General features: G+C 45.9%; 4 protein-coding genes across 7 annotated transcripts; 2 read left to right on the forward strand and 2 right to left on the reverse strand.

Moving 5' to 3' along the window:
* The first annotated feature begins 8,539 nt into the window (after positions 1 to 8,539).
* LOC119455835 (uncharacterized) lies at positions 8,540 to 55,232 on the forward strand. The gene is made up of 14 exons (XM_037717317.1): positions 8,540 to 8,606; positions 9,888 to 10,210; positions 13,524 to 13,693; positions 18,042 to 18,188; positions 19,236 to 19,373; positions 22,516 to 22,635; positions 26,479 to 26,559; positions 29,401 to 29,454; positions 35,716 to 35,880; positions 39,453 to 39,492; positions 44,443 to 44,528; positions 47,101 to 47,593; positions 49,555 to 49,645; positions 51,636 to 55,232. The coding sequence occupies exons 2-14, from the start codon at positions 9,901 to 9,903 to the stop codon at positions 51,814 to 51,816; spliced, it is 2,076 nt and encodes a 691-aa protein (XP_037573245.1). The 5' UTR covers positions 8,540 to 8,606; positions 9,888 to 9,900; the 3' UTR covers positions 51,817 to 55,232.
* A 1,253-nt stretch (positions 55,233 to 56,485) lies between these two features.
* LOC119455836 (coatomer subunit zeta-1-like) lies at positions 56,486 to 66,859 on the reverse strand. Its single transcript, XM_037717318.2, has 7 exons — positions 66,759 to 66,859; positions 66,432 to 66,500; positions 66,236 to 66,316; positions 66,063 to 66,155; positions 63,510 to 63,643; positions 57,951 to 58,041; positions 56,486 to 56,605 (listed from the first exon to the last, which is right to left on the reverse strand). The coding sequence occupies exons 1-7, from the start codon at positions 66,774 to 66,776 to the stop codon at positions 56,558 to 56,560; spliced, it is 534 nt and encodes a 177-aa protein (XP_037573246.1). The 5' UTR covers positions 66,777 to 66,859; the 3' UTR covers positions 56,486 to 56,557.
* A 171-nt stretch (positions 66,860 to 67,030) lies between these two features.
* LOC119455837 (SWI/SNF complex subunit SMARCC2-like) lies at positions 67,031 to 142,703 on the forward strand. 4 transcript variants are annotated; one of them, XM_049669350.1, is made up of 25 exons: positions 67,031 to 67,189; positions 67,749 to 67,868; positions 71,308 to 71,393; positions 73,755 to 73,878; positions 77,060 to 77,183; positions 83,193 to 83,262; positions 90,420 to 90,491; positions 91,408 to 91,495; positions 92,407 to 92,448; positions 97,635 to 97,729; positions 100,665 to 100,789; positions 102,466 to 102,557; positions 103,881 to 104,023; positions 105,515 to 105,586; positions 107,042 to 107,155; positions 108,198 to 108,354; positions 109,285 to 109,672; positions 113,579 to 113,701; positions 116,609 to 116,782; positions 118,320 to 118,417; positions 118,842 to 119,111; positions 120,046 to 120,180; positions 129,862 to 130,453; positions 139,793 to 139,951; positions 142,111 to 142,703. In XM_049669350.1, the coding sequence occupies exons 1-25, from the start codon at positions 67,073 to 67,075 to the stop codon at positions 142,212 to 142,214; spliced, it is 3,684 nt and encodes a 1,227-aa protein (XP_049525307.1). In that variant the 5' UTR covers positions 67,031 to 67,072; the 3' UTR covers positions 142,215 to 142,703. The 4 variants fall into 4 exon arrangements, with proteins under 4 accessions (XP_049525307.1, XP_037573248.2, XP_049525306.1 ...); XM_037717320.2 differs by lacking the exons at positions 67,031 to 67,189; positions 67,749 to 67,868; positions 71,308 to 71,393; ... (2 more) ...; positions 83,193 to 83,262; positions 90,420 to 90,491 and having other exon boundaries at positions 91,380 to 91,495; positions 142,141 to 142,703; XM_049669349.1 differs by lacking the exons at positions 67,031 to 67,189; positions 67,749 to 67,868; positions 71,308 to 71,393; ... (2 more) ...; positions 83,193 to 83,262; positions 90,420 to 90,491 and having other exon boundaries at positions 91,380 to 91,495; positions 139,793 to 139,918.
* A 7,351-nt stretch (positions 142,704 to 150,054) lies between these two features.
* LOC119455839 (tumor suppressor candidate 3) lies at positions 150,055 to 157,853 on the reverse strand. The gene is made up of 11 exons (XM_037717330.2): positions 157,664 to 157,853; positions 156,872 to 157,044; positions 156,681 to 156,798; positions 156,244 to 156,326; positions 155,949 to 156,006; positions 155,591 to 155,731; positions 154,447 to 154,530; positions 154,250 to 154,313; positions 152,914 to 152,988; positions 151,952 to 152,042; positions 150,055 to 150,295 (listed from the first exon to the last, which is right to left on the reverse strand). Exons 1-11 carry the CDS (start codon positions 157,751 to 157,753, stop codon positions 150,280 to 150,282), a joined length of 993 nt encoding a protein of 330 aa, XP_037573258.1. The 5' UTR covers positions 157,754 to 157,853; the 3' UTR covers positions 150,055 to 150,279.
* Positions 157,854 to 240,768: the final 82,915 nt, after the last annotated feature.

The following is a 240,768-nucleotide window of genomic DNA, read 5'->3' on the forward strand; positions in this document are numbered from 1 at the left end:
CAAAAATCGAGCACACTTTGTTTTTGACACGAAATAACTGTTAGAATGAAGTGAACTCAAAATTGTGCATGTTATAAAACGTTGCGCGAAGTAGTAAATCGTTAACGTGGTATGGGTTCGGAAGCTGTCAGCGCAGACGCCGCAACAGTCGTATATGCGAAGCGGCTCGCCTGACTTGGCGTGTTTTCTCATCGCTACCAACGGCCTCGGGAAAACTAATTGTATTGCCACTTATAAGTGACATAAATGTTCAGACGTTGATTGTGTTGACGAATATAGGCGCTTTATAACGAGCTGCGGACGGATCGCAAGGGCTGTCGACCCCGAATCCGACGGCCAGCGAGCTAGGCCTATATATACCGTCTCCCAGCGATCGCAAGCTCGCCTGGCTTGCTCGTTCGCTTCCGTCCGCGCTGATAAAATCAAATGTATTGCAATTTAAGCGTGACATAACTGTGTACACGTTGTGCTGACCAACGTAGGAGGTTTATTACGAGCTACAAGCGATCGTGTCGCAAGCGACACCGGTCTCGGATGCGACGGCCCAGCGAGCTAGGCCTGGCAGCTCCTAGCCATCGGCGGCTGTCGACGGAGCCCACGCTGCGGACGCGACCTTGCGGAAACACGTCTACGCTGCTCGCACAGACGCGTTTTTAGGGGCGAAGCTCCTTAGGGTGTGGGTCTGTCCCTCCTCTGTAGTAGTAGTAGTAGTCGTCGTAGTAGGTAGCCACGTCTACTTTTATGAGAAAAAAAAATTCCGAAAGTTGTAACGTCCGTAGGGCGGAATCGAACCAGGGACCCCTCGCTTCCGAACGCGCGGCGCTAACCGCTACGCCACGAAGCGCACAGTGACACAAGCATCACGATGACAATAAATACCCAACATTAACGAAAGACTGCGCGTTTCTAACGCGTTTGTGCTAGCGCGTTACGGCCCGTGTAAGAAGCTGGTGTAAGACGCTGTGACCTCTCCGCCTTACCCCCGTATTCATAAACGCTCCTAGACTTGAACTTGACTTGCCACCGCCTTGGGCAGCGCGTTCAAAACGCGTTGAAGGCGGTGGCAAGTCAAGTTCATGTCGAGGAGCGTTTATGAATACGGGGGTTATACTCTCTCAGCAGTCATGTGATGGCGTCGGCAAACGCGGTGCACGTTCCGGCATGTGTAAATGGCTGCGTAAGACGCTGTGGCCTCTCCCTCTTACTAGAGAGTACTGCATGCACGTTTCTAACGCGTTTGAGCTAGCGTCCCCTTAAGCGGGAGATGGTGCAATTATAATGAAGGGCGCTGTTATAAAATAGGAATGACGTCACATATGGCGCGTGTCATTGGTGGAAGTCAATCGTTCGATTTAGTGCGGCGAGACTGGGCGAATTACACGGAAGATTCACGGTTTACCGATGATTCCCTCCGGAGCTTCGCCCACTCATCATCATTCACCCCGTGGATATGCGGTGTTTTTTTTTTATTGTGATCGTTTGTGCGAAACTAGAGAACTGTGCAAAGACGTTTGTTTTCACTTTGCGAAGTTATGCAGTATTCGAGCGTCCATGCAGGGCCGCCGGTTGTGGGCGGAGCTACGCGTCGCACGTCGTTCGTAACTTCGTACCATGTGTCCCGAATCGTCGTATGCGGCAAGTCGGACTCCGACGCGTCGTACGACGGATCGCATGCAAAATCGCACCGTGTGTCTCGCGCTTAACTTGGATTTAGGTTGTGAGCAGCTAAGACCCAAGGTTTCTACATGGGGTTCTATAATGTCGACTGCTCTTTGCAGGGTATCTTCTATGTCGCTATCTCGCCCCTTTGGTAGTCCATAGGGTGATGGCATCCGCATATAAGGTGAACCTGAGATTAGGTACAGTTCTTAGTTTAGCCGGCAGGTTTATCAGGGCCAGGTTGAAGAGGAAGGGTGAGAGCACCGAACCCTGTGGGGTTCCGCGGTCACCCATGCTGTGGGATCTGAGTTCGTGCCGCCGGCCGAGATCTCGGCCGTTCTTTCCATTAAAAAAGATCGGACGTAGTTGTACGTTCTGGGGCCCGGATTAATTTGGGAAAAGTTGGTAAGTATACTTTCATGCGTGACATTGTCGAAGGCTTTGTTCAGATCTAAGCCCAGGACTGCCCTGACACAGCTGCTACGCGGGATTATTTCTTCGCTAATGAGGAGCATGATGTCCTGTGTAGAAAGATGCGCTCTGAAGCCTATCATTTCGTTTGGGAGAAGGTTGTTGTCTTCCACGTACGCCTTGAGCCTGTTTAAGACCATGTGCTCCATGAGCTTGCCTATAGCACGACGTAAGGGAGATTGGTTCGAGATTTTCAATGTTCATCTTTTTGCCTGGTTTCGGGATGAAGATCATTCTGGCGTGTCTCCATTCTTGCGGAATATCCCCTTTCTCCCAATACGTGTTTATTAGGTTAGTAAGGGCCATAACCGACGTAAGGTCGAGAGATTTCTAAGGGTTTTGTTAGTCACACCTCGGGCCAGCTGCTGACGTGGTTTTAAGTTGCCCGAGGGCGTGGCATGTCTCTGCTATACTGAATTCCTGGTCTAATTCCGGGTTTTCCTCACCTTCATACCACGGGTACGGATGGGACGTCGGATGCGTATTGATGTATATATCTGTCTTTGAGGCTTTTAATGAGATCATCCGCAGTGCCCTCGTGTTGATGCGCGATCTGAATGAATTTGTTTCGCTGGGCTGATTTGGACTGCAGTATAGGGTCAAGGAGATGTCTAAGCAAGAACCAAGTATTCCGGTTGCCTAGCTGACCATTGACCCGATCACATATCTGTCCCCATTGCTGTCTTTCCAACTCCGCGGCGTATTCTGCAATTTGCTTTTCTAGTTCGGTTATTCGTTTCCTGAGCTGGCGGTTGTGTTTCTGAGACTTTCCGCGCTTTTGCAGCCCTAGATGCGCCTCCCACAAGTGCTTTAACTTGGGGTCAATCGTGCGTTGCTCATTCACCGCTTCCGTGACTGCGGTGTGGCTTTGTACGTCCTGTTTAAGCTCGCGGGTCCAATCACTGAGGTCCTCGATGTCAATCGGAGCCTTACTATCCCTGGCTTTGGGGAAATTATCCCAATTGGTGATTCTGGCTTTAGGTGGCAGTGGTTTAAATGGTGCTGTTTCCACGGTAGTTTCGAGCAGGTAGTGGTCGCTACCCATTGTGAGCCCAGTGTTTACCCACGTCGCCGTAAGTACGTTCTTGGTGAGCGTGAGATCGGGGGTTGTATCTGCAGTTATGCTGTTTCCTATTCTGGCAGGGGTGCCTAAGTCATTGAGTGTAGTTAGAGCTAGATCCTGTATGGTTTGCCAAAGGACTGTGCCTTTATATTGGGCCTTTCTCTACCCCCAGGCAGGATGTGGCGCGTTGAAGTCTCCGACTGTGAGTAACGGCGCTTTGTCGGTGAGCTTGACCACTTTACGGACTAAGCCTGATATGGCGCAAGTGCGATCGCTGGGTGGAATATATATATTAAGAATGAAGACATTTCCATCACCCTTCTTCCTTGGCGGAATTTCTATCATCGTGTGCGTGACGGACGTGTGATCAAATTCGTGTTGTATGGCCGCGATGTTTCTCTGGACTATAGAGTTACCGCGACCAGACGACTACCTCCTTGTGGATCCGCATTCGAGGGTATGAAAGAGGTGTAGCCTGCGAGACGGGCGGGTAAGGTAGCTTCTTGAAGTGCGATTACATCTGGCTTGTTGGCGGCGTGTTGGACTCGGAAGAGCAGGTCACTACGTTTATTTTCGTAGCCCCTGCAATTCCACTGCCAAATTCTAAGGCGCTGAGGTTGCGAGAACATGTTGATGAGGGTGGTGCGGTGCTAAACTTTTCAGGATTAGTTGCAGCTGTTGCTCAATGCGCTCAAAGCGTTGGTCCAGGTGGTCAAAGCGTTGGTCTATGCACTCAAAGCGCTGGTCTATATGCTATTGAAGCGTTGGATAGTTTGGTCAGTGAAAAGGCTGAAAGCGGCTTTAAGCGTGTGGATTTCTTGGTCGTGTTTGTCTAGGCACGCATTGACGCGCTCTAGAGCCTTGGACGTTACCTGGAACTTAGACCTGGGCACCATGCATCTCACCCTCGTTATATAGAGGTTTCAGCTAGTTTTTCAGCGGCAGTATCAATGCTTTCCGAGGGCTGCATGTCTTTTTTGAGTACCTCGATTAGCATCCGTTTCCATGTTGGTTGTTCCCCTGCTGGTAGACGGGAGAGATGTGGAGGCACAGGATAGTTTCGCTACTGGAGTGGCGGGGGGAGGGGGGGGGGGCTTAAAGGGACGAATTTAGGCGGGGAATTTTGGTTCTCGGCCTTTTCCACCTTGGCTTTTTGCATTTGCGCAATAGTGTCAAGCAGTTTTTTGTTTATAGCCTTATACTCCAGAAGCTCGCGTTCCCTCGCGTCAGCGTGAGAGGCCCTAGCTGCCCAGCTCACCTGTTTGTCCGCTTTCCTGGAGCTACTGCTGCTTCTTGACCTCGAGGTCTTCTCAGACTTCTTGTTGCCGTGGCTGTTTCTTGTCTTGCTGTTGCTCTTGCCGCTTCCGCCACCGTATTGGTTACTACCGCCTTTCTTCATTTCTTCAAGGGGCGGGAAGGAGGCTGATCTGTCCCTGGATCGGCTGGAGCTGCGCCCTCGGCTGGGTTACTGCCACCTTTCTTCATTTCTTCAAGGGGTGGGAAGGAGGCTGATCTGTCCCTGGATCGGCTGGACCTGCACCCTCGGCTGGCAGATCGTCGTCGGGTTCTTGAGCGGTGGCTCCTAGATTTCTCCTTCTTGCTTGCTTGCTTGCTTCCTATGCCATGGCGCACACCCACCACTGGGGATTGGCCAAGAAGCCGGCGGTTAAACAGATGGGTTAAAATTATGCAATGAAACTAACTGATGTTAGAGCTGTATTTTACTTTATGTCATAGGGAATTAGTGTGCTTTTTGGAAGGAGATCAAGGTAGAAGGTAATACATTTCAATCAGTTTAATTGGAATTTTCGAAATTAATAATAATCAATCAGTAAATTAACGTAAATTGGAATTTTGTAAAGTAATAATAAACAATATATCAGTAAATTAACTTGGTATTCTCCTTGTTTCACCGAGGAACTCGCATACGGCCCTGCATACGTTCCTGTGGCTAAAACCCAGTGTATATGCCCCGAAAGATAGAATATTTTCAGTGTTTATAGCGATGCCTAATTTTCGGAACGGAATTTCGAAGTATTTCTTTCTCTGGGTTGCGAATCGGCGGCAGTTTAATAAATAATGATCAATGGTTTCAGGTTCATTGCAGAAATGACATAGAGGGGACATCGCCAGACCAGACCTGTGTAGATAAAAATTTAGGGGTGGAATACGGCATCGTAATTTTGTAATTGAGATTTCCAATTTACGTGTGGGACACCATTGATTATCCCAAGGGTAAAGCAAATGCTTTAAGTCTGAGATTTGAAATGTATGTTTTGCAGAGTAATTTAAGAGACATAGTTTTCTAAACCTAGCCGCGGTGATATAAGCAGAAGTCGGCAGAACATGCATGACTGGTCCCTGTAGGGATGTACGTGCGAGGGCGTCGGCCATTTCATTTAAGAACAAACCATGGTGACCTGGTACCCATATTAAACGCACCAGACGTAAGGTCGAAGGGATTAATCTTTCTAGTTCGTTCAAAACTGTATTGTCTGAGGATGAGGTGAGTGCTGTGCAAACTGACAACGAATCAGTAATTACTATTACAGCTGTCGAAGAATTTCCTGGAAGTTTACGAAGAGCTAATATAATTGCTAATAATTCTGCCTGAAATATAGGTGTGAAATCAGGCAGTCGCATTGAATAAGACCTTCTTTTCCGAGTGATCCCTGTAGTCTTTTTCATCTTCATCGTCGTCATCTGGCGATAGAAGTAGGTATCTGTTGCTCGTCATAGTCGGTGGGGGTAAAGAAGGCAGGGCCTTCTTGGGTTTAGTAATGAAACGTTGCTTACAGTTACGGCTGCCAGTGGCGTGCACGCCGTCGCATATGATGCAGCGTGCCTCACAGCTCGGGAGTTCTCCCTCCGGTGGTGGTGGGTGCTCTTCTCCGCAACGGCGGCACCGCTGCGTTTGGGGTTGATAGCAGACGTCGGCTCGATGACCGGTTCTTCTGCAGTTGTAGCACGTTTCCACTCTCTCCCTGAAATAAAGCAGTTGAAGGGCATACACTGGAATTTGACGATTCTTGGGAGCTTTGTGCTGGCAAAGGTGATCACCATGGCCCTGGATTGTCCCATTCACCTCGCAGATAGAATCTGAAGTTTCGGGTTCTCGATGGTGCATAGTTCGATGATCTCTTCCGCCGACTCGTCTCCCAACGCTCTATAGATGACTCCGCGTATGGCGTTGTCGGGAGCCAGGAGGTAGGCCATGACTGGGTGATCCGCATCGTTGATGCGGATACCGGAGAGGTTCAGGTAGAGTTGGGCGCGTTCGTCACTGGGGTACTGATGCTAAAAGTGTTGTTGAACGGGTTCATCCGTAGCTGGTCTTCGTTCCTGATCACCGGCATCGGGAGATTCAGTTGCGCGCACACCGTCGTTAGCAGTGTGCCGGGGGGAATAGTGCGTAAATTTAAATTACGCGGTCTGACGACAATCTTGCGGTCGTCGCGTGGTAGGCGTGGGATGGGTGGCCTCTTCTGTGTCTCGGTTGTCTTTTTCCGACGGATGACGTACTTGCCGTTGTTGTGTGCCTTGTCAGCGGGCGAACTCGATGAGTCGGTCGGTTGCAGGAGCGCGTTGAGGGCACGGCGCTCCGCGGCCTCCCGGCGCTCGCGTTGGTAGAATTCTTCATGCCTCTTGCTGACGATTTTCTTCCATTCGGCCCCTTGAAGAACCGCCGGCGCGATCGTTTCCCCTTCTGCGGTGTATGGCATGACGTGCGCGAAGCTCGGCAGAGTCCCGGCACGTTCGGCAGAGTACGCCCGGCGCGTTCGGCGAACACTCGGCACGCACGGACGCTCCCTCCGCAACCGCCGGCAAAAGCCGGCGTTCCCACACGAGGTCGGAGCAAGAAGTCCCGTAAAATGGCAAAAAGGCGGTACTACCATAGAGAAAGAAAAAAAAACTTTTTTTTCTTTCTCTATGGTACTACCTGGAGAGACCGATATTCACAGATGCAGCACACTTAGCGGAATCCGATGTGCATACTTTGGATCACGTATCTAGGTTTGTAACACCCAATTTTTTTAAACCTCCTTGGTAACACCAAGCATATAGGCAACATTGTCGGAGCCCGACGCGGACACGTCCACACTGCTCGGCGACCGGAGCCCTCTCCCCCTCCTTAAATAAGCATAACTCTCAACCCACATATCACCATAGTTCAGAAAGGAGGAGGAATAACTTTACTGAAAAGGGGTTGGGGTGAAAGGTTACGAGCTCGATGGGTGGGGCCCCAAGTCCAGGGCTCCACTGGCCTCTGCCGCCTGCCTTACGTGACCCAGAAGTGCTAGCTGCGTTCAGAAAAAAAAAAAATAAAGAAAAGAAAATGTTGCGTGAGCGTTGCTTGCTTGAGCCGCGCACCATCAGAATTGGAGGACTCTTAAGCTTAGCCTTTAAGAGTGGAACACTATAGCATTCAAAGATCCCATGACTGCTTATCAGGCTTTTTTCTCGCATATTCAAATTACAAGCCGACGCTATCATGTCTGTAGGTTGTAGTAAAGTCATACTTTACGATTTTTCTGAGGGATTTTACTTTGCAATTTCAGAAAAATTCAATTTTTGTTCACTAACCCCTTGCGCCACGCGGAGGGCCTGTTTGGTCGGGGTGGTTCGGAATTTCTCCGCCACGGATACCACGGACGCCGGTGCTTACGCCGAAGCCGACGCCGAAGCCGACACCGACGCCGGATTTTCTCCGACACGGGGCCCTTAACGCTATCGCGTTAACATTTGCGTCTGCTGGCGGTACATCTGCTCTACACCCCTGTCCTCTGAGGCAACCGGCGCGCTACCAGAAAGGGACGATAAACAATTAAAGAATTGTCTAAGGTACAGATATAGTAACGATTCTTTCGATTTTTCATTCTTTTTGACCTTAAGCATCATTCTTGACGACCGCGCCGCCGTTATGATGAGCCACTCGCGAGACGCGTGATGTGGGATCAATAATTAATTCATACAAAATACCGCACCAAATTTGTATCTAAACGTCGAGGCTCTTTCTACAGACTTGGATGTGGTATTTCTTGTCTCCAGTTTAGGTTTCGTGCATTGGCTGGGTATCTAGTTCACTATAGCTGGGTAGTTGGATATATGTATTTTCGATGGCATTGCACCGCCGTCCCTTTCAACCCAGTTCAAACTTCGCGCCTCACCCGCGTGCGTCATCAGCATGTCAACAACATTTAGCCTAAGCAAAGGTAAACTAAATATTACAATTGTTTTAAAAAACTCAAGTTTCAGGACACATTAATCTTTTATAGCGGTTTTTTATGGTCTACAACATAGAAAGTAAAATTTGAGAAAAAAAAAATTGTCACGTGATGTTGTGATTGTTTGGAATTCGTCATCCCGTCATATCAATCCGTGCATCGCTGTTTCGTATCGTACCGTGCGTCTGGTAAGATGTTTTTGGTTTTTGTCACTGTATTCTGGTCAGCATTGCCACGATGACTCACCTTTAGTGAGTGAGCTTTTCGTGGTTATTTATTATTTAGCAGGAAGGCGATAAGCACTGTCGCCCAACGTTGCATATTCCACTTTCACTGTCTGCAATATACAGGTGGCGTCGTTTCCTTCCACATTGAGAAATGAATTTAATTTCTTGAGAAACAAAAATCAAAACACGCACTCTACTTTGCCAATTGAATATTTGTTTACCTGAGCCGAAGTGCACTTGTGTCATGGAGGGCTTGGGATAACCTTGCGCATTCACGGTTGCGTTACCTGGAACGAGGGGGGACCTCCTTGAGGACTGAAGCAGGCAGAAGTCGATAAGATAATTGCGTCTCGCTAGACGTCATTGGCAAATTGCATCTGCGCAAATGTCCGTCGGTTCGGGAGCTTACGATTTAGAGAACGACTCTTGACAAGCCAGCCACGCTCATCGCCGCTACAGGCGCACGATCTTAGCAGCGCATTTTGCGTCGCAAAGTAGGTTGTGGATTGGTAAGCTTTCATTGTATTTTATCTAAACAGTGTTGAAATTATTTCACAAGCTGAAAGGGAGACAGTGCGTCTTGACTGTTATCACGCATGTGTTCGTGCGTTCGACAATAAGATGCCAGAGAAGCGTTTTTATCAGATCTGTCATGCCTACTCGCGCTGCGGTTTACTTCCTGTAGCGCTTTATTCGCCAGAAAACTTGCTCTCGAATGGAATTCGCGGCGCGCTTCGTCTGCTGAGTTGCTTTTATATCACCCAATAGCAAGTGTGAGATATAGTGTGACGTGATAGGTTAGCTATGTCGGCAGTCAACAGATGATCGTCTATAGACCCCTTGCGCTGAAACTTACCCCTGTAAGATCCATAGATTGATTTGTTTTATCGCCATAACTTGTTACACAGTGTACAGCATGTGCCAGAACACGCACCATAGTGCGCGTAGAAAGCAAAATTGGAAAGACGCGATTACGATTTGCGATAACGCCTCGGGACATTCGTCGCGAAGCAAGGGAACGCTCTCGAACGCGCAGCACGAGCATTGCCAAGCTTGGGCTTAATGGGCGAAGCTCGGCGTGCAGCACTCAAACAGGCGTCTGGTGTGATAAATGAGAGTCGCAGCGTCGTCAGGCCGGCGCATGATGCCTGTTTGACAATGGAGTCGCCGCTTACCCTAACCCCTTTCACTTTGGCTGAGTTTACCCTGTTGCAAACGCAATATTTGTCTCCGTGTGTGCAGGCAATCCGAAACAATGGAAACTCCTACCGCGGAGACCACCGTCGACCAAAACAGCGCCAACCAGCAAGCACAGAGCACTTACAGTGAGACGGATGGATTTTCACTGGCAGAAATCGGAGCTTACTTTAGCGCACCGGCTAAACGTCACTTTGCCACCTGGGAGGAACTGGAGCTTGAGTTGCACGTCTCAGGCCCCTACATACCGAGCAGCTGTTTCATCGAGGTTTGCACAGCAGAGTCGATGAAACAAGCCACGCTGATCCCTTTTGACAAGTGGGTCCAGCAAGCTGTTCCTGACACCTTTAACATATTCATCTCTCAAGGTGAGATTCCTTTTGAACAAGGCTGCTACAGACACTACACTCAACGGGCCAATTCGTACTTTTATAGAGAAAAAAAAAATTATGTGCATGATAGAATCAAGTACGAAACAAAATGTACTGTAGTGACAACCTATCCGCATTTGCATTAAAAATGTCTGTAATCTAATCAACACGTAACTGAAGTTGGAGCGGCGGCATTGTTTGTGTCCAGTTTGTAGGATGGTTAGGCTACTGTGATCCACAACATGTTTAGGAAATGCAATATCTGAGCTTCCACGTATAACACTGAATACGAGATGCTGTGAACTGTTGATAGCGATAAGAAGGCCTCTGACAGAGACTACAAGTGATGCCATTGGCCAGCTCAGAAGCAATAAATTTACTTTTCCAATTGGGAATAAATCGCTATTGCTCTTACCACGGAATTCTGGTGACTGAACAGTTAAGGGCATATCATTTTTAATTTTCTGAATTATGAAAACCTGACAGCATGTTACCTTGATGGCATTGCATTTTTCATTTCTGTCTGGCAAAATAAAGTGTGCGTAAAAATCGAGGGCGCCATAGAATCATGTAACTACAGTAAGTGCTGCAGATGTGATGCTTGCTATGGCTCGTGCAGCTTTGATACTGATAATTTTAAACAGAAAGATACTCTGTTCCTCTGTCTTATACCACCACTACCTCTCATTACACAATGCCTGTGCACTTCGGGTGGTGATGTTACAACGCAGGGCTGAATCCTCTTGAAAACAATGCAGTGAAATTCTAGGGACTATGGAAGTGGTGCTGAACTGCATCATTCTGCTCTCTGACGATAGTGCATGTGCATTTGAAAACGTTATATTGCACACAGACATCTTTTCTTATCAATGAATGTGCTTCATTGCTCAGTTTAACTGCACGCACACACTGGAACGACGGAGAGAGTGCACGACATGTTTACCGCTAAAGAAAGACGGGGACAATGAAAGAAACACGAAGAATGACACAGGCAGCACTGTCAACTATTTTATTCATGACAGGTATGCAGGTACATGTACACGAAGATTTGACAAGTGCAGAGCGCTACGATAAGTTGACATGTCTACAACACCCTAAAGCTGCAGTCGCACGACGGAGCAAATCACGATTTGAGCACTCTGATAGCGTATAACACAATCATAAGTCACCCGTTCCCGCGGAGCTCCCTCGATCCGCTTGAAGCACTTCACAACACAGCGGAAAGCCAAATCACAGTTGGGATTTTCGGAGACGTTGTGTTTGGGCGCTGTCGGAGCAAAAATAGAGTTGCTTCGTCCATGCTGCGATCATCTGTAGTGTGAATGTTATCTGCAAAGTGAACCGATGCATGCCGCGTGGCTGACTCATCTGCGATCGTATCTGTTGTGCAAATCTAGCTTTAAGGGGCAATGACTTGTCAAATGATGGAGAGAGTGCCGAGCACCATTTCAGCAGCTCTTGAAGCACGTGCTGCAGTCTGTGCACGTTTACAAGACACTCCGGCATTCGAAAAATTTCTTGTGACTTTGGGTCAAAATCATCTCGCTGACAAGCACAGTTAGCAACATTGTCCATTGCCTGCTAACAAGAGATGTTATGGATAATCTAATAACTTGGCAAATCAGTTCTGCAGAATTCTGCAAGGTGGAGTTATGAAATAAAAAATAGTCTTCTGTCCGAATGTAGCACGACGCTACAAAAAAAAGCCATGTAGGTTTCTCAGAAAGAAAGCTTCGCATTTGAGGAATAATTCATCCTGGTCTGGGATTAGAACCTGGGACCAGCGCCTATCAGGGGTGTTTGCTCTACCACTAATGCAGATGATATGCACTGCCTGCGCTAGAAAAAAAAAACAAAAAAAAACCAGCTGGTCTTTTGTTGCCCTTTTGGTTTGAAGTGGGTAATTGCTATTGCCGCTTGTTTCTTCTAGTCATCTAGTTTTACTAAGACCTTTATTGCTTGCATTCTCCAAATCTCATCCAACTTGGCATCATTTATTTGTTGTCTTCTGGCAGCATTTCTAAAGTGCAACATGTTTTTTTTTTTTTTGAAAAAGCAGCGTCACGTAGGGAGGCACACAAAGGACAACAATTTTAAAAACGCAAACTATTTATTTCAGCGAAATCATGCCTGTAAAACAGTTACAGTCAGTGGCCACCATTATAATTCTGGAGCTTGCTACATGTAGTGCTACATTGAGTGCTACATGGTGTACAATCTGAATAAAGACAGCCTTGTCTTGAAGAGGGTGCCACAATAATTATTTAAGAATGACTTGATGCTGCAAGAATGTTGTGCACAAAGCAGGAATGTGCAGTTGTGATGTTAGAAAATCTGATGCTGCAAGCACATCTCCCAAAAGAATGGGAACATCATTGCACTGAATAAAATGGATAGTTCAAAGGAAAATGAAGAGCTCATGGCACTAGTGCTGGCAAGCTGCTCGCAGATCCTCACCACATACTTTTTAATCAATCAATCAATCAATCTTTGTTATAAGGGCAACAGTAGCGATACATGGTAGAATATTGATATGTGTACTTATCCTTTTCTGGGGGACTGCATTTCACCTGCTAACAAATTAGAGTTATCGCTCAGTGCAAGACGTACCTGCATAATTGGAACTTACTCGAATGTTATCGTTGATTCTATCTGTTGTGCATGTTCTCTCCAAACCTTGTGTAATCAGATTGATTGTAAGTGCGACATGAATTGTGTACTACTTTCTGGAAGGCACGCGGGCACCAGCGATAATGCTGGAACCTTTTGACGAGTCATGTATGAAAGCCGACGCGCTTAACTCGCAGATCAGATTTTCGATGACCGCCGACTGTGCTCGCCGCTATCGTTCTGCTTTGATTGTCACTTGCTTTTAGGGGCACAAGTTTGCCCAATAAAGAGTTTCGTGATACAAAATTTTCGCTACTGTATTCATCACTGTCACTGCTATGAGACAATATGCAGAAAGAGGTCCCTGGTATACGAACTGCAGGCAAGACTTCCTATAGTAATGCAATAAAAAATTAATATAAAGAACAAATAGGAAAGACTAAAATCAATATGTTAAAATAATGGCCTAAAAATTTCAGTGGCTAGCTCAAGAATTCAGCAGATCATGATCTAATATGAATAATTTTAGATTTGGCTTAAGTACATAAATAGGCACTATTTCTTTCATTTCTGGTGTAAGTGAATTTCATTATGAAAGGGAAGAAAAAATTCATGCTCATTTTTCTATAATTTGTATGTATTTTAGGCATTTCTTTGAGCAGTGGACAGTAATGTTTGCCTTACCTTCTTGTTCTTCCAGATCACAGACTCAAGCCTGAGAGCGATTATGTGGCACGTTTTCTGCATGAAGGCATTGCTGTTGCTGTTAGTGAGAGCTTCACGTTTACTGAATGTGACAATACTGACGAGCTGTTTGTGCTGAGCGTGAGAGAACTTCGTGATCTCACTGCCTACAGGAAGCACTTTCGAGTAAGTGATGAGTCTACCTGTACTCCGTTGCATACATAGCAGGCAATGCTACTAAGGCTTAGAGATACTTTTCTTACTGCTCGCGTTCTCTACGATAAACTAGTGCATCGCACATGAAAGAAAGACATAGGTATGTATCATGTAATTTCATGTAAAATATGACATAATTAATACATAGCCGCAGCACACCAATTGCACTCTCAAACACCTAGTATATCGCATGGTGGCAGAAGGACAAATATGCACAAATGTGAATTGATCTAACCTTATGTCCACAAGTTGTAATTGCAATGTGTGAAGTAGTTCCATAAAAAGTGTTGCAACTCACAAACAGCTTCACTGCAAAATGCGCCAAGTGAAATTTCTATATTAGTACTGTATTACTTGAGTAGATTCTGCAGTGTTGCCTGCTAATTATGAAATGGAGTATACATACGCTTACAGTGCATTGTGGCTTTTAGTGCATGCTTTCTCCTTAGACAGAGTGTACAAGGTTGCCACGGAAACACCTTAATTAGTATTTCGAGCACTCATAGCAGCTTAGGTTTTAAGTGATAGCCTGAACGTCAACATTTTATTTATAGATATCATATTAAGCATCATGTCGGCCATTTTTTCTCATAGTAGCTGAAGAAGTTCTGACGTTGTACATTGCTAAGGGGGGAGTTGGGTCTTAGACCAATTTATGTGATGATGCTGAAAGCTTTTAATATTATGTGCTTATTTCTAATATAAGGTTCATTTTTCTATGCATCAATTGGTTCTAATTCTGTGTAATTCCTTTACTTAATTTCATGGAGGTCATTATAAAAAAAGAAAGACACATCTTCAGATTTTATTAAACTTTGTATCACTGGCTTGTGCATAATTCAAACAAGCCAATAAGGCCAACCTTATTACTCTGTCTACCTTAGAACAGGAGTTGTGACACTTTGAAGTTGACATCCAGAAAAAAATTACTCCATCTCCCGCTAAAGGGAACCATGTGTGGATGTGAAGCAGCGGGGAGATGGTTAGCTTAAGCGGGAGATGGTTTCGCGGCAGCGACCCGAGCGCTCATCGCGGCGCTGCACAGGAGAGAGAATGAGGCACGCGCGCCCCGTCATTTTCATACTGCGGAACTACCGTGCCCCAGCGGAGTATGCAGCTTGAGCGGGAGATGGTTTTGCGGCAGCGGCCTGAGCGCTCATCGCGGCGCTGCACAGGAGAGAGAATGAGGCGCGCGCGCTCCGTCATTTTCATACCGCGGAACTACCGTGGCGCCCCCAGCGGAGTATGCAGCTGTCGCACCACCTGTCGTGCGCGCCGCTCCTGATTCCTAGAGGAGAGAAAGGGTGGGAGCGTAGGAGAGGAGATAGAGGGAGAGGGGACGCGCATGCGCTGTGGGGGTGTGGCACGCAGGCGCCGCTCGGTACAGGATTCCTAGAGGAGAGAAAGGGGGGGAGCGTAGGAGAGGAGAGAGAGGGGGAGGGGACGCGCATGCGCTGTGGGGGTGTGGGACGCTGGAGGGACGGACAGAGCTGCCGGCAAGAAATGCTTTGCATTTAAAACAGTCTTCCAATTGTCTTTGAATCGCGCAGAAGTCATTGATATCATTTAGCAAATATCTGAGGAACTGAAATCTTCTGGTGGAACGAAACTAAGAGGAAAGAAGAATGGACAGAAAGAGCGATCAACTAGCCCAACATCGTATTCTGAGGAACTGGTATTTTGCATACGTCATCCTAAAATTAAGCTAAAGAAGTTTACATAAACTTTGAACCAATGGACAACTTTAGAAAAGTCAGTGCTGTGATGCCAAAGCACTGTAGGAACTTTGAGGGTCAGTTTCAGTTTTGGAGGCCATGCACTGCTCAGCTAGATACCATGGCTGCCGTGGGGTGCCGCGACAAGTCCGCTTGCCAAGCTCACCATTGGAGTGCTAGGAAAACTACATGCTCTGATTGGTTTCCGTGGGTGAGCATGGCAACGCGAGCCAGCCTGAGCTCGCGTCGCCGGTGCTTCGAGTCGCAGAAAATGTCTTGTGCTGTCTGTGCACGCTGGCCCTATGCACGGAAATATGTGGGGTCAGCAACTGTTGTGTCTTTCCGAGGGTTTTTCGGCTAGGCTTGCCGACGCAACCTGCATTCGATTACAGATGCCTAAAAAGTTGTCTGTGTGAATCGTGCGAAAGGCTTGTAAACATTGTCGTGTGGCTCTTGCAGGGGTTGTGCAGCGTTTTCTGAAACGGTGTGGCTCCCGCGTGCTCTTAAAGATGAAAAACACACTTGTAGGAACCTTGTAGCTGTTGTCAGTACCTACCCACCGAGGCATATTTTTTAGCACACGCTTGTAACTAAGTGCCAGCGGCAAGCAATGTTTACTTGCAGTCCGTTGGTGGCCCCTGACAACTTGTCAAAACGCGTTGAACGACACATTCACAGATATTAGTTCAATATAAAATATGAAACCTCCATGAGCGATTATCTAGTGCGTAACACACATGGAAAAGAGCCCCATGAAAAATTGTTTACACACCAAATCGCTTTAAACGTGATTCCTGTCAGAATGCCTCCGTGCGTACGGACAGCTGAAATGCAACAGAGTAGTAGTGTTCATAAAACTTCATGTTCTGAAGGTGTGCCACTGTCTTCTCAGCAGTGTGTTGTGGCTATGCATTTAGCAAAAGCAGATCATGACTTACGAGCTTCGCTGCGTATACCCGGTGGGCAAAAAGTGGCTGCCAGAGCACACATACACAATTGGCGCACCAACTGCGCTGAGATGGGATGGCTGTGGTACCTGCACAGCATTTTTTAGCCACTTGGGTCGCACTTATCTTTGTTGTGCCACTATGTAGTCTGTAGTGCTATGGTTAGCTAAGATGGTAGCTTAGTGTTGACCACAGTTAGACAATGCACATCACATGTGGGAGGCTGCAAGTTTAGCAGACATTGGAGCACCCTCTTTCAAGATTCCCATGATGCTGTACTGGTGGCCCCTTTAGGGCATGCGCCGCTTTCTAAAGTCGTTCATTCAGGTAAAACAAAGTGGACCTTATATTTGAACTAAGTGCATGAAGTAAAGTATCCCCCCAAGTTTTCTGCAACTTAAATAACATTTTGAAAAAAATTTTGTCTACGACCAAATTGAATACTAATTAAGTGATTAAATACTAACGAAGTGGTTAATGTTGGTGGCTCTATGCAAATGAGAGCCTCCACACTAGAGTAGAAATGCCAGCTAGAATCTTGCTTGTAGTGGTGGCTATGCTACTTTGTAACTTAACCAGAACTAACTCTGAAAGCTAGGTTTCACAGTAACCACATTTTCAGCCAAGAAATTGTGTGGAGCTGGTTGGAAGCAAAAAAGAAAGAGTGCATTATGTGATTCAGTGTACTGTTAACTCCGTAAGCAATTGCTTTAATGTGTGAATAAGTTATTGCATAGTGCACATTGCAGGTCAACACCGCATCACCGCAGAGCGCTTGGAGTAATGTTTTGGAAGCTACATTACTGGAGCAGAGCCCACAACACACTAAGTGTGTTAACCGTAACGATAACAAGCTTGCTAAGTACAATACAACACTTTGTAATTCAGAATGTGGCTTGCTGTTCACTGGTGATTAAAATTTTTATGGCATGTTAGTGAATAAATAGTAGTAAATAAAGGTGCATCAGCCGAAACCAAAGAGGTTTTCACAAGAACAGCACATAGCAGACATCAAGACAGTCAGCATTTGCATGCACAAATTGGATTTAATGCCTTGAGATTCAGTCATGCATTGTCTAGCTTGTTTTAGGGGAGCTGCATCCCATATTGGACACACCAAAATAACCCTTATCTGTAATGTTCAGGGACTCTGCTGGCAAGTAACTGCTATGGAAGTACAGTCGTACATTGATATAACAAATAGTTGGGTGTAGTGAAGTGAATCTAAAATGTTTTTACAATATGACCATGTAACTAAATATATGCTTATAAGGAATATTGGTAATAAAAAAGGTATATTTATGTTGAAAGCAAGTTTGTTACAACAAGGTTCAACTATAAAGGTACAGTTGAGCACTCGTGACACCTCAAGTAAACGCACTCTGTTTCATAATGTGTGCATGCTCTATACACAACACTGGCACATCACACAAAGGCAGCATAGAACATATTGGGTAGCAGCGGCGAGACCCTTGGTTTTTAGGGATGTTCAGACACTCCATTTAACATGTAATGCTGTCGCAGTTGATGACCCGCAGATTCCTCGGAAATTACAGGTCTGCAAAGCTTTTTTGACAATTTCATTTAATTTCATCCTTGTCAGTCACCTGCTTCTGCCACTTTGCTTTAGAATGCAAATTTTATGTTGGCTTCCAGGGATGCCAGGCCAAGCTGAGCCAGGCTGAGAAGCAACTGCGAGAAGAAAGACGAGAGAGGTCTAAGGAACGCGAGGTCAACCAGCTAAATGAAGCTCTTGTCTGGGAACTCAAGCAAGGCATAGCAGCCAAGAATGCAGAGTACATGGTAAGATGATGCTGCCATTGTTGCATGAACTAGCATTACCAATGCAGTTCTCGAAGGGTCCTCAAAGCACTGTCCTTTCCCTTTTACTAGGGGTGTAGGAATATTAATGTTTGGGACAGGATTGAACATGAATCGGTTTGTGCCAGACATGAATTGAATCCAATATCAGGTACCTTTCGAATAAAAAACAGCCACATTCACTATTTATATAAGATGACATTCATGTCCTATAGTGCTATTCCCAATCTTAATCAATTTTGCTCATAACTTCGCATACATTTTTATTTTGGCAACTTTTTCAAAATCCTGTTGCATTTGATCATTGTGTATCTGAGAACGTAGCACTTAACAATTGCTCTAGCAAAAGTGATGGTAAAAAGGGCGAAGCATAGACTCCATGCAAAGTGTTTGTTCTAGTATCACAGTTGCACGTGATTTTGCCACTAGAGCCACATTAACATTTTTCACCTAAAAAACTGGAAAAACTGTGGAGGTAATTGTTGAATTGAACATTGACCTAATGCAGTGTCAGCAAAGTAGATAAACAGTAAGAAAGTCCACTGCATAGAGAAAGAAAACAGATAACGCCCTCAGCAAATGTACACCCAAAAGTGAATGTGTAAAGTCTGTGTTAAATCATGACTCATTAAGAGTTTGATTCGAATGCAAAATTTCTTCAAGTTGTGCAAGCGAGCGGTGAACAATGCTGCAATGGTCTTGCCCTCCTACATTGTGCAACTTTTCTAAACTTGACCTGCATAGCTGGGATATCCTGTATCCTTTACCACATTCATTTTTCACCTCCAAAGCGCTGAGGATAAACATGTGACACATTTCGCAGGAGGTGGGTGTATGCAGCATTTGGGCTTGTGTAAAAGCTGAATCCTATTTTCTCTGCCACTATCTCACATCAGCGTTCAAAATTAAAATTGCACGTCAGAACAGAAGTTGTGGTGATTGACAAATCAGCATTCTCACAGAAATGTTGAACACGCTCAATATTGACCGGGCCCATTCTCAGATTTACGCTTGTGTTGGTTCTTGCAGAGAGTTCTCAGTGAGGCAGAAGCAAAGCACAAGCAAGACATGGAAGTGAAAGAAACAGCACTGTCTTGTACAAGAAAGCTGTTGGACGTATCTTCGAAGCATCTGACTACCCTCAGAGCAGAGCATGAGGCACTTATGGTATGGGCTGGTAACTTCCTGTATTCACAAATATGCGTCGAACCTATTTCTTGACTATGCCTAGTGAAGGGCTTAGTACAGGTAGTCGCTACATTTCAATTAAGACCCAGTGAGTAGCATATCTAGGACTTCATAACAAGCAGTGTTTTTTTCCTGCTCTATCTGTAAGGTTCTCGCAGGCTATGCCACTGATTACACCTTAGGACATGGGTTCTCAAAGTGGGTTCCGCGGAACCTAGGGGTTCTGCAGGCCCCTGCTCGGGGTTCCATGAGCCACTGATAAATTTTCCCTGGTCCCGCGCTCGACAAGTGGTTAAAACGGTGAACACGAGGTGCGCTCGATCCAAAGAACCTCCATTACCCATGCCCGAGTGTCAAATCAAAAGCACATCACAGTGCGTAACAGCAACGTGCGAACTGCACAATAAATACGCAAGCAGCTTGTAGCCACCCAACCTCTGAGAACGGGCAATGACGGGCAGCCCGCCTAAGCTTTCGCACTTGAATCTCGGAGGCCGTAGCTTACTACCATGCACCTTTCTCCTATTTGTAGATAGGGTAGGTGCTGATAGCGTGCGCACTGATGTATACATTGGAGGAATAAAAAAAAAATTGCGCGGAGCACCGCAAATGCGCGCCGCAGAAGAGCAAGAACGGCGTTGGTGTCCAACTGAAACGAAGCGGCGCAGTACGCATCGCCGTGGTCCTCAGCGGCAATCGTACGCGGCACGTGACTGACAGCAACGCCGGAGCGCTTCGTGCCTAATTGTGCCTTTAAAGCCTTTATTGTTGCGTTAATCGCCGCGCGTAGCACCGCGTTGGCGGCCAGCCGCGTGCCTCCATAAGTGCGTAGTCGCCATCTATGATAGCGTCGATAACCACCACAGTTTTGTCCATAGTGGTTGCGGCAAATAGTAGTTTCATTTTCACTCAGTGCGCGCGTCGGCTGCGTGCCTTCACAACTGCGTAGTCGCTTTCCATGGCAGCGTCGATAGCGACCACAGTTTCGTCCGCACTTCTTGCAGCGAACGGTAGTTTCGTTTTGACTTGGTGCTAGCGTCAGTCGCCTGCCTTCTGAATCGCAAGGTCGCCGTCCATGATCGCGTCGATAGCGGCCGCGGTTTCGTCAGCAGCGGTTGCGGCAAGCAGTAGTTCCGCTTTGACTCAGTGCAAAGCTGTCGAAGATGAAGAGCACCGGCTACATCACGATGGACAGACACGGATGGTTGGCGAGCAGCTGAGTGGCGAAAAAATTATCGGGATGTGCGCCCGTTGGTGCAAAGCGCGTCTCAGATGAAGACGCGCGCCGTGAAGGATGTCGCGAGGCCTTCGCCGCTGCTAGCGCTATGTGTGCGCCGCATCAAGAGATGACGAGAATTTCAGCTTCCGCACTGGTCTTGTGCTAAATAGAAACAAGATTTGATGTTTCATTGAGTAAATAAAAGCGTGTTGACGTAGTTCAGCATTTGTTTATTGTTTTCTTGATACCCACGATAGTTCGACATTTGGTTAATTTGGTGGGGGGGTTCCTTGGCACTTTATGGAGCTTAGCAGGGTTCCCTGGGATAAACGTACTTGAGAACCCCTGCCTTAGGGTATTCGTGAGCTTTAATTTTGGGATTATGCACTTTTTTCACTTGATAGAGTGACATTTTTAAACAACTTCATATTGCAGGTATCATTGAGCAGAGTTATTGAAGTAGGTACAGTGGCCACTGAAGTTGAAGGAAGGAAATTCACTCCTCTTGGCAGATTTAAGCCATAAATTAAAACGTTAAAAAAAAAAAAAAAATGGTAGGGAGAGGAGCGTACAGTCTCCATTCGAGATTTTTCAGTGACACCAACGTGCTGACCTTGTAATGTTAAGCACTATAGCAAAGCCTTGCTATAAAAAAAAGCTGAAATTATTTAGTTATAACCATTACTCCATTACAACCGTTGTCCAACCTCCTGGTATACGTTGGCTGCTGGATGGGTAAGTACCGTTGAGGTAATTCAAAGCTGATGCAAACAGCCCGCTGCACACTGCCAAGGGACTGTGAAAGAAATGTAAAAAAAGGGGCATGTATGCAAATTCTCCCAGCCATAAACATTTGTCCGGCTTGTGGTACATGCTGCTCTGTCTCACCGCGGCCGCGATGGACTGCTATGTGTGCACAGTCAAGATAACAAGTTCACAGTTTCATGTCCTGCTCTCGTATTGTCGGTGATCACTTGGCTTATCACCCTTTCAGGAGTGTGCTGGCAGAGTGTCCAACGCTTGTTGCTGTACACAAGTACGTGTTTATAAACGTCAACAGCAACCCTTTTATGCTGGCATCCGGCAACGAGCATTGTATGAAGTCAGAGGCTTGCAGCACTCCATCAGCATGGTCAAGTAATGGTTATAATCCGAGTCAGTGCCAACAACATGGGAGCATGATGCGAAGTTTTAACCCCTCAACTAGATTGTGCATGTGCAGAACTTCATTGCGACTACAGTTTGAGTGAGGGCACAGCATATGCCACATGTTTCGCACTTTACTGTCCACCTTTCATAGCAACATGATGGTACACGACACATAACTGCAGAAGCTTGGTCAGTTTGGCACATTTTCAGGTGGCTGACAACTTGTTAGAAGTTTTGAACTGCTAGAAGTTCGAACTAACAACTGTTAGAAGTTTCGGTAACATGATCTACGAGGGAAGCTAGGAACTAGAAACAGGCATACTCGATACGGAAAAGTGGTCGTAACTCGCCGAGGAACACATTGTCTTCAAAATTAATGAGAGTGTTGCGCACATTTATTCTGACTGCGCTAGCACATGGCAGCTGTGGCAATCGCAGGAACAGAGCAAGCCAGTGTATCATGATGTCATGATCATTTCATGACATCAATGTCATGATCATTTACCTCTTGGGTACTGAAACTTAAACTGGTTCTTAGAAACAAGTATTATGGCAAATTATTTAGGGTGCTCTGACAGTTGCCAGTACTTTTTATAGGATATGAAGAGCTTGAACATTCATTTGCCCCCAGAAAAAAAAAAATGATTGTTATAAAAGTAAAAGACAATATTCTGTTAGTACTCCTTTAAGCTTTTTTGTTTTTTAACTGATTGCCATATGTAAAACATTTCCATTAACGGTTGTCTTGCATAGGGGGACTACAAGCTGCAGCAAGAGGCACTGGAAAGTGTTCAGGAACAGCTCTGTGCGCAGGAGAGCACAAAAACCTTGCTTCGCAGTGAACTCAAGAGCTTGCAGGAGAGCAGAGCTAAGGTGAGACGAAGACTGTACATGTACAGTCGAATCTCTATGCAACAGAGTTGCAACCAAACATGTAATACATGCATTAGCTGTTTGAATGTGTCTACAGTCACTATTATTGATTTATTGTAACACCCCTATGTAATGCCCTATGGGTCTTTAGTGTACTTGAATAAAAAAACCCGCTGTGGTGGTGTATTGAATATGGTGTTGTGCTGCTAGGTCCAAGGGTGTGGGATCAAATCCCGACTGCGTAGGCTGCATTTTATGCGGACGAAATGCAAAAACAACCGTGTACCGTGCAATAGGTGCATGTTTTAAGAACCCCGGGTGGTCAAAATTAATCCATAGTCTCCCACTACGGTGTGCCTCACAACCATATTGTGGTGATGGCATGTAAAACTTCAGAATTTCATTAATTTTAATTTTACAGTTGCATTTAACATGAAAATTTCTTCGTCATATCCGATATTTGTTAATAAGTACATATTTAGTACTCACCAATGTTGAGAACTGTATTAGATTTACTGTTTTATTCAATAATTCGTTTTATCCCTGTTTGTGGTTTGAGGTATTCTTCTACTAGCAATCCTGGTTTGTGCTGCTGCATTTTGTCACGCTTGTTTGCACCATCGACGTGAATTGAAACGTAAGAAAGACAGAATGCAGTGAAACTGTTGATACGTTTTTAAGTGTTGTGTTTCTTTCCCCTGAGTTTCGTGGTCCCGACCTAAAGGCCATTGACTCCTATGTATTATGTTCCCATTTGATATGTTGCCATTCTGCAATGTTCCTGCATCTTGCATTGCGTTTGAACACGCCGGTCACGCAAGTTTAGCGGTGCAGAGACAGCTTCGCTATCGCACGTTGCCACGAAGATGACACATGTATACTTTCGGTTAAGCCTGTCAAGTCCTGCCCGTGGCCCCACCCTGAAATGCCGGTAGTACATGATCATCAGCCCCGATAAAGTTTCTTAGCACAGTTGTAGTCCTTGCTGGTTTTCTGAAGTCAGCTTCGCCGCAGTACAGCTGTATTATGCAGTGAAGCATGCACAAAGTATTGCAGTGAAGCATACAAACAGTGGAAAGGGGCCACTGTCACGGAACATAGTATGTGTCCCTTAATTATACATTCGAACCCGGATACAGTCGAACCCAGGTATATCGAACTCGCCAAAAAAACGTTTATTAGTTCGATATATGGCATAATTCGATATAGGCCCGCTATAGGATTTGATGATGCAAAGGCACATACCAATAAGAAAAGTACTTTATTAATATGGTGGCTTACTTGCGTGCCCTACTTTGGAACAAAATAGTCCTGGATTTTCTTCTGTTTCAACGACTTTGCTGCCTGCGACAGCACCGCATGCCTCCACGTTGTCCAACGAGTCAGAGCAGCTGAGGCCGCAACCTTCTATATTCACGCAATAGCGCCGGACCAACGCAAGTGCACTAATCACTTCGGAGGATGTAGGCAACGGGCCATCGCCAATTTTCTTATTGCTGTCGCTTTGGCTCTACGCTGTCCAGGTCCACCGCTCTGCTTTCACCCGTAACAGCTTTGCCAACGATGTCGTGCCGTTCTTTGAACCGTTGGAGTCAGCCGGAACCGCCTTGGAAATCGTTCTTGCCAAGCAAGAAAGCAAGGTCCTTGGCTTTTTGCTCGATCATAGGGCCAGATACTGGGATGTTTCGCGACCGAACGTCCACAAACCATTTGTAAACGGCCGCTTCGACATCTTCGTACACAGCAGTGCGTACACGTTGGGCGCCACGGGCACCTGGCCTTTTGTTTGGCGACGTCGGACTTCTTCTCACCGCGCTCGACTCGATTTATAATTTCGAGTTTCGCGGCGAACGGCAAATTCTGCCTCTTTGCACAAGCCATGATGACAGCGCGCCAAGAAAGTTCACAGAGCGCCAACAGGCAACACCACCAGCATGGACCACGCTGAATGAGGACTCGAGGAAAAGAGGCAGCAGCAGGCACACAAGCATAAAGAAAGAAAAAATGGCGCTCACTTGTACCGCCTCCGCGCCTCGGAGAAAGCACGACGGCCTCTGATTGGCTGTAAGCGCTGCGAGCAGGCCAGGATAATTTTTTGCAGAGGGGTGTTCGCCCGTGCACAGCCGGGTCTAAACCACTTTGTCTAGGGTGGCGCCGGCAGTTTTCCCCGCCACCGCGAGGGAAAGCCAACTTGCTGGGGCACTTTTGAGGCACATGGAGTTTGATATATCGGTTGTTGTTGCTATTTTCGTTCAACGTAACAGTAACTTTTGCTATATATTCTCAATGTAAATTTACCATGTTTAGAAATTGTTCGATATACGGGATAATTTGATATAAACGGGTTTGATATAGTCGGGCTCGACTGTATATCGAACCTACATGTACCGAATTATTGTGTATAATGAACAGCCATAAAATCCCCTTGAAAATTTGTGTAGAAAATTTTTATTTTATATATTGAAGTACCTATATATATATATATATATATATATATATATATATAGAATTTTTTTGTGACCCCCTTCAGATTCGATATAGCCGGGTTCGACTTGTGTGTGCGCCACCTCTGGTCACAGCACAAGTGCCGAGATGTCTAATATAGCTGGCAGCCATTCAGATCTGTTTCTGACGTTGCTGTGGTGATGATCCTTGCTCACTTTGACGGTGTTTTTCTGCGGTGTTCTGAAAAATGTATCAATGGGGTTCTACTGTAATTAAAAATGTAGAGTCCTAAAGAAATGAATTGGGAACAAGGAATTACAATGTAGAACACTTTTCGCAAGCAATAACTTGAGAGCGCAATCTTGCACCACTAATTATCCTGTCGCCAGAGATGGTGTGGGCCTCACAGCAAGTGTACAGGGTGAAATTATGCTGGTATTGCATGTATGGACAAAAAATAGAAATGAAAGAATGCGTTCTAGTCAGCTCTATCTTGTTTGTATTTCAATTGCCCGTGACTGTACCTTTGTGTTCATGCATTTACTTTGTTTTTCAACATTGGTGTTCTCCAGACTTGTAGCTGAAATAATTAGCTATGGCATGTTCAGCCACAGGCTATGCGGTTGTGCCACATCCAAGCTCAGTGTTTTGCGTAGAATTGGTCTTCGAATTTTTTTGTTTCGTGTGGTGGTTTTACTGTCATCTGCACTGTGGTGATCATGCAAACAAGCTTAGGTGCCTTTGTTATCAATAGGGATTAATGGACATAAGGGGTCTCAAACATGATGTAGTGCCTGACAGCTCTCTCTAACCAACTAACAAGTATGGAACCTGCAGTTCTCTGAATGCCATTGGCTACTACAACTTGCTCAGCATGATGCAGTATTTCAAGTGAAAGTGCGTTCTCTCAAAACACATCAGTATTGCTATACTGTTGTTTGCATTACTATTTACTAGTGGTACAATTTTTTTTATTCACTTTGTATTCCTTTGACATGAGAATTGTGTTCCTTGTATTATTTGAGGAAAACAAGCACGAAGTTCTCTTTAATTTCCTCACCAAGCTATGGTGCATGTGATGCCAATGTGATGCCAGTGATATCACAGTGCTTTAGCATTTTCTGCCCATTTTAGTGAGATTAAAGTTCTTGGAAATTGTCAGGTTAATTTGCTGCTTATTTTTGAATGCAATGTAATAGCACTTCATTGATTGATAAATCTCTACCGATCTAGTTGGATGTTCGTTAGTTGGATAGTCCCCTTTAAAGAATGCGAGACAGAAAGCTGTCTTTCACAGTGAAGTATGTGACTTTCACAGTGAAATGATGTGCAGTGTGCACTGGGCCTTGTGGGTCTGTGGTGAACTGTACTGAAAGTCTTTTTTCTTCTCCCCCCTAGTTTGCCTTGAGGGTTGTGAATGTGATGACAGAAAATGATAGCCTGAAGGAGACCATCCAAAAGTTGTCCCAAAAGCCTGCTGTGAGTTCTCCTTCGTGTTCTCTAATGGTCACTGTGCTCCAATGTTTTTAGTGCTGGAATGTCAGATAAATTAATGCACCCATCATTGTGATACCAATTGTACCATATGCCATTGACAAACAGCTGGCCTTAGCTGATATAGATATCATATATGCATGTTTTTCATGAATGATTTGTATATGGCAAGTTTTTTAAATGCTCACTTGTCGTCTGGGTGCACTTCACTTTAGGGAGGGGATTTTTTTCTTTGCCCAAAATATTTGGGGGTTTAGATGTGAAGGTCTAAGCTATGGACGTGATAAGAATTGTAGAAAAGCTTCGGATTTTTACTGTTTTGCTGCTATTTTTTAATACAGTGATGACGCGAGAAATATGTTCAATATTTATTTTCAACAGTTGCTGCTCAGCATAGTTTCTGATGGTTGCAGCTGTTTCTCTTTCGTTGTTAACCCAATCTTTATACATGTACAGGCTGATTGGTGCCTGAAGGGGGGAATGTTACTGTATATTAAGCAAACACAATGCAAAGGCTAACATGATGGAAATGGGGAGAGAAACTGTTGGCAGCTATTTGACAACTTTAATATGGTTAAAAGTTTATAACAAACTAATGTGCGTTGCACCTGTAACTGTGAGCTTAATGGGGCATGCACCCGCTGCGGTGGCTCAGTGGCTAAGGCGTCGCGCTGCTGAGCACGAGGTTGCAGGATCGAATCCCGGCCACAGTGGCTGCATTTTGATGGAGGCGAAATGCAAAAACGCCCGTGTGCTTGCGTTGTAGTGCAAGTTAAAGAACCCCAAGTGGACAAAATTAATCCGCAGCCCTCCATTACGGCGTGCCTCAATATCAGAACTGGTTTGGCACGTAAAACCCCAGAAAGAAGAAGGGGCCTTTTAGCATAGTGCAATCTGCGATCATTACAACAATACGCACCTAAGTGGAGCCAACACTGCATGCAGTGAGGCCCACATAGGCTTGCACGGTGTTAGCAGATTGCCTGCCATGCTGGGCATGGCAGGCAATCTGCTAACACCGTTAACATGGCAAACATCCTAACATGGCAAACATCCTAAAAACATGCAGTGGGCTTCACTGAGGAGCAAGATGCACAGTTGCGTAGCTTGGTTTGGGCGGTGAGGCTGCAGGGATGTGCATAGCAGCAAAGGGTTAGGCCATTAGCCCGTAGATTACGATCATCATCATATATTTAGTAGTCGTTGCTGTTGAGCTAGTTGGTGCATGTCGAACAATAATCATTTTAGTGCCAAAAACACAATCACAGAAAGGGATCGTCCTTTCTTTGTATTCTTGTGATCGTATTTCTGGCCTTAAAATCAGGACTAAGACCTCTTATAGCGGTCTCCTGTTACAACCTTGTTCTGCTTCAGTCATCTCAAGGGGTGGGTGGGCAACCAGAGCAGTGGGTGGCATTTTCCCCGCTGCCAACCATGTGGAGAAACCCTGACATGAATTTTCCTCAACTTGGCCTTTCTAGCTTCAAACGACTTTGTGACTTTGCAAATTGGTCATATTCAACAAAATATTATGCTAAAAGATCAACAATTCACAATGATTATGCATGTGCACAGTCTTATTGCCTTCGTGCATTTAAGAAAAATATGATATGGAAATGTAGGCAAATGAAGGCAGATAAAGCGTAACGAATAAAGCCACAAGCACGAACATCAGACAAATCGATGTAACTATACCCAACATTGTCATGGTAGATGAACAATTGCAACACCATGATTTCTTCTAGTAGTAATTTTAGTAGAACACTCTATGCCTGTGACTACGTGGCCTTGTTAAACAAGTTGCCTCACTGCCAAAGTCTAATAACAAATTTTAAGGCGAAAGCCTTATATGCCCCATGAAGCAAAAAATCCGGCATCCGTCTGGCACCTGACGTTGTACCAAAACCCACGTGACCAAGTGATGACGTCACATTACCGGTGCTGGACCTGCTGCGACTCGTACTGCGAAATCCCACGGTGAAGTAAAGGGAATGAAGGTGAACTAAAGTGCATTAAGGTGGATTAAAGTGGATTAAGGTAGAGCTTTAACTTGAAGAAGGCATAGTGCTTTCTCATTCAAATCACTTAAGAATACTGAGTGACTGTCAATTTCTTTGGTCATTTGGTGCAGATTGTGTGACTCGACAACTCTTTGACTGATCATCTTTATGTCTTGCAGGTGCCTGTGTGCCTTGTAATATTGTCAGCCTGTGGTGCGGTGGTGATGGTTGCAGCTGTTTCTCTTTCGTTATTAACCCAATCTTTATACCTGTACAGGGCAACACTCTTTCTTAACGTCTCTTGGTTCCCAATGCTGATAGGCACAGAAAAAAAGGATATGAAACGTGGACATGAACTGTCCAGTTACATTCTCTATAGAGAAGAAAAATGTCGTAATGGGAATATAAAAAAGTTGAAATTGGGTTAAAATCTTTGGCTTCCCTGAACTTATCCTGAGCATAAAGTTGGTTATGCGGCCTCCTGTTCTGCAAAGAGCAGCCTTTTAGTGTATTTATTGCCATAAACCAAGGACCCATGGATTAACTGTCTATTACTTTACCAAGCTGTGTTCTTCTGATTTGGCAGCCTAAATTTTTATTTTATTCATTTTCAAAAAAAAAAAAAGAAAAGAAAAAAAAAGACCCCAGATGCTTTCTCTTGTGTTTTTGTATCCAGCCTACTTTTGTTGTGGCCAAGATTTAGCACTTATCCTCCCCAAGGCACACTCCACTATTGTAGTTCCAGTCATAATGTACTTGTACCAGTAATGCCATGCTTGTTCTTTGATGCTGTACGGCACTGAAGCGGCTTGTCAACACATTCCAGATGTCTGATAGTGGCGTGAGCACTCAGGATGATGACGAGACACTGGACAATGAGGTGGGTTGATTGTGCAAATGATGTGACTCAATATTTCATGTTCTTATTGTAAATGCTTGTAGACACTTTCACTTCACTCTTTCATAGTGATGGCAATTACAGTCGAACCCTTTTACAGTTGAGTCCCGCCACAACGAAATTCACGGGACAAGCGAAAAATTTTGTTGGGGAGAAACTTCGTTGACGCGAAATTAGTATGTATATGCGTATGCCTAATGGCAAAGCCGCGAACGAAACCGAAGCCATTGTCTAAGAAATTTTTGCGATGGCTTGAGGACAAAAGTTGAGACGTACTGAAGGCAGTCAATAAAGTGTCAACTTCATGAGAGAATGCATTTCGCGCCGCTTTTACAGCATTTTTCGTACATTGCGGCCGACGCCTAGCTCAACACGCGTGCCCGGCCGATCGCGAAACACTCATTTTGCGACACATGCACTATTGCAATGAAGCGATTTGACTTATCACAATTTCATTGCATATTTTTGACAAAATCGCCATACTTGGCAAGCTTGTGCTTACTGGAAGTTTTATTTCCAGAAGGCGGTCAGCCTGGATTTCTTACGCTTCACGGCAAGCAAAGGCGTTACGCGAGTCTCACAGTCCGTTGAAAAAGCCGTCGCAATGTCATTGTCGTGGGCTCTGATAACTTTTAAGATGAGGTCAAAAGGATCCGTTACTTTCAAAGCAGTCGCCGGAGTCGCTGTGTCTAGCGGGTTGTCATTTCCCCAGACGACGAGACTTTAGCATCATGTTGACAACAGCGGCTGCGGCGCGGCTGTTGTATCTTGAAAGCAATCTGCGCCAGGCACAAAGTGCGCGCCCATTCGGGCCTCATCTTCAAAGCGATCTGTGATGTGGGCAAAGTGCAAGTAGTGCCGGTAGAGTTGTGTGCGCTGTGCTTTTGATGTTTAATTCGCATTGAAGCGAGAGACGGCACAGAGGTCAATTCGTTCGCTGCTATTGCCGCACCTTCTCATTCTACAGTGCAGTCCAGTTATAACGATATCGAGAAGAATGAGAAATTCGATCGTTATAACCGATCATCGCTATATCTGGACTTCCGAAAAAAAAAAAAATGCCGAATATACCTTTGGCAGTCCCGAAACCAAAACTGCCACTTGCGATAGAAAAATCGACGTTGTAGAAAGTAGGCCGTGAAAAATAAAACTTTTATTTAAACCTCTAAATAGTGTCTCAATTGTTAGGCACGCTGAGATCGAAATCTGCACTTGCTTTCGCGGAAGTTTCGGATTCATAACCGCCGTGTGCATCGTGTCCATCTGCTGCGCGAACACTGGCGGTGTTGTGTCTGGCGGTCCTTCGGGACAAAGGAGGCCTCATCGACAGGCGTGAACATATCAAGTGCGCTTCACGCTTGTCGTTTCTCGTGGCCGGGAAGTGTCGTCAGTCACCTGGGACTGATGGATGAGCAATTAGTCCCCAGACTGCAATGGGTCCTCGGCCTCGTGCGTAGCTGAAATGGCAACGTCGCCCTTGGTGTGTTTCCGTGAATTACCAGCTCCGCCCGAACTACGACGAGGCCTGGCGCCGACTACGACGCGCCAACCTGGAGCCCCTTTCGAGACACCAGCCACCGCCCTCCCTAGAAATGGTAGCTTCCGCGAACTGCCCGCTACGGAGAGGCGACTCTTGCAAAGGGCCAGCGTTTAGCAATCCCGTGGGAGCCACATCAACGTTCGGTTCCCAAGGTGTCGACCTCTGCCTGTCTTCGGGGGCGACCTGGCAAGATTGGAGGCGGAGCCTGGTGGGAAACGATGGCACATCATGTGTGGGATATGGCGAACCAGTCGAAGGTAGTCATTGGCTAAGAAGAACTAAAGTGCGTTCCCTCGTCGAGTGAAAGAGGGAAACGAAAGGGATAAAACAGCGGGACTTGAGTGTTGTGAAGGACGCTCGACCATGAAGAACGCTCGGAGATGTAAACGCTACAACATGCAAAGATGTTAGCATGTAGATGGCTCCAATATCATGGAGCCCTTCTTGTAAAATAATGTACATTTTGTATATAAAATGTTTTTATGGTCTCCCTGGACCTCTCATTCTTCCGGCACCTGGCACGGCACTATCCATGAAACCTTCGTGGCCGCTCGGACCTCGGCTTTCGCAACAGCGGCTATAATTTAGCATGCATGAATTCAATGAGCAGCTCGATCGACGACATTGCACTTTGGTTGAACCTCGGGGTCGGTGTCAAAGACGGGCCATTGTCAATCTCGTCATCACTGCTGCTGCTGTCTTCGCCTCCGTCGCACAACGCCGCCGTCTGCCGCCGTCGGACATCTCTTCGCAGAACGAGGCAGCACTATTTGCACTCAGAAGCTCCTCCATCGAAGCACCAGCTATTACATCGTCAGTAGCGACATGCTTCCAGAGTTCGATAACAGAGTTATAGATTAGGGGGATGCAAGCGTTGGGGCCCTCTAATCTAAAGCTATCTAATGTCAGCGGCTTCCACCATGTTAGTTTCACCCACGGGGGTTTCGTCCTGGCTTTTGATTGGCATGGCCACTGCTTCTAGCCTTCATGATACTGGTGCTCACGGTTTTCATAATTGTCGATATGACCGACTGCGCAAGCTCGTACATCTTCGAGTCTTGCAAAATCAGTTTCGTCTCAAGGGGCGCAGCTACCGCTGCTTCCGAGGTGCAATTCCGCGCTCGTTGAGAGAGCGTGCGGCAGGGAGCGCAGGCGCCCCTCGCCAGAGGAGGTGTTGCCCTCGCTTATCGCCTTTCTTCCGCCCCCTCCTCGCGCGACTTCCGGTGACACGGGCGCGAAGCAGCTGGCGCCATCTTGTGCATGCTGCACCAACTTGCGATGCTCTCTGTGGCTTTTGCAATCGGAGCGCAGGTGGGATGCGCTGCGTGGTAATGGCAGCAGATACGAACTCTCGTAGGCAAACTTTTCGCCCCGTCTCGGTTAAGGGCAACGTAGGAACACAACTTTCACGATCATTCTGCATGAAAAACACCGCCCAGAAGCAACATTTCAGTCGTTATATCCGATATGCGGTGAATAACATGTCGTTATACATGTGTTTTTTTTTCTCATAGCCCTAATGCATAAGTTAATACTCTTAGCTAGACTCATCGTTATAACCGATATATCGTTATATGTGGTATCGTTATATGTGGACTGCACTGTAGCGTGTTAACAGACAGCGAGTTTCCGTGGTCATCGAGCAAGATGTGTTTAAGTTTACCTGTGCGGCCGTGCCACCGTGCTTGGCAATTTAGTTAGTAAGCAAATCTTTATAAGTTTATACGGCCGATAAAACTATGATCCTTATTTCGTACAGCTGTCTACTAATCTGCTATCACAATCAATGCTTCATCTTTCGGGCGAAACTGCAAAATTTTTTCCTTCCGTTAACTGCCTCGGCAATCATATGTGCCATCTCGAGAGAGAGAAATTTACGCTTCTTCGTTGGCGTAGCCATTTCGACCGGACACACACACACCACAGAAAACGGCAGCAATTATGATGATCACGTGCAGTCTCCCGCAGGCACGTGAAGACCATGCGTGGCTGTGGATTACAGTGGGGTAAATCGGTAATTTGACCTTGATTTCGTTCGCGAAAACCTCGTTCAAGCGGACATACGATCGTCACAGCTTTGGAATGGCCTTCTTATTGACTACTTGGCAGTTCCAATTTCAATTCAGTCCCAGTTTTGTTCTCGAAAACTTCGTTGAAGCAGAAATACCGAATAAAACGCCTTCGTTATAGAGAGACTTTTTTTGTATTACTTTTTATGGGCAGCTGACAGGGAATCGGAAAATCTTTGTTGTGGCGGAAATGTCATTGTAGCGGCATTTGTTGTGGAAGGATTCGACTGTATAACGAACCCAATAGTTTTGGGAAAATGGGTCGTTATATCAGTAGCTCGTCATATATGGACTCGCCCTTAAAAACTTTCAAAAATGAACTGCTCTGAATCTGGCATCAGCAGTGACAATTTGTCAGCACTCTGGTTCGAAAACCAGATTTGCAGGGTCATTTTTGTCCTCGGTGCATTCCCGCACCTAGCGGCAAATTTTCATAAGAAACAATAATCTAAACAATGGAGTATGACGTCATATAGCTCTTTCAAAACGGCGCCCGGTTCCCATCACCTGTTATTTTAAAACTGCAAGTGCAGCTGCCATATTTTATTCGAGAACTTGGGATATGTTTTACTACCAGCAGAACATGACAGTATTCTGCACACAAGAGCAAAGTGTTCTAGTTGGCCGGAAGCGTAAACTTCAGAAACTACTGCGGCACGCAGCCATTGTGCAAAAGTCTCGGATATTACCCTGTCAAAATAAGAGCTTTATCTGTACAAAATGATGCTGGCATGTGCGATTTGTGTGAAAGTGTTAGATAATGTGCAAAGCGGCAATGTTTTCCTTTCATCTTTGCGCAATAATTGCTGCTTCTGTATCGCTGTTGTGCATTAAAGATCAGTTGAAGTTCGGTGTTTGTCCTGTGTATCTCACTATGTCCCGTCTAAAATTGCGCCGTGAACTATGTTTCATAATAGTCGTAATGCAGTGCCCGCTGACCATACGGCTACCGCTCTAGGTGCTGTGCATCATAAACAACAACTTCTCTCGAAGTGTCGGACGCACTGAAGTTATTTTATTTTTCTTAAACGAATGTCACAGGTCACTCCTGCTGCTCGGAATGGTCTTCAATAAACAAATCGCAATGTTAAGCCTAAATTCCTCCGTCATTTCGAATACGAATCTTCAAATATCGAATAATGATATGTGCATGCATGTATTAGCAAGTTGGATTAATTTGTCATGTTGGAACATTGCAATTACATTGTCAATGTTAAACTATACTAGCAAGCCGTTATACTAAAAATTGTGTATTTGGCTCATGTTAACTTGGAAAATTTAGTACTAATTCCCACTAGCTGTCCTCGCCAGCCTGTGCCTTATTATACCGCATCAAATGCTCGTAAACTCGGAGGCATTTGACCCTATGCCAGTCGTCATTGATCGTACTTGCTGTCAAGCAATAATCTCGAAATTGGGGGTGGCGCTGGAAAAAAAAAAAAATCAAAGTAGGACCCTCGTCCGTGATCTAGTGTTCCTTGCTTCTGAGAAGTTGGCTTTCCCACAAAGTTTTGACGTTTAGTGGGCAAGTGTGGTTCACAGGCAAAATTTTACTGGCGGCCCAATATCACAAAATTTAGCTCAAAATCGCCCCAATATTCTTAGATTAGATAGAAACAAATGCTAAGAACCATGTGTGTTCCCGCACAGCCAGTAATATATTGGATTTGATTTGAATATTCGTATCCAACCGAATATTCGAACATTTTCAAATATCTATTCTTCAAATCAAGTACAAATAATAAAAATATAATATTCGACAATATTCAAAGTTTTGAATATTTGCACCACCTCTAGTTTTATTCCAATAGCAATTATATGGAAACTCTAGGTGAATTTTTGCCATCACCGTAATTTTCCAGATATACACTAAAACCTCGTTCATACGTCATGCGAAAAGAACATACTAACCGGGAAAACGTCCAATCCAAAGTCACGAAAAGATTTGACCACCTCAACTGCAGTTGACCTCTATACAAAGCATTGCGTGAATCATTGCAGCATGAGATGCCAACATGCTAGTGGGCCTCAAGCGGCACCGGAACCACATCATCATTATTGCCACTTGCTTGGTGAATTCGTTATTCCAGTTTGGCAATGCACTAAGCTTTGGTGCTGAAAAATCATGTTTTCCGGGAACATATTAACCATTAAAAAGAACGCGTAACTGTATCGGATAATTTTTTTGTGTTCAAACGTTGGCTCCAAGAAATCGTATGAAATGGGATTGTGTCAATTAAGTTCCGCTTACTTACTACTTAAGGCACTAAATTCGAACTTGAACTAGTGTCTGATTAAAGCCCAGTTTTGACACTGAGGCCTCGGCAATAATTTCTTTGCCACCATAGGTCTACTTAATGCATCACATAAAGTAATTCTTTTATTAAGAAATTGCTAATTCATTCAAGTCAGGTTGGTTTTAATACTACGAATTAGGTGTTTCCTTCAAGAGTAGACCGTGCCACATACAGATGTGAGTGCACATTAAAGAATTAAAGGGAGTTAGAATTTCTTCATGCTTCCGTCACGGCACTCCTTTCCAGGGTTCTGCTCTGGGAAATTAAGCCTTATCATTTAGTCACTGTAGCTGTGATTATTATTCACTTTCTTGTTATTTATTCTTCTGCTTGTCAGGTGAACAACAACGTCATGCTCACTTCGTCAGCTGCCAAGGAGCTCGAAGACAAAGTCAGGGAGATGATGGCTCGGCTCAGTGCTGCTGCTGACGAATACACCAAGCTGTACCGGAAGTTTAAGAAGCAGGAGATGCTGCTGGCATACTGCCATTGTGCCTCAACAGTGAGGCACCTGTTTCTTTTTCTCTCATTTCTGATTTCACCCGTTTTCCTCTATGGACAAAATTGGTGGGAATGTCATTAATGTTGCAGCAGCTAGACATGGAAGAAATATATTGGGTAACCTTCAACCAATCTGTTGCTAATTTGGTAGTGGTTCTGTTATCCCGAAAGAGTGCCCATGCATTTTTGAGTGAGGGAAAGCAGAGTTCCTTGAGAAAAGCAGAAACTACAGAGTTTCTTGAGGATGAACCTTGTGAAGGTCAACCTTCTTTTTTTTTTGATGGGGGTAGAGGGGGCACTTCAGTGCACTGAGCTTCAAATAAGTTCTGTGTCCATTCAGGTTTGCCATGGAGTGGCTTCTGCTGTTGTTTGAACTTCTAGCGCCAAGTTTTAAAAATTTTTTAAATAAGCTTAGGACGACATATTAGACTATATCAGTAAATCACACACCTTTAGTTTTAAATCGGTCAATCTCACCATGAGTGGAGGCTTATTAAGCTATGCTGTTTGAGATTCCTGCACCAGCTCTACATTATGTCATGTAGTTGACAGTGCCCGCCTGGTGCTCCATAATTGCTTATGGATGAAGGTTAGATTGCATTCAGAAGTAAACAAAGACTCCACCTGTCACCTTTTGGGGACATTGACTGCTCAGAAAATAACTATACAGGTGAAAATACAGTGAAATTTGTGATATCTCACACTTGTGTCAACAGCACTGAAGAAGTTCTAACACGAAATTCAGAGAAGGAAAGCTTTGCCATCGTCTTTCTCATTAATTATGCATTTTTTCATCAAAGGAAAGCAAATAGAGTAATGAGAGAATACTGTACCGAGTAAAAACTGATTTAGAGGTGGCCTTTAGTGTCCCTCCAGGCAACACAAATGCAACTGTAACCGTGAGCATGTTGCACAAACAACACCTTTCTTGCCACCTGCGTTGTCTCTCTTACACTCGTTTTATTGTGATAGCAATTGTAGGGACAGTCCAGGGGAAATTTGGCCGTCATTGTAATATTCCACTTAAAGTCCAAGTGCGATAAGATCCTATCGTGCTCCGCGTGCCATATGCTGTGGGTGCAACGGTGAACTGAGGATGGTGGCTTGATGCGAGCAGTCTTTCTACGTGCCAAATGTTAGAGGTCACGTGATCGAGTGCACGCAAGGGAGGTGCGCGCTTTCAGATGCACCCTAAGTATACAATGCACGAGGGGCAATAGGATCATATCGCACTCGGACGTAATGCGGAACATGACGCTGCTCCGCTTCGGTGGCTCTGGTCGTGCAGCGTATGATTTAAGAGGTGCATTCGCAATCGGCCGCTTGTCGTTCTACTATTTGACAATCTGCATCCGTGGAAGGTGCCATTTATTGTCTCAGTATTCCTTCGCGGTGGCCAGGAAATTTCGTTATATTAAAATCGTGTATAAGCACACTTCATTATATTTAGGTTCTAAGTACAGTGGAATCTCGATGATACAAATCTCACGGGGTCATGAAAAGTATTCGTATTAGCCGAAATTCGTATCATCGAAACACAATCAAAACTAAGTAAATTATGGGGTAAATTTTACCGGATCAGATTGCGAAAGATCGCGAGAAAAATTGATTTTTGAAAACCACGCGTTTCGGTATATGCAACGCCTAATCTACCCTGTATCAAAATGGTTTGGCTGAAAACGCAATAAAAGTGGCCGAAAAAGATTTATTCGTCAGTGCACAGGACGAGAAAACAGCTTTAAATCGCGCCAGATCACCGCGATTCACGGAGACTTATCTCGTATTTCCCGCCACCGAGCGCCGCCATCTTGGTATCGTTCGAAAGCTCAAAGTTTTGCCGTTCCGCTAGTAAACTGTAGTTCTGCTTCTCAATTCGTACGTCGTCGCCATCTTGTAACAAATGCGCAAACTCAAAAGAAGCGCGGGTCTGCGATAGGTAGTCACACGGGCCCTCCGATGAAAGCAGGCCTCCGATTGGCTGCCGTGCTGAAAGGCGTCTCTCCATTGGTTGCTGTGGCAGGGGCAAGATGGCAACCACAGTTGTCTGCCTCGTAAACCACGCTGGCGTCTTCACTTGACACGCAGAATTCGGATTACTGAGAGCTCCCAGGTTAGTGATGGATCGTCGCTCGTTGGAGAAGAAATTTTGGACGAAGCACGCCTTCAGAATACGGAAGCGCAAGCCTCCTACGGCAAGAAAAATATGGCGATTAGCGGGAGAAGCGGAGGAGCACCCAACTGAACGTGCCACGCTACCTTGCACCGTTGATTACGTGCCGCGCTATCTTGCACCGTGTGACTCCAGCAGCGAAACCGACAATCGCCCTGTGCCATCGGCACCGATAACGCAGTCGACGGAAGACGCGACAATGGAGGCTCCCGCGCCTCGGCGTATTGCCGCCGCGCGAATCAGCCGAGATCGTATCTCGGTCGACATAGCTCGCTGCAGCTAGGCAAAATGGCGCAAACGCAAAGAACGCGGCCCGAAGCACAGCAGCCACTCCGTCCGTTGGGCGGCCGCCGAAAAGGAGGAAAAGCACAAAAGCAACAAAAGCGCCACCGCTTCAAACTCTTCGCGCCCAGTCGCGGCCTCTGCGCTGTCCGGCGTCGCGTCCGCGCCTCCGAACCAAAAGAGAAAGGGAGAAAGCGCGTGACTGCGCGCTTTTGTCTTTCGCGGCTGTCGGTGGGGCGGTGTTTATTCGTATCAACCAACGCGGGTCGAAAATCGATTCGTAACAGCCGTACTCTAGCACGTTGCAAAGTAATGGGGATCGGCCAGGACCACGGAAAAATTCGTATCATCCGGAAATTTGTATTAGCCGTGATCGTATCATCGAGATTCCACTGTACATGGTGTTCTTTGGACTAGAAGTTATGAAAAGTTAGTACTTTTTTACATCAAGAACTTCGTTATGCTGAAGTTCGTTATATCGAAACTTACCTGTATTGGAAAATTGTGCCAGAGCCTTGCAAGGTCACATGCTGTTCTTATTCCCAAGTGTGAATGCTCACCATGATCAAGAATTGCCTAAAGGTGCTTGTTGACTAGAAGTTCAAAGAATTGGCTCAGCTTTTGAATGATTTCAATGAATTGAGCTTCTAAGAATCTCTAGCCAAGGTCAAATTAAGAGAAGTTGAGTTTCAACGATGCTTCTTTTTATATCGCCAAATTTTTTTTTCTAGGTAATTCATTCGCATAGAGGTGATAGCTATGGTTTCTAGATTGTGATTCACAGGTTGAGTTTCCTGAACTCTATTCCAAGAAATGTAGCATGAAGCAAATGATTGCTGAAACAAGTGCTTCTGTGCCTGTAGTGTGATTGTCTGCTTCCCACTAAACTTCATGTTAACAATGCACCAGCCAACCGAACTATAAGTTCTACTCAAGTATATTTCTTGAACTCATTTCTGACTGCACTTCGAGATGTAAAGTTTGTTGTCGCTGTTGCATGCTAGCAGTCTTCTAGATTATTGTTGTTTCTTTCCTCTCCCATGTCAAGCCTCAGCCTTGTGTTGTTTACTTGACCGTAGTTCCGCTGTTTGACTGTAGTTTTGCTCTTTGTCCTGTTCCAGAATGACCAGCACACTGCCCGATTCTCGGCATCTAACCCACGTATGCTGCCTTCCACTTGATTACTGTGCACACTATAAAGCATTTACCGTATTTTCCAGTCTATAAGTCGCACCTTTGCATAAGTCGCACCCCCCCCCCCTCAGAACAACAGTTTTTCCGAAAAAAAAACAACGTATATACAGTGTAGACCACCACTTATAACGTAACCGATTATAGTGTAGGAACGGATATAGTACGGTCTTTTCAGACACCTGCTTATTTTCCCATAGCACTCCACGTATACACGTATCACTTATAGTGCAGTTGCGGGAGACAAAATACCAGTTCCAGTGTGGCTGCCGGCGCATCTCGCGCCGTCGGCGTGTTCCAACGTTGCTGGTGCATGAATAGCTCCGTTCATATTTTTTGCCCGGCACACCAAGCCATGCCGGCCACGCATCCCAGCATTCCTCGCGAGGAACGGGCAGAATGATGCAATGGCGGGAGCGCGCGAAAGCACATCCATCGCTGTGGCTCTCTGCGCAATAACAAGCATGGTGTCACGCACGCACAAGCAAACATGAACACATCTCACTCGATGACTGTGGAAACTTGCTGTCGGAACCCTATGGTGAGGAAGCGCAGCAGCAGCAGTGAGCGAATTGACCTTCGTGCTGCCGCTCGCGTCAAAGTGAACTAAGCCATGAAAACACAGTGCACGGTGGACTGTGCCCCAGTCGCGGATGGCTTTCAAGATACAGCGGCCCCTGTGGGCAGACGTGCGTGCTCAGAGTAAATGCACCCCCCCCCCTCCTCGAGCCTTGTGTGCGACGGAAGACAGTGCGCTTCTCGCTTTCCTCCTTTGCATGCGCGAGATTGAGACGCGATCACCGGCTCACCCTTGCACGCTTTCACTCGCACGTACCGCATACAGCGCGCGGCGACGATTTTATTGCCGTTGGACTTTATACAGAACCTCGCAGCAACAGCTACGGCAGCTAGAAATGCACCTGGAGTGTCCATATAATTGCTATCGCAATAAAATCTTTGTTTTGGTTATAATGCGGTACCGCTTATAGTGCGGATATTCGCGACTCCGGTGACTTACGTTATAAGCGGTCTACACTGGACTGGTGTAAAAACACACCTGTTCATTTGGTAAGCGATTTTTAAAAATTGGTGACATTTCACTCTGTGAACGCGCGTCTCGTGCAAGCGTATGGGTGCGATTAATATACAGGGTGTTTCAGCGAACACTTTCAAAAATTCTTGAAGGTTGCCTGTGGCAGATAGCACAATTCTAGTTCATGAGCTGGTCTGCCCGAAGAGGCGGACCTTAGATGCACAAGAAATTGAAATGTATAATCGAATAATTAACAAAAATGCACTAATTGAGTTTTTACCTAAGAGCCTGATGGCCCATATTGCAATTTACAAATTGTAGCCGTGGAGTTCCCAAGGCAGATCCACTTGGAACGAATTCTCGAGATGACACCAGTTTCGAGATATTAATTCCCGAACTTTGCGCAGAAATGCATTGGCGTTCTAGTTAGTTTCTTAACAAAACGTCGCTTTATGCATTGAAGCACAAAAATTAACTGGAACGCCAATGCATTTCTCCGCAAAGTTCAGGAATTAATTTCTCAAAACTGGTGTCATCCTGAGAATTAATCCCAAGTGGATCCGCCCTGAGAAATCCATGGCTACAATTTGTAAATTGCAATATGGGCCATCAGGTAATTAGTTAAAAACTTAATTAGTGAATTTTTGGTAATTAGTAAATTATACATTTCAATTTTTGTGCAAATATTGTCCGCCTCTTCGAGTATACCAGCTCACTAACTAGAATTTGGCTATCTGCCACAGGCAACCTTAAATAAATTTTGAAAGTGTTCGCTGCAACACCCTGTATAATTGCGATATGGACACTCCAGGCGCATTTCTGCAGTTGTGGTCGCGCCGATGTTCCGTATAAAGTCCAAGGGCAATAACATCGTCCCCTTGCACTGTATGCTGTATCTGTGAGCGAAAGCATGCGACGGTGAGCCGAATCGTGCACCAGGGAGGAAAGGGGGAAGGCAGTGTGGGAGGAGGGGGGGTTGTCTTGTACTCTGGCAGCAACTACTGCGTAGATAGCGCAGCCGCGCGCACCGTATCTTGAAAGTGATCTGCAGATGCTACGACTTTCGGGTTGGTCGACTTGCGGTCGGCCTGTCGCCACTTGCGTTGCTGTTCCGTCCTCCTTGCACGGCGCTCAGGAATTCTATCACGAGAAGAACCGGGTACCTCGATAGCGAGAACTCGTAGCAATTAAGTGGCATAGGAGGACAACCCAGCCCACTTCACGTGGTCGTAGCATCCAATCCAATTTTGACGGCAGTTTTTCCAGAAAAAAAAAAAAACGCATATTAGTCGCACCATTCTATAAGACGCACCGACGAAAAATTCAGAAAAAAATTTGACTTATACACCAGAAAATACGGTAGTACTCGATTGTATTGTGCATCCCATTTTTAAGCCCCGATGTAAAAAATGCCTTTAACACTCACCCCGATGCTCATATTTAAAAAAAAAAGTACAATGTCCGTGAGTGTTCTCTTACCACCATTTCATTGTAAGAATGAGATAGAGTAATGCGTTTCGTCTTCACTGCCATCCATAACATCTGAGAATCACATTTCTTAAATGCCTTGCTGACCATCACAACCTAATAAACTTGAAGAACGGGCACAACCGATGTCTCGGTAATCACAGCACTTACGGATGCAGCTGACTTGTGGATTTGATTACAACAAATTTTACTGCCAATGATAATAGCTTGTTACTATTGTAGTTTTTGTGTCATACTGAATTCTAATACACATTTATTTCTCAGCTAGTTTTTCTTGAAAAAAAAAAAGTGCGCTTTATAATAGAGAGTTAAGTTTGTTCTTTGTCCTTGAAGTCGATGAAAGTCTCTTCAAGGTGATTATCGGCGTTGATGAAGCAGGAGGCAGGTTGGAGGTAACAAAACTTGAGGATATATTGCAACAAAAATATTTACACAGACAAATGCAGAGTTAGCAAGAAAACACTGATGCAAAACACACAAGTAAACAGCGCCTTACTCTTCTACTTTTGTTAAGTTGGAGCCTAGGACAACTGTCACTACATACGACCAACCGAGTCTCACTGTTCTACCACTAAGTGGTTACGGCCCAGACTAGCATTGCATCGTACGGAGTCTTACTGATCTATCAGGTTTAATGATTAGAGCCTAGACTGAGGAGCAAGCACCTCGTCTCGATTGTTATAGGTGAAAGAGACAAAGAAAAAGGGCGGTAGGACCGTTGGCCCATCCTACGGAAGCAGTTGCCAATGAGAGCTGAAAGTTTAAGCCACAACCCAAAGGGATGGGCTTACAATTAAAAGTAAATGTATTGGAAAACAACCCTGTTTTCCTTCTTTCCACAACTCCGTTTCCCTCTGCTATTTCCACGTGGTCAGTGACAGCCTCAGCAAACACGCCAGGCACGCACGATTTATTGCTAGGCCATCTCAAACCTCGGTGGCATTTCTAGCCAGCAGGAGGCTCGGGGGCTGGTGTCACAACACTGCGTAGCGCAGTCCCCCAATCAAGGTTTTTCTGCGTGGGAAAATAATGACCGTTGGCGGCATTTGGACCCGGTGTTTTCAAGACGACGTTCTTCGAACGCGATCCTCGCATGCGCACTGCGCCTCTACGGCGCGCACTGCAGGCTGACACTCGACACCACGCAGGCTTTTCTCAGCGCTCAAAACAAGATACACGTGGTTGCCGCCCGGACGCGTAGGGGAGTGGACCCCCGCTCTGTACACGCAAAACATGGTCAACAATGCTAGGCCATAAACCTCGGCGCCATCTCTAGCCCTCAGGGGACTCGGAAGCCGGCGCCACAACACCGCGTACAGCCGTTCCACTCGAGGTTTGTCTGCGTTGACCTATTATGACCATCGGCGGAATGCCAACCCAGTGCGCGCAAGACCGCGTTCTCCGAATCTGTTCTCCGCACCGCGCTCCCCCCCGGCGCGCGCCGCGGCTCGTCACCCGACACCACGCGGGCTGTCCGACCCCTCAAAAACAGAAACGGTTGCTGCCCGGATGCGCTGGGGAGTGGACGCCTCCCTATTCATAAAACACGTGGGAAAGTTGCGGCACTGCGACAATATATACGAAACAATCATGCAGCCCTACACCGCCCATGCTGTATGTTCGATAGAAGAGCGGCCTAACAATAGAGTAAATGCGATAATTTTCATTGTGCGAGTGCAGGGCATTGAGAAGCACAAGAATATTGGAGTTTGCTGCTGTCACGCCAGGCAACACGAACACTGATTCTATTAATATTTTGTGCAGTCAACGTAGAGGCCAACTGCAATGATGTCTTACTTTGGCTAAATTGGTTATAAATGAGTTGCATGTATTAGTGATACAATCTTGGGAAGTCTGCAGGGCTCGTGATTGTCTAATTTTCTTATTAACAGCCTTTAAGTAGGACCTAAGCATACAGTGTGGACACCTGGTGCTTAGAGGATATGACGCAAACCCCAGATAGCTTTCAAGGGTTTTGGCATGCTGCGGGTGCCACCATAGAGCTCTCTAGAGCTTGTGGTGAAATGCTGCGCTGGTTCTCAACATGCCATGTTCTGCGTCATTTTTTGTGAGCAGTAATGGCATCTTTTTTTTTTATGTTTTGGTATAAGAAAAGGTGCTATTCTTGCGAATCTTTCGTGACACATTTATACCTGTATTTCAAATGTAAAACTTTGCGTGGCGGCTGCTCTATGTGTTCTATATACTGTATGAAACTAGGCTTTTGCGTGATCCAAAATTTTATTGCAGTTGGCCTTTAACATGCTCTGTACAGTACTATTGCACCAATACCAGGTGCTTTGCTCCTCATGGTTTTTCTTTGCATGCATGTGTTGTGTGCGCCTTTGTCCCTACTGCATGCAACTTGGTGTTGTTGTAATCCCTTTGCTGCATTTCAGAGTTCACATCTGCCGGGGTAGCTGCAGCTGTGCCTAAGGAACTTGCGACAAGGAAGGTTTCAATCAGTGTTCCAGCCATTGCCGAGGTAATAACTGTAATATATCTTACTTTTTTTTTTTTCAAAACTACATCAGTATATGTTCTAGAGCTCTCCTTCCCTCCAGCCATATTGGCTATCATATTTACAAGTGCAAGACCTCTGCTTTTCTTCATGGCTACATGCTGACACTGCATACTGCACTGTATTTGCTCCACAGACTATGAAACCACTGATGACAACTTGACATACCTTTCTTCAATTTTTATTGTTACTGAAATTTGCTTCTGATGCAGGGGGTCCATGGTGTCGTTTGGTGGCAAATTTTTTTTTTATTGTGAATGAGGTCCAAAGGGGGGGGGAGTCTGTGGGTGTTACGCTAAAGCAGGCCTTACTCAAACAAGAATCGTAAGCAGCAGCTAAGGTGAAGCGTTCCTGTTCACATTGAAATCTGGGATCTTGTCGAGTTGAAACAAGAGCACATTCTTGCTTTTACATATCAAGATTTCGAACTGATGCACTTTATACTGTTGAACACTTCTGTACACCCATTTTAATGCTTGCGAATCTCGGCTATATTCGTGTAATCGTGTAAAAATTTAATATAACTGTCTGTGGTGGTACACTCGAACTTAGTTATAACGACGTTGAAGGGAGAGCCGAAATTACTTTGTTATATCTGTTACTTCACTATATCCATTATTGCCACTTACTGCAATATATGCAATGGGGTGCACAGTTGTAAGCATGAAAATAGGAAGACAGCTTTGCAGCCTGCAGAACCGCTACATTTCCACGCATGGAATGAAATTTCAATAAAACAACAAAAGAGTTTTCGGCGTGTCATGACGTCTTAGCACCTGATGTAACCGCCTTTAGATCGCTGCTTTCTGTTCCATTGTGGTGGTCTTTCGCGTCTGCTTTCCACTTTGGTCTTCGCGATCAAGTAGCGCGTGGCACACAACACTGCGCTCCGTTGTGTGATTGAGGAGGCAAGCAAACTTCGGCTTGTGGCCTCTGAGATTGCACCGGTGCCAATGCGATCTCGGAGGCCATGCTGTGATGTCAGGTTCTGGTTTAGTGTTGCACACTCAAGGGCAACCTTGGTGCAAGTAATAGACCGAGCCATTTGTACACTTATAACAAATTATCACTTGTAGCGCACATATGAAAGAGTAAAGGAAAAAAAAACATGCGTTGAAAGGTTTACACTAACTAAGTAATATAATGTTCCGCCCGTCAGTGACACGGTAAATAGTAAAGTCATGGCGATTCTGACACACGAATCTACCCGGGCAGTTGCGTCGGCTTAGACGACGGGGTGGTTGCTGAGGGCACGGCGGAGAATGAATCGCAGAGCCCCTTGTCAATGCTGCCTGCCACGTCAAGCTGGGTTGTGGCGACCAGCACGGTCCATGAGTGGGTTGGAGCTATGTTCTCCTGGAGACGTCGATGAGGCCGGGTGCGGAACTGCGTCAGCAACGGTCGACGGAGCCCAGGTCGTGGGCCCAGGCCGTGTCCTCTCGCCTGACCGGCCAGTCCACTCCGTGACGTCAACCGTTGTCCGTGTTGGCCGTTGTCCGTGAATGTTTTCGGGACAGTTTGGCCCGTTGTCCGTGAACGTCCCCGGAACAGTCTGGTCTGTGGGCCGTGAACATCCCTAGGACAGTCTGGCCAGTCGTCCGTGAACGTCCCCGGAACAGTCTGGTTCGTTGTCCGTGAACGTCCCCAGAACAGTCTGGCTCCTTCGAACAGCAGGGCTTCCTCCTGGCTCGGTCTCGAGACGCGCTGCGGCCACTTCCCGAACCGGCACCGCCTCCTTGCCGCCAGCCTTTCGAGCCCTGCAGCTCACGCTCTCCTTCCCCCTGCCTCGTGCTTTCCTCTTCCTTTTCTCTTTTCTTCTCAGTTTTGCTTATCTTTTTGTCTCCTATTGCGTCGGTCCCACAACACCACAAGTGCACAGGTCGCACGTATATTACACATGCCCAGCTGCCAGCTTGTGCGGTGCATCGCAGGGCAAGAGAGGCATGAATGCACGGCCTGGGCCTGACCTCAGAGATTGCTCTGGGAGAATCTCGGAGGCCAGGCCCAGCTGCGGCAACCTGTGTGGCGCGCTATAGAGAATGAAGTGAATGCACTAATCATTCGCAACACCATGTGTAGCCACGCAGCTGCGCTTGCTTGCGTGGCGCGGCTTGCGCATCGAGGCACGCACAAGAGAGAGAGGTCAGTGGAGAAGTGAGATTGTAAGCCGCTGCTTGGGCGCAGGTGCACAGCTATGTACAATGGTGACAAAGACCAGTGTTGCTTGACGGCGTATTCGATGCAGGGACGCGGAAGTTTTGAACTGCCGCGGCGAACGAGTGCTGAACCCTGTTGAAAGCGATGTACTCGGCACACAACGGTCGGGTATGTTTAAGTTTCGGATAAGAATCCAGTTCGTTATATCCATTGGCAGGACAGTTTCACTTCGTTTAAGCAAGGTTTTAAATAGGTGAATCTCTATGGCGATTTCAAGGGGAATTTCATTTACTTCGTTACATACTGTTTCGTTATAACGAGGTTCGAGTGTAATTGTCGGTGAATAACTATTATAGTACAATTTTTTTTTTTTTTTCAGTTGAAAGAAGTTGATATGGCACGTTTTCCAACCCTGGTGGACCTGTCCTGCAGCGCTCCAAGTATTTCGAATCTGACCTGCCAGGAGTGCCCTCCCACAGTGGGAGTCGCTGCCACCAAGTCCTCCGGCATTGCAATCGCAGACTCATCTTTTCACATTGGTGCTCGGCCCAAGACAACAACCGTTTCCGTGATCTTTGACAGCGAGCATGGCGTCAGTCCAGCATGTACCAAGTCACGCAAAGTCACTGCACCGGCTTGGAGGAGGACTCCACGGGCATCATCGTTGTCCAGGAGTAGCCGACTGGCCACGCAGAGCACCAGGCATGGCTGGAACCTGCCGTGTGGATTGCCGCCTTACGGATTTGGTGGGCCGACAACAACCCACAGAGACCTGTGCTTGCAAGACGCAGCCGCGCAGACAGATGGAACGACGACTACAGACAGTGCGGCACAAGTTGAAGCCATTGTGCAAGCAATTCCTGGAGCATCTGGTAGGGTGCTGGTTGATGGTAGCCTTGTTGGTCATTTGCTGAGATGCTTAAGTGTTTCTGTGCTTAAGCTATACACTGAAGGAATGGCAAGCACTGAAAATCTGTCAAGATCAATTTACTATTAAGTCTGTCATATTCCTCCTGTTACTGTACTCCGTTTCATACGTAGTAGGCATAGCTATGAAGGCTAGAGAGACTTCTCTTGCTGTCTGCGTCTACAACCAAAAAATGTAGTATGTCCATATGAAAGATATAAAAGTATGCGCCATGTAATAGATGATATGTAAAACCTGCAAGTGTGCTTCTCCGCACACTTTCATTGATGTAACCAAGATGGAGGACCCCGGGCTTGAATCGTATCAACATGCGGGTCATTGACATCATTCCTGCCACCGTCCGTTCTCCGAACTGTCTAAGGTTTCAAAACGTGTGTCTCAGCTTTAACAGTGCTACTAGCAGGAATGCAGCCATCTTGGTTAGGGAAAGTTAGCTCTATGGGAAAGCCTGCGTAAGGACTTTTGCATATTGTCTTTTGGATGTAAAATTAAATGTCATACTTTTACATCGCTGAATACGATGTACAGGTCATACCACTTATATCTTAACCACTTATAGTGCAGGACAGCATGTAAAGCGATCTTTACTGACTCCCGTTGATCTTCCCATAGAACTCGGTGTGTATGTGTACTGCTTAATGGGCACAAGCGTACCCCAGCCTGGTGCATTTTGCAGCTGCGCGATGAAAAATACTCGTTATAATGCTGTTGCCAGAAAATCCTGCAGAGAAGCGAGGCAGCGAGTGTGCGCCATGTGCGTGTGTTCTAATGAGGTGCGCCGGTCAAGGGGAGAGCGTTGAGGGCGATGTGAAGGAAGAGATGCAGAACGAGCAGGTGGACAAGAAACTTAGGAGAAAAAAATAGGGGGTGTCCTAGACTCCTTGGCGACGGAAGAGCCGTTTACTCTCAGCCGCCTTCACAGCAGCGCGCGGTCTGCACCGAACAATGCACATTGTCGCTCTTTGGCTCTTCAATTTGTGCGCAGAAAGTAAATAGAGTTGCCGACTGATTATTTCGGACACGAATGGCGCCACAGATAGTATGTCTGAATTATTGAGGCCAGAAAAACAAATTTCGACGGTGAAATCAATTTGATATTTACAACTCTAGTGCTGAAACTCCAACTCCTGCAAAAAAAATCAGTCAAGGCTGCAAAGGCATTTTGCATTCACCTGTCCCACTGCACGTCGCCGCAGCGTGCAGATATCATCGCGCCTGCAACCTTGACTCTGTGACGCTGTCAATTTCAACTGTGTTGCACAAATTCATCAGTTTGGAATGTTGTCCACAGCAGAGCTTTCACCGCGACAGCGCATCAGCCACTGCGTATCAATTGCGCTCGCGGCCAAGACATAGTATTTTGTGTACTAGAAGCACAGGTAGACACAAGTAATAGGTGATTTGAAGTAAACTAGGAAGTTTCAAGCTCACTTTCTGTGCTAAAGTGACCCAAATGAACAAAAATACTACTGTGAAATATGTATGATGTTACGCTGATGTACGAGTGTGTAGCTTGGGCGTAAGATTTTAAGTAGAAGTTTGGCGTTGACTTTGTTATGCTATGAACATAGAGTTTTGAAAGAATACTTAGTAGCCTTAATGGAATGAATGAATTAGTCTGTCAATTATTCAATCCCTTGTACTGGCATTTGGTGCTTTAAAGTCTTACTGCCTACTTGTGTGTCCACATAAGCGACCGATTGAAGCTTAGCCCGACATTCACCATCAGAGTTATTGCATCACCTGAGCTGCCAAAAAATGTAGAACTGAGCATATTATGCCCTCTGTCTAATACATTTTATGTGTTTACTTGAAATGGTCTGTGAAAAGGGACTGCTATGTTCAGTAATTTTTCGTGTTTTTTTATTTTCTTTTATGCCGTCTTCATTTTCTCTTACATGCTAGAAGAGGAAGCAACTGCAGACCTTGACAATGCATATGTGGCAATTGAGATGCCTGATGCAAACAGCGAGTCTACCCATACAGCTAGTACAGAGTAAGTATTTTCCCCTTTCCTGCAAAATTAATGCACTCGACTGCCTGAAACTTCAGTATTTGCAGTGTTATAAGCATGAAAATTTGCGCGCTCAGAAAATGTGATGAAGCTCATTGGTGTTGATGTTTTCACTGTGCTTAATGCTGAGAAACCTGACCAGAAATATCACACCATGATTAAAATTTAGTTTTATATACAATGTTTTGCACTAATATAATAAAAGGCCTGCAGCACCTTTTTGTATACTGCTTTGAACCATTAGCTCCAAGTAAACTGGTATCGCCTCTGCACACAACCCTATTTGCGCTTCAAGATGTTCCAAGCTCAACCACCAGACACCTGATCATTGCGGCAAAGCCACCCTCTTGTCTCAGCTTGATGCAACAAGAAGGAACGAGCAAGTAGCGCAAAGCTGTCCAAACAAATTTATTAATAACGGAATAATTTCTTGAGAAATCCGCAAGGTGGAGGACGCTTGATGATAACAAAAATAATCATCCTCCCAAAATGTAGGTTCCATAATGTTCCCTGCCTGTCTGAGGACTTGAGGTGTATTCACTCTGACTACCGACAGAGGGCCACGAATAGCAACCAAGCAGTGACTCATGAGTGCAGATGTTCACACCAGCGAGCGTGACCTGCCAGTCGCCAGCTTGAAATGTCAGACTAGTGCTGTTTTCATGCACTTCACACCTGATTTCGCTTAGAATGAGCTTTGAAGCACACAAGTAGGGACCTGTCTGCTTGCAGCCCAATTAGCTCAAGTACTATTAAATTTAAAGCACCGGGTTTGGCAAATTCCTCCCATTTTGTTGGAGACAACAGTAACTTTCTAAATTAGCTCACCCAGACAGGCTATACTGTCAGAACTTGTGGCATCCAACTAAGATTACAGTTCCATTTCACATGCAAGGAAAGTTTTCTTGTGTAACCTTTAGTAAAAATGCTCTTTTTTTCCACCTAAGCTTTTGCTATAACTACATTTTGCGTTTTCTGACATTTTTTTCTTATAGAAAGCCTATGGCCTGCAAGTGTAATGCAGTTTTGCCATAGTACATGCTTGTATCAAGCTGTACTATGGTTCTACTGTAGTAACATACAGTAGCCTTGTTCATACGTTTTGGAAAAAGAAATTGCGAGAAAAAAGTTACTAACTGGAAAAATGTACAATCTAGTCACAAAAACATTTGTCATACTCAACTGTAATTGACATCCACTGAATGCGAAGCGTTGCGTGAAATATGGCGGCACGAGACACGCTGTCCTTTTCTTTTTCTTTCTTTATTTCTCTTTTATTCGAGACAACTTTTCATACAAATTGGCTCAGGAGGCACAACAAAAGGCCCGGAGAGAGCCTGACTAGGTTGTGCCACGCAAGTCTTGTTTTGATTACACATCATAGGCCGACCCAAATACAATAACAACAATGCAAATACAGAGAGATATGCAGTTCCTTTTTCGGAACGAGAACCAAAACCTAATACATATGCACACACATAATGAAATAAATCTACACAATACACAATGAAAGTTTTTCATGTTGCTCTATAATTTTCTCAGTGACACTTTTTGTCTATTATAATATTTGAGAAGATTATTCATTAATTAGGACTAATTATGTAATTAGGCAGAATGAAAAAAAATTATCTGAGTAGCTCCAAGTGACAGCAAACAACATTACCTTGGTTCTGTCCAGCTACATGGCATTGGCATGTTTTTAAATCTTGTGGATGGTAGTTGGGACACTGTATGTGTGTGTGTGTGTGCGTGTGCTTTGGAATGATTCTTTCATTATATTCTTCTCTTATTCACTGTCACATTGAGTAGCCACTTTTGATTTATGGTAAAGCTGGCTTTCACCTGTTTGTGCCAATCCAGCATAAAAAGTGCATGGTGTCACATGTCAGCTAATGAGAAAAGGAATAGATTATAAATACAGTCAAACCTGGATGCGACTTCAACCCCATAGTGTGATTTGCTTTCTCTCAAGGGCTGCAACAGAGATTTGTGTCCTGTGTACCGAAGAGGTGTGGGACCTGGAGAAACACATGAGGGAGGTTCACAAGCAGCAGCCTTGCCCCGTCTGCAATTGCCTGTTTGATACCACACTGCCCACCACCTATATCGAGAATCACATTGATGATCATTTCGCTCCCTTGTCGTTTCAGTAGAGACAGCATTGGTCACCTGGCATGCATTGATCAGACTGGTGGTGGCGACAAGATGTCAAAGCAAAATCTTATCAGTGCAGCTTGGGCCATTCTTCAGTCTTGGCAGTGTGCCATTCAAATTTTTCTGCATTAGTTGTCGTTTTTTGCCATTGCGAAACACGGCGTAAGTGATATTCGCATACTATATTGCTGACACACTGTTCTAGTTCTCAACTAGATGGTGATAAGAAGCTGAAGCAGAAGTAGGTGTCAGTGATCCCAAATTTTATAATATTACTGTTATATTTGATAATTTGCAGCTGCCAATAGTTAACTATGCTGCGAAATAATCGGACACATTTATTTGCCCTGTTTGTTTCCGAATTGGAATACTACATAGCACGTGGCATAATTTCAACACTGTACTTATCAGTTTACTGCATAAATAAAAACCTGTTCGGACATTTTATTATGCATATTTGTATTGCCTTCCCATGGATGTTGCAATTTGCACTTGTCTGTCCGTCAAAAAGATCTCTAAAAAATATCAGTACACAGACTGTTTTGTGGAAATTTGTAGTAACTTGTGTGTACATGTTCTTGCTTCATAAATACTGCATCATTTATAATGCACATGCCTCCTTTTACTGTTTTGTATTTGGCAATCACTTATGTATGTTGTTTATCTCAATATTCACTGTTTTTCTTTATTTACAAGCTGTTGTGGCTCTTCACGTTTGGGGGAAATATATCTTCACATTTTTACTCTAAAAAGATGTCTGCATTGGTTCTGTGCCATGTTGAAGCCATTTCATTTGACAGTCAATTTGTGTTATGTGATGCCATAGATATCTTGCAGCAAAGAAAATGCGAAATTCGTACAAACATCAACACCTCCTGTGTGTTGCCTTGTTTGGCATGGCCCTTGCTGCACAATAAGTATTTTAAGCATTGAAGAATACCAGATATTCTGTGGAAGACCTTAACCTTCAATAAGCTACATGTAGATTACTAGTTGAGAGCGTATAGTTGGCCACAACAGTTTACAAGACACAGGTTCCACAACAGATGTAAACCAAAGCTTTGAATTGAATTAAAGGCTGTGTGCCAAGGGTGGTATTCTCATGCAATCCACTTTTGGAGGTACTTTCACTTTTACAAGATGTCACGTGACTAGTGCCGGATTTGTTCAGCGTCTATGGCCAACAGCGTTTCTGGTACTGTACTAGCCGTGCAAAGACGAGAATGCCTTGCATTGTGCCAGTAACACTGTCACTTGTAGGCGCTGACGCGTTTGGAACTAGTCACCTGAAATCTTGCGAAAGTGAAAGCATCTCTGAAAATGATAGGCCAAGAATACCGCCGCAGGCTTTGCGGGAATTCAGCTTTTTCTTTCAAATTGCGTGTCTTGTAATCTTTTGTGGCCACATCTGTACGTCCAAGTCTTGTCACTGGGCTGTCTTCCTCCCTCATTGCAACAGCATTTACTTGGACTGTAAAATGGGAAAGTTCCAATAATCAAATCTCGCACAATTTTGGTAACAAATATTTTTTTTATAAATACAGAGCCAAGCTCAAGTTGCTGTTGAGCATGTTTAGTTATGTATTCGAAAAGTGGCTGGCTGGTAATCTGGTTGCCGAGGATGGCGTGGTTTTAAGAGACTGTTGTATGGCACCCACAATTCTGTGACAATATTTTTGAGCACTTGCTTATTTAATCTATTAACCAGCTTTTTCCTAGTCTGTGAGCTATTTAAACTAGAAACCATGAAGCGTACATGTTTAATTCCCATTTTGTACGCTAATATCTTTGTGCTTCTGCACGTTCGTTTAGTAGCCCTTACTTCCAATGCTCTCGCAAAATATCTGTAGCTAATGTCTTAAGCCTGACATAGTTTGCAATAAGCTGTTGAAGGGACACTTTAGACAAATATCAAGCCAAGCTAGAGGTGTAGACAGATTACTGTGTTTGTGAGAATATGGGTTCCACAATACCAGGCCTTGTGCTGCTGTTTAAAATTGTGTGAAATATGTAAGGTGGTGTGTAATTTATCATTTCGCAGTTGCCTAGCCTTGGTCGATAGTCGCACAATCTGCGATGTTGCAAACTGATTTTCAAATTTTTGCTGTTTTCTATTCTTCGCAAAAGTGACTTATTTCTTGTTACTGACATTCGACATTGATGCATTTAATCTACCAAACTGGCTTCATTTGATATTTATCTGAGGTGTCCTTTTAAGGGTGATAGCTTACTCCCCAGAGCTTTGCTCTGTGTTTCATCCCACACCTGACTTTTGTGTGCTAGTTCCTTGTACGCAGAGCATTAGTATATATGTGTGTTGGAACACAGTTAGCTTTATCACTAGCTAGTGTTGTGGAACAATCACTTCCTGTGTGCTTTTACTATTTGGTTAGAGTGGTGGAACTGTACTTGATAAAATTTTTTGGATGGCCACACTTGTAATTTTACACTAGGCAACATGCAGTAGTGAATTAAAGGTATATTTTTGCTGTGTTAAGAATGCATTGTACTAGAGACGCAGTGATATTGGTGAATGCTGTTTCCGCTGCATTGCGATACCATGACAGACATTGAGTCACCGAAAACTGCAAGCCATGCAGAAAGTTGTCATTGTAAATGCTAATCTAAGCACCCCAGGCTCGCAATTTCTGTTGCTCTTTCAAAATAATGCGGCACTGGAATGGAAGCTTCAGCAGTATGGTAACGTGAATGCACATGGTCCCTACTCTGTGTGCCCCTTTAGTGCATCAAATGCTGTCTTGAGAATGAGGGCATGCCTTGTAGCTTCACCTCCTGTACAACATTTATGTGAAGTTGTAGACTCCTTAAAAAAAGTCGCTAATATATTGTGGTGTTATAGCTAGAATACCCATTTGCACAATGTAGTTTTCTTACTAAACTGTTGCTTTTGCTTTGGTCATGATTTTGGCAATTCGGTGGTCAAGAAATAAGCTGGATTGAGTTATTTGGAGAACACACTGCTATTACAAAAGCTGTTTTTATTTCATTTTTAGAGGTTTGAGAATGTGAAGTGCAAGCTCGCTTTAAAGCTTCAGTAATGTAAGTCCTATCCATGTGTAGCAGGCACACAGGAAATACAATGTGTTGTCACAAAAAAAATCTGCAATGTTTTGACAGTTTTGGGGCACAACAACCATGCCGAGTGTATCCCACTGAACTGTGCTTCCAGTCAGGCTCCAGCAAAGTGCAGGTTTGTCCAAACGTTCAAATTCAGGAGAGATGTCTTATTGTACGGTCTTTAGCATTTCATCATTCATTACTTGTGCGTGCAATAAACAGTCGATTCTAAAAGGAAGTAGCACTGCTAAAAGTCAATTGTAGTGCATATCAGTGGGCCTTTTATTATTGTTGGTAGGCCATTTTCCCAGAAAAATAAAATAAAATGTCACCACTACTGAACTGTTCTTGATATCTTGTTGATGGGATGTGCATGTCACAACCTGGCCATTTGACTTTATGGCCACAAATGAAGATTTAGTTTGGCAAGTAGTGTATTTTTTTGTCACTAAGGCTGAAAAGGTTTTACTGTGACCATAAGTTTCAGTGGGTCCTCTTCACTGATATCTTTCAAGCTTGAAACTAGCTTTCCCATAAAATCTTTGTTTCTTAATGTCATTCACAGTGATAAACACAAGCACACTTCAGCAAAGCTTTACAAAAATGGTACGTATGGGAAAATTCAGCTACCCATGCCAGAAAATGCAGATTAACTTGCAATATAATGAAGGTATTTTCATTTCATGTGTGGCTACGTTACGAGGTTTCACTGCACTTGTTGGGGGGCATATATTGGCTGAGCTGTGAACCACTCTTTTATTTAACTGCTACGTATGATTTTCAATATATATGACACCTCCAATCGCTTAATTAAGCATAGGAAAGTTAATTCAAAGCCTATAGTAGCATTTTTGAGGTGCTGGAGCAATTTTTCAGTTGTGCGTAGTTTAGGAAACCTAATTATTAAATAACTAATCACCATAGTCCTTACAATGTACTAAAAATTTATTTTGTAGGAATGTACAGTGCTCAGTGATCGAAATGTGATACTTGGAGCACATGGCAGCCGGCACTTCTTGCGCTGTCGGTGAGCGCTGGGCAATTATTGGGGGTGGGGGGCAAATACTACAGTCAAAACGCGTCGCAAAGGCTCTGCAAGGCTCTGCATTTGTTACACATTTTGTGTGCATTTCAGTGTGCGCCGCAATGAGTTGTGTTGTCATCCCCAGAGCAAACCGGTGACACAAAAAGCACAGGCAGCCATGCACTCACGAGTTTTAATCGCTGAGCACTGTACTTCTACGACTAGAAATAAGTAAGCATTAACAAGTTCTAATGTCCCTTTATGTGGAACGGTACTTGGGCTCTTGGGCTTTCTTGGGTTAAGCAAAGCAACTTTTTCCAAAAAACTTCTGGCTTGTGTCCTATTTTAATGTTTGAGTTCTGCATCCATTAATGCTGCACTGTGGGCTGAGGGGCTCTTGGTGTTATTCTGCGCCTTAATCCAAGTAAATAGTATGAATGTTTTGACATTCCTTCGCCCGGACTAAGCACTGCCTGGCTGAGGGTCGATCGCACGGCCTCACAGCACATTGCCAGAACTCCTGCCCAGATGTGGAGCCACTCCACATCCAGGAAAAGGACTTCACATTCTTTCCCTGAAAAAATTTATTATACATGCAGCTTCTGTTTGTAAATGTACAGTGTGAAAACGAGACAAATCTACTTCAATAGTGACCACTTCAGTTGTTCCTTGGCAGACTGGAACACCTGAAAACCAAGATTAAACATTGAGTGGATACATGTTCACCACCACTGTACAATTGATAGCCACAGACTCTTGGTTTGTGCCCTAAATCAGCCTTGTCCATTCCTTGCTCGCAAAGAAACTGTTGTATTCAAGCATGTAATTTTCTGCCTTCTTATACAGAATGATCCAATCTTAAGTGTTAAGATTATAGACACTCAAGGCCATAGTTTGCCGTCGACGTGAGATTCTGTATAAAATTCAAGTGCCACAAGATTGCGCCTCGCACGCCGTTTGCTGTGGGTGCAAAAATGAGCAAAGAAGGACGGCTATTTTTGGAGCAGATAAAGTTTCTTTCTCGGGCAGAATGGAGCAAACAAATTATGATTTTTGAGCAGTCTGGAGCATGCACATTTTAATTTAGAGCATTATTATATATTTAAGTGGGGTAAAATTCACTGCACCTTGCATTCTACAGCATTGAAGTGTTGAAGAGTGGCCTAAAGTCATTTCTCACACTATTTTTATATTAAGTGCTCGTGAAGTGACTGGAGTTGTTTTGCAACAGAGTTTGTGGAAAAGCTGGGGCAAGTGAACACCACAGTTTTTTTTTTTTACATTTCTAGGTGATGTGACAGCACAAACTAACTCTAACCAAGATTCTGCACTAGAAGCATCTGAAGATTTCTTTACATTGCGTGATTGGATGTAAGCTACCCGAATAAGGTAGACTTTCTTGGTCTTTCCTTTTATGGGTCCACTCCTCGCCCTCTCAGTTTGAACTTTTCGATCAGGATGATCACGCAGCGCAGCAATGCGATATCAGGATGCGTGATCAAGAGCAACTGTTGTGGCGTTGGCGCAAGTAAAAAAAGGCACTGCTGGCAGCAGGTGGACGCGTGTTTCCGCGAGAATGGCGTCAGCACAACAATGTGACTCCGCTCCACCAAAAGGGGGGCGCAGGTAAGCCCAGACCTCCACGCCTGCCCTTGCTCGCGGTTTAGGCGGCAAGACACAAGAGCTACCTTTAGTTTTACACGGGGGGCTTAATTGTATGTGGCTGTATGTGTCCACTGGTGAACAGAATACAGAAGTTACTTTTACGTGCACTCTGAGGCCAATGATACAATGCCCTGCACTGTGCTGGTGCTTGCCAAAGCTGGCAATCTGGCGCGGCATGGCGGAATTTCAGTCATATTTCTGCTTTCTGCACAATTTGGCGCAGAAATTTGCTGGAGTATCAAAATGGCCTAACTGGCACAGAATTTCCATCCCTGCATGCACACATATCTATTCTTAATTAAGATTTCACATCGCTTTCAATTCTCAATGTTGCATACTAAATGTAAGTAATGAGAAACTACCAACCTGTGCAACAGTTTGTTCCCCGAGTGGAATGTCATCAGTTCTCAATGCGACCTTCTGAAGAATTGAGGTGGGGTCTGCTTCCAGAATGATGCTAAAAGTAAGAACATTTTTTTCTTAGGGTATGTGGCTAATGAAAACTGCAAGAATAAACAACCTGTGGGTTGGTGCACACAGATTAAAAAAAGAAACATGCACACAGACCACAGCTAAATGGACAAATGCAAATGTGAACTTCCAGATGCACTTAAACTAGGTGGCTCCTGCTAGAGTTGAACAAGGCATGCACAAGAATCAATAAAAAGTAAGAAATTAAGTTCCATTATTACGAGTGCACATTTTTTTAAACGGCTTATGCAAGCTGCAATTTTTAAGGCAGAGGTCGTGCAATTTTTGCATGGTCGTTCCTTCTTTCACTTGTTTGTCGTTCCACCGAGTGCATTTCAGGCACAAGCAAGTTATAATAGAAATGCATTTAGTACAATAATATTAGTCACATTAACGTGGGTTGTAAGCATTTTAAAGTTTACAAGATGTACACTGAATGTGTATTAGACTAATTTGTAGTTTAATATGTTTCGCGTTATACCACGAGGGGACGCTCGCCCTCCTCTTTTTTTTCTCTATATTCGATTGGCGCGGCTCGCTATGTGCTTGCGCTAGCATTTCCGAGCACCCATTGGTGTGCGCTTGGTTTTTTCACTGGGCTTTCAACAGATCGCTCATTGCTCCTCTTTCCTCTGGACTGGATTGCGGCGACCCGCTACATGCTTGCGCTCCCATTTCCGAGCACAGATTGATGTGCGCCTGGTTTTCACACTGGGCTTTTAACAGATCGCTCATTGCTCGCGCTAAAGAAAGGCTGTGAGTAGGGTGTCTCGATGCGTGTGCATCAAGGCACCCCAGTTGCGAGAGGAAGTGAGCGTCTGCTAGCGCATAAGTGGGTTGCGATGCGCTTACCGTGTAAGCACTCAGGAATGCAGGAAAGCACTCATGCAAGGGTCAGAAAACTACGCTTTATTTTCTTTTACTTTGCGATGCACCTTCATACTGGCAAGTCTCGAGCAATGGCTTCTAACAACTGCAGGAAAGAGTCTTTATACTGGGTAGCTCGAGCGATCAGTGGCTTCTAACAAATGCAAGAAAGGATCTTTGCAGCGCACGTGGCCATTGAGTGCCACCACATCCATCCCAGGTGGGACTCCAGCATCGGTGCAGTTACCCTGTACCCATCGCTGATGAGGTGGCGCTTCACTTTTTGACAATAACTTTCTATTTTTTGCGTGTGAATGCGCGTGATGGGGTCCACAATGTTCACGCTGTGGTTCACTGTCTCCTAATGAAGATTGATGCATAGCCCCGTTAGCATCCACTAAATTTTGGATACATGTGTATGTGGCCAATTCGTCACTATGAATAATGGTCCCCGGTTGAACATTGGCTGCAATAATGGCGTCTAGTGTCGCCGCCTATCGTCAATCGACCTTGAAAGTGGCAGCACCCCTCTGGTCGCGCAGAACATGCCGAAGACCAATGGGCCACCATCTTTAACACTGCCGTAATTTTGGTGGCTCGGCAGAAAGTTGTCGCCCGTCATTAGGCGGCCTCGATTGCACTTCTGCTTGCCGCGATGAAGGCACTCGTCAATTTGCGCTATCTACTAGGAGCCACCGAGTGGAAGTCACGCCAGCAGTTCGTCCCTCGCGACCTTACGGGGATAGTTCCTCCAGTCGGCGATGGCGTGCTCAGATAGAGGAAACAAGTCGCCGGTCATCTACTTCAACAGCCATATGTCTACGCTTTTGCTCACGCAGTACGTGAGCCAAATAATTTGCCGCCTGGAGAGGTGGTCGTTCGGACGGCCGAGGCAGTCCGTGTTGACTAAGTAACTTTCTTCGCCTCCCTGCTCGTGCAGTGCAGCGGTACCGTGGAAGTGCGAAAACTGATTTCGGCACCTGTTGCACCGGAAGGCAGCTCGGCGTCCATTCTGAGTCTTCCAATATAATGTGACCACTTGGCCTGCGCAGGTTGGTTGGTCTGGGTTGAACCTCAGGTGCTTGTAAGTGCCCCAGTACTCTGATGACGACGCCGGACCAGGCCCGAGGCTGAGGCGCGTTGGACGAGCAGTGCTTGAAACAGGAGAGAGCCGAGCCGAAGCAATCGCACAAACTTTTCCTCCGCAGCCTAGTCACACCACTCTGTGCTCGGAAAGCATAATTTGCCTCCCATGCTGTCTCCGAAGACGAGGGCCTTTGCCTAACTCGTCACACAGCCAGCACACTGACGTTTTGGAAAGGCAAAAATGACACTGAAACTCTACATCTATCATGTAGGTGAACGGGTCCAGATGATCATATTAACGCTTACTGCCGCTGGATGCGATGACACAGGCTGCTGCTGCCGCCGCCATGTTCACGAGTTCAACTCAAGGGGGGTTTCGCGATGTACGAGTTTGGCACGAGTTTGCCTGTCAATCAAAACCATAGGTCACGCCCTGCACGAGGCATGTAACCATGGTTGGACCACACCCAACTTATTTTTTGGCAACAGCGACGTGGTGGTGGTGCGGAACTGAGAGGCATAAACAATCTTGAACGGCGAACGCACCGTCCTCGGTGATCGCACTGTCCGCACTGTCCTCGGTGATGTACTGAGCACCACTATAAAAAAAAAAAAAAAAAAAAAACGTCGACTTTCGCTGGCTTATGCATATATCTTCTTGGGCTGTGATGGCCCCACTACACGGTTCATTGCATGCATTGTGGCGATGTAGCGCACAGCAAATACTGATCGACACGTCACTGTAGCTGCTTGTAAGGCGTCAATGCGCCGTGGTGGATGACGATCCTGAGCAGTGCGTAGTGTTTTCCAACGACAACGTATTGCAGCTGTCATTTGAGATGGCTGCTCTGTCATCAGTGATGTATCGGAGCCGCAGTGTCGCGAACACAATCAGCGGTCAGCGCAAACACACCTAGTGCGATGGCATTTCTTCATCACAAGCACGGCACACTAAACAATTGCAACACCTTCTTGAGTTCGAAGTCTAATTTCCTAACTGCACACAAGAGCCCTCACCCGCCAAAATTGCTATTGCTGCACTGTCGTTACGATATCCATCTGCGATCGCTGTTAGCTCAGCAGCAGAGGCAATCAGCAAGCACATTGGAGTGAACAACACACTCAAATTCTGCGTACATGCGCATGGAGGCACCTTCACTGGGCAAGTGGTGACAAGCGATGAATTGTGTTGCTGGGTAGCACGCTCTTCTTCGCAATGCATCGCGGAGACTTCACGCACGCAGATAAACTGGTGCATTTTCACTGTGCTGCGTCACTACGGACCCTAGAATACCGCACAACAATTTTGTAGCGACAGCCGTTGCGCCCATCTCTATCGCTAGAGTGTCGTTTGAGTTGGTAAAGCGGCGGCCTTAATAGCCGCCTCAGTGAAAGCACTTGCGGTGAACAGCCATGCCGCAGCGCTGCGTTGCCATTCCTTTAATAGACAGGGAATGGACAGATCATTGTCATGACTGAATTTATGCGTCATTATCGCATCGACTTTATCGAGAATGGCACTGCAGCGCCCCTGGCGACTGCTCACCGTACGAACTCCCTTGTGCGTGCGACCCTCGAGAATGTATCCGATTGTAAGCTTTCGTCTCACTGTCGCCAGTCACGGCAAAAAAGTGCAAAATTTAATAATTCACTCGATGTTCGTTTGTCATCACAAATTAATAGCATTCAAAATGACAAACCGATACTTTAAGAAATAAAATGTTTGTTATTATATTTGTAGTATTTCAAAGTATTCGATTGAGGGAAAATGTAGGTGCATGAATGCACCGCATGTGCCCTGTTTGCATTCGACGGAGAATAGAAAGATAATGCCCGAAAGAGGAGGCACGCCCTTGACGCGCCCGAGAAAGGCGTGGCAAGCGGCTCACGGCAAGTGTGCAGATGACAGCGGGACAGTGACGGTATTGCTGAATTGCGATAATACGTTGATAACAATACGCGGCGCTGGCGCGTTTTGTTACGCAGACCTCTGTGCTTGAAGCACGGAAGCACTGTGCCGCGCAGGGTGTGCTCATGTTCTCATACACGGCTTTATCTCGACATTTCTTCTTGCCTGCTGTTATTGCACGTTCCTTGCTATCTCCGTTCACTGACTGCCATCGACCAAACTCGGGTAAAACTTGTGCGAACGAGAAACTTGGTGCATCCTGCATAGCACCCCTGGCTAATAAATAATATCATTTAATAATAGCATATCATTATTCGTTTCAATATTCGAAGTATTCGTATTAGAAAATTTTGATATTTGCACACCCCTAAAAAAAAAAATTTGTTTTTCAGAGGCCAGTTTAGCCTTGACTCCATTCCCAGTTCTAGGACCTAGGTCGCTCCCGGAACTGCGGAAGCAATTTGCACAAGACAGTAAAAAAATAAAATGCATCACAGTGCTCATTGCCAATTTTGTTTGTCGAAAAGAAAATAAACCTTTGACCCCCTCCCTACACAAGGGGTCACCCATCACTTCCACCGGTCCACAAGGGGTCCCCGATACATCCATGGTTGAGAACCACTGCCGTATGGAAAGCATTTCCCAAAAAATCCTGACTTGAAAGCATATTCCAGTATTTACGTGAAGGACTCAAAATGCAGTAACATTTATAATTGCAAAATTATTCCACGAACTGTGGCACAAACCTACACGCTACATTAGCAAGGATATAACGGGGCCAAAAACATGATACAAGGAAATAATGAATCTTACAAAATTTTACTATTCCAATACCAACTAATAGTGCATGAAGAAACAGTACTCATTGGTTTCACATGAAACACTGTAGCACGCTGTTATGTCTGCTTATGCAAGAACACCTGACCATACGCTGGGGCCCATGCACTTTGCCACGATGAATTGAACATGGTGTTCTAGGCACACTGTGGTGTACTGCGGGGACAGATGTGGGTAGATAAAAGCAGCTACCACAGAATGGTGTTATGTGTACATGTGCAAGCGCACTTCAATAGTGAATGGGGCTGTTAAAACCACTTTGAACTTTTGGACCATACAAGCTCTGTGCCACTGTTCCTCCTCTCTTAGCTACGCTTTCATTTGTCCTCACAGGGCTTTATACTCCCTTGTGAGAGTTCCAAGTGCTCTCCCAAATGTGGGGAGGCCAGTGTGCCTGCAGAGTTTAGCTGCCTGGTGTTTGAGTTTGCAATTTCCACATATTGAAGCACATAATCGTGCTATTGTACTATTATATTTGCAGCACTGTTCTGAAAATAGCACAGAGTCTCTCCTCAAGTCAGTACTCGCACACAGAAGTTCGTGTCAAATTCCTGCAAATAGCGGCTCCCACTTAAAAGGACACCTCTCACGTGTGAATGAATATGGAGTGCACCACTAAATACAGAAAGAAAAATTAGACAATTAGTTTCCCGTCTTTCTTGCGATGACTTATGTGCCACTTTCATTTTAAGTATGAACTCAATTACTAGCCCAATGGGACGCAGTATGAAGCTAGAATTAGTGTTCCGACTTACCCGCCGTCACAGATCTCGTCAACAGCGAGCATGATGATGTCTAGGTTGTCCAGAAGAACTTTCTTTTCCACATTTTTTCTTAAAATCTGGTTGATGGAGTCGTACAAGCAGTTCAAAGCGCTGCACAGGATCAGCTGTTGGATAGAAGAAACACGACTGATTATAGTGAAGTTCTCAAAGCCATTTGGCTACAGCCGTGCTTGTTTGTCAGGCACAATTTAGATAGTCACAGAAAGAAAGGAAAAGGCAGGCGAATGCCGCTGGAAGGGGCACAATGTCTGCCCACACATTAGAAGTGAGGGATAGAAAAACTGGTTGAAGAGAGGAGACAAGAAAAGATGACATATAACAGAGGCTAAAGCAAACAAAGATCAAAGGACACAATGCAAAAAGAAAAACAGGCTGGGATGATGTAACGATTCTATTCAAATCCTATTCTTTTTCACACTTTGTCAATGGTCTGGGCAGCACATTGCCCATGTCATCACCAGGATCAGCTGACTGTAAACATCGGAATAGACTTGAGTGAAATTATTCCTTAAATTATATTAGCCATAGTGGTGGCACAAGACAGGTTAATTTGAAGCTGAACACTATATAAAAGTAATAAAGTAGTCGAACATCTGTTCATACTCCACACAAACAGTGCACATATGGAAATGTGAATTGCAAAAAGCAGTAAGTGCAGTAGAGGTAGAGAGTTACTTCTCTGGAATATAGTCTTAACAACGGCAGACATTGGAAAATGTCGCACAATCATGGTTAGCTCGTTAGTATTCAATGTCTATTAATTAACATTACAGACAATAAATTCAGCACACATTAGAATTGCAAAACTGAAGCCAGCCAATTGTCACAAAAGAGCGCATAATCTAAGCGCGCCGCGCATCACTCAAGTCAGCAAGGAACAAGCCGGCTCGTGGCAGCTTCGACAGAGGGAGAGAGCGCATATGCCACAAACAGCCGACGCGATCAACGGCATCTATAAACAAAAACAAGATACGTGAAAGCGATGGTAACGAGCGAGAAAGAGAGAGAGCGTGCACGTCGAAACACCCTCTCATCCAGCGAGCAGAGAGAGAGGAAGGCAGCAACCCGGCTTGCGCCTACAAATGAGTCACCAGCCCTCTCGACGAAGCTCCGACGGCCGCGGTCAAAAACGTGAGAAATGCCATACTTTGGTCATGCTATGGGATCACAACTCCGACCAAAGGTTCCAAAAGCACCGACGAAGGCAATAAAAGTGCCGTGCGGGAATCAGCAGTGGGATCAGATCGCGCCGGTGTAAAGATGTGACGTGAAGACTGACCGTCTACGGAAGAAGGGGATTCCCCGGCAAGCTAACCGACGAGTTCATCGAGCGTCTGCATTTCCGGAAGTTCCTTCTTTGAGATTTGCCTCGAGCTACGCCGAAATCGTCCGGCTCAAGACCAGCACGGGTAAATACGATTGGACACTTTGTGTTCCTATTCATTCTGTACTTTACGTGTTGGACTCTTACTGTTTGTCGTTAATTATTTTCCAGTGTTTTGTTAATACCCATCTGAGTTGTGTTGTGATGAGCCTAGCCGAAGTGTGCACATGTGTATGTAACTAACTTGTTTGAAGAATATATTTTGTGTTTTGACAACTCTGGGCTCTGACTCGGAGTCTGGACCACAACCGGCATTCGCTGGCGCACCAGAGGGCCCCTTATTAATTGTCCTTCCTTTCGTGGGGTTATTTTCGGAAGCTGATAAGTCGGCTTTGGAATTGGGCCCGGCGTTGGCGCCTCCGTTCACGGGGTGTGTGACACCAATGCTCAAGCCACGTCCCCTTAGAATGAGTTCTTAGGATGAAAGTGGGAAATTCACAGGCATAAGATGTGGTTGGCTGGTGAAAGACAAGGGTTAATGGAGATTACTGGGAGATGCCTCTGTCCCGCAATGGACATAAATTAGGCAGACCATGAAATGCACTGGTGTTCCACATAACCTTTTGGTAAAGAAAGCTTTCTAAAAATGTGACACACAAAACAACAATGCCTTCTTTTTCAGCAAGTTTTGCAAAGGACATCTCGAAATTGGTATCAGTCTCAAGCTTCCTACTAAATGAACATGCCTTGAGTGTCGACCACCTTCACCTTTCATACAGACAAAGTTTATGTAAATTTTCAGAAGACACTGGTCACGTTACTTATTGATGTGCACATAATCAAACATAAACCAGCAGACATGCAATAGGGCTTATGTTATTGGACAGCACTAGAAGATAGCGAACTCGCAGAGGCTACCATTAATACAGAGAACGACCTCGACAACGTACAGCAGTGTATTGTCTCCTTTCTCAACTTCACACTGATCGTAAACACATGTACAACAACAAGCTGAACTGTGCACAATACTGCTCTAACATACTTCAGTAAGTACTAATAATTCACACTTGTCGGCGCAATAAAACAAAGAAACGTGTTCTTAGCGCGATATTACGCGTCGCGCTACCTTTGGCTGAAACTTCTTCTAATGAAATACAAGGAAAATATCAAAAGCAGGCCGAGAACGTAAAAAAACACACCTCATTCTCATGACTGCTTCCCATCACGTAGAAGAACAGGTCCACGTTACTCCGGTAGACGCACGTCAATCCATCCAGCATTATGATTTCGGCTGAAACAAGGACCATTAGAAATTGTGAAATAATAATAAAAAAAAAAAACTACGCAAAATGTCCAGTTTCCTGGCTTACCAGTTTGCCCGATGTGTCTTGTTGAATAGGTTCTTCTCAAATGCTTTTTGCTCTTTGGCTGACGGAAAGGTATTGTCATAGTACTGAAATAAACAGAGCACACAATCATGACCATTTTTTTTTTTTTTTAAGGAAACGAAGCTAAGTGCTGAGGCTCTTAAAAACACGCTAAGCACGTCCCGCAGTTGACTACCGTACCTTGGCCAAAATTCTGTTCCCATCGTTGTCAAGGATGGCGATTGCTTTCACCGTGTACAGTGTAGGTTCCTGGAAGACGAAAGCACATCTGCTCTTCACGAACACATAGGGAATAAAACTCGAAAGGGCTTTTACGGCCACGCAACAGGATACCGGCTGGGAACGCAACGCGAAATTTTGCCTGCCACAGGCTACCAAGAGTCAACGATTGCAGTGGGATTCTTTTCAAAAGATGGCTGTAGACTTCATTTATTGGAGAAAAACGTTAACACAGTGTTTGTGACTTGGAGACAATAAGATTTACTTTCGGAATTGAATTTGACTTACCAGCAACATAGACTCCATTTTGAGTGACGTGTAGTGAAACAGTCTTGTCTTGACACGGCTGAATAAGTGATAATCAAGCCAACCAGTGAAGAAAGCAAACGCTGTAGAGCTCAAAATTACTATATTATTCAATATTATTTAAGTATTTAAATTTTCTTTTTTTAACTAAAATTAATTTTTATTATGGAGTTATCTCGCTGTCACAGCATCCGTCCCCATATCGCAGCATCACGGCTTCCTTGAGAAACGCACCAGCCGCGGCTGAAGTACGGCTGAAGCCTGAAATCGCGGATCGAGCAGTATTGTTGTTAAATATGGCGGTCGTTCAAAGAAAAAGGGACGGTGGGCCAAACTTAAAATTTTATGAATCTTCGGAAACCATCGCGCAGTTTGACGGTGTTAGGCAATGGCTCCACAAAAACTGCAAAAAGGTACGAGACTTCTTTCTTTCAATTCCCTGTGTATTGCCAAAACGAGTTTATTTCGACAAGAATGGGGGAACCGGTGTTTGAATCGAGATCACCACCGCGTCCCCGCGTTCTGACAAGTAGGGTGGCGTGCGCACTGTGCGCGCCGGCTCGGAAGTGATCCTTGAAGCGTAGTCTACACTGGCACACAAAGAGGGGCACGAAAATAAATGTATATCGCTGCCTACATCTGTTTACGAGTTTCTTCTTTTACTAGGCCTAAGTGTGGGAGCTACTGCAAACTTGGCAAACAGAGAAGTGCAGCTGCTCGATAGGCGAAAAATGCCTCCACGCCTATCAGTCAACTTTCGTTAATTGGGCTACGACTTCTGTGGTGTGCGGTATTGTTTCAGAATATATTTGGCGTTATATATAAAAGTTTACGTTGTGCTTGAACGCTTTCAGCGTCGTAGGGCCAGGAGCGTTCCGTCGTGAACAGCAGAAAAAAAAGTCAAATAGAGCTTGCTGCTTCGGTGAAACGCTAGGCCTGCGTACATGTTTGTCTTTCTTTTTCTGGTTGCAGTACACGCAAGCCGAACCACCTACGAACAAGGGGTTGTCAAGCTTGGTCATTCAGTTGATTCAGTTTCAAGAAGACGCGTTCGGGAGAAGTGTGAGCAAGCCGCCGCTTACACGGCTGCCGGTGAGTAATCCCACCAACGTCGCCCCGTGCGCGTCGGTGCGCGTTTTCATTTGAAATGATCACTGACACAAAGTGTATAAAAAGAACCAGGACTACTTTCGAAAGCGAAAGTGACTGTCTCATGAGCACTCGACACAAATGACTGTTACGCACAGAAAGCGTAATCCTTATCGTAATTCTATTCTAATAGCTGCGGATGCCTTATAAGCGGCTTTAAGGTGTAATTGCATCGAACTCCAGCGTAAAACCAGACAGATGTCCAGCACGAAACTAAACAGAAGGCACACTAGGCCCGCACCTCATTCTGCATTTCTTGGTTTTTCAGTTAGTGCTTGTACTAGCCTTAGTTGCAATGTGCCAATGCGCTGAGCTCACAGAACAGAGCTCGCTGGTTTACCGATGTTATATTTTATGGCATTAGGGACCATCGGATGCCTTCGTTTTTCTTTTTTTTTTTAGGGAAATTGAAATATAGTTAGGCAGATTCAGTAGTGCTCCTAACAACTGTTAGCACATGGGAGCTGAGATCACTCACCAGCTGCAACTGTTGCTTGAACACTGATTAGGTGTTTGCTACATTGTGGGGGGTCGCTGGACCTCAGCCATGGCAGCTTCATTCCGCTAGTGGTGCAATGCAATAATGCTCATTTACCAATAAAATCATGCATATTAAAAAACCAAAGATGGTGAAAAATATTCTGGAGACCTCCACTATGGCAGTAGCCGTGTATGGGCTGCAGTGTATAAAATAAATCTCTTGCAGCCATTGGGTTGAGTTCGAACATGAGGCCCTTTCATTAAATCTTTCATATTGGAGCATCTTGGAAGTCCATGTAACTTGGCTGTGAGAAATTGCCATTGGCCATATGTGACAACTGGTGTATAGTTGTCTGCATGAAGGTTTCTATGGAACAGTGTAGAGCCATGAATTAGCCCCGTACAATAGCTGCTGCTGTTCAACATATTTCACATCCTAAGCTCACATTGCTTAGTGGCTATGGTGTTGGGCTGCTAAGCACAAGGTCGCGGGATCGCATCCCGGCAACAGCGGCCACATTTCGATGGGGGCGAAATGCGAAAACGCCCGTGTACTTAAATTTATGTGCACGTTAAAGAACCCCAGGTGGTCCAAATTTCCGGAGTCCCCACCACGGCGTGCCTCATAATCAGATCGTTGTTTTGGCACGTAAGGCCCCATAATTAAATTATCTTAAGCTCTTATACTGTGTGATGCCAGTGGTTAAAGGTATATTCCACATCTGCTGCCTTGGCTCTGAGTGGCACTGGCTAAAACTCCCAGGGCTAATCTTGCACACATAAAAAATTACACAAGCAAGTGGACAATAGGTTGGGTCATAGCAGTCATTTCCCCTGTGCAGCTGTGCAGAGCTTTCGTGTAGTGTGCAAGCACCGTCTTTGCAGATCAATAGAGAAAGAAAATTCTTGTTGCTTCTGATTTGATGTGTCGTGGCGTCGTCTCTTTGCACCTTGACAAAGTTTTAAAGGAGCAAAACTACTTCGTGACTCACCAGTGGGTCACGATGCACCGGAGAAATATGACAAGTGACCCATTGGTGGGTCATTACGCACTGGAATCTGGATCGGTGAAGCACTGCATGTGTAATAATTCGGAAGATGTGGGTTTGGCTGCTATCTGCGGCAAGTTGTCTTTTCACTTTCATTTCCCTTTACCTTATTATTTCTTGATGTCAATTAAACATTATTGATTTCCCATATGCTTTTTCTGGCTTTACTGTATCTTTCTTTGTGCGGTTGTCAAGCCCCTCAGATCCCTTTATTCTTCTCTCCCATCCTCTAAGCCTTACTTAGGGGATCAGGATAGCCACTAGAGACTATCATCCGAAATTAATCCGGAGCCCTCCACTACGGCGTGCCTCATAATCAGAACTGGTTTTGGCACGTAAAGTCCAGAAAGAAGACTATCATCTGCCTGCCTTGCTAATTTTGAATGATAGGCATCTTAGAAAATCACTTGCATTATTGGCTCTGTCATGCTTACAGCTTAGCATATAAAGACACACCGAGAGACAGTGATCAAGTGAGGTTTGCACTTGAGAGCAAGTAGAACGGACAACTCCGTGCAGAAGGCAGTTTTCCAGTACTACTGACACGTACGCAGTCTGAATTGGCAATATACAGCTTGTTTCAGCGAACACTTTCAAAATTTTTAAGGTCACCTATGGCAGATAGCACAATTCTAGTTCATGAGCTGGTCTACTCGAAGAGGCGGACATTACTTGCACATAAAATTGAAATGCATAATCTATAATAAACAAAAATTACTAATTAAATTTCTAACAAATTACCTTATGACCCATATTGTAGCCGTGGAGTTCGCAAGGCGATCCGGATCCACTTGGAAGGAATTCTCAAAATGTCACCACTTTCAAGATATTAATTTCTGAACTTTGTGGAGAAATGCATTGGCATTCCAGTTACTTTTGTGTTTCAATGCATAAAACAACGTTTTGTTAAGGAAGCAACTGGAATGCCAATGCATTTATCCGCAAAGCTGGGAAATTAATATCTTGAAACTAGTTTTAATTTGGGAATTTGTTCCAAGTGGATCCGCATTGCAAACTCCACGGCTAAAATTTGTAAATTACAATATGGGCCATAAGGTAATTAGTTAAAAACAGAATTAGTGAATTTTTTGTTAATTAATCGATTATGCATTTCAATCTTTTTTGCAAGTAATGTCCGACTCTTCCAAGTCGACCAGCTCATTGACTAGAATTTTGCTATGTGCCACAGGCAACTTATACAAATTTTTGAAAGTATTCACTGAAACATCCGGTATGAAACAATTAAAGGTAGTTGATTTGTGTAGTTATTTAAATGTCTTACGCAGTTGTACATAGTATAGTAATTTCTATAATTCATGGCAATTGTGATCCTTCTGGAGTCACATTATAGCACTAGGAACGGTGTTTAACTGTTTGTGCAAAGCACCCAGAACTGACGGCAGTGCCGGCATTCTGCGAAGCTGTGTGCTGCAGTCTAAGTTCTCAAGAAATATTGGAAAGGGAAACATGGACAGGAATTGCTTCTGGCGTTCGGCTGAAAAAGAATCTTCATTTCAGTATAAATATTGATTGACTTACGTTGAAAAAAAGCAGCTATACTTGACACTTGTGAGGGTCACTCCCCCTCTGCTTGCGTTGCTTCCAGGACGCTCTAGAAACCGTTGCGCCTTGCTCCACCCTAGAAATGTGTGAATTTCTAGAGATTCTTCATTGATTGACGAATGCGTCTTACTCATTCAGAGTACACTTTCATTTTCGTCTCAAAATAATGCTGTTCACATTACCTTGGACAATCATTCAAGATGAGCTTTTGATACCACAGCACATAGCAGTGTGCTTGTGCATACCACCTCTGAATGTACTAATGCTGAATGTCATCTCTTATTTTACAGATGAAATGTTTTATGGACTTTAAGCCTGGAGGTGCACTTTGCCACATCTTCGCTGCTGTCTACAAATTCAAGAGCGAGCAGGGATGGTGAGTTGATATTTAGGTGGCCTTGTTATGGCAAAAGAGCACATGACATAAAGGCAGGCCTCTGTAAGCAAGCTGGTAGACTGTACTTGTCTTCCTTTACTGCAAAATGTGGGATGCACCATGTGTTTACAGAAGACACAGGGCAATATACTGAAATAAGTCATGTTCAGTGTCATTATGTAGTGTTTTACAGTACTGGGTTGTGCATGCATTCTTATTGTACATGAGTGGGCACATTATTTTGATCATTGCACCTTGTTGCTTTTAGTCATTAAAATTTATTTAGTCTAGACTGAACAGTTTTAGAAACTGGTTGTGTGCAGAGAAATTACAAATGAACACAGTTTATATACAGAGGAGGCATTCGTCCTCTAGTGAGCATAAATAGGCTGATGCCTACTTACCCTCTTTACTTTGTGGGGTCTCACACGTGCTCTTGGGACAAAGGAACGACAACACAGTTGTGCAAACAATCAAAAGGCCATTTATTGCACCTCCTTTCATACACTAATACACGTTAGCCGAAGTACTATGCATAGAACATTCACATGGGCGCGCGACAAATCAAGGAAGTCCGACTCACCGCGACCGGATAGCGAGCGAATATGTTCGCCCCATGCTATGACGGGTCGGCGCATGCGTGGGACGTCCGCATCCCAAAGAGGAACAGCCTTCTGCCTTTTGCTCCCAAGTCACCCCGCCGTTCGGTGGCATTAACATCGCGACACTCGCGCCATCTTTCGCAATGCACCGCAACCACTACGACCGCCGCCGGCACTTAGCCACGCGGAGAAGCCGGATTACAGGAGACGCGAGCTATGCGGGGAAAACATCAGGGGACGCGTGAGAGTCGCGCATCCCCACAACTTGCCTAATGATCGCACTCGCGTAATGATCGCACCCCTGAATTTTGTTGTCAAAATTTGATTTTAACAGCGGAGCTGTGTAAGCCATCTGTTATTCTTTTAGTCGTTCACAAAAAATGTGGGCCGATCCTCGCAGTAGTGCAGAAAAGGTCCGAACGCAATGGCACAAACCCCTGTGAACTAGAGAAGCTGAGCCTGGCTAAGTCTAGCCAAGCATGGTTGGGACTACTTAAGCTTGGTCAGTCATTGATAGCCAATCAATAGCTAATTGATCAACAATCAACAAATTCCATAAAATGCTGGGTATGACTTGGTAGTGCTTAGCCTAGCCCAAAAGCCAGGGCTACCTAGGTGGCCATCAGTTCCGCTGTTTCTTTAGCATTGCGCCTCCAGTGCAAGCTACGCTAGTTTTTTTTTCGTTCCCGTGTAATGACCACACCCCGAACTTGCTGCAGTGATATGTCGTGTGCCAATTCTAGCTGACAATGATCGTGCTTACCATCCGTCGAATGCTACGCAAGCCTAACAGATTCTTAAGCAGATGCCCCATTTCATTTCCTGTATCACTTTCTGCACTTCAAGAAGAAAAAAGCAGCTACAACCAAAGTTTCCTTGGTTTTATAATGCTTATGGTCAACAAGAATAAATGTTACAGTGTTGTCAGAAAGGTGAAGCATCTATTGCGATAGCATATCAGTAGACAGCTATATGAACTAAGGACAGTAGTTTTATTGGCCGTATAAACTTGTAAAGAACGACCGCGGAAACTCGTCAAAACGCTGGGAGTGAGGAGGCACAGCAGCAGCGAGCAAATTGACCTTCGTGCGTTCTCTTCAATGCAAATGTCGAAACACAGTGCAGAAGCTACCGGCACTAGTTGCACTTTGTCCACATCGCAGATCGCTTTCAAGATACGGCGGCCACGGCATCAACAGCAGCTACCGGAGTAGAAAAAATCATGTTCGGCGTGCTCCGTCAGCCGCTCTGTTACAGCGGCAGTCGCCTGTTGGTTGACCTGTTGTTATCCCGCAGTAAATGCGTTCGACGTATTTCGGTGCTCAAAATGTTTTTTCACGGAAAATTTACCCCGCGTAATGATTGCACCCACAAATTAGCGCCAATAAAAAAAAAACATTATGTGAGTAAATACGGTATGCAATATGCACACGTCAATATGCTCACCAGGATGATTGTGTTTTAGCATCAGTTCTACAAGAATTGAGTAGGTTTGTTCACAACACTAATGTAGTTGTGCATGCAGGTATCTAAGGAGCACTTGACTACATACGCTGTGTGGAACATGTCTTTGCATACACAGCATTCCCAGTTTTCATAGGCCTCTTCTTATTTCTCCAATATGCATTTGAAAACTGAGCAGCACACAGGTGCATCGTGTTGAATATTTGCTTTTGCCACCTTAGGTCCTGCAGGTATCCATGCTTAGAAAACGGTACGCTTTCATGTTTCACCCACTGCTTGGTTTGGTTGTTTGCAGGCGCAGGTTTGACTTCCAGTCCCCGTCACGCATGGACCGCAATGTGGAGATGTTCATGACAGTGGAGAAGACCCTGGTGCAGAACAAGTGCTTGTCTCTGCCTCACATTTACATGTCCTCTGAGGTGAAGCCTTTGTGCCCTCTCTGAAGCTTTTAAGAGACAAGAAAAAAAAAAAAAAGTTAGAACTCGGTTCATATAGTAGAACCTCATTGATATGACCCCATTTCAAATGATTTCCTGGCGCCAATGTGTGTGGTTCAAAACACAAAAAATGACCCAATACAGTTACGCTTCTTTTTTGCCAGTTAGTACGTTACCAGAACATGCAATCTTTTCGCACCAACATTAGTGCACTGCCAAATAGCTATCGTTTGATACACTTTCCGGCTGCTAGATCCCATCCGAACAAGTAAAGGCATGCCACATGTGATCGAGAGCAGTAGACACCCGCCACTGCAGCTTCCCTGCAGTACTCGCATGCTTGTGTCACGTTAATCGGCACGCACTCAGTTTCCTCTTCCGTTACCAGCAAATGTCCTCATGGGTCATTACATTCACATCTGTCGCTGCCAACCCTATCGCAATAAGCATCTTCACTAGCTTCATGTGGCACAGTCTAGCGCTTTTAATAGCTGATAACCCAAGCGTGCCGTCGTTCCCTGCTGGAGGCAGTGCAATGTGAACGTCACAATGTGAATGGCGTAATGCGACAAAAGCGCCTTTCAGGCCATTGGGGCTCCACCAGCTCGATGTGCATTGGCGCCTCATACTGCAACGATTCTCGCTCAGTGGGCATGTCAAAACTTCCCGCCAAAATGCCCCGCCTGAACAAGCTGCTGATTTAGGCCGAATTTGAGAAATGGAAACGCAAGCTTGTAAAGGGCGCAAAAATGATAATGTGCTTCTTGGAGTTCAATGCGCATTGTCTCGTGCTGCAATAATTTGCGCAATGCTTTGCATTGTGTAGGTGTCAACTACAGTAAAACCTCGATAATTCGAACTCGGTTAATTCGAAATTTTGGTTAATTCGAAGAATTTGAGCGGTCCCGTCATTTTCAATGCAAATTCTACCGGATAATTTGAATGGCCCACGCGGCTCTATTCGGATAATTCGAAGTTTCCGGCTGGTAGCAATGTGCGGCTGTTAGGTCAGAGCGCTCCGTACAGTCGCCAACCGATTTTCCGAGCTCGTGAGGATGAAAAATAATCCGAAAAACTCGTTCGGCCGAAAAAAAATTATTAGTGCGGCTTAAAAAAACACTCTAATAATGCCCTGCCTCATACTACGCTCGGAGGGGATCGACTTGCTTGGATTTGCGCAGCAGTGACGTCGTCTCCGTGTAAAGTCGACACGAACGTCACCGCGTTGACGATCTCCGCCAACGGAGTTCGCCATGGAGATCGAAGAAACGAGCTTCGCACCGCTTAGCTCTCGCAAAGGCACAGGAGGTAGCGCCGATCACAGAGACATGGGTCTCCGAGACGCCTGCTCAGTGTACACGCCACATTCAAAACAGCAACCGAAAGTTTAGAGGGAAAAAAAACAAACTTCCTAACTGAATTAACAAGCGTGGTGTCAGCGCGCACAAGCAAACATGAATAGATCACACCCGATGACCGCAGACAACCATAGTCAAAACGCTGGCGCGAACAAGCACGGCCGCTGCAGCGAGCGAAGGTTCGTCTGGTCTATCGCTTCAACGGCAACCGAGCGGCGAAAGCGCAGCACATACAAAAGTCAGAGCCGGCTGGAGATCGCTTTCAAGATACGGTGTGCGCGAGAACCCGCTCCGGCGCTAAGTACGCAGTTGTTAGAAGAGTAGAAGTCCCCCCCCCCGCCCACGTGGGAGATTGCGGCCCCTTGCGCGCGGTCGGTTGCAGGTTACGCATTTGGTGCCGCAGCACAGCGTCGCCCCATACCACATGGCCTTTTGCGCGACTGATGGAGTCGCGTTTGCGCTCTGCCGCACGTTTGCTCTTCATGAAAGCACGCATCTCCCGCGTGCTGTCACTCGCGCATACGATGCCCGGCAATGATTTTATCGCCTTTGCACTATATGGAACCTCACGACGGCGACGCAGAAATCCGCTTGTAGTGTCCATATAATTACAATCGCAATAAAAAACATCCCACAATAAATGGTTACAGCGATAGTGCTGAGCGCATATACTAGAAAGAAAGGGAAAAAGTGCAGTACTCTGGAGCGTTTTGTCAGCCAAGGAGGAGCGGGCATGGCCTCCGAGACTGCAGGATGGCGCGAGCCACTGGAATCCAAGCCAGTGCAAAATCCAACATGGCGGTCTCCAAGATTGGGTAGCGTGGCTCAGAAAGAGCGATTTAGTCCGGAAAATCGAACTTTGGGGTCTTAATTCATCCGAAAAATTGGGTGCGAAAATGCATGAACTCAATGGGAACCCTGGCAGTGCATTTTTGAAGTTCGGAATATCCAGCAAGTCCATATTTTTGGAGTCAAGCACCCCCACGCCCGCTTTCGCGGCAGTTATCGATTTCGTGAACATCGTCCACAACTTTGTTGAGTGCAGTGCGGGTGATATTTGTATGCTAAGTGTTGTGAGCCAGCTGGAGAGCATGGCACTAGGGGCGGCGAACTAACGCGCCAAGTAACCCCGCATCAGTGATTACTTCGATTAATCTTTCTCGGACATGGAAAATAAAGGTGATTTCTTTTTGCGGCAAGTTCTTGCTTGTTTTCTTTTATTTTTATTCATTTCGGTTAATTCGAAAATCCGCTTATTTCGAAGAATTTTCGTAGTCCGGCGACCTTCGCATTATCGAGGTTTTACTGTACAGTTGAGTCTGCCACATTCACAAAGTGACTTAGGATCGTAAATTTTCCTGGTTGATGCATTTTTTTATTGATTTTTTTTTTTTTCAAAACGTATGAATGAGGTTCTACTGTAAATGAGACGAGGTGGTCTGTGTTTAGTATGGTTCTTGGTGTGCATGGGGGTACTGTTGGCGTCAAAGCATTCCAGCATTTAGAGTACATAAAAAGGATGGATTTCCACATATCCTGGGCACCTAGCTCTAAATTCAGAGTTCCAGCATGTTGCACTATGTGCAGTGAACGCTGTTGTTGATTTGTTTACACTTCATGCTCAAGTTAGGCAGAAATTGGGCTTTCTTATGGAACCTGTGTCAGTGTTCCTATTTTGACAACATGCATGATGTTCTCAGCCCTGTATTCTATACAAAGCAAATGTTTGTCATTTCAACCTTCATTGTGCTGCTTTGAAATGTCATACAACACACCTGGACTAATCGCTGGCTTGGTTGATGCAGGTGGAGAAGCAGTTGGTGTCGCGCCTGAAGGACATCATCAAAAGGCACCAGGGGACTATTGCCGAGTCTCCGGATGATGCCACCCACATAGTCTACCCACCCGTGCCCACGACGGATACCTCTGGTTTGTGATGCTGAACTTCGTTTACCGAGCATGGTGCAGTAGCTGCACAAACTCTCTTGGCAAGCACAACATGTAGAGTGGCTACGCAGGCTGTAAGGGATATTTATATGATAATGTGGCACTGATGGTTCTTTGCAAGTGTTAATAACTGATTTTATGTCAAGAATGCCAGCAGCGTAATCCTTAGTGGGCTGATTGGCTGCTTTGGTAAGAAGCATGTGTATAGTTTTTCGCACGATACCAGCCGTGGTTGCTTAGTGGCTATGGTGTTGGGCTGCTAAAGCACAAGGTCGCGGGATCAAATCCCGGTCATGGTGGCCACATTTCGATGGGGGCGAAATGAGATAACACCCGTGTACTAAGTCCCCTCGTCCTGGCATGCGTCATAATCAGATCGCGGTTTTGGCACATAAAACCCCATAATTTAGTAAGTTTTCGCACGATGAAAAGTCCAGATCAGGTGGCAGGGGTGTGAGAATGAAAGGTTTTACAATAGGAGTGGGTTGAGGAGATGCACTTTCCGACCTCCCACTGGAATTCCATTTTTTCAGTAAAAAATTGACAGTGGCATTCTGTTCAGCATTACTATCATTGTTGCCTTGAGCCCAAGCACAATAGTAAATCGTGGCGAGGGCTACCATCATGGTGTGCTAGCAGGGCTCTGGTTGTGAAATTTAATACCCTTTGTGTGTTGGGCGCTTCAAGCATTTCTGCCCGCTTTGTGCTGGAGGTCCTTTCAATGCGCGAAAAATGTGTCTAAATAACATTACAAGGCTTTAAATTAAAATGCTATTTATTGGTGATATGCTGCAGAACACTTCACAATGCTATTTAATCTGAAAGTTCAAACAAAGGTCAAGACTTATGCAAACGAATATTTTTCTTCAGGAAAATTAATCTTCCACAGACAAAATGGCCTTTTTGTCGCTCTCATTCTCACTTGAAGATACCTCGTAATTAACATCAGTGTTGTCCGCATATTTGAACAGCAGCACAAAACATGGATGCAAGACAGAGAAAAGGAACCATGAAACATTACGTGTTTTGCACCGTCATTCATAGTATGTGAATTTCAACCATCTAGCCTCGATCCTCTGAATCTGAGTTCATAATGAGGAGTTTTTGAATTTCTGCATTGTTTGCCTAACACATTTTTTGCCTCTGCAGAGCTCACTTCATAACAGTATTGCTAAATATGGATAAATTTACGCACTGAACTTTTGTCACGTTTCCCTTCTTTTTCATAGTTTGATAGTGCGGCTACAGTCTAACCTCATTATTACGAAGTCATGTCTGGCACGAAAATACCTTGGTTATATCTGCTATTTCTTACACACTGATATTTTCAAGAAACATTTTAGATTGACTTGGATATATATTCTTATTCGTTATATTGGAGTCTGACTGTTTTCTTTTTGTTCCTATGACATCTGAACCAGCTTTTAGTGTATGAATGAAACGACGCGCCACTAACAGAGGGGCAGTACTGAAGCAAACCTTCGAATGCAGGGCTGAAACTTTGCTTTCATGCCTTTTTGCTATCGGTAGACTAATAACTTTTCTATTGCATAAGGAGCAAAAAGGATGAATAAATAGATTGTGCTGGCTTTTGTTGTAGTTGCATGATTTTAAACTAAAATATTACTATAACAGTACAGGCACACTTACCAAATTTTGTAAATAAAATGGCCCTAAAAGTTTACTTGTCAGAAATATTTATTGTGGTGGAGACAGGAAAATTCAGTGGAAATTGTCATGTCATTCAGTTAGCAATTAATACAGATGTACCAGCTTTACAATTGCTAACAAAATTTGTCCATTTTTTGTCGTAGTTTCCAGTGATCCCTTCAGTTTACGAAAATAGATCTCAGGGCTTCACACTTACCTCTCACAACAGAGAAGCGCTGTACAGTTAAACTTCGATGTAACGAAGTTGGTAAAATCGTCAATTTGCTTTGTTACTTTGAAATTTCGCTGTATTGAAATTCGACCTTTTATGCATGTAAGTACAGTCGTTGATCAATTTTTATTATACGGAAAGGGGCTGCAAAACTTTCTCAATTATCGGGCAATTCAAAAACGCAAATTTGAATGAGAAAACAGTTCAATTTGTTGAATTGGGAGTCTGCGACGAATAATATGGTTTCATGCCATGTCGACGATATATATCATGCGGTACGAATTAAGCGAAGCCAGTCACGCTTTCGTGTCCACTCCGCCCCCACGGCTATATAGTGTCGCCCGCCTGGGACAACGCTATCATGAAAAGCGCAGGCAGCGAGGAGCGAATGCTTCGTCTGCCTCTCGCGTCAACGGATCTCCAAAACCCGAGATTACGGAGCCTCCAATGCCAAACGCACATGATGCCACGCCGTCTCAGCACGCCCACTTTTTGCATCTGTGGCAGATTACCTATAAAGCAGGGGGTGCGCAGCTGCAGGTGCGCTCAGACACGCTTACAGCCATGCGCAGCCATGGCCAACACGTGCGTGTTTGATCGCATTAGCGCAAGCTCGCTGCCCTCCCTCTCTTTCCCTTTGCTTGCGCGGGAAGGCGGTACTCATGAAGCCACCATCTTTCTTGTCTCACCCTCGCACGCTTACACTCTTATCTAAAGCACACAGTGCGTGGGGCACAATAGGATCTTATCGCACTTGGACTTTATGCGGAACTTCGGCGGTCGCTCTTGTTGCGCGATTCAAGGTGCGTTCGCAAGCAGCCGCTTGTAGTTCAATCATTTGACCATCTGCATCTGCGGAAGTTTCTATTTGTTGTATCGGTATTCATTTGGCGGCGGCAGTGAAACTTAGTTACATTAAAATGCCATATAAACACACTTAGTTATATTGAGGTTCTAAATATACATGGTGTTCTATGGACAAGAGGTTATGAAAAGTTGAATACTTCGTTATATAGAGAATTTCGTTATATTGAAGTTTGTTATATCGAGGTTTAACTGTAGTGCTATATGAAGTATGAGCAACTGCTAAAAAGATGCTTATACAGTTAAACCCGGATGTAAAGAATTCCTGGATTAAAAAAAAAAAAATTTGTTCATTCCCCAATGCCACCCTATAGAAGCCGATGTGATTGTGACCTCCATGTGACGAAGGTATTGCGGCGGTTGACCTTGCTGTAACGAAATTGTAACCGTGATCATTTATCTTAAGCTGTAGTTTTACTGAAAGTTCGAATGAACAATGAGTTTAACAATAAATAAATAAAGCAAGCTGCCAGCCGCGGGAGGAATGCTTGCAATAGCAGCAAGTGCAGTGCGCCACGATGATGATTAGAGCCGCTAGCGCTTCTCTGTGGCAAGCACAGCAGCCTCTGCAGCTTTTGCTTATGCATCGTGACACCGGGTGGCACCACTACGTGCCTACCTGTTTTTATGTGAGTTTTAGGCTTATGCTTTTGTTAGTGTGACAGGCATGGCGACGCGGGTGCCCACATTATTCTAGCCACTGTGACCACGTGTATCGACAGTGTCAATTCACTGTAAAGATGAGTTTCGCGTTCGGGAAGCACTAAATTTTGTCTCTTGAAGGTGATGAGTGTTTCAGTAATTGACAGTTTGTGTCTTGAAGACAAACTGTCAATTGTGAATGCAGTTTCCATGAGTATGAACAAGGAGGATGTCTCGGCCCTGTTTAACATCCCAACCAGCACCGTATCGACAATTTTGAGTTAGAAAGAAAGCATCCGCAATGCAGTAGAGTTGGGCACAAGTTTCAAGAAGGTTGCAAATGTCGACGTACGCCGATGAGGACAAGGCGGTATTTACTTGGTTTCTGGATACAGGCACAAAACGTGCCCGCAAGTGGTGCAATATTTCAACAAAAAGCTAAGGATTTTGCATGTGTCTTGGGCCACGACGACTTCAAGACAAGTAACGAATTCTTGCAAGGATTTAAGAGCTGCAATGTAGTCTTTGGGAAAGTGATTAGAGGTGAGTCTGCCTCTGCAGGCAGGGATGCATCAGCTTTGTGGGTGGCCAAGAAGTTGCCTGACATTTTGAGCCACTACGTGGTGGCTGACGTGTACAATAATGCCGATAAGACTTCTGCTTTATCAGATGTTGCTGAGTCGCACGCTGGCGCTTAAAGGAGAAAGCAGCCACGATGGCAAACAAAGCAAATTCGGCGTTTCAGTTTTGCTTTGTGCCAGTAGCGATGGCAGTGACAAACGAATCCTGTTAGTTATTGGGAGAAGTGACCAACCCAGATGCTTTAAGGTGGGACGTGGGTTTTAAAGCTATCTTCCCTTATTGGTGAACCAAATTTGATAATAGCTGGCATGCTACTTTAGTTTCTTCTCATTCTAAAAATGCAATTCTTCTGATTCTAAAAATGCAATAATTTTTTTCTGTAGGTTCATGATTTTGGGAAATAATTAAAAGAAAATTCCTTTCGTGTTTATAGCAATGAACAAATAACCACTGCGCAGAACTATACATATGGCACATCTATCAATGCCGAAAGCACACACAATAGCACTTTTATGATTGGGTCATTATCTCATGTTTTATAGCAGACTGAACTCCTGTGTTTTGAACATCGCCATGCAGTGGTCACACAAGACAAATTTTAAAAGCTGTAGAAAAAAAAATTGTTTAATTATGCTCTTCATGTTGTGTGCTCCAAACATCTAGCTTCATTGCTGCAAACAGAATTATTCTTCTGTGGTAAGTACTGCAGTATCGGAGTAAAAGGCTTGCTGTGTGTGGAAAATGAGTGTTTTGAGAAAATGAAGAAAACAATGTAATCGCCCTCACTATAGTTTCAGAATTAATATTTTATGGTTGAAGTATCAACATACAAGATAAGAAACTTGGCAGAGCAAGAGAATAACAGATGCAAAATCCGAAAATACAATTGTACAAAGCTAGACTTTTTTTGTAATTTTTAGACCTAAAGACCCATGTGCCATAAAGGAATGAAACAAATGCCACCTAAATATCTGGCCTATTCTAAAACTTGGGTGTTGCGAGCACTCTTTTCTGACTGGTTAAAGGAGTTCAACCAAGACGTCAAGGGCAGGAAATCGGCCTGCTACTAGACAGTTGCTCTGTGCACCATGTCGAAGGCCTTCAGCTCTCAAGCGTCGAGCTACAGAATTTTCCTGCAAGCTGTGCATGCCTGATACAGCCCTTCGAAGGAGGGGTTATTAGCAGCTTCAAGTGCTGCTATTGCCACCAGTTGGGGAAAAAGAATCATTCTTCTGAAAATCTGTCTTGAATGGTAGACGAAGACAGCCATCCATAAAGCGATCAAGATGCTTGCCGCAGGAAGTCAGTGCACAGACAATCTCTAATTACTTTGTGAAGGCCCAAATAAGCAAGGGCACCTAAGCTGTGAAGTCTGCGAAGACGAAAAGCAACGTTGAACTTGGCAACTTTTTGTATGCTGAACAGTGGCGCCGTATCTACAGAATAGGTGTCAGATGTACACTTGCAGAAAGCATGCAAGATCGCGGTGACATTGATGGTTCATCAGAGGCAGATGCACTATTCAGTATGCCTACCGCGAATGGACGCGGTAGATGTTTTGCATTGTTTTATTGGCTTAGAGGACGATGAAGCAGCCTTGTATTATTTTCTTTGCAGTGCCGCGTAATGTCTAAAATTGTGCGAAAACAAGCGAAACTCATCCAATTTTTTCTCTTAAACGTTTTGAAAGGCGCGTTCACCTTGATTGACATCCGTTGCATTTTGTTTTTGAGTGATCCATGCGAAAACTGTATGGAACAAAAACATGGATAAATGAAAAATTGCTAACTTTCTTCAATTTCGTTTTGGCCAGATTTAACTGTATTCCAATGCTTAGTGTATATTATATTTCGCAACTGTTTGTGTCTTGGTATTGTATCTGAAGGATAAGAAAGAGTGTCCAAGCAGTTTATCTTTTATTCCATGTATTGACATTTCATTTGTACTGCTTTATCGTTTGTCTTTAAGTACAGGGTGTATAGGATGCCTTCTTTGCTGACTTTCTCTCTTTCGTTATGCAGAAGAATACGTGCGCTTGGTGATGAAGCGGGATCGGAGTGCTCTCATCCACTGGTGGTATTTTCCCGACAGGTGGGTGGACAATATGCAAAACAGTTGCAAGGTAATAGACAGTTTTAGAATTGTGTTTGCAATGAAACGTCAAGGCATTATGCACGTAAAGAAATAGCGTTCTCACTGTGCATGCTCCGTACATTATTGTGTTTCTGCTGTATGGCACGAGACACCAAATGGTGCCCTGTCTTATAACGCCTTCCTTCTGTCAGTGTACCCATGCAATAAACTAAAAGGGTGCGTAAAGTTACCACACTCCGAACTGCAAAGCCACGCACTCGAGTGCGCGACACCTTTAGAGCGTAGCTTAACAGCACTTTACGGCGACTGCACCGGGAACACCGTCATATGACAAGTGTGATGTCACTTCCGCATCCGCTATGGCATTTCACACACTTTGTGAACATGGCACCGCTGACAGACAGTTCTTGATCAACGATAATGAGCTCGAACTCGACGTGCGGCGACAGAGGCAGCAACAGTGGTTTGTGGTTGTGATGCAAGCAGTTCATGCTGCTGTCATAGGTACCGCATCACAAATAGTATCTGCTTCATGGTATGCTGACTGTAGTGATTCATTGCAGATCGCAGCAGCCTTATGATTCGAGGCATTTGGAATTATGCAGCCAACCAAAGAATGACTGTTTGGTTACGTACCAGTGCATCTGAAAAGCAGAAATCGTGCAGTCATTTCCTTTTTTTGCATGAAACAAGAGTGCAAATGTGAAACCATAAGCACGTGCAATGCACCAACTGCACCTTGAAAGGGTGAAAGTGCGAGGCGGGTGGAAACATGTCACTTTTCTGAAAGCCATAGCAGGCATGAGCTCCGGTGCACCATCTCCCAGGCTGGAGTGCCTAGAGCGCGCTCTGGATGTTGCATTCAGTCGTTAAGTTTACTAGAGCGCGCTTGTACTCCTTTAACTCAACGGGCCCAAGTCTTGAAGCGGAGCACAATGTAACGTCTCGCAAAGGTGCTTGCGTTTAACGTATGTAAGGCGACAAACGCTATTCTAAAGCTGTCTGTTAATGGAACACTAAAGAAAATGAAAAAAAGAGAAAAGCTGTATTAGTAAATTACCGTTCTACAACAGCAAAAAAAAAAGAAAGAAATGAAAAAAATAAAGGCGTAATTTAGAAAAGATGCAAATGAAAGACTGGTGTCACACCCCCTTGATGTTCCTGCACAAGCTCGCTGCGAGATCATAGATTTTGACGGTGTCTGCTCTGGCCAGTAATGACGGACTACATTGTACTCTAATATAACCAAAAACTGAACTTGGCAAGTTTCGCGAACTTTTACTTAGCCACAACAGCTTAGCTATAAAATTAATGCTTTGAAATTTGTGACGTGATGCTGGTGTACCTGGGAATGTGGTTTCTGCGCTAAATGTAAACAGTGGAACTTTGACATTCGTCTTCTCTTATTATAATAACCTTCTACCATCACATAATGAAATCAATCTTGAAAGAGTACAATATCAGTCCAGACTGCTTTATCGTTTCACTAGTGTCCCTTTAACATGGGGCAAGAACAATAAAAAATTAACTTACCGTAAAACGTATATGCGTTCCATAATACGGACCTGCATACAGTGTGGACTGCTTATAACGTAAGTCGCCGGAGTCGTGAATATCCGCACTATAAGCGGTACCGCACTATAACCAAAGCAACAATTTTCAAGGCCCGCACATATGCAAAACATGTGCACCGAGCCGCCACGCATATGTCACGCACGAACAGAACAAAAAGAAGAAAAAAATGCAGCGGAAATTTCACCCTCTCTCAAATGGCAAGGTCGCTGATTTTGCGTTGCGCCAGAACATGTGTGTACGTGCCGACGTCTCAGCCACGCTACCGTAGCCACGCATAGAAAATGGCAGCGAACCCTTCTTTCTCCTTTATGCTTCCTCTACTTTCTAGTCACGTGTTGACCTTGCACGCTGCGGCTACGGCGCAGAGGGAAGCAGCGGCGCTGTTCAAGGCTGGCCAACGAAACTGTCCACGCCGGCAAACGCCCGCTTCCCGATAACGGCAGAAAACGAAACTTCGGGGAGCTGGCGCCGGGCTGGCTGGAATGGCGGCGGGCCTGCACGGTGACAGTCAAAAGTGAGGGAGCTACGAGGGAAGGCGAGGGGAGCCACTGAAGTGGCGGAGTTGCCAAGGCGAAATCCGCAAGGCGAAATCCGCATCCCTGCCGCCCTCCTCCCTCACATTCCACGGTCTCCTCGTGAGCGCTTCGCCGTGCTGTGCCGGCGCGCCGCCTGCTCCCTGAAGTTTCTTTACTGCCGTTATCGTGAAGCGAGCGTTGGGCGACGTTGGCAGTTTCGTGGCCCTCGCTCGCTATGCGCGCCGTGATATTTCACGGCTCAACTCGCACTCAAGATTCTGGTTTCAGCCTCACTGGCTGTTCGTTCGCACCACGTGCCCTTCTCCTCCACTTCGTCTCTCTTTCTTCCTCGAGCACTCCTTGGGGCGCCCGTTTGAGGGGAGCGTTCGCTGTCCGCTGACTTCTGTACTCCCAGGCAGCCATACTGTAACCAGTATTCTGTTTCCCGCAACTGCACTATAAGCGATACGTGTATACATAGAGTGCTATGGGAAAATTAACGGGAGTCTGAAAATACCGCACTATATCCGGTCCTGCACTATAAGCGGTTACGTTATAAGTGGTCTATACTGTATAATACGAGCTGTTATTTGGGAATAGCAATAATGAAAAAAATTTTTTCATCCACATATAATGCGAGTGAGGAAAACTCACAGAAAGCATTTATTTGCATTGCAGTTAACGTTCAGTCCTCGTCCGTTTCACTGGCACTGTCTTCCAATAGCCCCTTGACGGAGATATCCTCCCACAGAAAGTCATCTTCAGTGCCGTCAAGTGCGTTGGCGATGCCGCATTTCTTAAAAGAGGGACTGACAAGCTCCTCGGGGATGCTGGCCCATGCATCTGCAGTCCACCAGCTACAAAGCACCGCTGGAGAGGCCCGTTTCAGCCGTCCGGTAGCCGTTACTTTCGGGTCTTTCGACCTCATCCACTCTTGGTAGCAGTACTTGATCCGGTCTTTAAAGGGCTTGTTAATGCAAACGTCCAGCGGTTGCAACTGGGATGTCATCCCAGCCGCGAACGCTGCCTTCCGTGACGCCGAAGTGCCGCCCTGCGGCGCAATTTCCGATGGTCTCGGCAGCTAAAATAACTTTCCTTTTAAAGGCAGCTGGGTACTGGGGCCAGTATTCTGAAACGTTCCATTTGGGCGAAATTTCTTTTTTCGCTTTCAGGCGCGCGCCGATTAGCTGGTTGAGCAAAACCGGAAAGCAAGTCGCGCCACCTTGTAGTTTCGGTGTACGTCACTTTGACGTCATTGTGTCATTGGGTGCTCCCGACATGTATTGAATGAACGAACACGCCTGTGTTGTACTGTGGCCGCTACATTCGAAAACAACACATCCGAGCCGCTCTGCACTCGCACGGTGCGCCATCTTGTATGTTTTGCGAAGCGTTCAAGTGCGCGTGTTGGTAGTGCATGCTGACGTCACGGGTAAGCAGCCGGTTGACTTATTGAACGTGACTTTCGCCTAGGCAAAATATCGCCGAAGTGGAATGTTTCCGAATACAGCCCCTGCTTTCGCGGACCCAACATCGTGCGAGATAGACTAGCGTACGTGCCGATTCTTAGCGTCTTCAAAATGGCGCCCGTTGAAAGCAGCAGCAGCCTACCGACGCCACTGCAAGATGATGGATACTCCGCTATGAGTCTTGATGATGACAGCACTGAGCAAAAATGAAACCGAAACTGCAAATTTTAGGCTGAAAACTTTGGGATCCGCATATAATATGAGGCAGAAATTTTACATGGTAAAATTTAGAAAGAAACCTCGTATTATATGCCAACTGAACTGCACGAGGGACGTCGCCATTTTGACCTGTGTCGTATCGGTATGGCTTAGCATTGGCGCGCGGTGTGGGGCACCCAACAGGTGATGCCACTATAGTGCCGCTTTCTAACGAATACCGTGTTTACTCGAATCTAACGCGCACTTTTAACACGACCCTACATCTGCGTTACCATGTAGCCGTCGGCATTTTAAAATGGCCGTCTCGCACGTGCGTCGAGCCTAGCTACCGTAGCTTTCTCCGTGTGCTGCAGTACACGTGCTTAGGCAATAGTCTACCGTCTGTCTTCACGTTCTCTGCGTCTGCTCTATTAGCATGAAGTACCGAGTTCATCATGATGCCGCATTTAAAAGGAAAGTGATCATGTGTGCGGAGACGGACGGAAATCGGGCCGCATCACGGGCGTTCAGAGAATCCGAAACTTGCGTGCGGGACGGCATAAACAGAAGGAGAGGATTTTCGCCAGCAAAGCAATACGGAATGGTTTCAGTGGACCGAAGCCTGCGACGATCCACTTTGGCGATACAATCGCCTTGGCCCTATCGTGAAAGCAATCTGCGACGGGGAAAGTCGGCGGTGCGCCTTGTTTTCGCCGCTTATAGGTCGCGTTAAAGCGAGAGGCATGCTAGCACGAAGGTCAATTCGCTCGCTGCGCTTCGTCACTCCAGCGTTTTGACAGTTCGTTTCCACGGTCAACAAGCGAGATGTGTTCATGTTTGCTTGTGACACCATGCTTGTTAATTTATTTATTAGGCGAATGTTTGCAAGTTTATACGGCCGATAAAACTGCTATCCTTACTTTGTATAGCGGTCTACTAATTTGCTATCGCATTCGATGAAACCGACTTTTTTTTATTCAACGCAACTTCAGTACATCGGGAGGAAATCTGTTTTTCCATATGACAGAAAGTTGTATTTCTGTTTGAAAGCATGAGGTGCGCGGTACGGTAAAGGACTTTTTGTCGTCACGGAAAACGGGTGTGCGTTACAATGGAGGGCGCGTTAGAATCGAGTAAATACGGTAGTTGTGCGAGCCGTGGAGGCATCCTCAAACGTTCAAGCCGGGCGGGACTTTGGCATAGATAAGAAAAACATCCGTTGTTGGAGGGGGCCACCGGAGATGCTTTTTGCGTGCGCCGCAACCAGGATGGCAAACATTGATCGTGCGCTCCTTCAAAAGTGCAGCATCTCTAATGCGCTTGATGGTACTGAAAATAGGGCACTGTTTGAAGATGGAAGATAGCGACGAGGCTAGCAGCGACAGTGACATAGAATGAGCTCGGCATGAGCATATTTATTAAATGCTGTTTCATTTTGCAAATGCTGTCCTCGCTTTTTTGTTCGGCGTTCATTCGAGGGGTTTTTTTTTTTTCTTCGAACTTTTGGGGAGTCGTCCTAGATTCCAGTAAATACGGTGGGTATAATCAATTGGCAGCGTGAGTCACAACTCTTTGAGCACATGCAGTCACCAGATGTAACAGAAGTTTACACCTTGCTCAAATGCTGACGGCTTCTAAATTCTTTGTCAACCAAAATTTGTTATAGCAAATACAGCCAGAGGTTTAACGATCGGCACTTTCCGGTTACCACATCAAGACCATGGATTACACTTGAAGCCAAATATGCGTAAATCTTGTCAACTTGACTGGGATGAATAGACAAACTCCACATTGTGAAGCCAGTACAGTATTATAAGAATGGAGAAGCTGCAGGCGCACGGACTGCTTCTTCGAAGTGGTTCTCTGTTGCCTTAGAATCGGGACACTCAAGATTAACTCAGTTTTCTTCTATGATTGCACAACAGCCAGAACAACTTGCCAAGAACTATGAACCAGTCTGCACATTTTAATTTCTTGCATGCTGTATAAAATGGAAAGGCTTAACTTGTTTTGCATACCAAATGAAATGGTAAGACGCAACTTCTTTCGGTTGTTTTATATATATATCGGATGCCACTACACCAAGCACTTCTACTAAGAGGCAAAGCTGTGGTCACATTAGAAAACACTTTCAAATTTCTACAAACAGTAGGAATTCTGAATGAGCTAGCCATTTTACCACCACCACTGACAAACCTTACACCTGTCACACTTGGCTACCAAACTTTCTGTTCAAGAGGACAGTGAACCTCTTCTTGCTGCATTGTAGATTGAACGACTGCTGTGACATTAAAATTAAAATTTAGTAGGGGTCCTTGTATAGCTAAATTTTCTGATCGAATACAAATATTCTAAAAAAAAAAGGGATGCTTGAATTTCAAACTGAATGCCAAATATTTTCAGTTTTTGAACAATGTAACTTCCATAGGCTATTTGGCAACAAAAGGCTTGCTTACGTTATTTGATGCATCTACTGCTGATAACAGCTTGCTGTGAGGGCAGCTGAGAATATTATATACAAAGGAGAAACAAAGAAAAGTTTACCGTATCTGCTGCACCATGACAATGACAGTAACGAAACAAAGAACAGCACATCACCAGATGCACATCAGGTGATGTGGTGAAAGGCCTAGTGGAATAATGCAACTGAAAGGCCTAAGTGAAATACTACAGCACCACACATTGTTTTTGAGTGATCTAATCTAAACATGGTAAGATTGACCAAATAATAAATTGCTTTGCTTAAAGAGGAACACCAAATTGGTAGGCTGCCTAAGGTGAGACGTGCTTATTTAACGACTGGAAATTATTGTGTAGGAGTGACTGCTGCATGCATTCACTAAGGAACTGGTTCCTCTGGCCATCAACTGCAGTTTTCCTGCAGCAGAATCATTCAGAACTGTCTCTACTTGCATCAGTCTTTCTCCCTGTAGACTGCAACTGTTGATGACGTTGACAACTGTTGTTGTCCCTTATTATATTTGAATGGAACAAACATTCAACAACTTCAAATAGTGATTTCTCGAATTGAATAGCAAAGTACTATTTGATTCGTATTTAATATTTCAAACATTCATGCACACCTGAAATTTAGTTCCCTTAATTGAAATCTAGAAATAATGAGAAGGGAAATGAAATTGAATGAAAAGTCAACTTGCTGCAGGTGGGAGCCAAACCTGCAACTTCCGCATTACGCGTGCAATGCTTTACGATTAAGTTGCTGGGGCGGATGTCGTCATGCCCACTTTTTGGGGTGTTTGTGTAGGTGTACAAGATCAGCCCTGGGAGTGCTAGCACAACCAGCACCACTCGGGGCACTGGTTGTGTTGTTTAGCATACCTTATCTAGCAGTTCTGGGGTTTGACCCTTTGATGTGCTTTGAACTTTTTGTCTGCAGCTTTGACACCTGGGTGTCTGGCCTGGACATTGACATGGAACCTGACTCACCTCAGACCCACACTGGACCAGTATGAGGTGGGTGCTGTCAATGATTCATGCATTCAAGAAGATAGTGTGATGGCCCGGCCAAACCAAAAGGGCGTTTTATTTTGTTTTGCCTGTTTAAGGCAGAGACGGATGAGTGCCCAAGAATGTTGCCCAATAGTCTAAAGCAGCGGTATCACGTGCAGTAAACCTTGCACTGTTTTCTGTGGTATCAGTTGGAGTAAACATTCACAGTTGTGCTTGACCAGTCTCCATTCGAGAAGGAAAATACAGTTGAACCTGTATATATCGAACTCGAAGGTGATCGCGAAATACTTAGATATATCGGTGATTCGATATATAAAATAATAAGTAATAATAATTTCTAGGGGATTTTACAGTTGTTTGATATACACAATAATTCGTTATATGTGGGTTTGACTGTAATACGTTATTCAGTTACGACTCTAGTCACCGTCGTCTTCGGTTGTGATGGTATGCTCCCCAGTGGTAAAATAGAGAGGCAGCGTTTTCTTTCTTGTCTTTCCTATGCTGCTGTTCGCTTCTTACCGCTGGCTTCGTAAGTTCTTTCGCCTCGCTGCTGGATTATGGTTAATTAGCACAATGTGGCTTCAGCCAATCATTGCAGCTGGTGGTCCAATTGCAGTCTCCAGATGCAGTGTTCTTCTGTGGTGTAGCATCGGCAGTGTGGCTGGCAGAATTTTCAAGTGTCAATCTGTGGCTTTGGAGTCAAATCCTCGCGAGGCACTGTGACATCCTTATAAACTCTCTGTTCAGTGTCCATGTCTATGAATCACTTAACAAAAGGTGCCCTTTCTGTCTGTACTGTGTTGCAAAATTGTTGATTTACAGTTGGTGCGAAAGTCATTCATTCTATGGCAACCACTGTTATGCATTTGCATTCACACAGAGAAGATGCTCACTTGAATGGAATTTCTTACTCAGGTCAATGCCAAATGGCTCGTCGATTTGGATGAGTACAACGAATGGATGAATGAAGAAGATTATGAGGTCGAGACAGATGCTATGGTGAGTGCGACCACCCCTTGTATTCTTTTGTGCCTTCAAGTTCTACTTTTCTGCTACTGTTAGAAGCGCATAGGTTTTTCAAAAGAATGTGCTTGCACGTCTCTTCATGTGAAAGACTACTTATAGCACAGTAATGTCACGTTTACCACAAACTAATTTCGGTTAGTGATGTCCAAAGTGTTTGATGTCCAAATCAAGTGAAACAGTATTGTGGTTTCTGTATAATGTTCTTTATTATTATTATTATCATTATTAAAAGTCGGCAGATATTCATTTCAAATTAAAGAAAGGTTGTGGTCAGCTGGATAAATTATTGCTGTTTCCACAACAATATGAAGCCTGCAGACAATGAAGCCAAAAAGTATAGGGGGAATTGACTTTATTTTTTTTTTAATATGTAAAGTTAATTGTAAATAAGGGTTACATTAGCAGCAATTTTTATATTCTTGCTGAAGGCAAGTGAAAATGAGAGGAAATACAATTTTTTGCTGAGCCAAACCAACAACTCTGCATGATATTTGTAGTGGTAAAGTGGCAGATGTCCATTTGTCCCCTTTCTTAGGTTAATTTCAAGGTACTAAGACTAGCAGTTTTGCCCAATGATGCTCAAGACCATGGCTGCAGATATGGAGCATCTTTTTCAACTACGGGTGTCATGTAGCGTGTGATCTTGGGAGCAGGCAACCAGCCAACAAACCCTCGTGGGCTAGCTCAAAACTCAAATGCTGCCATAGTTGAGGCCTTGCTTTGCATTAAGCGAGAGAACCAGGGGGACCCTATTTTTCTCGTGAACCTGCTTCTACTGCATTTGGTTATGTTGTATGAGATCATTGCGAGTCCAGCTTGCCTGATCTCACATCTTTAGTTAGTGGTTTCCTAGGTCCTTGATGGTCTTCCTTTTTTACTTCCAGGGCCGCAGGCGGTCTCCCAGGGGAAAGTACACTTTGGATGAGGTGAGCTTGGTGTTGAAACATGGCTAAGTGAGATATTTGGAACACATAGTCTGAATTGAACACCACAAAAAGAAACAAATATGAGAAGGACCGACCAGGAATAAAAAGATACAGCAATATGACCATTCAGTGTGACAACTTTAGGAACGCTCTACGCTTGAAATAATAGAGGTGCTCGCTGTCTGGCAGGCCATTTTGTGTAAGCATGCTATCAGTTAGTGAAGTTGCAATTTTGCCTTGTGTTATCCTTGAGTAGTTTACCTTAGGATGTTGTATCTTAGCGGTGTTTTTCTTCCCTCTCATTTCTAGTGCATATGTCACATACTGTGCAATTGACTTTATGGTTTCACTGTAAAAACTGGAATACAGTCATCATCATCATCAGCCTGTACTTTATGTCCACTGCAGGACGAAGGCCTTTCCCTGCGATCTCCAATTACCCCTGTCTAAAACTGGAATACAGTAGCCGACCGATTTTCCGGACTTCGTGGAGACTGAAAAATAGTCCGAAAAACTCCCCCCCCTCAAGAAAAAAAATGGAGGCTTAGAGCGGCTTAAGCAAAGTGGCGCAGTTTCGCCCAGAAGGTGGAGCATCGATTGCGATAGCAAATTAATAGACCGCTATATGCAGTAAGGATGTTCGTTTTATCGGCCGTATAAAGATGTAAATATGCGCTTACTAACTAAATAAGCACGGTGTCATGCATGCACAGGTTACATGAACACATCTCGCTCGATGACTGTGGAAACTTGTTAAAACGCTGGAGTTAGAAAGCGTGCCAGAAGCAGCGGGCAAATTGACTTTGCGCTGTCTATTCTCTCGCTTCAATGTGAACATCGAAAAATAAAAATGAAAAAAAAAAAGCGCATACGAAGCTACTGGCACTCGGCGCACGCCCTTTGTACCCATAGCAGATCGCTTTGAAGATGAGTCCCCCGCGGGCGCACACTTCGGCCACATAGCAGATCGCTTTCAAGATACGGTGCCTGCGCGGCAGCTCCGTCGGCAGCAGCCGCAAGAGCTGAATACAGCTCCCCACCGTCCCTCCCTGTGCCCCCCGAGCGAACAAGTCCGCTTGCTTCCGGCCGCCTTCCTCTCTCCCGTGTGCGTTGCCAGCTCACCCTAGTAAGCTTTCACCCGCACAGCGCAACCGAAACTTAAAAAGAAACAAATAAGAAAAAAAAAACTGATTCCCTTGAGCTGAGCGGACAGAGAAAAAAAAAAGCAAGTGCCCCTTTTTGGAACGTTTTGTCGACCAAGGAAGAGCAGGCATGGCCTCCGAGACTGGAGGATAGCGTGCGTCTACTAATCTTAAAGGCTATACGGGGGGCCACTGGAAGCCAAGCCCGGCCAGGCCAGCGGAAAATCTAACATGGCGGCCCCCAAGATCGGGTAGCGTGGCTTGTAGCGAGCGATTTAGTCCGGAAAATCCAACATTGGCACATAGATTCGTCCGAAAAATCGGTCGCGAAAATACATTTGCTCTATGGGAACCCTAACGGTACATCTATTAAGTCCGGAATATCCAACAAGTCCGAATTTTTGGAGTCCAAAAAATCCGTTGGCTTCTGTATACAGGTTGATGCAGAATATAGGTCGACTCCTAGCTTTGAGGTGACTAAAATTTAAATTAAAAAAAAGAAAGAATTCTTCAATGCAATTAACTACAGAACATACTTTATTCAATCAATACGCTCATTTGTAGTCAGATGAAAACTGCACATGAAGTGTCAGGATTATTGTTCGGCGATGGCCACTGGTCACTTATGACATTCCACTACACATCATTGGTGATGTGCTAGGCATTTGTTATCCAGGACTAGGCGTGCGCAGTGATGTCATTGAACAACGAGCTACATGCACTGGGTGCCGCAGGTGTGCGCCGGTGATCACTGCAGATGACTTGTAGGCGTCCTTGGGTGACTGCTTGCCATTCACTTGTTCGTCGATAGCAGCTTCATGTTTTTTGCACCGCATTTGCAGACTGTGGTGGCCAACGAGACCTCCTTTCTGCGCCAGCAATTTGTCACAGCGCATAGTCGTTCTTCCGACACAGTCTTGTTAAAAGCATTCGCTTTCCTCTCCGGTGAAAAGCCGAGCCTTTTCACTTCGTGAAGCGATGCACTTACGAGTGAATTCAAGTGCCTTTTGCAATGAACGGAATTTGGTGCTATCGGGAGAATTAGCGCACAATGCTTGCTAAGAAATTACACTACAGTGTCTTCAAGTTCAGTAAGAACAGCGTAGTGGTCTTGGAACGAAGTTTTCAGTGAAAGTCGACAGTTCCACTGTTTCGCTTTCTATTGATGGCACAACCAAACTGTGTTGTGCCATCATGCTCCCATTTGCTTTCACGTGTTCTAAAGCTGAGACCTGCTGCAGTTTGAGACAGTAGTAACACATTTGTGCATAGTTTGTGAACTTCGTGCATTCACAATGGGAACAACACAAAAATAGCGGTGCTTCCTCCTTTTTTTTTCCCTGGTCCCTTAGTGGCCAGGCGACGATCGAAATTGTGCCAGAAACTACTATAAGGATGAGAGGGCACTTTTCCACTAATTCTGTTGGGAAGAAAGCTACCTATATTCCGGTTTTTATGGTACAGTGTAGACCGCTTATAACGTAAGTCGCCGGAGTCGCGAATATCCGCACATAGCCGCTTTCCACTGTGCAATCGAGGAGTCGCGCCGGCTTGGCTTGATCGGCTTGTGGCCTCCGAGACTGCACCAGTGCCAATACAATCTCGGAGGCCACGCCCAGTTGCACCTGCCTGTGCGGTGCACAGTACAAGTGAATGCACTAATCTTTTGCACTGCCGCACATAGCTGCGCAGCGTGACACGGCTCGTGCAGTCAGGCATGTGCAAGAAAGGGAGAGGTCAGTGGAGAAGTGCGATAGTGAGCCGCTGCTTCGGCGCAGGTGTGCCGCTATGCGCGGCGATGAGAAAGGCCAATGTTGCTCGACTGCATATTCGACGCGGGGATGCTGGAGTTTTGAACTACTGTGGCGAAGGAGTGCCGAACCCCACTGCGCACAACTGTCGGGTATTTTTTGGTTTCAGAGACGAATCTAGTTTGTTATATCCATTGGCAGGACAATTTCACTTGGTTAAAACAAGGTTTTAACTACATGGATTTCTATGGGGATTTCAAGGGGAATTTCATTTACTTGATTATATTCATTATTTCGTTATATCCCGTTTCGTTATAGCTAGATTAGAGTGTACCTTTTGGTGTTCTTGTCATTTGGAATTACGTGTGGGATATATTTGCTTTGAAAATCAGTGACAGGTGGCAGCATTCTGAGGCATCCAGTGATCCATTTCTTCCAGTTAAAGCTAGATAGAAAATTAAGTACTACAGTATAGACCACTTATAACGTAACCGCTTATAGTGCAGGACCGGATATAGTACGGTCTTTTCAGACTCCTGTTAATTTTCCCATAGCACTCCATGTATACGCATACCGCTTACAGTGCAGCCGCGTCAGACGACATACCGGTTATAATGCGGCTTCCGCGGGAAAATCTCGCCGATAAGGGCGGTAGCGAGCACGCTTCTCAATGAAGTGCGCCCACCGATGGGAGAGGAGATCATCGAGGGCGATGCGGAGGAGGAGCATGAGACGCAGAGCATGAGTCCAAGAGCGATAAAATCGTCGCTGCTCGCCGTATGTGCAAGTGAAAGCGCGCGGGGGATGCGCGCCTTCACGGAGAGCGAACGCACAGCGGAGAGCAAACGCGACCTCCATCGTGCGAAAGGCCGTGGGAGTATGGGAGGGAGAGAGGGGAAGCGACGCTATGCTGCGGCACCAAATGCGTATCTTGCAACCGGGCACAAGGGGAACTGGCGATGCTATCTCCCATGCGAAAGGAGCAAAGCGGGAAGACAGCATGGGAGTGAGGGAGGGGGGGGGGGGGCTTCTACTCAGCCAACATATGCGTTCGTGCCTGTGCCGGCCGTTAGTGTTGTCGCGCGCACCGTATCTTGAAAGCGATCTCCACACGGCTCTGACCTTTGTATGCGCTGTGCTTACGCCGCTCAGTTTCCGTTGAAGCGATAGACCGCACGAACCTCCGCTCGCTGCGGCGGCCGTGTTTCCCCACGCCCGCGTTTTGACAGTGGTTGTCTGCGGTCATCGAGTCTATTCATGTTTGCTTGTGCACGTTGACACCACGCTTGTTGTTAATTCAGTTAGTAAGCGAGTGTGTCAAGTTTATGCAGCCGATAAAACTACTATCCCTACTCCTTATAGCTCTCTACTAATTTGCTATCCCAATTGATGCTTCGCCTTTCGGGCAAAACTGAGACACTTTTTTTTTTTAATTATTACTTTGTCTGCTTCATACGAAGATTGTGGGTACTTGGACATTAACCTTTCAACGTTCATAAATTTAAACGGATGCAAAACTCCCAGTCGCACGCTTCGATTCTCGGATACACGCGGCTGCTGGGTCTATACAGTCGACGTCCGATTTCCCGGACCCTCAAGGGACCGCGAAAACGTCCGGGAAATCGGGCAGTCCGGAAAAACGAATGCACGTGAAAACGCACCTTTTTGGTAGGTATTTTTCGCTGACGGAGAGGGTCACGGCCGGAGTACAAGATTCTCATTGCTATTCAGCCAATGCATCGTTTAGGTGGCTCTGAAAAGAGCCGTTAAAAAAAAAAAAAAATACGACGTGGCCGGCGCTACCTCATAGGTCAGCACTTGGGCGCAAAGAAGTCGCTTATTTTATTTTGCACGGTCCGCTTGCCCGCGATCATGTCTGCCTCAATTTCAGTCAACGTCATGTTGCCGCTGTACACCGATGACAGTGTCATCAGTGCTCGCGTCAACTCCGAGCTCGTTGGGTGTGTAGGAGCTGGCTCTTCGTTCTCGGTGTCGGAGTCGTCGGAATCCTCCATACATGGGGCTTGAAAATAGTTTTGGTTATAGTGCGGTACCGCTTATAGTGCAGATATTCACGACTCCGGCGACTTATGTTATAAGCGGTCTACCCTGTATTTAATTAACTGAAGAACAGCCCTTTGCCTGTTCATGTTTTTGACCTACAATGCTCTTGGTAAGATACATTTTTTTCTGGTGGCAGTCAAGCGTGTGACCTTAATTGGCCCATGCCTAGTAAGTGTGTTGTGAGTGTATCTGCTGCAACTTGGGTTGTTGCTTTGTTTTCTGATCCTAGCTGCTCTCTGGAGAAGGAGAGAAACGCGACCGAAAAGGCATCAAGAAACGAAAGAGGTCTCCGTCCCCTCCCCTGGACAAGCGGAAGCGCAAGGGGTGAGTCCCTACTCTCTAAATGGATTGGCGTTGATGTATTTGGTGCCAAGGTTAGGGTTGCCAACCGTCCTGAATTTAGCGGGGCAGTCCCGAATTTTGAATAAATGCCCTGAATCCTGATTTGACCCAGTCAGGGCAGCCAATTGTCTCGACTCTAGTTTTTTTTCTTTTTTTTCCCCCATTGTCTCAGGTTCCATTGTCATAATATAAAGTAGGTTTGGTCTTTGTCATGGTTCAAGTTCTGATGTAGGCCGTAAACCTTCACAGCACCTCTATTTGTACTGGTAGCTGCGTTAGCCAGGTAACCACTGCAGTTTTTTTGTCGTAAATCATTACATGGCAGGACAAAATAAATTTAGGCATTAATGTTGCATGTACAGACTGGCAACTGCTGGTCAGTCTGTCGTCACCAGTGCAACCCGCATGCCTCCCGCGTCCCTCTGTCTTCCTCTAAAAGACTAAAAGCTAAAGGACTAGAACTACTAAAAAATGTATCCAGTGAACACCGAAATAGTGGCTGGCATCTATGGGACCATCACCTTGTTTTCAAATGTCCATAGACGGAGAGGTGGACCTGTGCTCGTCCAGGTTATCAAATCTTTGTATTCAACTTTTTCGTTACCGAGAGAAAATGGTTGTTCTTGATGTGTTTCAGAGAAAAAAATTTTGCCACTACAAATATTATTCCAGCACATATGGCAGCATACCACATTGTACATAATGAAATGCTCTTTCCAAAAACATGCGTTTCAAAGCAAAAAAAATTTGTTAGGTAAAATAAATTTCAAGAAAGCGCCATTTTAGGGGCCAATTCATAAAAAATTTAAAAAACATATCTACAAGGGTGTTAATATCAAAGTAAAATTCAGAATATACATTTGAAAGATAAGTTACCCAGGAATATTGTCTGAAAAAGTAAAGTATAAACCGCATGCACGCCATCTTGCGCACGACAGCGACAAGCGACGTGATGGAGATGGCTGTCGCGTTCGCTCGTCATCTACAAGTCGTACCGCATGCGAGCGACGACTTTGAGCGACGCCTCTCCGGTGTTGCCGGAATGAGGGCAGCAAATACTCGCCAAAACTGGTGTGACGCGTGCTTTATTAATTTAAGTTGATGTGTTTTAGTGTAAAGAGCATCATAAATATTCCTAAAGGTCTTGCACTACGTTTTATATTTGCACGTATTAAAATTTTGTCGTTTGTTCGTTCCATGCGACAATCGGTAGTATACTTGACTGATGTATAACCAGTTCCGGCTTCGCGCTATTGGCTAGTCGCTCATAGCACTTCCGGGTGAGGAGCAACGAATTCTAGATTTCCAGAACCGAGCAATTGAGCGACAAGAACGAGCGATCTGTTCACGCGACGGCCCGTTTCGCCGCTCGAAGCCGTCACTTGTCGCCGTCACGCACAAAATCGCTCTCATGCGGTTTGGGCTTTAATGCTGCACTACACCGCCATTCTTCAGATACAAAAATTAAACTAAGACCAGGAACTGCTTCATCACTCGTGCCATGCTTCGAAGCAGTTCCTGTTATTTTTATTTATTATTATTATTATTTATTTTTCAATTTTTTTTTGAAGGTGCACTCTGCATTTCTGGCATAAAACTTTTTTTTTTGTTTCAACTTTGTGCCCCTCGTAACACATTTCGCAGTTTTGCCTTTTCGGCATCATCCAAGGATGGTTCAATGAGCAAGCCCAATAAACTTAACTGTTCATCTGGAGCCGCCTCTTTCCTGAGCCCATCTCTCACCGTAGCTGGGCAACTCCTGAATTGGCATTCTTAAGAGCATATTTGTTTGCATTTTTCCAAATTGTCTTTGTCACTTCCACAGCGAAAAAGTGCAGAAAGAAATCCCCCCGCCATTATAAATTGTCTTGCGCTGCTCCGTAGTGCTGGGCCGTGAAGTGAATTTTCTTTGCGGCCAGTGGCAGCACATCCTGACCAAGCAAAGTCTGCAGCCTGCAGATAATCACTGTAGCTCGCACTTACAGTCGTGCACAAAGATCGGCAGAAAAGATCGCACGCAGGAAGAACACCGCTCAAGGCTGTAAACGAAACTCGCCGGTGAACAGCTGCGGATGTCCTGGGCTGATTCAAAACATTGTCGCCGTCAGAGCTTGAATCTGGTTTGCTGTCATCTTTGGACTCGTATTTGGAGTCCTCATTACTAAATTCAAGTGCCGGTGCCGCTTATTGCCGAGTGGGATGCTGCAGCCGTGGGAGCGACTTTCGATAAATGCATAGTAACACCGGCAGTGCCCCTCGCCAGGATTTTACAGTGAAGCGAAATCGAAATTTCGGAAATTGGCTGAAAATGCCAGGTCCACATGTTGGACATGCGGCGGACCTTGAGAAATGCACTTTGGTGGAATAAAACTACTTGGACTCCAAACCAAAGCTCACTATTGAACAGTTGGCATATTTAGGGTACTTATCACCACTAAGCACTGTCAGATGGCAAAGCCAACAGCATAACTTAATTCTTGACTTGCTGGGAGCCTCTTCATCACAAAAATTTTATGTTAGAGCAGCATAATCACGAGCGGAATGCTTTTTTCTTGAGGGTGACAGCCGCGCTCCTTTTCACTACAACACACGCACATTAGTTTGCAAAAAGGTGCGTGAAAAATCATAACATCGCCAGAGCAGGAAAATTTAAAGTGGAGTGCCTGGACTAACGACTGGGTGGCAATAAGTGCATAAGAAGCTGCTCCAACGTGTTGAAATCGGCTATTTAATGTATCGATCACCGGTGATTGATCTGAATAGACGTAACGAAAGAGTTGAGTGCAGCAGAAAGTCTCAGATTTAGAAGCTTTTAAAAACAGTTCCTTATTAACAGAAAACAAGGCTGCTTTTTTTCTGTTGGCCTGCTGGGCTTCGTACATGCCTAACTATGGTGTTAACTGTTCTACTTGCACAGAGGGCGCAGCCCGGCCATGGGTAAAAAACGCTCATTCCGCGACGACGAATCCGACGACCTGACTAAAGACATGGAGGAGCCCTCCCCCGAGCCCAGTCTTCAGGAGGTCTCCATTCCCCGAAGCAGTGAGTTCATTTTGCACCATACATGCACAGTATGAGCCCATAGAAAGAGTGGGCCACCTGCTCCAATGACTCAGTGTGTATGGCATTCTGGTGTTGAGAGCAAGTTTGGGGATTATCCTCAAAGGACAACACTAATCTTAGTTACTCAGCTGTCAGGGTAGTGCAGGGAGATATAACGATGAATTAAATTGCTTGCCACGAGCATGATGCAGTATAACCCCGCTGATAAGTTTTCACTGGACTGTAAAAAAAAAAAAAGTAAGAGCCGAGAGGAAAAAGAAAAAATTATCGCAGGAAAAAGTGAGAAGTGTGAGTAGTAGTGAACTGCACACAGTTTTATGTTAAGTAAAAAAAAAAAAGCCGCAGTTTCGCCCAAAAGCCGAAGCATCGATTGCGATAGCAAATTAGTACACAGCTATACGAAGTAAGAATAGTAATCTTATTGTTCGTATAAACTTGTAGACATTTGCTTATTAACTATATTAACAAGCATGGTGGCAGCGCACACAGGCAAACATGAACACATCACACACGATGGGCGCGGACACTCACTTTCAAAACGCTGGCGTGAGGAAGCGCTGCAGCAGCAGCGAGCGGCGTGACCTTCATGCTGTCTATCGCTTCAACGCAAACTGAGTACCGAGAACACACAGAACACACAAAGCTACGAGCCGCCGACGCACTTACACTGCCTAAACTCTGTCCCCAATGCAGATCGCTTTCAAGATACTACAGCCTGCACGACCGTGCAGTCTGCAATTGATGCCAGAGCATAACGCTGCCTCCCCCTCCCCGCTTCGGTGCCTCGAGCGCAACGGAAGAATAGACCCTTTCTCTCCACTTTTCTTTCTTGCACGCGTGACATTTAGCCGCGGTCCTCGACTCCCCTCGCACGCTTTCACTCGCACATACGCCATGCGGCGACGGCATTATCGCCCTTGGACATTATACGGAACATTTATGAGCCAAAACCAATTTTAGGGCCACAACGCGCCGTAGACACCATCTTTAGATAGCAAATACGCATCTCAAGGGCCATACTTTTGCTGGTGGAAACCGAAAATACGTCATAGGTGTCGCCCCCGGCACTCTGGGCGGCCAATCCCATCATCAAGCCACCAAGCCAAGCGACATGAACAGTCAACATGGCCGCTCGGGCCGGCGCGGGGTGGCAGTTCGCAATGCATGATGCAGGCCGGGAACGTAACAGTGGGGTTCTACTCTATTTGGCATCATGCTTTGTCACTTCTAAAATAAATATATATATTTTTTATTTCCTCCAGGTGAATGATACTTTTTCTTGCTTGCATTGGGCACAGCAACTTTAATGTGTTGCAACTGCACTTTAAGCAGCAAATTTTGTGAGAGCCATGCTCTTTGTACATCCGATCCTAATTCATTTGTTGAGCCGTTGATGTATTTATTACATGGTTAATTGTAGCCATGACACAGAATTGTTTCTTGTCGAGTGGCTGTCATAGCAGCAGTGGAGTTTGTTCGTAAACCTGTTAGAAACTACCGCATCAGATTCCATTTGTCTGTTGTCTGAAATGTTTACTGTTGGGAAGTCAGTGTTGGTTCTGAGGTAGGCCTATTAGTTTTGAAAAGTTGTTGTTTATGTTGCATATCCTTCAGCTGCCTTTCTCTCCCCTCTTCTCCCCTGTTCTCTCCTGCAGACCCAAATCAACGTAGCAGCAAGGACAGTGAGCTGCAGCCAGTCAAAGGAGGCACCCTCATAGACCTGGATGGGGCTGACATGGACGACAAGGTGCGAATACTTGACGTCAGGGCCTTGGCTAGGAGGCTGAAAGGGTGTTTAAGTTATCCACCCTCCTGCCTTTCCTTTCTTCATTTGTCTTTTGCTTGAGCTCACATAGGACCTTGTGTAACCTAGAACACCATCTTGATGCTTAATTTTAGTTAAGGCAGTGTTAAGAAAAAAAAAGAAAAGATTGTTAATGTGATGAACAATGTGGGAATCCAGTGCCAGGTCAAACTCAGTATCATCATGGTGAACAAAGCTATTTTGTGTGCCTGCATCTGCAACGAAACACCTGTCAGTACTTTCTGAATGGCAGGAAAGCTTGCCTATGTCATGGGCTGTCTTTGCGCCACATTGATGCCTATGTCATGAGGTGGTGCAGTCTCAAGGGAACCATCCATGCGATCTTCGAGATCAGTTTCAAGCTTGCACTGTTTGTGGACTGAAATACATTGTTAAAGCCGCCTTGTTTCTGGGGTACCTTTCTTAATCAACTTCACTCAGTGGTGTTGGTGTATCTCCGGCCATATTTGGCATCATTATTGCTCTAGTAGCTTCTTTTCTGGAGCTGATCTGTGTATATTGATGAATGCACTGTTGGTTCTCTATTTACATGACCCACGGTTTACTTTTCCCCCTCACTTTTGTGTTGTCTAGAGAGCGTTTGTTTAGGGGCTGTATCCTGAAAGATCGCTTTAGGCGCACACCTTGGTGTCATTCAGCACCTGGCATGCTGTTGTGCTCCTACCAGATGTATTCTCTGAAGCTCCCTTAAAATGAGCATGTATGGCATGCTCACTTAAGCATGCAAAGCGCCAAATGTTGAGGTGGAATTTCAAAGTGTAATCTGAGCAATTCACTGGTCACAATGAACAAGCATCAGTAGTAGCGCTCGTCCCATCTGTCTCACCTTCTTTTGGTCCTATTTATTGTGCTTCACTATAGTCAAATAAACATCAGTAGCAATGAAAACTTTGCTCCTTGCTCCCATTTAAAACCTGCCATCAGACTACCGTATGTACTCGATTTTGATGCACTCTCAATTGTAACGCACACATATTTTTCACAGCCGGTAATTGAAAATGCAACACCCTTGATTGTAATGCACATGCCCCGATTTTCTTACTTAAAATGCAAAATGCAGTACCTTTAATTGTTCCCTCACCTGATGTTGATCCCTGCCAGTGTCTTTGAGCAGCAGTTGATTCGTTGGATCATCTGATTGATGTTTTAACAGCAGTGTTTTGTCGATGAAGCTCTCCCAAATTCGCTTCTGCTGTTTACTTGAGTTGTATAGTTTTTAAATGAAGTTGTATACTTATGTTCCAGGGTGACAGAGACAAGGGCTCCCGACCAGGCAGCCCGAATGGTGTGGGCAAGAGCGAGAAAGCTGAAGCTCACGACGACAACGTCACTGAGCAGGCCAACCACATCATCATCCCTAGCTATGCAGCTTGGTTTGACTACAACAGGTGAGTGTTGTTGTGCTTTGGGCTCTAACGGGAAGTCCTGAATGTTGCACTACCAGACGGAGACATGAGCAGGGTTGTCGAATAGCATCCTTAAGGCCCTACCGCATGCACGCGATATTCAAGCGACAGCGACAAGCGACGCGACAGGCACACCCTGTCGCGCTGTCGTGTCGCGGCGTGGAGCAACCACATGAACGCGACATCGCGAAAAAGAGTAGCGACGGATTTACATTGTTGTGCGAATAAATGTTATCTTGCGCGCGTAAAGAAATCTGAATTTTATCAAAGGTCAATGTTTTATCTAGACCTAGCTAAAATATGCTATCATCCCCAGTGAAAATCCGTCCCATGCATCCCCAGTGGAACTCCGTCCCATGCCGCCAGCGTAAGGTGCCGTGGCGCCATCTGTTGAGTAAAACTTAAAACACTTTCTTGGCTCTCGGTGGCGTCTCAGGCCTGACAACGTCAAAAGAAAACAACCGATCTCAATAATAACGACAAGAGAGCGCCGATACTTTAGTCTTCAGCTAGCGATGAGGTGAAGCGATGACTGATTGTACTACATATATTTATTTTTTGCTGTCACAGCAGAGAGCAAGTTGCAAGAACGAATTCAGATCGAAGCAGGCAGGCTGATTGCTGCCATGTTGTTGTGCAATCGCTGTCCCCAGCGGATGTCATCGCGCTGACTTCCGGGCGACAAGCGATATTTTCTGGCTGGCCAGAAACCGGCGACACGACTAGCGACAGCGACGGATAGCCCTCCGCGACGGCAAAACCTGTCGCTCGTCACCGTCGCTTGTCGCTGTCGCTCGAAAATCGCGTGCATGCGGTTGGGCCTTTAGTTCTTGGTCAATGACTGTAAACATGGCACATGTGGCACATGTCAAGGTGTCAGTCAAATCGAAGAGTGGTTTTTGTTGCTCACAGACCGTTACGTTTACTTTGCAACTAGGGTACCAAAGCTGGCGTAGATCAGCTGGCATGGTATGGAGCACGATTCATGTACAAGTAGAGCTGAAAAACTGGACATAGTATATGCTGTAGTGAATGGAAAAGTCTTGGTTTCTTGTTTATGATGGGCTTAGCAGTGATCGGTTTAGACAGGAAAGCCATCTTACAAGGCATTTGGCAATGCATGGAGTTCAATCTGTTGAATGTCACTGTGATCTCTGTTTATTTCATGCCATGCATTCTCGCTGCAGTTTTAGCATTTAGAAATTGCGGTAAGAGATAATTTGATATTAGCAGGATCAATATTATTGGTACGACAACTGCCAACTTGAATGTTTACTAAGCCAGATGCTAAGGTAGCAAGCCAGTACTACCTTTGTTGACAGCTCATACATGGGATAACAATTGTAGATCTAAACAGTGCTCTTGTTGTAAAACACTTTGTTTTGTGTTCTTATGCCTTATGCGAGTGCTGGCATTCTGAAATGCTAATTCTTTTTTCCCCTAATGGCTCTGGATTCTTTTTTGTTTTTTCAGTATTCATGCAATTGAAAGGCGGGCCCTGCCAGAGTTCTTCAATGCCAAGAACAAGTCCAAGACTCCTGAAGTGTATGTCTCTTGCACAAAATATTACCTTGTGTTGGGTGTACTCCTCACCTCTCTCTCATTTTGTTTAAATTCTCTGCAACAATAAAGCCATTGCTGGCTTTATGAACCTATCAAATAAAAAAAATGTATTTGTGAATGTAGTTGTGCAAAGCAGATCAGAAGCACAAAGTACTTAGTAAAGTCCTTGGATGCATTGTTCTAGCTAACTGAAAATGCAGCACTTGCTTCAGCTGAAAAATTGCATTTCACGTCAGTGATCCTAAAACATAATGCAAAAAAATTAAAGAACAAGGCAGTTGCAGCCCAGTAGTGTGAATATTTTGTGCTCTTACTTTGCAAATGACAGATGTCAGACCCTTAGAAAGGAAATGGCAGTCAAGGGTACTGCAAAGGTTGTCTCTATTAGATTACAGTAGAATCTCATTTATATGTTCTGGAAAAAAAAAAAAGCAAAAAGAAGTAATAACTGGAAATAAACTTAAAATCCGAAGTAACAAGAAAAAGTCTGGCAGAACTTAACCGTAGTTGACACCTACGTAATGCGAAGCATTGCGTGAATCGTTGCAGCACAAGATGCCTATTTGATGGGCCCGAGCCACCCATGACGTGCATTGTCAATTTTGTGGTTTCGGCAAGCTTACCTTTGTGATCCTCGGATTGAGCCTGGACAAGCAGCTTCTTCGGGCAAAGCATTTTGGCAGGAAGTTCTGAAGTGCCTACTCGGGCGATAATCTTTGCTGCACGAGATGCTGACATGTGTCAAGCTCGCATGGCTTAAGTGGCCTGCATTCATTTTAAGACTGCAATGGAAAACGAAAAGGAAATCGAGCTATTAAAAGCATTCAGTACACTTCCAATGGTACTATGTCTACGCACTGTGAAAAAGATAGGTGAAGATGCTTATCGCAGTGGGTTTGGCAGCGATAGCTGTGCATGGCAATGACCTGCGAGGAGATTTGCTGGTACCGGAATAGGAAACCAAGTGTGTGTCCGTATTTTCACATGACACGGGCAGGCGAGTACTACAAGGAAGCTGCCGTTACGGGCGGCTATACCGCTCTCGATGGCGTGTGCCTCACACCTTTTCTTGTTTACATGGCATCTAGTGGCCACAAAACATATCATATGATGGCAATTTGGCGATATACTGAATGTTAGTGCCGAAAGGTTGTGTTTTCCGGGAATGTATTGACCAGTAAAAAAGAAGTGCAGCTGTATTGGGTCACTTTTTGGGTTTTTGATCGCAAACGTTGGCGCTGGGAAATTGTGTGAAACGGAATCGTACCATTGGTGTTTGTTTTACTGTATAAGGTTAAGGCCAGGGTGAGGACTTTTAACTGTACCTTGTTCCAGAAGGTGTTGAGGCATAAGAAAAATTCCTCATTTTTAGTGAAATTTGTTTATCAGTATTTATTTGTTCAGAATATTTAGAATCAGTGTGTAATTGTTTTGCAGCTACATTGCATATCGCAACTTCATGATCGACACATACCGGCTCAATCCAACGGAGTACCTGACAGTGACTGCATGCCGGAGGAATCTGGCGGGAGACGTGTGCGCCATCATGAGGTGAGTGGCTCTGGAAAACATGCTCGCAAAGTGCACTTGTAAACGGAAGGATGTTTTTTTTTTTTTTTAGAGGTTTCATTCTGGAGGTAGATGTTCTCATTTAGCAGTGATTCATTTGCTCAGCTGCTGCATTTAGTCCCTCATGCATCACTATGAATTTCTTGTCGAGACACCGAAGAACAGTGTGTCAGTATACATTGATAAAGTATCCCTTTGAAACTCAATTTACATTCATTTGCTGGAAAAAGGTTGATTAACGAAGTGGATGAATGCTGGTCTTTGAATTTTGTGCCAAAAAACCTCTGTGCCAGTACATCCGTGTGAGGTTGCAGATTCCAAAGTAACGTGTCATATTGGGGCTGTGCTGGTGCATCAAAAATCTTACTAGGTTGAGTCTTTGGCTAAGTTGCAATGCAGTGCAGTTATTTACAGATGAACAGTTGAGCAGACACAAAATGTTATGACATCGCAGTGAGCTGGTGCTGGAATTTCAGGGCCTCATCACCGCCCACGTTTAGTTCTTGCATGCATGGAAGCATGCTTAGCTTTCAGGTTAGTGAACATTGTCTCACAGTAAAAGTGGCCATTTCATTATTACAGAAGTGTGGATTATTCATACAGTGTAACTCTCCTGATTGGGGACTAAGGAAGAACCCCTAGAAGACGAAACAATTTTGTACCTGTGTATTGAGCACCGTATACAGTGCAGCCACTGCAAACGCTTTACTCTTCACGTTTTCCTATGCAGAAGGAAGTGAAGCACTCCCGTTGCTGGTTTTGATTAGATGGTATGCTGGCAAATGACAGCAGTGCATTTTCATTTTCTTTTGCAGGATCGTTATCAACTAGGCTGCCAAAGTACACGTACAGTATTGAATAAGTTAATAAATTACAGTGCACTGTTACTTTGCTAGAGTGACAGGAATGATGCAAAATCTTCGGTAGTTGTAGAGAATGAAATAATTTTCTTTAAAAGAGGGTTTTAGGAGGTTTATCTGGTCATGAATAAAGGCATTGCTCTTTCTCTTCCTTTGCATGGCAGGGTTCATGCATTCCTGGAGCAGTGGGGCCTGGTGAACTACCAGGTGGATGCGGAGAGCCGCCCGAGCCCCATGGGTCCCCCATCAACGTCGCACTTCCACGTGCTGGCTGACACCCCCTCGGGACTGCAGCCGCTCAACCCTCCCAGGACTCAACAGGTGAGGAGGGCCTTGCTTTTCGTTGCACATTTGGGGTTCGCACCTGTTTGCTTGAGAATGTCTTTCCTTGTTACAAATACTCTGTCAAAGTATTGCATTGCAATGTCTCAGAGTAGGCACTGCAGAGAAAAAAAAGGTAGCAAGACTAAGAAACACGTGGTAGACTTCAGAAAATGTTTGCCTACATTGAAATGCACCTGCTACAGCTTGGAATAGAACAAGCTTACTCATGCTTTGCAAACTGGTTCAAGTCCTTGCAAATTCTAGATTGTGGGAAAAGATGCATAAAAGGTGGCGCAGTATCAGGTTTTAAGCAAATGAAGCCTATACAGAGCAGACATAAGGGAAAGAATCGAAATGAAATTTCATGCAAAAGGGATTATGGATGACTGGTGCATGCACGTGTGCAAAAACGCACACGTTCTTGTTGAGGACTGCACGCACCAGTGCTATGGTGTTTCCCAAGAAAATTTGAGAAACCATGTACCTGCAGCCATCTGGGGCAACCTTTAGAGCTTGTTTTACTGGTTGAAGAGGTGGTGCAAAGTGCCATTGCGTTCTCATCGATGTATTCTGGAGAAATCTTGTGTTTTCCAGTGGTTTTCTTAGGCTGGCTAACTGTTCTTGCTCAGATTTTGAGCGAACTATAAACCGGTACCTACAACTCTGAACTTATAGATAAGGTTATGTTAATACAGTAAACATTTTTCAGTTTTTATTCTTGACATTCAAATAATTTGGAGAATGTTCTCAATACATAAAAGCTTGAAATAATTAACTTTATTGCATAGAGTGGATGAGACTGTAGCAGACCAGGTACTGTTTGAGAGCATGTAAACGGGCATTCATTGGGCTGGCGGTGATGGTGGTTGCCGACAATCTTGAGCCACTGGCTGAGCTGGCGTGTTCTGTTCACATGGGTGGCCCCAGCCTTCAGCAGCGCAGCAGATGCTGAACCTGGATAAGGCCAAGGAGGAGGGTGGCACCGGCAAGGACGAAGGAGGGGGCATCCCGGCCCGTGGAGGCTCTGCGAACGCCACAACGACCATCGGTGGCGACGCTCTGGGCCTCAAGATGGACCAGTATGCCAAGAAACAGGCATACCTGCGCCACAAGGCGGCTGCAACGGTGTCGCGTGAGTGGACTGAGCAGGAGACCCTGCTGCTGCTGGAGGCCCTTGAGATGTACCGCGAGGACTGGAACAAGGTGTGCGAGCACGTGGGCAGTCGCACCCAGGACGAGTGCATCCTGCACTTCCTCAGGCTGCCCATTGAGGATCCCTACCTGGACGACCCCGCCGCGGGAGGGGGTGCCCTGGGTGCGTCCCTCCTTTCTCTCTCCCACTGGTCCGGGAAAGTGCTAGGTGCTGCATGACGTGCAGTGCACTCCACTTGTTAGCCCTTTCTGTGCCGCTGCTAGTGTAGTTGTCACTAGGAAGCACTCAGAGTGTGAACCGATGATGAATGTATCAGTCAGCTTGCTTGCTTCTAATTGCAGTTTTCGACACTAGATGGCAACGATTGTCAGCGTTACAGGCATAGGTAGTGGTACAAGGTAGATAGAGAAGTTTTGAGGAAGAGAAAAAGCTGGAGATGTATACAAAATGCTAGAATGAACAGCATGTATTAAATTACACTTGATTAAATCAAGCAGGCTAGGTGTCACCTCCCAGTTTCAAAGGGGAAGACAATAAATAAATCATCATCATCAGTGAGTACAAATTGTATGGGAAGGCCAAAAATGTAATGAAGTAGTAGAAATTCGCGAAGGACTGAAGCAAGGATGTCCTCGGTCACCATTATTGTTCATGGTTTATGTTAAGGGCATAGAAAAATAACTGGAAAACAATGAATTAGAGTTTGATTTACTGTATTTGCACGCTTCTAACGCACACATTTTTAAAAATAAAAGGCGCATTCAAATTTGCATGCGCATTGCAATTGTAACTAATTCTACTCCAAATCAAAAACTAAACCGATCCTTGCTAAAAAAAAAAAAAAAACTCAATGCAAGGTACCTAGCCACATTACCATCGAACGGGTCATCTGAAGAAAGCGACATTCAGAGAAATCGCAAGGTGGTTTTGGTGCTTGGAATGCCCTCCTGCAGACGGTGGTCACGTGAGCCTTCAAGAAGAGTGGCATTTCTAATGCAATAAATGGAACTTAAGATGTCTGTGGTCGGTAGACAACGAAAAGGAGGTGCCGTCGGACTCCAATAGCGACTTGCCGCTAAGATTCAGCTGGGTGCGTGTCTGTGTGCCTTAGTATGTACCATAATACCGTTTCAACACAGTACGCGTCGACTCAAGTTTCGTTACTTGGTGTGCGGGTAGAAGCGACATCAACTTATTTTTTGGGATATTTGGACGGTAACATTACTGCGCGTTACAATTGTTGGTGCGGTAGAATCGTGCAAATTCTGTATCTTGCATTCATAATGGGCAAAGGGCACAACAGAAGGTACTGAATGATGTATGAGGACGACATAGTGCTACTAGCAAGTGCTACAATTCAAGAGATTTACAGAGACTGGTGATTATGTGTGGCAACACAGCGACAAATCTAGGCCTTAAATTTAGTATACAGAGAAATCTGGAATTATATGATCTTTAATGAAGAGACGAGTAATTGCGTGGTGTCAATTCAACAGCAAGTCATTCACATAGTCAAGCAATATAATACCTCGGTGTAGACATAAACTAAGGAAAGGCTTACTCAAGCGCCCACCAAGATAATTTGAAAATAAAGTGGAAGTTGAATGCAGCAATAAAGATACATAGAGCACTTTGGGGCTGCAATAAATGAGGTGGTGCGTGGAATCTGGAAAGGAGTAATGGTGCCAGCGCAAAAGTTCGCAAATGTCATTCTGTGCTTAAAATCTGATATCTTGTGGGGGTTGGAAGTTGGCCAAAGATTGGTAGGCCAGTTGGCTTTGGGAGCCCACGATAAAACCACAAATGAGGCAGTGCAGGGTGACATGGGTTGGGGCTCATTTGAAGTCAAAGAAGCGTAGAGCAAAATTAGTTCTGAAGAAAGACTTGGGAACATAGATCAAAATAAATGGGCGGCTAAAGTGCGCAAGTATCTATACCTAATAAGCGTGGACACAGAATGGAGGAAGAGGTCAAGAAAGTTGGCAACTGAATACAGGGTAATTGAAAGTGTAAATAGACAACCAGGGAGCCATCAAAAAGAAAGTGATAGAAACAGAGTGTGAATTGGATGCAAAGAATGAAACAAAAATGACCATGGAGATTTGCAAGATTGGGAATGAATTATAGAAGGAAAAATCTGTATGGTCATACAAAGGGCAGTGCCTCGCTATTTGAAGCTCGAGCTGGTTACCTAAAGACAACATACCGGAGCAAATATTCGCATCAAGATGAGGCATGTGTCTGCTGCAGTAAAAATCTAGAGACCACTCAGCATGTCGTAATAGATTGCGAAGGTATTCACCCGGTGAGACCTGTAGGTAACGTACCCCTTCCAGAAGCTCTTGAATTTAAGGTGGGTGGAAATCAACCAGTCAGCAGTTGAGACAAGCAAGAGACTTTTAGAGTATTGGTGCAAAAAAAGCAGGGAAGAGATTGATATGACCAGATCCGGTTCAAGCATAGGTAGTGGTACAAGGTAGATAGATAAGCTTTGAGGAAAAGAAAAAAAAAAAAAGACTAAGGGAGGTGTATACGAAGATGCTAGAATAAAGAGCATGTATAGCATATCTGATTAACTGAAGAGGTCTAGGTGACCATTTGGCGCCGGCCAGTCTCAGAGGATTCCAGTAAGTAATCAACATCAACTCAGTGTATTGTGTATGGCCTTTCACTTTATTATGGGCTGCTTGAATACTGCACTGGAAACATGGCTTCCGGGGCACTGCATTTCTCGGAAGTGTCTGGGATATTTGGTACAATTTTGTAACTTTCTGCAGTACGAAAAGGGTAGGGAACACCTGAACGTCAATAAAGGAAGCATAATAGCAGCACTTTATCAGAAAAAGTGTGATACATCAGGAAGACATCTATGTGTATGAATATGAGGCCTGCAAGCTTTCGCATTATATTGCAACTGTAATCAACGACTGAGCTTGAACTGGATGATACTGTACTGTGGAACTGTGATTGCTTCTCTCTCGTTTATGCAATGAGCAATTAGATGCGCCATGCCTACCCATGACTTGCAGAAACAGCAAGAATACATTTCCGCAGGCAAGGCAAAGGTTGCATGTGAAGTTTAATTAAAGAAGCCACAGTTTTTTTCTTTTAAACTGTAGAAATTGCATGCATATTATACAATTGCGGACACATGAATCGCGTAACAGTTATGGCTATGCGTCTTGAACCTTGTAGTAGTTTGCGTAGCTTAACCACAATAGTCAATACCCTTGATGTTTTGGTTCTGTTGCAGGTCAAAAAATTTTAACGAATAAGCAGTAGTCCCGTTTTCGCTTTTAGAGCAGCACATTTTTATGTATGAAATTGTCAATATGTCGAGCTGTTTGGCATCTTGTTCTACGTTGATATGCTTGCTCAGGCTTGACTGTGCTTCAAATTATTGCCAGATTTGTATAGCTTCAGATGAGGCAGTCTTGTGTTTTGCACCTGCAACTAAGGAATGAAAATTAAGGCAGCTTGTCAGGTTCTTATGCTTTTTGTGCTGTATACTTCAGCCAGCAGTGGAAGCTTGAAGTTTGCACTTTGATTAACCCATCTTTCTTACCGACCATAATTAAAGAAAATTGATTGCGGGGACATCTTTTTAGTGCTGAACTTTTGCCCCGTCAGAGCATGTGCACCTCCTTCATAAAGTCATCGCTACTTAGAGCTTTGATATTAAGGGCAGATCTTATACTGGTGCCACATGGGCACATTTGATCGTGATCGAGTCCTATTGGGATCGAATTTTCAATCATGATTGGCACCCTTCTGCGAGCATTAGCAAAGGAGCCAAACATGGTAGAAACATCATCCCTTGGTAGAAACATGGTAAAAACATGGTATAAACATCATCAGTGCCAGTGTGGCACTGATATTGAAGGCTAAGCTACCTAGGCTTTAATATTATTTCATATTTTAGTCGTACTTGAGAAACACATATTGTGAAAGAAATGGTTGCAGAAAAGGAAAAATGCTGCATGTTTGTCCTTTTCTGCATACATGCTTTTCTATGTATAGACAAAATATTACGATTGACAAAAGCACTGATGGTGCATTGCATTGCAGGGCCCCTGGCTTTCCAGCCGATTCCTTTCTCCAAGGCGGGCAATCCCATCATGTCCACTGTGGCCTTCCTGGCTTCAGTGGTCGACCCTCGGGTGGCCTCTTCGGCAGCCAAGGCAGCAATGGGTGCGTTCCTTTTTAACGCTAGTAGAGTTTTGCTGCTGAACCTCAGAAGTTGTGCAGTTAATGACAGAGTTCTTTACATCATACCATCATACCCGTTCCAAAACTGTGCCTCCAATTCCTTGTGTTCATCATGCATGCCAATCAAGGGTAGGGAGGGGGACGAAAATGGTTGCTCAGTGTGACTAGCTGTGATCCAAGTGACGCCAGTCTATGATTCAGCAAGCACTTTGGAAGGAAGTAGTTGTTTTATTGCTGTTGTTTTTAGGACAGCCAGAGGACTGGTAGCATGTTTTGTAATGAAGCAGATGGCTTTGTCTTGCACAAATATTTCTTGGAAGTCGAGGGTCTCGAAATATAAATTTCCTTTCGAAATTGTGTCTGGTTTAGTTTAGTGTGTTCAACTTGCTAATCACTTTAGAAGTAAATTGACAGTTGGTTTTCCGAACGTAATACAGTAGGTACGTATATGGTTAAAGTGGATCTAAAAGCCAACATGAAAAGAATTGAGAATGTTATATTTGTTTTGAACTTTTGTGTCATGCCAAGAAATAAGTCGCTTATTTACGTGTGCGTGCGAAGGAGTCAAATTGTTCATCTGCACTTCAAAGTGCCTGCAGTAAATGGGATATCAAAGTTGAATAAGCGATTTTGGACACAATGCACTACCAGGCACTACTTGCTGCTTTCAGTCGGATGGCAAGGCATGTTATGTGTGAAAACTGGCCAGACTGCCCCCCCCCCTTTCTCTCCTCTTTTTTTTTTTTTTTGAGATTGAAATGAACAGAAATGAGCTTATCATTTGACAATACAGTTTGCCAGTTATAAACATGGTGTCAAATTAAAGTAATTGGTAACATATTTGCACAGTGGAGTCAACACTATTGTCCCATGTTTACAAAACTTCAGATCTTAGTAAGTCAGCTTACTTAGTAATCTTAACCTCTGAGTAATCATGCTGGATGATGTTTGCATAGAGTTTAATGCAGTTAAACCTGCTTATAACGAACCTCCATATAACGAATTCCTGGATATAACGAATTTTTTCGATTCCCTGCCGTTACTCCATAGAAGCACATGTATTTGAGACCTCTACGTAACGAAGTGGCAGCGGGAGACCCCCTCGATATAAAGAATTTTCCCCTCCGACCACCTAGAGATTTCGCCCCAAATTTTGTCATTTTTGCGCGAGCAGCAACCGGAAGCACCTTCCCCGCCGCGATGGAATGCGAAGCGAGCGCACGTGTACGTGCGTGCGTGTGCAAGGCGGCCCTGCATCCCTCGACCGCGGGCGTGACCTTTCCCCCTCCCTTCATTGAAATCTGATCCTGCCGCTTGCTGCAGCTGGCCTAGCCCGCCAAGCCGGCACTCTCTCCTTTTCCAGCTGATGTTGCCGACGCGCTGGTACACGCTGTGGCACATCAGACTCGATGAGCGCGGACACGCGCTGTCAAATGCTGGCGGCGTGTGGAAGCGCCGCTGGAGAAGCGAGCGAAGTGACCTTCGTGCTGTTGTCTATCGCTTCAACGCAAACTGAGCGCCAAGAACACACAGCACACAGAAAGCTACGGGCCGCCGACGCACCTACACTGCTAGACTCTGCCCCAACGCAGATCGCTTTCAAGATACGGCCTGCGCGCCGCCCCGCTATTCCTCCCCCCTCGCTCCTTCGCCGGTGCCTCGAGCGCAACGGAAGAAGGTGCGCTTCCTCCCTGCTTTTCTTGCGCGCGCGAGATTTAGACGCGGTCGTCGGCTCCCTTCGCACGTTTTCACTCGCCATTACAGCATACGGCGCGCGGCGACTGCGTTATCGCCCTTGGACTTTAGGGTACGGCCACGCTAGCGGCAAAAACACGCAGCAAAAACGCGCGGCAACGCGTCATGCCGCGTGCCGTGAGATCAAGAACCAATCAAGAGCGACGAGGGTGACGTCACGGAGCCATCACAACCGGAACGGCGCCAGTCCGCGCCATGTTTTCAATTGACGATCGTCGTCTCTCGCATGAAACAACGAGCGCTCGCGGTGTTGCTTATTGCGCTGCCGCGCGGCGAGATGCGCGTGCCACAGTGGCCTCGCGGCAAGGCGCTGACGCGCGGCAACTTGCCGCTTGCTGCATGACGCGCGCGTTTTTTGCCGCTAGCGTGTCCGTACTTTTATATACGGAATATCTATGAGCCAAAACCAATTTTAGGACCACAACGCGTCATGGACACCATCTTTATATAGCAAATACGGATATCAAGGGCCATACTTTTGCTGGCGGAAACCGAAAATACGTCATAGTTGTCGCCCCCGGCACTTTGGGCGGCCAATGCCATCGTCAAGCCACCAAGCCAAGCGACATGAAAAGTCAAAATGGCCGCTCGGGCCGGCGCGGGGTGGCAATTCGCAACGTATGATGCGGGAACGGTCCCACAGTTCTGCGGGGTTACCAATGCATTGAGTTCTAAGGGAGCTGTGCCGGGACCGGTCGAAAACGACGTAACAGCCGGGAAAACGCAGCCCCCGGGAACGTAACAGCGAGGTTCTATTGTAACACTATACGACGCTATGACGCCATCGTGACGCTCGCTCTTCGTTTCCGATGCCTCACGCTTGTGCGAAACGACACGCGTCCACGCATCCGGTACCTAATGTGACATTCCGAGGATGAGTGCTTCGACGAAAACGGAAAACGGGTGCGCGTTACAATTCAGGGTGCGTTAGAATCGTGTAAATACTGTGAACGTCTATTTTTCGAATTTTCGTGCCGAACCTGCATATAACGAAATCCTCTTTATAACGAGGTTTTTCGGGAATTTGTCAATTTCGTTACATCCAGGTTTAACTGTATTACCTTGCTCGTTGAATGGTTTGCATTAACTAAGGTATGAATGTGTCTGTGTTCTTTCTCTCCTGGCAAACTGCAGAGGAGTTTGCCAAGATCAAGGATGAGGTTCCCTCAGCTCTCCTGGACGCACACATCAAGAATGTCGAGACTGCAGCAGCAGAGGGCAATCTCAACCCTAAGGCAGGCCTGGGCATGACAGGCATCGCAGGCACGGGCGACAAGGAGCCACAGGAGAGCACGGCCGAGCAGTCTAGTGAGTAGCCTAGTGAGCAGTTAGGCTGCCTCAGCAGCCTGGCTGCTTATTAGCTCTAGTAAACCTCCTTACCCGTCTGTGTCGCAGTTTACTGCACTGTATGAGTGAATGTTGAGGAAGGCCTATGGATTGCAAGGGCATGTACAGCCGTGGCATGTCGTTTGGAATTTCTTGGCTTTAAAAATATTCCAAAAGGTCTGTGAAACGTGCCGCTAAACTAAGTGCTAAAAAATTGCAAACATTTACAAAAAAAAAGCGATATTATTTTTGCTCTGTGTGCAAAAATACAGGGGCAAAAGAAAGCGTGTAATGTACAGTTGGCGCCAAAAGTTTATGGACCACAGCATCTGCAAAAATGTTGCATTTTTTAGCACTTCGTGAATGTAGCCAGTAAATTCATGCGGTGCTATGCTCACATGTACGGTAAATCCTCATTATAAAGAAGTGAACGAAATGGCAAAAAATAAAAGCTGTGACGATAGCATCCCAGCTGTATGGCTGCACCACGGTAGTAACAAAAAGATGCCCAAGTGATAGCCTCCAAGTCATAGCCTGCTCTGAGAGGGCCATCCTTGTCTCGTTATTGTTCAGAAAAAAAGGTCACCCTAGTCTGCTGCAAGTTTTTTTTTTTTTTTTTTTCGGGGGCAGGGAGGGGGCAAGCAACGTCACTTCCAACTTATGCAAGCATTGTGTAATTCCGTAGTCACTGTGGCTGCATTCAGTTCTGTTGCGAAACATCCCACGTCTGCGTCGCTGTTGGTATCTCCTGAGGTACTTACTTCATCAGTTGCCAGTAAGGGTGTGCGAAAAGCGCAGTTTGTGAGTCAGGATACCAAACTTAAATACAACAAAATTCTCGATTAAACAAAATATTTCACTTTTTGTCCATGGAGCACCATGAACAGTTAAATAACGAACGCCGTAAAATCAGCAATTTGCTTTGTTGTATCGAAATTTCATTGTATTGAAAATAGACCATTTATGCAAATAAGTACAGTCGCTGATCAATTTTTCATTCATGGAAGTCCGATAAGGTTGATATGGACAGATCAGGGTTTATAAGAAGATAAACGATTCCGATAAGGTTGATAACGACCTTTAAGGGCTGATCAGAGTTTATACTGGTCAGATGAAGTTTGACAAGATTGATAATGGCGCTGGGCTGCATGGAGATGAGCAAGGGGTACAATGCTTACGCATACTCAGACAACTCCAGTGGAGTTTCTGCAGTTTTTTTTTTTTTTTTTTTTCAAATGCACTTTGCCATTAAAACACCTAGCCATTTCAGTAACTTGCCCAATGCATGACTGCAATACTGAGGCGTGCGTACTGTCAATGAACATGCAGCTGTGCAGTTATATTGTGGTCGATTCATTCTTGTACATTGACTAATGTATGTATGGTTTGAGGCTACATAAGTGGCTGTTCATTTTCATGTCAAGGTATTGCCCGTGCATTCTGCTTGCCTTGTCATTGCCAGGTGTTGCTGTTCCCTTCGTGACAGTCCATTTTTCTTCCTTTTTGGTACGGCTTTCAGCTGGAGAGGAATCAGAAAAGGCAGAAGAAGGCAAGGAAGGAACAGAGCCCTCGCTCTCTGCAGCTGAGGTCAAGCTGGAAAAGCCGAGCAGCTCTGAGGTAAGGCTTTAGGGTCATCCGTCCACAGCTAAGTCAAATACCCTATTTGCTTGAGCTTGATGTGAAGCTTGCTGTGCTCCGAGTGAAACACATAATCCAAAATTAATCCGGATCCATCTACTGCTGCTACAGCACTTCTGTAGCAGCAGCACTGCTTTGCGACACCCGTCATGGTACCCCAGTGGCTTTGGCATTGCGCTGTTGAGTTCGAGGTCGCAGGTTCAATGGCTGCAACCTGATCGGGGCAGGATGCAAGAATGGTAGTGTACTGTGCATGGGTGCAGGTTAGAAAAACCCCCAGGTGGTGAGAATTATTTCCGTGTCCTCCACTACAGCTTCCCTCATAATTGTATCATGGTTTTGGCACATAAAACCCCCAGGGCTTGATTAATTTTAATTAACCTGTTTTTTTTTTTTTTCTCAGGAAAACTCCTCTGCCTCAGCTGAAGGAGCCCCGACTGCTGCCAGCAGCACCGGAGCTGCGGCCACCCCCTCCGGAGCAGGGGAGTCCGAGGACAAAGCGAAAGCAGCCAAGCTTGCTGAGGAGCCTTCCAAGGAAAGCCCCGCTGCGCCCGACCAGGAGTCCACAGAGGAGCCCAAGGCACCCGAGACAGACCGCGACCGGCTTGTCAAAGATGCACAACTTTCCACGGCGGCCGCAGCTGCTCTGGGTGCAGCGGCTGTCAAGGCAAAGGTGTGGTGCAGTGCTGCTTGTCATTCTGCTTTGAACACTAGCATGTGCTGTATTTAGCCAGCACTTTTTCCCAAGAAAATACATCTGAATACTGCCTGTGGATTACGGTCAGATACAAAAAAAAAAAAAAAAAAGGAATCATGTTTACGACACTGCCAACAGCCCAATATGAGTGTCAGCGTCATCACAAGATAAGGACGGAACGATTTTTCATGTAGGTTGGTGGCAATGACACACTGGTTTCATCACGAGCTTATTCAAAATATTGATATTTTACATTCTGAGCTAGCGACTACAGAACCACGTCGCATGGAGCACTCTTCCGTGCTTTGCAGGATGAGCTGGTGAATTAATTTAGCTGTAGGCCACCATCCTGTTCAATATTATTGCAGACTAAATCAAGTAATGCTGAATATCAACAGTAATGAGCCACACCAATGACTTTATTGAAAAATACATTCTTCGAGTGGTAAATTCTGCAGGTTTCAACTTATCCTGATTGCTACAATCGGAGATGTAATTAAATTTAAATGCACATAATTTTCCTTGGAACACACGAACCTGGGTATGCATTAAAAAGGGCACATTACAATCGGGTAAATAAATATTGCTCTGTGTCCCCTGTGACAAGCATGTGACGCCCCGCCCCCTTGGCCATAATCTTCGTTGGCCCGCTACGCTCGGTGGCCCAGAGCTTTTTGAAAATGCATAGCCTTTGGCAAGCGCTCTTGAGCATTAAGTTTTTCAGCATTCATGTGTCGCACATTATGCCTCATACTGAAGATAAACTGAGTAAGGAGTACAAGAAGTTTGTTTTGCAAAAACTTTCACGTAGAACAGAGGAACATGCAGTGCTGTTGCGCTTAGCATCCAAGTTCATCCTTTGCTTGCGGCTCTGTGTGTAAATGTTGTATCTTGTGGTTGTAACTTTTAGCACCTGGCAGCTGTGGAAGAGCGCAAGATCAAGTCCCTCGTGGCGCTTCTGGTTGAAACGCAAATGAAAAAGCTGGAGATAAAGCTGCGACACTTCGAGGAACTGGAAGCTATTATGGATCGTGAGAGGGAAACGGTGGGTGCACCACTCTATTGCTTGTTTTATAATGTTTGCAAATGCATCTTGCACTGTATACAAAATGTTTGACATGTCATTCAGTAGTTGTACTCATTTGAAAAAGGGTTGCAGCCTTTGACGAGGGTATACAGAATTTCTTGAAAACTTTCAAAGGTGGAATTTGAGACATTAGTAGACATTATCAGGGGCTCCGAAACTGTCATTTTTGGCGCTTCCTGAAAACTTCAATTTTTTAAGAACAGTGATTAATCCTGCGCTACCCTTCAACTCTGCATGTCACAGCAAAGAAAAGTGACCAATTCAGTAACTGGAAGCAGGTTCAACTTTCAGTGCCGATAATGCTCATTGTAATCACCAGCCTTCTCACTGCTATTAAACTTTTTAATCACATCATTTTGTTTTTCTATATTTAGCAAGATCACTTACTCATCCTTTGGTTACCGCCGTCCTTTCTTTAGCTACTACTCTGTTAAAGACACACTAAAGAGGAATGCAGCAGTCGGACAATTTTTCGAACTTGAAGGTAACCCGCCATGGCGTTGGGCTGCTGAGCACGAGCTCGTGGGACTGAATGCCGGCCATGGCGACCGAATTTTGATGGAGGCGAAATGCAGAAAACACCCGTGTATTTTGTAATCTGGAGTCCCCCATTCTACGGTGTGCCTCACAATCTGATGGTGGTTTTGGCACGTAAAACCCCATAATTTTTTTTTTTAACTTTAAGGTGACCGGGGAAGTGTCTGAAAAATTGGTCTGTCGTAAGAAACACGTACAGTCGGCTACTTATAATGTAGGCTTAAGGGGAACTGCCAAAAATTCCAAGAAATTTGGAGTTTGAAAAATCTGTTGGCCACTGTATAAAGTCAAGTTTGACTCTGGTTAATTCAATCCAACCAAAAGTCCCGGCCAGTGCCCATTCATTTCTATGGACCTAAACTTTTATTATTTTGATTCTAAGATTGTCCTTTGCAGGATAATTCGCATTGACCAATCAGCATGCAGGTACCTGGCCCCTATGGTGACCCCATTAGCGACCTCTTAAGCAGTAGCGTCTGTCTTGACAGAGCTTAGGGGACAGTGAATGCATAGAACATATGTCAAAATCTCCCATCGAAAACGACTATTTTCGGCCTCCCCTAGAAAAGTTTTCCACCAGTAAAGGCAGCTCAAAATGTCTTATTATGGTAGTTACACAATTCTAACGCGCATGTTTTTTCTTTCTTAGGAAAATAGCGGTGAAAACTGCATTCATATGATTGGCGGCATAACACAGCTGTTTTGCGGAGAAGCTCAACTTTAAAAACCATGGGGCAAATCAGACTTTAGGAAAGTAGCCATTATTGTGCAACACATATTACATTCGAACCCAACTACAGTATAGACCACTTATAACATAACCGTTTATAGTGCAGAACTGGCTACAACGAGGCCTTTTCCAACTCCCGTTTACCCTCCCATAGAACTCCATGTATACGCATACCGCTTACAGTGCAACCGCATGAGACGAAATACCGGTTCTAATGCGGCTTCCGCGGGAAAGTCACGCCGACAAGAGCGGCAGCGAGCACGCCTCTCAACAAGGTGCGTGCTCCCGACCGGCGTATGCATTATTCAATGCAATCAAACTCTGGTTAATTCGGACTTATTTGTCTGCACATTGGTTAATTCGGACTACTTTCGGAGCTCGGTGAGCGAGGAGCGCCGCAAATGTGCGACGCAAAAGAGCAAGAATAGCGCTAGCGTCCAACCAAAACGAAGCGGCGGAGTCCGCATTGCCACAGCCATCAGTTGAAATCGTACGTGAAGTGACAGCAACGCCGGAATGCTTAGAGCCTATTTGTGTCTTTAAAGCCTGTATTCTTGCGTTTACCGCCGCGCATAACACCGCGTTGGCCGCAGGCTTTCCTAACTCATCCACAATCGCGTCGATAGCGGCCGCGGTTTTCTCCGCAGCGGTTGCGGCGAACAGTAGTTTCGTTTTTACTCGGTACGTGCGTCGGCCGCATGCCTAAAAAACTGCGTAGTCGCCATCGATGATCGCATAGATAGCGACCGCGGTTTCGACTGCAGTTGTTGCAGCGAATAGTAGTTAATTCGTCCAGACTTGGTGCGTGCGTCGGGCGCATGCCTTCAGCACCGTGCGCAAAGTCGCCGTTCATAATCGTGTCGATAGCGGTCACGGTTTTTTCCGCAGCGGTTGCAGCAAACAGTTATTTCATTTTGACTTGAAAATCAAAGCAAAGCTATCGAACTTGAAGAGCACCAGATACATCGCGATTATGTTTTTGCCAGCTCACTGGCGAAAACGTAATCGCGATGTGCGCGCGATAGTACAAAGCGTGTCTACATGCTTGGTAACTACATGTTTTGCATACATGCAGGGCTTGAAAATCGTTGTTTTGGTTATAGTGCGGTACCGCTTATAGTGCAGATATTCGCGACTCCGGCCACTTACATTATAAGCGGTCTACACTGTATATCGAATCCGTTTACATCGAATTACCCCGTATATCGAACATTTTTGAACACCGTAATGTTACAATGACAATATATAGCAAAAAGTATGGTTACATCGAACAAAAATAGCAGCCGCTATCGATATATCGAACTTCAAGCAGTGCAAAACTACCCCAGAAGTTGGCTTTCCCGTGCGGCGACCAGGCGAGCCGCCATTATTCCCCTCCCCCCCCCTCCAGACAAAATGGTGTAGCCCAACTGTGCGTGTGTGGCGCTGCTTTCGCTCCCTCGGACAGCCACCCCCTAGAAAAAGTGGTTCAACTACTCTCACTCATGGCCACGTGCGCCTGCATGCGATTGGCTTGACTGCTTCAGTGTTCTGTCATTCGTTGAGTTGCAAGATTGTGTGCATAGTCTCGTCCTCAGAATGCTGTGCTCGTCTGCTCCGTAAGAGATGGCTGCCGCGAAGCGGCAGAACCTGCCAATATCCGCAAAGCTGGAAATCATCAGAAGAACGCGGAGAAAAGAAGTCGGATGTCTCCGCAGCATACAGCATCCCAAGAAGCACACTGAGTACGATATTGAAAAATAATGCCAACGTTAGGGCTAACGTGGACAAGAGACCAAGTGCTACTGGCGCCCAACGAGTATGCACGGCTGCATATGAAGACGTGGAGGCAGCAGTGTACAAGTGGTTCATTGATGTTAGGTCGCGGAACATCCCTACTTCTGGCCCCATAATTGAACAGAAAGCGAAGGATTTCGCTTTCCTTCTGAACAGACCCGACTTCAAAGGCGGCTCAGGTTGGCTGCTGCATTTTAAAGAGTGTCACAGCATTGTCGGCCAGGCTGTCACCAGCGTGCAGAAGTGGATTGAAGAGAATTGGAGCAACATCACGACAAAGTACCATCCCCGTGATATATTTAATGCCGATGAGGACTGCTTTGTTCTGGAAAATGCTTTCGAGCATAACGCTGGCATGTCGCGATGACAAGTCCCACGGCGGGAAAGTTAACAAAGCTTGAATATCGGTGTTGCTCGCCACCACCGTCGATGGATCGACCAAGCTTCGACCACTCATGATCGGAAAGAGCAAAGCGCCGCAGTGCCCAAAGAATGCACTTTCTGTTCCGGTAATCTACAGGTCCAACGGGAAACCTTGGATGACAAGCGAACTTTTTGGAAACTGGCTTAAGTCCTGGGATGATGACCTGGTAAGCGAAGGCAGAAAAATCTGCTTACTCGTTGATAATTGCTTTGTGCACTATCGTAAGCTAAGCATCAGCAATATCGAGCTTCATTTCCTGCCGCCGAACACAACCTCGGTGTTGCAGCCTTTAGACCAAGGTGTCATTCGTACACTGAAGGCAGGCTATAGAAAGCGCCTTGTGCAACGGCTTTTGCTAAACCCTCGCACTGACCGGGAGTTGAAAATTGACATCCTGGGCGTAATAACGATGCTCAGGGTGCGCACAGGTCCTTGAAATCCTTGAAATTGAAAGTTCCGTTTTCAAGGCCTTGAAAGTCCTGGAATTTCTTTTGCGTCCTTGAAAACCCTTGAATTTTGGGGGTTTTCACGGGTCCGACAGTGCGACTCACATTATATGGCAGTTGAGGGTGGTGCCGGCAAACTTCATTGCTTTCTGCAACGCCAGAACTGCGAAGTCAAACTTCCTGCTCGAGGAAGAAGCGAGCGTGCATCCGCCACGCACTTTTTTTCTTTTTTTTTTCCCTCTGGCTTGCTTCGACTTCTGGGTTGACCAAAAGCGATAAGTTGCTGGCCACAATGAGGCTAGAGCGTCTCGTTCTCCTCGGAAAAAATACAAGTTGTGCCATCATGTTTATTTGTAACGAAAAAGCAGTTACATGAATCTTAATCGTTGAATTTGGTGTTACAGTGAAAGCTCATTAATTCGAACTTTCGGGTTAATTCGAACTGATGGTCATGGTCCGGCCACATTATAAAGGCGTCTATGGGTTAACCAACTCGTTAGTTCACGCGCGCATCGGCTCCTCTATCGATAATTCGAACTGCGCGCCGCTGCGTGGTGGTATTTTATACTGCCGCCGCAAGCTTTCAAGGCTCAACGATAGATGGCGCGAGCGCAGCGGCGTCACTGTCGTCATTGCGCTCGCTCTTCGCATCGTGTGGTGGTTCGTGCCGGAAGTGTCTGCGTAGTCTCCGTGTCCTTTGTGTGCCGCACATTCAGTTGCTAGGCCTCGTGTACGTCAGAGCTACGAAGTCGTTCGGTGCCGTGTCGCTACGATGTGACGCTGCTCACGGCCTTGCATATGTTGGTGCGGGCCTGGGATCAGGTCACGGCAACAACTGTTGCCAATTGCTTCCGCCACAGTGGCTTTTGTGTGACCAATGAGGGCACAGCTTGCGAGCCCGACGAGCGCGAGGCCGTGGTCATTCCTGCCGGATTGCGGGATGCGCTGGAGGACGTGACCTTCGACTACTACGTCGATGCAGATCGCTGTGCAGAGGTCTGCAGCACAATCACCGACGATGATATCATCGCGAAGGTGACTGGTGGAGAAGCGCCCGTCGTCGATGTAGGTGCGGATGACGAAGAGGATGATGCACCCACGCGGCCCTCAGCTTTGGAACTAATGGAGGCTATGCATGTCGCGCGTCTATTCTTCAGCTTCGAGGAAGACGCAGAGGATGCTTTCTGCCACGTTCGAGCGTTGGAAAACAAGGCTATGGCGATCGCATTCAAAGAAGAGAAACAGACAGTGATCACGGATTATTTTCGCAAGTAAATATTTTGAGTGATTTTCCAACAACCCGGTCTCAATTCCTGCTGTTTTTTCAATGAATTTCGTTAGTTCGAATTTCGGTTTAATTCGAACTCATTGGGCATCCCCGCGAAATTCGAATTAACGAGCTTTTACTGTATGTCACTTTTTTTGGGGGGGGTGTTCGCCTTGGGCTGGATTTATTGGCAAACCACTAAAAACAGGTACAGCCTCATAGCCTGAGCGTTGTCTGTTGGCCACATTGCGCTTTGTTTATCTGCTTGTGCGCTCCGGTGCCGTCGACGCTTTGTTCGCTTTTTTCCCTGTTTCGGTTGTGGTGCGCACGGTTCAGAATAATGCCTGGGAAATGTAAATTCCGAAGCGCCTGGCTCAGCAACGACGATTACAAACTTTGGGTTGCGCCGGATACATCGGACTCCCACCGCGTGAAGTGCACAACCTGCAGAAAGACCTTCGACATTGCTTCTATGGGCGAATCTGCTCTCAGAAGCCACGCGAAAAGTGCAAAGCACTGTGAACTCATGCAAATGGCAGCTGGAAACTATACAGAACTACCTGGCACCAAGCACAAGCGAGCGGTCCACTTGGTTGGCTCCATCACAGGCGACTCATCTAAACAGCGCCTGCAAGTCACACGAGGTGGTTACCGATGCAGAAATTCTGTGGACAATGAAAGTGATTACCTCCCACTATTCGTACAGATCATCTGCACAAACCGGCGACTTGTTCAAGCGGATGTTTCCCGACAGCGACGTGGCTAAATAGTTTTCCTGCGGAGAAAAAAAATTACCGTATGTTGCGTGCCATGGGCTCAGAGCATTTTTGTTATCGTCCTTGCAACAAGAAGTACAGAAGTCTGACTATTACGTCGTGCTTTTTGACGAGTACCAGGAAAACTCAAAGCAGACAAAAAGGCGCACAATCATGGAATAAATTGAAGGGTTGCAGACGAAGAAAAAGAAGCTTGAGGCAGTTGCCGATTTAACGGCTTCTGCAGATGGATTTGCTGAAAAGGCTGAGAGAACTGGTGACATCTCGCTCATTTTCATCTAGAATTTCATCTAGTCGAATGAAACTGTACATGCACTAAGTCAAATCACTTTCCGTTCTTTGTCCAATAAAATGTAACGTGTGTGAGGTACTGTATTAAATATTTAAATTTTTTGAAAGGTCCTTGAAAAGTCCTTGAATTTTTTTCTTGGAAACCGGTACGAACCCTGGATGCTGAATGCATCGAAACGAAAAACACCGAAGGCGAGTGGCGACGCCACCTTGAAGTTCCTGCACCAGCACGCCATGACGTCATGGATTTTGACAGCGTCTTCTAGGTCTCAGTTAATTCTTTAGCAGTAAAGATTGACCACATTGTGTTCTAAAGGAGCCCAAGACTGGATATGGCAAGTTTTGCGAACTTTTACTAAGCCAATGTGGCCCAAATACGACAAATTATACCTTAGAAGTCGTGACGTCACACTGAAGTGCTGACGTTGGGGTTTCCGCACGAAATTCAAACAATTTAACTTGGAGTTCATTTTATCTTCTAATAATTGACCTATTGCAGTGTAATTAACGACAGCAGCGTTTCCGAAGAATACTTTATCAGTCTAAGTTTATTTATTGTTTTGCTTTAGTGTCCCTTTAATAAACTTAGCACGTTAGACTTCTACTTTATTTAGGAACTTCAATGTCATTTCTATGTTAATTTATACTTTGGACACACAGAAAGCGGGCACATGTTTCATTCGAGGGCATGTTATAATTGAGCTAATACAGTAGAACCCCGCTGTTACGTTCCCGAGTGCTGCGTTTTCCTGGCTGTTACGTCGTTTTCAGCTGGTCCCGGCATAGCGCTCATAGGACCCAGTGCATTGGTAACCCCACTGTTGCGTCGCAACTATGGGAACATTCCCGCATCTTGCGTTGCGAACTGCCACCCCGCACTGGCCCGAGGCCTGAGTGGCTATGTTGACTTTCATGTCGCTTGGCTTGGCAGCTTGACGATGGGATTGGCCGCCCAAGGTGCTGGGGGCAACACCTATGATGTATTTTCTACAGATGGTGTCTATGACTTGTTGGGGCCCTAAAATTGGTTTTGGCATATAGATGTTCGGGCGACAACGCCGTGCGCCGTATGCTGTATGTGCAAGTGAAAGCGTGCAAGTGAAAGCCGACGACCACGGCCAATTCTCGCACACACAAGAGAGAAAAGCGGGGAGGAAGTGTGCCTTCTCCCGTCGCACTTGAGGCACCAAGGAAAGGGGAGGATGAGGGAGGGAGGGAGGGAGGGTTAGGGGGCGGCATTGTACTCTGGCATCAACTGCATACTGCACGGTCACGCAGGCCTATCTTGAAAATGATCTGCATTGGGGGCAGAGTCTAGGCAGTGTAGGTGCGTCAGCAGCTCATAGCTTGTGTGTGTGCTGTGTGTTCTCGGTGCTCAGTTTGCGTTGAAGCGATAGACAGCACGAAGGTCACATCGCTCGCTGCTGCTGCCATGCTTCCTCACGTCAGCATTTTGACAGCAAGTGTCCGCGCTCATCTAGTGTGACATGTTCATGTTTGCCTGTGCGTGCTGACACCATGCTTGTTAATTCAGTTAGTAAGCGAATGTTTACGAATGCTTTACAAGTTTGTACCGATGATTAAACTGCTATCCTTGCTTTGTATAGCTCTCTACTAATTTGCTATCGCAATCGATGATTCAGCTTTTGGACGAAACTGCGACTTTTTTTCAAACGTAAGAACTCTACTGCCAAATGAATTGGCAGTGCGATTTCACATTTTTTCTGCACCTTGTTTAATTCGACCCGCTGGTTAATTTGATAATCTTTGTTGGTACTATAGGGTTGAATTAACAATAACAAGTTGACTGTATTCAAATATTTCATTTGACTCGAAATATCTTTTTACTATTTGAAAAATTCAAACCCCCCCATAAGTTGCTTCTCGGTTCTTTATATATAGTCATTTTCGCGTTATGCAACAAAGCATACAGAATGTATTGCGGTGAAGCATATTTGTCGTGCAGGGAAGCATATTAAAAGTGAAAAGGGAGCACTGTCACGGGGCCACTGCAAGCGCTTATGGCTACCCGACACTGTCAAGTACTCACACTATACTGTCTTTTCATGCATCTGGACGGCACCAGCTTTCAGGCAGAAACCTCTGTGTCTGCTAGTGATCTGGCTAAGTGCCTGAAAGCATGGTTTCCAACCTACAAATTTGACCTAGTAGCAAGCTTGGCAATGTTTTTAGGCCCTCACTCTAGAGTAGTTGTGTACCACCAGGATGCATCAATGGCAAACTTGGTCAAAAGCCTGGCTTTAGAAGAAGCAAGGAAAATTTTAACACCAAAGAACCCAGAGGTGTCCTCGTCAACAAAAGCTCCTGAATAGGCTCTTCTAGGTATGCACTGTGAAAACACTTTGAAAAGCTCATTAGCCAGCAGCAATTTTCACACAGGTACAGATCAAAAAACATGTGCCTGATGAAATTTTCGGCCGAAATTTAAATACATGCGAGTGATAATGTAAATGTAGTGGCCACTGTTGGCTCTACTTGTGAAGAAATATGTGCTGATACCAGACACTAGTGTGTCCAATAGCGGCTCATTTTGGTGTCTGAAGGAATGCGACATGCAGGAGAGTATAGCAGCTGCTCTTCGAACATGTCAAGCAGCTATCCTTCCCTCATGACAGCATTAAATAACTGCAGTTGTCATACTGTCAAGCAAAAGTGCTGTACTAGAGAATTTTGTTGACCACGAAGCATAATTTTCCTGTACTTTATTTGCTGTGCAATAAAGTTTTTTTTTTTTTTCGTCCCTCTGGTTTGTGAAAAAAATTGCATTTCTGTGAAACCTATAGTATTCATAGCTGAAAAATATTTTATTTGCACTTCATTTTCCTTATCCAAATTAGCTTCAAAATATAAAATTTTATATTCAGACCTGTCCTATACGATGGAAGTGTTTGTAAGCCAGAATGGACACAGAAATAAAAGACTGGTGGTTTCTGCTAATGACTGGCAATGTGAACTCCACCACTTTGTTTCATTGAGACGCTAGCACTGCTCTTGCTCTCTTCTGTTGCACGTGTGCAGTGCTCGGCGCGCTCCAAGGGTCGTCAGAATTACCATTGTGCGGCCAAAGGACAAATACCTCCAAATTAAGGAGAGCTTGATGCCACTAAATAATGCTGACGCCTGCCAGAACCGTGGGGGAAGTCCGAATTATAGATTTTCTGAGGTAACAATATTTAACTGTAATTAGACAAGCCAACTTTATTTCTGCATTAGTGTTCCACCAACCCGAACATATGCGTCACCTTTCGCTGGCTTTGCATGAACAAGTCTCCCAGCTTGTGCTTTGTGCAGACAGGTTCATGCAAGCTCTGCTTTGCAGGGAAAAAAAAGTAATAAACCAGTTTCTATCTTCTCATTGTCTGGAACCACAGCTGGAGTACCAGCGGCAGCAGCTGATCCAGGAGCGGCAGCAGTTCCACCTTGAGCAGCTGCGAGCAGCTGAGTTCCGGGCTCGGCAACAGGCACACGCCATGATGATGGCTCAGCAGGGTGGTGCTGCAACACAGCCCACGGCAGCCCCTGCAGCCCCGGGGGCTCCACCCGCAGCTCCGCCACCTACAGCAGCAGGAGGAGGGGGCCCTACACCAGACGGAGGAGGAGACCCAGGTCAGCACCCGCCACGAGCTGGCAGTGGCCCTCCCCTACCTTCCCCACACCCACAGCAGCAGCCACAGCAGCCGCAGTTACCGCCACAGCAGCAGCGTAGCCCTTACTACCCAGGCTACGGGTCTGCTCCACCTCCAGTGGGCGGGCCGCGACCATACCCGCCTGCTGGGGGTGGGCCCCCGGGCGGTTACGGGGGCCCCGCTCCCTACCCACAGCCCAGTGGTGAGCAGGCATTCAGAGTACCCCTTGGCGGCAGCCCCCAGCCAGGGGGAGCGGGTGGTGTGCGAAGTCCTGGCTTGATGCACCCGTCTGCAGCACCTCCTCCCACCTCTTCCATGGGGCAGCCGCTCCCCTCAGGTGAGCAGCACTAGGACAGCCCCTGTGTCAGCACGGCAGTAATGTGATGTCTTTCGCAGTTGTATTGCTGTTTGTACAACCTTTGTACCACTGCTGGCATGTCAGTTCTTCCTCCATGAGGTTCTATTGTCATGTTTTACATGGCCCACACAAACAGGTCCGTTCATAATTGCAACACGGTGAACTGTGAATTGCATCTGTATTTATTGCAACAATGAAATCTGAAATACCAAGGCTTATGGTATTTCAGATTTCAATTTTATTTGGAAAGCCAACACGGTGGCATCTACCACCACAGCTCATCATGGTTGAAGCGCATGCCCATGAGATAAGACATTTCCACTTCGGAAATTTACCTAAAGAAGCTGTAACACAAATTTTGCCTCCACTGGGCAACCTATACCTTAGGTAGATGAAAATCAGAACCCAGAAGAGGGTATGTGCAGGCTAAATGGTTCATGACTGGCGCAAGAACAATAGGTAAAAAAAAAAGAGGGGAAAACATCATCATCATAAGAGCTGCTTGTCGCTCTTGTCATCCCATTTTTGAACTGTATTTGTTCTCCCAGCTAGAACCAACACTGCTGACACAGCAAACATCATATGAAACAGATGACACCATAAGACCACCAGCTGTGTCCCATTGTTTTGTTTTGGTACACTTTCTTGCAACATTTACAGTGCCGTTGCAATCGGTGCGAGTGGCCCCTTGATTCCTGTCACACATTGGCACACGTAAGAGCCCGCAAAAGGCTGATTACAACTCAACTTGAATAGAATGCAGGTGTGCCTCTGGTGTCAAATGCTGCAGAAATATGTACCGTTGTTTGTGTGTCTGAAGTAAAAGCTGGATGGGAAGATGTTCCGTTGGGGCATCGTCTGGCTTGCTTTTTGCCATGCTCATGCAAGCTGGAGAAATTAAAGCCTGATGAGTAGGAGTGCACAAATATTAGAAACTATCAAATGCGAGGTAAGTGCAGGTCTAGGGGCAATATTCTAGATTTATTTATTTATTTATTTATTTATTTATTTATTTATTTATTTATTTATTTATTGTGCCCTCAGGCCCAGTAGCATTAGAGAGGAGTGGGTTAGGAGTAAGAATAAAAAAAAGAACAATAACGTGATTGTTCACTTTCAGTGGTACAATCACTTTCACCAGATTTCACGCGACCAGCACCAGATGTGTCAGTGCCTACGGGCAGCAGCATTTCTGTTACCGCACCGAACGCAATGGCACTCGTAGATGCTGATGCGTTGAGTGCTAGTCATTCGAAAATATAGCAAAAGTGATTATTCCCTAAAGTGAACAAATGACCTAGAGGCCCAGAAAAGCTTAGTCGTAGTGTTCGAGCTGTGCAGTTAGATGCATTAGAATAATGAGCGTGCCAGCTATCATTGTATTTCTGTTTGGGACTTACTAGTCAATAGCCAATAAAGGTCTGTTCATACAGTCGAACAGTTATAACAATATTCTTGTGCCAAAAGAAGGTTTGGATTTGAAGGCAAGTGCAAAACTGTCATAGCCACAGTTGCATGCATTTGTGTGGACGGTGGAAAACGAAGCTGCGGTGTGGGAAGAGGGAGGGCGAGCATCGTGCGAAGTTTCCATGACCCTTTCGATTTCAGAATCCTTTGACAGGTAGCAAATCACGCCGAACCCAACAATGAAATGGTACGGACAGCACTTGCTCTTTACCATTGGCACCGGCTAGGCGCGTAGCGGTGATCAAGTTGCATGATGTGTGATCCTTTCATCTGTTGCGAAGATTGGCCTTATGAGAACCCACCTGCCGTAAAGTTAGGAAAGCCCGTCTGTATTTTGGAGAACTGTAAAGCGAAACTTTCTATGCAACAAATAAAATATTGCCCAAAAACACAGGTCCACTAATAAACTGACAATCTCATTGGTATTCAATACAACAGAACGTAACTAATTCATTAGTTTCAGAGGAAGAAAAGCACTTAACTCTATTCAAAGGAAATTCTGTTGATGAAAAAAATTTTTTTGAGACCTTCATATACTGGAACTGAGCTGTAATCACAGCTGGCATACTCATTTGCTCTTCCCTTAACCTCTGCTCTTCTGTGATGCTCCGGGTCGCTTACTCAGCGGCCCGTTCGGCCGATGTGCTCAGCACCGTAGGACATGGGCACGGAAAGATAAAAATTTCGAGGGGGGGGGGGGTAAGATAGACCGTACTGTTTATCTTGACGTCTATGTACCCAAGCGGCTAGTAGCATGCAACATTCTTGTTATGCAGTGCTGGGAGACTCACGAGCATATGCAGCACCATATTTTCTTGCCCAAAATTTGTACGCATTACAAATTGTGCGAAAATTTTTCTGACATTCGATATACGGCTTTTTTTTTTTCGATTTGGTATTCGCACACTCACAGTAATTGGAGATCAGTGGGTGAGGCCTTTGTCCTGCAGTGGGCATAAAATAGGCTGTTACTTCTGCTGATGGTGAGGCTTCTCAGCTTTCTGAGGGTTGGTTTTTATTCACCCTGTTGGAATATTTGTGCACTCCAGCTACCAATTCACAGTGGCTGTGACATGCCTTGTTTTCAGTCCTGGTGCTTCCTGCTAACATGGGTTGCCTTACATATAAGCTGCATGCCGCGCACTGCTAACATTTCTCCAGCCTTAAACATGCATTGAGCTGGTTGCACTTCTGCCTAGTTTTACCACGACACACTCTGCACTTGTATCTGCACATCCTTAGCTTGTGTGCAAATGAGGACCTTCAGCTTTCACTGACATAAAACAACTCCAGTGTGTGTGTATATACACATATGGAATTGCTGCATTGGTTAGCCAGTGTTGCCATTGTGATGAGGACAACCCAAGAAAACTACATGTTTGCGACAGTGCTTCATAAATTTTGCGAAGTGCTAGTTTCATTATAAAACCGGGGCCTATATTCTTACATTGATTCCTGTGAAGACTGTCCCTGAGTGCTGCATAATAGTTTTTTTTTTTTTTTTTAAGAAGTGGTAAATCAGCAAGGACAAGAATAGAGTCCTGGAGAGTTTGGCGAGTTCTATCGGTTCATTGTCAATGTGAATAGAGGCACAAAAGATGAACACGTGGAAATACGAACGGGGTGAGCAAAAGCAATTCAAGAATTTTACATCTTTTTCCCCTTGCTTCTGTGGACATAATGTCATGTCATCATGCCATTTGATTTGCAGTTTCTTTCTCTACATGTACGGAGTAGTGGGGCATCCTGTATCAGCAGTCTGTTAACTCGTTGGACTATTTCGAAAGGGTGAAACCAGTATTGTCATAATCCTAAGCCTTCATAAACAATGAAAAAGTCAGTACCCCTTTGCTGCCTTAACCTGCTCCAAGATAGAGTACAGTAGAACCTCGTTCATACGTTTTCAAAAAATACGCGAAAAATAAACGTACGATCCGGGAAAACGTACAATCTGAATCGAGTAAAAATTAAAGCTGACAAGCCCTTATGAGGTGCAAGGGCAGAAAACATTTATTTCTTGCAAAGCATAGTTACAGTCGAATCTCGTTAATTCGGACTGACACTGTGGCCCCGTCAAAGTTATGTGTATTCCAATGGGCGAGAACGCTCGGTAATTCGAATGCGAAAGCATTTGCGACGGTTAATTCGAACATAACCGCGCGCCAACAATGCTCTCAGCAGCACGCCAAATCACGTGGCGGCGCCTCCGACTGGGATTGCTCCGACACTGCCATAAAGCAAAGGCTTAGGAGAGACCCCTCAACGCCGCGCGGCGAAATTTCCTCTCTCAAATGGTAAGGTCTCCGTTTCTGCGTTGCGCCGGAACACGCGTGTAGGTGCCGACGTCTACGCGGAAGCCCAGTCCGGCCAACGAAACTTTGGGGAGCGGGCTAAGCTGGCACCAAGCCGGCGGGCGCGCACGGAGACAGTCGAAGGTGAGGGAGCTACGAGAGAGTTGAGAGGGAGGGCGAGGGGAGCCACCGAAGCGACGGGGTTGCCGAGGCCAAATGTGCTTCCCTGCCGCCCTCCTCCCTCACCTTCGACGGTCTCCGCGCGCGCGTGACGCCGTGCCGGCACGGCCCACTCCCTGAAGTTTCGTTCACTGCCGTTATCAGGATGCGAGAGAGAAAGAGATTGTGGTTGTGAAGAGGAAGAGGCGCTATCGGGATGCGAGCGTTGGCCGGCGTAAGCAGTTTCGTGGCCTTAGCTCGCTATGTGCTTGTGCGCCGCGATATTTCACGAGTCGCTTTGTTCGTACGTAGCGCTATGGTGCACAAATACGTCAAAAATAAGTCCTTTTGATTCGAACAAATTTTTGGGCCCCTTCGAGTTCGAATCATCGAGATTTATTTTCTGCTGGTGCGTCACACCCTTGGACAGGAACAACTCCTTTTGTGCACATTGCAGATCCTTGCCCGCATTTTCGTTGTCTTTCGTGTGAAAGAAGCTTTGTAAGGCTTCCAGGCCAGCAAGGGTTTCGGCGAACGAAGCCGGTGGGCGCAAGCCTTTGTTCTCGCCGCCGTCTTCAGACGCCTCGTCCGCCGCCACCTCCGCTACGATCTCGGCGAGTCGTAGCGCCACACGCGCGCGGCGCAAACTATTAAGCGGCTTGTTTTCGCCGCTTAATAGTTTGCGTTGAAGCGAGGTAGCGCAAAGGTCAATTCGCTCGCCGCTGCTGCCGCGCTTCGTTACTTCGGGCGAACGAGCAATGCAGAGAAGTCGCGGAGAAGGGGGGGGGGGGAATTGAGCACTGCAGAGAAGCCGCGCGGCGGCTGTCTGCCACTTAGTGCTTCACAAGCACATGAGAGCGGCCTTTTTGCACACCTCAATGATAATTTTTCGCTGCAGAACGTATCATACGACCGCAGTTTGCCGCAATGCTGAACGTTGCTGCCGAATATTCGTATTTTCCGGGAACGTATTAACCAGAACGTATTAACACATTCCTCTATGTGGTTATGTTTATTTTTCGTGATTGTGAACGTAGGAGCTGGGAAATCGCATTAAGCGGGAACGTATCAGCGAGGTTCTACTGTAGTAAATCTTGGATGCTATGCTTCTGCACTGGCCATGATGCAAAATCACTGTGGTTGTGTAAGATCTGCATATACAAAGAATGCACTGAAATGGCATGTTTCTGGGGCATATTTTAATTATAACTCTGCCCTAAATGGCGATATTCACTTCCAGATTGAGGAAGAAATGTTGGGAAGCTTCTACCTTTTGCAATGACAAAATCAGGCTCGCGGCATTCATTTCTTGAGCCAATGTGTAAGCGCTCAGACATGGGACAGTTTTCACCGGATTCGTAATCTGAGCACAGCAACTGCTTTGACCTTAAATAATGCACTTAATTGCGCTTGGTGTTCATTTCTCTGGCAGGCACCTATCGGCAACATTCCTCCACCATTCTCACGGGGCATCCATTCTAAACGCACTCATGACGCAGCAGAGTGTACATTGTCAAACAACTGAAGCTGCGCTTCCAACTTTGCCATCCCTCTTTGGGACGAACCATATTGTGCTTTTCTGGGACACTACTAGTGCAACTCAAGCCAGCTGTAGATATGCACAAAATGCCTCAGGTGAAGACATGGGCATGCCGAATGAACATTGTGTATGGCAGCTCACATTACACTGGCCCGAAACAAAAATCTGTGTTCACCAAGATTGGCTACAATAAGCAGCCTACTAAACTCTTCTGTGATGCCCAAGAAGACATTCAGCACTAGTCTTATATTTTATGCCTCTGAATTACATTTTGCTGTGTACTTAATAATTTAAATTATTACTGCTGAATGTTCTCGCGAACATCAGTGCCTGTTTCTGATTCGCATTCTTGTGCATGCTTTCATTGTAATGCAAGCTGTGCCACTGGTGCATCGCATAAGATTTTCTAGTCAAGCATGTCAATGTAAATCATAAGGTACTGCACATACATTGAAGAATAAAGAACTGGCCTGTTTGTTCCTTCTTTCTCTCTTGTGTCACTTTCAAAATGTATTTAAGTCATAAAATATCAAGTCAATAATTTTCATTAAATGTCTATGTTACGCATATCTCTACTGCACTGTCAAGCATAGAGGTGTCATAGGTGACATCCCTGATCAACCTAAATTTCGTTGGTGCATTCATGAACAAGTCAGCGAATTTTGCTATAGTAGACGTAAATGAAGCAAGCATTCCTGCCATCTGGTTTATTGATTACTGTAGGCTCTCTTTAAGGCATGCATGGAGAGACTTTGGAAGTCTGTTGATCTATCCAGAAGTTGTGCACAAGAGTTCACTGAATCTGCGGTAGACATAAGGTGCCCAGAGCATACTTTTTGCCAGAGGGCCTGTCTTACCAGTGTGTTTAAAGTGAGTCTACTGTATTGCGTGAATCTGTGGAGTTCTAACTGGTCACATTTTTCTCTCTCTCTCTCCCTTCCTTTGCACTGCTGACTTGCAAGGTTTGAGGTGGCAGTAAGACGTGAACACCATTTCAATACTCTGCTTCTTGCAGCGTTGCATGACTGCTTCTAATGCATGACTTTTCCTGCTCTTAACTCCCTCTGCCTCCCCTACTTTATTATTTTTTATTTATTTTATTTGTTGGTGTAGGTAGTGCCGAAACTCTTTTGTAGTCACAGTTACATTGGCAGTGCAAGTAAATTTAAATCAAATGTTTGTGTATTAATTTTATCCTAACTACATTGTGTTAATTTTGCTAGGCATGTTGAAACTTGACTACAATTTATGTGCCCCTGAGCTTGCAACTTCATTGAAAGCTAAGTGTCAACTTGAAAACCATCCTGAAGAAACACTGCTGCATACCTGTAAACTGGTAACAAGTTAGTTTATTTGTAAAGCATTGTGTGCAACCGGAACTGCATCATACTCTCTGCTTGCTTTATGCCTGTGCTATCCGAAAAATATATTAATGCTGTTGCTTAAGTTTGCTTGTGCTTTCTTTTTAGAACTTTGCTTGCTTCGGAAATCACTTTAGGGCTCAGGCAATGACGGTTTTGCATTTTCAGCTGCTACCTGTTGCTTAAGCATATTATGTGACTTGTAAGCAACCATGTGCTTGCTTTCTTCCAGGATATATAATACCTTGTTGAAAAACATTGCCCTCTGTGTGACTGATTAGAGTTACACAGTTACTGGACTGTGCTACAGCTCCTGGTATTTAGTGTGTGGATGCATGCGTGCATGTGTGTGTGTGTGTGCGTGTGTGTGTGCAGAGAAAGAGAGTCCGTGCATATGTGTTGTTGCTTTTGAACATCTCCGCTACAGGGTTTGCCTAAATAATGGACATGCACTTTACTCCATAATGGTTAAAGCTCTGTGATTGCTTTCAGCGTTTGCTTTAATTGTCACAGTGGCAATATTTTGTCCAGCATTGTCCGTAAACCTGTTGTCGGTAGGCAATGTCACACCAAAGTAAAACAATTGTTGCTTCAATGTGACAGTGCTGCTGACATGTTAACGGGTGCGTTGGCCAACATTCTGGCAAATGTGACAACACTGCTGTTCGCCGTTATACTTGATGTGATGTGTCTGTTCTCCTTGCGCTGTCGTCTCGTAAGGTGTACTGTAACTGCATGGGTATGGTGTGATAGGGGATATTTGACAAAAATAACAAAAGAAACCTACATAATGTGACCATTGCTGTTGTCTTAAAACAGATCACAGCATAATGCAGAATTCATTGCAGAGACCTGTGCTCATCTGTGGGTACACATCATAGTAATGAATTGCACAGTATGCTATGCTGGAGTGTTCTAGCAGGACAGCATTGAGCTGATTGAAGGCACCAAAAGCGTGCACACTGCAGCAACTGCATTCATGCATATAAGGTCTTACGGTTGCACATCGTAGTTTAGATCACCTAATTGGACTGCTCCGTATTGCCTCTGACCTGTTGCGTCACAGCAGATACACTGCCCTTTTATAGTACATTGCAGCGTCTGTATGCTTCCCTAGGACATACAGAGGTTGTCTTTCCTGCAATACTCGCTTGCCCGGAAGTGGAGCGTAGTGGATTTTGAAAGCACCAAGATGATTGGAGGAGTGGAAAATCATACATTATATTTGTGCAGATGCTTCTGAATGTACTCAGACATTGCAGACTGTTTTCATTCTTTCTTCCTTCCTCCCCCCTCTCCTTCTGTCTACATGGTTATGATATTTGGGAAGGTGCTTAGGTGCAAGCATTGGTGTGCATATTTTTTAAATTCTCTTCTGCCCTGAAAATAGTGAAGTATGCTTACTGTGGTTTAGGTGGATTTTTAAATTTGAAATGGCAAACAGTCCGAAATCTGGTCAATTCACAAAGTAGTATGTCAGCAACTGTTTGTGTAAATGTCTGCCAGAGAAGTTGCTTATCTGTGCTCTTGTGGTTTGGCTGCACTGTGGCATTGAATGTTGCTTATTGCCCTTTACATTACTTGCTGTGGTTCTACTGACATTTCCATCCACAATAAGTTGACACATCTTCAGGAGCCATGCTTCTCAAAAACTACGACAAAGTGGAGTTGCACTTCTATTCACACATAGGGCATTGTCAGCATAGACACATGCAGGTGGGAAATGCTTGCTCCGCAAAAGCTTTCTGAATTAAAAGAAATAGATGTTGAACAGGTGCTGCTAGTCATTTCATTTTAGGCTGCAAAACACAACTTTCTTTAGGTGTGTGATGTAATTACGATGTTGCCTGATTATTGCCAGCCATTCAGTCTAAAAAAAAACAATTCGAATTAAAAAAAAAATGTGCATTCACAAAAGCCAAACACCATCACTGTGTTTTTTCCTTTCTTGCGCAAAGTCTGAATTCTTCAAAACATGAATCCAGCTAGATGGTGTACAGACCAGCGGTGCATGAAGGAGATTTGGGACAGAGGATAGCTGAACAATTCTTATTGTCACGTCGACCAGAACTTAAGTTTTCAAAGAGTAAAGGCTCTTGAAGTGCCCTGGCAGTTCAGTGTAAAATAAAATTCAGCTACTTGTGCGTCTAGAAGAATTTGCCCCTAGAAGTTGGTGCCTTGCACCATGATGCATCCGTTGCAGCTAGTGTCAGTGCGAATCATGTTGGTTGCAGGCATGCTCTGTTGTTGTTCAGCCATATGTTGTCTGACTGAGCGTGCCTTGACGGTTCTTCTCCTGTCCATGTTTTCAATGTCTCGTCTCTTTCCATTTGTTGCATTGCGTTTGTGAACCTTTGTGACCACATGTAACACCGTTCTGTCTTTCCTTTCCTCCCCCATGTCCCCCTCTCTTCTCTCTGCTCCCTTCCTCTGCCGCACCCCTTTAAATTCACTCCGTGCAATCAATCTTTCGACGACTGTGGCTGCCCCTTCCCCCTAGCTATGGCAGCTGGAGCACCACCCATGCCCTCCATGAATGGGGGTCCAGTGGTTCCCCCCGGCACTCCGTCCCCCATGGAGCAAGGGACCCCCCCACAGCAGCCACAGCCACCACCACAGCCCCACAGTCAGTGTCCGCCTGGTGTGGCTCCGAGCCCAGGTTGCTAGCCCCCTCCCCTACCTTTGTTGTCTTTGTCTGGTGTAGAACTACAACGCATTGATTAGAGGGAAGCATGGCACGAGCTCCTGTGGGGCTCTTTGTTAAAACACTGCTAGATCCAGCATGGTGATATGGGAAGTATGAGCAATGGCTTGTCTTGGCAAATGGCTTAGGCATCAGTGCAACTGAACCTGTGTCAGTGCCCTTTCATACAATATAAGTTTAGCAGTAAGCAACTGGAACAGCCATGTCTTTCACAGAATACCACTGTTCCCGTTAGAATTGTGTAGCAGCTCATTTATGGAACACTGATGTCTTCAACAGATTACCACACCGTCACAGAGCAGCATGATTAATATGTCCACTCCATAACTTTCATCTGCTTACCCAGTTAGGTTGCTACAGTAGTAGCAGTGTCATGAGGCATTCGTGAGGTTGTGGTATGAAATGACCAACAAAACTGGAAAGTTTGCACAATTCTAGATGACAGCATAGTGACAGCATATGAGTACATAGCTAGAGCTGGCTGGGAAGCATAGTGATCCACCACCAGTAGACTAAATCTGCAGAGCTGCAGAGTTGAATTCGAAGCACAGTGCACAAGTCAACAAAGGTGTCAATTGGAAGCCTGTACTTCCCAGAATTCCACAGTCAGTGAATAGTTGCCGTGCCAAATTTCCCTCTAGCAAGCATTTGTGAAACTACACTGTCTTGTCTTCTGCATGTTTGCTTGGCATAACATTTTGAGGCTGTAGAATTGAATAAAATCAAGGGTTAAAGGACGTTATAAAGGCTAAGTCTAAAGCAAGATACTAGAGTAATAATAGATTGCATTCTTCTTTTTTTTTTTTCAAGCTTTTCCAGCTTTTGTTCAGAGAAAGGCTGACCTAAGTGTCAGTGTACACCAGTGTTGTCAGCATCTGCCAAATAAGAGCCACATAGTACCTGTCAGCACCTGATCAAATAAGCTTTATGCCAGTGTAGTGCCATGATATTAGTCAGTTCTGTTACAGGCATTCTTTTGCGACCTCGGCTCAATTGGCATGGTTTGCGGCCTCTTGGCACATAGCCAGTGTCATCTTTTTGCATAAGGCTGCATTTAGCCAATCACACAGTGATAAAACTGTTGCAGTTATAGAGTACTTCAACAGCATTTGAATGAAGCGTTAAGAATTATCAGACATGTGGCATTTGTAAAGAAATTGTGATTCATGTCATACTCTTGAAAGCATGATACGGTGATTGTTTCTAGTGCATCGAGACAAGGCAAGGAACACATTGAGTGTTACTAATAGCCATATCTTGGAAGTTTATAGGGCTTCAGCAGACTGCTGGAGGACTATTAGAGTGGTGCCGAGCTTCGTATGAAAGGGTGCAGAAGGCTGAGCTTTGAGGCCAAATTGTTTAATACACATTTGCAGCTCCAGGTCTCCCAAGTTCCAGGTCCTCCAGAACGTTGCATTTCAACTCGTGAAGCTAGTGCAACTTCCCTTGGTTAGCACATGGCTTTGCCAGCTGGTCTTTATTAAGGAGCAAACAAAATTCGCGTTTCTGTTGTTACTGCTTGTCTTACAGGGATTGTCCAGCCTTTTTTTTTTTTTTTCTTCGTATTCTATTGTGAACAAGGTAGGTGCAGAGGAGCTTAAACATTTGATTTAATCAAGTTTCTTTTGGTCAGCTTTTCACACAGCAAGTTGATGCTAAATTCAGAGCTTTCATACGTGTTCTTTGCTTAAGAATTTGTAGGGTTAGATATTTCTTTAAAAGTAGCTAAGGGATGCAGAAGGACGTATGATTCATTATATCCCCCTAATGTTAAGCATTAACCACAGGTACAGCGGTGTGCTAGCTCATTATAGTTTAATTTGCCAAGTGCCTTTACAATGAAGCAGTCGTTCTAGAAATTAGTAAAGTTGCTGAGGACACGAGCAGACTTCAACCTCTCAGTGCTACATTAGGAAGTTTTACTCATCGCAGTAGTTGCACTGGAAGCAAGGATATGTTTATTATTGTTGTCTAAATGAGAATTATTATTTGTTGTTGTTATTGTGCTTAGAAACATGGCATCAGGTGTCGGATGATTAGTTGTTTTTAAGATGGTGAGGTGGCCTTTTTGTCTTTCAAACTGTCCCTTGTTCAAAATGGTACTGATTGGTCAGGTTCTGGAAACGTGCCTGTTCCTCCCTCAGCCGAATGCGAGCCCGCAGCAGCGAGTGGAGACCCAGGAGCTGGCTCGAGTGCTCCAACTCCCCCTGGACTGTGAATTTCTCCGTGCGACAAGAACCTCTGCAGCTCATCTGCTACAGTCACAAGACCTTCCCAATGGCTGTTCATTCAGATTGTGTCATCCTCATCGCTTGTACATTACTTGGACATTGTCTCTTGCTTACTCATGGCCCCATTAACTATTGGCATCTCTGCTTCTGTTAGAGTATTATTTTTTTTTTTTTTCTTCACTGGTGCGTTAGCATTCGTAATTTCTGCTGCTTACCTGGTGGCAGTGTGAAAATTCGTTCATCACATCGCCATGGTCTCCCAGCTTGGTGCTTGCTTCCGAGAGCGGTTGTCTGTGACGCTCTTGTGCGAGATTATTGGGAGCATAGTCTCGAGTTCTTTTCCACTCAGATTCCTGAAGGAATAGCTCAAAGTTGCATCGAGGAGAGATGCCGTTACCATTTTTTTTAGAGGGAAGTCATCCTGCACCTGCACTCTCGTACACCATCCCATCAAATAAAGAATTTGTCTCAATGTCCTTGCTGTCATGACCTCTAAATGCTATAGCATTTATTGCACCTGTTCTGCAAGTCTCGTGTCTGGAAGTTAACTGCGAAAAACTGACTTTTTGAGGCCTTGCCAAGAAAGCACCGTAGGGGTGCTTCCATACATCCTTTTGTGAGCACATTGGGTACTACTGAGGAAGGGAGTACCCCTCTCACAATAGCCAAGAATTCCTTTATTTTCCCATTGCACGTGGCAACAAATGCAGTGATGCTGTATTATTGTACTCAACAGTCTGAATAAGCCTTGAAGTAAGTCCTTCGCTTTGCATATTGCTGGTGCCTCAAGTTTTCTGTAGTCTTTTGCCAAATCATTGTGGAGTGTAAGCCTTGAAGTCTGCATTTCTTTCATGTGTTTTCATTGGTAAGACTCATGTGTGTCATATACACACCTTGGTGTAAAACCTTCCTCCTCACCAAAGTGATGTAAAGGTTTACTTTAAAGGAATTAATATAACACTCGGGTGTTTCACATTTTCATATAAACGTTTGCCTTAGGTGGCACTTCAAGTGCTGAAAGCCTTTTGTGAAATTACAGTTACTAAAAAAAATTATTTTTGAAAAAGGCCTTCCTCGATTTTCTTTGAAATTTCTCAAATTAGGTCTATTGACAACCAATGTAATATAGAAAAACTTGGCGCATCATTCATGTTTTGTTTTGGAATTGCAAAACGAGAAATGTGACTGAGTAAACAGTACCGGTGCTGCGACATATGGGGTCTGCACATATTAGTGGTTGCAGATTCCTTTTTTTTTTTTAACAACACTAAAATTCTCCAGAATGATTCGGAAAGCGACGATTGACAAAAGAGAAAATTAGGGATGAAAACACTTGGTCGTTCTTGAACAGGAATTGCAAAATGTGTGTATGGGCTCGGTCGCAGAACGGTGGGGCCTTATCACATGGTTTGGAGCGCTGGTTCTTGATATCAGGCCTTTAAGTTCATGTACTGCCTGCAGTTCATTAGACACAGCGGAGAAGATACTACACATTTTTCTTTCACACACGAGGGTGTGCACAGTGGAACTTGCAGTGAGCCAACACTACATTAGGGTGTGCATAGCTAATGACAACTAAAGGATGGAACAGTCTATGCACTGTTGTTGGTTGTTTCAGTGGTTACTAAAAAGTGCCAACACCAGCTGCTGTGGTGTCCAGTAGAATGGCAATATAGCGAATGCATTCTTCTTTCTGGGGTTTTATGTACCAAAACCAGTTCTGATTATGAGGCACGCCATAGTGGCTCCGAATTAATTTCTCTACTACAGCGTGTAAACTAAGCATAAAGTGGTGTCTTGCCAATTGGACATGTAATGAATATGTGCTTATATATATGGATGTGCAATTATTGTAAGCTTCCCAATAGCATATTGAATATATTGTCTTATTTGATTCTTCTCAAATGGGATAGTCCTTGTTCAAAAATTAGAATAATTTTCTAATACTTCAAGTCGTTGACTCTACACGATCAAACATGAAGCAAAAATGCGATAGCTTTTATCCCATCCACAGTAGACGTAACACACTGGAGGAGGAGCAGATTGGTGCGAGTCTGGTTTACTAGTGCGACCATGGCTGTGCATGGCTGTCGGCACGGCTGAGTGAATATGCAGCCCGCGTGCCCCGTTTTAGAGGTAATCTGCCACATGTGCAAAGTGTGGGTGTGCCGAGATGGCGTAGCATAATGTGCACTGTCTTCCCACATGTTTAAAAAAAATTATGGGGTTTTACGTGCCAAAACCACTATCCGATATGAGGGTAGGAGAGGACTCCGGAAAATTTCGACCGTGTGGGGTTCTTTAACGTGCACCTAAATTAAGTACACTGGTGTTTTCGCATTTCGCCCCCATAGAAATGCGGCCGCCGTGGCCGGGATTCGGTTCGACGTCGTGCTTAGCAGCCCAACACCATAGCCACTAAGCAACCACGGCGGGTTTCCCACATATTTAATACTGGAGGTTGCGTAATCTCGAGTTTCGGAGACATGTTGAAGCAAGAGGCAGACGAAGCATTTACTCCCCGCTACCGGTGCTTTTTACGGTGGCGTCGTCCTACTGCGGGCGACATGGTAAGCTGCAGGAGTGAAGTGGACGCGAAAGCGTGGTTGGCTTTGCTTCGTATTGCCGATGTGAAGATATTTTCAGCACATCATGAAACCGTATCGTTTGTCTCCGACTCTCAAATTAAACAAAATGATGATCTACCTTTATTGGGCTAAATTTTGAAGCACTCATTTTTCTGAATGCATGAAGGCAATAAGTCTGTGCGCATGCATAATCATTGTGAATTATGAGGTTTTTATTGGATATAGTCCATTTGTAGTCACAAAGTCGTTTGAAGCCAGAAAAACAATTTAGGCAAATCCTTGTCATTCCCATGCTTGCTGAACCAACATGCTCCCAGGCCCCAAAGGTGCTACAGCCAGATCTTGCTCTTAATTTTTGTAGAAATCTCTGGTGAACAGGTGACCCGAATTCATCGTGACTCTACTGCCAGTAGTGTATAGTTCATGTTTATTGACAACACACAGCAAAATGGTGGAAACAAAGGTCAGCAGGAAGACTTGCAATTTGGTGAAGGTTGCACCCTTTGGACTGGCCCAGGCTGATGTACCCAGCACTCTTCTATTCGTCATCGCTGAAATGCAAGAACTCAATTCCAGAATGTGACGAAGGTGCGCAGCTAGCTTGTCCGCACGAGCGGGTCCTGTTGGCAGCCTCATTACATGATGAATGGGGCACTAAAGGAAAATGTTGAACTACATTGGTAAGTTGACTGCTGTGATTGCAAGCATGTGATCTCTGCTTAAAGCAAAGGCGTTTGTCAGAAAATTAGGCTGGCAATGCAGCCACTCCAGAAGTCCTAAAGCAATTCCTTGAAACATAGCACAGACAGTCACAACTAGTCAGAAGTTTCAAAACCACCTCACTAACATCAAAAGCTTGATCTGGTAACCCTACTTTGTAAAATTTTCACGTATGGAAAGAATTAAAATCGATTAAAACGGACCAGCTGGAGAGCATCGTGTCATACAAATGTGGCATTGATGCTGCTGTTGCATTGTATGCAAGCATTAAAAAAAAAACGAAAGGAATTTAGTACACAAGGTTAGTAGATATGGTTAAGTTTTCAAAAGCTGTACATTATGGTCAGACAGTGAGCATAATGATCACAAAGCACGAATTTTCTGTAATTGACCACTTTATGGACTTTAGGAGATGCTCGACCAGTAAAAAAATGAGGTTCCCAATCAATATTTACACATTCAGGGAGGCTCAAATAGAAATATGAGCGACGATGTGGCATATACATGCCAAAGAAAACCACAAGCTCTGCCACTGCTCTCGAAAGCCCACACTTGTTTCTACCAGCTGGCCGTCGCTCTAAATGGGGATGCCAGAAGCCCTAGGGAAACGGAAAAGAAAAAACTGCAACACCTATTGGCCATTACCTAATGGTAGTATCTAGAACAAATGTCGGAGTAGTGGCCCTCCCCAGCAAATATGTTCGCATCTATTGCAGACTGCGCTTGCTCATAATAAAAGTTTATTCTCTCTCTCTCTCTATTGCAGCTCTTGCTCTCTCTACTATGCGACTGCAGTCGCATAGTTTGGTTTTGGAAACTTGCTGCTCGTCTACACAGCAAAATCGGTGACATCACAACTATGCATCAATTGATGTAGCTAAACCACTGCAGAACAATTTCTGCATTTCATTAAAATTGCTTTAATGTTGCCAATAAGGGCTTTGTACTTTAAGGCTGAAGCTTTTTTTTTTTTTATGCAGACTACACACAATACATATAGACAACACTATGTTGCCTCCCCATAATTTTGCAACACTAGCTACAGTATGGCTAAGTGCATACCTGCCAGCTCTCCCAATTCTTCTGTAAACTTTATAAATTAGGCCTCTGTCTACAATTTCACGAATGTTGCATGACAAATGATAGTGACAAGGGTAGTGATGGGGGGCTTGTTGGTGATTCATAAGGAAACCCTTTGATGCAGCGCGAAACGTAACGTGGACACAAGAAGGCACAACTAAAAAGACATTGCGTGAAGTTTAATGAAAACTAAACTCAATTTTACAAAAAAGATTTAAAGTTGTTAAAAGATGATTGGGCATGTTCGATAGAATAGTGTGTGCTCGGGGCACATAAAAAAAGATGCATGCCGCTCTTTTTCCCCGTACCCCTGCTGTTGTGCCCACAGGATTTTAAAGAATTTTCCTGGTTGGCAGGTATGCAAGTGTCCATTTCACGGTGATAGCCGAGTGAGGAAGCACTGCCAAGGATTTACAGTGATAGCAGTTGTAATTTACATTGTGAGAGATCAAGTGGCAGAGGAGTGGCCATGGCCAACTGGAGTGCTTGAACCATGATATTGGGACAGGTGGTTCATTGCCGTGGATCCGCACGAGAGGCAGAGCTGCACTTCACACCAGTTTACCAAATTCCTTGCTATGTGGTACCACTCAAGATGTCAATTCCTTCAGAGAAGCGAAAGAGGAAGGCTTGACTTGGCTCTGCCCAGCCACACTGATTAGCAGCGAGAAACCACTCGATCTGCTTATAGGAGTAAAAGATGTGTCGTCTGGAGGTAAGGACAATAAAGCATCGAGCACAGAACAACCCCGAGATGCGACGGCAAACTACGACACTCGGTTCGAATGTTGAAGGTGCAAAACCTGTCGACTATTCCTTCTTTTTGCTTCAGCTTGCATGTTTACAATGTGCTTTCCTTCACCTACAATTCCCCTAATTTCCTCCACATAGCTTCTAGATGCAAAAGAGCTTTGAACTAAAAGGGAGGGTTGGGGCAGAGAGGACATCCTTTATTAGGTTATTGCAGGAGCCTTCTGTATATTAAACGTCCCCCGAAGAGGCCGTAACCTTATAGCTTAACAAAATAATTTTTGTACACAAAGCTGCCATTAATTTCTAGTTGTCCCAATTCGTGTGACATGCTAATGCCATCTTGTTCCAATTACGAGTGTCTCGCATTTGAGAAAAGCCCCGCGCACTTTCTGAGGCAACTGGTGCAGCTGTTAATAATTTCAATAAACTTGCCACTGGCAAATCTGGTTTTGAGGAAGCCCGCAAGTAGGAGGAAGGTTCATGGAAAGGAAAATTGTGCTTCCAGTTAGTTGGGTGGATGACACTTTTTCCTTCCATGAAACTTTCCACTGCACCACAAAAGGGGTGGGATGTGCCTAAAAATTGGATGTCAGCATTTCCTGCTAACAGTAGATCAAAACTTTTGACAGCAAATGACTTAAAAATCCATTGCTTGGTTATATTGAGTTTTTTGTGCATGTTGCCAAGTGCACTACTTTTGAGGGTGGCCTCCTAACTCCATTCCCATTGTATTCTCTGCAAGCACTATGGAATTATCTCCATGTTCATTCCCACAGCTGGCCTTTCCAAACCTGATAGGAAGTCTTGCATGTCTCACTGAGTCGTTTTGCGTCTGGTGTGAAATGAAAGGTTAATGGTAGGAATGTTTTCGACTACCACATTCAGTTACGGTTACCGTGTTTGTGTAAATGGTTCAAAATACCGTATGCTAACTGGTTCAACATGGCCTGATGAAAGAAAACTGATAAAAGTAATAGTGTTATCTTGTGGGAATTAGCACTGTGTTGATGTCAACAGTCAGTGTGACAACACAAGTGCATGTGGAACACTGTGTACATCAGTTCACTAGGAATAGTAAAATAGAGGAAGCTGCGAAGGCATGGCAAGAACATTTAGAAACATTTCATTGCCGAGAATGCCACTCATAGGAAAAACCTACAACAGGTTTATTCCACGTCTTGATCTATGTTGCAGGGCCACTTTAAAGTCCTGTACATACTCTACTGGAAATTTTTGTGTGTGCCTATTTGCCAGTAGTGCCATTACATTCACGTAGGTGTTAAGCCCACAGCTATGCGTTGGAGGCTTAACATGTTGGGAGTTTGCAGTATCACCGTTAGAGTCGTGCAAGGGTCGCACCTCCAACTTGGCAGCCCAAAATTTGGCAAAAAATTTCAATGGAGAAGCAATTGCGTTCAGTGCCCCAATGTCGTGCGTGCGCATCCGCGGATTTTCACACGCTGTGTACCTCACGTGCTACTACTAGATGGCGAGAGCTGCTCATTGACCTTTGATGCAATGGTACATCCGGGGATCCAGGGTGTGCACAAGTCGCTGGCTGCGCAGGCACTATTTTGACCAAAAGGTTCGGTCCTGTATAAGGGCCGCCCCTCGTCAGAATTGTTAAAAAAGGCGTGGCCTTTACACGAGTCTATGTGGTATGCTACATTTACATTACAACAATGCCTGTTTATGTGATTCTCGAGTACAATGGATAACTTGAAATTTAGATTAAACAATTTCAGCTAGAGAAATTTTCTGTATTGAAGGCCAACTGCAATAAAATTTTGGACAATGTACTAAAGAAGTCCAGATATAGAGGAGCATTGGTGCAAAACTTTAGACGTTTTAATTAAGAGTAGAAGCATCGTAAAAAGATAGAAAAGATTAATGTTTTTCATGCCGAAACTGAACGTAACGCCACCATTACCGCTTGTCGAAAGTGATGCATGACCTAACACAAGGCACCTCGTCGTGACCTCCGATATAAGCCCAGACCACACGTATGCTTGCGATTTGATAATACTTTAAAATGCGCATTCTGAATCTGGATAAGCTGGTGAAGGACAAAGTCAGTCCGGACCATGTAGTAAGGCCAGACTAGAGTGCACGAGTGTGAGCGCATACTCCAACAGTTTCGCATACTCAAGCAGTTGCGTGTAGCTGCATCTGCTGCGTGGTGTAGATACCGCAGCCGCCGTGGGGTGCCACGACAAGTCCACTTGCCGTGGCAGGTGCCTGCATCGTCTGCTTAGGCACTGTTTAAGGAATGCTAACAAAATTATACAATCACTAGCCTAGTGGCTTTTCCAAGAGTGGTTCAATGGTATACACTACTCTTTAGAACAAATTCAGTCACAGAGTTAAATTTCTTTGTAGTTGCCCACATTGAAGCAGCTGTCTAAATAAATGTATAGCAAGAGCTGTGTGTTGTGTGGGCTCTGCAGGAGTCTTAAGGGGTATTTCAAGGCGCTCATTTTAATTGTCTTGACATGGTACCATTCTAAATGTTGCTATAAGGTCCAAGGTATTATACCAGTGCTCCTTACTACACATGGATGTTTATAAATGAAACTTTAAACGTTCCTTTAAACGTAAACACCACATGTGCAAAGTTCTTGCTCAAGACAGACGAGAAAAACCTGCTGAGAACTGCGAACAGCTCCAACTTCAATACGACCACAAGGCCAGATCCATACTATTTTATTGAAAAAAAACCTAAAAACACCATCCAGCACAAGACATCCTTTATATTATAGTTGAAACGAAATGTGAATAACTGGAAGTACTTATGTACAAGAGAGCTCGAACAATGGCGAGCCGAGGTGCAGAGTGAATACAATCCATCTGATGCAGCTCGAAAACTTGAGGGGATGTGTTGAGATGACCTATTACAGCCTTGGAATGGTGCTCACTTGAAGAGGAAGCTGAAAGGAAGAACAGCAAAAACGGGGGCAATAGGACAGGCTGGTAACACCCACTGAACAGTACGGCAGTGCTCAACCCTGATTTTACGGGAAGCAACGGCAGCGGAAAGAAGAAGTTGAAAGCATAAGCAAAGGAAGGGAATCTGCTGAAGTCGGTGCAAATGCCAGCGCGCCAACAGGTGGAAGGAAAGGACAGACTGTGCAACAGCAACTTGTGAGGGAAGGCAAAGGTTGGAGATGGACACGAAACCAACAAGAAGCATGCAGAAGCAGACAGCAATAAAGACCACTGCTGCGAAGGACAGGAAGTGCCATGCACAAGAGAAGGTGCTAGAAAAAGTATGATGCAGGTGTGGGGACCACAGAAGTAGTTGGCGTGCACGACTCAAGCACATTGAAAAAATGCAGCTAATTCAAGTGTCACTGCTTGCTTGACAACATTTGTACTGCACAAAAACTAATAAACGGCACTGTTTAGCCATATCTTGCCGTTGCACCAAAAACATCACATCATCAAAATCTTTAATAAGGCTGCTAAGGCTCATTTTGTCCATAAAAAGCACTGCAAGTTCATTTGGCATGCAATATCAGCACTTTGTATGTTGTGTTTACCTCTAGAATCAGATGTGAAATCAACCCTGTGCTAATTCTGTACGCTACCGCCCTGCTTCACTAAATAAGTTAAATGGTGCAAAAGCTGGAACTGCAGGTTCAATTAAAAAATGTCCCTGCTCCACTCTGCTACCAATTTCAGTGAACTGCTGTAACATTAGAGCCTTTATGAAATATATTTACTTGACATAACAGCAAAATGCAATTTTAACGAAATACCTGCTCTACAGTTGTAGGGCTATGCATGCTGGAACCGAGACAAAAGTTTAGCTGCATTCACTGTGCAATGGTTTTGGAAGCATAGTCAGGGATCCCTGGTTCCTGACCTCTCTCTCATTGACTAAAATTTACAATGCACTCATCTAAATGCAGCATTCCCTCATCAATTTTTTTTTTTTTTTGCTCAGAAAGCTGTTCACACTCGCTTTCAACAAGAGTGGATTGTGCAAGGTATGTTAGAGCATCCATGTGCTTTTAACACAATGCCAATGAAGGGAGCATTGCAAACCTTTTTCAAAATGTGGTACTGTATGACAACAAGCAGTAAGCAGGGTACTTTTAGTTGCTCACAGAATTCTGCAGTGCTGCACAGAATTAACTTCATGTATGAACCTATTGTGGCAAGTGGAGACTAACTCTCACAGTCTTCTGCCAGCTGCTTAAGCCTTGACATAAAGGTGCCACGAATGTAAGCTACAAAAAGAGAGTATCGTACTGCTTGCATTTGCTTAGGGGAACATAATTTTCCCAGTTGATTGGGTTGCTCACGCTAAAACAATCAAGGTGCATGTTCAGTTATGTATGGCACATGCAGCTGGAGACTTGAGCCTTGAAGGAAGCAATGGAGGATGGTACTAGTATTGTGAAAATGCAATGTGTAATAATAATACTTCTGCTTCCTAGGTTGTATTTTACAATGCTACCATCTGTATACAAATGCTTTGAGCATAGGTCCTCGTAGTGTTGATTTGCTTCTAAGCACTTGGCAACATTACAACACTCGAGCTAGTCCAATTTTTCAAATGCTGGCTGACGTGATCTCACCTGTAAGGATAGCCATGAGCTTTGGACCGGAAGATCGAGAGCAGAAAGCTGAAGAAGACTGCAACCAGCAGGAGCCCAACAATGGCCATGACTGCAAACGGTAAAGGGGCCAAAGGATGAGCACATGTTCTAGCTGTCCTGTTTATAGAGTCATAGCTGTTACAGTGTTACATATCTAAGTACACTTAGAATGATACCGGTGTCACATGGGGCACTTTGAATTGCAATCAAGCCCAATCAGGATCGAATTTCTCTATCACGATTGGCTCCTTTTACGCAGGCTTTGGAAGGGAGCCAATTGCCAGTGAGAAATTCGATCCAGATTGTGCTTGGCCGCAACCGAAAGTGGCCCACATGACGCCAATATAAAATTTCAATCGCTTTATTATCACACAAAAAAAGTACTACAAAAGTTAAATGTTAACAACCTTTACCACAGAAAAGTCCTCAATTAATGTGAACAGAAAATGTCCAGTAACAAGTAACTAGGCTACATGTATTTAGTAAGGGTTCTGCACAGCTTTCTGTGGTTCAAAAAAAAAAAAAAGAATGTTGCATAAGAACATATCTGTGATTGTAACACTATATGTGTCCGTCCGTAGTGAACAAGCTTTTGCACTAGTTGGAACACCGAAAGTCAACATTATTGCATAATTCCAGTAAATGTACAGGCAAACTAAAGGACATTTATGGTAGCCTTTCAAATACTTTTAATGCTGGCAATGTTTCATCAAAAACAGTGAGGCATCCTGTAGTTCTGTTAGATACTTTGAAATGACAGAAAAAGAAAATGTTGCATCATAACATTACTCCAAAAATGCCAGCACAAGTAGCTCACGACCAAAAAACATAGCTAAAAGCTCGTATGCAACAGAAAACGATAACAAAGTAGTACATATGCTCGGCAATGCCAATATACCACCACAAACTTCACAAATGCAACCTTTCCCTAGATAACTTACTTTTGCGCTTCTTGGGATCCCCCTTGGACTCGGCAGCGTCATTCATGAGAATCATGCCAAACACAATGGCAGCATCTGGTACAGTTGTTAAGGGGAGTTCAACACAGTTCTATCCTAGTCCCAGTGAAATCAATCAATCAGTTTATTATTATTACATCATGGGTTAATTACAGCATATAAAATATACAGACGAAATTTACACTGCCTGATTGAAGTATGTGTACAGGTACAGCAATATACTCACTCTGATTTGTAATGCCCTTTGCTTTACCCTTTGAACTACCCCTTCACACTTACTATGAAGATCTAAGCAGAGCTTTCAAAAGAAGAAAGGAATGTGGTGACCAAAGGTAACCATTCTGCTGCCCCATTTTAGAATTTAATCAAATGGCACACACTTGTGCCATATCAAAGTATTTCTCTCATACATATGCAGGGAAGGAACTCCAAAATGCATCACTGGTAACTTGTCCGAGCTTCAGAATTGATGACTAATAAGGCCTACTTCAATGTGGTTGTAAAATGCTACAAGCCAGCATACCAGGCCATATTGCAAGAAATCAGTATTATAACCTAAGAAATCAGGAATGGATAAGGACAGTTACATTGGCAAACAGTAACGATTTCTGCCAGGTATTAGTCCTGTCACACTTGTTTGCTTTTACACTTGCATTGTGAAAGCTGCAATAGAACTTTGAAGGCAAATGCATCGTGGCTGTAGCATAACTAAAAATTCCAGACTTGCCCCCTTCCACCACAATACCAGCTCCCTTTTCAAGGAAGCATGCACATACTAACTTCGTTTCATACATAGCAAGCAACGCCTCGAAAGCTAGCGATAGATTGACCTCACTGCTTGCTTTCACAATCACAAGATAGTGTGTCACATATGAAAGAAAGACAGGCATGCGTAATTTAATTAAATGTAACATTACGTCTCATACCTTTATATAAGGGGAGTGTCATGTTTCTGCGACCAACACATAGTACTATGTCATATAACGGAAGCACAAAGGTGCACAACTAATATGCAATTTGACATAACCTTAAATCCACAAGTTGCAGTTGTAATACATGGAGCAGTTGTACGTAAAAAATGTCACAGATCAAAAGCAACTGCAGTGCGATGCAGACGAAGCGAGACTTTTATGACCGCACTACTTGCGTAACTTCTGCAGTGTTGCCCGATAAGTATGAAACAAAGTATATACTTTGCGTAAAAATTGCAATGAAATATAGAAAGGAGGCACTACAATCAAAGCCTAGCACCAACTACTTCCAAGGATAATATGGCAATAAAAAGAATGTTAAATGATGCTGTTTAACAAAAGGATACTCAGGAAGATGACAATGTAGGTCTCCACAATGAGCTGGCCACCACTGCTGCTGTGAATGTAGGCCTGCAGAAACCAATTGTACCAACACGGCTTAGCTTTTCACAGAGCATCAGTGATATAGCCAAAGCAAAATTTATAAGAATAACAACAGCTTTTGAAAGCTCGACCAATGTTAAAAGAAAATGTGATAACTCACCACACCACGCTGTGTTTTGTGCATAAACGGAGGCCCACGGATATGGTTCCACATTTGCCCAGATGTCATAGCAAAGACAATGCACTGCAAATAGCACCATTTAAGCCACACAATTAGGATATATGTCCACACCTGCTTACCTTTCATCAGTGCCAAAAATAATGGCTGACAGTTCAACTTGTGCTTCAGTGTGTGTTTGTTTGATTTACTCAATATTTTGCAGATATTTCTCTTTCAAACACATTAAATATGATGATAAGTAATTGTAAGCAGAGAAAATCTGGCCATTAAGAAGACTTGCAGGCAGATATATTGCTTTTCTCCCCGTAACTATATTACCTATAACCTAGGAGGTCTGCCTCGTGATAAGTACTGTTTTACATGAAAGTGCATCAAGTGCTCAACATTTCTTAATAGAGCTGACTGGGAGATGCCTCACTCGGAGAAGATAGTTACAGCTCTTTTCCGATCGAGTTACCATGCCTTTAAAAAATTTCATGTTCTTTACATGAAAGAATAATTTGTTTCTTGTTTCAAACACCATGCTATATTCAGTTTACTAGCAATATTAAGTTTAGCAAAGTGCCATGCAGGGCGGCTTACTTCGTGCTTGCACCCATAGTGACAGTAGTTACACAGATGCAAAAAGCACCTCCACTTTTTCATTCCAGAACATGATACATGATGCATCGTAAAATTGCCTCATTCTAACTTCTTCACAGGAGAGTTTAAACTTTAAAAGAACTACCTCAATGATCAACAGGTCACATAGGCCATTTTTCAGCAGTTAGATGCAGAAATTGTTAGTTCTCTCGTAAGCTTGACTACATTTTCTGTACAGAATCGTAGAAGATAAAATTGGTGTAGCTAACCCACCCTTTTCTTTCTTGTTTTTTTTTGTAATTTTTTATTGAAAACAAGGTGGGAGCGTCTACAACACTAAGCTCAGCATGACACTTAGCTTCCATGAGGTTGGGTATGCCAAAAATTTCTAATACTCATATCACCTAGGTGCACCCATGGCAGGCCCTACAAGTCTTCAAATAATGCCTGTGATTGCCTAATTGGCTGCAGGTTGCACCTTAATCTTTTATCACATAAGAGCGCCTTTAAAAAGAGTTCGCAAGTCCGAAGTGTCACACACCAAAGCTGCAATGCCCCAGGAAGTCTTGTTGTAGAGAAAGTCGAGGTTGTTGCGTCTCATGTAAAGCAGAGCTCCGATGAGAGCCACCAAGATGACAAGTGCAATGGTGCCCGAGTAGTTTGGTGGTCTGAACACACGGATCTGCAGTAAAAATGAACATATATGCAACATTTGCAATCACTTAGATCAAATTGATACAGCAAGGTTAGTTACCAGATTACAAAAAAAGCAATTGTCAAAGCTCATGGGCAGATTCACATAGCTTGGGCAAAAAGAAAAGGCAGATCATTATAAAGCTCTAAGCAGGTAAACAAGCTGCTAACTCTCAACAACTACGTAGACACTTAAGAAAACTTACGTGAACATCTGTGCGTTCAGCAATCCACCTAGCCAGTCCTTCAGCTCCAAATCCTAGCCTAAGGAAAAAGAAGATGAATTCGTTTTAGGAGGGGTGAAAATTGAGCGTGTTGGTACATCTTGGAGCTTATTTGGAGGAGCGCTAAACAACGGGACGAGGAATCTGCTTTAGGAATTTGTTTCGAGGAAACTGTCTGCTTTCAGAACTTGTGCATAGTGCACATTGTGCAGATCTTTCCAACTCAAGCATCTGTAATAGAGTATTTATGCCTCGCAAAACTTCAAAGGGAACATGCCTTTGAATATCATGGTGGTCAGCCCTCTTCATTTTGCCTTTCTCTGGAAAATGTAGGAACACCGGTGCCGAGTTTTGCTGCAGCTGAAATCAGAACATACAACAGCGTAATTAGAAGCAAAACCATTTATTAGTTTACAAGGCAGCCAGCCTCACACAAGAGATATAAATACATCTGTATATTTACATGCTTGCACGACTTGGTCATAGATATAGCAACGATTAATGGAGCTATATGGAGTACCAATGACAGGCTTTGCAATAATGTATTTAAAAGCTACGTAAGCATTAAAACAATCCGTGCAGGCAATGAAGTATATCATGGCGATGGCCAAACTAATATGTGCAGATGAGATGTCTTAAAAGGGAGAACAAATGCAGCAATCATTTTGTTCAATTCAAGAAAGTAATTCGCAAGCCTCGTAAATAGCAACTTACCATGTTGAACACATCTGACCCTTCGTCAAAGTCAACGAGGCCAAAGAAAATGCGATTGCTGTAGGCTGAAGAGTAGCGCCACGAGTTCGCCAAAATCTGAAACTCTTCATTTGCTTGCCTGCGAACAACACATTAACCAGTGATGAAAACACTGAAATTCTTAATGAGCCTCTCAGCACAGCGGGGCTCACCTGCAAATGGAGCACTGCCGCTGGGGTGACAATGCAGTCAGCATCACGATGAAAGAGTAATTTCTTGGTGCCGTCTTGATGAAGTGCCGGAACTTCTCCCCATTCAGTCGGATTACTGGACGCTTTAAGCTAAGTTCTGTCAACTGCTGAACTCGTTCACCCAGCGTTTGTGCCTACGAGGAAGAAGTTTTTATAGCTATGACCATGTTATTTCAGTTACCGTCCTTTCATACTTCAACTGCGACATCCTTGCACAAATTATGCGGCAGCAAGCACAGTGAAGTTGGCGAAATGCGCATAAGAAGCACCAGCGCCAGAATACCGTGCATATAAAAACGAGCAGCCTAAGATGTATCAGTTTTCTGAGCCTAAAGTTGGCTTTGCAATCAAACCGATCTTCCTAATTATTGTGTGTTTTACTGGACTTATGTTACGCCGCAGATTACCAAACAACTTTCTAAACGATGCTGAAACTAGCGCAGATGCAGGAAGCCCACGATAACATAACAGCTAAGTGGTCAAGGAAACCGCCAAATGCTGCGTTGGCATAAACGCAACGGCAAATATTGTGATTTGCACACGGGTATTCTCAGGAAGTACGCCTGTAAGATTAGACGCATAATTAGATGAGTAAATTATAACGCGCTTGCTTGGTGTTGTCGGATCAAGAATGTAAACTCGTGATCACGCTAACGTAAAACTTTTGTGCATACTACATGTGTTTACTGCATGTGCCGATATGCGATACGTGGCAACCGGCATTTGCGCAAATAGATGCGAAGAGCTACTCACATCTTTTCTTCGGTAATTGCCAAAGCTGGACTCAACGCTAAGTAGTGCGACTAACACAAACAGAAACAAATTAACACAGGACTTTAACATCCTGCTATATCGTGTGCGGGTGGCTTGGAAATTGTACTCGTCGGTGTCGAACGCCTCCGCGCGAAAGCGAAAGGATTAGAATGGTTGTTTAACATGTGGCTGGATTTTGTCAGCCGGCCATCGGATGGCTCATGTGCAGCCATGTAACCGCCCTCATTATACCGTAAAAATATAGCACACTTAAATTTTTCATTTCTTAATTAATAATAACTACAAAATTTTCAAATTTCGATATCAATACGCCCGTTCCTATATAAACTACCATTTAATTTTAGCGTTTTCAGTGTCTGTGTGCGCTTTATGTAACAAAATCTCGAAGGCTATGTGTGTGTGTTCACTTGTTCTATTATAACTTTCCAGGTGGCGCAAAAGTAGTGCCATGGCTGTCGGTTGATTTGGTTTTGGCCACGGGCACAATCATTTTGTCAATTTTCACTTGTTAACTTGATTTGCATGAGACGTTAAGCTACACATTTAGCAAAATGTCCATGTCTTCTTGTTATCATTCACTACACACCTGAAAGACTTTATGAAAGACGTGTGCACATCGCCTCCAAGCGAAGGCTCCATCAGGTAACCAAAGCAAATCTCGAAGGCCATGCTTTTGCGTACAGTATGCGCCGAAAGCGACGTCATGATCGCCATATATTGAGAAGTGGTAGATTGGGAAGGTTGACACTCGCTGACACGAAAAGTTTGCACCCTTTGGTGCTTACTAGTACGTACCTTGTCCCGAAACACTTATCGTCATTCATCTTGGATACCTTCGTGGTTGCTCAGTGGCTATGGTGTTGGGCTGCTGAGCACGAGGTCGCGGGATCGAATCCCGGCCACGGCGGCCGCATTTCGATGGGGGCGAAATGCGAAAACACCCGTGTACTTAGATATAGGTGCACGTTAAAGAACCCCAGGTGGTCAAAATTTCCGGAGTCCCCCACTACGGCGTGCCTCATAATCAGAAGTGGTTTTGGCACGTAAAATCCCATAATTTAATTTTTTTTTTGGATACCTTTCATTTGTTTAAGGTGCGCACCCCCGGTACTTTCAGGTCACAGCTGGACACACTGTCCTAGACAGGCACTCTTAAAAAAGATCGCACCCTTTGGGGCTGCTTAAAATAAGATTGCCTAAATTGGTTAATAAATATCCAGACTGTACTTAAATGCAATTACCTTGAGCATGGACTGGGTGGTGGTGAAAACATTTATTTCGCTATAGAGGGACAGGAAGTATGCTTGGACCAGCCCGTAAGGGACTGGTCCTTACAAATACTGGGTTGAGGTCCCTAGTTCGGGACGCCAGTGGCGGTAGCCGCCGCCCGGGCGCGCCCAACTAAGGCTTGTTGGGCCTGTAAGTCGTGGCAGCCGAGCAGGGTCGCCTCCCAGTCTTCCCGGGTTGGGTTGGGGATGGGGGGGATGGCCGGGTTGGAGGGGCAGGCCCACACCAGGTGATAGGTGTCTGAAGACACCGCACCACAGTGTGGGCAGTTGCCACTAAAGGAGGGGTCAAAATGCTTTAGAACTGCCGGGCACAGGAAAGTATTCGTTAGAAGGCGGAGAAAGAGCCGCTCATCCTCCTTCCTAAGGCCTTTACATGGGCGGCGGTAAAGGCGATGACTATCTTGATAGTATAATGTAATATCTTTAAAGGTATAGGCCGGATTAAAATCGGGTTCCTGATCGGGTTGGGAGGAGAAAACAGCCCGGTGAGAGAGCGCGCGGGCGGCTGCATCTGCTGCCTCGTTTCCTGCTAACCCCTGATGAGCAGGGCACCATATAAGGTAACGGTGTGCGGGGTCCGTATCCCGTATGCAACTTTTGTAGATGTGATAGGCTAGAGACGGGGTCCAGCCTTGTTCGACGTTCCGACAGGCCCCTCGTGAGTCGGGGATTATGTATTTTGAATCGGAATGTGAGGCCGCGAGAGCGATGGCGACTTCTTCCGCGTGTGTTGCATTGCGGGCTCTAAAGGTGAGGCCGTTAACTGTGTTGTTGTTGTGAACTACCGCCGCCGTGTACCATCCCCCGTGGTGAGGACCGGAGGCGTCCACGTAGTAGACACCTATTTTGTTGCCATAATGTCGGGCTAGAGCTTCCGCGCGCGCCAGGCGCCGGCCATTATGATCCTCATGTGACATGTTAGTTGGAACAGGTCGCACGTAGAGGGCGCGTCTCCACAGTTCTGGGATGCGAAACCTATCATCCATGGGAATGGTGTGTTGGATATTGTTGTGCCATAGCACCTGCCATCATCGCCACCCGTCCCTCTGGGTCCTGCCGACTAGTCGCCAACGGGAGGCGGCGACACAATACGGCGCGGGGGGACCTCGGCAACTGCCCCGTCTGTGTCCTGCCGACGTGCAAGCAGCCCCGGCCATCATCGCCACCCGTCCCTCGGGGTCCTGTCGACGAGTCGCCAGGGGGACGCGACGACACAATGCGACGTGAGTGACGTCAGCAACCATCCCCTCTTCCTCCTGTCGACGAGGAGCCGCCGCCAAGGGGATTTAAGGAGGAACCGGCCTATTGTTAAGCCAGAGAGTCGCCACCGGCCGCCCCGTCGGTCTGGTGCGCTCTTACCTGCTCTTACTGCTTTGACCAGCTATCCCCAGCTAATGGCAGCTATTACCAGCTATTACCTGCTATTACTGCTATTTCTGTACATATTTGTACATATTGTATAAAGCTTTCGTCTCCTCTTCGCCTGCTTCAAGACTCCGTCTCTCGTCCCCAACCCCGAGTCACAATAGTGGATGGCAGCTATGGGATTGGCGAACCAGTATCTGAACAGCGGATGGCAAGCTGCGAGATACGAGGACCGAAGACGCCTGCTACACCGCTCGATGGCAGCTACCAGATCGACCGGCGTTAACCACTTGGCTGGGTGAGTTCCCGATGTTTGCTTCTTAGGTCGCCAGACCTCTCTAGCACAGGCAGATGTTAGGAGAGTGTTTTGTTCATCGGTAGGCTATGATTTGAGTATTTTGTTGTTTTGGTAGGCTAGGATTACGAATTTACCTTCCTTAAATAGTGGATCCTAGTTTAAGGTAAGGGTAAATTTTGTGGGCAAGCAACACGAGGAACGAGATCGCGATGGAGGAATTCCAAGTTCAGGACCTCATTCAAATTTGCGAGGAGTTGGGCATTTCCGCCGGCTCCGAAAAAGCAAGGAAAGCGATTCTCGACGTGATGCGAGCAGAGGACGTGACGATCGAGGAAGCCGACGAGGCTTGGGAGATGATTCTTGAGCGAAAGCTGGAGGCAAAGGAACGCGAGAGACGTGAGAGGCGCCAGCTAGAGGGAAAGGAGCACGAGAGTCCTGAGGAAACGGCAAGGCGAGAGCGCCGTCGAGAAATTCAAATATGGGCATGGCGCACAGCGCGATACCATCTCCACAATTTCAAGGCTGGCGAAAGTATTGTTACTTTTCTTGCGGACTTTGAAAAGGTTTGCGAGAAAGAAGGTGTCAACCGGGACCTCTGGTCCGAGCGGTTGATCTTGTTGCTCCCTCGTAGACTCTCGTGTGTTCTGGAACACCTGCTTGATGCAGAGAATCGGCACTATGATGAGGGAAAGATGGCTCTGTTGAGGCATTTTGACGCTTTAAGTCAGGCCGACTGCGAAGGCCAGGTTGATAGCGACAATGACGATCTTGTCGAGGACAGACCGCTCATTGAGATGGCTGCTAAGTCGGGATGTGTAGGAGATGATGTGGTGCCATTGGCGCACACGCTATGTGACGGGCACGAACACGATGTTGTTTCGCCGTCTAGAGAGGCCGTTTTGAGAAAAGTGGCCGACAGTAGCTCTTTTGATCTAAATAGTAGCCACAAGGCGAAGCCTGTCGATAAGAGACCGCTGGGCGAACCGGCTAGCTCAGATGGTGTCAGATGCAGTCATGTCTTATCAGAGGCACATACATCTAACGACGACCACGAGCCTAGCTTGGTTTTGCCGCCCGGAGCCATGTCGTTGCGACAAGAAGGCAGGGCACCTGCGAGTACAAGTGCCGAGACCGCGAGCTTTGCGAGCCGCGCCGAGGGCAAACGACGAAGGCGCAAGCCGAGAAAGTCGGACTCGGGCAGCGGTACGAGCCGGGTGAAGCGCGCCAACAGCCTAGCCGTTAGGAAAAAGCAGAGTAGGGTGAACCCGAAGCTCAGGCGGCTGCTGAAATCTAGAATAGGAGTGACGCGCGTCAGTAAAGAAAGGATTTCGCAGAAATTCAGACGCCGCAAATGCCGCCTGTTCTCAGTGTTGTCAAGGCATTGTAAGCAGAAGAACATAGCGAAGCGTCGGGTATGCTCGAAAATCTGCTACAATAGCCGTTCACTTTCTCGCGGAAAGAAAGGCAAGTGCCTAGCGGGTAGAAAGGCGGTGTGCACGCGGGTCTGTAAAGGAGCCGCTCTCCGAGTATTTGGAGGCCGCGGGTCGAAATTGGCACATGTTTCAGGCAAATCAATTTTGTTCTGGTGTCGCGATTGGACGACGCTTAGGGCCGAGAATGGGCGACCTGCACGAGCGCGTCTAAAAACGTGTTTGCGAACTCCAAGTGATTAGTAACACGGTACTTTGAAAGCGCATTCTGTTTTATGTCATTTTAGTATTAAATTTTCTGAGTGTTTTTTGCGATAAGTTTGAGTCGCGTGTTGAGCGTAGGAAAGGGTGGATAGGCCAAGAGCGCATTTTATAAGGCTTTGGTCCTTTCTTTTCGCGAGACACCAACATTTTTTAGTTTGTTAATCATTTTTACTGAGACCTGATTGCTGAACGCTCAAGTAGAGAAAGCGTCAGTGTTTTCACGTTTGTTGTTTTTACATATATCTAGGCTAGGAAAAGCCTAAATGCTTAATTTCGATTGTGACTTGTTTTTGTATTGTACGCGTTAGTTGTAAGTGTCAGTGTATAATTTTGATTCACCTTTGCTTTCGTGTCATTAGTGTGAGTTTTAGTATCTTTTTTGTTTGTTTTGTTAGGACCGCTTCTGTGCTGTAGGAATGTGGCGCTCGTTTTGCCGAGTGCATTTAGACAGCACAAAGCGGCGGGCTTTTTCGGTTGGCTCTTGTGGTTATCGGATTTCGTTCCGTATTTTGCGAAGTGGCGCCCGAGCACATAGATTAGCTACGCTTAGCCTTTGCGCCACGGCTTTCGGGGGCAAAATTAAGTCATCTTCGGCAGCCTTGATCTTTGCCAACGCGCCCGCATTACAGTTGAGAATCGCTTGCGACGCAATTCTGATTTGATAAACCCTCACGCATTGACGATTAAAGAAAAAAAAAGGGGTCCGTATTTCGAATTTCACTCTCCGATACGTGCCTCGTGTTGTTCGGGATTTTTTTGTTGTTGTTGTTTTGTTTTGTTTTGTTTAGCGTAGCCAGATCTCGAAAAATGCTTTGTTCGATGATTTTGGTCTGGCGGTTTGGAGAGCATTCGGAGGGTGCTTGCTTTGGCCGGAGTGGTTTGGCGTTGTTGATTCTTGGTCGTTCCAGTGGACATTATCAGGACCGAGCAGCAGAAAAGACCACCGGCGGCAAAAGCGGCAGAGCCGATACCTCCAGACCATCCTAGACGTCGCCCAACCGGCGCATCCATTCTTCCGAGCTGCGTCGGACAGCTCGACCTCTGGATGCATTGTCTGGCGGCGGGGGTGCTGTTGTGCCATAGCACCTGCCATCATCGCCACCCGTCCCTCTGGGTCCTGCCGACTAGTCGCCAACGGGAGGCGGCGACACAATACGTCGCGGGGGGACCTCGGCAACTGCCCCGTCTGTGTCCTGCCGACGTGCAAGCAGCCCCGGCCATCATCGCCACCCGTCCCTCGGGGTCCTGTCGACGAGTCGCCAGGGGGACGCGACGACACAATGCGACGCGAGTGACGTCAGCAACCGTCCCCTCTTCCTCCTGTCGACGAGGAGCCGCCGCCAAGGGGATTTAAGGAGGAACCGGCCTATTGTTAAGCCAGAGAGTCGCCACCGGCCGCCCCGTCGGTCTGGTGCGCTCTTACCTGCTCTTACTGCTTTGACCAGCTATCCCCAGCTAATGGCAGCTATTACCAGCTATTACCTGCTATTACTGCTATTTCTGTACATATTTGTACATATTGTATAAAGCTTTCGTCTCCTCTTCGCCTGCTTCAAGACTCCGTCTCTCGTCCCCAACCCCGAGTCACAATAATATGGAGTCGAGCAAGAAGGCGGCGACCTGACTCCGTTTGCGACAGGCGTGTGTATTGGTTTGTGAGGTGCGCTTCCCGGAGCTCCCTGAGAGTATTCACCACCCCAAGGGCCATAAGACGGCTGTTAGACGTGGTGACGGGGAGGTCCAGGGCACGCTTAACAATTTTGCGGAGGATGACCTCAAGGGCCTCCTCCTCTTGTTTCCGTAGGTGAAGGTAAGGAGTCGAATAGAGAATTCGACTGGTCACGAAGGCGTTTGCCAGCCGCAAGGCATCCTTACTTCGTAACCCCCCGCGTTTGTTGGAAACCCGGCGGACCATGCGGCCCACCTGGTCCCCCACCTTACGGAGTTTGGCCAATGTAGTATTTGGCCGTCTGTGTTTGTGGATGTAGAGTCCGAGTACCCGGATCTCTTCAGCTTCGTGTATGAGACCACTGTCAATAGACAGAGAGATTTTAGTTGTGCACTTCGGCGAGGGTCGGAGGTGCACAAATTCTGATTTTGGGGGGGAACATTGAAGACCGCAGCGGCGAGCATAGTGGTCTACTATCGTCGCCGCTGTTTGCAGGCTGGTTTCAATGTCCGCTATGCTGCCGTGCGTGGCCCACAGAGTGATGTCATCGGCGTACAGGGCGTGCTGTACGCCGGCGACACCACCCAGCTGGGCCGGCAGGTGCATCATGGCCAGATTGAAAAGTAGTGGGGAAAGTACCGCGCCCTGGGGTGTTCCCCGCGTGCCGAGTAGGTAAGGACCGTGCTCTCTGTCTTGGATGCGGATGTAGGAATGTCGATCCGTGAGAAATTGGTGTATGTATCGGAATGTGTTGAGGCCACAGTCGGTCTGATTTAGGTGAGTGAGTATGATATCGTGTGTTACGTTGTCGAATGCCCCCTTAAGATCCAAGGCGAGTACTGCTCGGTCATTATGGGGGCATTTGAGGGGGTCAAGGACTTCCCGATTGAGTTGCAGGAGGACATCCTGTGCGGATCTGTGTGGGCGAAATCCGAACATGGTGTCCGCAAACACATTTTTGTGTTCAAGATATGCAGATAGCCGGTCCCGCACCATTGTCTCCATTAGTTTGCCCACACAGGAGGTGAGAGAGATGGGGCGGAGGTTATCTGTGTCAATTGGTTTGCCTGCTTTAGGAATAAAGGTTACTAGAGCCGTTTTCCAGTCTATTGGCAGGGGGGTGTCCCCGCGCCAAATTGCATTGATGTAGTCGAGGAGGGACTGGTATGCCGTGTCGGGCAGGTTCGCCAGAAGCTTCACGGTGACCTTATCCCTTCCCGGGGCACTGCCTCGTTTCATTTTGGCAAGGGCCGCCCGCAGATCATGGAGCTGGAACGGTTGATGCAGTTCCGTGTTCTCTCTGCCTGCATAAGAGTGCGCAGACCCACGGGAGTCTTGGGCTGTGCACAAATACTGGTCCCGGAGTTTCTGTGCCAGTTGAGTTGTGTTGCCAGGGAAAGCGTGCACGGCTCTCTGCAAATGTTTCTGTGTTTCGGTTCGTGTTTGAGTTGGGTCGATGAGGGCTCGAAAGAGGCGCCATGTGTTGCGGCTGGACATTTGTCGCGCGGCCGTGTTGCATCTATCCACCCAGTTGGAGTCGGCAAGTTGGGCCGCGTACTCGGCCGCTCTCTGGGTGAGCTCGGAAATTCGAGCTTTAAGCTTTGTGTTATGTTTCTGGCGTCGCCAGCGGCGGACGAGGCTGCGACGGGCTTCCCAGAGGTGTAGGAGGTGGTTATCCACGTGCGTGACTGCCTCTGACAGCTGGATCTGAGTTTCATGTGAGCGAAGGTGTTTCAGCAGGTGTTGGGACCATGCTGAGTAACCCTGCTCGGAAATGGGTGTGTTATTTAATGTGTCAAAGCTTTGCCTAAATTAGGTCCAATCTGGGATACGGGCTTGTGTTTTGGAACGCTTGAGGGGGCGTGTGTAGAGTGTAGTGTTAAGGATGCAGTGGTCGCTACCGAGGGTTTCCTCGGTGTTTAGCCAGTCTGCGTGTCTTATGTTGCGAGTGAAGGTCAAGTCCGGGCACGTATCTCGTGTCACGGAGTTTCCTAGCCGGGTTGGGTAGCATGGACTGAGGTTTCTCAAGGTAGCTCTTCTTCCTCAGATAATCACTTGGCTCCATTACTAGCGAAGTACAACACACCTACAAAATGTTTGCACCTTTTGGGGCTTATCTTGTCCCACAACGGTAATCGTCGTCTGCCTTGCTTGAGTTTCTTTCCTTTCCTGTCGAGAATGCTATGTCACGCTGATAACGCGCATTCCGTTCGTGACCTGGAAGTGCCGGTCTCGCAGTGTTATTAAGAAAGGAAATGCGGGCAAGATAGATGACGATTATCGTTGTGGGACAAGATAAGCCCCAAAGGATGCAAACTTTTACCAGCGGAGCTGTTTAAGTCGGGTGAAATGTGTCTGCTGATTCCAAAAATGTGGGCTTATCCTGGCGGCAGTGCAGAAAGGGTCCAAGCGCAATGGCATATACCCCTGTGAACTAGCGAAGCTAAGCCTGGCTAAGTCTAGCTAATCATGGTTGGGACTACTTAAGCTGTCAGTCATCGATAGGCAATTGATAGCCAATCAATAGCTAATTGATCAATAATCAATAAATTCCAGAAAATGCTGAGGGTGACTTGGTAGTGCTTAGCACCTAGCCCAAAAGCCAGGACTAGCTAGGTGCCCATCAGCTCCCCTGTCTTTTTAGCATTGCGCCTCCAGTGCAAGCTACGCTAATTTTTTAAAGAGTGTATCGAGCGCAGAGTGTTAAAAAAGAATAAATGCGCGCAAAGCCCCAAAGGATGTAAAATTCTGGGGCTTTACGTGCTTAAACTACAACCTGATTATAAGACATGCCGTAGTGAGGGACTCCTGTTTAATTTTGACCACCTGGGGTATTTTAATGTGCACCTAAATCTAGGTACACGGACGTTTTTTTTTTCGCTTTTTTTTTATTTCACCCCCATCGATGTGCGGCCGCTGCGGTCGGGATCAAGCCTGGGACCTGGAGCTCAACAGCGCAACGCCGTAGCCAGCCCCCGGAAAGTAAAGCTAGTTTCGGTTTCAAGGAACATGCGTGCTCCTAGAGGTTGCCGGACATTTTAAGTTATTTTTTTATTTCTCTTTTTGTGAATTATAAATCGGGCGAAGCGCGGGAAGTGGTCGCCATCGAGCGTCCGTCGAGCTTGCCTCCGCTCACCCTTGCCACTCGCTCAGCGATATCACAAGTCAGATCGCGCTTGGTGGTCTGCTTCGATTGTCGTTCCAAGTGTGAAGATGGGAAAGATAAGACAGAGAAGCTTGATCAGGCGTGCAACGAACGGAAGACGCAGGAAACCAGGGCCGGTATTTTGTAGCGATGCTTTCAATGTCATAATGCCTTTTCGCGCTTATCGCGCTTTGTCAGTGGTCGGAGCGACGGTCCGCTCGCATTATCAACGGGATCAGCCGGCCGTGAGTGGTGGATGATAAGACTAGAGCAGAATAAGTCATAATGCCTTGCTACAAAATCGCGGCCCAGGTCAACCAAGCATTAGACGAAGATGGCTAAATCGGGGCATCACATGTGTTGCGCGGCTCTGTGGGGTTCGAACACCGAGAATTCCAGTTCTGCGAAGTTTTTCAGGTTTCCTAATAACCACGGGTAAGCACAAGTATTTCACTCTATTTTCCGTGCAGGTATTCATTTTGCATGAGTGAACCAGTTCTATGCAAGCCTGAGTGAAGTGACATAGAAGCCGTGTCGCTCGACTCATTCGTCATGATGGCAGCCCATCTGTTGCCGGTGAAATACTTGTAATGAAGGGCTTGAGTGCGTGTTTTTGGGCTATACATTTTGTTCACTCTTCGTCGACATGCACAGCCAAGGTTAAAAAAAAAATGAAAGAAAGACGCAGCCGTGGTGGTTAATAATTCTCGCATTGGTTTGGATCTTCTGGAATCTATTTTCAGTCATTGTACAAATTTCCGTTGTGAATTAAAATTGCTTCCGTAGATTGTCACTTTCGCACTGCGTGGAGGTCAGTCTTTTTCCAGTACCAAATGTGCGAATAAAAACAAAATCGTTCAAGTTTTACTTGTGTTGAGTTTTGGCTGACCGAGACATTGGGTAGTTTTAGTTGATCCACTTCACAACACACGAACAAAATTAACGATTGATGGTTCCAGGAAGTTATTTTCTCTATGCTACCCCTCACTATATCTGTGCACTAGTTGAAGTGTAGCCCTAAACGTAACCGCAAGTTAGGACTTTCAAGGCGACTACTTTCACGAAATGACGAAATGTAATGTATTAACCGTGAATATTGGTAATTACCAACGGCTCGCTATGTAAATATTCTTCATTATAATTGCTACGCGTTGGTGCGTACGAGCAATGTCCCAGTGGTTTAGAAAATGAATAGCAACTTGCGAGGTAAACTTGGTAGGAAGAAAGTGCTTCCTAATACACACACTTCCACGGGTTCTGCTCCGCGATTTGACCAATGTCGCCGCCCGGCCAGCTGACCTGCAAGAGAGCACGAACACAGTCCGCTTGCATGCGAAGTGGGAAAAGGAGGGCTTCAGCGGCAACCCTACCTTCTGACCTCATCAGTGACGTCATGGAGGCATTGTTTTGTTTGTGAGTCATTTCCAGTAGGATATCCGGCAGCCGCCAGAGGTGGAAGCGGCGCTGCCGCCGCGTATCGGCTAGAGTTACTGTATATGCTACCTTTGGTAGCATATACAGTAACTCTCGTATCGGCATGGGACCGAGCGTCCCATGGGAGGTATAGATAGTTTTCATGTGACGTCACCGAGGCAGCTCCCACCGTTCTAGTACCTAAAGATGGCGGCTACGATGACGTCAGTGCACCGTCTTATCACGCGCACTCTGTTTTACTTTTTGACGGCGACTGTTTTTCGCAGGTTTATCACTGTTATCGCTTTGAAGTTCGACGCAAGACGTGCCTGTCGTGCTGTAATGCTGTCATGTTTCTTGATTACGCCGCTTCTCGAGCTGCTGGTATACCTAAAGATGGCGTCCGCGATGACGTATGTGCAAACTATATATAAGGAGTTTCCGGGCCCTGCCATAGCCACCTTAAGCTACCACGGCGGGTAGCCCCCAAAGGGTGTAATTATTACAGTTTATGGGTGTAAGGAATTGAGGGGGAGAGCTCGGTGACTTGCTTGAGGACATGAACCAGCAAAATGTAAGGGCAGGTTTGAAGATTATCAGTGCACGACATCTCAGGACATCTCTACTACTAAGTGGTTCGTTGGGAAAGGGAAAGGTTGGCGCTATCTTCTGCAGCCCTTGAGGGAGCACGGCTCAGCGCCAACACATCTCTGGGAGAAACAATCGTCTTGCAATGAACAGCACTGCTGATTGTGAACTAACAATAAGAATGAGCTGAAGTATGACGACCGACGATGCGCTCGTCGATGACGCTATGACGATGCGCTCGTGGTAACCAGTGCTTAAGGTTTCGCTCAATCGAAGGCGTCTCTAGTCATTCGAGCAAAGGTGTTGAGGGAAATAAAGAGGGAGAGAGGAAAAGTGGCTGATAGCTTGTTTTACACATCGTTTTATATACAATTGGGCGAAATAATTTTTAAAACTGTGTGCCTGTGTGTGTGTGTGTGTGTGTTCCTTTTTTGCTCAATTTATGACGCCAAGCTGAAACAAGCGATCCGCACGCTCTGCCAGTGTGCTTGACGGTATCTGGCGTAAAACAGCTCACGGTGAAACGAAGCGTCGGCACTTCTAACGTTTATGTAATATTATTCGCGAAACCACTATTTTTTAGTAATCTTGACATCAAGGACAAAGGTAGCGTTTCTAACCAGTCTCAATGGTCTGGTGCGACGGAGACTTTGTAAAACTAAGTAAATGTAAGTAAAATTTTTGCAAAAAATGTGCTTGAATTACACTTCAAGCAAAAAACGCGAGATTTAATCACACTTTACACAAAAAATCAACGAAGCGGGGTAAATATTAATAAAATTGCTATACAAGTGAACGAAACGAATATTATCAAAAATATTACATTAAAAACAAATTTGGTATACTTGGTGCACTACAGCACCTTTTTAAATGATATATAATATTTTGCGATCGTCGACAATTCTAACGCAGCGAAAACCGGCGAAATCGGGGGGAGTTGGCTTTTGCGCAGTAAACATCAGTCCGAACGTCGTCTGCTCGTAGCAGTGACTGGGCCTCTTCGATTATCCATTCCTGACAGTCCCTGACTGCCCGTGATGGTGCTTTCAGCCAATTAGCGTTGCGTATGTAGTCTTTCGGACAGTCCGGGACTGTCAGAGACGGATAATCGAAGAGGCCCACTGATAGCTCGCCGTGCTTTATGCGCACGCGATAATTCTTGTCGATCTCGCCGGCTCGCGCCGGGATCACGCGCTGGGAATTACCGACACTCGCGCGATGATATTTTAAAAATTAGGAAGCTGTACACGTCAAGTTTAAAGGAAAAATGAACGAGATGATGATAGGTAGCGATTGCGAAAGAAAACAGACAGAACAATTTAGTAAGTATAGTGGTAAGAGTCCGTAAGACTAGCCGTCTAGTCCGTACGACTAGCCGCAAGGGGCTCACTGAAGGTAAAACAAAACATGAAACAATCCTCACAGAAACAAAGCTGACAGCAGCAATCTTAAGCCAAAACTTTCAAAACTTCGGGGGCCTTCTCAGCAGTACCCTACGGCGCGGGGAAGTCTAGCGGGGGGGGGGGGGGGGGGGTCTCAGATTCCTTGTCAATACTGGTAGGGGGTCTGAGACCCACCCCCCTAGACCCCCTTGACTTTAAGCACTGATGGTAACGAAATCCCGCTATGTGCAAAGCAGGAGACATCCGACATCTGATGGTGTAGTAGTAGTAGTAGTAGTAGTAGTAGTAGTAGTAGTAGTAGTAGTAGTAGTAGTAGTAGTAGTAGTAGTAGTAGTAGTAGGCCATTTGCGCCATAAAACCACATCACATGCATAATCATCTCCATCATCATCATCATCATCAGTAGTAGTAGTAGTAGTAGTAGTAGTAGTAGTATGGTATTATAGTATGATAATGTTTGTATTGCAAATGTGATAACATTCCCTCTGGTGTCCTCTCCTATGACATCAGTGATCATTTGCCTTTTTTTTTTTGCTTTCTGCCTGTCATGCAAGATACGGACATCAAAGTCCCACGGCTCTACAGAGTAACTGACTACAGAGAATTGAAAACATTAGTCTCAAGTTCACATTGAGATAAAGTGTACGAAACAATTGACGTAAACGAAGCATATTCTGAATTTCATAAACGGTTTATTGGGTGCTACGATAATGCTTTCCCCTAAAGGAAATTAAAACTTGCAAGAAGTTTAAGAAGCCTCGGATGAATCGGCAATTGTACAAACGAATTAAGAAGAATCATATGTATCACAAGTGTATCAAGAGCCGCGATGCTGATCTCCTCACTGAATTTATACAATACATAAATAAACTAAATCCGGACATAAAAGTATCTAAATCTACATACATTGATCGGTTTACAAAAATACAGTGCGATTTTAGAAAAGTGTCACGTGCAATTCACTGTGTAGCTAAATAAATGTAATTCGGACTCGCCTCTTACTATTATGACAGACAATGGTGAACTTACAGGCTCTGATCTCGTAACCACTTTCATTTAGTTTTTCGTTGTATAGTGTGGAAGATTCTATAAGTACGTTGGTGACCACATCATTGCCGGACACAATGCTTTCTAACCTAATCATTCCTTTACAAAATTATATTGCGCTTATACCAACTACTAATTGCCACATAGTGTGGCAGATTCTATGAGTACGTCGGTGACCGCATCATTGCCGGACTTTCTAACCTAATCATTCCTTTACAAAATTATATTACGCTTATGACAACTACTATTCGTGAAATATTTTCATTCATTCATAAGATAAAAAAAATGTCTCACCTGGACATGCAGGATGGCATACGAGGATGCAGTTCCTTTGAAGCATGTATCATCTTTAATTTGTGGCGTCTTATATTACATCGACAATCGTACGGTAAAAAGTACCCAGACCAACTGAAGATAGCACGTGTATGTACATTTTATAAAAGTGTGGGAAAGAATGGCATATTATAGACCCATTTCTGTTCTACCCGTTTTGCCAAAAGTATTTGAAGGAGTCATCAATACTCGTCTCGAAATGTTTTTTCCTTAAGTACAATGTTGTTACCTCCTCGCAGTATGGATTCTTTCTCTCTAGGAAGGAAGCGGATACTGTAAATTGCTTGATCCGCAAGATACACAAAGTGGCTCTTGGTGTTCCGATTAGAGCATCCACACAAAAGGTGATGGCCACAGCCACAATTAATACCCTTCGAGAATTAGCCGAAGCGCATCTATCATCGCAATATCGCAGACTCACCACCACTGGAGCTGGGCGTGAGATCCTGAGACAACTTAACTACGCTTCACAATTCAACGACAACAAGCGAAATCAACTCCCTCCGAACATACACGGCCAATACCACATCCAATCCCTACCCAGAAACATGCACCCCGAATTTTACGTCAAAAGTCGGAAACTTCGAGCCAAGTCGCTACAACGCAGCTATGGACAGGCGCAAGGAGTCTACTATGTGGACGCCGCAGCCTATAACACTAAACATCGTTATGCTCTAGCGGTCGTAGACAAGCAGGGCAACACTGTTCGTTCAGCATCAGTCAAGGCCACCTCAGCGGGCGACGCGGAAGAGGCCGCCATTGCACTCGTATCGGGGCTACCTGATTGCGATGTCATCATCAGTGACTCGAAGACTGCTATCCGGAACTTCAGTAACGGCTACATTACCAACCTCGCACACTCTCTACTTGTCGCTCACCACCAGAAAACTACATCACTCTCATCTGGACTCCAGCTCATAAAAAACTACCAGGCAACGAAATGGCTCATGCCGCTGCTCGAGGATTCACGGACCGAGTGGCCGCAAATGTGGGCCTTACTCTAGATCCCAACGACTCCCAACAACACACCAACAACACACTCATCACATTCCATGAAATTTGCACACATTACAAGCACAAACGCCTAACGTACCCACCTCTCTCTGTGTCGAGCACGCGCCAGAGAGAAATACTGTGGCGCCAACTACAAACTCGCACTTTTCTCACTTTGCACTTATTCTTTCCCGTCACATACCCGACACCCGAGTGTCGCTTCTGCCCTGTCCAGACAGCAGATCTCTCCCATATCATGTGGAAATGCCCCATCAAATCCCTCCCCCCTTCCCCGCACCCTTAAACCAGTAATTAGTAGCGAGGAGCTGTGGGAGACTGCCCTGCGCAGGTCCGATCCCACCCTACAGGACCGAGTCCTTAGGTGGGCTGAGGAGGTAGCGGAGGCCTACAACGACTGGTAGGCGGACGTCTAGCCACATAAGGTGGTGGGACTGGAGCACATATACCTCCCTGTCTCCTCGACGGCCCCTCCCTTTTCTTAAAAAGGGAAATAAAAGTTTATTCATTCATTCATTCGAAACAAATCAACTGAGCCGTCCCTGTTAACAGCAAAAGATAAAATTATTGACCACATGGGAATGAAAACGTAAGCTCTTGGCGTTTTCTTAGATTTCCGAAAGGCATTCGATTGCGTTCATCACGACACCCTCCTACGTAAGCTTAACATTATGGCGTACGTTGTATTGTCTCCGACCTGCTTACGAACTATTTGAGTAGCAGACTGCAGTATGTTCAGGTTAACGGTATACTCTCCGATAAAATGGTGATTCAGCATGGTGTTCCTCAAGGGTCAATATTGGGACCGTTATTGCTTTTAGTATACTTAAATGGGGATATCGCCAACAGACCTAAGTCGCCTAATCTGGTCATGTACGTTTCATCATATCCTTCCTTGTCCCAAATCCATGCTATAGTAAATGTCTATTTAAGGAAACTACATATCTGGGTAATGACTAACAAGCTAAGCCTTAATTCGTCGAAGTAAACTACATTATTTTTCATCCTATCAATACAGTAGAAAGTCTGGCAATTGCCTATACGGTCAGACTGAATTAAAGAGTGTTTCTCGGTGTTTGGTTTAATTACAACCTTTTCTTCCTGGAATTTTCTCCCCACATATTAGTTTCTGATCTGCGTAATACCGTTGGTTGTCTCTATAAAATATCCCATTAGTTGCCACCCTGGTTAAATATACCCATGTATTACGCAGTTGTGTGCTCAAGGTTATCGTACTGCACTCTTGTTTGGGGAACTATATACGACGCCCAATACCTACCTAAAACTCATTTTAACTGCAGAAACGTGCCTTGCGTGCTGTATAGAGGAATTTTATGGCAGAGCTTTAGATTTACTCATGTCAGCGCTATTTCAGAGGCATGACATCCTTAAAGCAAAGCAAGTGTATAATTTCTGTCTGCTTAATTACATCCACCGTCATCAATTGTATTTTTCTTGTTCAGAGAAGGGCTGCTAATTTTTTTAACTGAATATTACCTTTCACAAAAATGTTTTAAATCTACTAATAAAAACACCCAATTGAACAAACTCAATTAAATATTTATTTAGTAGATATACGTTACACTTATTTTGCTACCTCTGAAATGGTTTTCGCTTACACGTACATGCGTCCGCTTTGAAATATTGTTCTGTGTTTTTTGATTAACATTTCTTGTACTCGTATATCTGTAACAGAATATGTATCTTTAGTTTGTATCTCTCATGCGATAGCTCGGGTATGCTTCTATCTGTTTACATTTCTGGTATAAATTTGGTCCGTGTTGACTTACTGCGTCATCCGGCTTACGTGCTTATATAATGCATTATAAAACTGTTGCGAAAGTGCCTGTGCACAATTGCAATTGTTTTATGGGTGACCACGACCCTGCCAGGCTCTTGCCTTTTGTCTTGGAGCCATCCTTTCGTTGAAAAAGAAATAAACTTTCCCGTTCGCTTTCACTTTCGCTAATAGTCCCTCGTATCAGCCGCGCATTACCCGCTCAAATGAATCGGCCAAGGATCGGGTAGCAAAAAAAAAAAAAGAAAAAAAAAGAAAAGAAAGAGCATACTTATATGTAAAAGAATCAAAGCAGAAGTAAAATGCGGATGGTTAGAATGAAGAGGGAAGACAGTATTAATTAAATTGAATAATTAAATAAAACGATAAGAAATTAGGCAGATCCAAAGCACACGTTGCAATCTAGTGAAGCAAATCTGCAGTCAAGCGGTGTGTATTAAATCGTATAAAATGATCTAACGGTGATGTGTACAGTTGTGTTTACTTTCAACCTAGGCAGCGCGCAACCTTGTGCATGTTTATGCACCGCACCGCTCATAAGCTATGCCGAAATGCAAAAATCAAATGAGCGGATGTCCATTTTGAGACGCCTAGGTAGTGACGTCACGAGGACGAAGGTGATGCGTGTCGAGGGAAGAATGAGGATGACAAGTGTGTGCAAAGATAAGTACAATGCCTCTTGCGTCACAGTGGCACATATCCATTCTGCAGAGAGAGAAAGCAAGGGCAAGAAAGGTACAGAGTTCAACCATACAGGCTATAGCCGGGCTGCAATCCACGATCCGACAAATGTGCGGATTGATAAAAAGAATCGCAACAAGACACACAGGCATGAGGGAGGAGGACCTATGTCGGCTGATTCAGGCCTTTCTGATCAGTCGCATAGTGTATTCCCTCCCTTACTGCCACCTAAGGCGAGCGGATAAGGACAAAATTAACGCCTTAATCCGTCTAGCATACAAAACAGCGTTGGGGCTACCCAAATATACTAATTCGGACAAACTATTGAGATTAGGAGTACACAACACTATAGAAGAACTAATCGAGGCGCACAAAACGGCCCAGATTTTCCGCCTGTCCGGTACACAGGCCGGAAGATACATACTAGACAAGCTGGGCCTGAATCCCACAATCGCCTCTGTGGGACGAACCCCCTTGCCACAAATCACAAGGCGGCAGCTGATCATTAAACCTATTCCTAAAAACATGCTCAGAGGAAGGCACGACAACCGTCGTACAGCCAGGGCAAAGCAGTTGTGGGATAAGTATAAAGACGACCACTCTGTTGCCTATGTGGATGCGGCGGCGCAGGGTAACCGAAAATACGTTGTGAGCGTAGTGACCGGGAGCGGCCGCATATTAAACGCGGCCACGGTGGAGGCCTTCTCCGCCCTTGAGGCGGAGGAGACAGCTATCGCTCTAGCCATCACGAACGACCTCGTTCATACAATCGTTAGCGATTCCAAAAGCGCGATCTTAAATTACAGTAAAGGCACTGTTAGCAAAACTACGCAGCAAATTATAAACAAATATTACCACACTTTTTATCAAGCGGACAGACTTATTAATTTAGTATGGGTCCCCGCCCACTCGGGAAATCCTGGGAACGAGGAGGCGCACCGTATCGCCCGAGGGTTAACAAGCCGGGAGGCGCGCCGCTCTGACTCAGATTCTCTGAGTGAGGTGGTGACCACATATAATGAAATAACAAACTTTTATAAAGAAAGGAGGCGTACATACCCGGCGCCTCATCGGGACCTTACCAGAGCGCAGGCCACCGTCCTTCGCCAGCTACAGACAGACTCTTTTCTGAGTCCGCACAGATTGGCGATTATCACAAATGGGGAATTTAACCCCATATGTCAAAATTGTAACATGAACGAATTGGCAACACAAGACCACATTCTTTGGGGATGTAGGGGTTTTCCTCCCCCAAATACGCTCTTGCCAGCCCCCTCCAAACTTACCTGGGAGACCTTACTTAGGACTGCCGCCGATCTCAGGGAACAACTGAAAATCGTCACTTGGGCCGAGGGAGTCGCCCCCAACAGGGGCCACCCTGAGACCCCACCATGATTTTCAATAAAGATGTTGTAACCACCACCACCTCAACCATACGAGCTTCCGGTTTGCCACCCTACGCTTGGGGTAAGGGAAAGGGGAAGTGATTAGCAAAAAATGGGCACAGGCAGTGGCACATATCGAATGGCCAAATAAAAGAAAATCAAGTAAATCGAACAAATCCGTTGAACATGAGGTGCCATTCCCCTAAGTGGTCGATGTGGATGCCTATGAGCCAACATTACATATTTTCAGGTTTGATGTACGAATTTTTATTTATTATTATTGCGCCGAAGATAGGTGCGTTTACTGGCACAACTTTGCTGGCGCTACTTATAGAGGGGTTATAGTATAAGCCCATTTGCTGGTGTTTGCATTCTGCGCATATATAACCTTCGAGATATCGACCGATCCAGCAGTATAAGTAGCAGCAGCACACCAAACCAGGGCAAGAAAGCTTCCCTGTAATGATTTAGCAAAAAAAAAAAAAGAAACAGTGCAGTCTGAATTTAGCAATGAAATATCGCTTGGAATCTCAACAAATTATCCTGCAAGGCTGAGAAGGCTTTTCTGCCACTGGGCTCAAGACCCCAATTGCTCAATTAAGGATGTCAAAAAGGGGAACAGTTAATTGGAGTTCAAGATAACGAAGCAGGTTTTTCGAATCGTTTTCGTACGCTAGAAAATCGCCGACAATTAGAGAGCAGAAAAGGGTCTATGTTCTAACCCTCTTCACAAACAGAGCAATATGGCCATTAGTCCAGTGCTGGCTGTTTTTTTTTATTATTGAAGGACGCTCCAAAGAAGAGGACTTAAAGAGCAAGAAACCGTCCAAATTACCCAAGCACTCCTTATAAGCCGGATCACATATGACACCCCGTATCTACTCCTCAAGAAAGCTGAAAGTGAAAAACTCAACATCGTCATTAGAAAGGCAATCAAGAGCACGCTAGGACTTCCCAGTACGACCTCAACCACGACACTACTCAAACTTGGCCTCCATAACACCTGGGAAGAAATGAGTGAAGCGCACAGGGCCAACCAGCTGGAACACCTTAAGCTGACTCAAACAGGAAGAGGAGTACTTCGCAAACTCGCATAAAGCGAAAACTTCATAACAGACTCAGACGTGAAAGCCCGATTGCCGCCACTTCTCCGTGACTCTATCTCAGTCGCTCCAATATACCTCGAAACATGCATGCAACACACCACAAAGACAGAAGACAAGCGAGACTTCGATCGCTAAGCAAGAAATACTCAAGGAATCCCAACACGAGATATACAGATACGGCAAAATTCCCAGGTAGAAGAGCCTACGCAATTACTGTGACCAACAACAAAGGGAATGAGCTAGTCGCTGCCACCATACCGGCCAGAAATACAGAAACGGCGGAGGAAGTCGTCATCATCCTCGGCATCGCCACATGCAAGGACACAGCAATCATCTTGAGCGACTCGCAAACGGCATGTAGAAACCTGCAAAAAGGCCTAATCTGTGCCGCAGCAGTGAAAATTCTAAAAGAGCTAACAAGACGCCAAGAACTACCCGAAACCTACGCCGTATGGGCCCCAGGCCACGAACACCTGGCAGGAAACGAAGCAGCACATGCTGCCTCCCGAGAGCATACCAGCCGGGATTTCCTGCCGCACGGGCTCCGGAAATCGACGAGGGTGGAGGACATTCCCATCAACTATATACGCCGTAATACTGCAACATTACCGACTCGAAAGAAGACAATATCCTTTACCACATCCAAAATTAAGCAAGGAAGAAGCCACCGCCCTCCGCAGACTACAAACGAATGAATTATCATGCACCTGATGCACCCCACTAAATTCTCATATCTATGCCGATATTGTGATGTACCAGACACCCTCCAACACATGGTGTTGGTGAGCCCACACCGCGAGAAAAACAGTCAAGACGATACCTCAAAACCGCTACAAGCCATCGAAAAAATGTGGGAGGCAATGTTAACGGTACAGAGCCTGGAGGATCAGCGAAGTCTGGTGGACCGGGCCGGGCTGCGGCATTAGCCAACGGCTTTCTGGACTGAGAGAGCCGCCCACCTAGGGCGAAGAAAGAAAATTTTCTCGCTGTTTCTAACAATAAACGTTCATTCCTCCTGAAGGACGCCGAGTGGCGCACGAAAGTATACTTTTGCTGCTATAACCGCATGAAAGACAACACATTTCCATATTGTAAAGGGTTTATTAGAGATCGAGCAGCGCAGCCAAACGAGACACGGCTTTCAAGCACGAGCGCCATTGCGAGCCAAAGCACTGGACCCTCTAGCGTCTGGCCAGACTAGAGCTGGACCCACTAGCGTCTCTCTTCGCTACAATTACCCCGGGAGTGATAAGGGAGCCGTCCGGCGACCTAACAGCTCGTCAGGATGACAGGATCGTAGTATGGCTTGAGGCGGTCGACGTGGACAATGTCTCGTCCACGAAGGCGCTGGTCCGAAGACGGTTGAACTGGTTCGGTAACAAAATTCACGGGAGATGTGCGTTCGACGACGCGGTAAGGGCCTTCATATTTCGGGAGTAGTTTCGATGAGAGGCCAGGGGCGGCGAACGGGACAGAGAACCACACAAGCGCGCCAGGAAGCAAGGTGACCGCGGAAGTGGAGTCGCCGCGAGTGCTCTTCTGGCGCTCTTGGTCGTTGGAAGTAAAGGCAGGTGCGATGTCACGGCATTCTTCAGCATGCCGTGCTGTGGAAGAAATAGGTTAGCCCTCGGATGCATCCGCCCGGTAAGGTAAAATTGTGTCGATGGTATGCGACGGGTGCCGACCGTATAGTAAGAAAAAGGGCGAAAAGCCAGTGGTGCTCTGAGTAGCGGTGTTGTACACGTAGGTGACGAAGGGCAGAATGGCGTCCCAGTTCGTGGGGTCGGAGGCGACGTACATTGAAAGCATGTCGCCGAGCGTGCGGTTGAAGCGTTCTGCGAGGCCATTGGTTTGGGGGTGGTACGCTGTAGTTGTGCGATGAATAACGTGGCACTCTTTAAGAATGGCTTCAACCACTTCCAACAGGGAGACACGTCCGCGATCACTGAGCAATTCCTGGGGTAGACCATGCCGCAGGATGAATCGGCGAAGCAGGAATGAGGCAACATCGCGCGCTGTAGCTGCTGGGAGAGCGGCGGTTTCGGCGTATCGTGTGAGGTGATCTACTGCCACATTAGCCCAGCGGTTACCAGCCGACGTCAAGGGAAGTGGCCCATACAAATCAATTCCAACGCACCCGAACGGCCGGGTAGGGCAGGGTAGAGGCTGCAGACCAGCCGGCGAGAGCTGGGGTGAAGATTTCCGGCGCTGGCAGTCGGGGCAGGAGCGAACGAACTGTTGAACGTACTTGTACATTCCGCGCCAGTAGTAGCGCTGTCGAAGGCGCTGGTAGGCTTTGAAAACTCCTGAGTGTGCACACTGTGGATCGGTGTGAAAGGATGCGCAGAATTCGGAGCGCAGACTGCGAGGAACTACTACCAACCACTGGCGGCCGTCTGCGGCATAACTGCGTCGGTGAAGCAGGTTCGCTTAGTCGGCACCCACAGTGCGTGGGACCTGCATGATTTTAAAGCGGATGGTAGGGGAGGAGTGTACGGGGCCTCCGTAGAGCAAACAAGCGGAGACGAAAGGGAAAGTGGCGCAGCCGTTGATCGTCGACACGCTGTCGTGATTGCGTTGTCGTAATGCCGTATTGGGCATGTTGCTGTCGTTATCGTGCCGTCATCCTCTCCATCGTCGTCAAACCGTCCTCGTGCCGCCGCCGCCTGTGTCGTCACGCCGTCTGCCAAAGCATGTCGACGTTTATTTGTGCCGCCAGCATCGTAACGCCTTTATTGACGTATGCAGTATACTTGGGAAGTATTGCTACAGTATGTCCGTTTGATTTCTGCGGTCCGCAGAAGGGGGCTTTTCACTTGCTTTGCCTATTATCTTCTATTGTTCTGCAACAATATTTTTTTTTTACAGGTTCGTTCACGATGTGCGGCAATCAACCTACAAATGGCGCCGGTCTCGTCGCAGCTGCGCCAGGTACGTCCTTGCTTCACTGTCAGGACACACAGAAATGTGGGACCTCCTTTGAAATTTGAGCCAGTAACACCGTGCTCTTACAATGCTGCCCAAATGAAACACGGATGCAAGTGGCTTCCACACTATACGTGCGCCGAAGCTGCGTGTTACCGCCAAATTGCTGTAAATATACGTGCATTACAGTACGGGGAGCACATGATGAGGTAAGTTGTAACTTCGCGAGAATTGGTATGACCTAATTTAAATATTAGAACGCAAGAAAATACTCAATACGAAACAAGAACCGAGGGACAGATGCAATGCTTAATAGCAATAAAATACTTGATAGCTTGATATAATCTCGACCGGGTGAGGTGGGTCGTCACCGCAGGAATCAGGAGACGGCGATGAGGGCGGGCATCGTGATGATGAAAAATAGAAAAGATTGTATTCACTTCATTGGTACATGGTTTTGACTCTGTCCGAGTCTCGAGCGGTTCTGTTTAACACGGGGGCCAGGACGGCCTTAAATCCCCTCGTGGTGGCCGATATCTCCTTCGGGGAAGTCCTCTTTCCGGTGGTCAAGTTTGACGACCTCCTCTCCCTCGGGTCCTATTTCTTGGTAGCTCGCTGTTTTCGTCTGCTCCGGTCGTAGAGGTGAGACGCTTTCTCGGGGATGAAGGGGATTATCTCGTAACGGGAAAAGCGCTCGGGCTTGCTTCCTACATTTGAGAGATACAGTTTCCAGGAAGATCATAACCTGCGGATGTCTCCTTCGGGGAACTTGTGGAAGTGTCAGTCCTCTGTCGGGCGGTCTAGTTGACGACCTCCTCCCCCTCCGGTCCTCTTCTTTGGTAGCTCGCCCTTTGCGTCTGCTCCGGTCGTAGAGGTGTGACGCTTCCTCGGGGATGAAAGAGGATTATCTCGTCACGGGAAAGGCGCTCGGGCTTGTTTCCCACATTTAAGAGGTGCAGTTCCAAGCCGATCATAACAAGCTTCAGAGATTGGAGAACCAGACCCGCTCTCTGCACGCCGTCATCTACTAAGTCGGGCTCTCCCAGCTTTGTAGAGTTTCCGGCACAAACTAGGCCAGGGGAGGGGTTGGGGCAGGCGGGTGTTTCGTTTCGTACGTCGTTTTATGTCAGACACGAGGCATCCCATGCACACAAACATTTCAGGCGGGCGGGGGGTCGTGTTCGGCGTGCGCTCCCCGTCCTTTGGCTACGCCTATGCACAGGAAGTATAAACAGTGCATATGATGGTACCTCTTCTGCATGTGTGACTGTCATCCTGCCCGTCATTCGAAACTGTGCAGATGTAGTGACTGGTTTATTGTGTTATTGCACCATTTATTGCAGTCACTGTAGCTTGCTATTACGGTGCCGTTACATTTACACGTTAATGTATAATAAATACCATGAAAGCGAGAAAAAAAAAACGCGCAGTGACTGAGAGGCAGAATGTTCGCCTGTTAATCTATGGGTCCTGAATTAAAATCACTGAAGAGCACTGCAGCTTTTGTTCATTACAAAATCCTCGTAGAACACACCGGGATTCTAGCGATGGACACCGACGGTTCCGGCGGAGGTAAACATGACCAAGAGAGCGAGCCCTTAACAGCTATCCCTATAAAAGAAAGCAATTGCGTTACGCAAGCACACGCAAGCGTATGAGCTAGTGCCTTGTTCCGTACGCCAATCAAATGCCAATAATAAATGTGAGTACCACGGGTATTGTACTAAACCCGTACTTTTTTCCGTTACATATAGGTGTTTTAATCTTGACTCGAGATCACGTCCTCTCTGATTTCTCGGCGTTAGTGTTTTCGTCACGCTTGTGTCCGCGTTTTTCTCTTATACGGCGAGCATCGGCGTTGGCGTCATCACCTGTAAAGGCTCATTCACACTATCTATATAGGCCGACAGGACACCAATTTCGGTCTGCCGACTGTTGGCGACAGCGTTTTCCTTCCTTTAAACCGTCGGCCACAGCATTCCCCGTCCTGTAAACTGCTGTCGCCATCAGTCGGCAGATCAAAATCGGTGTCGTGTCGGCCTAGTGCGGCCTAGCCTAGTGCGGCCTAGTGCGTGTCCGAGCGAACGAGCTCAGCGAAAGACGAGAGCGAACGTTGAGCACAGCGGGGGACGAAATAAGCGGCGAAAGTGGAGAGGAGAGTGCAGCGGAACCACGAGGGGGAATTCTCTTATTGAGGGGCTTTACGCGTGCGTCGTCCACAAGCACGCTCGGCAAAAATGCCCGACCGCTGCTGGTTTGGGACAATGAATGGTAATAACTTTATTCCTTTTGGGACAAGGAGGTTAAATTTTTTTTTGAAACCCCCTTGGTCTGGGTGGTCTGTCGGCGGCGGCTGCATCTGTGAATCGCGCGCACGCGTCACCCTTGCGGTGGCTCTCGCGATCTCCAGATCAGCGAGGGAGTCGCGCCACACTTCGCTCCGTTTGGAACGTGCCCCTCGAGGCAGATTGTCCGCGGTAGCTAATATATCGCATTAGGGAGTACCGGAATCGTCGGTTAATTTTTTTTATGTCTACCTTTTTAGAGCCATGAATTCATATATCCAAGTCGCTCAGCTTTCTGCCGTTTTACGTCCTCTCTGGACTGTTGCATGTGGATAAAAAAGCGCGCGTATGCCTATACTGCCACTGTCCTCGGTGCTTTTTAGCAGACGCTCACGTGCGCTCACACCCGCGCCGAGCTTACATTATGGTGACGAACCCGAGTTAAATAGTTAATAGGCACAGAGTCTCAAATAAATCGTGCATTGAGCAGTTGTGTGCCAAATAGCAAATGACCAAATTTCTTCTTATTTCTTCACTACGGCGTCTCTCGCTGCCATCATATATACAGGGCTGCATGACACACGGCCTGCAAGCGCACATTTAGCGGCCAGCGGTCGTGTACCGCAACGTCAAAGATTGCACTATATATAGTTGGTTCTGCATGATTCGGCATTTTAACCTGTGCTGCTGTTCTCGCTTACTCCTTCGTTGTTTGTTTGCATTTCGCAACATGTTTATATTTTTCATATTCAATAAGTATGCCCAGTTGAAAGTCAGCGCTTGTTCTTGCCTGTTCTTCGGTTTTGTCCCCGTTCGAAGAAGTCGCGCTGTTATACTTTAATTCGTGTACATAATTTTACATGGCGTGTTGGTGCTACAATCAGCCCGTGAACAAATGACGAAGGAAAACAAAAACATTTGTGTAGCCAAATACGAAATGAACTGTTGGTGGCCTCAAGCGCATAAAAAAAAAAAGGTGGTGTAGGAGCGTAGTAGCCCGGAAAAATTAAAACCCCAGAAAGAAACTATTCGGATATTCCCCGGTATAAGACCGCCACAACGTCTCCATTGAAGATCTTGCGTGTAAATTAATACTTCAGTTTTAGGTGATTAATTATGTGTAATTAATGGCGCAAACTCAAAGCAATAAATGCTGACTTGCTCAAGGGCGCTGTGAACAGTCCTAAGTTAATTGCGTTATCGTACTGAACACGTGGATTTTTCAGGCTTGGCAGAGTTCAGCTTAAACGCCCTGTATGTTTCGATTGAGCGCCTGCGAACCGATGCTTTTGCTTGGTCTGTGCGCCTCACTTTTCCGATATTTTCTCATATACGGTAGCACAACGGGAGTAAGAGTCGTTTGACGCTTTGTACAAAGCCGATACAAATAACATGACGCCCTTCATCATTGTCATGTTCCTGTTTGTCATGAACACGATAGTCAGGTGGTCGTAATAAATTGACCATGGCTTGGCGTCCCAGTTTCTTGATACGGCTCCTCGTCCGACTCGGAGTATCGGCATTCGTGTTGGCAGATATAGGCACTTCTCGTACATTCTAACGATGGAAGCAGCAACGTATTCTGCACGTTTCGTACTTCAAAAGTGGAATGAATAAAAGCTGCTGTTTCAATTATCTTTAGAATCAGGTAATGTTTTTTTTTTCAATTCAGAAATAAACGTTCCCTTAAGTGGCACAACATCGAATTTTCATAATGACCCACAGTGGTGGCTGTGGTGTTGCGCTGCTGAACACAAGGTCGCGGGCTCGAATACCGGCCGCGGCGGCTGGTATTCAAGCAAGAACACTCGTGTACCGTGCATGGGAGAACCCTACGTGGTCAGAAATATTCCGTAGCGCTTCCGTCCCTCGTTATTCTCTCCCTCATAAGCGACTGTGCAGTTTCAGGACGTTAAACTCCATGTCAGTCTATAACTAATTCCATTTAACCCAAAAAGGGGTGTAAGGGTGTGTGTTACAGAATGATTTACACCCTTATTCACTTTTAAGGGCCTAAATTATTTTACGGTGAAGCGCAGCTAGAACTCGTCGACCCTCCGTGTTCACCGGAGCTAAGAGGACAACGGGGGGCCGCCATTTATTCGGCTTTGCAAGAAGCTCGATATTAAGGGGTTTACAATACCTTGAAATTGGCGTCTCCGGAAGTGCCTTGTGCCTGTGAGCAGACGTTCGCTTTGATTACTATGAACAAAAACCGCCTGCCGTCTCCAATTAAATTAACTAAATTCGGGTTTTACGTGCCAAGACCACGATATGATTATGAGTCCGTGCCGCCGTGACGGCCGGCGCTTCACATCAACAACAGCGACATCATGCTTGCACAGAACACTTTTTGGTTGGCCCCGGAAGCTCTTAAGTTCCAGCGAATCGCTGCAGAGGGTGAAATCAGTGCTTTTATTTTATGACTAATAGTACTAAGTTATTATTTTTAGCTATTTACAGTAATATTAACTACGAACTCTGCTTTTTAGCTGCCGTGAACACAAAATAATGTTCAGCGTCATCGATCTCTCACGTTATCTCTGCCTACGGTGTAGAAGTTCAGCTGTCCAGAGATCTGCAACGGCGACGTGCTCACGGCTTCTTTTTTGATGAGCTAAAACAAGTCTTTCGCGCTATGATATCTCGCGTTATTTGTCGCATCGTCCTATCTTGTTTTCTCGTTTTTTTTGTTTGTTCTTGTTTTTCAATTAGCTTGGGCCGGATTAACTGGGACACACACTACCTAAATAGTGTCAATTTACATCAACCTGGCCGCCATCTTAGGTCTCTCGCACGCCAAGAACCTGCGTTAAGAAAAGGGACAGGCAACAGATGCCACTCACCGTCTGAATCGGTGTAAGCGGAGCTTTAAAAGATTACTGCGCAAGCCGGCACACTAGTGTAAGAAGCGCACAGTTGTTTTCGGCGACGAGCACGTCCCGCCCTAACTCGCTCGAAATGGTAAAAGCCGCGACGGCGCACAAAGAGCAATGGTAAACAACAAATTGATAACAGTGGTAATGCTGTGAAAACCAGTTACTGTCAAAAAGAAAACCATGTTTATGGCTATAATAAAGTTTTAGAATAGGGGCCCCTAAAGTTTGGGACCCCAAAGAGCTTTGCGGGTGTTAGCATTGGGACATGCAGGAATGAAGAGTTTTGGAATCGGCGTTTTGCGTTTGCCGATAGCGTGTTGCGTTTGCAGCGTTACTAAGGCGTCAAAGAAAAGCTGTTATAAATATTAAAATAATAATACCATTTTATGATAAGAAAAGTAATTTACACTTTCGTGTTAATTCTCGCCTTTAATTACAATTTAGAACTTATTCTATTAGCAGCATGCAACTTGTCGCGCTTAGTTTTGAGTAACCAACTTTACGCACCTTCACCCAGCCAAGTCAATCCGTGATAGGCCTACGAGTCGTGAAATCGACAATTGAATTCAGAATCAGCGGCGTATAATGAATCAATCTTCATTACACATGTTAGTTGAGAGAAAGCGATAACCGCAATCACTTCTTCTAGCTTACGAACTTCACGCATTACCACGAATCGAGCCCAGTTTTATGCTATAGGTTAGAGCCGTCGCTTCGATGGGCGCCACCGTGTTTGTTGACGAAAGCTTTTGGGGCTCCCACTAAATCGATGAAATAACGTGCCCGACGCAAAACCCAAACACAGTTATCGTCTTGCGCATGCGCAATGGCTTCGACGCTATTTCTTTGGGGCCCCAATACGTTTGAGGTCCCTATTTTAAAATTTAATAATTGCTGGGGTTTTACGTGCCAAAACCACGATATGATTGGGAGGCATGACGCAGCGGGGGACTCCGGATCATTTTTGGCCATCTCGGCTTCTTTAACGTACACCTAAGTACACGGGTGTTCCTGCATTTCGCCTTGATCGAAATGCGGCCGCCGTGGCCGGCAATCAAACCCGCGTCCTGGAGCCAGCAGCACGACACCTCACAAGCTAAGCTAACACGGTGGGTGAAGTTCATGTGACGTTGTGCACTGATGTCATCGTGGCAAACATGTTTCGGTATTAGCAGAATGAGTATCTGCATCCATGACGTTACGGGCAAACCATCTAGAAATAAAAGCACCAGAAGCCACCTTTGGCGCGGGATCTTGCTCCCTTCTTTTTTTATACGTTCTCGCATACTTGGCCCACTTGTCGCATACTTGGCCAACCTATCGAAATGAATCTCGAATCTAAGCACGAAGAAAACTTAATCTAGCAGGGAAAGGAAAATGGCAGTAAAGCTTCGCGCCAGAAACGTGGAGTAGGTCGAAAGCTGTGCCCGGCGCGATATACTTCATCCGGAAGACAAGGCCATGAACACACTGGAGCGTGTCATCAACCCGTGCTTCCCTTCTTTCATGTCGGCGCCACGATCGCCCGACGGCCCCGACCCTATGTTATTGCTCTCCCTTCCTGAGCATAGCCATGTTAGTACAGTGCACTGTGAAAAACCCACTACTCCCAGGTTCACCACTATGCCCGGGAATCGGGCGCCTAATGGTCAAGCAGGGTCTAAGTTTAAGTGCATCAAAGATCAAACCACCGGCTCCGACAACGGCGCAGAGAGGGAAAGAAAGGGGGGGGGGGGGGGGGTCATTTCGCGCACGCACACACCCACAGCCACGCGGCCGGCTCAGCCAGCTAAAACACAGCCTTCGAGATTTGCTTCTACCCGATCAGAGCCACCTCTGGAGCGTGGATTAGGGCGCCACTTATAGCCCAAACACAGCCAAGTCGCAGATTTTCAGTAGCCCAAATATAGCCACATAGCCCACTCGTCCAAGTCGACGCCAAAAATTTTTTCCCGTAGCCCAATTTGGCTATGTATAGCCAAACCTGGCAACACTGGGCACGCCGTACCGGGGGTCTCCGGAATAATTTTTACCGCCCGGGGTCCGTTAACGTGCACCCAATGCGCGGAACACGGGTATTTTTTAGCATTATGCTCACATTGAAATGCAGCCACCGAGGCCGGGTTTTGATTCCGCACGCTCGGGCTAAACAGCGCAACACGAAAGCCACCACGGGAAGGGGAAGTGGGGGTCGCGGTCATCAATGACCGATGTTTCGTTACAATACGGCGCTGAGGCCAGCAACGAATGCGATGGCACTAATCATGCGTACTGCTTTTTCGCAAGCAAACATCCAACGTTTCCCACTGAAGTGCGGCCCGTGTGGCTCGTAGACGAGTTGGATTTTGACTCGCGCGGGTTCTCAGTTGCACAGCCCTGATTTACACCGTTCAATCTTTAAATCAATCAACCATTTAATCAATCAATCAATCAATCAATCAATCATTTAATTAATCGATCAATCAATTTTTGCTCGCGGCTAGTGAGTGAGACCCACGAGGAAAAGTTTGCTTCACCGGGGCGCACCCTCGGCGTCCACCGCGCTCGCTCCCGACAGCGCGTGTATTACATCTTGCATGCGCGTAGCGAAGGCGGCCGATGCGGCGGTGCAGTGCACGGCACGCGCGCATGGCCTGCCGTGCGCGTGTGTCCCACTTATCGGACGCCATCTCGCACGAGTGGTCAGGGACGCCCTTGGCGCTCGTCCCGGCGCCGCCGTGCCGCCGCTACACCACGACGCGTCTATAGCTGGCCAGGCCACGCCGCCACTCGTCGTCGCACCCCCCTCCCCTTTCTTCATCCGATCGGCGATATCAGGCAGGCGTGCGGCAGGGTTCAGTATGCCTGGCAGAGAGCGAAGCCAGCGCGTCTCCGCGCGGCCCGCATGCCCACGCTATCTGCGAGGCGACCCGCTGTATTGCACGTACTACATACGTGTAGGGCGGTGGCGAAACCGTAGCATCCCGCATGAGTCGGTGTTGCCGATGTGGGCGGCGACGGCCGCTCGCGAAGCGAGAGATGGCGCGCGCGGTGACCACGCTGTGCACGGGACTGTCACGGGATTGACACTGCAGTGGCAGCAGCGGGAGACGGAAACGCAAGAATGAAGACACCAAGGGGGAACGATTAAACGGGTAGCCATGAGCTTGCAGAGCTACTGTTCGAGATATCTAAAGGAAACTTGCAGAAGGCACCCCGAACCTGCAATACGTCGGCATTTTACGTCACTGAAAGACGTAACAAAAAAAAAAGTTACAACTTTGATTTTTTAAAAATATTGTTCCTTGTAATAGTTGCCGCTGGGCTGCGCCCTCTCGTTCGGCTACATATATATCGTTGGTTGTAGTATTCATCATATTACTTAGGTTGTTATATGTTCTGTTCAGATTTTTGCTGCGACTTGCCCGTCCTACATAAGTAGCCAGTCCTACATGCTCGTCCTGCACTTTATGCCCGTACTACAGAAGTGGTGCAGGCCGGGAATGTTTCACTTCTGGTTGGCGAGGCACCACAAAAGGACTGATCCATAGAGCGTAATATATGTACAGCGGCAAGGCCAGCCAGAGAGAGTTGCCCGGTTGGCTACCCTGTTCTGTAGGAAAGGGAACAAAATGCGAGAAAAGAAATGAAGATTCGAAGGAAGGAATTTTGCACTAATTTAAAGCTGGTTTAAGCGTCGTGATGGACATAGCAGAGGAAATAAGAGAAGAGAAAAACGGAGTTATCCTCGACCATTGCCGAGACGCACTCAATCCGTTTCTTTGGTTGCGAACTTTGTCCCACTAGCTACCACTCTTACCCTCGCGTGTGACTTCGATTTTGAGGCCCTATATAAGGCGTTTCTTCGGCTCATGCTTCATCTTGGCGTTTCGAGATTCATGACTAGCTGCAGCTTGCGAAGGTTTATCACAAATAAGCACTAAGCAATCCTACGCAAAATAGAGGAAAGGACTTGATGAAGAATGAAGACGCAAAACGCACGAGTAGCGTGGACTGGACATAATTTGTGATACAGACGAAGAAAAAAAATAGCGAAAATAAACATGTATCGCATCGCACGCGCCAACGGAGGTTGTGGGTTCGGCTCCGACCGGCGGCAAGCTGTCTTTTCATTCACTTCAATTTGTATTTTGCTTATTATTTCTGCATTTAAGTTCAAGCACATGTCCCCGGGAATCGGCTTCACTATCTTTTGGATTCGAGTGGTCGTTCCTAACTCGAGCTACTCGGCTTCCGTGTTTCTTCTCGCTCAAGGACATATGATTCCTGATAAGATCAGGACTGCATGCAAGCATGAGCATATTTAGCTTTTTTTTTATTATTCAGTAGATCAATTTCTTTGCCACGGAATGTTACAAGCAACGAAGTGATAGCACACTGCGAATTGACGACGCTATTCTACCCCTGCACACACAACTTACAGCGAGCATTGGGCGACCGCCGAAACGAAGGCAACAGAACGCTGCGTCATAGCGCATTCTGCATGGTACGCTATGCTCGGCTTTATCGCATGCCAGTATGCAGCTCGCCGTCCTTACGGCTTTCAAGTTTTGTCCATGATACAACACTGCAACGCAGAGGCGCAGATGCCACCGATGTCTCAGAACAGAATGGCCCACTACAAACCGGTGGCAGCGAGCGGCCCTTTGGTATAAGCGCAAGGAACGGAACGCCGACACGGTGAGTTCTGTTAGATTCACCTGTTGCCTCTCCACTCTTCGAAAGTTGTTCAAGATATACAGCTTTCATTTACCAACTATCACTCGCCGTGGTGGCTTAGCGACTATGGTATTGTGCTGCTAAGCGCCAGGACGCGGGAACGAATCCTGGCCGCGGCGGCCGCATTTCGATGGGGGGACAGATGCAAGAACGCTGTAGTGTCCCGTGCATTGGGGTCAAGTTGAAGAACCACAGGTTGTCAAAATGAATCTGGAGTGTCCCAGTGTACGGCGTGCCTCACAATCAGATAGTTCTTTTGGCCCCTAAAATTTACTGATTTAATTTTTTTTCACAAACTCTTCTAGCTTCTACCAGTTTTAACTAAGACTGGACCCCCCATTTACCTGCGCAAGAAACCAAAATCATTGCGAATTTTCGGATGGCAAACAAAACCGTGCGTTTGTGTCTGTCGCGTAACTTAATTGTCACCTTCCCCTAGCTTGTGCGCGAAAGCCTGCCGTCATGAAACAAAACCACACAGCCTACACTGTGGTCTGATATGATGCGTGATGACAATCATTACTTACTAGTTCTTTTATGGCAATGAGTTTACAGTTATGTGCTGCTTTCCTGAATATGTAGTTGCATGCATACGATAGAAAGAATAAGTACTATTCACAACGTTTCTCTATTTGTGCGAAACACATCTATGCTCGCTGACTTAATTGGTGCCCTTGAGATGACGGCTATAGAAAGTGGTACGTGGGGAACGTATGAGCGAGGCTTGTGCATGCATATTTAGTGAAGAAAGTATCTTTTTTAAACTGCATTCCAAACCACGCTCGTGTTCCGTGAGCGGAGTTCATGTATGAGATATTTCCTTCGAAAATTGTATGTATATATCGCAAATTGTAAATATACAGGGTGTTTCTGCGAACACTTTCAAAAATTCTTCAAGGCTGCCTGCGGCAGATAGCCCAATTCTAGTTAATGAGCTGGTCTACTCAGAAATGCATTGGGCGTTCCAGTTAATTTTGTGCTTCAATGCAAAAAGCGACGTTTTGTTAAGAACCTAACTGGAACGCCAGTAGAATTAATTTCTCCGCAAAGTTCGGGAATTAATATCTCGAAACTGGTGTCATCCCGAGAATTCGTTCCAAGTGGATCCACCTTGCGAACTCTACGGCTACAATTTGTAAACTGCAATATTGGCCATCAGGTAATTAGTTAAAAACCTAATTAGTGAATTTTTGTTAATTAGTTGAATATGCGTTTCAATTTCTTGTGGAAGTAATGTCCGCCTCTTCGAGTAGACCAGCTCATGAACTAGAATTGTGCTATCTGCCACAGGCAACCTTGAAGAATTTTTGAAAGTGTTCGCTGAAACACCCTGTATATTAGAAACGTTGATATTAGAATATTGTATATTAGAAACGGCGCAAACATGGAACGAAGGGTGTCATTACCGCACTCTCATAATTACTTGCATAAACTGTAAAGGATGTTGCCAAACGCAGGAGAGCTTGAAAAGTAATTTCGCCCCAGAAATGTGGAAGGCCGCCGTTTTTGAGCCTCACAGAAAGCAGCATCAGCAGGAGGGAGGGGGGCTCTGATCTAAAGGCTTTGATCTGAGGCAGCAGAGACCCGTCATCAGCCTGTTCGTGAGCAGTCACCAAAGTGGATAGGAAGGCCGCGTGAGGAACAGTTTGGCGGGCGAGCGCTCGTTGCCGGCGTACTTCGTCGAAGCTTTGGCAGTATGTGACTACGGCTGCAAGGGTGGTTGAACATTTGAAAAGCGTCATCGTCAATGCCCTTGAGGATTTACCCGCCGCGGTAGCTCAGTCAGCTAAGGCGTTGTGCTGCTGAGCACGAGATCGCGGCATCGAATCCCGGCCGCGGCGGCCGCATTTCGATGGAGGCGAAATGCAAAAACGCCCGTGTGCTTGCGCTGTAGTGCACGTTAAAGAACCCCAGGTGGTCAAAATTAATCCGGAGCTCTCCACTACGGCGTGCCTCATAATCAGAACTGGTTTTGGCGCGTAAAACCCCAGAAAAAAGAAGTCCTTGAGGATTTATTTGATCTTATCTTCCTCAGTCATTGTTCGGCTTACGCGGTTGCAGAGATCGATGACGTCCTCGGTGTAACTACTGAAATTCTCGCCCGGATGTTGCGCTCGTTGGCGAAGGCGCTGTCCGGCGCGAAGTTTTCGCCCGGCAGGACGGCCAAATACCTCCCCAAATGCAGTCTTAAAGTCATTCCATGTCGCAATAGTTGCTTCATGGTTGCGGACCCAGAGGTTGGCGACATCCGCAAGATAAAAAATAACGTTGGTGAGCTTTGTCCGATCGTCCCATTTGTTGTGGTTGCTCACCCGTTCGTACGACGAAAGCCAGTCGTCGACGTCAGTATCAGTGGTGCCACTGAACATAGCTGGGTCTCGTTGACGAACGGCACCGCCGGTGACTGGCCCAGTTGACGAAGTGGGTCGCTCACTAGTGTCGTCTGGCATGGTCGTGGGGGCAGCGGCGGGGGAGGAGGCTTATTCAGTGGGCAAATAGGCGCTCTTCGGCCACAAGGAATCCCCGTCGCCACCCCGGTGCATCGTAAAATGTCGCACGGGGCTGTCTGAAGAAGTGGTGAACGGGGTGGCGTTGGGAGTTGTGTAGAACAGAAGCGCAAACGCAAGCGCGAACGGATACCCTCTCTCGCCTTGCCTAAAACGGACCAGGTGCAAGACATCATTAGGGTGTCGATGGCATGCCTTGGTGGCAAAGAAGCAATTTCAGAGCCGGAGGATTCGTGTAATCCGAAGTGCGGGCTCTTGAGCGACGGGCTGGCACCAGGGGCGTGGTTCGTCCTTTGGACTGACAATTTTACGGGCCCGCCGGAGACGAACCACGTTCACGACGGCATTGTGTGTCGATGGGCGCGCTTCGGTCGGGATGCCCTTACATGCATGCAGTGCGCGATTTTTAATGGAAGCGTGAGAGCAGGACGACTGTGGTGCTTCTTTCTCCGTCAATGTTCTGGGAAAGGCCTTGAAATTTTAACATTTCGCAGAGTAAAATAGTTGGTGTGTTATTTGTTTATTTGTGTTTGTTGTTTTCTTTTTGTCCTTCTATCTCTCTGAATGGTCCGAGAAACCCAGGAAGAGATTGAAATAGTGACCAGTGAGTGACAGCCCAGTTGAGCCAATCAGGTCCCTGGGGTGTCGTGATTTGACTAGTCAAAACCAGTCACAAGACGAAGTACAGAGAAGAGGCGTGGCACATGGCACGTGCACGTGGTAACAAGAGGACGTGGTAACAAGAGACGTGTGTGCCACGTGCCACGTCTCTTGTTGAAGAGACCACGTGGTACAGAGAAGAGACGTGGTCAGGGTACTCTGTACTGTATTCTCTGTATTCTCTGTATACTTCGTCTTTTGACTGGTTTTTACTATTCAGTATGTACCAACTGACCCAGATAGCTACTCTACTCTCGTGATTTGCCGTGAGGGGATTTGGGAGGAGCAACCGAAGGGTTAAAACCAGGCTCCCGGCTCCTCACGAGTGTTCCGGACGCAGGAAAGGTGCGCTGCACTCTCGGCTCTGCTGAGTTGAGTGCGCCGGTTCCAGTGTAAACGAATGGTACTAGCAGGGTTATGCATTATCGGCTATGTCGATTTGTTACGCCAGACACAGTAAATAGCTGTCGACGTATATAGTGTTTACATAAAGTCTAATCTCCAAGTACAAACGTCTATGGCGTCCAAGTACAAACGTCTCTGGCGTCACTTCTTTGATGGAAGAGGAGGAACGGCGACGGTGGCAGATGAAAAGTTTCCATCCAAGTAATCTGGTCGGGCCAGCTTGGAGCACTCTGTGCTGCAAAGAGGAAGGAAAACTTTAGTTTCCTACATAATACATAATTACCACAATGAGAGAAATACTAGCAGGCTAGCAACAGTATCTTAAAAGGAAAGATAAGAGGAAGTACATAAAAAAAAGTGATAGGCCCACCACATCACATCAGATACAGAGTACTAGCATTACATCTAGTCCCGTGGTTGACAAGAATTTCTGCACAGCTTGACGAGCTTCATATCGAGTTGAAGCGCGACCTTTCGGAAGCAAAAGAATCATTAACTACTATTCGAGCAAGGTTAACTTACTGGAACTTGCTCAGCAGCGCACAGCGCAGAGACATTTCATGCTCATGCGTTTTCTCGTAAATTCTCAGAGTTTACGCGATTTCTCGGGGCACTGACCTCGCGGAAATTTCGCAGTGCTGTCAAAGAAATGTCATCGGGCTATCCCATGCCCTTTCTGACTAAACCTCTATGTAGTAAATTCGTCCAACAACCGCATTAAGATCAAGGTCGCGGTATGTGAGCATGCTACTTTCTTGCTGTGGACATTCAAGCCGACGCAAATCCCGCGGGGGCAAGCGCGCTCCGCGAACCGCGTGTTTGAGGCTCCTTCATATGACGATGACAAAACGTTTATTCGGAAAGGATAGTGTCTTGGTGTGTTGCTTCGAGGGGATAAGGGTTTTTGAGAGTGTTTGCTATCAGGAGCGGTATCTACGAACGGGGCACTTTACTCGACTTTCTGGCAAAAGCGAAGAGAGAGTCATAGGCCACTGGAATCACTTACCTGCTTCCATAACGATCAAGTGCTTTTCAGAATGCACTATCAAGCCCGCTGTAAAAAAATAATACTGTAAGATTAGTTATTTTTTTTTGTGCGTGTACATTACTTGAAATGCGTGACCTATTTCGTGTTATGCTTTTTTCTTTTTCTGCTATCTTTTCTGTTCTCTTTTGCTGTGTATGCCCCTCCCCTCTGTAAAGTACTTATACCCTGAGGGTATTGCAAATAAATAAATAAATAAATAAATAAATAAATAAATAAATAAATAAATAAATAAATAAATAAATAAATAAATAAATAAATAAATAAATAAATAAATAAATAAATAAATAAATAAATAAATAAATAAATAAATAAATAAATAAATAAATAAATAATAAATAAATAAATAAATAAATAAATAAATAAATAAATAAATAAATAAATAAATAAATAAATAAATAAATAAATAAATAAATAAATAAATAAATAAATAAATAAATAAATAAATAAATAAATAAATAAATAAATAAATAAATAAATAAATAAATAAATAAATAAATAAATAAATAAATAAATAAATAAATAAATAAATAAATAAATAAATAAATAAATAAATAAATAAATAAATAAATAAATAAATAAATAAATAAATAAATAAATAAATAAATAAATAAATAAATAAATAAATAAATAAATAAATAAATAAATAAATAAATAAATAAATAAATAAATAAATAAATAGGCCGCGCGATGGTCTTAGACACCCCACCGGTCCACTCCACTCCACTCCTCGGGGCTGGTGACCTCCTTAGGCCGAAGATGTCTTCTGCGCGTCATATCGTGCGTGTTACACTCCCAGATAGAGGTGCTTCTCTGTAGCTCTTACGGGTTCTCCGTAGTCAGGGTACATGTAGCAGTGTCGCTCGTATAGCTCGATTTTGCCTGGCCACCATTTTCTGATATGTGCGCTGAATAAAATGCCCGTATTCGGTTCCGTCTTGGCTAAAGCGAGTCAGTCCTTATCAAACTACTGCGTCAGTTTCCTGAGGCCAGTTTATGAGCTAAAAAATAATGCATTGTGTCACAGTTTAGAAAAAAGGACGATACGAATTTTGTACGTCACGTTGACGGCACCATGCTGCCAGGGCGCTAACATACTGAGCACTGTATACAGGGCACGTGTTCGCAGCTCACTGCAAGCGGCAGCAAAATTACGCAGTACAGTATGAAATGACTTACTTTCCAAAGGGCGTATACGATTATACCCGCTATAGACTTCCACGCGCTTGCAGTAGCGCATATCTAAATAGGCGCGTTATGTGAAAAGCGATCGACAATGATAGAATGCCGATTAAAGCTGTTCGAGCTTTCACATAATTTGAAAACACACATAACGCGAATGCACAGCGGCATATCACCGCTCGGAACGGTGATTAAAAGGGCGGAGTGTCATTCAGCTAAAAGGCGCTCGGCGCTACTAAGCGGCTGGTTTTCATCTTTAATCACTCTACCGTCCAGTGCGCCACAAGCTCCAGTCGGCCTCTCGGTGTCCGCTCACATTCACCGCTCTATAAGTACACGGCTTGTAGGCATTTATATGTTCGATGATTGGCTTGGCTCAGTGATAGACTACTTCGCGCCACTGTCTAACTACGTCTGATAGCCCTGCTGCAAGGCAAGATTGAGTAGCCATAATTCATACTTCTCGGATTCGCCAAGCGATCAGCCCCCCTAGCAATGCAAACACCCGCTTGTTTTCATTTTGTCTTTCATTTTCATTTTTTTCTGGAACCTGCAGCATCGATTCGTCACTGGCGCTGACGGCCGCAAAGAACTGCCCTCCATTTTATAGCGATAGCTTGCATCCGGACGCGCCAGGTGCATTCGCGCAGCCCCCGTCGGGTTGTCACGGTATCCACGCGCATGGAAGGTTAGAAGGCCTCCGGAGACGCGCAGTGCGTTTGGCTGCAAAAGCGAAGAAGCCAAGCTTAGACTCACCGTCATGCTGCGCTCAATCGGCTCTGCAGCGATGCCCGAACAGCGTTCTGGCTTTGGCTGCTAGCATTCCCCCTGAACAGTTGTGCGCACGCACTGGTCTGAGTGGAACATAAAGTAAACGTCAAGGTGCCTTTGTTTCAAGGTGCCTTTATTAGGTGACCTTTATTTCGGTGCTGACAAATGCCGACGACCTCGTGCACCGGCTTGCAAAAGTGCCGGCGGCGCTCCTCTTCATCGCGCTTGCGTTCTCGAGACGCCTTCGGCGCAATGCTAAACTGCACTCTGTAACTAAAACTCGCTATCGCATTCAATGTTTCACGGTCAGGCGAAATTGGCAATATTTTAGCAACAAGGGTACGATGGCCGAGTTTATTACGGATTGGAGAGTCGTCACCAGCCAACGTATAATCTAATGCGAGCGCAAATTATACTGCGCAGCATACTACAAGACCATCAATCAGACGAGTTGATGATGTATCTTCCTGGAGCGGGCGACAACACCAAATGGAGGGGAACAGGCATACGCGGCGCTGTAAAAGTGTTCATAGGGCGCACGTTACGATCTATCAAGAAATGAAGTCTAACAGGGCCATTAATTAGGCGATTCGACGCCGCGCGTATGCTTGGAAAACAGCAGAAAGACATGACACGCAAGTGGAGGCAAGAGACACACATAGCACCTAGACAAATTTTCGCGACTTGCGCGTCAGTATGTCAACGGACATGCTATAATGTATTGCAACGATTGCGGCTGTGGTCGCATGCTCGTGGTTTTCTCCGTGACGTATAAGTAATCTTAATTAAAACGCAGACACGCACACACGGATTTACGAAGCTGCTTTGCACAGACACGCAGGAACCGGTTTGCTAGAGGCAGATACGATAATTACGCAAACTGAGAGAGGTTCCATTTTAACGTGAACTACCCGTTAAACGATCGCCGTATCCAGTAGTCGTATAGCTGGGCAAGCTCGTCACAGAATGGCATAATGAACGTCTCAGTTAAAGGGACCTGTAAAGAGTAACGCCGAATCAGTTTCACCTGTATACCAAAGTATTCCTTCACAACTCTGCTTTCATTCGTCTGGCGGAAGAACGATGATTACTGCTGGCGGAAAATTAAGGTTGAATTTCTTTTTCATAGAATTATGTGCAGCAACCTTATAGCCCCGCCACGTCAGTGTGAGGACACAGATTTCAGAAATATTCTCTTAGATTTGTGAGGATGGGCGCTGGAAATATCCGTGATATTTGCCCCGAGTGTAGTGTAGCTCTTCCTTACGGACAACCAGTTAATTAACTCTGCGTAGGTGCATTCAGAATCAATACCGTTACGGCGGCGAGCTGGTGCTAGAACCCGACGTCGGCACCGTCTGTCGCTTTTGCGTCTTTCATCGTTTACCGAGCTTCCTCTGACGGAAGCGTGAGTTACCTTTACACGTTAACAGCTATTAATCTCCCTTAGTGTTCCACTAAAGCAAAAGAATAATAAATAAATAAATGAATACACCGGTAAGGTAGTGTAACTTAATATATTTTGCAAAGAATAGGCGTGCGGGCATGGGAGTGCTTGGAGGATAGGGGTGGCTGTCTCTGCAAAGTACCTTGCTCCATACAGCGCAGTATAAGCAGTAAGTAGCCGCATCGTCTAATCCGCCAAGCCTCGTGAGACAAATTTCCGTCCCCGATCCCCAGAGAACAGAGAGATCTCATCACGTGCTTCATTCATTCTGTGCTTTTATCCTCTGACACGCATTTGAACACCGCATTCTTAGGTATTAGCGACCTCTTACTTGCTAAATGAAACATGTTGCCTCTGAGCATTTGCAATGAGTGACGTATACGGTCCTTGAGTAAAGTTGGGTAACAAATGAAAGAAACCGAGAGAGCAGCTGCTTCAACAGAAAAAAAAAAAGCGTTCAGTTTAATGTAAACTACCGTATTTTCTCGAATCTGGGCTAGTCTTGTTTCTTTGACGATACCTATAAGTCGGACGACCGAAAAATAAGGAACTTTTTTAAAAATCTAGGTCGACCTGAATGCCAACATCAATTACGAAACAACTGAATACGCTTTTCTGGCCTTTGATGCTAAAGTTGAGGATATTTCGCGCGATTGCGTGCTACTTCACATGAAGACATTTTGTGTCAAGTGCTTACCGCTCGCCATCGTCTGCATCTAGATCATTTGATTCTTTGTTAATTTACTTCTAATTCTGGCACTCAATCAAGATGACTTGGCTGCATCCGTGAAATGTGACGGATATATGCGCCCTCGGCATGTCAGTGCCAACGTGCACCGTGATCGGATTGTCCTGAGCCATGGGTTTTACAGCTGTAGAAGTGCACCGCGAGAGAGAGAGAGGCCGAGGCAAAAGCGGAGCGCATGTGCTTGGACTTCATTTGCAAATGTTGGAGAGCACAGGAAAGCTATACAGCGCACAAAACTGATGAAAAGCGTTTTGCACAACTGTAGCACAGAGTCTGCTGATGATCATTGTGATTTACCGGTGATGAACTTAAGAAAGGTGGTAATATATATGTTAGCTTTTTTTTTTCCTCAAGTGAGCAGCGTATGGCCCTCGAGGAGAGATTCCAGTCAATAATGGCAGCTTTTGTTTCCGCTTTTGTAACACTCACCTTGCCTCTCTGCCATCCGGTTTCACACCCTCAGCGCGTTCACTGTCAGATCTACGTTTCTAACGCCAACATGAAATTCCCCTTTTCGTCCCGTGGATACAAAAAAAAAAAAAATAAGGGGGGGGGGGGGAAGGCTGACCTGCCTACCTTTGCCTTGAAACAAGCAATTCTGCATCGTTTGGACACTTTCTACTTTGACCGAGTTGACATATAAATTGGTAGCCCCTTCATTAAGTCCAGCTCCACCGGTGGATTGGTTATCCCGCCAAATAATCAACGTGAAATACAGAGCATCTCACGTCACGGCATCGATGGTTTCAGAGCATGTTGCTCTCTGAGGCATCGTTGATTATGTGAATAAACAACTGGCTAATCTTCTGAGCAATATTCTGCGATTAAAAGGCACCCCTTTCGACAGACAGTATCTTTCGTCAGCTATTCGTCGCGTGTCCTGTGGATAACTTGTTGCTGATATTGGAGAAACGCTCGGGAGATCATGAAAGGACGCAACATTGCGTTTCAGTACCTGCTGTGGGTACCTCCGGCCACGACCTCGCCGACAAACATGAGGGAGCAAAATTTGTTTCTAAACGTTTATCGATAACTGACGCAGCCCATCTTTTAAGCAAGATAGTATGTTAGTATAATGTCTAGATCATTAGGATATTTGCGTCACAATCTCCATAACTCGACTGCTGAAATACGTAAGTTAGCTTACATAAGCTTTGTCCGACCTCAAATTGAGTTTGCTTCATTCATTTGGTCTCCCCACTAAGAATACTTAATATGTTGGAAGCAATTAAAAACAGGGCCGCGCGATTTATCTGTCGTTCATACAATTATAACTCAAGCATAACACAAATCAAACATGACCTGTCACCACAACCATTATGTACACGTCGCGACATCGCTGTCTTAACCCAATTACATAAATATGTCCACATTAGGAAGCCTTCGCCTTTGCGTCTTGATGTTCCCCTTTATACGTGTAGAAGGCTATGTAACTGTATCATTTTCCCTCGTATATATGGTGATACACTGTCATTTATCTCATCGGCTCTTCAACGAGCCATACGGATGTGGAATGACCTTCCAGACATGACGGTTTCGGTGACCGACCATGATACTTTTGGGCGTCTTCTGGACACGCATTTCTTTCCTGGTAACACCATGTGATGTCGCGCAACAGTCGTGTGACAGCATCTAACGTCGCTATAATGTCTATTTTTCATAATCTCTGCATACAATTATGTTTATTGACACTAGTTTACTGACTTGTATTGTCTTTTATAGTATTTTAATGTTTGCAGTATATGACACTAGATATTCTTCCAACTGGTAACAGCTCTAGTTTGTTTCCCTCACAAAAATGTTACACACTTATTCACCTGTAACACTTGAGTGTAATGGTTGGTATTGTGTGCTATTAATTATAATTACTATTAATTTACACTGATTTCCTACTGATATTTGGATTTTCTTCCCCTTCTCGTCCTTTCTGTAGTTTTTACATAATTGTAGTATAATGTGTTGTTATATAATTCGTCAGTTCTAACCATCACTTTCTTTATTACCCCCTTACGCAATGCCCTTCTGGGCCTGTAAGGTATCTGCAAATATGACGTTACAGAAGTGGCACTCGCCTATTTCAATCACCATCGTTTGCATTCACTAGGCCCTTCTATGCAACTGCGCCTGTTACTTGGTCTCCTGCAATGAACAAACAGTATACTTTGTTGCTTACGCCCTCGCGTTACATTAATCAACAGCTGATAATTCTTAATAGGAATGCGTCGTATAGCACTTATTACAGCATATGCGGTTGCGAGAAAAATGCACAACACATTCTGTGCCACTGCCCTTCTTTTGAAGGTCAAATGTTTGCGCTCCGCCCTGCTCTGAACTCGCTAGACGGAAAAAAAAAGCTTTCTTACTGAACAAGATCTTCGGACCACTCATGGTCTCGCATATCAGAACTGCAGAAGGCCATAAGAGCGCCGCTGCGGTTCTTGAAGTCGACTGGACCGTCAGTGACTCAGCACTGAGAGTTCCAATACGTCGGCGACTCCGGTGCACATCAATTTCCTTTTCTCCTCTAAATATCTTATTGCCCTTTCTCCTTCTCCAATTGCAGGGTAGCCAACCGGGCTCAGCACTGGTCAACCTCACTGCCCTTTCATTTATCCTTCTGTACCTATTGTCTTCCGCTGCACTCAGTTCCGTCAGCGGTAAGGTTTAGCGGTAAATTCGAGGCTCTTCTGGTTGACCTCCCTGCCTTTCCTCTCCTTGCTCTTTCTCTCTCTCGAGGATGATGTTATTCTCGCATGGCCTCTTGCCAGTTCATCTTTTTAACGGCGCGCGTTCACGCGGCTGTACTCCAGCGAGCCAGTCCACTCACTTTAAAGGGATCTTTAGTACTGACATCCCGTATAGTTACTACTTGAAAACCTTGAAGCGCATTCTCGAATCTATAGGCTGACCTTTGAGTGTCGTGCTCAACGTGTTGTAAAACACGCAAGAAAAGGCGGCAGAGTTCAGCAAATATGGTATGCAAGCTTAAATAAGACGCGTTGTCGCCGAGAGTGTAGGGAACGCAATCAACGCCTGCCATGCCAGTGCTTTCCACGCCTTTTAGTAAACGGCCAGATTTTGTAGCCATGCCGGAAATCAAGTAGTCCGCGCTATACGTATATGGTGACGGTGCATTCGATGGGCATTTACGAAACTTAATTGGCATGATTTCTGTTGTCTATAAACTCGGAGGGCATTACTCTCGGAGGTATTACTCTTTTCCTGCGGTAGGAACCATCAATAGTGAGGTGTTCTTCATCAGCCCTATGGTTAAAGATGAAGCTTTATCTCGGGAGATCCAATTTACATGCATGAGAACGAAAGAAATCGTTTTGCTCTGTATCTGCGTATTGAATCAATTTCGATTAGATATGTTGCATTTAAAGGCAAGCAGTTCAAATCTAGTGAGTGTTACATCCAGATTTCTCATTTAGGCCATCAAAATTTTCAGAAAAGTTGGGAAAATCAGGATAAAAAATGAAGCGTCAAGTTCAGATCTCTGTAAACCAGAAAAACACAAATCTTATTGTAAACTGCATCTACTAGGAGGTGTACAGCAAAGCAAAAAATTGATATCATACACCACTCTAAAATACAGTAGAAGTGAAGTAACGGCTCTTAAAATTAGAATTTCAGAATTATTCTACCTAAATCTCGGGAAACTATATTTGTACACCTTTATTATTTTATCAGGAAGTACAGGTATAAGCTTTAAAAATTAAGTTAAAAGAAAATTGTTCTTGTGCTTTTTAAATCTATTTGCAGTGAGAAATGTGTTAATTTGCGATGCTGCTTGCGAGTTTCTATCGACATCAACTCGACTACCATAACTTTCCTCTGATTGCCAGTGATTTTCGCTGCAATGCGCGTTTGCCGTCTAAGACGGTATGTTGGTCGCTCACAGCCGGATTCATTAAATACTTAAAGTGGCCGCGGTTACCATTATACCAAGAAAGCTCGTTTTGGATGGTCACTTTTAACAATGCGTGCTTTGAAAAGTCCCTGCGTCAAAGGTGGTTCCCAACTCGTTTTCTGTCAGTGACAGAAAACGCGACGCAACGCCTCTTCTACATTTATTGGACTCATGGTTGAGCTGCTCGCACGTCTTTTTGTCCTCTTTTGGCGGCGCTGCTGATAAGCCACAATCAGCCTCGACGGGTCGGGATATGGCGTCACTCACTGGCCATGACCTTCATGGGATTCGAAGAAAGGGGTTCATTCACCACTCAGCCACGTCTCCAGCGATGTTTCGATATGCAAGTGGTAGTAGTACAGCACAGTTCACTGTTAAAAAGAACGCATACCACTTACAAAATTCTTGTTGTCATTCTGAAGCGTTCCTATGTAGAGTTCCTACAGCCTTCAATAAACTCTGTAGAATAGCTAATGAACTTCAGTCCAAATTTAAAAAAGAAGATAATTGTGTTTCAGCATTAATTACAGTTCAGGGTTGGTACAAAGGCTTGGAGATAACTTTTTTTTTATGCGGGTGTTTACCTAGCGATTACAATTGGTCACTTCTGTTCAATTCGCACCCCGGTTCTCCCTCTCTCTTTGTTCATTTTAGTAATACGTTTGTGTGATACGATTCACATGATGCGGTCACGTATCTTCAGCTTAGTAAAAGAAACGTTCGCGTGACGTTCACTCAGCATCCAAACATTTTCGATGACAATAAGTTTCAACATTTGGAATATTGCACTTTCGTCTCTGCGACCGACTTAAAAAATCAGATATCAACATTTTATAAACAGAACCTTCTAGGTCGTCTGAAGCGGATAGCATAAACCTGTCATACGTGACTCTATAAGAAGTACCACCTTTCTGTGAATGTGTCAGTTGCAACATTTGGCCAACCGAGATGAAAATCTGATGAGAACTGCAGTTTACATACTCATTTATCCTGCTTTAGGTTTCTTGGCAGATGCAGTTTACCGAATTGGCGGTATCTATTTTGTGTCGCAGAATTGCTGGCAATGTTGATGCTACATTTTTATAAATTGTTCTATTTTCGCCAAATTTTTTAAATAAAAGTTCAGGTCGCGAATTAAAAATTTGCTTCCATCGTTAATTAAAATTCACGTTTTTGTCTTTCAAACTTCATTTACATTATTTCGGCGCTTCTGCGGTAGAAGCGTTTCGGTGTTTAACGTGTGTCTGTAATGGGAAATCCGTCTATAGTTTCCGGAGACGGAGTACATCTCACGTCGTGGTCATCAGCTAAATCACAGTGCGTCCTGGTCAAAACCCCGTGTGGTGGCTTACCGTATATGCCATTACGCTGCTAAGTACGAGGCCGCGGCTCTGACTCCTTCCCGCATTTCGATGGGGACGAAATGCAAAAACGCCGTGCATTGGTTGCACAGTAAAGAAGCCCAGCTGGTCAAAATTAACCCGGAGTTCTCCACTATAGCGTACTTCATAATTATACCGTGGTTTGTAAAACCACAATCCGATTACCGCCAAACCCGAGAATTGAATTAAATTGCTTTCGGGAATAAACTTTATTTTTTGAACACTTTTTTTATCCTGCAAACCGGGCGCAAGTTGAACGAGGGAAATGCATATGAATATGCAAGTTTGTCTTGCAACGTAGCTTCTTACGCTAACGTCTGAGGGTACCGTACCTGATTTTCTGCGGAGTTGAACCATTTTAGCTGTTGTCCAGACAGGTTCTGTTTTTAGTGCATGTTCCACTTTGACACGAGCAATGGCATCATTTGAACCGTTCTTATGCTCTACACAATTGAGGTGGGCACACCAGGTAAGAACAAGTAGGTTTTACGATGTAGGTCCACACAGGTCTTACAAGTGGCAGCCCATACTATGTTCTTACCTAGTACAGCCTACGGATGCAGGTTCTGCGGTCGACTGCATGCTATTTTAAAAAATTAATTTCTTCGGTGTCGTGCACTCTCAGTGAATCTCGCAATTTTACGTTGTCCATAGTTATTAGAGGAATAACGAAAATATAAAATGAAAAAGAATTAAAGTTTGAAGTCATGTAAGTTGTCTTCTTCCTCATTAGTTTATCCCGTCTGCATATCTCTACAGTCCCCAAATGATAACAGATATAATGTGGTTAGAACGAGCTCTGTAGTTAAACGTTTGCTGAAGTTATTATATTTAGCTCAGGGACGCTGCTGAGCTCGTGATTCCGGGCGTGCCGATGTGGATGGGAGGGAATGCAAAAAACGCATGTGTACCTTGCTTTGGTAGCATGTTGAAGAAACCCAGGTGGTCAAAATGACAGTGATCCAGGGTCCCCACTACGGCGTGCCTTGTAGTCAGATCGTTGTCTTGGTACGTAAAACCACATACTTTGATACATTTTATTTTTTAAGATATCTTAATTGAATTACGTCTTCAGATTGAAGAAGACTTATGGTGTTTCGTGCTTCTAAATCAGCAACCAGGAGTGTAACTGTAGCATACAACGTCTCCCAGATGGCATGGCTCGGCGCGATGTCTTATGTGGTGCAGACAGTTACGAATGTTGGCCCTTTACACCTGTTGAGATTAAATCTTCCGGTATCAGATGGGAATGGAGAAGCGAGTACGGTGCGAAGATCCGACGTATCCATAAACAACCCATGAAACTTCACCCTTCGCCCCCCCCCCCTTTTTTTTTTTTTTACTCGTGCCAGTACAATACATGCACAGCCGTGGCTGTAACGACAGCAATGGAGTCATTAACACCCGATAAAGCCGCCGTGGGCGTCCATTATTACTTGCAAGCGGAACACATCTGGCGAGCTGATTTCACAAGTTGGTTCTGACTTTTGTTTTCATGATCTGTCAAAAGCTTCTTGCGAAACATTGTTCCCTACAGGAAGCGCCCTATTCAACTAGAAACTAATAAAACGAATTATGGAGAAGAATAGTGTAGTACGTCAAAGCTCATAGACTCTGTTCCTTGTTTCGATGTTCCTTGTGCACGGAGAGTATCAGAAAGGAAGACGACGCGTGTTATGGTCGCAGTGCATGACGGTTGACACTCCATTTGTAATATTTACGCATGAAATGCTTTCAGCTCCCGTTGTCGGCGACCTTCAAGTGACCTTGAGCTAAAAGCCAGAGCCGTTATTCGGGCACTCAAACGAGAACATCCGCGCATCGTTGGGAGAACAAAACGAGATCATCCGGGGCAACTAATCAAAGGTTAGGAAGAATGCGGTCTCTGGCCCCCAACACCTTGTACAGGACCGCATTACGTACGCTGTGTACTTCCCAAACAAGTTACGAAAAAAAATATTCCTTGAGATTTCTTTCTAATGTTTTTTCACGATATCACTCAAGCTGTAACTTCTAGTACGCCGAAGTTTTATTTGTCATCTCCAATAGCAACGTTTAAAAGGCAGATAGAGAGGTTGCCTGTGCTCTTTTGAACGCCAGCGGTCCGTGAGTCGTGAGAGGTCCGCGACAGGAAGAAAAAATTAGCGATAGACGCTGAGCGCGCGGCACTGTTGGAAGAAAAAAAGCGCTTGAAGGTGGCGGCACCACAGGCAGCGAACGACGCCATGTGGTAGTCATTTCATGCTTACATCAACTCTCCATTACGGGAGAGCCAGCATTTTTTTTTTCTTTTGTCGTAGCAGCTTACGCTACGTAGAAACTGTGCGACGTTGTACCGACTTCATGATCACCCAAGTGGTTCATGTTTTAAGATTTCTTCACTGGAGTACAAATTGCGTCGTCGTTTTAACATATGACACATCACATAGCCACAAGTAAAGTCCCTAGATATTTTTTTTTTGCTTTCAGAAAATCTAGGGACTTTAGCCATAAGTACTCACGAATGTATAGCACGTACAGCGCTGATGACGTCATAATCCGTGTTTCCCTGGCTTAAACTCGTCTACTACCAACCTAGAAACCAACAATCGCTATGTCGTAAGCCCGCGTCCAACGGTTGGCGTACTAATCATGCCATTGGCGCCAAACGATCGTTTTCAACGTGGTCGTCGTCGTGCTGTTCTCTTCACACACACACTACTACTCAATTTACATAAACACGTTGGTCCACCTCGCATCGCTTTGCGAAACCCCGGACAAAGCTGGATAGCCAGGCACCTGCAAAATGCTTCGCATGGCATCGATTCCTACTATGTGTGGGATCTGTACAATCTTTTACTAGGCGCTTTTAAATGCGAAGCATTTCTTGGAGAACATTTGCTACTTTGACCGTATCTATCTAGCCGCCTACGACTTTGTGCTCTCATAGTCGTTTTGTTAACTTGGTATGTGCCAAAACTCACACACTATGACAAGAGTATATGACGAACATAAATGATATGTCATGACATGAATATCATGATATGCGTGTCATGTAGGTCACGACAATGACCCAGCGAAAAAGTTTAACACTCAAAAACCACTCAAATGGGTTCGGACATGCGTACTAAGTGAGGCAAACACTACAGGATGCTAGTAGAAGTAATAGTCATGAGCATGATTCAGCGAAAATGACAATGACTCAGCGAAAAAAATATTAACACTCAAAAACCACTGGAATGGGTTCGGACGTGGCCACTAAGTGAAGGGAACACTAAAGGACGATGGTAGAAATTATAGTCATGAGCATGACTCAGCAAAAATGACAATGACTTAGCGAAAGAAGTATAGCACTCAAAAACACTGAAATGGATTCGGACGTGGGTACTAAGGGAAGCAAACACTAAAAGGTACTGGTAGAAGTCATAGTCATGAGCATGACTCAGCATAAATGACAATGACTCAGCGAAAAAGATTAACACTAAAAAATCACTGAAATGGGTTCGGACGTGGGTGCTAAGTGAAGGAAACACTAAAGGTTGATGGTCGAAGTCAAAGCATGACTAAGGCTTTCGCCTTAAGGTCTCTTAGGTGTAGCTAAAGGGACTTCTGAGGACTCATGACATGAATGTCATGACATGCCTGTCATGTAGGTCATGAAAGAGCCGTCTACGTCTTCGTGCTCTCATGGTCGTTTCGTTACCTTGGTAGGCTATCCGCCCTCTGCTTCGCATAACATCGATTCCCACAGGGCGTGGGATCTGCAGGCTTTTTTAAATGCGAAGCATTCTTGTCGAGTTTAACACAGTTTTCTTTAACAAGTATCTAGTCGGTATCCGCCTGTTTTCGTGGGCCGATCTCGAAGACAGTGCGGTCAAAGAATGTGGCTGATGTGCCACTGGGGCCGCTAGGTATGTGTCATTGGACATGTGCCATTCTTCAATGAACCTCGTTGACACCCACTTTGATTACTCGATATGACGACAGCAAACACCACGTACTTAGCGTAGCTTCGTAACGTAGCTTCAACGTAGCTTCACATTACGCAGATGTCAAGTGTAGTTGACTCGCGATCTGCTTAGAATTTGTTTAGTTTCAAATTAATTCTATTTTTGTAAATGCATGAAGGCAATAAGACTTTGCACATATCAATATTCCTTTTTAATTTTGGTATTTATAAGACAGTATCTGCTTTTGAATATGGTCAATCTGCAAAGCTACAAAGTCGTTTGAAGCCAAAAGGACGAAGTTTAGGCAAATCCATGTATGGCCCACCATTCTCATAGTGGGTGAACTTGCACCTATCGTAGACACTAGCGATTCCGCCTCTAGTAACATTTGTACAAAACACCATATTGTTGACTACTGCAAGCGGTGACGGCTCCACAACTGTATATTAGCTTCCTAGAATTGCGCGAAGTGTCGCGTTGGAAAATGCGGGCATATTATCTCGTTCTTTTACAGCGACCAGCCGTATAGTGGAATTCTAAAAAAAATACTGCCAAATCTTTCTTAAGGGAAATTATCATGTGTAAACATTATACAGGGTGTCCCAACTATCATGCACCAAGATTTAAAAATATACAAATACCACGTAGCTGGACAGAACCAAGGTAATGCTGTTTGCCGTCGCTTGGAGATACTCAGATTGTTTTTTTACATTCCTGCTAATTACATAAGAAGTCTTAATTAATTACTCAACTTCTCAAATAATATAAATATATGAAAAGTGTCACAGAGAAAATTGTAGAGCAACATGAAAAACTCCTGATACAGCTTTCTGTTGCTCAATACGTGCTACATAAGTGTTTTTCAGAGCATGAAAGAAGGCCGCGAATACACGCAAAATTGCAGCGCGACTGGCCGCTCGGAACTTCAGCACGTATATGTGCTTCGGACTTTGCTGCGGGTAATGTGGCCTTCGTGCCCAGAGGATCCAGGACCCACAAATAACTTTTCCCACAGCTCTTCACCCTTCACCTAAATCCGCTCTGCTTAAGAGTAATTCAGTCGAGTTGCATCCAATGACTTCAACATAATGTGTAATAAGGTAAAAGCATTAGCTTACGCAGATTGTTTAGCTTTCTTCTGCACGGATAAGCCTAGTGTTGAAAACGTCGTATCTACAATAGAGAAATTGCGCTATGTACCAGGATGAACTCGTCGAAAAGTTTAGGCTTATAGTACGGCCCTTGGTGTTATTTATAAGTCAGAGCAGTTTTCAGGCATTAAGTGGATTCATGTTTCGCCAAATGTCTTGGTGAGCCGCTAGACGCATATAAACTAAGCCCGCAATATTGGAAAGAATGAGTTTAGACTCTGCAAAGTTACGCTAAGCAATTCGTTCCACAGCGATTTTCTATGTTCGGAAGATCTGAAGCCTGCTATGAGTTTTTGGTAACAAAAAAGTTGTCGCAGTTTCACCTGAAAGGCGAAGCATCAATTGCGATAGCAAATTTGTAGAGAGCTATACGGAGTAATGATAGTAGCTTTATCAGCTGTATAAACTTGGACATGCAGCAGCACCGGCAACACGCAGATCTGATGTCGACGCCGTCGGCGTTTTGCCCGCGTTCGCACAAAATGCGTGCGGCTTTGGTGACTGTTGCCGGAGCCTCTGATATAAATAGGCACTTAGTGCCGCAGCTAAACGTCGCCTCCCTTCCCTCGTCCTCCCCGCACGCCCTTTCACGCGTCGGAAGAAGGCGCGTTTGCTCTACATATAGATGATTGTAAAGGAGGAAAGAGACGCCTACTTATGCAGCCCTTAAGTGAGCACGGCGCAGAACGCGCGTTTGTTCTCCGCCGTGCGTTCACTCCCCGTGAAAGCGCGCGTCCCTCGCGCCCTTTCACTCGCACATACAGCGTTCGGCGGCGCGCGGCGACGATTTCATCTCCATTGACGTCATACGGAACCTCACGGCGACGGCGACGGCGACGCCGACGGCAGAAATCTGCTTTTGAGTGTCCATATAATTGCTATCGCAATAAAATGCAGTACATATTGCAAGTTATTCATTGCGCCAGGCTTTAAATCCAACGTTTTCACCGAGCTTTTGCAGCTTTCGTATGGTCTTCAGCATTTGAGCCCATGAGGCGTGACAATATTTTTAGGCCAGTTAGTGCAGGTGGGCAGGACTTAGTGCATCGTGCAGCAAATAGTGTCTTGTTTTTTGCTTTCTTTTTTTCGCGACACTTCGCATCCTATATTCCGGTTATCATGCAGGTCACAGCTGTTAATGCCTTGCCAGATTTAGTTGTTTTTCCAAATTTTTCTTCGCGGTTATGCTTGTGGGGTTTAATGCATGCGGTTTACTTGGTGGTTCGTTTCCTGACAGCTCGGTTTCCCACCGAGTACGTGTACTCGGTGGGTCGCGTAAAACGTTATGCAAAGATTTACTGCCCATGCTATTTCCGCCTTCCTTTTGCCGATCACTGTGCATTGACTGGCCAGGCAACGACGTACTAAAGCGAGTTCGCAATATATATATATATATATATATATATATATATATATATATATGCCCTTGCTGCAAAACACTCTTTTATAAATTTCAAAGTGAAACCTTACTGGTAAAGACATGGATACACGAAAGGGTATCTTTGTGTATTCTGCTAACTGTCGTCTTTGTGATGTGCCAGGTACAATTGAACATTGTTTTATTAGCTGTGAAGACGCCATCCTATTTTGGGATTTCCGGTTGTGCTGAACTGGTTAACCTCCCTGCCTTTCCTTCTCCACTCTTTCATTCCTTCCTTCCTCCAATGGACTCTAAAGAAAGACTTCCAAATCAACCCTCATACTGTGCGATACCGGCTGCCAACCTCTGAATGCGCCTTTTGACATGTTTTTTTTTTTTTCTCTCATGGGAATGCACAGTTTGTGGAAAGCGCGAATGATGGACCGCGACGCCGAACTGATCGTACCTACGAGGCTGCATTTCATACAGATGGCTTTGCACATAAAACATGCTTATGATGAATGTGATCCTCAACTGGACTGGTACCCCGTTTTGGTGAAGTGCTTATCCTTACCACGCTTCTAAAGCGGAAACTGCATTTCCTACCTAAAGTATAAACAATGCCTTTGATTGTGCCCCTTCTGTGTGTGACTGTCAGTGTGCCCGCCATTCTCTATGTACAATTGGTGACCATTTTATGGTGTTACATGTTGCTGTAATAAATATCATGGAGGAAATAAAGTGTGTTTATAGCCTAATGGTTAGAGCATCGGGATGCTGCGCTGGTGGGCCGAGGTTCAAATCCTGGCGCCGGACGCACGTTTTTTTAAAGTTGAGTTGAATCTACTCGGCGAGAACCCGACCAGCGACAGACCGACCGACGGACAGACCGCCGACCGACCCCGGTCAAACCATGGGATGGTACGCAAAGAAAGTTTCACTTTTATAATTTACGCTCTGTTGGCTCTTCCCGAAAACCTCCTTCGGCCTCTTCACGCTGCATGCTCCTCCTCCGCCATCACCACGTGGCGACCCAGCGACAGCGCTCATCATCATCAGTCTATATTTATGTCCACTGCAGAACGAAGGCCTCTCCCTGCGATCTGCGATTACCCCTGTCTTCCACTAGCTGATTCCAACTTTCGCCTGCAAATTTCCTAACTTCATTACCTCACCTATCTTTCTGCCGTCCTCGACTGCGCTTCCCTTCTCTTGGTATCCATTCTGTAACTCTAATAGAGAGAGAGAAATTTATTTACAGAAAGGCAGAGAGGTCGGCCTGAGCTGTAACTTGCTCTGGCCTGCTACTCTACACTGGGGAGAAGGGACGGGGAGGAAAAGGGATGATGGATGATAATGATAAGAGGACGAGGTGTGTATGTACAATTTTACAACGTTGTGGCATCTCTAAAGCCGTGAGTCTAGCCCAGTGGCTTGTAGAAAGACTAAAGCGGCACTGGTTATCAGGGCTGCGCTGTTTGCATTGGGCCAAGGACCTAATAGTCCACCAGTTATCCATACTACGCATTACATGGGCATTACATGGGCTGCCCAGCTCCATTTTTTTTGTCATAATGTCAATGAGAATATCGGCTGTCCCCGTTTGCTCTTTGATCCACACCGCTCTCTTTCTGTCTCTTAACGTTAAGTTCCATCGCTATTTGGGCGGTCCTTAACTGGTTCTCGAGCTTCTTTGTCAACCTCCAAGTTTCTGCCCCATATGTTAGCACCGGTAGAATGCAATGATTGTACACTTTTATTTTTTGAATGACAGCGGTAAATTCCCAGTCAGGATTTGGCAATGCCTGTCGTATGCACTCCGACCCATTTTTATTCTTCTGTACATTTCCTTCTCATGATCAGGGTCCCCTGTCAGTAATTGACCTAGATAAACATACTCCTGTACAGACTCTAGAGGTTGACTGACGATCCTGAATCTTTGTTCTCTTGCCAGGCTGTTGAACATTATGTTCGTCTTCCGCATATTAATCTTCAGCCCCACTCTTCCACTTTTTCGGTTAAGGTCCTCTATCATTTGTTGTAATTCGTCCCCAGTGTTGCTCAACAGGACAATGTCATCTGTAAACCGAAAGTTGCTAAGATACTCGCCGTTGATCCTCACTCCCAAGCCTTCCCATTCTAATGGCTTGAATACTTTTTCTAAGCATACAGTGAATAGCATTGGAGAGAGTGTGTCTCCTTGCCTTACCTTTTTCTTGATAGGTAACTTTCTGTATTTATTGTGGAGAACCAAGATAACTGTGGAGTTCGCCACGGTGCCTGTGAGATATTTGCCATGATATTCACGTATGCCTCCTGCACTCCTAGATTACGCAATACCTCTATGACTGCTGCTATCCCTACTGAATCAATTGCCTTTTCATAGCCTATGAAAGCCATCTAGAGAGGTTGATTGGACTCCGCAGATTTATCGATCACCTGAGTGATTACAGCGCTCACCCTCGGTCAACTTCGCGTTGTGATTGTCCGACGACCACGCTAGTCTTCACCTGTATCTTATGTCACCAGTTCCGTGCAGTGCGGCGAAAGTCACGTGTCGCGTCAGCCAACCGGAACACAGAATCAGAGGAAGGGCTCATCCCACTCCTAGTGATGACGCCGACTGTATGGAAGCTTCACGAAAGAAGCAGTGGCGCACAGTGGGCGAGCCCTCCCCCATTCTTGGAGCTCGCACCTTACTGATTGGCTAGCACGACCCCTTCAACCCTTTGCTGCACTGTATATATGGCTCTGGTCATACGGCCGGCATTATCAAATCTTGACTGGGAGCTTATCACTGTCGTTCAAAAGAAAGCTGTACAACCATTGCGTTCTACTAGTGCTATAAGATATGGGAGCGAAACTTCGAAGTTAATAAAGAAGCTCCAAGACAAGCTAAGGACCACGCAAAGAGCGATGGAACGAAAAATGTTAGGCGTAACGTTAAGAGACCGGAAGAGAGCAAACGGGGATATCCGATATTCTCATTGATATTAAGAGAAGAAAATGGAACTGGGCAGGCCATGTAATGCATCGGACAGATAGCCGGTGGACCATTAGAATTACAGAATGGTTGCCAAGGGAAGGGAAGCGCAGTCGAGGACGGCAGAGGTGGGGTGATGAAATTTGGATATTTGCAGGCGCAAGTTGGAATCAGGCAGCGTAAGGCAGGGGAAATTGGAGATTGCAGGGAGAGGCCTTTGTCCTGCAGTGGACAAAAAATGTAGGCTGACGATGACGATGGTGACTGTGTTGATGAGACGGAGACATACTTCCTCTCCTTTAACCTTGGCGGCACTGGAGTCGCCGACACCGCGCCAGCGCCATGCAGGAGTGAAGATGACTGGGGGAATATCGGTGGCATGAAGACAGGGAAGATATATAATAAAAGTGCGCTACCATTTAGGATGGATGGATGGATGGATGGATGGATGTAACACTTTAATGAAAGTCCTGAGGTACGCAATCAGCGCGCAGTGGGCCGCTCCCACGTTGGGACAGTCAGGCCATTCCCGACCGCCGCATCGTGGGCCCTCTGGACAGCCCATAGTTGCGCCCCGGCATCGGGGCTCTTGATAGCGGAGAGCCACTTGTCCTCATTTATTTGTTCCGTGCCTCGCAACGAGGGGCAACACCAGAGCATATGGTCTAAGCCAGCGAAGTCATTGCAGTGCCTGCAAGAACTACTGGCATAAGTGTCGGGATAAAGCTTGTGTAATAAAGCCGGGCTGGGATAAGAGCCTGTTTGCAATAATCTGAGGGTCAATGTCTGCGCTCTATTTAACTTCTTGTGAGGAAGGGGAAAGTGTCTCCTGCCGAGATAAAAGTGCTGCGTAATTTCATTATATGTTGTCGGTTGATCTCTGTTCTCCACCACTGCGGGCCGGCCGGGGAGTTCTTCATGGTCGCGGAAAGCGAGACCTCGCGCCTTGGAGTGGGCCAGCTCGTTGAGGTTTGTGGGGCCTCCCATGATGGATCCCATGTGAGCGGGAAACCACGTGAGAGTTTGGGAGGCGATGATTTTGCCGTCGAGGATGCGACAGGCTTCCTTACAGATGGCGGCAACGCTGAAGGCGCGGATGGCTGCCCTGGAGTCGCTGAAGATGTTGGCATGTTTCTCGTCCAGGAGGGCCAAGGCAATGACCACTTGCTCGGCCGCACATGACGACGTGCTTCGTACCGAAGCTGCGTTAACGATCGAACCTCTGTGGTTGATGGGCACTACTGTGAAATTGTTGCTGTTGCCATATTGGGCCGCGTCAACGAAGCAGCTGCCGCCAGGGAGTTCTGTCGCCCGGCGTAGAAGCGCCACGGCCCTGGCCTTCCTTCTTTCCACGTTGCGCTGGGGATGCATACTGCGCGGGGCGCAATATGCATTTAGGGCAATAAATTTCTTTAACGTTCGATGGTTTTTAATAAACGCAATCGAAAGGTAAAATTACGTGCTTGGCTACACCATCCACCACCCCGTTTTAAAGGGGACGATGTTCACTACCTTCAATGTCAGGCAACGAAATGTCTTGTACGAACTACGCCTTTCTTGCTTTTCGCTGGTGTTGTGCCGTATGCTGCTGACTAGAGCCTAGAGTTGGCTGAGGAGGAGGGGGGGGAGGGGGAGAGTTGGATTCAGTTCATTGGTGTTAAACAGCGCGACAGACGGAGAACCAATGATTTTAACCTGTCCTGTCATTCTCTGTACTGCTGCTTTGTCAGTGCTTGTGGTATTCTTTGAACCTACGACGATGTCCGCTGCGCTGGTGCCATTTACCACAGCGCAGGTTTTGATGTGCGTTACACTAAAACATAAAATGTACCCAATCGTCGGTTCCTACAAGTTCCGACACTAGATTATCGTCGCTTCCGGGCAACGAATCGACTAGGAAACGCCGTGTTCGAAAATAAGAATATCGCACTCGTTGGAAACAAGAAAAATCTCATTATTTTCTCGCACAAACACTGCTTTACGTCGCCGATGGAAACACATTGTGAAGGCTGGCTTGCAATGAGAAGAGAAACGGGACGTCGGATCTCTCGAGTGGGTCGAGCGGCCAAGTAGGATTCCACCGGTGCACCCGCTGGCGCTATCAGAGCAGCGGGGGCATTGGCGCGGGCTTTCGAGGCGCGAGCCCGCATCGCGCAGCTTATCTTACGTACGAAGTGGTCGTGACGACAAACCTTGCGATGGGAACAAGCCTATATGCATACACCATGGTCAGCACGGAGCTGCCTGATAAAGGCTTTCGCGTTCGAGGTGACGCCACGGATGCGAGGAACCCGATAACAAGGCGTTGCTGATAGTGGTGGACCTCCTTTTCTGTGCGGATCAATTACATTTAATTACGACGATAGCGCTCGCGGTTCAAGCTGGTAGAGATAGGCACTGCGCGGGGCGTGGATCATAACATCGAGTTCACGTAGGAAAGCTTAACCTCGATACTTCCCGCTGGCGGAACATCTTAGCTGGTCCTTTCACAAATCTCTCTGTATATGAACATTGATTATTTTCCCCCCGCAACGGTTGCACCGCTTTTGCGCTGCATACGCCACTGGTTTGTGGCATAATTTCCTTCTAGAACTTCCTGCGGGAGAAGAGAAAGACACAGCCGTTACACTTCTGCCACCCGGGAAGACTCTCATTCTTGCTTCCGAGACCGAAAGAAAGAAAGAAAGAAGAAAAGAAGAAAAACGCAGAAGCAAAAGAGATGTGACAGACCGACACCTTTTATTTCAGGCGAAGAGACCGCCGCTGGCGCTAAGGTCATAACTGTTGCCTTTCATGAAGGAAATTGACGTGACAAGCAGGCTCACATAGGTAGACACTGTATAGACTACATTTAGTTTGCAGCTTTGCATATCTTATGTTAATCTTTAAAAACTCCTTAAAAGAAGTGGGTAACTGCTTGGTATTAAAGGGCCTCGATGCACTGTGTTACAACAACAACAACAACAACAACAACAACAACAACAACAACAACAACAACAACAACAACAACAACAACAACAACAACAACAACAACAACAACAACAACAACAACAACAACAACAACAACAACAACAACAACAACAACAACAACAACAACAACAAATTTAGCGCGTCCTATTCAGTATAGAGATACCAGCAATCATGGAGACATTGCTTAATCAAGGAGTACAGCAAACATAAACGAATATCTTGGGGAATATCTGCAAAAATGCTGCATCTATTTTTCTTCTCCACAAGAAAAGTAGAAAATTACATATCAAGAGGAGAGTCAGGCAAGGAAATGCAATATCTACAATGCTATTCCCTGCATGTTTAGAAGAAGTATTCAAGCTATTAGAATGGGAAGGCTTGGGAGTGAGGATCAACGCCAAATACCTCAACAATCTTCGGTTTGCAGATGACGTTGTTCTGTTCAGCAACACTGGGGATGAATTGCGACAAATGATTGAAGACCTTAACCAAGAAAGTGTAAGAATAGGGTTGGAGATTAATATGCAGAAGACGAAGGTAATGTTCACTCGCCTGACAGGGAATGAGAATTCACGATTGCCAGTCAGCCTCTGGAGTCCGCGCAGGAGTACTTTATCTAGGTCAATTACTCACAGGGGACACTGATGATGAGAAGGAAACTTACAGAAGAATAAAAATGGGTTGCATGGGGTGCATACGGCAGGAATTATCAAATGCTGACTGGGAGCTTACCACTGTCGTTGAAAAGAAAAGTGTGCAATCATTGCACTCTACCGGTGCTAACATATATATGGGACAGAAACTTCGAAGTTAACAAAAAAGCTCAAGAACAAGTTAAGGACCGCACAAAGAGCGATGGAAGAAAAAATGTTAGGCGTAACATTAAGAAACAGGAACAGAACGGTGTGGATCAGAGAGCAAACAGGGATAGCCGATATTCTAGTTGACATTAAGAAAAAAAAATGTCACAGTTTCGCCCTAAGGGCGAAGCAATGAATGTGACAGCAACACAGCAATGTCATACGAAGTAAGGTGAGCGGCTTTGGTAGCAGTATGAATTGTAGTAAACATGAGCCGATTAAGTAAGCAGGTGTGCTGTGGCGTAAGTAGACCGACATAAAGAGAGACTCGATTGACAACGAGAAGGCGCGTGTGAAACGGTGGTGTTGATGAGAAGCGCTTCCCGTGGGCAGCGCGTGCGAAGGGACACACCTGTAGCGCTGCACTGCCGATCCGGTCAGCATTACATGTGTAGCGTGCGTTGGAAAATGTGGCCCGACTATTACTAACTGAATGAACAAGAGTGGTGTGAGCGCGCACAAACAAACATGAATAGATCACACTGAATGACTGCAGACAACGACTGTCAAAACGCTGGCAGCGGGCGAAGGTACGTGCGGTCTATCGCTTCAACAGAAACTGAGCGGCGAATGCACAGTGCATAAAGGTCAGAGCCGTGTGGAGATAAGAGACGGTGCGGGCGAGCGACGAGTGCGGTTGTTGGCAGTGTAGAAGACTTTCCTTAATTGTGTATAGTTATTCCTGACACTTAATTAGCTCTTTACTGTAGTAACCCTGTGTTTTGATGCCATATCTATCATCAACCGTAACTAGAACCATCGATATCTACCTGTTTTTATTTTTCGGATTTTTTTGGCAGACCAAGCAAATTTATTTTTAATTTCGTCCCAGGTCTGTGAAACACCGGAAGTCGGTCCCTGACCGGAAGTTGCTGCGCTAGAAACAAAGATTGTCGCTTGGTGCTCGTGCCAATAAATAACTGGCAGTTTCTCCCGGAGGGTAAAGCGCTGACATTTGTACCAATGTAGAGCTTGGGCTCCTTAGGCAACCGCCGCTAGATGTGAGTTGGACGTGCCTCAAGTGCACTGAGGGAATTTTATCCCAAATAATTGATCCTTGGACTCCTACGCCTACAAAAATTGCACCGCATGTGCAACAGAACATCAGGAAACTAAGGCTGTAGTCATCAAGGTCACATATTACCGCGGGATCTATCCTCAAATTCCAAATAGATCACCAGGCGGGCGCCGCCGCGCTATATATGCCCATTCCGACGCCAAGTAAAGGCATCACACCTTCCAATATGGGAGTGTAACTGCCGCGGGCTAAAATAAAACAAAAGAAACATTTGTTGCAACGTATGCATCTAACGCAAAACGGTACAAGATATACTAGTGCTTCAGGAAATCCGCAATGCGCTCCCTACATGTGGTTCCAAACATTCCGCCGAACCAAGTATTACGCGCAAACGACAGCGGCGCGCAAAGCGCTACAACTCCCAATGTGGCAGTGACATACATGAAACGCTCCTTACATGCTAGTCAACTCGAGATCTCGCACCTCAACTCCCCCACCGCCGAGGATGTGGCTCGGCATCTTCTAGGGAAAACACCAGAGACACACTGGGCAGCGATCACAGCATCGTTGAGATAGGAATACGCCTAAAGAAACGACGGTCGGGCAGATCGTGTCAGTATGAAAGCACATGCATTGCAGACTGAACAAAGCACGCCGCAAGCTCAAAGAGGAAGAAATTGGTGAAAGCACTGATCTGAACGTAATGGGGAAGTCGAGTCCTTCAAGTTGTTTCTCAGCAGCCCATCTTTTATTGCACGTACTGAAGCCTACCCACAAGTGGACACTCATCTCCTAGAACTCTGGGAACGACGCCTAAAACTTGTCAGCAATTGGCGACGACAAAAGAAAAAAAAAACATCCTTGCACCAGCGCATGCCATCACCCAAGAGAGCTAAACCTGTACCGACCAGCTGTAATCACAGTGGTGGTGGCAATTCTCAAAGATCTCAATGATCACCTCCACACGTCGAGAGTGTTGCAACTTTTCTGAAATCTGATGAGTCAGTCAAAACTACGCTACGCACATCAACGGTGCAATATGCAGAACGGTTGTTCCACTGATGAACTCATTCGAGAGCTCCATGACATGCTTTATCCTAAATCTGTCCTGTACAAATCGTGGACACCGCATGGTGCGCTACATTCAAGACTCCCTAAGCGATAGACAAATCCGCTTGATAGGCCGGGCAGTCAACCATCAGTACCGTTCCCTCTGCGACGCGGCGCACCGCAGGGAATTCTATCACCAGCCCTGTTTAACCTGGAAATGAAGGACCTCCCGGTCCATCTGAATGCTATTCCTCGCCTCAGGCGAGGAATGTATGCATTGTATGCATTCACTGTATTCAATGTATGCACTGTATGCTGACGATACTGCACTGTTCACGCTGAACAATAAAATAGTTATGGTAAGGTAAGTGCAGCACCTATTCCATCTGGGGCCGCTCAAGATCCAGGGGCCGCTCCGGATCCAGGGGCCGCTCCAGATCCAGGAGGAGGACCCGCAGCCGCACCCCGGAAAGCGAAGGGGGAACTCCAGGTCCTGCTCCAGGCCGGCCAACGCTGCCGAAAAGGTGAGCTGGGCGGACGTGGTTAAGGGCTCACCAAAGCGGGGGTTCTCGGGGCACTCTACACCCAAACATAACAACACTAGCTACAATAACATTAAATAATTAGAACACGAAGCCATCGCGGAAGTGAGGCGTGAAAACGCTACACTTAGACACCTCGTCCAGCAGTTAACTAAGGAGGTCCAAGACCTCAAAAAAGAGCGCAGACAACCGCTAGAGAGGCCGGTCAACGCGCCTGTCGCCGAACTACCCGAAGTCGACCACCAACCGGCCGCGAAGAAACGGGCAGTACAGCCACAGCAGGTAAGCAGCAGGGTGGCACACGCCCGCTCGGAAGTCAGACATGTTCACCGAAATACAGAAGACAGTCAGCAGTATCCTGACGGCCGTCGCCGGCCTCACCGACAGAGTAATTCGCATCGAAGAAGTAGTAGGGCTAACACCGCCACCACAGGGACACCTGGGCCCACACTCGAATTCAGACATATTCATGGACGAGCTCCCCCAAACTAACAAAGCCGGATCGGCCAAGGCCAAATCACTGACACAACATGGATCCAAACCGTAAAGAATTCATAGTGTGGCAGTGGAACTGCCGAGGGCTTGGCGAAAAAAAGGCTGTCTTCCAACAACCACGTCAGAACCACACAACCCAAACCGAACGTAATCCTACTTCAGGAAACGGCGGAGTCGCAGGCTTCGCTCCCGGGATACCGCGACGTGCCGCCCTCGGCACCGATCGACAGGGGGGTAACCACCCTGGTCAGAAAAGGCCTCGTCGCCGTACGACACGATATACGGGGAGTCAACCTGGATCACCTGTTCATAGAAATCATCCCACAAAGGCATCGCAAAGACCGCATATTCATCCTTAACTTATATAGCAACCCGCCCAAACCGAGAGAGAGATTCTTGCTACTGTTCAAGAAAGCCACCACCCTCGCGGGCCCACACCCGCTCCTGATAGGCGGGGACTTCAACGCCCCGCACCCGGCGTGGGGCTATGGCCACGCCACGGTCAAGGGCAAGCACCTCTGGCAAGACTCACAAGACCTAGGTCTCACGATCATCATGGACCCCAGCACTCCCACAAGGATGGGCAACTCGGTATCCCGAGACACCACACCGGACCTCACCATGGTCAAAAACATCGAGAAATCAGAGTGGCAAAATACGACAACCGACCTGGGCAGCAACCGCATGATTATAGAAATCAAAATCCCGACCCTCGGGGGGAACCTCCCCACTAACCAAAAGCTTCGTACTCACGGACTGGGAAAGGTTCCGCAGACAGAGAGACGCGGCCCAAAACGACGAGCGGATCACCGACATCGACTCATGGACCGCAGAACTGATCATTGACGTCGTAAGAGCCACACAGACCATCACCGCCGAGATCCAAACCGAGAAGATGGACAGCCGCCCAGCCCACCTCATCGAGGCCAAAACTTCCATCCTAAACCGGTGGAAAGGCCAGCGACTCAACCGCAAGCTAAGGAAAAAAGTCGCCGATCTCAACCGAGAGATCGAAGAGCACTGTCAAACGCTGAGCAGGCAACAATGGGACGAGGTCTGCAACGCCGCGGACGGCCAACTTCACTACGGCCAGACGTGGAAGCTCCTCAAGCACCTCCTAGGTGAAACCAAGAGTAAATACAACCAACGAGACAACCTGCGCAGGCTCCTCTACGCGGAAATAAACGCAACGTACCGAAACAGCGTCATCCAAAAACTGAGAAACAAATACCTACCTCAAAAATTCACAGTCCAGCAACGGGAATATCGGGGTGAGCCGAACCCCACCCTAGACGAATCCTTCAGCATGGCCGAAATCCGAACGGCGCTGCATCCACTCAACGGCAAATCCGCGACGGGGCCAGACAGAATCACCACTAAATCCTTAAGCAACGTAGATGACAAGTCCATCGACTAGCTAACCGAGTTCATCAACGGTTGCTGGAAAGAAGGCAATATCCCACTCCAATGGAAGACATCCAAGGTCATCCTCATTCCCAAACCCGGAAAGCCCCCGAGCTTCGAAAACCTAAGACCAATCTCGCTGACGTCTTGCGTCGGGAAGGTCATGGAACACGCCTTCCTCAACCGCATAAACGCACACCTCGGGGAGACACACGCATATCCACACACCATGATTGGTTCCCACGCTCACCTCTCCACACAGGACGCCATGCTACAGCTCAAAGAACAGATCTTAGACGACCGAACCCGGGGCACCAAGGCGATCCTTGGCCTCGATCTAGAAAAGCGTTCGACAACGTGGCGCACTCTGCCATCCTAGACCAAATCTCAAACCTGAACCTGGGCGTCCGAGCATACAACTACGTCAGGGACTTCTTCCCGGACCGAAAAGCCACGCTCATTGCCGCAGACATGGAAACGGAAGAACTGAACATGGGCAGCGAGGGAACGCCATAGGGCTCGGTCATATCCCCCTGCTCTTCAACCTCGTGATGCTCGACCTCCCGCGGAAGCTACAAGAAGTGCATGGCGTCCACCATACCATCTACGCGGATAACATCACGATCTGGACTAGTAACGGAATCGATGGCCAAATAGAGATCAAACTCCAAGAATCCGTCCGCAAGGTAGAACAGTTCCTCGCGGGGACGGGCCTACGATTATCCCCCGGAAAGTCGGAACCCCTGCTATACCCCCCCCCCCCCCTCAAGGGCAGACCGACCAAGGGATATGGCGGACCGACACAGCACGAAGAAATCAAAATCCACACACAGGAAGGGAGCTAAATCCCAAAGGTACGCAAGATCAAGGTCCTAGGTATGCTCAACGAAACGAACGGAGTTAATGGCGAGACTGTCAACAAACTAACGACCAAGGTCAGCAACGCCATGCGCCTAATCCGGCGGATCACAAACAGAAGAAATGACATGAGAGAGGAAAGAGCCATCAGACTCATCCACGCTTTCGCCATCAGCCATATTGCCTACGTGGCGGCCTTTCACAACTGGTCAACTAGCGAAAGAAACAAGATTAACGTGCTCATCCGAAGGACGTTTAAGCTTGCCCTCGGCGTCCCGGACTCCGCCAGTACGGAACTCCTCCTCGAGCTAGGACTGCACAACACGCTCGAGGAGATCGCCGAAGCACAACGCATATATCAGCTTGAAAGACTAACAGAGACCGACACGGGCCGATACATGCTCAATTGACTGGGCATCACGTACCACAAACAACACGGACACAAAGCGCAAATACCCAAGGAAATCCGAGAAACCATACACGTTGCAGCCATCCATCGGAACGTCCACCCTGACTTCAACAAAGGTCGCAGACTAGCAAGAGCCAAAACCCTCCTCCGATCGTACGGAAGGGAAACCGACGCGCGCTTCGCTGACGCCGCGGAACACCCCGATGGCAGACGCTTCACTGTAGCAGTAATAGACACCAACTCCAAAACAGACCACGCGTGTAGCGTCGAAACCCAACATGCAGAGGAAGCCGAAGAGATAGCCATTGCCCTGGCTCTCTCGAATCCGGATTGCAACACCGTCCTGAGCGACTCCCAGGCGGCGGTGAGAAACTTTGCCAGTGGACGCATTTCCCCTAAAGCCATCAACATTCTTAAGAGAATACGCACCCCCAAACCTCAGCGAGGTAGCCCACCGCAGAGCGCGAGAGCTGATGGACCGCGCCCGGCCGGCCTCTCGGGAAGACCCCCGAACCGAACGAGACAGACTGACCACATAAAACGCCATTACAAAGATGTACCAACAAGCCAGAAGAGCATTCCCACCACCACACAAAGACCTAAACAGGGCACAAGCAGTGGCCCTACGTCAACTGCAAACGAAAAGCTTCCCGAACCCGTTTCACCTCAAACGGATATTCCCCGAAGTACACAAAGAAGACACATGCAAGATATGCAAACAGGAAACAGCTGCACTTAAACACATGCTATGGGTATGTAACGCCCAACACAAAAACGAATTAAACTCCGAGACCCTATCGCTGAGGTGGGCCGCCGCTCTGCGCAGCTCCGACCTCAGCGACCAACTCTGGGCTGTCCAGCAGGCCCGCGAGGCGGCGCTACAGTGTACGCTGTAGTAGGGAGCCTACATGCAAGCGCTGTTTTAAAACAGCGCTTGCATGTAGGCTCTCTACGCTGTAGCGGCGCTGAGACAAGATCTCGACGTCCCGTCGTGGGAGACCTGAGCCCGGGTCTTCAAAACTGCAGGATAATCCAATAAAGTTATTACCATCCATCCATTCCACCTATTCCACGTTTTTACTCTTTTCGAACTCTCTTGTGTCGGTGAAGTAAAAGACCACAGAGCATTTGCTGCAACTGCTCTACGGAACGCCCAAATACTCACATCTCAACCTCTCGATGATCATCAAGAGTGACTTCGCTCTCCAGTGAAACGACCATAAAAGCTTGTTGGTTAATATATTTGCCCATTTGGGCAAAGGAAAAAGGTTCCTTTATTTCATGTGCCTGGAGAACACAGAAATCGTCAAAAAAAGAAAAAAGGAAATAAAATTGTCAGCTCTTCCAATGGGGTGGAGATGGAAGACCAGAGAAGCTGTACTATATTGGGAATTATGTATTTCAAATTATAACTATTAAGATGTGATGGTGTAACTGGTTATTTGAACTATTAAAGAATGAAGAAATATATATGATCCAGTGGTTTTCATTTATTTAGTGACCACAGGGACCATGGCTTTATGGGCGCTACAGTACACCGCCACAGGGTGTACGGCAAAGGTTGGCACGTTCTTCATAAACACGTCACCAACGCCGCGCGCGTTCGGTGCGAACGCGGGCAAAACGCCGCCGCCGTCGACAACAGTTGTGCGCGTTGTTTAAGCGACCGCACACAACCGCGGTCAAAACGCTGCAGTGAGCAAACGCACCAGCAGAAGCGGGCGAAGGTTCATGCGGTCTGGCTTTTACAGAAACTGAGCGACGAAAGCACAGCGCATACAAAGGTAGGAGCCGCGTTGCAGATCGCTTTCAAGATACGGTGCGCGCGACCGCCCGGCGCCGCGCAAAGTTCAAGTTGCTCACAGAGCAGCCGCCGCAACCCCTCCCTCCCGTGCTGCCTGCCCGCTGTCCTCCTTTTGGGCCCTGGTGACTCAGTCGCCGACTGGCGACTCAGTCGCCAGTTCCCCTTGCGCCCGGTCGCAAGATACGCCTTTGGTGCCGCAGGTAAACGTCGCCTTCCCTCCCTCGCTCCTGTCCCCCCACGGCCTTTGCGCGACGGAAGAATTGCGTTTGCTCTCCGCCGTGCGTTTGCTCCCCGTGAAAGCGCGCTTTCAATCTCACATGCAGCATACGGCCAATCAGTTTTTATTGAGATAGCATATATATGGACACTCCAAAGCGGATTTCTGCCGTCGGCGTCGCCGTCGTCGTTGTCGTCGCCGTGAGGTTCCGTATGAGGTCAATAGAGATGAAATCGTCGCCGCGCGCCGCCGAACGCTGTATGTGCGAGTGAAAGGGCGCGAGGGACGCGCGATTTCACGGGGAGTGAACCCACGGCGGAGAACAAACGCGCGTTCTGCGCCGTGCTCCCTTAAGGGCTGCAGAAGTAGGCGTCTCTTTCCTCCTTTGCAATCACCATGATAAGTGGTTCTTGAGGGAAAGGGAAAGGTTGACGCTATCTTCTGCAGCCAACCTTTCCCTTTCCCTCAAGAAGCGCGTTCGCACCGAATGCGCGTGGAGTTGGTGACTGTTGCCAGTGCCCCTGGGGGCGACTTGGAGGTTTTCGACGAGATCAGCCATTACTCGTCGAGCAACGTCGGAAATCTTACCTACGCAACGCCGCGATGAGTGCCACGGACAGCGCCAGCGTCAACGCCAGTGTCAGCGCCGTGGTCGACCCCATGGCTGCTTCGCATACTACTCAGGGCTCCCCTACGGGAAGATGGTGTAATTTTATTGCGATAGCAATTATATGGACACTTCAACCGGATTTCTGCCGTCGCCGTCGTCGTCGCCGTCGCCGTGAGGTTCCGTATAGATAAAATCTTCGCCGCGCGCCGTATGCCCCAGCGGAAGCGTGCGGGGACGCGCGCTATCACGGAGAGCGAACGCACTCAATCTCCCACGCGCAAGCAAGGAAGCGGAAAGCCAGCGCCGGAGGGAGCAGGGGGGGGCGGGGGTGGCACTTCTCTGCCAACAACCGCGCTCGTCGCTCGTCCGCACAGTCTCTTATCTCTCCCACGCGCAAGCAAGGAAGCGGGAAGCCAGCGCCGGAGGGAGCGGGGGGGGGGGGGGGGGGGGGCGCACTTCTACGCTGCCAACAACCGCGCTCGTCGTTCGTTCGACCGCACCGTCTCTTATCTCCACACGGCTCTGACCTTTATGCGCCGTGCATTCGCCGCTCAGTTTCCGTTGAAGCGATAGACCGCATGTACATACGCTCGCTGCCAGCGTTTTGACAGTCGTTAGCTGCAGTCATTCAGTGTGATCTATTCATGTTTGTTTGTGCGCGCTCACACCACGCTGGTTCATTCAGTTAGTGATAGTCGGGCCACATTTTCCAACGCACGCTACACATGCAATGCTGCCCAGATCGGCAGTGCAGCACTACAGGTGTGTCCCTTCGCACGCGCTGCCCACGGTAAACGCTTCTCATCAACACCACCGTTTCACACGCGCCTTCTCGTGGTCATCGAGTCTCTCTTCATGTCGGTCTACTTACGCCGCAGCACACCTGCTTACTTAATCAGCTCATGTTTACTACAATTCATATTGCTACCAAGGCCGCTCACCTTACTTCGTATGACATTGCTGTGTTGCTATCGCATTCATTGCTTCGCCCTTAGGGCGAAACTGTGACATTTTTTTTTCTACATCCGGACACGACCATCGAAGACTGAGCCTTTAACAGCTTCGCTGTAAAAGAAGAAAGAAACTGTCGTTAGGAACTTTTTGAAGATCGACAGCAGATTAAAAATGTCACAGTTTCGCCCTAAGTGTGAAGCAATGAATGCGATAGCAACACAGCAATGTCATACGAAGTAAGGTGAGCGGCTTTGGTAGCAGTATGAATTGTAGTAAACATGAGCCGATTAAGTAAGCAGGTGTGCTGTGGCGTAAGTAGACCGACATAAAGAGAGACTCGATTGACAACGAGAAGGCGCGTGTGAAACGGTGGTGTTGATGAGAAGCGCTTCCCGTGGGCAGCGCGTGCGAAGGGACACACCTGTAGCGCTGCACTGCCGATCCGGTCAGCATTACATGTGTAGCGTGCGTTGGAAAATGTGGCCCGACTATTACTAACTGAATGAACAAGCGTGGTGTGAGCGCGCACAAACAAACGTGAATAGATCACACTGAATGACTGCAGACAACGACTGTCAAAACGCTGGCAGCAAGCGCATATACATGTATACGCCGCAGCGGCGACGGTACGTGCGGTCTATCGCTTCAACGGAAACGGAGCGGCGAATGCACGGCGCATAAAGGTCAGAGCCGTGGGGAGATAAGCGACGGTGCGAGCGAGCGACGAGCGCGGTTGTTGGCAGAGTAGAAGTTCGCCCCCCCCCCCCCCCCCCCCCCTCGCTCCCTCCGGCGCTGGCTTCCGGCTTCCTTGCTTGCGCGTGGGAGATTGAGTGCGTTCGCTCTCCGTGACAGCGCGCGTCCCCGCACGCTTCCGCTCGGGCATACGGCGTGCGGCGAAGATTTTATCTATAGGGAACCTCACGGCGACGACGATGGTGACGCCGACGGCAGAAATTCGGTTGAAGTGTCCATATAATTGCTATCGCAATAAAAAATGTCACAGTTTCGCCCTAAGGGCAAAGCAATGAATGCGATAGCAACACAGCAATGTCATACGAAGTAAGGTGAGCGGCTTTGGTAGCAATATGAATTGTAGTAAACATGAGCTGATTAAGTAAGCAGGTGTGCTGCGGCGTAAGTAGACCGACATGAAGAGAGACTCGATGACCACGAGAAGGCGCGTGTGAAACGGTGGTGTTGATGAGAAGCGCTTCCCGTGGGCAGCGCGTGCGAAGGGACACACCTGTAGCGCTGCACTGCCGACCCGGGCAGCATTGCATGTGTAGCGTGCGTTGGAAAATGTGGCCCGACTATTACTAACTGTGGTGTGAGCGCGCACAAACAAACATGAATAGATCACACTGAATGACTGCAGACAACGACTGTCAAAACGCTGGCAGTAAGCGCATATACGTCGCAGCGGGCGAAGGTACGTGCGGTCTATCGCTTCAACGGAAACTGAGCGGCGAATGCACGGCGCATAAAGGTCAGAGCCGTGTGGAGATAAGAGACGGTGCGAGCGAGCGACGAGCGCGGTTGTTGGCAGAGTAGAAATGCGCCCCCCCCCCCCCCCCCCCCCCCCGCTCCCTCCGGCGCTCGCTTCCCGCTTCCTTGCTTGCGCGTGGAAGATTGAGTGCGTTCGCTCTCCGTGACAGCGTGCGTCCCCGCACGCTTCCGCTCGGGCATACGGCGCGCGGCGAAGATTTTATCTATACGGAACCTCACGGTGACGGCGACGCCGACGGCAGAAATCCGGTGAAAGTGTCCATATAATTGCTATCGCAATAAAAATGCCAGGCCTGCGCGGCACACGCAGCACAGTCAGCGTAAGCTAGACGAGCGTTTCGACAGTACTACCTGTAATGCAACTACGGCTGTCACATTCGCTCCCATTGCAACGCGCCCGAGGCGGCCTGCTTGGGACGACGTCGCGCGTGCAAGCCGACGCGTTCCATCGCCGATGGCTAGCGCCTTTCCCGCTCTCGGATAGCAAGCGCTTGCGTGGCTCAGTGGTAGAGTACCCGCGTCCCACGTAGCGGGCCTGGTTTCGATCTCGGCGGAGAACGGGTACTTTTTTTCGCATGCGATTGCGGCTATGGGGCGGCGGCGGCGGCATCATCGCGACCCGAAACGGCTATTGGTATGAGTCCACAACAGCTTACGCTGTAAAAAAAGACGTCGCAGTTTCACCCGAAAGGCGAAGCATCAATTGGGATAGTAAACTAGTAGAGAGCTATACGGAGTAAGGATAATAGTTTTATCAGCTGTATAAACTTGGACATGCAGCAGCACCAGCAACGCGCAGAACTGTTGTCGACGCCGTCGGCGTTTTACCCACGTTTGCACCGAACCCGCGCGGCGTTGGTGACTGTAGCCGGTGCCTCTGGGGGCGGCTCGGAGGTTTTCGACGAGATCAGAACGGGAAACGCCAATGCATTTCTCCGCAAAGTTCTGGAATTATCTCGAAACTGGTGTCATCCCGATAATTCGTTCCTTTCTTTGCGAACTCCACGGCTACAGTTTGTAAATTGAAATATGAACCATAACGTAATTAGTTAAAAAACTTAATTAGGGAATTTTTGTGAATTATTCGATTCTGCATTGAAATTTCGTGTGCAAGTAATGTCCGCCTCTTCGAGTAGACCAGCTCATCAACTAGAAATGTGCTATCTGCCACAGGCAACCTATAGGGATTTTTTAAGTGTTCGCTGAAACAACCTGCATATATATATATATATATATATATATATATATATATATATATATATATATATATATATATGTGTATGTGTGTGTGTGTGTGTGTGTGTGTGTGTGTGTACGCTCGTTTGCTCCGGACCACCGTCAGTTGCACTTAGCTCTTCGAAAAGGTAGGGCGTGTGTCGAATGAGCTTCTTAACGACTCTTTACAGTGCGGTGAACACAGTATCATGGATGCATTTCCCTCGCATATACCGCTAAATCGCCACATGATATGACAAGAAATTTATTTGAGTCCTGAGGAACTAAATCGCCACAGATTTTTTTTTTTTTTTTTTTTTATTCTATGAGAGAGGGAATTTTCTCAAAGGATATCCCAGCAACTCTTCACTCGAAAGGATTGCCAGCGAGCACCCCGCGTCTCGGCTGCAAGCAGACACACGGGTGGGTCCGCGCAGCTGCATCTGGCGCAGCGCCACGCGCTTGCACGCGCCGGGAACACCTGGGCCGCGCACGAGCTCGCCTCGACGGCGGCCGTAATTCACCGCGCCGGGGACAGCCGCGCGTGTGGCGTTGTGGGGGGAAGCTGACGCGACGGACCTGCCCGCAAGTCCGAGGAACTCGGTCGCCTTTCGATTCGCGCTGCTGCGGCCGCGTATACGACATCGCGGAAGAACGAAGCGGTTGTCGTGGCTTGTGTGGCTGTACAGAGCTCTCTTATTATTAGCGCCCGTGTATGTCCATATTATCAGGACACGCGCACCTGTACGTGAGTTAATTGCGTGTGTTACATGCAGTAAAGCGGCGTTAGCGAAGCGTTACGCGTCCCGCCTTGACCAACATCCGTGAACACTTAGGGGTTTCGGAGAACTTGCGTAGAGGGGGGGGGGGGGGGGGGCAGTAGATGGACGCTGCTTTTATTGTGTAATGCTAGCGAACTAGATTACTCGTGTCTTAGTGCCTGTAATACGTATATTGCTCCAGCTTAGCTGTCAGTGTTTCACACTTCGGGTGAAGCTGCGTCTTTTTTTGCTACTTTGACAATATCTATTTTTTATTTTTTTATTTATTTCATCATTCATCATTAGTACAGAAGGAGGTCCCGGAGTTACAAGAACTGTCAGGGGGACCTCCTATTAGTAATTTAACAATGCAATAATTAATACATTATGGCAACATAACAGCAACAGACATCAGAATACACAAAGTTAGTGAAGCAAATAATCAAATACAAGAAAGGTGCTTACAATAATTGAAGTTCAAAATATAGGCAAATGAAATACATACAGCGTATGAATAGATAAATAAATTGACACGTTATGGAAACATAGGAATGACACATATCAAAGAACACGAGGTTAATTTAACAGATAATTAGAAACAAATATATGCTCACAATACGCAAAGTACAAGTGTTATATAGACTATGCGACAAAAAATATAAAACTAAAAAGAAGGAGAAAAAAAAGGCAAAGGAAGATCTATCTATCTATCTATCTATCTATCTATCTATCTATCTATCTATCTATCTATCTATCTATCTATCTATCTATCTATCTATCTATCTATCTATCTATCTATCTATCTATCTATCTATCTATCTATCTATCTATCTATCTATCTATCTATCTATCTATCTATCTATCTATCTATCTATCTATCTATCTAGCCGCCTACGTCTTTGTGCTCTCATGGTCGTTTCGTTAACTTGGTATACGTACCAAAATTAGCGTACTATGACAAGAGTGTATGACGAACATAAGTGATACGTCATGATATAAATGCCATGATATGCGTGTCATGTAGGTCATGACAATGACCCAGCGAGAAAAATTAACACTCAGAAATCATTGAAACGGGTTCGGACGTGGGTACTAAGTGAAGGAAACACTAAAGGGTGCTGGTAAGTGAGTGAGTGTCAACTTTATTATTAGAAGGGGTAAGGAGTAAGGGAGGCTAAGCTACGTAGGCTGCCAGGCTGTGTTTCATGATGGCGGCTTCAGCTCGTGCCAGGGCCCGTGTCTGGATGTCTTGGTCGGTGCTGGTGAGAAGGGCCTCCCATTGTTCGTTGGTGGGGGGGGGGGGGGGGGTGGCGAGGCGAGGTCGGCGGGCGGGGGATCTTCCGGGCAGCCCCAGAGGATGTGGCTTAATGAAGCAACGTTGCCGCACCGGCAGCAGCGTGGATCGATGACACCAGGGTGGATGTGCGAATACACTAGGGGGCACGGAAAGGTGCGTGTCTGGAGGCGACGCCAGGCGATCTCGGACCGCTTGGGAAGACTGCCATGTGGGGGTGGGTAAGGGTGCTGGTAGAAGTCATAGTCATGAGCATGACTCAGCAAAAATGACAATGACTCAGCGAAAAAGATTAACACTCAAAAACCATTGAAATGGTTGTGGTACTAAGTGAAGGAAAAGGCTAAAGGTTGATGGTCGAAGTCATAGTCATGAGCATGGCTAAGGCTTTCGCCTTAATGTCTCTTAGGTGTAGCTAAAGGGACTCCTGAGGACTCATGACATGAATGTCATGACATGCGTGTCATGTAGGTTATGAAAGAGCCGCCTACGTCTTGGTTCTCTCATTGTCGTTTCATTAACTTTGTAGGCTCCCCGCACACTGCTTCGCATAACATCGATTCCCACAGGGCGTGGGATCTGCCGGCTTTTTTTTAAATTTTTTTTACATTTTTTTAAAGCTAAGCTTGAGCTATCAACCTACAATATACAGAAGGAGGTCGCGTAGTCATTGACTTCATTGGGACCTCAGTCGAACAGATACCGAATCTGCGTAGTTTCCTCGTGCGACGGTTTCACATTTGCCCAGAAGCGGAAGAACCAAGCACGAAAATAAGTGAAATTTAACACTCAGTGCTGTATTTTGCCTTACAGGTATTTTGCCGCAGTAACAAATGTATCTATGCTCTCTCTTCCCCAGTTTTAACTAACGCGAATGCGAACGTTATACTTTCTTTCTTAAAAAAAAAATGTGCTCTTACTTACTTGTGCTTGGCTTCGTAGCTTTCTCTTGAATGCCACAGAAAGCTGCCTCGCGAGCATTTAATGATTCTTCAATTTTTAAAGCTAAGCTTAAGCTAATTATGTGAACTGCTGTCTAGAACAAGTCCTATGGCCCAATTTGTATACAACGACTTCAGTGAAATGTTTCACTGATTCCTCGCGGGGCTTTTTTTTTTCCCTCAGTATTTCTTATCTGCTTATTATTTTACCGTTCGCATGACGACGATAGCTTCTTGGCACGGACACACAGAGAGCCGGACCGACCCACAAGAGGTACCGCTACCAATATGAAATTCAGCAGATTTGAGCGATTGCCCTAGTGCTCGACTTATTTACTGCGACAGCGGAAGTCTCTCGCATGTGACACCGTCATCTTCTGAAAAACGATTTTTTTTTTGCGATGCGCGCGAGAGTCGTCCACGTCCGCTGTGTATGTCTGTCAACATCTTCTATGCTGTTGTCGCAATTTTGTGACATACGGACCAAACTATAACGGGACGCTTAAGCGAGATCAAGTCCTGGTTTTTACGTCGTGCTCGGCGGACAACTTCCTTTGGCAATGAAGAGAAAACTACACGGGTGGAGCTGCTGCACCGGTGTTACTGCGCCAACTATTCCTGCAGGGCTTGACACCCCTTGGAAAGAGTTTTTTTTTTTTCAAGAATCAGAATTTTATTAGTCCAGGTTTACACAATTTCAACATATGATATAGAGAAGGAGGTCCCGTAGTCATTGAGTGGAACATATAACGAATCAGCGTAGTTTCTTTGTGCTACGGTTTCGCATTTGCTCAAACACGGAAAACAATATCAGGAAAATAAGTGAAATTTAACACTCACTGGTGTATCTTGTCCTATTTCGCCGCAGATAACCAATGTGTCTACGCTTCTTCTTCCCCAGCTTAAACTAATGCGAATGAGAACGTCATACTTTTTGCCTTTTCAAGAGTGCTTGGCCTTCGTAGCTTTCTCTTCAATGCCACAGAAAGTTGCCCCACGAGTATATAATGATTCAACAAGACTGCGTCCGCGTGTCATCATCTCTGACTCGGAAAACAATGCTTAAGCACATGATTCCAAGGAGCCTGAACGCTCAAAGAAACTCAAACAGCTGCATCCATTCAGGTGCACAAATTGCAGTCGTTATATCTCTGCAATACTCACAATTTCACAGGCTACCATGGGATGCGAGATGGTTCACCTACCAAGTCGAGCTTTTGCAGTGCGAGAACATGCTAATATCAAGCAATGTAATGAATGAATAAACATATATAGAAGCAGGCGTCTTGTTAGACGCCTGCATCAGTTGTTCTTAACGAGCACACAAATTTCACTCAAGAGCAGCAGATGGTGTGAGATTAATTTCGGGATTCCTAACCTCGCTTAGAAATAGTTCTAAATGCAATTCAAAATATTTTTGTGACAAAAAGAAAAACAAGGTTATAAGAAGTGGCATTTTTGTTGTTATTACAATAACAACAACAGCAGCAGCAGCATCAGCAGCCGCCATTAGCAACAAAGTAACAACAGCAGCAGCAACAACAAGAAAAATAACAAGAACAAAAACAACAAGAACAAGAACAAAAACACCAACAACATCACCAACACCAACAACATCACCAACACCAACAACATCAACAACATCACCAACACCAACAACAACACCAACAACAACATCAACACCAACATCAACACCAACAACAACACCAACAACACCACGGTGCGCTGGTTAGTTCTTTCTTTTTTTTCATTTAGAGTTCGTTGTAGAGCATCTTAAAACAAGTTGACGGTAATGAAACAGTGTTAAAATGTCTTTAAAGGAAGCCTTTGACATCAGTCCTCATAGTGTGCGATACCAGCTACGAACTCCTGATGATAATGTACCGTTCAGCATGTCTTTTTTTGTGTGTGTGGGAATTTACAGTTTGTGGAAAGCGCGAATGATGGACCGCAACGCCGAACCGATTATTCCTTCCACGTTGCATTTCACTGAGATGGCTGTATATCTAAAATATTTATGACGGACACTTTCGACAGGACTTATATTCCAACTTGGTGGAGTGCTTATCCTTGCCACCCTTCAAAAGCACGATCTTTATTTTAATTAAATCACTTCCACTAGAGGTATTGAGCAGGTTTACGTGATGGTGACTTTTCTGTGTGTGTGTGTGTGACTGTCATTGCCCTTGCCATTCGAAACTATGCACGTCTGGTGATTCTTTTATTGTGCTACAGTGTCCGTCATTGGTGTCACCTAATTGTGCGCTAATCAAATGCTGTTGCTTCTAGACTTTACCATAATAAATACCACGAAAGAGAAAAAGAACTTGTGCTGGTTAGCTATGATGGTGGAGGGAACACCCCAGATAGGCCTTCGTCCCGGGTCCGTGCCCAGGACCAAGCCGCATTTTTTTCGTTAGCTTTTCCTTTTTAAGAAATCTACACGGGTTTTCTTCGTATCTTCGTGTTATTCTAGCGTGGATTACAATGTATTTTTTTTCCTTCACGCCTTGACGGAACTTCCTCCACGATGAGGATTTCCGCAGAACTGATTTGCAATATTCAGTGCATCACCCCGCATACTTTACAGGTCGTTACAATTAGCCGACCCAGAGTCACCTCATGCGCTTCGCGTGTCCTTGAGCTAATGCGCGTGACTTATACGCAAGCGCCGAGTAACCGATAATCGTTTACAAGTGCAAAATGCCATCCGGTCGCAAAATGTGCTTGCTTCTCTTGTCCCTGGAGGGCGCTTGACGTCAATACAAGGTAGAGGGCCTCGATGCGCTCCTCGCCTCCGTTCCGCGCGCGCATCGAGGCACTCTAATGGTAGAGTGCCTCGATAGAGTTACTATATATAGAGTTACTGTATATGCTGCCAAAGGCAGCTTTGGTAGCATACACAGTAACTCTAATACAACAGAGCGCTGGAAGATTAGTGAATTAAAAGTGGCAAAACAGAAACGAAAGCAGCATTATTTTTTTAAAGGAATTTGCTACTTTACGATTTGATGTTTTGTTATTACGGGCCACGGATTTTAAGAGCCGACAGCGGACGTAAGAGGAAAGTGAGAAGAAAAGATTTGATATACCAGCCACCACTCCAATTAATAGAGATGCTCATCGATCCATCCATCCAGCCATCCGTCCGTCCGTCCATAAGGGGCCTTCAGCTACCGATGTGAATTTTCTGTGGGGTTTCGCGCAGGACTCCGGCGCTTTCCTAGTTCTCCCACTTATTTTTGGAAACACGGGGCTTACATTTGTTTCTATGGCCGTGCAGTTAAGCAATTTAATCTGATGATACTTCTCTGACAATATTTCTCCACTTTCAGTTGTTGTTTCTTCAATATTTAGCGCTTTAATTGTGGGAGGGCAAAAAAAAAAAAATGTGGGAATGACAGCGACACTGCTAAGGTCAAAATAAACGAGAGGAGACGCAACGAAGCAAGGAAGGAACACAGAAGACGAACAAAAGAGGGAAGAACGAAACAAGCAAGACAAATAGAACAAGAAAGAAGGAAAAGCAAGGAGAGAGATGCAAAGGGAACAGAAAGGATGAAAAGAAAGACGCTGAACAATTTCAACAAAGCGCGCCTCGAGTGCAATACGACACGCTTTTACGCAGTTTCTTCCAGGAGCTCTGGGCGGTACCAGGCAGGGGGGCGCGCGGTAATTGGCTCATTAGCGGGCCCGGTGTGCCAGCGGGCCCGATGCGGTGCGCGCGCTGACGGAGTGCTCCTCGTAAAGAAGACGACCCGCAGTACGGGGTCGTGGTGGCGACACGCGACCGGCCGCAAGGGACACGCACGCCACGCCTGGCCTTCGCTCCTTCCACGCTGGGCGACGACAACAGCGAGGGCGGGTCGCGCTGCGCGGGGCGCGTCGCACACAGCTTGTACGCGCTACCACGACTCTGCTAAGCCTCGAGACGGCGTGTACCGTGGGGTAGCACACCGGTGTAGGTTGTTCGAAACTTGCTCACGAATTGCACTCGTTATTTTATCCAGCTTATTGTTGTGCATCTCGAATTGACGTTTCGAACTTGTTGTATGGCAACTCTTCTTCATATTCATAATTTATTCTCGTAGTTTTATTGTGTTTTCTGTTTTAAGATGGCCAAAGGTTCTTTTTGGTCCGTACACCTACTTCCTCGTTTTACTTACATCCCGCTGTAGTTTTATTACACTGATGTTTACTTACTGTATACCCGTGCGCCAGTATTCTGATCATAGTGTTGTTTCTGGGCCGGTTAAACACAGTTGATAAATTGATTGATTGATTGATTGATTGATTGATTGATTCATTCATCCATTCATATTCATTCATTCATTCACTCATTAATTATGGAAACACATCAACCCACAGAGAGAAAGAGAAGCAAGATGGAGCTTGTCTGCTGAACGGAACACCACGCCCACCCGCGCTTGAAGACGAGAGAGGAAAAAGAAACGGTTGGAAAGAGGAAAGGAGGTAGGCGTGGGGTACGTCACATGACGTCACACAGAGTATGAGCACTATAGAGGAGATACAACCCTCGTGGTCGAGAATACTTGTAGGACAACTTAGTTGACTTCGTATCGCACCCTAAAACCAATCTCTGGCAGTGCGTTCACACACCCCGTGAGCTCCCGTCTGCACAACTTTCGCATCAGGTGCGTTAACGTGGCGCATTGCCTGCGCCGGCAAAGAAGAACGCCGAGCCTTACCTGCGCGGCTTGCGGATGCTACAGTGAAGCGCTTTTAGAATGCCCGAATTTGCATAATCATCGATCTGTTCTACACTGAGCAAGTTTCAGCAGCTTGATCTTTTAGGAACTACGTTCATCGATTTCCTGTTTCCGGTTTACTATGATCCGTGAAGAGAGAGATAACGAAAGGAGAGGAAAGACAGGGAGGTCTGCTATGTGAGTGTCCGGTTTATCGCCCTACCTTAGGGATAAGAGAAAGCGTAAATGGAAAGTGAAAAGAGGGAGAGAATGATCACTGTGCGCATACAGTAGGACGCACAGCAGCACCACAATCGCTCAATGAGGCCGGTGTTCTCCAAATTTGTGGTAGCTTTCTGTGAAATCGACGGATGTGGCGAGGGTTCAAGAGTGTTCGTTTCAGAAAACGTTCTATAGTCCAGTCGGCTTAGTGCGGTCTGTGAAGCGATGCGCTGGACGTCGTATTGAGGACAAAAGGAAGACAAAGATATTGCCGAGAACTTCAAGGCCAACTGCAAAGAAATTTCACTTTGGCTAAATTGGTTGTAAATGAGTAGGCAATGAGTAGCAATCTTGACAAAGCCACAGGGCTGATAATTGCAAAATGTCCTTGTTAGCGGCCTTCGGCGGGACATCGGTCGATCTTAACACCGCACCAGAAAGCCGCGCAAGCATTACTGGGCTTCTTGAGATGCACCGGCCTGTGTGAACGCCTCTATAGTTAGAACGCCCTTCATGTTACCTTTCTTTTTTTTTAATCTCTCTCTGTGTCCTGTTTCCCATCCCTATTTCCCCCACCCAAGTGCGGGGTAGCAAACAGGAAACTTGCATCAGGTTAACCTCCCTGCCTTTCTCTCTCTCTTAGCTGGACTAATTCTCTAGCACTGGCGTAACTTGGCGCAGGAGACATCAAACGCATGCATTGGCGTGCGAAAGGGTTAGACCCTTATGCGGCGTCTCTACGTAGTTTCCTGTGCAGCAACGACAAAGTGAGCACCACCGGGATGTCGTCCGAAGAAACCTATCTGAAGCAGTTGAAAGACGGTTAATCTAAGGTTTCCAGCGAACACGCAACTAAGCACAAGCCACTGGGCTATATATATATATATATATATATATATATATATATATATATATATATATATATATATATATAACAGAACAAAAGATGGAGGAGCGTGAATGCGTTTATGCAAGTATAAAGGTGAAGAAATGAGCCTCTTTTCCCTTGTGCAATGTACGGCATCGCGGTCTATATATATAATAGGGAACAAACGGAAGGTTTTAAGAATTGGGCGAGGCAGGTGGGGGGGGACTAGTGGTTTGTGATTCACGGGTAGCAGGCAGAACGAAATTAAGTCCGCAAATCATTGACAACTTGGAACGTTGGTCTTTCCGGTTTTCTGTTGCTTCTGTGCCTCTGTAGCATGCATGCGCATGCCGAGAGTTCCCTAATACGTAGTATGCTGGCACCCTGGTTGTAAGATTAAAAAAAATATATATAATTGCTTTTCACCACTGTTGGCAAAATATACACATTTTCTTAGGTGTATTGGGAAACATGCAGATCTACAGATAATCGTTTTAGATGATTATATACGGAAGTGCCTGGCAAGATGCCATGTTGCAGCTTGCTTACTGAGCAACATTGACACAGAACAAAATTAAACGATCATTTGATTATTGTCGATTGAAAAATTGAGCCACTTATTGTTAAATTAAAGAAAACGGTTTCGTCACATAGTCATTTAGTTTGTATTTTTGAGCACCAAACAACGTTGTCTTCCAAAATACGGCAGTTTACCAATCAAGTATTTTCCAACCTGACACTTTTCATCGAGACACCTACATACATTTTTAACTTCATACTAGCACTGTATTTTGCAACGGGTGCCTGCATGGTTGTGTGCTTGTGTGCGTGCGTGCGTGCCTGTGTCCGTGTATTCATGTGTTTGGGGGCGTGTGTGCTAGAGAGAAAGAAAGCAGGCTTGTACTTACGAGTTGCCGAATATCTTCTCACAACAAAGGGGGCGCTGTTTAATGCTGGCGCTTATTTTGATGGATAGAACAGGGACAGTGAATAACCGCTTCACGGTAATAGACAAATTTCGTTCTTGTTTTGTTTCGTCGAACATCAGACCCGACTTAGCCACTCTACGCGTGCTACATACGGGTTAAGTGAGTGAGTGCCCGAGTGAGAGCCCTTTATACACCGTTGTATTATAGGCCGCTTTCTACGAGCCTATAGGTCAGGGTTCGATCCCCAGCGCAGCACCACTCTAAGCGCTTGCCTCGCTGGACGAGCCCGCGCGCTTCGAGTCCGTACACAACCGGCATTCTGACGCACTGCGCGACCTCAAGACAGCAGCGCGTGACCTTGTCAGCACGCCGCGCGTTCGTGAGCCGAACGTGCCGCGCTCGCACCGACGTCGATCGGGAAACTCGACCTCTGATTGGGGGGGCTATCGTGCGCCAGCAGCCGTACACACTTGGTGCCAGCGCCGTTGTGAACTCGTTGCGTACACCCATAGCCGCCAGTGCAGCTCCCGCAGTCCTCATCTCTGCCGACAGACTGCGGAACACGGCACGTAGGCACGGTATCGCCTGTCGCGTCCGGCCGTGCACGCACGCACGCACGCGCGACATGCACGCGGTGTCAATGCGTTCCCGCAAGTGCGTGCCAAGAGACCCGTGGAAAGAGTCGGGGCTGAGGAAGGGTTGCCGTCACGCCGCGCTAGCATAAAGCGACGAGAAGCGCACCAACAGTCCGTTGGCGTCTGCCCATATATACCCGCTCAGTGGGCGCCATACGTCACTGCCAGCGGCCTCACCGTCGGTCAGCGTTCCCGGCCTGTGGGCGCATAATGATGAAGCACGCGTACACGCGTCCAAGCCGCTGCTGCTGGCACGGATGCTGGCGCGACCGGCTGGCTCGTCCGTGGCGCCAGCGC

This window comes from Dermacentor silvarum, chromosome 6, assembly GCF_013339745.2.
Source record: "Dermacentor silvarum isolate Dsil-2018 chromosome 6, BIME_Dsil_1.4, whole genome shotgun sequence".
NCBI lineage: Eukaryota > Metazoa > Arthropoda > Arachnida > Ixodida > Ixodidae > Dermacentor > Dermacentor silvarum.

Excerpts from the sequence above, each read along its gene's own strand:
- LOC119455835 (XM_037717317.1), top strand. The coding sequence starts at position 9,901 with ATGGAAACTCCTACCGCGGAGACCACCGTCGACCAAAACAGCGCCAAC. Across the intron at positions 13,694-18,041 it reads CCTACAGGAAGCACTTTCGA|GGATGCCAGGCCAAGCTGAG; the intron begins GTAAGTGATGAG and ends GTTGGCTTCCAG. Across the intron at positions 35,881-39,452 it reads ACTGCCATTGTGCCTCAACA|AATGACCAGCACACTGCCCG; the intron begins GTGAGGCACCTG and ends GTCCTGTTCCAG.
- LOC119455836 (XM_037717318.2), bottom strand. Across the intron at positions 66,156-66,235 it reads ACAAGACACATCGGGCAAAC|GCCGAAATCATAATGCTGGA; the intron begins TGGTAAGCCAGG and ends GTCCTTGTTTCA. Across the intron at positions 56,606-57,950 it reads GGGAACAAACTGTTGCACAG|GTGTTCCAGTCTGCCAAGGA; the intron begins GTTGGTAGTTTC and ends CTTGGTTTTCAG.
- LOC119455837 (XM_049669350.1), top strand. The coding sequence starts at position 67,073 with ATGGCGGTCGTTCAAAGAAAAAGGGACGGTGGGCCAAACTTAAAATTT. Across the intron at positions 91,496-92,406 it reads AGGTCGAGACAGATGCTATG|GGCCGCAGGCGGTCTCCCAG; the intron begins GTGAGTGCGACC and ends TTTTACTTCCAG. Across the intron at positions 105,587-107,041 it reads AAGTCCAAGACTCCTGAAGT|CTACATTGCATATCGCAACT; the intron begins GTATGTCTCTTG and ends ATTGTTTTGCAG.
- LOC119455839 (XM_037717330.2), bottom strand. The coding sequence starts at position 157,753 with ATGTTAAAGTCCTGTGTTAATTTGTTTCTGTTTGTGTTAGTCGCACTA. Across the intron at positions 156,007-156,243 it reads GACCACCATGATATTCAAAG|GCTAGGATTTGGAGCTGAAG; the intron begins GCATGTTCCCTT and ends CTTTTTCCTTAG. Across the intron at positions 154,314-154,446 it reads ACAAAACACAGCGTGGTGTG|GCCTACATTCACAGCAGCAG; the intron begins GTGAGTTATCAC and ends TGGTTTCTGCAG.